Below are 288358 nucleotides of genomic sequence, written 5' to 3'. Positions count from 1 at the left end.
ATCCCAGAGAGGTACTTGGATAACAGGAAATGTTTCTTCACTGAGAGGGCTGTCAAGCACTGGCACAGCCTGTCCAAGGCAGCAGTGGAGTCACCATCTCTGAAGGTATTTTAAAAAATGTGTATTTGTGGCACTTGGGGACATGGTTTGGTGATTGACTTGGCAGTGCTGAGTTAAAAGTCAGGCTCGATGGTCTCAATGGTCTTTTCAAGCCTAAAGGACTCCATGATTCTATTGGTCCAGTTTATCCCCAACGCAGATGATAAAACAGCTGTGCTATCAAAATAAATAAACAAAGGGAAAAACCACCTCCTTGTTTGCACAGGTCTCTGCTTGTACAAATTTCAAGCTTCCAAGTAAACAAGGGATAGAATAGACATGTAAGAGCCCATGGAATTTTCAACACTACTTTGCTTGTGAGGAGATGATGGATTTCCTCTGCAGCTTTGACTGCACACACAATGACAGAAAATATATTTCTGGCATGAAATCACATAACTCAACCCATACATTTAAAACATGAAGAGCACAATTAGTGCTTCAGAGATATTCGTGTGCCTTCCTTTACACACCCTGCCTTCACCAGAGGAGAAGGCAGATTCCTGCAGCCTGCCTATGGAAACAGGGAAATGGTCAGGAAAAGCAGAACAGTAACTGGGAGGTTAGCCTGGATAGCCAGAGTCAATAGGAGAGTTAAAAAAATAGTGAAAGTTGGCATCTCTGTCAATACTACCAATTACTTCTCATTTCCATAAGTCTTTCCCCCAAATCCATTATGTTAGCAGCCACAGAAAGTGAAATAGATTCTCAGAGAGGCCATCAGTACTTCTATCTGTAGAACTAATGGAATTACTGATCGATAAGACTGTACAATGTCTGCCCCCCAACTCTCATCCCTTGTCTGTACTCTGCTCCTACTCACCCAGGTGACAAAGTGACAGAGCTGCAAAACGAACCTGAGAGCACAAGACTGTGCAGAGCAGTGCTGCTGACCTCCACCTCTCTCACAGCTAAACCTGTTGACATTGCCAGTCTACTCAGCTGCTGATTTTAAGAGAAAAATAAAAGGAAAATAAGCTGCCAGCATTCAAGTCAAGAAGTTTTTGCCTATGGTCTCAACAGAAACAAACAAGAAAAATCATCTATTGTATTTTAAAAACTAGTATACTTCTTGGGGATCATTTTTTCTCATGGGTACAGAATGAAAGGGCTTGGAAAAAAAGTCCTTAGCTAAGGCTCTAGAGAATCCCCAAAGACTCACAAGCCTTCCTGATTATTCAGTGCACATATATGAGTGGGCTGTGGAAAGCCACTCCAAAAACAGCAGCCGTTGCTCTGGTGGGCTTTGTCCCCCATCTCCCCAAACACCACATTTTCTGTCCTTCCTCCCCAACACACCAGTGCATCCTATAGGGTTTGTACACACCTGTGCAATGCTGTGACAACAATATGTCAGCTTTTACTATGGCAGGGTGAAAATGATGTTTTACAAAATATTGTAAACAATGCAGAAACAGTTTTTGTCTTGCAATGCATTATGTTAGAAAAGTGACAGAAATCCCAGCAACTCAATTCTTTGATGTGCTGTGCACATCCAAACCCCAGCATATTGAAAACAAAGAAAGAACTGGAAGTAGAATATGAAACAGGCAAGGCTAATTCTTTCAAATAAAAAAAGATGAATTTTCTCTTTAATGGTGCAGTCATGGTTCAAACATAAAATAACAAAAAAATCCCAACACTGCCTGTGTATAATGCTGTATGATAGTTCCCAAGTTCCAGTAGGCAATTCTAAATTTTTTTTAATGCAGTAGAGAAGTGCCTGTCCACAGTGTGAACACCTTTCACAAGAAGTCAAAGATTCCCTGACAAGTACAGAAGAATGGAAATTAAGTGCTTCATGCTCCTTCAGTAATTTAAGATCCCCACACTGATACCACATGCAGCACACTGTCAGCATTATCAAACTTCTAATCACACTTGCAGTGTTATTTGAGCTTCTTTCCTTAACAATTCCCAGGTGAGGGCATTACGTTACAGATACTCACATGCCATTAGTCAGTTCTGACCCAGGAGTCATGTCTTCAGAAACAGCCAGGGTGCTAGAAGATACTCGTGTTACCTTCTCAAAAGAAACTGCTGGAATAACAGCAGCATTCACAGTAGTGGATGTCACTGTTTAGAGAGGGTAAATACATGTTCCTAAACATTTCAACAGGTTTTTTACCATAAAAGCCCAAGGCATATTACAGGAACCACGCCATAGCACCTGCAGAGGTGAGGTCATAAGACATCCATCTCACAGAGCACAGAAGATACTGGAAAGCAGATTTCCCTCATTACACCTATTTCCAAACCCCCAGGGAAAGCACCAGGCACATCCATCTCTCCTGCTGTAGTTCTGGGTCAGTTCCTTGGCACAGCCTCTCAGCATCCCCAGGATGCCTCTCCCCACTAGCAGGGTGGGGTCATGGTGGGTGTTTGCCTGGCGTGAAACACATCAGATGACAGGAGCAGCACTTTGAAACTTAGCCCTTGCTGCCTTACAAAAGCTTTGGTCTCAAGCCTGCCAATGGTGAGGAGTGTGGGACTGGCCACAGTGGTGTGGGTGAGCTCATAGAGCTGCCAGTGACAGCTTCAGAGCACGTGCTGAAGAGGGGACAACACTGGCCATGGTCCACAGAATGGAAATAGCAACAGGACATGATTCCAACACACCCTACCAGAGGACAAGCAGGTACAGTCCTGCTGCCTGACTCAGCTGAGGCAGGTTGCAGGGCAGGGCAGCAGCTGGGACACCACCAAGCTCCAGAGAAAGCCAGGCCTGTACCCAGGCATGAGCCCAGTCTCTATACAGTGAGCTCTTCATTTGCATCAGAAGTGAAGGCATTCATTTGCATCACCCTCACTGTATTTTAAAAGCACTTTTCAACATAAATTTCACTTCAAAGTTCAGTGCAAATCAAAGCTTCTTGGTGTGATTGAGTTCTGTCCTTTTCTCTGACATCCTTCACAGCAAAATGCCTACATCAAGCCACTTCAAATTATAACACCACTAGATGCCATTTTTCACCCAATAAGATCAGCTGCATCCTTTACTAAATGCTTGTTTTATATTTACCTCCTGCATGTTGATACTTCATCATGATTTCAGGTAGCAGTGCATTTAAAAGACAACATTATACATCAGACTTTTATCAAGCATGGCCAATTATGCAAATTCCTCCAAAAATTATTTTCAAAGAAAAGAAGGATTGATTGCAGAGATTTGCCATTTATACAGACAGTGATTTAGGAGGGTATTTCAATTGCTAATATGCCTAACAAAGATGTGGGATTTGTTTGTAAACTTCAGGCCTACAAAATTGAATGTCAACACCAGATAATTATCATGTCCTATCCAAAATGCTAAACTTAATCGAAATACTCTTTGTAGTAAATCAACAGTCAGCATTAGTCTTAATGAAAGTTGATTATGATGCTGCCTGTATGTAAAAAGTGAGTACCAGTCACATAAGCACCACATACCTCAAGCAAAAACAATGCATAATTTCTCATCACTGCCTGAAGTATGACAATGGCACTGCATTTGATCAATTCCATTGATGTTGGTGCTTAGGGCACAGGTATCAAACTCTTTTGGATGAGGGCCAGATTCCATATTTAATTATGGCCTCTATGCTCAAGCATTAATTCAGGACACCATACACTCTTCAGCTTCCATTCTTCTCAGGAAGGCACTTCACAATAAATTATTAACTAGTTTTTCAGCAACACCTTATGATGTTCACCTAGAAAATTTTTACTACTACTCAACCTTTTCTATTTAGCCTCATCCTTCTCTTTTCCCCCATTTCTGCCACCTTTTCATCTGTCCTTTGGCTTCCCTTCCTCTTTTCCTGCTCTAATCTTTTGACAACAATTCAGACATTAGAAATCTGGGTGTTGAGGTTGACCCTTGCAGCTTCATTAAGGATCCTCTGTGCTGCTGTAAGCTGATTTCTCACTCCTTAGACCTCCCTAACTTGGAAATATAACAAATCTACACATTGCTTTGCACAGAAATTTCACATTTAATTTACTAATCTCTCTCCAGTGTTAATACCCCAAAGAAGCACAATTTAAAGTTCCATAACACAGGAGCAAATGTATATCCTGTTTCCATGGTTTCCACAACAGTCAAATCCCATTTGAATACAAACACACCTTTCCTGGCATATACTTATCTGCTGGAAATGCTGAGTTTCATACCAGGATAGAATGCTGTTTAAATGGTGAGGAGTCACAAATATTTCAGCCAAAACCCAAGATGGTCTGTTTCTCAAATGCTTTTATATGAATTATAGGAACTCCTCTTTCATTGCTATTCATTCCCCTTCTTTAACAATGTGGTTAGTGGGAGATATCTCCTGTGTTGGCCTGTGAAAAACATCCAAATCATCCAGGAAAAATTTACATTGTGCAAGTCTTGATGTGCAGTTTGCAACACCCAAGGGTCTTCTGGTTTATCCTGCACTCATGTCAGACCGTAGGAACTAAACCAATCCTAACCTAAATAGCTCTTGCCCAAAGTGGATGGGACTACTTTTGCAAGGTAATCAGATTACACATGAATAGATATTGCTGTGAAAATACTTCTTAAGCTGTCTCAAATCTTTAGTCCTGCCATGGCTGGAATACCAGGATTCTAATCTACCAGAACAAAAAAGGCAAGGCAAGCTCGAATGATTCTTGCACAGCCCTCCCACCCACCAGAAAGCAAAGGAAAAAACTCCAGGAATAACTAATAGCTTGCAAATTACTTCAGGAACAGACATTTCTGTGTTAAAAAAATGTAGGGGGGAATCATAAGAGTGTTTATGGCTTCCACTAGGAAGCCTCAACACACTGCAATAAGAGTTAGATGCAGTTTCTTAAATAGTTAGATCATAACACAAGCAGCAGCACTTTAAGGCACAATATTTGCATTTGTTCTACAACAATAAATACATTTGCCCCATCCTATTTTAAAACTTACCCTTCGTAAAATAGAGAAACCCAGTGTCAAAACCAACAAGTCCAAAATTACGTAACTGTTGGGAGCAGAGGGCACCCATGTTTCCATGCTGCCTCCATGGATAAAAAAGTCCATCTCACCTGGGGAGTCCCCTGTGAGGCATCAGAACATGCAAACAAGTTTGGGTTGCAATTGTTGTTTTCAAAGTTATTTGCTCTTCTCTGTGCTTATCTCTCCCTTCCCACTATGCTGTGCCAACATTTGATCCCTCCAGCACCCCACACCATGCCCTACAAGTTCCCTGTCTATTCCAGGACTGTTGGATACAGGCTGCTCTTCCCGCTGCGTGTCATAAACAAAGAATCTGCTCATACTCAGAATAGTTTATTCTCCCAGTAGGAACAAGATATAACAGAAAGACAATATTAAAATAGACAGCGTTAACATATGCCTCTTACTTGGAGATTGCTGTCTCCTGGGGATAGCCAAGGCAGCCTTAATTTTCCAGGCAGCCCTAGGAAGTGTGTACACATCTAGGACAGCTCCCTCCAGGACTCCCTTGTCTTGGGCAAGACAATCCTCTTAACTATCTCCCACACAAGAGGGATTGAGCCCTTTCACAGCTGTGACTGCTCAGGTTTTTCTCCTTCTTAAGGAAACAAGTGGCATAAATTCAACAGGAGGTCAGTCTGGAAACTCGAGGCCTTTCTTTATTACACAACAAGCCCTTGCCATCTCAAACATTCCTCTCTTTTCCCATCCTGTCTCTCAAGAAACCCCCTTTAAGTAAAGTCACATGTTCCTACAGCAAAGGAGCATTACCCTGGCCAACAAGGTATTCCCTAGCTGTGACCAGCCACCACCGCTGTTGTCCCAGAACCATTCCTGTTCCTCATGCCTAAGCTAAAATGTGTCAACCCCAAAATTTTCTCCTTCTGACAACGAGAACACAAACCAGAAAAGTATGACGGCTCTGTGTTACGGATGATGCTTTTTAAATACAGACATCAAGCACCAGAAAGCCAAGAAAAAGTCATTTTAACAGGATGAAACTGGTGGTTTTGTCAAAACTACCGAGGAAGTTACAAAACAAATAGCTGGTGATGGAATAATCTGGGTGCTTTGCATTTATATCAGAGGACTGTGGTTTGATAACTGCATCTTCCCCCCTCACTTCTTTTTCCCTAAAAGATTTTAGTATCCTCTGCTACCTGGCTTCTCCTTTTCAGTCTATTTATCACTTTCCTGAATTACATGTGCATATTCCAACAAATAAGAGAAAAAATTTGCCTTCTGTTTTCCCTCAAACTATTTACAGGTCAATTTTAATGATGGACATGAGAACTAAGAGTTTGCCTGAGGGTTTGAGTTCCCAACTCCATCTAACTTCCAGGCAGTCCCCAACCCCTTTGAAATTCACAGCAGAGTTACCATTTCAAACAGTGTTTCTAACATTCTTTAAACAAAAGAAATCATACAAAAATCCTCAAAACTAAACCAAGCCTGTGTCAAACAATTTATGCAATTCTCAAGAAATAAAAACCGAGTGAAAATATGAATAATTGAATAGGACTCTATTTCCTAAAGTCTCATGGAATATTTCCTTTGTCTGAGACTCCCTGGGGCCTGAGCTACTGAAAACACTGTCAGTTAAAGCTCTTCTATCTCCACGAGCTGCCTCAGGAGTGAGAGCATATTTATCTCTGTTGTCACACACCCTATTCTGAAAGCATCAACAGCTGAGAACTCATCTCCTCGGTGCCACTCTGTTTGGGACACCTGAAGGAGCACGAGGTCACCCCTCACAGCAGCAGCAGTAAAACAAGGGGAAATCACAGCTGTTCTCTGGTAAGTGAGAAGTGTGAGAAGGCACCAGCAGCTGCACTGGTGCTGAGGCAGTTGTGGTTTGCAGTCTGGGCTTTGGCACCCAAGCTCCAGCACAGACAGGAGCACCACACTGCAGCATGAGCACATCTCAAAACCCAGATTTCAACCCTTCTGTGCAAATGAGCCACAAAAGTATGAATTACTACACCTTGGGACATCTAAGGTAGGGTGCCACAGCTCTGATCTGCCTTCTCCCCACCCAGCACACAGCCACACAACAGCTGTAGCAAAGCTTAAGATAATATTCATGCCAAATAAATCTTCAGGAAACTGTATCTAAGGTAGAAATATGCATAGAAATTCAGCTATCCTCAACCAGCCATACCCTCCTGCTGGGACACACAGGGAAATTCACATAAACACCTCATAAGATCCCAATTGCATCAAAAAGTAACCAATCCCTTAGGCTATCATGACCAAGGCTGCTTGATATGTGCCATTGCCACTGACTTCATCAAAGAGGAAAAAATAATCTGAAAATTGCTTTAGCTCCACTGATGAGAAAGATACTGACTGCCAGACAAGGAAGGCTCTCTCTTTTTTTTTAAATGTAGAAAGTACTCCTTTTCTTTTTACCACTCAATTGTCTTTCCTTGATTAAAAGGGAAAGAGTTTCCCCATGTGACTTCTGAAACTTAGCAGTTATTACACTCAGGATGATCCAGAAGTGCTATACCAGCAGAAGTCAAGTACTGGCTGTTCCCTTTTATGATAGCTGAAGACCTGGTCTCAAGGTTTTACATTTGTCACCAAAATAAAAAGTGAAATATTACTGAGCAATTTCTTCTATAGTCCTGTTTCTAAGGTGATGTTTCTTGTAGAAATTAATTCTCATTTTATTTTGGGGTCCTATTCTAAACTATTTCTTTCTATGTCAGTATTGTTTTCTAAAGGTCTGAATTTTAAAAGAAAAACCCTTTCAGGGGATGCTTTTGTTTTATGTTGTCTCATCTCTTTTGGCAGTAGTCACAGTAACTAGAGAGTTGTTTTGTCTAGGTTTGATTTTGTTTGTTTTAAAAGAGAAACTGTTACCAATATGTCACTGAGAATTCATTTAACAAAGCCCTCAATGATTATATTTAAGGGGGAGAAGAAGAGATTGTAAGAATGAAGAATGTGGAAGAATTGTTATTATGTTGGTGTAAGCACCTATACATCATTACTTAGCTTAACAACTGAACTATAAAAAAAGATAGTTATAGCAATAAACATATTTTGTGAGACATAAGTCAGTGCACCTGAGACACAGCCCTCTTGGGTAGGGCATGAATTTAGATTATGGAAATATTACTTACTTCTGAACACTTCTTAAATGTCTCCAGGAAAACAAAACGTACATCTCTCCAGCAATATTGACAGAGATGTTATTAAATATTATATGGAAGTAGTTGTAAACAACCTACTGTGACAGAGTGTGCTCTACGTTAAAGATTGTGTCCACATTACTAGAGGGGGAAAAAAAACAGAAACAAACCAATTGAAGGAGTATTCTGACATCATCTGCTCTTTTCTCCCCCCCCCCTTAATGAAAATCTTGGCCTCACTGATCTTACAAAGCATTTAAGCCCACACTCCAGTGCATGGCTAACACATTCCCAGGGCTCAGTGGCTGCAAGGCACACAGTGATGGAGCAGGGTGCTGTCACACCTGAGCAGGTTAGAAAAGGCACTTTGCCATCTTTCCTCCTTGCACTGATTGGCACAAGGAGCAGCAATGTAGTTGGATTATGTTTTTATTTTGCAGGGTATAGATTAGGCAAAAAAACAATGGGCATCGGGAAATGCTTATTAAAAAAAAAAAAAAATCCAAGTGTTGCCAGTGGTTTGGTCTACAGCCCTTCATTCTGTGTGAGGCAGCACTTTCCAGGTCCCACTGCCTTCAGGCTGGGGTAGGGGAGAGGAGTTGAGGGCTGCCTCTCCCAGCCCAGCACTGGGAGCCACTCTGCTATTTGGAGTGTGAGGAAAAACCTGCAGCTTTCTGCCCCCCTCCCTGATTTACACCATGAGAAGCTGGTACCTGTGTACCAGGAGCAGCATTTGCAGATCGTTGTGGTTTGCAAGGCACTGAGACCCTGCAATGTGACAAATTGATGGGGCACTGCCCTTTCCATGGCCCTCTCCCCATCTCTCACACACAGACAAGGTCCTTGGTGCTTCCCTGGCAGCAGGGCAGGCAGGGAGCCCGAGCCCTGGTGCCACTCACCTGCTCTCACCTTGAGGGAAAGCTGTAAAGCCTGGAAATAAAGATGTTCCCTCTTCTGCACATCCAATTTAATTACTTCTGCTCTGCTGATCCCTGCCTGGCCCTCAGATAAAAGTATAATCTCCATACAGTGAGTTGGGAAAATACCACAGGGAATGAGCCAGGGTTTGAAGGGAGAGCTCTGCACCAAGAGTTCCGTGTCTCTCATCGGGGAACAGGATCTGCGGCGACTCAGGTGAGCCGATCGATATTGCCCACATTATACAAAATTCATCCAACTTAGCAGCAAGCCCCTGATGAAGAATTAGTCAAATAAGTTATAAAAAGAAATTCAAATGCTTGAGACTATTGCCACCTGTTTGAAAGAAATTTATGAACAAAAATGAAGTTTCATGAATAAATTATTCACAAGTTATATCCCCATTGCTTTTCATTAACTTTGATAAAACACACTTTCATCTCTTTCCCTTGCAAATCATTTAGACAGATCAACCTTTTCACTCAACATATTTTAACTAAACAGTAATAAATCCTGAGCAACCAAGCAATCTTTATGCTCAGAAATCAGTGCCTATCGTAGCCTGTATATAACAATCTAGGTTTCATTTCTTTGCTGAGCAAAACCAATTCCATTTCCAGAATGCCATCACTGGTAACAGACATTTAATAGGCTGCCTTTCTCCAATAAGCTGTATCTTTGAAATAAATCTTGCTGACTCTAATGCTTATAGAAACACTATCTGGGTGTGCTGTGAGACACTTCTAATATCTACATCCCAAAACACCCTTTCCAATTTTGTGGCAAAGAAGCCTTCATGAACAATATCGAATTCAGTCAATCAGATTATTGCATTAAGAAGTCTGTGTCTGGCTGCTGGAAGGCAGCCTGAGATTCCTCTGACTAAAAGAGCAGGATTAGCCACAGATTCCATCTCTGTTACCTGTGGTCTCAACACCTACGTGTGTCAAACCATCAGACACTACAGTTTTGTTGTCAGAAGGAAATATATGGAAGTTTAATCTAGCCTTAAAACAATATGCAATTATCTATGGACTTCGGTGTGTGACAATTAAGGTCCAAACAAAGGTACTGGGCTTCACTAAATAAGTCTTTTCTCATTGGAGCAAAGAATAAAAGATGCAGCTCTGCTTTGCCTTAAAGTGCATCTCAGTACATCCCTGGCTGCACAGGCAGCAACTGCAAATGGACAGAAATATTCACTCAGCGTGGCAGATCCCAAAGCCCAGCAAAGTCATGGGCCAGGGAAGAAGGAGCAACAGCTGCTCCTACATCATGCTGCTGCTGCTGCCACCAAAAATCTCTTGAAATTATGTATCATCTTGCAAGGTACTGGGCCTTATCATAAACTCAATCATGCAAAACCTAAGTTTTACAAACACTTCAAACACGTGAACCTTCCAGCCAAGGGAGTCTATGCATCCATCCGCTATATTTGCCTTAAGCATCTCATTACAAATGAGTAAATTCATCCATAAACACCAAAATGCATATGCTTAGGGTGTAATAAGAAACTGGCTTTCTCCAGCTGCAATACACACGAGACAAAATTGTTCGATTTACATCAATTATTTTGAACAATAGAGACAAAGTCATTACAGAGAGCACTGTCCAGGTAACATTCTACTCCATTATTTAGATGGCATTCACCAGCATGGCAATCCATCACTGCCTTTGTGATTGTTCTAACCAACACTACACCATCACCCACAAACACAGCCCTCAAACAGTATCCTCATCTATAGCAATACCTTGGGTAACTCTGGTTTGTAATGCCACTGCTGTATTTAGTCCAGAGAATTTTAAATAGGTGCAATAAATTAATTCTCTCTCCTCATGGACAGTAAATATTAGGAGTGAGGAACCTTTGGTATAACTCATGCATCTGCTCTATTTCACAGTGTTTATCAGCATTTCATCTGTTCACCCATATGGGCTGCCTCATTTTTATAAGGAATTACTCAATATTAGAGATTCATGCGCTGGAACGTTCCATACACTCTTGATATGATGATTATAATTAGATGTGTGAACCAAATTGATGCTCATGAAACCCTGAACAAATAACCTGCATAGCCATACAAGAGCTTCAGATTTTAATACACCCTAATTTATGTTTGGAGTGCTAAAACACTAATAATACCAAGGAGTAATTGGCTGGCATTTAAAAACCCTATTAAACTAAAATATGTTAACATAAACCTGTTGTTAGCAGGGAATAACCAGTTGTCACCTAGAACACTGTTCCTCTTCTGCTTCCCTCTGCTTTTTACTCTGCTCTGAAAATTGAGGCACCAAACCGAGTCACTGTTTGGGAAAATCCTGTCATATTGTTGGCACCTCTAGAAGTGATTTATTTTTTTTCCCCAACACAACCAGTTTCATACTTTCATTACCCAGACATACTTTCAGTCTGACCCTTATCACCCAAGTGATGGCTCAGAAAAAACCTTTGCCTGAAAATATCCACGTAATCATTTCATGAGTGACAAGGGGGCACCGGGACACGGCTGCTACATCCCAATCTCGTTCTGACCCTTGGTGACTCTCCTCCTTGCTCAGTGTGAGCAGAAAAGCATGTCAAACAACAGCTGGAGCCAAGGTACACAGAAACCCTCACAGTGGTCACGGGAATCACACAACACTGAAATTCACACAGCATGGAAAATATTTTTCCACGAAACTTTATCTGTGTGGCCTAAAAAGTAAGAGGCTAGAGAGCTCTCCCGTCACACCCTGCTTCCAACCCATACACAGGCCATAAAGTGCTACCAGCCCTGATCTCATTATTTAACTCTTACCTACATCACTCACCACTCTCAATAGAGTATTTCCATGACAGTTTCTAGAGAAATTTAGTTTCTTTTGCTTTATTAAAAAGAAATAAACAGACAAAAATAAAAAATCTTACCACTTTGTCTTTCATAGTTTAGGGAAAAGTTGTTTGCACTCCTTTAAAGCTGTTTCAGCTCTCAGGATGAGCACTGTGCTTAGATAAATCAAGGGCAGCAATGACTGGGCTCATAGGTCCCTCCTCAAGGGAATCACAATTATGATAATGGGCTCTATTCATGGGATTCCTATATTTTCAGGTATAAAATAGAGGACCACAACATCAGGAGCTCACATATGTATCAAAGCAAAAGCATGTTTAAGTACAGAATGAGCAACTACAGTGCCATAACATGAAATGTTGACTTTTTAAAAAAGGTTAATAGGTTTTTGAAAGGAAATATAAGTAGCTTAATAAATTTCTCTTTAAGGACATCCACCAAAAGCCAGAGAAGCTTTCTCCAAGTGAAATTTAAAATATAAAACAAAAGACAGACATAAGAGATTAATTTTCAAAGATCCATCCAAACTGTCTATTATTGATTTCCATAAGCAGCTTTCAAACTGGCCAGGATTATTTAACACATATGCTTTCTATTCTCACAGCAGGATCATGACACATACATAAATTAATATTTTTAGCCAGGACAAAGCACCACACACTCACACCCAACTCCTCAGCAGTAGCCTGGTGCTCTTATCTGGTGACAACTGACTCTTGGTTGGGTGAAATGGGCTTTTGGTTTTAATTGCAGTGACACTAAAAACAGGTGAACAGCGAGAAAAAGTGTCCTATCTGAAGCATAGCAGACAGCTAATTATTGAGTGGGAGATTGATGGAACCTGTTAAACACATTGAGAAACTTTTTAATTAAAGCTATGAGAAACATAAACCCCTTCTTTGAATTCTAAGGGAAAAAGCCTTGTCTGGGTTCTGGGTTGTTTGTTGTTGGTTTTTGTTCGGATGGTGTTGGGTGTTTTGGGTTTGGGGGTTTTTTTCAGAGGGAGGGTGGTAATGGGTTGAAATTTTGTGTAGTCAGAAGTCAACCCCCTTCTTTGTTAAAAGAAGGTTTTGGGTAATGAACATATTAATGAGTTTTCTTGGCTTGGCAGTGAATGATTGTTTTTTAAAGTTGTAAGATAGGCAGCTGGTAGCTGCTCTGCAGAGGGGAATTCATCTCTGCCTTACCCACAGCAACACATCCCTCTAGTGAGCACCAGCTCCAAACAAACACTACATCAAAGACTGAAGATAATTTGTGCTGCTTCATATCCTCAGTGTTAGTTTCCAGCAAATATTTTTGTAGAAAAGAATAGAAGTTTCATAGTAGTTAGGCAGCCAGGTTTAGGAATTTGAGTATTAAAAAAAATATGGGAATCAATGAACTCCCAATCATGATTATTTTATTATCTATGTATACATTTATATTTCTCTCTTCACAAGAGAATTTAGGCATTCCTTTTGAATACATATACATATGTGAGAGCAAGTGTGATAATATATCTATTTTCACAAGAATCTGAGTGTGCAGTATCTTGACAAACCTTTTAAATTTTAATGCTTAATTTCATACTGACATTTTAGTTTCCTGTGAGAGGTTCTGAACGTGACAGGAATTTCAGCAGTGTAAAACTGCCAAAAAGACTTTACCTGCTTGAAAAAGAACTAATAGAGCTACTATTGTGTAATAAACAATGTGCCTGTACCCCAGACAGCTCCTCTGAATGAAGGTCCCAGAGGAATCTGATTCAGCATCACTTTTAGATGAGATTTGCAATTCTTCTCATCAATTAATTTTTTCTTTTTAAGCAAGAGATATTTAATTGAATGTAATTAAATCACTACAATCAACACAGGTTTTAATAGCAAAGTGCTCCCTGATGAGCTTCATAAACTAGTGTGAGTGAAAAGCACACGAGAAAAAAGCTGGGGCCATTGCTTAGGTGCACATGGCAATTTCCTCGTCAGCAGCAACTTGGATGATATTCATGAACAACATTTCGATAGATTTGGTTTTTGTTGGGATTTATTTTGTCTGCCTAGTTCAAATGAGATTGATATATATCAAAAATTCTTCTGATTAACATTACTGCGTGTATTTATGAACAGCACACCCTTGCAAACTCTTTTATTCTGACTTCAGCTACAGAAGAGTCTTTCTGACTTGTACTTTGATACTCAGTAATTGTCACCAAAAGACTCATGTAATTTTCATTATGCTAACTTGATAGGAATCATTTAATAGGCACAAATCTGTCCCTAGTTTTTAAAGGGGAGCTGCAAGACCTTAATGCTGCTATGGATTCATGTCTGTTAACACATCTGCACTTAGTGTCTGATTGGATGTTGTTTGAGGTCTGGATTTATATTTGATGGAATCAGTGACATTCAACAGAAAAATCTGAGCATTTGTACAGAAATAAAGTAGACTCCAATTTCAATAATCTAAACTTAAACCTGATTTCCAGAGCAATACAGCACTTATGTTGTTTAATATCACTGCTCTTTAAAAGATGACAATGGCTTTTTATCTGCTTTGCATATATCTATGCTGCTAACTGCACTTTTGGAATACATGAATTTTTTTCTTTTCCAGACACTTGGGACAGCCTGCAAAGTGTTCCTACTGAATTCTTATCTGTATGGATAGACCATCAAGAGTTACAGGAACAAGACTGCCAGACTATATAATAATATAAGCTAGTCACCTTCGAAATATTCTGAGGTCAGCTCAAGAAATAACCAAAACCAGGTTAACAGTCCCCAGCTTGGTAAATCACTTATGGAGTTCAGAAGCCTTCCTAAGTATCTATTTCTTGTAGCCAAGTCTGCCTGTAATTTTAAATTAATTTTAGCAAAAGCAGCTCTCCTGGGCTTGCTTCACCTTATTTTCCTTGTAGTGAATATTCACCAGAAGAGACCCGAGAGGAACAAGGACAAATCATGCAAGCTCAGAGAACCCTGCCTGCTCTGAGGACAGTTACTGCCAGTAAATACCAGGTTAGTGAGCTTTGAACTGAGAACTATATGCAATAAACAGAAAGTTTCACTTTATATGACAAATTGCAATGCAGCAGCATATTTTCAACTAAATCACACTGTGGTCCTTCCCACTATATCAACAAAACTCAAGAGAAGGATAACATTTGGGATTCTGTTCAGAACTCCCATGCTAGCTCTGTTTAGAAGCACTGTATAACAACTTTGAAACTACTCATCCATTCTCACCTTAAGGCAGTTTTCCTACAATGCTGTTTTTATGGTGGCACTAAAGTCTCCATGTTCCAGCAGCTTCTACTAGTGTGGAAGTTTTTATTATCAAGTGAAAAAAATGCTGAGACATGAAGTTACTGTAGGTTTAGCACCTGCTAAATTGGCACTGCTGTATCTGAGGCACATGTGAGTCTATCGACTGGGGAAATTCAGAGCAGTAATATGACAGGTTTGATTGATTTAAGCACTAGGCTGATTTCAGCAGTGATAAAATGATCACAGTTTCCCTCTTCCCTACCCAAGAATGGCTTTGTTTTCTAAGATGACTTTCAGGCTATAACTTGGCTGCAAATGTGAGAACTCCAGAGCAATTTTACTCTGTTTCTTTTCAGTGGTAAAGCATCATTTCTTATGGGCTCTTTCCTAAATCTAACATCAGGTCATTCATGCAAGTATTTAATTTTGTTTACATGTTTTTTTCCCTTTCAGTAAATTTATTAATTGTTGTGGCAGTTTCATAAATCAGACACTTCAGAAAGCATTTTTATTAATATGCCCTGAAAAAGGCCATGACATTTACAAAGAGAAGAAAAGAAGTTACACTTTCATTAATTTAATAGTTATTGCTGCCACCAGATTCTTAGAGAACCGTTTTTATCATAAGGATAAAAGATATTTCAACAAACTATGTATAACCAGATTGCATACAAAAACTCCATCAAACTGCAGTCACAACAATATGTGGAAAACAGGGTATAAGTTTTCAAAAATGTCCTTGTAGACCAAGAATTCAAAATATGTCATTTCTAAACTTTAAAAAAAATCCAAGAGCTTTACTTCATGAAGTTCAAATCAACACTTCAGTTGGAATAAATTCCAAGAAAATAAAAAGTCCTGAATAATGATATGATTGAAAAATGGAGCCACATTGAACTGATTAAATCAGCATAATAGAGCATTGAAAAACTCATTTTAAAAGCTGAATTTCCCTTAAATGAGGTTAGCAGCACCATAAACAAAGATCCAGGAATTATCCCTAGAAAAAGAGCCCTAAGGAAGTGAAAAATGCTTTAAGAACTTGCATACAGCTACTTTAGCAGAAAAGAGTTCAAAGTCTATCCAGCAGGGTTATCACCATGGGGGCTGCCCATAAAAACCCTTCGTGTACAGGACCAGCACTCCCACCCTGGATGGGGGCAGATGTTCTGCAGCTGCAGACAGCCTCAGGTGGCACTGCTGCTGGAGCACAGCTCAGCCCATGCAGCAGCAGCAGAAACCTGGTTCAGCTGGGTATTACACTGTCTCCTCACTCCCACCCAAATATTCCTAGATAATTCCTTAGACAGTCATTTAGCACAGCACCTTTGGAGCAGACTCATGAGAAGGCTTAAGAGGGTAAAAAAGCAGGACCCTCACTTTTTTAAAAAATAAACTTTCAGCTCCTTGAAACCATTTTACTACTTTATGCTAAAACCCTTGGGAGAAGATGTTCAAGTAGTTCATTTATAGAATCAAGCAGAGTTAAAAAAAACAAAAAAAAACCAACATCCAGAGTGCAGAAAAGGTCTCACAAATATTTATGTCAAATAATGCCTGCTCCACCTGTGTTTGACAGAGGGCCCTGGAAGTTTTTGAGTCTGCCTGGAGCAGAAAGTGTAATGAGGTAGGTGTTGCCAACACCTTTTTACAGCAGAACCATCTGCAGGGTGCCAGTGCAGACCCAGTTAGAGGAGAACAGCTTTGGAGCAGCTGGGACACCTTGCCCATGGGCACAGAGTACTTATCTCCCTAAAACCCACAGTGGCTCCCTGCTGGCATAAAATTATTGTCGCTACTTTCATGATCAGAAATAGAAGCAACACCATGTGGGAAGTCTACTGCAAGGCAAAAGCCCAGAGCTGCATGTTTGTGCCAGGCAAAAAGGCTGCACCATAACCAGAGAACCATCTTCCCTTGGCCTGCAGCCTCAGCTCTGCCGTGCTGGAGCTCTTCCTGTAACCTGGACCAGAAGGATTTACATAGACACACCCCAGGGTGCTTCTCTCGCCATAACAAAGGCACTAAAACTTCCTCCTGCTGTCCCCTGGCTCGGGCGTTTATCCTGGACAAAGAGACATAGATCAAAATCCTGTAAAACCCCTAAGACTACAGACAGCAGGCACCATACCCATATAATTCTTCATAAGTGACAGAGCTGCCAAATCCTACCTAGCACAGTTCAAGCTCTGCTCTGAGATTAGCATGAGGCTGACTGAGATGCATCTGCATTTTTTTAATTCCTGGTTTTTAAAACCAAACTGTACAGAAATCTTTTTCTAGCTTTATTAAATAAAATGAACATGCAGGGAAAATAAAAGTACAGATGCATCATTTGAATACACAAATACAGTTTCCACAGAGAACTGTGAATCAGGTTTCTTCTGCTGTTATAATTTACAATTACTTATCAAGTTAGCTCCTAATTGTCTTTTCAGAGTGCACTCAATTACAAAATTAGAATCCTTATCTTCCTGTAACAGCCACCTTCTAGACAGATCCACATAAAATGTGCAAATTGACTAGAAGAATATTTTTTCCTTATACTGTTCCTGTTCACCAAAAGGTTGTCCTAAATCAAAGCTTAAGTATGCTTTTGTTTTTCTGCTAAAGAAAGCAAACCAGCTGCTTTCTGGAAGTGGCTTATTAGCCATTTGCTTATACAGAGACCAGGTGGTGTCATGAATTAATTCTTTTACACAGAATCATGATTTTTGTGCCTTTTTTTTTTTTTTTAAGACCAACCGTTGACAATAAGGCATTCTTAATATCCCCCTTTTTTACTGACAGCAATCATTCACTCCAAATGAAGGAGGAAGAAAAAATTAATTTCTTATTTCATCCTTTCCCTGTCTCTTTTTAAAAGTGGAGGAAAGCTTCAGTGTTTTGTTCAACCTCCTTGTTTTATGGATGGGGTCATCCACTTCAAAAGGGCTGAAACAATCAGCAAAAATCACTTCCCACTTTGACTGAAGAATTAATAGAAACTCCTCACATACCACTGGCTCATGCTGAGCAGGAGGGTAAAACAAAAGCACACCAAAATCCCCTCCCACCTTTTGTACAAGGCTGTTTTCCCCAGCTAATAAACAGGATGAAATGCAGAGCCGAGGCTGCCAAGGCCCAGGGCTGCATGCTTTGCAGCTTTAAACAGGTCTCAAACCCACTGGATGTATTGTGATCCAGCAAATAAAATCTGAGCACCTTTCAAAGTCTGCCAGGATCAAGTCTATGTTTCACCCAAAGCAGGAAAACTTTGACATCCAACAAATTCAAGCGGTAATAGCCTGTGAAAAAGGACAGTTAAGTATTAATGCCTGTACAAATAACAGGCCTCATTCATTTGGAGCGCCATTTATCTCCCTCTTCCATGCTCTCCTGAATGTATTTGCATTTTCCTCTTAGAGGAGACCCAAGTAAGGCTTTCCACTCCAACTCATGAAATGAGTGAGTACAGCCCAGTTTTTCACATCTCTACACTGAGAGAGCGTTCATACACTTTGTTCAGTGTACATACACAGTGTATGAACATACAGTGTTCATACACTTTGTTCAAAGTACACTTTGTGTACTTCATACACTGTGTTCATGCACATGAACGCTCAGGCACGAGGGGCTGAATGCCAGCACTGCCCCAGGGAGTGTGAAAGGAGCCTGCGCACACCTGCAGATTCCCACACTGCTGTTAGCTCCCCAAATGTGGGAACCCCTGTTCCTTGCTCAGGCTCTGCCTGGACGCAGCTCCCAAAGGAGAGAGCCTCACTGTCCTCCGAGGTGGCACAAGGCTGAACACATCCATGCACCAGCTGGATTAACAGTGTTAATTGTGGAGCTGAGGCTCCACCACTCCTGCTTGAAGACATTTGCAGCCTCAGCCCAGTCCTCAGAAGGAAATTCTATTTCTATCAATGCCTGAAAGGAGCCTGCAGAGAGAGTTCCAAAGCACAGAGAGTTCCCCAGCACAGAGAGTTCCCATCTGACACCACAGTGCACAAAGGGTATTGTGTCCAGATTTAAGGTTTCATCTCCAAGTAGCACCAATTTCTCAACATCTATTTTGGTTGCTTATCTCAAAAGCTTCCCGTGGACAAACTGTTTTGGGAAAGATTAGAATAAAGACAGATGGGTTATTCATGAACCAGTTCAAAGCCACTGGGAGTCTCGTACTGGACTTTGTGGTTTTAACAGTGAAGAAATGGTGGAAAGGGATTTTTAGGATGGTACACATGGATAAGTAGCATAATTCTGCCAGTCTGGCATTGGGTAATGCAAGAAAGGCATGAGAAAGATGATTGGAGCAGACAGCAGAACTGCAACTCTAAATTACAAGAAATAAATTGGAAAGAAGGATAAATCCTACAGTTTCAAGAGAGTCACATTTTTGGTAGTTTTCAGATGTGAACAGAACTCCCTAGGGAAGCCCAGAGTTGTGTTTGGGTAACCCTTTATAACACACATTTAATTCACTTTCCAGCTTTTGCTTTCCATGACATTTTGGCCATTTTGTAATTTCAAGGTAGCTGCATAATTTTGCATACATTTAAGGTAAGTGGTTAATCATTATTAATTCTATTGGTATTCTCAGTGCTAACAGTAACCATTATTAACCTATTTGACAATATTACAGATGCCTTCAGCATTAATGTGATTGTAATATGTAAATCCATAGGAATTCAATTGTAAATTACCATTATTCAATGTACTTAGCTTCAATGCATAATTCTGCAATTTGTGCAGAAGGAAATTACATGTTGACTCATAAGACATAACTTTTCAGGTCTTCATAAAATCAAATGTGAACAATTTGTACCTATAATTGTATTAAAATGTAGGTGAAATATATAAGGCAGCTCCATTAAAGGAAATATACTGCTTATATCCTTAGCCATGTTGCTTAAAGGAAAATGCTTCATATTAAGCCAGCTCTTTGCATCAGCTACTCACATAACACAGATTTACTTAAAAGCCAGCAATATGCCAGCAGTAGTAAAGGCTTTAATCTAAAGTATATTAAAGAGGAAGTTTTGACAACTTTAAACATATTACTTTTCAATCAACATGAAAACCTTCAAGGGCCTGTTCCAGAGTCAGTCCCTGGCTTCAGGGTACTCTGGATGTCATCCTGGCAAAATCCTTCCCTTGAGGGGAAGCCATACAAGGAACAGCTGAGGACTCTTGGTCTGTTCAGCCTGGAGCAGGCTGAGGTCAGACCTCTCTGGGGGCTGCAGCTCCAATCTCTGCTCCCTGTGACAGGACCCGAGGGAACAGCTGGAGCTGTGCCAGGGGAAGCTCAGGCTGGCTATCAGGAAAAGGTTCTCCACCCAGAGGGTGTTTGGGCACTGGAATAGGCTCCTCAGGGAATGGCCACAGCACCAGCCTGACAAAGCTCTCAGGCACATGGTGGGATTGTTGGGGGGCCTGTGCAGGGCCAGGAGTTGGGCTCTATGGTCTTTGTGGGTCCCTTCCAACTCAGGATGTTCTATGATTTTCACAGACAACACATCTTTCTTATAGTCCAAGGGACTTCACAGCACTTGGGCCAGGACCTCAAGGAAGGAGAACAATTTGAACCCACTCTCACCCTGAAGTGGAGAGAGAGCTTGATCTACTCACTTAAGAGTTGATCCCATTATTTCTCTGGGCTTTTTATGAAGCTACTGGAGGAAGTCAGACAATACATGGCATCAAAATGTCAATCATGTTCAAGCAAGATTTCATTCTCTGCTCTCAGGAGTGTCATTGAGCTCAAACAGAGCTCTGCAAAATGATCAGAATTTTACCTGCACACTTTAAAGGGAGTGATCTTTTCAAGTTATTCACTTGAGTAATTTCATTGATGTTTAAATTTAATGGAATTGCTCACATATACATTGGAGGTTTGTGAGTTAGTAGACAGTAAAAAAAAATCCAAACTTTTATCAATGAAGTTCAGATAAGAACTTTGGAAAAGAAAAATTTTTGCTCCAGGCTGTGCAGTAACATAAAATTGGGCTGAAAATTTCATGAGAAGAGGCTTTTATGATCTGCTCATTTTCGCCAGAAATATTGCAAGAACAATTTCTGATGATGAAGACTAGAGCTGCAATCTCATTATTCTGCTCTTTTGGGCACAAGGATTTGAAATTCTAGAAATAGGGGGACTTAGAAGGAAGATATTCTTGGATTTATCACCTCAGGATTTTTTAGGGCCGACTCATGAACCCATTCCAGATGGAAGTTAAATTTGCCTCTGTCAATAACCAAGTTTCAGAACATGAAATTGGCTTTCTCAGTTAAATAATCATTGAGCCAAGGAGGACTGAAGCCTGATCAGGCTCTTAACAGAAAAACACCATGTTTCCTGGCTAGTAATGTCCTGTTAGCAATTTCTTCCTCTTCCTAGCATTCATTCAATTTCCCCAGTGTTTTATCAAGCTCTCAGCAGTAGTTTTACTCAGTGAGATGGAGTACACAAACAAGTGCTGCATCTCTGATGATACATGCAGCAGACCTTTGCCATCAAGGCTGAGGTCTGCAGGTGTTGGGACAGTCATGTTGTACCATTCCATCCCCCAGCAAAGGCTGGGGAGGAGAGCACAGCCCAGCACGGCTGCACAAGCACCGAGCCAGTCCTGCAGCGCTGGAATAATGTCACAGCTCTCACTCCTTCCATCCTCCTGCTGGCACTGTGTGCACATGGATCAATACCTGCATCCTACAGGTGACACAAATCCATGTTCTACCTTCCTGTCTCTGCATCCAGCCCAGTGATTAAAGGAGAGCAGGGACTAGGTGATCTCACTACACAAAAAGGATATAATTGGGCTCAGTACATTCCTGAATTAATCTGGTGTCTCAGGGTAGCATTCCTTGTGCTGCAGCAGATATTCAGCACCCTCACATCCAACAGTAAAATTGTAGCAAGTGCCAAAGCACATTTTGCCTTTTCTGCAGCAATACTCCACTTTACCCTCGTCTCTTCTTTTAATGACTGCAGGGACATCAGGTGTTCTTCAACCTTTATACCCAACAAAGCACCAAGTCTGCAACTGGCTCAAAACCTTTCTGTTGTGCCTGCAGCTACAGCTGTCCAAGGGAGATTTTTGTCTTTTTGGACTCAAGTTCTTTGAATTATTGATGGCAAAGACAGTCATACAATATTTAGTAGATTTAGCTACCTCCTGTGTAAAGTTTTAATCCTTCCTCCTCCATTTACAGCACACACACACAAGAAAAACCAAGCAGCTTAACATTTCTTTAGCTGCAAACTGTGTCTATTAGTAGGTATTGCTGCAGCCCTAAAGAGCGAGCATAGAGCTGTGTCACACAGATTCCTTAGGAAAAGGATGTGCTTAGGAAAAGAACGTGCTGAAGTTTGCTACCTACAGAACAGAACATTTGACATGTCTAAGAAACAGAAGGGTAAAAAAATTCCCCAGAGAGACAGTGGGAAGGATGATGCACTGGCTTCTGTGTTTCTGCTGATCACCTTTTGATATCACATTGGTTTAGCTGTAGGACTGCAGGACTGAGAGCAGCATCCCTCAAAATGGAATGCAAAAGGGAAAGTGTAAAAGCTCAGCGAGTTCTCTGCAAGTACGTCAGAAAACAGAATAAGGCTGGATTGTAGATTATTCAGCACACACATTTTGCCACAGGGAATAATCTTCCCATAGAACTAGCAGCTCTTTGTTTTCACTTCAATAACCCCATTGGGAGGCTTTTAACATTGGCTTCTCCCCCCTCCAAGAAACAGTGCAAAGCTGGAGCAGTGATGGCTGTTTGATCCTGTTCCCACTGACGTTAATGGTAAGCCCCACACCGCTTGCTCATGTCAACAGTTTTAAAATAAGGATCAGCCAGTCTTAAATACTGATCACTGTGTAAACCTGAGAAAAATGTTAACATTCATAGGAAGCCGAGAGTAATGTTTATTTTTTCTACCCTATTAGGTTGCCCTTTCAACTTTCAGAATTTGTTTTCACTGTTATCTTTCTGGCTTGGGCAAAGCCTCCCTTCCCATTTTCCTGGGAGAAATACATGTCACAAATTATCCTTACCTTCCCCTCCCCCCCCCCCATCTTTACCCATTCCTATCGTAAGTATTATTGAAAAGAAAAAGGGGAAAAAAAATAAAAGCCAGGACTATGAGGTTGATAGATTTTGCAGAATGATCCAGCCACGCTTGTCAGCAGGGACTGCAGCTATCAAGCCCACTATTCATACAATTTAGCTGAAGACCACTGCACTTAAATCTCCTCACAACGTTAGGCCCATTTGGTTCTTAAAAGGGCCAGATTTGATCACCTGAAATGGGCCAGCAAGCTACAGTCAGAGACAAGGACTCTTCCCTCCCACTGCAAATCCACAGACTCCCTTCCTGCAGAGCCCATCTCCTCCCGAACATCTTCTGAAGGAAACTCTGCTGGTGTTTGGGGCTGAAAAGGCAAAGGAAATGAACAAATGAAGAAACATCAAGGGCCTGATCTAGAAGACAGGAGCTGCTTTTGAACGAGAGGGAGCAGAAATAATCCTTTGCACCAGATTCATAACAAAAGAACTTCCAGGTGTGACTCACCTCTGGCAGTGCCTGTCGAAGTAGAGAAAAGGAAACAAGCTGGATATGAGGACCCAAAAACAAAGCATGGGAAAAGGTAAAGTAGAAACCAACTTAATTTGGTTTACAGCTCTTCCAGGCTGAATTCAGCCATAACTGTATACTTTCGCAAATAAAAGACAGTGTAAAGGACAAGAAAGGGGCTAAAATATTTCATCCGTGCACATGAACTAAATTGCTTCACTGGTTCTTCTCTTCACTGAAACCAGTTGGACACATGTCCTTGCTGAAGCAAGCAGAGTCCAGCTCATTCCCTCTGCTCTCCCTATGGTTCAAACATGCATAATACATGTGCCTCTGACAGCTTCTCCCAGCCACAGAGCTGCGTGTCCTCATTTATTGGGACACAGAGGTTTGAGCTGGGACTGGGACTCAAAAGCCACAGGGTCCATGGCTAATTACCCTGTTAAAACAGACCCAAGAGTCCAAAGGAAGATTAACTTCTCTGCTTGAAATGAAGATGTGCTAGTAATTATCTTCAGTGTTGTTTCCTACTTCACTTGTTCATCTCCCAGTATATTTTCAATTACATCCAAGAACTACAATAAAACAGCATTTTATTGCTAAGCCAAGCACTCCAAAATTAAGAATTGCCAGAATTAGAACTGCCCATTCAACTTCAATTTGGCCCCACTGTATATATGAATGGTTCTAATTAGATGATCACACAATATTTTGTCCTCAGGACCCTTGATTAATTTGCATTCTGAACACACTGCTGGAGACTTCAGAGCTATTAAAAACAAATAAAAAAAAAAAAAGTAGTTTTTATATACCAGCTCATACACAGTTCTGAAAAACACAAAAAACTACTCCAAGACAGTATTTAACCTCATGTTTCTAAATATTTGGGGAAAGAAGTGCAATAGTTGTGACTGCCACAAGGTAGTCACCCACTGATGTGGCAGAGGGTTAGAACAGGTAACTGATACAGTTCTGGCACACACCTACAGACTGTACAGCAGCACTTGATAAAGAATCATCTTGTGACAGGCTAGGAATTGAACCCTCTTGTTCATCTTCCCGCATAGGAGAGGGTTCCCCTGGAGCCATCCACGCATCAAGTCCAAGGGAACCATTTCCTAATGCTATCACTAAAATGGATTCAGCTCTGTGCCGGTGGCTGTGCACAGCAGCCTCACACACAGAGTCCTACCCGACATCTCGGCAGAAAACCTGCAAGTTCCTCAGAAACAGAACCTGCAGGGCTTTTCCAGGCTCTCACAAAGACTCATGGAAGCAGGCCAGTCTGTGATACTTATGCCCAAAAGCCCTTTAATCAACCAGAGGAAAAATTCTGGTGGGCAAATTCTGCGCTGTGGTTTCTAACAACTCATCCACATCATCTGCAGGCACGAGGGAGTTCCCTCCGTGTGCCCAGCCACGCCCCAAGCTGGACTCAACTGCACATCTTCCCCTTTTGGGGATTAGTCTGGGCTGTCACAACACTGCACACAGCCTATAAAACCCTCTATCACCTTGTGCTATACTGATAAAGCCTGATAAAATTGGTTACTGCTAAAAATAAGTTATTTCTACTAGGTAACGTTTTTAAGCCCTAACCATTTGATGGTTTTCCCTCATTTTAAGCCAGCACATGCATTCATTGTAGCAGAAAAAACACCAGAACCAAATTGCATATACATCATCTTTTGTTTTCCATGGGGATGTGGCATAAACACTCGGACAGCTTGTATAATGACAATAAAAACCTTGAATGCAAGTTTCTCATATAGTGCTAATCCAAATGCCAGCTGGATCAATTACCACTGGCCACAAGAATTTTCTTGCTTAACTGCAAAGGAGTCCACACTGTTCCCTCTTCTGAAATAAGTCTTAGGCAGATATTTATAACCTGTGGCACACTGTCTACGTGCCTGGGAGCTTCTCAGTTTGTTTTACTGGCATTGTTAAATATAGTTTTCTCTGTTCATAAAACATCTAAAATAGATTCTCAGAAATATAAGTAAAGAGGGTAGAACTTTGTCATCTTTCCAGCCCACAAGGCACTCGTTTGCTCTTTATGTGGAGGAACACAAGAGGCTTACAATGAAAACAAACAGTGAAATTATACTGGAATTGCAACAAGGAATGTCAAGAGCAGCTAGTGCTAATGAGATAGGAATAGAAAGTTTTCCTAAGGTAATATCTAAACCATTCTTATAAAATACATAAACTGCTATAAAATTGTATTCTTTAAGTATGTAATTAAACATATTTAATGAGTTAAAAAAACACATTGAAAAGGTTGCAATGATGCAGATACACAAGGCACAAAAGTTCTATATTTAACTAACACTCACATGACTTTGGATTCTTTGTTCTAGTGTAGGTATATTATAAAATAAATTTCATTCCATAATGCTCAAATAAGAGCTCTAAAATTCAGGAGAAAGTACAAGAGAGACCAAAACAGATTTCCATTTGGATACAATTCCAATTATATTCTTCTGGGCAGCTTCCTCCCTATTACTTTTAATTAGCTCCTCTGACACCATAAATCACACACAATAGTAAGGGTGGTTTGGGTTTTTGGTTTTTTTCTCTAAAACGTCCTCATTAAAAAACCCACCAAGTGTGAGGAACACACTCTACTGACAACAGCTAAATATTCCCAGGGCTAAGAACATGCTTCAGTTTTAGAAGAACACAGGCAGACCAATGGGGACTGAAAAGAAAAAAAGAAACAAAAACTACATCACAACCGAGACAAGCAAGGAGACAGATTTGTAGGGACTGGTAGCTGCTCATCTGTGGCACAGCACATATCCCACAGGTGGCCATATCCCACCCTTGCAAACCAGGCACTTGAAGGGAACCCCCCTTCATGAAGTGCTCTGAAAGGAAGCTGCTCCACTCCACACCCTAAAGCAACCAGTAAAGCTTTTTGCATTGGAAACGAAGGTGTGAAAGAGCAGCAGCAACGTTGTAAAGGTAGGTACCGATGAGTTTCGGATGTCAGCCCACTCCTCCCGTTCAGATTTGTGAGCATCTCACCCTCTAGCATTGCTCCAACGTCACCGTTCTGCTGCTGGGGTTCTGCAAAATGACTTCAACGCTTTCCATTGCTCAACAGATTTTCCTTTCTTGGGTTATTTAGTACGGTATGACCCAAAACATATCAACACAAGAAAGAATCGTTTTCAGGCTGGTCAAGCAAGCACTAATGGGTAATTAAAAGTACAGCTGCATTTCAAACAGCAGGTAATTGGGGAGGGAAGTAAGTATACATTTAATGGCTTCTGAGCTTGAAAGGTAGAGGCAAGATGAAAGAAAAATCTAAAGTACTGTAATTATAAAACTATAACCTGTGAGTGAGCACCTTTGCTATACTACTCTTAACTAAAGCATTGCCTAATTAATTACACTGCTGCCAGATGAATAATGTTCAGCTGCACTCCCTTCACACCTAGAGCACACAGCAGCTTGGGAGTCACACGAGGCTCTTTGATTGAATCAATACAAAGGCTAATACCATCATGAGGGAGTTTTGAGCACATTATCCACAGGATAAACGATTCTGAACTGGCACATGACTCTCCCACCTTATTTTACTGGCTGTCTTAAAGTAGATGACTAAAACAAATAGCTGTAAGAAGGAACTCTTCAGGTGAAACTATGCAGCATTTTATTTCTAACCAACCAGTGGCTGCTCTGACAAGAGCTATTTTTCTCCTCCTTTCCCCCACCAGTGAAGCCACAGCTTTGCCCTTTGTTTTGAGTCAGCCCACTTACTCTCTGTGGCTTCCAGCAGTAAAGATTTTGGACACTAAAGCAGGAGGAAGATTAGTATTTCTGTATTTTGAAAGTTAAGGACTGCTTAGCAAAAAGAAAAAAAAAAATCTACAGCTCTGATTCTCAAGACAGCAAGATTCCTAACCAATACCCCAATTTCTTTGTTAATTTGAGATTAAGACAGGATTGATATTACAGCCAGCACTGGATACAGAGTCTTGAGCCTCTAATCATGAGCTACACCTGCCTTGTTTCAGTTACTGGAACCCTCTGTATTTCAGGCACTCGTTATTCCATGTACTGAGACATTGGCAAGGCTGGCAGACCAGCTCCCTGGTTGTTTTGTACCTAGAATTAAGTCATCGAATTTACATCACAAAGAATAAATGTGTTTTAAACAGTTTAATTCCTTCCCTCACTCTCTTAAGCAACAGACAGCATGAGAAGCACCCACTGCAGCTCCTTCAATTGTTTGTGAAGGCTAGAAAGGGAAAAAACATAAATCCACTAATTAACAGAGAAACAGCAATAAGTGGAATCTGGCCTCCACTGCAGCCAATGGGATTTCTGCCAGCCAAGTGCACTCACAGAGTTCAACAATAGTTGTTGGAAAAAATGTTAATAGCTCCTTTAGGGGTTTGGAGTGAGAAAACAAAGTCACTTGGCAGTTGGTTATAGTGGAACAGGATGACACATCAGTGAAACAGAGAACATTTACCTGGCATGAGAAGTTTTGGCACAATAACTCTGCCATCAGTGTGAAGGTACAGTAAAGGTTAGTTTACCTTCATAGTCTTACTGTTTCAGAAAACATTTGGCAGGAAAAGTCAGAGCTTAACTGTGGGAGTAAAGCCTTTAAATAAGCATTTCATCCCTGTGTTTTTAGCTTTATATAAAGGGCATAAGGCAAAAAAACAACTCCAGATAAAATCAAGGAGCATCCTCAAGGGAAGCACCATTCCACAAGCACATACCAAGGTGTGAGCAAACTTCCCTTTCTCTAATGGTCAGCCTCAGTCCCTAAAAATGCCAAACTACCAGCCCTTATCCCCTTTCTTTTTGCAGGGTGAGGGTGTTATCACAAGGGCAGCAGCAATTCCCTTACCTTTAGTAGAACAACCACTCCCAGCAGCAGCACGAATCTGCTTCCTCTGATCCAAAGCAACAGGAAAGAGTTTTACAAAAAGACAGATGTCGTCGTCCTCCTCCCTTCCTTCCCAAGCAACCCATTGCCTTTCTTCCCCTCACCTCTTGTACAGCAGGTGTTTATAATCCACTCTGCTGATTAGCCTCCACCACAGATGTGCACAATCTCAGGGTTGCACCATTTCTCTTTACCTTCTCCCAGCTAGCAGTGATCAGCAGTTGATCATGCCCAGGTGAAGCAGATTTCCCTACTCAGAAAGGCTTTTTCAGTTGTACCAGGTCTTATGGCAGTTCAGTACCTCTTGCCAAATCCACAGATTTACCTACAGCAGTAAAGACACATGCCTGGTTGGCTCTTTCTGGTTCTCAGTCCCTCCCTGCACAAGGGGAACAGCCCCTGCATGACCCCTAAATGTAAGTTTCAACAATATGTTCCTTCTCAATACAACAAATTTCTTTTGCCCAAGGAAAATTTAGACTTTCCTCGAGTGTGTTCTCAGAGCTACACGAAATAAAACGTCTCCATCACTCCTGCTAATTACCTTCCTCCCTTATTGCCACCTACTGTGAACGGGACAATGTCAGCACAGCTGATGGCCCTGTGCTGCTACATACAGGTGGGCTCTGTTCTCAAAAGTGTGGTGACAATCAGAAATCTGGGAGATGAACACAATTTTCCTCTCCAAAACCCACAGCAGAGATTTTTTTCGCATGACTCCAGTTACGAATGACCCAGTCTGTCTTTCAGTAGAGCCAATAGCAGCATTTTTCCATAATATATGTGAGCAAGCCATAAATGATATGTAATTTATAGCTTGCTGTAATAAAACCCCAATGTTCAAATAGGCAGGAGAGTGCAAATTTTAAGATAGTATCAAAAGGAACTGAGGTGAAGGAAGCCTACAGACTGAAGTCAAAGGCTTAGGAACTCTTAGATGTTGACATAAAGATATCATGCTGATCATTGTAGGATCTGCCTCCAGCCAAAAGGAAAAGAAGAAAGAGAAAGAGAGAATGCAGCTTCAGCAGTGATAAAGCACCAGGTGGAATCCACCTCACCAAAGGATGACCCTGGAGCCCCACCTCCCACTCCAGTCGCCCAGATATCTCCTAACTGGCCAGGACGAGAAACCTGAGGTATCTCAGATGACAGAGACGTTTTTCTGGTTTTGTTTTAACAATGGAAATATGAGCCAAAGCCAGAGAACATCATTGTGTTTTACAGGCCCCCAAAGGGTTCATAATGAAGCTCCTGCACCTGGTGTCATCAACAGTGATGAAATACCAACAACTGGGAGTGAAGACTTGCACATGCCAACGAAGCAGCAAAGGTGGAATTCAGACACTTGACCCCAGGAGTTTACAGCCTTCACCCTAGTTTTGTCCCAAGATGTTTTCCTGAAGAAGAAAATAATCTGAAGGCAAAGTGATGGGATAAGACAATATTGCAGATCCACTGACTCTGTCAGACACGAATTCTTAGTAAGGCAATTCAAGAGTAATGAAAAGCACCATGATTAATAATTGATTTTTTGAATGTTTACTGTTAGATATTTTATTTGTGTTTCTGCAAAAACACCTGTTTTCTTTTAATATTTTGCCTCTGACAAGCTCCTTCATAAATATTTCTACTTTGTGGTATAAAATATTTAAGCTCTTAATTAAACTGTCATTAAAGTTTTGTGGCAATAAATGCACTGAAATAAATGACAGCATTTAACAAAACGTGCACATTTTTATAGAGATGATCACTGCTGATGTTCACAGGGTAACATGAAGGATGGTAGTGTCTTTGTGCTGCTCACAAGACTTTTTAATCACTGAGCTCTGAACATTATTAGTTAAAAGCTGTTGATGGAGAAAGAGAAAGAGAGAAGAGTGGAGGAGGGAAAGGGGTTGACTGACATTCTGCACTGTGAATGTTCAAGCAGTTCTGAGCAGCAAAATTCTGCCTTTTATTACTCAGAAGACCCTTCCCCTTTGACCTCAGATTTTTCAAAGTCACAGCCCTGGTTCTTTGCATAGTTATGTCTGATCTGTTTTAGAATTTGGAATTATATTTTTATGATGTACAAGGACTCTGGAGAAGTTAAATGTGATGGGGAATATTATTCCACGACTGAAGTTCTTGTCTATGCATACAAAAATTTCTTCACATAAAGACACAATATTTTTTTTAAAAAAGGTCTTGAAAAAGACAATATTTTCATAGCATACCATTTATACACTGAAATTACTGAGCTGGAAAATTTCTTTGAGGGGGACCAGCTGTCAGATATAGGTGCATTTTAGAAGGTACAAGGTAACCTTCTCACAGCAATTCAAAGACAACTCCTAGGAGCAGAAGCACTAACCTTTGTATAAATTAAAAACGAGATTTCACTTTCATTTAAATATGTTCTATTTTTGAAACATACATGAGAACTCTTTAGAGTGAAATTGGTTGTGAATAGCTAAACTTTATGGATGGGTGAAGATAAAAAGCAGCCACAGTTTATACTTCTCAGGAAAACATTCAGAGGGACAATACATGGCCCTGCTTCTCTGCTCCTCCAGCAGCAAGAGACTGTTGCAATGCTGTGCAAACATCAGGGAGAGGGACTGGATCTGCACTGCAGATGGGGAGGTGCTGGAAGTTTGCACTCTGACAATTTTCTAGCCATATCATAACCAAAAAGAGAAAGAACTGCTTCCCACCCCTCAGCACTGCTGGGACCATCCATCCTAAAGCAGATTAGAAACCTTTAACCTTATGTTCCAGCCAGTCTAAATATTTCCTAAGGCCATTTTATGTTGCTTTGTTGTATTCAATGGCAAGGTAAGTAACAGCAAGGACAGGTACACACATGATCCTTTTTCTAATTCACACACTGCCCTAGGGACTGATGCCATAAACACCTTCTGCAAAGAATTAAGTGTCTTTGACTCCTCTGGTGCTATGGAGCACTCAGGCTCTGCGAGTGATGGCAGGCACTGCCCAGTCCCCGTGTCCCAAGGGCAGGGGTGTGATGGGAGAGCTGCTGAAGCTATTCCCAATCTCCACTGTACACCTGCTAGCTTGCAGTTATTTTCACTGCTCTGCCTTTGTTTGGGGAAGAGGAAAGACAGCACTTTGAATCCAAAAGTACAGACATGAAAGCAAATCAAGCCTCTGGTACAGTTACATCAAGCCTGAGCCATTCAGAGTAGCGCCCAGACTGTGGGTAGAGCCCTGATGAAGTGCAGCTGCCAGAGGCACTTTGGGTTCACTTGAGATAAATCTCACTGAAATATCCTGAAACATTACAAGTGGCCAGGGCTGCACAGTCCGCTCCAGGATTGTTCTTCCAGCCGTGTGAGGGCAGAGGGTGTGTTCTGGAAGGTGTAGCTGCTCTGTGTGACAGCACAGCCCAGACTGAAGGAAACATACAGGGAAATTAGTAATGAAATTCAATCTAATAAATTTGGTTGTAAATCAACCGTTTCTTTCCTAACAGACTTTGAGGTTAAAGAATAAACCTCCAACTGCATAAGCTTAGCCTGCTCTCTTCCCACCATGGCAGAGGAAAGCACTCGCTCTCTTCTGGAACGTGGCCTTTTACATCTTCTCTCTCCCAGAGGGCAACTTACACGCTTTAAATGCTGTGCCAGCAAATATGTGCAAGCCAGTGCCACAGGGTTATACAATCTCATCCTCATCAGCCCTAAAGTCAGGTCATATTGTCAGGACACTCTTGAAGGAACAAGGTTGTCTTAGGAGACCAGAACTGAACATGTTCCACTAGCAGGACTAATTAAGGCTGACACTGATCTAGGCAGAAGAATCCCCACAGACACTAAAGGTTTATTTACTCTTAATTTCTTAAAAGTTTCACTGAAAATCAAGATACAACTAACTGTTTTGGAGTCCATGAAGTCACAATGATATAGGGAAAGAATTCAGCTGACAATGAATTAGGAATTAACATTTCTGGTTAATATTCAAGGAATAATCCTCCTTGTCTGACCTTCACTCGCTCACACTGGTTTGTTCCAACATGCACAGTTCCACTTTTCTTCGTCAGGAAAAAGAAACAAACAAAAAAAAAAAAAAAGAAAGAAAAGAGAGAGTTGAAAAGGCAACCCTCTCCAGTTCTGCTTTTATGTGAAAATCTCTCTCACCAGCTAGTTCCCACTTGCATGGTACACTAATGTCCATCTTGGGAACACAAAGTATTTAGAGCCCTTTAGGATTTAAGTGGAGCTCAGCTAGGGCAGGGTAAAGGTTGAAGTAATCTTCCAAAGCCCTTTTTAAGGATTAGATACTCGTTTTCTATTCCTGTTCTGCAGATAACCACAGCATAGTGACAGAAAAACCAGCACATGCTTGGCTGTACTTCTCATTAATAAGGACAGTGCTGTGTGGATGATCTTGCTCTCTCACGCTGAGAGGGAAGGACACCACAACAGACATAAAGAGATAAAATACTCCAACACTTCATAAAGCATAACAGCTTTTTTTTTTTAATCAGTGACTGTCACTGGGCTATAAATCTAGAAGGTTTGTACACAGGGCTGGCAGGAGTTTTGCTGTTCAGACACAGGCCTAAGACTGCAGACAGAAGTGTTTCCCAGCCCCACCACAAACTGCCCATGTGATGGGGGAAACACTTAATGAGCGTGTTTCAGCTCCCCAAGGTTCAAACAGAGCTTTAGACCTCTTTAATATCTAAGAGATTTCAAATTGCAGGACAGCGATCTTGCTTTGGGTTTGTACAGTAACAACCATGATGGGCTTCTGATCATGGCCAGAGTGCTGCCGCCATGAACAACAAAACACAAATTGCACACAACTAGGACAGAGAGATACCCAGAGTTTGGTAATTCAATATTTAATGTCCATTGCAGCACTAGATGTTTATACATCTAAATCAACAACCAGATTTTCTAAGGTGAGAAACAGCAAACAGCTGCTCTGGCTTTTAATATTCAATGGAGTGCATCACATCCAAAGACAACCAGCAGTACCAGTAGGACTGAAATTGCAGCCTGGACCAGGAGGTAGGAACTTTGCTACATCTGGGGATTACTTACTTCTAGTCCTGCATGTCAGCAAGTGACTTACTCAGTTAAAAACATTTAACTCCCACAGATTTTAATAATTTAACATTCTCACATACATTATGATTTTTTTTCTGCCTCAGCTACCCATGAAAATTACCAACACAAAAACTGGAGACAAAAATCAAGCTGAGGACTGCAAGGGACTCAGGTATTCTAAGAACAGAGATTGAGCAGCTGCCCATTAAAAAAAAAAGAAAAAAGTTGGCAGTTCGTTAAAATTGGCATCAAAAGGCATTGTCTAAGAGGAAAAAAATAACATAAAGTGGAAGCCATGGCAGCTTGTCCTCCACTTGTTGTGAAACAGAACAAACAGATCATGCTGTCTTAAATAAAGCATTATCTTGCACTGCTTTGCCTGGGTTATAATTGTGATTCTGAAATAATATATTAGGTACTGCAAATACTTAATAATTCCGGTGGATAGGAAATATTTTTACTGTTTCCCGTGATTTTACTTAGTGCTTCCTCCTGCTAGGCAGCAGAGTATGTGTAGGAGGTAGTGCTCCCCATAAATAAATATTTCCTTTTAATTAAATCCTTCCTCTGCACTTTTTTTTCAGGACCAGGCAGGATAAGGCCCTCAAAAATGCCTGTGCAGGCCAGGCAGTGAGGAAGCAGGATTTATACCACACAGCAGAGGGGATAAATCAAGTTCATGAAACATGTTATTTCCCACTGTGATGTTACACATACTGCTTTAGAGAAGCAGCAGGAGCTTTCCTTTCCCCATACAGCTGTTTTCAGTATGCAAGAAAATGGTTTAAAAGCCTGAGAAGGCACTAAGAATCTTTTAAGAAACTATATCTATAAAAGTATTTTGAAGAGGAAACTGGAAGAGGAGTATCTGGCAATAAAAATGTCTCCTTGTTAAGCATGAGAACTTCAGCTGCCAAAATTGTCCTTTGCTAGTCTTGCCACCAAGGAACACTCTTCCCAGTGTAACCTGTGGTACTCCAAAGTAGATATATCCCAGCTTTGATGCAGATTTTCCTCCTGGGAGATCTATTTCCTGAAACAAAAGTCTCAGCATAGTGACAGTGGGTGTTACTCACAGTGAGCACATGAAAGACTGATGCCATCCAAGCCAGGCACCCCTTCCAGCAGAGGTGACAGGAGCTCCTGCTCACCTTTGGAGGAGATCACCTTCGTGGTTTTCCAGATGAAGCCAATATTTCTGTCTCCTTGTTTTCCACTAGCTGAGCGTGCTGGGAAAACCATCTTGTTCTGCAGATGCCTCTTTGGGCTGGGAAGGTTCTAGAAAACAGCTGAATCTTCTCAGCTGTGCTTTGCCCGTTGCACTTGTAGCATCCTTTGTGCAGAGTTTTCCTAGCAAAGAGGACACAGGACACAGCCTGGGCAGCAGGCAGCCCCTGCACTGGTGGCTGTATTCTGCTGCTTCTCTTACACTGGCCAGCCCTACCACAGCAGGAGACTCGGAACACCAGACCCAGACAGGCAACACAAAAGGAACTTTCTGCACTCCGTGCTAGACCAGGACTGCTGACATGAAAGATCTCTGAGCCACAAGTCCAGGTGGGAGATTTCCTTAAAATGACAAGACCTCTCAAGAGCCTGACGAGCTTCTCGATCAAATTTGTTATATCTTTGCAATCAGCTGCTCTTTTCATCTCAATATGATTTATTTAAATAAACAACCAGCATGGCTTCAAGTGCCATTTCACCCAATACATGTGCCTCTAGACAGATGAAGAGGCAGGAAAGACAATAGCAGAAAACTGATGAGGAGAGCAGAAAATAATAAATAAGACCAAAGGAAAGAATGAGCGCCCTTAGGGTTTGAGTCAGCATCCAGCTGAGAGGTCTGTGAGTACAGAAAAGATTATTTACATTGAACTATGAATTTTGAAAGTAATATTATATAAGCCTTCCAGCTTTAACAATTAAAGAGAAAAGTAATTATAAGAATTACCCAAATGTTAAATGGTTCGAAAAGAACTGAAATATTTCTGTCTCCCTGGTGGAATGTTTTGCAAGGCCAAAAGAACAAGTTTCCAAAGGACAGGGGAGGAGGGAAAGTGGGGGGTTATGATTCATTTAAAAATGCAAATATTTTAATAGGTTTCTTTTAATATATATGTTAATGAGCTTATAGATGAGACACAAACCACAGGCCAAGTAAGCAGATGTCTTATCAACAAGGTCTAGAATTTAGAATCATTAGGGCTCTTTTAAGAAACATACTTACTCTGACATAAAGCTGAAGCATAATATAATATTTCAAATTCACACTGCTCTGTGTGACATTTTTTCCTCATTAAAATGAAGAATGACACAGCCAGAGAGAGGCCCGTCTTCCCTGCTTTGTATTTGTAGTTCAAACGATGTCTCTAGCAAATTGTCCCAGAGAGACAAAATATTAAGCACCTTGAGTGCTGTTCTGCATGCAATTAATTTCACAGCCTTTGGAAGTTTTTAAAGTGTTGTGGTGACCAGTGAAATCATAATTAGTTGCTGCTCATTGTTCCCATCTTGTTCACTCTCTCTTTTCTGCAACCTGTCAAATCCTGTTTAACTTTGCTTGTTTTTCTAGGTGTCAGCTCTTTTACATTGTGCTGCTTTCATGATGAAATTCCTGATCTTCTTGTTCGCCCTTCAACTTTGAAAAGCAAAGAACCAGATAGACCTGAGGAAAGGAAACTCAGTGAAGAGTAACGAACAGAGTGTTTCTGAATCCACAGCAAGAAAGCTACAAATAAGATCATCAAATAAATACCACAAAATTTAGGTCTAGTTCCTGACTTAATTACCTGTTGCACTGAGGTTTTGTCAATCCACTGAAATCAGTAGAAGCTTTCCTACTGCCCTAAGAGAATTTCCATCAAACCTTGAATTAAGTCCTCATTCAAACACAATTCCTTTGGAGCACACACACACACATCCAAAGGCAACTTCCATCCTTTGACTCTTGTAGTGAAATTTATACCAAAAAGCAGCACTCATATAGAATCTCTTTCTTGTGACATGGTTATTTGTCCTAAAATCTCCATAATTAAAGATGAAGAGTGTTGGAAACACCACCACTGGTACAAACGGAGGAATCTGCAACATGAGATAAGCTTTCAACACAGAGACTTTGACCAACAAAGTACTGTGCAGATATCCTTCATATTAACTAGTTTCAGAAAAGAGCAGAAAAAAAAACCAAAACCGCAATGGAATTCTGACATTTTAAAGGGAAAATAAAGGCAGAAAGCACAGCACGTAATGTTTTCAATATGTTTTTCAAAATTCAGCATCTAGAAACACTGAAAATTTTCCCTGCATTCCTCAGAAATCAATCATAAAAAGCACTTTTTCAAATGATACCATCTCACTCATGCCTTCTCTGCCCAGCTGATGGGGCACACTCAGACTCTGGCTCAGACACTGTAAAGTCAGTGGGCACCTGTGCAATGGGAGGAACAGAAGCTCTCCAAGCTCTCTACAAGTCAGGGTGAATCCAAACTCTGTATTTGTGATTAGGGGGTAGACAAGTACTGTGTGTGATGTCACAGAAAGGAGGGCACACTCTAGGGAAGCCTGGGGGGATGTGATCTATTTCTAACAGATGGTCTGGATTTTCCTGTAGTACTCAATGACCTCTCAGAGAATAGCAATGAGGCAAACCTATCACAGCCCTTATTAAGACCAAAGCAGTGCATCCATGACACTTTAAGGACATTGCATCCCTTTCCCACCATTCATTTGCTACCTTGATAGGGAAAAAAATAACCTCTTGCTCGTCAATTTGAAACACAAAAGCACTTACTTATCTGGGGTTAGCTTTGACTGTGGTGTGGAACCATTTCCTCACTCCAGAGCCCAGCAAGCATGAGATTCCACGTGGAGCAAAAGGATACCTGGTTTGAGAAATAGGCTACACTGTCCTACCTTCCTATAACAAAGATTTTTTAATACTGATGTACACTGAAATATTTTATTAAAAATTTTCAGGAAAACATGTAGAAGTCATAGTAAATATCAAATTGAATAAAAACACAATGAATCTCTAACCTAAAATCCTTCACAGAGGATTTACACACCATAAATCCTCATTAATGAATGGCTATCATTTTCCACTCATTCTGACGAAGTTCATCTGAAAATCACAAGACTTTGCAACCTTAACATAGTTAAAGGTTGCACATCTGCCATAAGCCCATAGAGGGACAAAACTGAGCTGAAATTCAGACTCGAAGGAGCTTGGACCTGTTATCAAAGAAATGGAAATGAAAGAGCTGGGGCTACATTAGGAACTAAAATTTCTTAGAATCTTTTCCTAAATCATTTCCTCAGTTGCTATGAAGCCCTTGATCCGATCCCACTGTTCCGTTTCGGTGTTCATCTCAAATTACGGTGATGCCCGTGGCTGGGATTTTCAAAGGAATACAACCTTACAGTGAACACTGACATCCATTGCAACTGAAACCTTTTTGTCTCATGCCAGATCTTAAGATCTTTGTCTCTTTTTGACAGACAGGACTGGATTGCTGCTGTACAGGGTCACAGCAGCTCCGGTGCTCGGGAGCACAAAGACAAGACAGAGATGGGTTATTATTTGAAAGGAAATGCAATGTCTTGCCAAGTTCACAGGAGCCAAGGTTTTTACAAAGAGTTTTATACTCAAGTCTGTTGCATCCTAATCTATTTTGTTGGTTGTAACTAAAATAACACATCAGTTCTGGGTAGAGGTAGGGAAATTATAAGAACAAAGTGCAATATTTAGGCTGAAAATTAGAGGAGTATCTAGAAGGAAGATTCAGAATAACCAATATCAGCAATTGGAAGAAAACAATCTGACTACAGACCTGTGTGTAAAAATTAGACCTTTGTTTCAACAAATACTGGAACTTTGAGCCATGTTTCAATAAAAAGTTCACAGCCGCACAAAACTGAAGTGCTGCTTTTAATGAAAAGCCTTAAAGGTTTTAAAAATCTTTTCCCCCATACAACTCAGACAAAACCATTTTGAAACAATTTTTGTTTTCCTCCAAGCTTCAGTTTTTGATGAATAAGTGATAAAATATGACTGAAAGGAACAGACATATCCATAAACCAGACATGTTGGTTTCAACACAACTTAAAGGTCTTTGAATTCTCAAAAAATCTGTTAAAACAATAGCCTGTCTGGACTTCAAGTGCAATGCAGAGAGATAAAAATAAAAATGAAGGGGGTCAGAAGAGAGAAGAAAAATAATCCTGTTTGCAAAACTTACATAACATAAAAATTTTGCAGGCACCTAATAGTTTCCCAAATTCCAGTTGAAAATACCCATTTTATCATATTTCTGAAGTATTGTCTTTTCAAGTTTTTCTTTTTTGTGTATGAGTTCCATCCTTGGTGAGTGAAAATTGTTTCCTGCATCAAATACTGGCTAACACCCTTGCATTTCAAGGTGGATGTGACTGATTTCAAAACTGTATTAATCTTATTCTTCAACACAGTACTGAGGGTAGGTGGAATAAAAAGCTTGCTGTAAACTTTCCACAATAAAATTAACTGTCCAAAGTCCAAGTTCTCTGTAGGATGGTTTGGTTTAACATCCATGAAACTTTCAGGGAGTTATATGCTTTTCATGTATAAGTGTTAATATTGGTTTTATTTATTTATTTAATGCTGCAAATGCTTACACATTAAAGCAAATTATTCTATCACAGGACCAGGAGTAATACACCTAAGGAAAAAAGGCTGGTCCAGTTAAGCTCGGTTTTGTTCTTGTGGCTTTGTTTCAGTTGTAATTCAGTGACTAAAATATTCTGGGTCATACTGGCTCATGCACAAACACTAGGTTAATGACCTCTCCAATAATGAACAATCCACCCCCAGTCTTAGCAATGACCTCCATAACACATCATCTTAGCTCAAGAAGAGCCAGGAGCCCACGGCCAGAACCAAAGCTGCAGCAAAGCCCAGCAGCAGACACTATTGGGATCAGGTTGTCTTGGGCCTCATAAGATCAGCCCACATTATTTAATTTACATTCATGGCCAACATGGCACCACTTCACTCTCTGCATGAACCTTACTGAACAGTTTCTGCCTCTGGAAAGCTTTAATGACCTTAAGAAAAATGGCTTTGCTTTAAGGTTTATTCCCAGCATATGGAACCTGAAGAACACAGGAAATGGACAGGCCGTGCCATGTGGGTGGATATGAGGCTGCTGAACTGGGAACAGGTGTACCTCAGAGCATTGAGCATAAGGACACAAGTAACAGTTCCAGGGGTTTTCAAGTCAGCAGTCTGTCTGATACCAAAAATAGAAGAGATTCATACTTAAAAATTAACTTCTGTCATTTTAAAAAGTAAGTGTATTTGGGTCAGCCCCTTGATTTAGGTTGATCTCTTGTGGGAAGGCTAAAGAAGTGCAGGAAAGACAAATTATTTCTCCAATTCTTTCCCCCATGTAAAAAAACCAATACAAAACAAAACCAAAAACAAGCCCACTGTGTGAATTTGGGCTATCTACCAAGAAGATAAGAAGAATACACCCTGAGGATACACAAACAAGTGTTTCCTGGGTGGCACTGCAGTTACACAAGACAGACCTGGCTTTCAGAGGGGGTTGATGCAGTGGTTTTGTATTCCAGCTGCAACAGCTGAGTGCCATCCAAAACACAACTAAGCTGAAAGAGGTAGAAAAACAAAAGCATCTCCTTTGTCCCAAATGAATTCAACTTCGTTAGTTTTGGCAGCTTTTCAAAAATCAGAAAAAAAATATTTGTTTGATCTTTCCCTTCTTTCCACTTAAGGTCAATGATTGAAACAGGATCGGCTCAGTGACTACACCTCCAGTTCCCAGGCTGTTGGATAAACAGACTAAGCACCATTTTGACAGCTGTGGGGGAAAAAAACCACCAAGATTTTTTATAACAGCTTTAGAGAAAGGGGAAGATTGCTGCTTTCTGAGGTAGTTAAAAGCCCAGGCCATGAGGCAGAACAATTCTGTTGTAATCTTCTCCCTGCTATAGACCTACTTGTTGTCAGCCAGCAACTCGTTCCCACTAAAAATTTCAGAGAAATATGTCACGAGCTTGACACACAAACCAAGCTCAGTTCTCAGAAAGTCAAACCGTGCTCACAGTACCATAGGATCAGCAGCTTTCCCTGGTGGCAGAAATGAATAGAAATAATAAAAAGAGGCTCTTCATGAAATAAACAACCGGTCTTGTCTCAAAAGTTGCATCTGACAGGCCTTGTGTTGCCATTAAAGGTGTAATTTTCAGAGTCCAGACAGATACATCAGTCCTTGAGGTGCATTGGGTTTTCAATTCCTATCTGCATCACTGCTGCTAAAAAAAAAAGCTAAATCCTAAAGAAGATGTACATTCAGATAATGTGTAGATTGAAGAGAATATCCACCTGTTTCAAACCCTGTTTGAGTAATTCTCTGGGAAAAACACTCTATTATCAACTTGAGAGATTTAAGGATTAGACTGAATCCTCTAAGAGTCTTTAAAAACAAAAACAACTTTCCCTCTGCTCTTGTAATGGACTAATTCCATTTAGAAAAATCTTTTGCTCAAAAGAAAGATAATCTTTCTTTTAGGAAAAAAAAATGAAAAGAAAGTAGTGGGAATATTGCAGTGGGAAATATTGTCCAAGAGGATCTTAGAGTGACACAGTTTCACTGGATTCTTTACAGAGTTTTTAATGTTTCCGTGGAAAAAACAATATGATCTCTTGTTCAAATACTGAAATGTTGAAATCACTCAGTCTTATTAGGATTTCAAATATTGATCCCAGACCATCATTATGCTCTGGTAGAGCACCTATGTCTGATTAATAAAAGAGGGATTGCTGTCTGATAGAATTAAAAGCGCTGAGTTTTCACCTCCAGTCAGAAAGTACACAGTAAAACAGTGACTCTGATGAGCAGAGGTATTTTTAAGCCCTCTTTATGTCTTCTCATTGTCAGGCTGGCTAAAAACCAGACTTTTCCTGCTAGGATAGGTTGGAATAGTTGTGAATACACCTTAAAGCAATCTCGGTTCTACCCACTGGAAGGGCACAAATGGAAACCTAAGTCAGGCATCTACAGAGTGGTGAAAACAATGCACTGCTCCGTGTCCCTCCGTGTATCCACTACACACTGCTGTGAGGATATGCAAACAAACAAAAACCCTAACGATTATGGAACCCTGGCAATCCCTTCCCAGCCGTCATCCGCAGTCAGGCTCTACCATAAACAGATGCATCAACAGTTTTTTTGGATTAAATCAGCTGTATTTCACAAATACAAAGTACAAAACAAAGGAGAACCAAGTTCAAAGAGTTTCTAAAAGTATGGGACCGTTAATCTTTTACCATGGGCCAGGTGTACACTGTGTGTGTGTGTAAATAGACATCTGGCCACTACCATATTGCAACCTGGAACACAAATCTCTCCTCTTTAGCCTGAGAAACTTCAGTGTCAAGTCTCCCAGGCTGTAGTATAGACATTCATTCCCCGAAAATATATTCTTATCTCATGGGCTATGGAGATAGAAGTTTGGAATAACTTGGACAGACATGTATCCATAACCAAATACAAAAGGAGAAAATACAGTAACAAGTTTTAAGACAACAATGCTGTGTGCTCAAGTTGCTGATGACCACATGAGCACCAGCTTTAACCTGCTCAAGCTCGTGCTGGGGCATTCTCTTGGATTTTGCTACAGTCTCAGGGTGTGCTTTGAATTAGAAATGACCAAGCATAAAACTGCTCAATGTGATTTATTTAATCAGAATTCTCTGTTCCTGATACAAAACCTGATGCCTGCTTTTAATCTGCACTGAAGGGCAAAGACTGATTCTTAAAATGAGTGGGGAGGTAAATCTAGGTGGATGTAGAGAAAAATATTCCTTCCTGGCATGTCAGTTCTTCACTCCCGTTTTTGCCAAGTAAACTTTGGGCAGTTTTATGAGTGGAAGGAGCCAATTCAAGTCTATTTTGCTTTTCTTTAAATAACAGAAAATAAAAAATTTCCCCCTCACCCAAGAAGCCTGAAGGAAGAGAAAAGAACCCACCTGATACACTGCACATACAATAGAGAGAAGTAACACAAATTCCAGAAAACTTGGGGAAAGAATGGCATGCTTGGGATTTCTTTTTACAATGACAAACCCAAGAGAAATGCCTTGCTATAAAAAAGCACTTTAAGAGTTATAAAGAACAAAGCTCTTGGACAAAAAACGTTGAAAACATTTAATTATGAATTTTTAATAACAAGGCAAACAATTGGAATAAGATGTAGTACTAACAGTTCCTCTGGATCAGTGACATGCAAACTTACTTTAAAAACTTTCACTATTAGTCCAATCCTGTTCCCATTTAAACAAATCGAAAAATTCTAATGACTTTTTTTAATATCAGAAGTTAGATAAAGCACAAATAAAAATAATATAAAAATTATTATGGATGAGTTTAAAGCTTGGTGGGGAAAACCTGCTGTGCTGGATGCCATGTTTTAATTTTAAAATCAGTTTGGTTTAGATCTCAGGATTTGGAGTCAAACCTGGTTTTCCAAGTCAGTTTTTTCTATCACAATAGGTTTGGTTCATCCCCATAGGTTATTTGCACATGATTTACTTGAGGACAGGACTTATAACAACTTTCAAGCATTTTGAGATTTTCAAGTAGGTATCCTGGAAGCAGACCACACACAGAACCTCATATATCTAGTTATTGCAGGGAGTCACTGGAATTTCTGAAAAAATCTTCCCCAGAAGGATAAAATGAGATAGAGGTTCTTTTGATTCCAACAGACACTTTAGTAAATAAAGAAAAATTGGACAAATTATTAAAAAAAAAAAAACAAACATTAGAGACACCAAAAAAAAAAGAAAGAGTAAGCTCTTCAGAACCCTAATAATCCTGAAACTCCTAGAGATCTAATAATCAAAAGAAAGTCTGTTATAGCAAAAAGTGTTATAGTATCAATAACAGTTAACGAGCAACTTCAGCAGCTACCTCCAGCAAAAATAAATCATCTGTTACTTCCAGAGAGCTGTGGCTCGAGGCTGTCTGAGAAGCAGTGTCAGACTGTAGGAAAGCCGACTAAATTGATAACTAAACCTTGCCCATCAGCTTAGCAAAGGAGCATTTGAGATAATCAGGGTGTGCATTAGCCCCAACAGGCCCCATGCTCACCCTGGGCTTTGCAGTTGCTAACAAACACCACGGGTACCACATCTAACCCTGGCACCAAACCAACAGGAACAGCAACTCCAAAGCCAGCAGACAAGATCTGACCTAATTAGGGCTCATGTAGGATTGATTTAGATATAACTTGGTCAAAAGGGAGTCAGCTCATTTACTTCCAGCCAAAATTTACTTTCAGCTCATTTTGCATTAATACATTTGTATTCTGCCAGCAGGATGTGCAAATAAAGTATTTTCTTGAAAGCAGGAGAATATTGCCTGTACAAAAAATACAGCCCCAGCACAGTCCAGAACCTCCAGCCTGTCTTGCATTTTTGCTGAGTTTCACCTACATTTGGAATAGCAAAAATCTCAGGGTCACCCTGAGGAAGGAAATTGATGCACTTGGGTAGGTTTTTCCAGTTTAGTGCTGACTTCCAGCCACCACTCATTTTCAAGCCTGTTGTTCATATCTGACTGGTCTGTAGCTCTTCTTGCAGAGCACTTTTTTTGGAAATACAGCTATTCTTTTCCCACAGCAGGTATGTTTGGAAACCAAAAGCAAGGAAGTTATTCAGATTCTTTATGGAAATACATCTGGTGAGTTTAAGGGGGTGCTGTTGTAAAACTATTTTCCTGTGACCTATTAGTGAAATCAAACTGCCACCAATAACAGGGAACAGAAAATCTGAAGAGAGTGGAAGAGAAAGAGCAGAAACACAAAGAAAACACTTTGGAATAGCAAATTTTACAAGTATCCTAATTCCAACACAGAGTCTCACTGGGTCAAAGAAAGGAATTTTATAGATATTACATTGAATATAATCGATCCTTCTACCCAGCATTTGAAACAAAGCTCAAGTGTGGAAATATCTCTACAGGGGCAGTGTTTCCTTACATTTGTACAGACACAGGACAGGAAGACACTCCTTAGATTACAAGACAAATTTTGGACAACTGGTGGCAATCAGGTCTTTGGAAAAAAAGTGCCAATATCCTAGAGTGAATTCCCTAACACAGCTCAAGTCTGGAATGTGTTCTTAGACAGCAGTGCTTATGGAGCTTTGCTTGCACTAAGAGACCAAGATGATGCTGAAGGAGCCTGTGAAAGCATTCAATTGAGTCAGTATCAATCTCCCTTATATTTTTTTAATCTATTTGTTACATCAGCAGGATTTGAGCAACATTCAAGAACAGCTAATCCAGCAAAGCTGATATTAAAGAGTTCCTGCAGGTAGAAAATGAAGAGGCTGTCCCTGCAAGTCCTTGTGGTTTTTGCTCTTCAAGACTTTTGACCAAAGAAAAGCTGATTGTCAATCACTGAAAACATCCAAGGACATGACATCTTTCATTTCGTTTGGGTTCCGTTTGCTTTCAGAGAATTCTCTGTTCAAACATTCAGCTTATACTAATCTAAATTATCTGAAGCACTGACTGCAGATCTGAGAAAACAGTGCCACAGCCTCAACAGAGCTGTGTTATGTTTGATACATAGCAAAACAGGAACCTTTATACGGTTCTGCAAAAGCGAGAGTGAGAATGCAGGAAGCATCAGTTCCATTTTCAAATTAGTGCCTTTGCATCTAACAAAGGTATCTGAAATCTTTGGGGATGCCTGGCAGTGCTTCCAGAACTCATTCCTGCTGTTCTAAACTATGATAAAGCAGTTTTCTCATTTTCTCCTGTATTAAGTGCACTGTAGGATTTATTTCCATCACTGATTCATTGTAAAAGAATTCTATGCTAATTACTACTATGAATAAACTTTTTGAATACATTGCAACCAGTATCCCTTTCCTCAATCCCAAAGTTGTCTCCTTTCTGAGCACAGGAAAGTCCAACCCTGTCTACAAGGAGCTCCATGGCTTCCATTTAAGTTCAAAACAGAGGGAAATGGAATTTTCTGTGGATTAATAAAAAAGAGCCAGAGGGTTGTCTCAGGTCAGTTTAAAACAATGGAGTTGTGCATTCTTGCTGTGCTTTCACACCTTACAGTGATGCCCATCAAAACCAGAGAGGATGTGGAAGTCACAGTGGAATATCTGAGTTTTTCCTTTTTTGTGAAAGACTAATTTGAACTCACAGAGGTTTGTCCTACTACTCTAATAAAGTTGAGAGAAATAAACAACAAGAAAAAACACTCTCCAAAACTGAATCTGTTTTCTGAACTTTGTTTTGTTCAGAAGAGAAAACGAAAAAAAATCAGCCTAGAAAGTGTTTAATTATTTTTGCCAGTTCTTAAGAAAATAGATGCTAACACAGTAACAAAGAAGAACACAAATTCCTAAGTACTTCTACTTTCAAAGAGAAAGCACAAATATTTATAAAACAGTAGCCTCTGTGAAAACCTTTAAATTATTTGGAGGATCTTAAAAGACTGCATTCTGCAGGATAATAAAGGCAAATTAGTCAAAATATATGCAAATAATATTAATGTCCCCTTAAGATGTTTTAAATTTTGGCACTGATTACTCTACATTTTTATATCTTTATGACTTCTCATACACAATGCAATTTCATTGAGATGAAACTAGTTTTCTATCCAATTGATTTTTTTAATCATTGAAAGTTATTAGTATTTGTAATTATTAATCTTTATCACTCACAGTCTTTAAACAATCATTTTAAAATTGCTGATTAGATGAAGACTACAGAACCCATTATGATGTGTCAAGACTAATTGTTAAAAGATAGATAAAATAATTACTCTTATTTTTTGTGACTAAGTATCACATTTAGAGTATGAAAAGAATCTTCACTCTCCAGTTGAACAGCTCTTCGAGCACAGGCTGGGAGATGAACCACACATGAATTCTGTCCTTGGCGATGCTGCTGCCGCCTGACTGGATTTGCCCAAGATCACCTGGATCAAAACCTCCAAGATTAGGAGAATTAGGATTAGGAATCCACAGATTCCGTGGTTCACAGTTTCTGGAATGAGGACGAGTGGCAAGGCAAGGAAGCAATTGTCAATGTCAGTGCCCCAACCTTGTAAGTTATCAGTACCCTACGGATCAGCGAGATTCCCAGTAACCAATGGGAGACCAACCACAGGGTCACACTCAGATTTCAATTGTTGTTTCTCTGTCACAGGGGAAGAACAAATACCCATCCCTGGGCAAGCTCCTTTTAACCTGCAGTCCCAGGTTTTGGCTCCCTGAACAAATTACTTGGCCCTACTGGAATAAAGGGTGGCACAGTTAAGGAGAGTCCAGTTTCATGTCCCTTCTATGTCCTTGGCTTATTGCACAACGGGTTGGAGATTGCAAGGAGCTTTTATTTTGCTGGATAAATGGAAGCTATTAACAAGGTCCTTGTAGTGGAACATTTAGGAAACATCATGGGCTCTTCATTAGCGTAAATGCCAATACATAGCACAGCTACTAATGTGAAAGAGCCAAAAACTTTTAGTAAGAAAGATGGAGGGAAAGAAGAGAATCAATTTTTTTTCTGCTTCATTAAATTTAAACATTTTACATCTCTCATTTGTGAAGGGAATACTAATTGAAAAACCTCAGCATTAAGCTGTACACATAGATCAGTCAAGTAAACTGCATGCTCATTTACACTTTGTTTATAAGTTCCTTCCTGAAGTCAGAACTATATGGATGTCTCTGAAGAAGCTGTTTGGGATAAGTCCACACTCAGTGTTCCCTGTCTGTGAATCACACACAGTTTGTCCTTTCACCCACAGGAATGTAAATACAGAGCAACACCAGCAATGTCAACAATTTTAGTCGTAGTCTGCATATGGGTTCAGCTTTCTCATAGTTGGCACAACTGCAGGGTGCAGCAGAAAATACTCAAGAACTAAGCAGAACTTGTTAAGATTGATCAAATTCACTTTTGTGTTCCCTCAATGAATATTATGGATGGCAGAGAGCTTTTTGTCTCTTCTAAAGGTACCATTGCAGTGCCAAGCCCCTTGAGGGCAAAGCTACCTCGAGAATACAGGTCCTGCACTGGGATTTAACATCCTCCCAAGTGCCAGATATTCAAGGGTCCTACAGCTCATGCTGGCTCACTTGTGAGCAACACAGACATTCGCAAGAAATACATAGTGCCTACACCACTGAACTTTGCTTGCCCTGTCATTTATCCATCTTTTCTTGGATGGCATTGCTTCCCAAATATTTGTGTCTCTTTGGGCCAAATTGTACTCAGATCAGTGACATTCACATCTTCTATAATCGAATTCTCCTATTTGCAGACAGCTGGCAAAAGTTTACACAATTAAATGGTAGCTGAGCAGAGCAGAATAACTTTGTAAGGCCCCATACAACAAAGAATGTCTCTCTCCATGGTAAATAACTCAATTGATTTCTCATGGCCAAGACAATACCTTGAGTCTAGTTAAGCAAAATATTTTTCTTAAACAGTTGTACTTTTTTCTTTATGCTGTATTTTAAATTGGGAGGGAGTGGCACTTGTATTTATCCAGGAACCGTGTAGAAAATCTAAAATAAATATATAAATGAAGTATTTTTCCCTAAGAAAAACAATATCCATGTAAAACTTTCCTTATGTTCCTTTTCACTTTTGTCCTAGTGCAGAAGTTCAACAAGTTTATTCCATGGTATGAATACAGAACTAATGCCAAAATATTTATATGGCACATAACTCACAGACCCATTTCATCAGCTAATGATAATCATTATTTTTGGATTGATTTGATAGCAAACTTGATAACAACACTGCAGAGGTTAAGGAAAAGAAATATTTTGCAGATTCTTTTTTGGCTCAATTTCATTTTTCAAGAAAACAAACTAGTGAAAAATTTATGCTGAGTGCTCTCTCCTGAATCTCTGTCCACATGGCACTGTTTGCTAAGGGTGAGATCAGTGCTTTTAATCAAGGAACAATTTGAACATTGTAACCCACTGCAGAATGAAAAACTTTTACTGGGAAGCAGCTGCATTTTGAAACAGTTAGGAAAACTGCATCCCAGTTTGGGATGCAAAAAGCTCAAGCAAATATTGGTTTATGAAATCAGAATCTGTTGTTATTGCTGCTGTTAACTTGGTTTGGATTAGGACTTTATCTCACATATGGTGTGCCCTTAGAAGAGGCTTCTGAAGATGAGCAAATATTTTGAGACCTCTTTCCATCCATTGCAGGAACCTCCTAGAATGAGAATCTTGTCTCTAGGAAACATTCAAAGAGATATTATCAAAATTACAGGTCCTAGCTCTAAGAAAAAGGAAACAAAGCAATGAGAAACATAAATAAAGATTTTCTTAACCTTGAGATTTCCCTCACCAAGCCATATGCTGCAGTTTCTCAAAGGGTATTGCTGCAGCACAGGGAGAACAATGAGTATTAGTAGAATAATCAGGATAGATTATCAAAATATATAAAATCAAAGTCTGTACCCTACAGCAAGTCATAAAGAAAAGCAGCCATCTGGAGCTCAAGAAATGTTTCTGGCTTTGTCAGTAAGACTTTGTTATAAACAGGCAATATTGGCTGCTAATTAAAATAGCCACAACTAAGCATTCTCCCTCTCTCCAGGGATTTTTTCCCATAAATGCTTTAACATTCATAATTGTGATCTCCATAATCACATCTTTAAACCCCAGGGGCTACAGGAGACTGACCACAGGGACTTTGATTTCCCTTGTTCACATCCAGTATCGAGAACAGGTCCAAGCCAATAAGCACTAAGAAGTCTGCATTCAGTCCTTGTCCAGTTCTTGTCTTATTGCCAGTTTCAGGAACCTTCTACATGGCATTATGAAAGCCAAAAACCACACAAAATCAATTGGAAATTCTGACATCATTCTGAGATTCTCAATCCCTGCAATTTCTAAATAATGCAAGGATAAAAGGAGTTTGTTGTTCTCTGCATAAAGGATACCCAGAGAGAAAGGCACTGAAAAGTTAAAAAATTTTAAAAATTAAAAAACTGTCAAATTATTTTCCATTTTCATTTAAAAGGGAAGAAAAATGGCACACTTTTTTTTTACCTGAGTGGGAAGTTTTGCTTCTGTTTTCACCAATAATGCTGAAGGTTTATGTTTAATTTCTGATCAGAAACAGACTTTCAAGAACTACACAATCCTGCATAAACGTGCTTTGTGTGCTGCATTTAGAGCTTTCAGTATGAGCAATCATCTTCATAAAAATGTACACAAAGAATCAGGCCAGCATCTTTGCTCTTCTGGCTGATGCTAAGCTTATGAGTACCTTTCATGCTCTTCCAGACAAGCTTCTTATCGTAACTTCCCTAGACAAATGTTTCCTCTCTTAGCCAAAAAACCTTTAATATTTACTTTCCATTCAGCTTCCTAATCTCCTCTACAATATATGCACCTCCAAGAGCCTCAAAAGTTCTGTATTTTTTCAGCTGAAGCATTTTTAAAACAGCCTGTGCTGTAACAGCCATTTTTCCATGTCCCAAAGAAGTCACTGGCTCGACCATGATCTGAACTCAAAAGGTTTGAATAAGAAATTAATATTTAGTCTGTCTTTAATCAGCAGGTTCTCCAGCTTGGAAAGATAATACAGGCACAAGAAGTCAATCTGAAACTGACTGCACCAGAAGACCACAAATCTGTATTCTATACTGATATGGGAGATTATTACAGAAAATTCAGGGTTTAGAAGTCACTAATTATAGAGGCTGGCTTTTGTTTCTTGTCCCTTCCAAATGCCAAAAGACAGACTTCCTAAACTCAATAGAAAACAAAGGAACATAATCATGGTAGCAAAAGGGACCACATATTCTTTTTTCATTAGAAAATTCACAGTGTTTCTGAAAACACTTGAGATTTTCTCACTGCTTAGACTCTCTGTTTATCCAGATCCTCCTAAAGCCATGCACGTACATCACACACAGTGTGTGCTCACACAGTTACTCCTCAGGGCAGTAAGAACACTGGAGCATGCTACAGAGCAATGTCTCTTCCAAGCCAAGGTCCAGCTTTAAATCACCAAATCACAGTGGGCTGAACATGGTGTGGACCCAGAGATACCTTTGTTCCCTCTCCTAGATGCAGCAGCACTACAAAAGAGTGGTGCAGCAGAGACAGATCTGGGACCACTCAAAACCGTCTCAGAGGTGGCTTAGTGGTTTCCTTATCTTTCACCAAAAGATGTCAGATAAAAGAGGAATTTTGAAGGGCCAGACCCATTTTTCCCAGTGTGCACACAGAAGAGGAGGCACATAACTACAGGCATATATTAATTTAAGCATATATATTTCTAAGTTTTTCTAACCCAGAAGGTGCAACTCTATTCCTCCTCTCTATCCCAGCCCCCTCCACCAAAACAAGCCCCAGCACAAAGGGCAGCTTTTCTCACAGTTTGGTGGACATTTGGGGTGATCAGAAGGGCTGTGCACAGAGCTTTCCACACATACAGGTTCTTCATGATGTGTTCAAGCTTCCAGTTCAGGCACTAGTTTTAAAAAAACCTGCTTTGTTTCACATGGTGGAAGGTGCCCTACTTACTGAGAAGACAGGTTACTTTTGCTCTTTTGATTTTCTGCTGGCCATGTACAGATGGGTTAAAAAAAAAAGGGAGAGAGACAGAGATAAAAAAAAAAAAGGACAGATGCCACTGAAGTAGAGAAGAGATTAACAGGGTCACTAGCTTGCACTCCTGGGGTCTGGTTGAAGGATTCCTGCTTCTTAAAACTGCAAGTAGCGAGAGATGACGGACTCATCACTCAATGAAAAGTGAGTTACGGCTTTGCAGTGTGAACTTCCTTGGCTGCTTTCCATTGCCTTGGCTCTGCAGGATGTGAAGGCTCATGGGAAAGTGCTACTTTGATGTTTTCCTGAATTTTTCTGTGGAACATATTAGACATGAGGCGTATCAGATACAAGTTCAAAGCATCTGGGCTAAATTCACAGTCGGTATTGATGATTTTCTGCAGTGTTTCAGGTGACATTTTAAGCAGGTTATTTAATGTGCTAATAAGCATAGAACCCAGACTATTTGACTAGGAACAATAGGTCTTTTTTAAAAAGATGTAAAACATGGAGTCACACTAAACTTGACAGATGTTAGGCTAAGATACAGAGTTACCTAAGGACTGTTGGGTAGAGTGCATCTTCATTATGCCAAGGAGACAAGAGAAGTTGTGCTTATAATACAGAAATGTGGCAAGTGCTGCCAAAACAGGTGTCATGTGAGATGCAGGACATCTTACACCAGGTATGAAACTGGTCCTTGAACTGCCTTCAATATGACAAACCCTCTACAAAACTGGCACAGAAAGAAACCACATTGATAGGGAAAAAAGAAGTCAACCCTGCAATGTAGGTTCTTTTTTTTCTCTTGTACTTTGTCATGCTATCTTTGCAAACAAAGGATCATGCTTACCTATGTTCATATCCTATTGATATCAGAAATAGGAAAGTAGGTCATGCCAACTGGTTTCTGGTTTGAAGAATAAGGAACAAATTTTTTTTAAGGTTTCAACTTCTAAAAATATAAACCTATTCTTTCTAGGTTCTAGAAGACAGAAACTCTAGGGATCGAGAGAAAAATTCTGGCTCCTTTGAGACGTTGGCCTTATAAAGAGCTTCATGCCATAATGCTGCTGGGCTCATTTCAGTTCTTATCAACAGATGGAGATCAAAAAAATCAGGCAGATTTAATCTTCAGTTCAACTTGTGCCTTTCATAAACAAACTTGCAGCCTGCTGACAGAGACAAAACAACCTGCTTTCAAATCCCATCATCCTCCCAGTTCCTGGCTGACTCGTGATCCCAGTGCGTCATGACCTAGAAGAGAGTAAGAAAATCTGGCTCTCCTTACTTCCAAAAATCTCTTCTGCACTGTTTTTTCCTTTCTTTTTTTTTCCCTGTTTAATTGCCAACCTTGTCATCTGAAGGGTTCATCAAGACACAGAGACACAAGACACAATCCGTGGAATCTATTTGGATGATCCAGGCAGGGAATCCTAAGTCATTCCCTTCCAGCACCCTCCCAAAGTCCTTCAGACCAGGCTGCCATCCACACTGGGCTATTCCCTGAAGACTGTTATGCAGGAATGCTCACAGGATCCTTTTCTTTGGACACAGGTACTGTGGACACTCGAGATATTAAGGAAACATCCCAGCTGGGTACAGATGTTTGCAGTCCAGCTGTTTGCTGTATGCTCCCTGCTGTGCTGCTGCTGGTGTTATGGAAACATGACCTTCTCCACTTTATCAATTGCCATCCTGCAGGAAAAGATTGTGAGTGTCCCGTAGGAAATCTGGCAAGAGAGGAGCAGGAAAGAGGGAACAAGAGTGTTGTAGACTCCAATGGCAGCAAAGGACTAAGATCAGGCAGAGTACGGTCTGGGCATTAAAACAGCCCTGACTGATTCCCAAAGAAGCATCATTCTGTTGAGTAAAGGAGGTACCATTTTTAAATAATTTCTCTTTCCGTAGCCACATTTTAACAACAAGCACAGCAAGCTCACCTGTGAGACCTGACAGAAACTTCAGGTTTTGAAATCACAGGTTCATTTTTAAAGCTTATACAGTGCCTCGCATTCGATGCCTGTTTTGAGAGCTCTGTCACTGATCTAGGTGGCAGCTGTATTAAACAGGCTCAAGAGAGGTCTTTGATTGGAAACAACTCAGCCCAATCTTGTTCTTCAGCACACCCTTCCGAGGGGGAAGTTCTGAAACATTTTTTGCAGTGAAGGTCTTGCTAAGTTTTCTGATCTCCGTCCTTTTACTGAGGCTACAGCATCTACTGCATGCACTGGCCCAAATTTGCTGGCTGCATCTCCAGTGACTGTGTGAATCCCCAATTAAATGAATGTCAGCAGAGATCACAAAGACCTGGTACCAAACACCATAAAATATCCCAGTGAATTCAATGACATTAAAGGACTATATATCACAGGCATAGGCTGTATATCCTGCTGCTGCAGGTTACCAACTAGCCCTGTTATCTCATCTTGGTAAAACTTCATTAAAATATGTACTTCCTCCTTTTTTCCTGTGCCAGAGGAACACAGGCTTAAATGATAACTTGATGTGAGACACTGGGCAAGTTTTGCTGACAGTATCAAAGTTAGTGATAAACCTCCTGTTGGCTTAGAGATGGAGCACTAGAAGTCCTAAAATAATATGAAGTAATAATACATCTCTTTAAAAAATGCAGTGTAACTTTCACTTGAAAAACGACAACTTCCAAGAGACTGGTTGAGGTTGAAGTCAGGATATTGTGTTTAAACATTTCTCTGTGCAACAGAAGCCTTAGATGGAAATGCTACCTCTCTCGAGAATGCAGGGTTATATTTCTTTCTTCATCTGAAAGGTGATTTCATGCTTCAGGAAGTAAAGAAAGTTTGTGCATTGACAATATAAATGCAGATGCCTCCCATAATGATTGACACCAGAGGTCATGCAAGTGGAGTCTCATTTCTACTCCCTGTAGATCAGGCAGCCGAGTGAATTAACGTCTCTTCAGGAATTAGAAAGTCAAAGCCTTGACAGTTCTGGCTTCCCCCCTCGAAATGTGTTCAGTTCAGAAGGCCTCATTGAGGTCTGATCTTCTCCTCACAATAACCTTTTTTAAGAGACAATATGAAAGCCAATGACACTCAAAGTGTACTGTCATAGAGGCAAATTTCTTTCCCTGCAAAGGACATAAGTGCCAATGAAAGAAACTATTACATACAGCAAGCAATAAAACACTGTCATAAAGAAGTATTAATTTCATAGAGCTGACAGAAAACTATCTCGGGCCCAATCCTAAATAGATATCCCAAAATGAGAGGCCATTTGAAGCTTATATCTGGAAGAATAATGCTGTTCCTGTAGGGGATAAGCAAAGCATATTCCTAACAAGTCGCTTTTGCAGTGTGTGCTCTCTCACCATTGAGGGAATTTTGCAGCACAATGGAAAAGTTACTAAACTACAGCACAAATATTGTCACAAATAGCAAAAAATGCAGCTCACCATTTCCCCTGCTGTGTATTTTTAGAATATTGCTTATCCACTTCATGAACAAAGATGTACAAAATACAATACATTAATGGAATGTCAATAGAGAAACAGTAATTCTTCTGTTCTTTTTTTGCCTGAGGGCAGGTTGACTTGGCCCGTATAGACAAGACTGTAAAATTGGAAGTAGAATATCTTTACAGCCACTTCTAATCACACCAAGTCCAGCTGGGTCTCTGCTAGAACTTGATCAAACCCTTCACTTCATCAGGGGATGTTCTACCATAACATACTCAAGGTCCCAAGTGAAGTTCCCTCACACATCCCTCCCACATCACCTACTGGTGATGATTCTGGTTTCCACCCCTCTTTACCTTTTCCTTCCACTCTTGAGCATATATCTGCTCAAACAACTAAAAAAAATGCAGTCTGATAAAAGGAGCTATTATTAGTATAGGACCACCACAGAAAACTTTGGCAGTAACAAGCTCTTAGCATACATCAAGAATGTATTACTCTTAATTAATATATAATTCAGGCACCTGAGGTCTAAACAGACAATGGGAGAATAGCATTTTTATCAGTACTATGCAGGTACTGTAACACAGACCAAAAAGGTTGCAATGACAAAATACAGTCCTTCCAAACAGAAGCAGGCCATCCCCACAAGGGCTCATACAAAGCAGCAAAGTCCTGTCTACCTACGAGTTTGTGAGATGGTTTAAACCCTCACTACGTGACAAGGCACTCACAGGAGCAGAAGTCTCCTATGCTGTTGCCAATGCCCTGCTACCACAGGCTGCAAGAATTGGTGAGAATGGGCTGAGATCCCTGGCCTCAGGAGCTGCCTGGCATTCAGAGTGTTCCTAAGCACCCTCTGAGCTACAGCAGGGACACAGCCATCCACAGAAACGTGAGATTATAAGACGTTAAATCCTTTCAAAAGAATATTTCCAAGTCAAGGAAATTTAGCTTGTGAAATCTGTTTTATATTTCAGACACTCTAGATTTGATTTCGACTATTTCAAACTAAGTCAAAAGTACAGAAGTTTGTACAGTACTACACAAGCATGAAGTAGTGTATGTCCAGATAAATCCATTCATCAACACATTTCCAGTACACCCTCATGAGCACAAATACATAACTACCCAGCACCACTGCTGGTGAGAAATATCCCATCCCCTTTTCAAGACTTTCTGACTCCTTTCCTTTGGTTCAAGGAAATAGTACCATCATTGCACTGATATTTTTAAAAGGATAAGTGAAAATACATTTCAAAAGTGTGAAGGTTTGCATTTGATTCTGTTGTCAATAATTTGCTGCAGCTTTTTGAGAGAGGGAGTCTGGACATTAAATTCAGGCCATCTCTCAGCAGCCTTGGAAAGCACAAAGCATTTCAATCCTACCGCTGTAAAAATTCTCTTTAGCAAAAAGATGCTCTCAGAACTTTGTGGGATCAAGACCTTCCAATCAGGCTATCAAACCATGTGGGTGTGAGCTGTTTGGTACTTGCAGCACTGATCAAAGGAAATGAGTGACAACAACCCAAGCCCAGTACTTACAGCCACAGCTAAGGGAAGAATTTTCAATAACAACGTTCAGTGTGCAAACCACAAAGAGCTGATCTGAAACCAGAGACAATCAGGTTTTTGTTCAGAGACTGACTGACAGCTTTGGTCAGGGTTCCAGGCTTTCACAACAGAATCCAAACTGGATCTCTTTTTAGAGTATCAAAGAGTTATTCAGTACTTCCATTTATGTAGACAGATGATGAGATGTTGTGTGTATCTCTCCTGCGTCTTTGTCTTCAGGAAGTACAGTGGGGGATGAGTGGGGACAGTGAGGAGAGCAAAGCATAAACACAAGGAAAAAAAGTGGCTCAATAAAACACCTTACAGGTAAAAAGTATTGACTGGCATAGGCACACGTAGAGCTGAATACCTCATCAAAGAATCAGCCCATGTTGTGGCTGAAAAACCAGTGTCTGAACAATAAAAATAGTAAATATTATTTATATGTATAATATTGATCCTTTCATCCTGTAAAATCCTAAAGTCCCTCACAATCACTAAACAAAGAAATCCATGGAATGCAGCAGCCATCAGAACAAAGCAATAATTAGGCACTACTAAAATGAGAAAACACCAAATGCTCAGTTCTACGAAATTGTCAAAAATTACCAAGAACAGGATTCAGTAAAAGTCAGATAAAAACTCTATAACGGTAACAGCATTTTTTTGTTTTCCTTTTTTCATGTTTCTCTGGTTAGTTACTCATTAATAATCTTTTGTAAGATTCAAAATCAGACTCTGCTCCTTTGGTTTTCCCAGGGCACAAACACAGAACATGATTGATGTCCTCATCCCTTGCTTATAGCAAAATACTAGCTTTCTGTATTGCTAACTAACCAAGTTAAGTAATGCAAAAAAAACAAAAGAAGAAACAAAGGTGGACACAGGGAAACATGTGTCCCTATATTTTTACATGATGGAAGAGGATTAGGGAACTGTAGAAGTTAGATATGGAATGTGCCCACTGTCTGAAATCCAGGCCAGCCCTTTCACCCTGAACAGTTTTGCAGTTTGCACCCTGGGAGCTTTTAGCTGAGCTTCATCCATGTTTTGTGCATTTCTGTCCTCACATGCCCACCATCTGGAGAGGCAATTCTAAGGGCAGAGCTGGGGAATGCCATCACAAGAAACTACTCTTTTTGGGTTTTTATATGACTCAACTGCTGATAATCTGAAACACACTTTTATTGCAGCACAGTGAAACCTAGTGACAGATGGTAATAATGACTTAAATCTCCTTTATGCAACCAGCTTTTACATTCATTGAATAAATCATTAAATCTACAATATATTTCTCTGTGTGTTATGCATTTCAGAAGCACTGCAGGGCATTTTTTGTGAAAAAGCTCATGTTCACTCACCTATCATTACCAGTAGATACAATGGGTAAAGTCTTAGTCCTTATAAAGTCAATGACAAAACTCCACTTCTTCTTCAGTGAGGACCAAGATTTTACCTAAAAACCTACCCAGCACAGATAATCTTCAATTAAAGTATACATTCAAATACCTCAAGCTCTGAAGAGAAGCAGCTCCTTAATAATGGTTGTGACTACAGCTGTAAAAAGGACCAACAGTTGTGTGACTACCCACAGCACAGCATAGGCATCTTGGCATGACAAACCTTCTTGCAATTCTTGTGTTCATCTCCACAGCACAGGGCAGGGTGTCTGAATCTATTTATCCAGTCCAGACTTAGGAATCAGCAGTCACAGGTAAAGGACCCAATTATGTGGATTAATTGAATAGTCCTAGACACACTTCTATGGAAAGTAGGTCTGGCTAAAATACAGCACGTTTTATCAGCCAATTATAAATTGCTCTAACTAGAGGGAATAATTTTCTTTAATTTTCAGGGGACAATACTGAGGTTCACCAAGGCAGTTCCAGAGAAGCCATAGGACAAACAGCTTTTTGACTCCCTCTCTGCAGGGCCACATGATATTTAATAATCTTATACTCCTAGAAGTGGACATTTACAGCCCTTTGTGTCTGGCAGGACTGTCATGGACTGAGGCAACCTCCTCCTTTCTTTACATACAATAAAAACAAGTTAAGAGAAACAGAAATAAAGCATTTAAATGCATCTAATTGAGCTATTATTGTAATTAATGTTTTCCATATCCTCCTCTCAGTCCCTACACAATTTCTTGGAGTTTATGGAAAGTAACATCATGTCCAAGATGCAGTGCAGCCCTTCCAAAGCAAAGCTTCCTCCTCCTTCTGAAGGTGGAATGAGGTGCTTCCCTCAGGGTGAAAGAAGAGGGTTTGAGCTCTGCTAGGCTGTTACAGGCAGTAAGTATGGGCAGCAGCTTCCTTAAGATTACAGTGGGGGATTTGAAAGGCAAGAATAAGTCCAACAGGTCCAGCTCAGGTGTCTGAAAGGGTTGTTTTTCAGACACATAATGAAAAATAGGTTTTGGGAGACAAACCCCAGCTGGACAGCAGCGCCACCCTGCAGGGCAAGGCTCATGAGCTTTCCCCCACATTTAGGATCTCACAGCAAGGATGTTCCTTGGCGCTGGGAAGGGCCCTCCCCCAGGTCCAAAGGTCAGGCACCTTGAGTGATCTCACCCAAATGTAGGAATTTACAGACTTCTTGCTTCTCCTCTAAATGCTAATTGTTGGGAACATTTACAGCTGGCTCTAAACAAGCACAGCAGGCAAACGACATCGCAAGCCGTGTGTTGGTGTTTGCACTGCAAAGGAGCAATGAGCAGATTGGCAAAGCTTTTCCTAAGTGATCTTGAAATGGAATAACATTGATGCCACATGCATTATGCAAAAGTGGATGGATTGATGAGCAGGTCACACAATTCCGAAGACCCATTATACAGCTTCCTTTAAATAATTAAACACAGGAAAATGTTCTGCTCCTGCAAATCTAACCAGGAGCATCTCTCTACTTAGAAGATTCACTGCCTACTTGATTGCTAAAAAAATCTAAGCAGGTTCTCAGTGACTTGGGACATCGTTCTCAGTTTAATGGGCTCTGTTGTATTCCTTCAAACAACTCCTTATATTCCTCCAAACACCCTCCTCATATCACATGGACAAGCACTGGTTTCCCAGTGCCTTGACTTGTTCAGTGGGGTCTGTTTGCTCTCTCAAGGATTTGGCAGCAATATATTTGTTAATGTGAGCGGGGAATGCAACTGATTTGTTTTTCTAACCATTTCCCAAAGATTCAGGGTTATTTTTTGTGCTTTATTTCTTGGCAATGGTATTGCACATCCAAAAAATTCAAGCACTTGACAACAGAGAAAATATTCTAGCTTGACATATTTTTTTAACCGGAACCACCTGTCAAGCCATGAGGAGTTAAGTTCAGATTCAGCTATTTAGATAGTGTCCTTTCCATATCAGGTTTGCTAAAAGGTTCAAGCATTGCCAAGTTTTAGGGAGGTTGTTTGGAAGCCCAAAGAATTTAATTATTTAAAGCTTTAAAGACAGAGCTATTAACCAGCACCTTTCTGACGCCAGTAGGTTTAAGGAAGCCTGAACACATGAAAGAGTCACCCTGCTTGTCACTTCAGCAACACTTTTATGCAGGCACAAAAATGAATTGCACATTCTGTAGCTTCCTAAAAGATATTTAGAGCTAGACTTAAAAAGTATTGTAATTTTTAAAGAAAACTCCTTCAGAAATACAGAGTATACTTAAAAAGAACAATGAATCAACTGCTTTCACTTACCAACAGGTCCTTCAGCAACCTCAAAGTGCAACAGGAAAAAAGTCAAGCAGGTACAACCTTACATCTAAAGTGACTAATCTGACCTCTGTTAGCTAACAAGATTTGGAGGGATTTAAAAGATTTTCTGTATTTTTCTCTTCATATGTCAATGTTGAGAAGAGCTGGCTTCTATACTTTCCTTTTATTTCTCAATTAAGTTGTTTTGAACTTACTGTGTATAAAAGTATTTCACTTTCTCATCGCCCCCTAATCAGATCACTATCTTATCACCTGACACAGAAATAAAATACCTGGAGAAATCAATAGTCAGAGCAAAGGGTTAGGCAGGGATCAGCCCTGCATAAATGATATGTTTGTCTTATTCATACAATGGTATGAGATCATTGTCAAGCAATGAATCTGGAGAATCAAAAAATGGACTCATAAAGGAAAAAGGGTCTGATTTAACTTTGCCAAGTTGAATTAATCACTTAAATAATGACAACTGGCTGGTTTGCAATACCCTATTACTATTTTGAATTTCAAAGAAAAGAACACCAGATAAATAGTTTTGATGGGTTTGGATAACATTCTCACTCTTTTTCATCTAGTTCTATAGAATACCATATTTAAATCACAGCTACTCTTTTTTATTTTTTCTTCTAACAAATCACATGCAAAAATACAGGTGGCTGGAGGTGATCTAGATCACCTTTTTCTGTGGGGATTTTAAGCATGTTTAATAACCTACAAGCAAACCATTTCCTGTCACTGGGGAGCATGCAAAGGGTACTTCAAAGGCCTTGCCCTCCCATCAGCATCCACTCTCCTGCAGAATGATGGATGAACTTAACTTCTTTGGACATGTCCACTTTCCATCAAATATGGCTTAAATCAATCCCTAGGTTCAAAACCTATGAGGCAAGGTGTTAGCCAGCCTCTCACACACCCTCAGTGTGGCTGTAATCTCATTTCCTTAAGGACACACCAAAGACCAAACTTAGACTAACACTGCGTGTATCACACCTGTGTACCTCAGCCACGGGAGACCACTGAGACTGGCTGGGGATTTCCTGTAACACTGTTGAAACAATTTTCCCCAAACAGAGTAGTACTGAAAACATTTTCATTACTAACCCAGGGCAATCTGTTGCTAAAACACACTGCTACAAGGACACAACTTCCCAAGGGATTGAATTTAACTGTAATGGCAACGCACCTCTGAGAGAGTGAGCTGAAGATTATCTCACAAGTTGCTCCACTTTCATCATTTTCAAGATGCTCTTTTAATCTAGTATCGAGGTCTTTCCTTAAGGAGAAATCTCATTTTAACAGAAGGAAAACAAATATAAACCCATCTCTCTGCCTTACCCCATTGCCTCACCAGAGGCAGCAAAACAGAGCAGCCACAGGCCACCACGGTGTTATATTTTTTATGGAAAATTTCACTGCGAACTGTAGGTACCCAGCACTGAACCAATACCTCCTCCTTTTCTTTTTCAAAACTTTGCTGGACATTTTGTCCTACTTTCAGCTGGGATAGAATGACTTTTCTTCCTAGCATCAGGCACAGTGCTGTGTTTTGTATTTAGGATGAGCAAAAGGCTAACAGCACACCGATGATTTAGTTCTTGCTGAGCAGCACTTACATCAAGGCCTTTGCTCCTCACCCCACCCCACCAGTGAGGAGCTCCCAGAGCTCCCACTCACCCTCAGGTGTCCCATGTGCCAAGAACGAGGAGGCACGGCAGACCTTGGGGTGATGTCACAGCAGGGCTGGTGCCATGTGCTGGGCACAGTGGCCTTGGGGAGGGGCAGCACAGAGCCATGGAACCACAGGGTTGGAAGGGGCCTCATGGATGGCACACAGTATCATGCCCTGCATCCAAACTGGGGGAAAGCTGGCCAGGATGGGTCAGCAGCTGCACTAGGCATCACTTGATTTGTATGTTCTAATTCTTTTATCATTTCTAGCATTATCTTCCTTTCTGGTTTGGTCCTATTCAACTGTATCCCAAGCCATGAATTTTAAGGTTTTTTCCCCAGTTCTGTCTCCCATCCCACTGGGGGAAGGGGGAGTGTGTGAGAGGCTGTGTTTAGCTCTTTGTTGGATTAAACCACAGCACATTTGCACACGTAATTACACCATCCACTGCTCCGGAGGTTTTGCTCCCATCATCTGTGTGACTTCTCATTGTTCAGCAGGAGGACAAGGGACAGGGCACCCCCCTTGTGTCACAGCAGGATCAGGTTTGGAGTGGAATTAAATTTGCCAGTTATCCTCTCACTTTCTCCTGTGCTATGACGCACGTGCTCATCTCCTCAATGCAAAAGGCAGCTCTCCCTGCATGTAAATCAATTTGATGTATGGCTTTACAGGTCCGTGCTGGAGCACTTAAACTTTTCACAGTGTTGCACTACTACATAAGCATGAGCCAAGTCACAATTTCCTTCTCTTTCCCTCCTACTTAACCCTTTTCATGTGGCTTTAGTGTTTGTTTACAGATGTGCTTATTTCCAGCTGAAGAAACCTCAGCTCAAGGTGGCTCAGTATGTGACAATAGTAATTCTGACATATTTGAAAGTTCCTTTGTTCCTTTCTTTTGGTATGAAATGTATTTAGAAAATTGTCTATAGCAAAAAAAAAAAAAAAAACAAACAAAAAAAACCAACTCAAGACTTAACAATATGAAATGGAAATGGAAACATTCAGTTAACCAGAAGCAATTGCTTCATCACTACTTTCAGTTCAAGAACAACAACAAAACCTCCAGGTTGCGGGGGTTTTCCCCTGTTTAGAGAAAACATGTTTTCCAGGATGCCAGCATTTTTCCCAGAACTTGACTATGGTGTTTCTCATCCTCTCTGAAACACTTCATCTCCTGTATGTTTAAGAAGGTGCATAAAGTGTATAGACTTCTCCATGACCTAAACACAAGTGAAATGTCTTGATGACAAGCATCCAAAATGTTTTTCTACAAGAATCCCATGACTATGGAACACAGAGGTTAAATCACAAAGCCATGACTGATGAACAAGTTAGCCACCAGCTTTAGAAAGAAAATAAGAAGCCAGTGTAAACTCCAGCAGTCTTTTACAAGCTGTAATCAATTATGTGTTATCAAATTCTAGCTCCTTTCAGGAAATTAAATGCTATAGTGCCCATGATCATGCATTTCATATGTCATTCACCTTTTAATAAAACTGGTCCTTTTGTAAGGTTATTGTTTTCTGCCCTGTGATCTCAGCTCCTCTATTCTCAAACTGCAGATCCCATGTGTTGCTTCAGTGAGTTTGCTCAGCAATACACAGGGAAAAGACGATGTCACTTCACAGAGTGTTTGATATTTTGACATTGGATGAAAATGCAGTGTTTGGAAACTCCATCTCGGAGGGAATGGAGTCCCAGGGGGGGACAACTTCACACGAAGTTTTTCAGCTAACTCTAATACAAAATGTAGCTGGACTTCTCTTTTGCTATCAGGATGAAGTGATAACAAAAATCTGAGGTGACAGAAGCCTGTCAGGCAAATAAAAGAGAAAGGTGGGGCGTTTGAGCCCATTAACCTCATTAGTTCATAGAATAAATTTAGGTAAGACAAGACAATTAACAACTTGTGAGTATTCAGCTTTAGACATTACTGTGGGTAGTCACATCCATAACTGGTTCACAGCCTAAAACCCCAAGTTTTCAGCCAGATATTCCTATACCACCAAATCCATCACCACTGTTATTTGTGTTTCCAGTGACTGAAGCAAGACCACGATTCAGCTCGACCAATGTAGTGTTTATCATCAGACTATTCTCTAATGACACCAAATAAACTGACTTAAAAGTTATTTCTTACATGTTTAAATAAAGAACAATCCCCACCGGAGAGCAAGAGGACAATGAAAATATGGGAGACTTGAAGGATTGCTGATACATAAAAAGAAATGTTTGAAATCAAGGAGGTGTTAGTTATGGGAGGCTTGATTTTCACCTTATACCTGTAAAAGATACTGTTCCATGTTTTAAGCTGCAGGAATTTTTTTATCTGAAAAGGGATTTTCCAGGCAGATGATGGATTGAATATGAATGTGCAGTAGGGTGCTCCCTGGAATTTGGGGAGAGTGTGGCATGTCCCATAATCACCAAAATGCACCTGGTTTATTTCCTGCTGCACACTGGCCTCGCAGGTGAAGAGATCAGCTTTCTCTGCAAGACTCCTTGACAGCACTTAAAGGTCATGTAGTGCTGAAGTCTGTGCAGCTCAGGCCTAGTTATGATTTTGAGATGCTTTATTCAGCTGTTTCAAGTGCTCATACTGGAAGAAAAAATCCAACTTGCTCGTATAGACACATTATAGCCAAGGAGAAAAAATAGCATTGTGGGAACAGTGCCAGAGGAGGAGATTGGTGCTCATGCAGCTCTGGCCTGAGAATATCAAGCAGCTTCTCTCACCTCTCCATCCATAATGCTGAAATGAGTGCTATCAGAATTAAAGGGATGTTGTGAGGCCAAATCCACACAAGTTCTAAAGCACTTCGAGGATTTCAGTTGGAAGGCACGACAGAAATGAAACACTTTTTTATTTTTCTCACCCGTTCAAAGAAATATCTAAGAGGAAAGGCAATATTTTATATAACTTATAAAAATATCAGAAACTTGACTCATTTCCCATTCAGGTCAAAAGTGTTTTCCTCTGGCTGCCATGTGAGTAAGATTTGGACTAAAAGGCCCATAACAATTCCTCATAAATAAGGTCCCTAAAGAACTTACAAATAGATGGCTGCTATTTGCCTTGGCTTTCATCCATCTTTCACCATGAAGAAGAGGGAAAAGATGATGAACCTGTCCAGATACAAATGTTTGCATACTAACTTACTGTGCTCTGTTAACACTGAGAGCAAGAACCATTGGTAATTTTATGGAGTGAGTTTTGTGGGCTCCTCAGAAAGACACAGCCTACCTCTGTCTACAAAAGCAGCTCCTCGGCTCCAAAGAGAGGAACACTTCAAATCACTTCTCTCTACAGTATCTCCAACTACCATATTTCCACCCCACGGTATTTAATTGTTTCAACTCCCTTTGGCTGATTTCAGAAGTCTGGTGAACTAAAGGACATGTTTACATTTCAGATGCAAGCTTATTTCCCAAACATTATCCTGCCAGCACTGGAAACAGAAGCCCGGCTTTCTGGAAGCAGGCCAAACTCTCATCACTTGAACTCCATTCACAAAGTGCTAGAGGAAGTTCAGCCACTGCATATATTTGCTTTGAATAACTTTGCTGCTGTTTCAGCTGGGAAGGACTCTACATGATTTGTGTTTGTAGCAAACTGACATACCCTGCATTGTCCTGAGCAGATACCACTGCCCTGGCATCGTTCTGCTGCATATCCAGGGAGTGTTTCTGCCTGAAGAAATATTCATGCCTCCTACTTCAGCTAATGCTAAAAACACCCCTAGCTGTTATAATGGTATTAATTATTCCCTCTTCACTTCCATCACTCACCTACCAGCATGACAAAGCAGCATCCCAGCATGGAACGCATTTTGCCTCTGCAGAACGGGATCTGTGAGGGTCCTCCAAAGACCTTCTGGCATGAAAACATCAGAACAGCTAACATGGATCACACCAAAAGCCCACATAGCTCAGGTGCCTGCCCAGCCCGTGGGGAAAAGGTGACAAAGAGCCCTCAGGAGCACCTGCCAGGAGAGCACTCCCAGCAGAGCAGGCAGCTGGGTTCAGGCATCTCTTGGAGCCAAGGCTGGAGATGGAGGTGACTGAGGTGGGACATTCACCTGCTGCAGGGTTGGGACCCCAGCCCAACATGCTGCCACTTCCTGGGATGGCCCTGAGGACTCCTTGTCCCAGAAAACAACACAATCAGTGGGATGCTGCTGCAGCAGCTACAGGCAGCACCGATGGGCTGAATGAGCCCTGGGAGAAGCAGAGCCTCCCCCTCCTGGGTGAAAACACACAGAACCAGCTCCCCATGGAAATTGTGGAAGTGATCAGGAGCAGCACCAGCTCACGAAACCCAAGGACTCCCAGCCACTTTTACATCCTCTCCTTTCATCTCCCTCTCCTGGGGTGTAACCACATCACTCCATGTTGCCCACACAATATTTTTGTTTAATAACTACAATTTGAAAAAAATTTTGCTGATAGCCCTCAGCTTAGAAAAACAGATTTTTACTTCAGTAAGAGATAAGAAATACAGGAATGTTTCCACTGTTAAGAAAAACATCCTCTAAAACAAGACCAAAATGTCTTATAAAAAATGTTTCAGGATTTCTGACCTACATTCTGGTTTTACTATACTTAGCTATAAACTAAGTCTGCCTGTGAATTTTGCTACTTTAATGATTCATGACTACAGAATGTGCCTTGGATGTAGAGGACAGAAAAGGATTAGTGATGAAAAGGAAAACACACATAACATTTTTCAGTGTCTTAAGTTTTAATCACCAGGAAACAAAAAATAAATGAGCTATGGGCATTGTATAATTGCAATAAATTTTGAGAAATGAGTAGTGTCCACAGAAACCCAATTAAATTTAATAATTTTGTGCATCAGAGACTAGAAGAATGGGGGAGGGGGAGAAATCTAACAGTTACTGAATATAAAGATTTCAACAGCAGAAAACAATGCTTAAATTAATATGACACACGGTGGTACTTCAGGATGCCTTTCTAATTGATTCTTCTTGTTAAACCAAGAGGAACTTGTGCACAATAAGCAGATTGCTGAGAGGCTCTCCCTTACACACAGTTAAGAGTTACCTTGCACAGAGTGGATTATTCATAAAAGAAGAGTCTCTTTTTTAATTTAGTGGGGCTTTGCTCAAGGGTTTTCTAGCTTAAGGCCCAATGTAACAGCAAGCACAGACCAAGGAATCCCAGTACAATCCAAAACCCAGCCAGGAAAAAGTTAACCTCTATTTGGCTGATGTGCATTACTTTTCCTCCAAAAGAAAAGTGGAGCAAATGCTCATGATGCAATAAAAGAAGGAAGCCAGGCACTCTTCTCTATTTGCTGATTAATTCTTATATACATTATAGTAAGTATCAACCTAGCAAAAAGAGTGGCCTCTGTTAAAGAATTATCCAAGCCAAGGAAAGCTTGAAATACCCATTGCCAAATATGAAGTATTTGATTTCATTAAGTTGCACATCAGAGCACTGATTTTCAAATAAATTCTGAACTGCAAACCCAACTAAGAGAACATAAGAGGAGCCCAGACATATAAAACAATACAGAGATAAAAAAGGAACTTCTGACCTCGATTTTACAAATTCTGCCTTTGGTACTAAAATGAATGAGTCCAACTGGACAATTCTTCTAGCTGGTCTCCAAGCTCTGCAAAGTTTATTTTTTCATTATTATTTTAAAAAGTCAATTTCTATCTTTTGGAATTTCAATGCTGATAAACAAAAGCAGAGTGCAACAATTCAGAGGTGTCAAGAACACATCTGGAATATCACTCCAAGACAAACTGTCCTGCTTAAGTCAGCGAGGTGTCCAACGATGATAAATTATATGTCAGCACCTATGATCAATTCATTGCTTGTGCAGCAAAGGGAAGGAAACTCAGCTATCATGAGACCAGAACTGGCAATCAGGAAATCCTGTCAAGTTTTATCATTCTGTCAGCCCCATTTACTGACTCCAGTAACACAGATTGACACTGAATGCAAAGTGGAAAATCATTTGCTGTAACATTATTTGGGAGCATAACACTGGCATTTAATTTTACCCTGGGCAAGTTCAGGAGCTTGGCAGAGCTCAAGGATATGGCAGGAAGAGAACAGGCACAGAAGAGAACCTTGTTTGTGGACACAGAAAGAAAGGAATTTTTTCCCTTTTTTTCCCCCTTTTTTGCAACCCAGCAGGTGTTACATCATATATTTCAGCAACTCTGGCAGAAATTCTTGATGTAGAGGAATAAACTTTGAAAAAGATTGTATATTAGGAGGCTTATATAATTTCAGTTAATTAAAAATAAGATTTTTGAAAGACTGTAGGGTTTTCTTCACGTGTGGGAGGGTCCAGAACTGAGAAGAAAGAAGGGTGTCTTGTCAGTTTAGGACACTAGCAATGGAAAGAAGAGGAAAGAGAAGCCAATTTCTTCCTAGTAAAACATGGATTGGGATTTTTCTCAGCTAAAATTAGAGACATTAACTTAACTACTTTGTTCTTTACTTCTTTGTCTGTATTAATTTTTTGGCAATAGTAAGACCAACTTCAGTTTCAAAAGTACAAAAGGGGAATTTCCCCATTTTCAGCAAGTTCTCCACTTCCTACTGTTGTTCTGTGCTGGATTCTAATTGTGAAAGTTACAGTATCTTAACCATTTTTTACTTCACCTTTTCTTTTACAGCCCTTGTTATGTGTTAAGGAAAACGTTCCTTTCACTGAAGTGGCAGCAATACCAGCACCTCCTGAAACTTCAGGATAAGAATTCCCACCTGACTACTCATAACAAATGAGATGTGCCTTGCAGGATTCACCCATTTTATTCCAGAAAGAGAAAACCCGTGCTCTGGGAGACAGAAATGAGAAATGCCAAGTGACCTTGGGCAAGTCACTTCACTTCTTTGTTTCTCCTTGCTGCTATTTTCCCTGCTACCTTTGGTCTGTCTCACCCAATTAAAGACACGTGAAACAGGAGTGCTCTTCACTTTTCAGCAAATCTCGCAAAAAGATGCTGACCTCACTCAGCTACAATAGTAGTAACTTACAACCATGACAACAATTTACAAGTGATGCCCTGCATTTCTAATGTTCTGGCTAAGAAGTGTTTCAATTACTTATTAAAGCACATGTGTAAGTTCTCCTTTACAATGGGAAACTGCTCTTACCTCCTGTCAGCTTTAATAAAACTTCAAAGCTCAGATTTTCGCCCTGATGGTTTCTCCTGGAAGGCTGTTGCAGAAGTCTACTGCTCCACTGGTCTGAGAAAAACTCTTCTAATTACAAACCCAAATGCACTCTTGGACAACCCTCACCCTTCACTCTTAGGCCAGCAAGGTCTTCTCCTCTAGTGTTCATGTGCTTTATTTAGAAACCAATCACAGCTCTTCCAGGCCTGTATTTTACTCAGGGAAATTGGCCAAGCTCTTCTCTGAGTCACATGTTAAACTTCCATGAGGACCTCTGCTTGGAGCTCTGATCCATCTCCCATGAAATCATTATAACCTAATTCTGGACTTAAGCTCCTATGGAACCAGGTTAAAAACCTTTCAGCGTGCTATGGACAGAGTGGGAGGGTCCCAGGTCTCCACTCACTTCTACCCAAAATAGAATAAAGGGAACAGTGTCCTTGCTCCTGAAATCCATTGCTCAGTGCTGTCCTTGCCTGTCAGTACTCAGCAGCCAGCCCAGGAAGGGATTAGAGAGAACAAACTCCCCTTTCAGGTTATGCTCTCCTCCTTCCATCTTGGGATTGTCTGTATTTATCTATAACCATGTTTAATTGGGCCTAGGGTACAGAGGTTGCTGGTACTAACAGCATAAAAAAAGGCCAAAGAGCCAAGAAACAAACTAGAGCTTAGAAGAAAATACTGTAATGTGTTATATATTTGCAGTAGGAAGGATGACTTTCAAATGTCCATTGGCAGGAAATGTATAATAAGATCTTTTCTTTCGCTGCCCTTTCTATTGACAGTATATCACTTTCCAGCATCATAATTTTGCTGGGTGAAAATGTATGCCCTCTTTAACAGAGATAAGTCATTTGCCATACATAAGCCTTGCTAATTTAGGATTAATGTTGCTGAAGTAATTAAAGTGACCTTAGGCAAAACACAGGACTATTGCTGTGCACTGAAGTCCTGCTGGTTATCTGCAGGGCCAACTTCAGTCCAGTGGTATTAACAGCTGGCTTGGCTTTAGCCTCACAGCTTCAGAGGCCTCCAAAACCCACTTTTTATTATAAAGGTCTTCTGCAAAATCTTCCAAAGACAAATGAATGTCAGTTGGTTGTTTGAGCAGTTAACTGGGAAGTATAAACTCTTCAGTAAGGCTTGAAGAGTGAAAGATCACAGCCAGACAGAAGCCAAGGATGCAAAAGTCATGGTGTGCTCCCCTCTGATTTCAACAGCCACCAAAAAACCATGGACTGAAATGAGTCAGTGGATAGAGGAGGCACTTAAACTGCTATAAGTATTGCCACATGCATTAACTTGGAATTTGGTGTGAACTCCTTTGTCTCCAGACAGAAGCTCGAAATAACTCTCCACTGTACTGCAGAACAGCACTTTTAGTGTGACAGAGAGTTGTTTAGCAAGCAACTGCTACCAGATTAATAATTTATCAGGTACAAACTATGGTTAAATTTGTATAGTTTCTCTAGCAAGAAAAAATCTGCTGGGAAATTCACATAAAAAGAAACTTCATAGGAAACCAAATGCTCTCGCATAGGCAAGGATATAAAATACAAAAGGTTGTTTCGTTCAATAACACTTTGGGTTGGTGGCAATTTAAAATGCTTTTCATGCACACAGCCAAAGATCAAAGTATTAATGGTAACAATTAGAGAGCACAATTTGAGAGCACCATAGCAATCGGTTGCTGAGGCTGGAAAGTTTACTGTAAAGCAATGTTTACACCATAAAGCCCTACTGATTTTCATATTGCAAAATAGTTTGACCTCCCAAGCTACTCTCCGTGATTAGTGCAACTTCCCTAGGAACAGGATGACTGTTTCAAAGAAATTCCCTCTTGAAGATACAAACACCAGCTTTGTCCACTTCTGCAGCTGACTCAAAATCCATTCAATAAAATAGTTCCTTTGTTTGCAAATGGTTTCCAAGGACTTTGTTGAGAAACGTCTCACAGTGTGTCACCTGCTTTTCCCCTGTTCATTAAATCTGCATTATTCACTGCATACAGCACCTTTTGTTCACCTTCTTGATATCAACAAAGCTAAAGAGGAACAGACTGACCCCAAAAGGAGGCCACATTATTATAAATCTCAAAGCAGGGATATTTCAAAGACTATTGCCTAGGGTCACTTCTGATACAAATTCCAGACCCTCACATTGAATTCTGTAAGACACTGCTATTCAGTCAGAGTGAAGTTCAAAGGCAGCATCCCTTTATGTGATGTGTAGGCTATTTCTGATAGAGAAGTCATTACTAAAGGAAATGCACCCAGCAATGTGCTACAGAACAGAAACTGCCATTGTACAGGGTTTGCAATTAAAAGAAAAAGGATTTTAATCTTTTCCAGCAGTTGCCTGTGCAGGTGCAGTGAAATAGGTATCTTAAATTATGGGATACTGAGTACCCAGCAGCTGACTGGCTGTAGAAAAGGAGGTAGAACCAGAATAAATCCTACCTGCACAGAGTTCACTGCTTCGAAGGCTGAATTTGTGAAAAGCACATGTTTGAGTGTACACATTGCAGCATCCATCAAAGCAGCAATGCTGAAGCAGAGACACCCTCCCCACACATGCACACACCCACCCTCCCCACAACCCAGAGCCCCTGCCCATGGCACTGACCCAGGGGCCAGAGCAGGACAAATCCACCCTGCTCCAGGGAGCCCTTTCTGATCACTTTGTGAAATTCTCCTGGCAGGATTTATGGCCATCCATTGCCCTGCACTACAATCCACTCTATCCTTAAACTGTGACAATCATTCCTACTCCCCTCCAAATTCTTTATTAACACAGACATAACCAAACTGCTGAAATGTAGAGACACACTCTTCTTTCTCACTTACAAATTCCCTGAAGTACCTTGCTGAAATTGCTGCCCACAGAGAAAGCCACAGTTGCTTTTCTTTTTTGTTTTTTCCCCTCCACCATATGACTTTAACACACCAGTCATGTAACAATGCCTGGGGCATCATCCCTGACTCCAGGAGTCTCCAGGCAATCTACAGCCTCTGTGGTTGTGTTACAGGTGAGAGATGAGCAATAACAAAGGAACATTACAGCGTGGAACCTGTGGGGGTTTTGCAAAGAGATGAAGTAAATAACTTTCATCAGGAGCTTTAGAAGGAAAAAACCCTCCCCACTAAGCTTCATTTCATCAGATTTCAGGCTTGAATAAAATGTTCACAGTGAACCAAAGCCTCCTCAAAGCTCATCTGGGTTTGCAGTTTCGCTGCTAAGTCATAACTCAGACAAGACTTGCTGAGAGACCAAATGTATTTGGACATGTTTGGACCCACTTTCACAGGACCCTGAGCTGAAAGATGAATTTATGTCTAAATTTTGGTGAAATTTAAATTAGTATGGTCTGAACTGTTCAAAGATGGGAGCGAAATTACTTGATATGTGGAGGTGCACATCACTGTCACAACTATAGAGCTGTAAAGCCTGAAAGGTGGATATTGCTGGTAACAGGAGGGTGAATTGCTTGCCATGACTATTTTTCATATTTTCCTTCTAAGTAATTTTATATTTAATCTTTAATGCAGTGTCACATAAGAGATCACAGATCAAGATTCTAATTTGTTAGGCACTGCAAAAGCATCAATGTGAGTCCCTGTATCATGTAATCTTGAATTTAAACTTGATAAGAACAGGGTATCTTTTAGAGTAAGTGATGTTGAACAAGCAGGCATTTCAGTAAATCCATTAGGTCAGAAACTGCTGTTGCAAACCTGTTCAACATGGATCAGGGTCTTATATATGAGGGTGTTTGGGGTTTTTTAATTTGCAATAGAAAACATCCAGAGTAAGCAGGTATCTTGGTGTTCTTTGCTCTTTTCTCCTTACAAAGCTTTGTTAGACATTCTTATGATTTGGCCAATGCAAAAGGAGTTTTTAAAAATTGTATGTATATAGAATTAATTTTGCAAATAAAGTAGTAAAGTTTGGGAGATTTTTATCCCCCCTTTGCTTCTCTGCTTTATGGTTTTTTAGGAGTCTGAAGTCAAACTTCAACATATAACATTGTCTGGTGAATACTGCCTCATCTTTCACAAGATGAGCATGCTGACAACAAAATAACTTTCCTTGACAGAAATAGGTGTGCAACAAATCCCTAGAAATCATACTGCAAATATATCCCTAAGAATCCTTCAGACTTCCTAAAGTAGAGTGGAAACTAGAGGTATGCTTAGAATCCCAAAAGTAATGTGTATTGTCAGCAAACAGGCTAAACTGCTGCTTCATGGGTAATGCAGGTAAAATACCCTTAAAATGACTGTACCCGCAGCAGAAGAAGTAGCAATTTTTATGACTTATGTCACACCACATCAAAACAAGTCAGATGATGCATTTTGTGGGGTCGTTTCACATCTGAGCCTACAAAATCACATGTCAAATGATGGATACAGCCACTTCTCAGGAAGGAGCATGCTGCAGGTAAAGCCAGGATCAAAGTGAAGAGCCATCATCCACCAAGTAAGAAATACGTGACAGGACCAGATACCTTTTTTTATGCCTCAGTCAAGCATGCCACTATTTTGATAAATGGTAAAAAAAAAAAATTATACTAAATAACAGGAGCAATCAGAAGAGTCATCCAAACAGAAAATGCCTGTCCTTCTTCCTCAGTTTGACTCAACAACCTCAAACCAAAGAACATTTTGTCTAAATATTATTAAATCACTGTAGATGGTAGCTGTAAATCTAGAACAGCCTGTGGCTGTTCCCTTCACACTAAAGGTGAACTCTGCAATAGGAACAGGACAAAGTTTTTAGGAATGTGGTCCATTCTCATTAGACAAATATAGTTTGCAGAAAATGTACAAGTTTCAGGCTATGAGCCTTCATCAGTGATTCAGAACTCTGTCCAGCTTTTACTCCCTTTTAGGCCCTAGAGCATCAGGCCTTCCAGAGTACACTTCTGATTGAGTCAGTAAAGTCTAGAGGCACACAAAACCCTTAAATTTTAATTGTGGGCTTTCCTTCAGGTGATAGTCTAATAACAAACACCTGGGCTGCTTTAACAGCCAAAGCCATGCAAATTGAATTATTGTTCTAAAAATTATCATCTCTCCCCATTTCAGTACACAAGGGCAATATCCACTTCTGGTTCTGTGAACCAGCAGCTAATTATCTCTGGGCAAGGGGAAACAGCAAACTCTTTTAGTTGGACAAAACTGTGTTTTCATGGAAGGGAATGCAAACATAAATCTAACATCTGAGAAAAGCAAATTCAACCTAAGAAAACGCTGAAGGAAAAAGGACTGAAGTTTAAACCAGTGCTCCTCACTCAGTCATTGCAATACACTCTGTCATCCTTCACTCTACCACGACGATGTTGCCAAGATGAAGCTCCATTTTACCAGTAATTACTTGTTACAGGGTCAAACCTCTCAGAACTTCGTACTGTTTCCCATCTTTAAGGCACCACGTTTTAACACCAGATTTTTAACATGAATAATAGACCTGCACAGGCACTGAGAATCTGAATTCCCTCCTTCACATCCTTTCCACGGGTCAGCAGCTGAGGAGGAGAGGTTGACGGGCAGGGGAAAGGCACACCCTGGGTTATATATATATCTATCCTTTCAGTGGATGTGAAGGGGCACATCCACATTTGGGGCTGTGACAGGACATTCATCATCCTGCTCCTTCTCCTGGGGAGAAGGAGAGCAAATAATTGCCAGTAAAAAGAGTATCTTAGAGCTCAAGGAGCTACTCCTCAAGGAGAAGATGATGTTTCCTCTTGCTCAAGGCATGATCTAACTCACAGTGTTCCCTCCAGCACGATTTACCTCCCAGAACGACACAGCTGATTCTTGCTCAGGTCTGCAGAAAACCACACCCCACACCCCACACCCCAATGCCTTACACCACCAACATTAGCAACAGCATCAGCTGTGGGATGCTGGTAAATGCAGCACTGGTTATCACATCAGATAAGCAAAAACAAATTAATCATATATAATACTCGCTGACAGAACCCTGTGATAACAATGACATGAGCATTGGACAGATGTGTTTGTTTCCCCAAAGGACACAGTAACCCAGGACAGTTATTGAAAACACAGAAGAGCCAATTACTTTTTTATTATTTTCTATACTAAGGCCTTTCCCATTGTTCTACCAGGTCTGTTTCATATGAATGCACATGGAAACAGAAAATACTTACCTGCTGCTCAATGCCAAGGTGAATTTAATCAGGAAACTAATTGCTTTCATTTTTCCTGCCATAAACTATTCAATTTGCTGAAGAAATTACCTAGGTGAAATTTTTCTGTGAGCAATGAAGTCCAAAAGGAAATGGTCTGTGTTGTTTCTTGGGAGAAAATTGCCTTTAGAAAAATCCTATTTCTTTACTAGAGTATCAAGGAGAGGGGTGGTGGAAGAAAGAGGTGTATAGCTTCTGAGATTGATCATTAGGATGAATGAGAGAAAAACTGAAGGCTATAAAATACCTCCATAGTCTATCACTACTTCTTACCCAATAATTGCACCAGTAACTGCCATCTTCACTAAATTTTAATGTAGATTCTTTCCCTGCCAAACCTGGCCCCAAAAGAACTGATGTATAATATCTAGCTCTCTATACACAGGTCTTAAATTGCTGGCAGCTGCAAGAAACATGAATTACAACCAAAATACAATATTAAATTATTTCCAAACACATTAGCAGCCCACAGAACAGTCCTCATTTAACAAATGAGCAAGAATTGCTGAAAACAAGAGTGTGGCATGAAATACTTATCTTTTTCAACCCTAGAGTCAAGCACTTGATACTCTGTGTTGCTTTTGACTGGGGTCTATAAAGCTGCATTCAAGCATATGATGTGCACAGTTTATCATTTCCTTGAAGTATTTTTTTTTCTAGAATGCTTTGTTACATACCACGTGGAAGATGGTGATCTTTACACTGTGTCTTAAGGAAGCCCACAGAGCTGGTGGAGCCCATCGATACATGGCTCTGACAGTGTTAGGAGCCCCAGATCTCACATCAGCACTTCCACTGGACACAGAATAACACATCCCACTGTGCACCAAAGATTCAGGAGGGACTCTCACACCACTTACACTGACATTTCACAGAACAACCAACACTGGATTTCACCCAGAGAAGGCACTGCTAAACCACCAGACCCACATTCGCTTTCCAGGATGAGGATTCCAATCACCTTCTGCAGCAGCATGCTCTAATGGTTAATCACTGGCTGCTAAATAAAACCTGCATCTTGTTTGTAATAAATCTGGACTCAACACCAGCTCAAAGAAAGGGTAATGGGAGATGGTGCCAAGATACTTGTGAGGAAAGCAAACAAGCCAAAGGCAGTCTGGCTGCTTTGGCAGAATCCATTTTCCTTATATAAAAGCAGAGAATTAGAGGTAATTCAGCTGCTGAATTATCTAATTGCAACAGCAAGATGAGGACAGTTTTCTAACTTCTGTTGTAGCAGATCTAAGTGGTCGTGCTGTTCAAGGAGGAAGGAAAATGTGAATTGAGCAGGGTCCAGGAATTCAAGTGCAGGAATAAGAGGAACCGAGCACTAATTTACTAATTTAATGCAAGTCCCAATTTAATGAAAAGGCAGATAATTGGGGGTAATGAAGAGCCTGGAAATTGTAGGAACAGAAGGTTACAGAGGCCTGTAAAAGCACTTTCTGTGTACTCTGTTAAACATGCGTTCCAGAGTGCCCAAAACCACCGAGAGCAACAAGGTAAATCAGAACCCTGGTGCTCAAAGAGCTCCTGGGTCTGTGAGTCAAACTCACTGACTGTCACACAGAGATCTCCAGCGGCTCCAGCTGACCTGCAGAAAAAATGACAATGAAAACAGCAACAGCAATTGTTAATAGACTGAAGGAGGACTATTTTTGGTACCAGTAATCCCTACTGACCACTTGCCCACACGCTGTCAGCTGACAACGTTCCCTCGCCTCTGCAGAAGCAGAGTACCCTGTAGGGAGAAGAGAAAAAACAATGGGAATCAATAAATAAACAAACAGAAGGGAAAGCTGATAAAACACAGAGCAGGGAGGGGGGAAATGCATGCAACAGACATGGGAGAGAAAACGTGAACAGGGGGAAGAAGTAATGTAGAAACATTCTGCAGCACAGAGAATGCAAAATCTGCCAGAAAGAAGCAATGGTGCAAAAGCAAGAAAACCAAGAGTTATAAAGGATACTAAAGTGGAGGAACTGTTAAAGCCAAAGCAGAGCTGTAAAATGAACATCTACCTACATCCTTGCACAGAGGACATAGGATCCTTACTGACCAAGCTGGGAGCAGCAAGGGATTTCAGGACCCTTGAAAGAGTTTTGCAAGGATAAAGCCTGCTATAGTCCTTAAAGAAGTGAAATTACCTGTCCAGTTTGTTGACAGGAGAAAAGGAATTCTCTAACAGTGATAAGGGCTTAGAAAGAATCATGGAACCACCTGGAAAATCAAAGAGCTGGTTTTGTTATCAAAATAGAGACTTCACTGCCATCTCATCTGAAGAAATTACTATGAATAGCAGGCTGGAAGCTCACATATAAAGATATATTTTATTTACAAAGGGCTTATACATACCCCAAATTTGAGCACCTCTCAGAAATGATCTCATTATACCACTGGCAAAAAGGAGCACAATAGGAGAGAGACTATCCAGAGCCTAGAACTTAAGTAGGTGCAAAAGATAGCAGGGATTCAGAGGACAGATGAGGGGAAATGACAGGACTAGGAGCACAATTTAAAGCTTGAGTCCCTGTGAAGCTAGCAGAAGGACTGTTCATTTATTTTGATGGACTTTGGATCAGGCCCCTCACTTCTGAAGAGCTTTGAAGTTGAAAAATGTTAGATGAGCACTCAAAAATCCTTATCAACAGAAAAATGCGGCTAAAGAGATGTCTGTGAGTGCCTTTTTAACTTGCTCGGGAAGGTCAGAAAATTGAGAAGAATGTTGGCACCTAGACTGTGATTTAATGGGATTTGAGGGGAACGCTTCAGACACATAGCATGGATAACACATGAAATAGGAGATGCACATCCCTTACAAGAGTTTGTGCACTATAGACTCATCATGGCTATCTAAGAATTGCTCCAAAAGCAGATGAAGCTAAATCAGGGTGATTTTCTAACTTATGGATGCCTTGAATGTTTGCTACCTTTTCATAAATCAGGGTAAAATATTTTGTGTAATTTCTTCAGCAGCAACGCTGGTTTAGCAAACTTTTGCCCCCTGTATCTGCCCCTGCAGCTCCTTGTCATCCCAACATCAGCCTTATGCCATGCAGGCAACTTTTTCCCATGTGGGGTGGAAGCTGCTGCCTGAGGTTCACAGACCTAAATACAGGGAGGGCCTTCAGACACAGGACAATCAGGTACATCTATCTTCCAGATTTTATTATTCCTCTGAGGAGCGCCGAAGCTCTCAAGAAATCTGGGATGTTTGCAAGAACTGGCGACACGGGCGTGCCTCAGCCAAAGCACAGCTCATGCTGCAAGCAGACAAAGCTGACAAAATTTAACCTGGGAGAGCTGACCTTACAACAGACTCCAGCAGGTAAAGGCAGTTCAGCACGGAGTTCACTTTCTCTCCCCTCTCCACAGAACTCGAATACTCAGCAAAGCAAATTGTGAAGGGCAGGAGGCTGAGTAGGCAGGAAGGGTTTCAGACTAAAGTACAGCTCTACAGGCAAATCTAAGCAGTGCTGCCTGTCAAACCTTGCTCCATGGGTGAGGTGCTGCAGAAAGATGATGTTTACCTCTACACAAATCTCTGCTGAATGTTCCCATATGGCACATACTGAGTGAGAAGTGACAAAAGCAGTGGATAACTTGCATAACACCTTCTTCAGGGGTGTCTCGGCAGCCTGGAGTTAATTGCATATCCTGCAAATATCTTCATGGGTTTAGAACTTTCTGTTTTCCCCTTTTTTAATAAAAAGAAATCCATTAGGGCCACAGTCACACTATGTTTTGATTTCAGCTCATTTATCTAAGTTAAATTAGCTGGTGTGCAGTTGAATAGGAAACAACATTAACACCATAAAACATGCAAAGTAACTGCAGAATGTGGGATCATAATGGTAGAAAGTTACTGTGGGTCTGAAATTTATAGTCACTAAACCAGACTGGAACAACAACTACCAAACTAAAATCTGTCAGCAAATCACTGCCTAGGTAATTTCCTATTGTTTTATTTACCATGTCTGAGTGAAATTTACTGTGGTGGCACTATATATTTATAATCAGCATGTCATATTTATTACACATAAAGCTTTGCAAAAACAGAGTGGTTGTTCTCTTTAGGTTAAAAAAGAAAAGATGAGGAAAACCAACCTCTTCCCAGAGGTGAGATATGGTTAGCTGCGAGCCTGACATTACCGGATGGACATTTTTGATACACAGCAGAAATTTTAATACATGTATTTTAATACACACTGACATAGAATCCAGAAGGAAAAAGATTTTAAGAAAAAAAACTACCAAAAAACCCACAAACAAACAAACAAACCCATGAACACCATGCTCTCTCATTAGGCCACAGCAATGGACTCCCACTCTTTACTTCCAGACAGAACTTGGATGAGTCTCAGTGGGCTCAGTGTTTATAGGGAAAATGGCAAAGTTCAGAAGGTTCCTCATCCCCCACACACCTATAATTATCCTGTTTTCTGCAGTTTGGTCAGAAGAGGGATGAACGTTAGTTCTTTCCAGCAGTTCTATTTTCATCCTCGCATCACTTTTTGACAGTAAAATATGTCAGAATTGGAAACCATCCTGTGTCAAATGACATCTAATTTGCCCTAAACCGAGAAGAGAACTCAATCACCTTTCCCACTTGCTTCTGCACATCTTGTCCTTACAAAGCGTCAAGAGCAGACAGTTGTGCTCTCTTGTATTGGCTGAGACTCCATCCCAAAATACGGACCTCATTACCTCCCTTGTCCCCTGAGCACTGAGCCAAACGTGAGCTGTCATCCACATCCAAAAAGAAACAGGTGATGGAGATAAGACAGAGATAAGACCTTATTTTTTTCCCATGCAATCTTACTTTTCTTTTTATTTTTCTTCTTTTTTTTTTTCTTTTAAATAAGGAAGCAAGAACACCCTATTTTCTCGCAAGAAGAATGTCTATCATCTCATTCCTCAAAGAGATGTTCCCAGTGGTAATAATGCTTATTCTGATCATCTCCTCAGTTTTTCTGGCCCTGCTCCTTAAAAATATGCTCCTCATATCCAGCACTTCAATTTCTCAGTGTGTTCTTCTAATCCAAGGAAGTGCTTGAATCCAACCAGACTGACTACCTCTCTGAGTTTTACCATTCAGTGCTTCTGGAGGCAGCCTCTATTCTCTCATCCCTCGCTAAATAAAAATGTTTTTAACTGCTCCCTCATTTAGCTGGAATGAAATTTCAATTGTTATGCCCACAGTTTGAAAGAGGCTCACAGCAATATTCACATTTATTAGCTGGAACCAATAACAAACCAAACACTTGTCATTTTGCATTGCAGCTCTGATCCTATTTTCTTCTTTCTTCAAAGCTATTAAAAAATAAATAAATCAGATATGAGAACAAACAGTTCAGTAATGGCTCATGAATAGTGATGTTTTTTATTCTAGAAGTGGTTTGAGGTTTTTTGTTTGGTTGTTTTTTCCCCCCACACCTTTTCTGATTGTCACTGAAATGGTTGACTGCTTTTGCCATTGTATTAATTTAGTTTTTATTCAACTCTCTGATGTCTATCAGAATATATCTGGGATGCTGCCACACCACCAACGAAGATTGGTCAAGAGAGAATAACAAGAAAAGGAGGGGAGAAAAAAGAAGTTAAAAAAGCAGTATCTTCAGAAAAGGCCACCAAATATTGGAGCTCACAAGATCCAAAGGAATTCCCTGCTCTGCCACAGATGCCTTCAATGACTGTGGGCAAATCACATCAATCTACCAACTTTGGCATTCCAGGGATATCATTCATTCTTTTTGCCACACAATCTGTCTTCCACCAGAAAGAAACCAAAATTCTTGGGGAAGGAAGAGTAGAGAGGTTACCCATATCCAGGATTCAGTAGGAAATACCATCTGTTGTTCTTGTGAGCCTGCTCCACAGATCACTACATCGAAATGGAAGAGTTTAGCATTTGTACCCTCATTTTGGTAACTAATTCTCCCTTTCTTTAATAGCTGTGCTGCTGGAACATGGGACCAGGGTTGGATGGAGGATGTATCTTCCTGAAATTTAAACTAGGACTGGAACTCAAAGCAAAGTAAAAAACTCAAACAACTAACGTAAAAGTGGATTTTTAAAATTAGTCATTGACCTCAGCATTTTTGTCACAATAGTTTTTCTTTAATTGACAGAATTTCCTTTCTTTCTTCCTTTTTCTTTCTCTTTCTTTTCACCTATGAAGTTGGCAGAAGTGGGAATACTCCTGAGTGATGGTACAAATGCCTCCCAGAAGCATTCAGAGCAAGAAACACTATAAATTAATTTGTTTTGTTTAGTTGGGCACAAGAAGAATATTCCTAGTTTGACAAATTATGTTTTTTCTCAGTGGAAAAGAAGCTGCTCCAGAAAAAGATTAAAAAAATGTTTGTTTTCTCAGGAACTGAAGGCACATATACCCCTATTGATCTGTTGGAAGTACATATTGTGCCCCAGCTGTTACTCTATGGCTCTTGAGGAAACCAGCAGCACACTAGGAAATTAAACAGTAGTCAAAATAAAAAATAAACATTCTTCCTGATGTGCCCAGCGTATTTAGGTAACATGTAATTATACGAACATGAAGATGAGGAAAGCCCAGGGGTAAGAATAGGCCCAGGAGAGTGGGATAATTCATAGCCAGGGGCCTGAGGGATGTGTGGGACATAGAAAAGAGTTCAATAAAAAAAAGTGATTTACAGACTTCATCTTTCCAGTGCTAACATTCCCTTTTGACCAGGAAAAGCTTTGTGTGTCCCCCACACAAAGAGCCTGTGCTTGCATGTATGAGCATCTGTGCATGAACAGGAAAAAAAGCAGGATTAGACCTTGCACCATCAGAATTTACAGGTGCCAACACGTTCCTCTGGTGCAGAACAGACCCACACACACACAACAGGCTGTGCAGTGCAGCTTCTTTGTTCCAGCAAAAGAGACAGAAATACGTGTTCCTTTCTGGGCATGCCTCTGTGCACTCTTACACTGAGCTTGCAGAGAGGTCTGGGCAACAGTTTAGCAGCAGACAACACAAAATTATAACTCCTCTAAGCATGAGCATTTTCAGTCCAGGCTAAAAAATGCCAATGGAAGTGTTAGTACCACCTTGTCTAAAATCAAATCCCACTGCCTTAGGTTTTTCTAAGGGACCTATTACACTGGTATCTAAGTACAAGCAATGAAAACCCCATTCTCAAATAATTTGAACAATTTTAAAGCCAATTTTGTTGTCAGTTCTGTACAGAATGAATATTCTTCTACAGAGCCCACAATAAAAAGAGGGTATTTAAAACATGTGAAACTTTGACTGTGCTAAAGGACTGTTGCCTCCCACACACTGAAGGAGGCCAGCTCATATATCAGCGGCCAGTAAGCCAGTCAAAAACTTAAAAATTAAATAAAATTTGAAAAAAGCAACTCAATTCATATACATAGGTTGCATTTCTGCAGAAGTTGAGGGATATATACCAAGCAATAGATAATTCTCTCCACTGTCCTTGCCTGACTGACAAGAATAAACTCCCAAATAGAAACCAACACTAAGAGCACTCATCCCAGTCTAACTCCTCGCTTCACTGCACATCAGCAGAATACACTGAGTGTCACCAAAAAGCCAAACTAACCACATTTACTGTTTCTCCCTGAGGAAAACAAAGTTCTTCAAGCATCACTATGGTCTCACCATCAGGTTACAATACATAAATTGCTGCATTTATGAGATTGTGGTCATTCCAAATTTCAGCCCTGGACTGACCATGAAGTGAAAGAGGCAAGAGGTTCTCACAGAAAAATACAGGCTCATGAAAAGTTATCAGAGTCACACCGAGATGGCTCTCATATTAAAATTGCCAGTTCTGCAACTTTCAAGCTTTATTTTGGGTCTCAGAAGAAAACTGAACTGGATGGTTCATTCAGGAGGCAGTATTCACTTTGGTGCCCCCAGGACTTTTCAGAGGTCACTCCAACTGTGACTCTCTCTAACCCTCCCTGGTTTTTAACTTAAAGGAATATATTTTGAACTGATTGTGCCTGGAAACATCTGACACAGATTAAGCCATAGCAATATCAAACTGTGCTGCTGCCTCAGCCACTGCTCCAGTGGGGAGACATCACCTGAGCACTGTTACCTGGGGCTCCATCACACAAAAGGATGAGGAAAAAATCACTCAACTTCACACCCCTGGACTTGCACTCTGGCAAGAGGCAGATAAGGCACACACTGGGAAGGGGATTTCTCACCCTGCAGACCCACAGAAGCCAGTGAGACATCACAGGCCCTCAGGTTGTGCCTTTCTGAGGCTCCAGGAGGAGGGCAGCCATCCTACAGTGCACAGTGACACCAGAGAGGCTCCCAAGGAGCAGTGGTGTGACGGCAGCAGGCTCTGGAATCATCAGCTCATCTATTATTACGGCCATTAGGCTGAAGACACCTGGCTGAGAGGCAGCAGGGGAAAGGAGAAAAACACAAAAATAGGGAAAAAACTGCATGGAGATTATCATTAGTGCATGGAGGAACCAATATTGGGAGGTGCTTTGTCGTGTGTCTGAGGTACAGAACAGCTGCTTAGCTAATAGCATTATACAGGATCATGACAGAAAAGAGCATTAGCCATATTATAGTGCAGGAAAGAAAAGAATTATGTGCTGCATATTTTGTTCCCAAAGACTAATGTAATGAAAAGGGTTCTGCTGAAGCCACTAAGGCACCCTTCAAATCACATACATTATAAATCATCAAAGCCCTGAGGCATCATGTTTATATAGACACTTAAATTTAAAACAAAAATACTCAATCTTCATTTCTGAGTAGAGATTCAATTACTTTGAGCTTTAGAGTCTGAATAATATGAAGCATAAAACTAAGTTTTTTCCCCAAGGTATCTCTCACTTGTGGACCATTTAAATCACCTAGTTGCACGAAGCAGACAAAACAAATTATGCCAAAAAACCAACAAAATTAGTCTTTTATCTGTGAAATCCAATAGAAACTGTGAAATAGAAAAACACGCAAAAAGCACTCGGGCTATGAAGCATCATGAAGGCCTCGTCAGCTGTGCTTCTTCCTTTCCCCTAATTCTATAAAGCTCTTCACAGAAAGGCAGGAAATATTTTATTACTGCCACTATTTGATAAGCTGGTCTTAATACCCTCTCACTGTCTAGGTGAATCAGTGCCAGAGTAGAGCATAATGAAATTTCAAACGTAATGCAATAGAAGTTATTATGATGACAGCTAGAAAGTTCATTGAGACTATTCTGTAACAGCAAGTTCTTTTGTTTTCCTTTTCTCCTCTTTTTTTTTTTTTCTCCCTTTCTGTTTATTTTAATCAAATCAGAGATTGGCTACTGAAGCCTTGGTTCTCTAGCTGAGAAGAGGAGCACACAGTGCTACCTCAGATTAGCTCAGCTGAGTTCAGCAGAGTCCAGCAGAGAGAAGTGCACCAACAGCAAGTTAGGAAAAAAGTCAAAAGATCTGAGCTTCCCTAAAAGTCATGGTTTGCAAAGCTGGGGGCTCCTCCTGTCCCTGTCATGTGCTGCTGTATCAGCATGGTGTAAATCCAATTGCTTCCTCACACAGCCCTTTTACAGCCAATGTTCAACCACTGCAGTGTCATCTGAGGTAGCTCTGCTACTCCTGTGTGAGTAACTCTTGCAGGGGTTATTAGAAGGACAGGAAAATTGTAGAACTTTTTCATGAGAAACACTGAGGCTGGTAAAATCCAGTTCCCAGGCTCCTGAACTTCAACGAGGTTTCCATGAACATTGCAATAAAGCCAGGTCACCAAGGAAGCAGCCAAAGATATGGGTTTGAAAGGGTTCTCACAATCAGATCAATACCTGTCTGTCTGCCCCCAAATGCAGATTCACTTACCTGAGTACAGCAGCAGCCAGTGCCACTTTATGCATCTCTGCCAACTACATATAGATCCCCCCTCAATTCTTGAAGGTTGATTTTTCTTGGCCAGCCAATTCCCTTTCATTCTGCAACTACTTGTTAAAGCTTTTATACTTCATCACCACCAAAATTACTTCCTCAGTGGAACTTACAGAAATAAAAATCCTGAACGTAACCGCCTTTTCATCAAACCACACGAGACTGTTAAAATAATTGCAAAAGCCCAAAGTTTCCAACAAGACAGACAGCAACACATAGACCCTGTGGGTCTGAGCATTGCAATTCTCACAACCACTCTAGTTTTACAAGCATTTGGGCAAAGCTGTGTACAACATTCCCACTGTAATGTTCCAACAGACCCACGTCCTCTTTCCACACACACTACAAAGCCCATGTCTGGCTTGGCATATGCTGATGTGCAGAACCCTCAGCACCACCAGAGAATGCTGAACTGGGCCCAAGATGTATAAAAAACTGTATTACCCTCTAGGTAACATGAATTCCTGGGGATTTAGAGTAGGGCAAAGTAATCAAAACCGAGGACAGTTCTGCCAGGATGGACATGCAGCCATTGCCCACGACTGAAGGTCTGGCCACCCCTGGAGCTGGCAAGCAGCAGGTTAGTTCTTAGAGCACACAGCAGCATGGCCCTGTGACGTGGCCAGACCCACCAGACTCAGATAAGTCCAAACAAACTGATTGCCTGGGACCTGCAGCAGGAAATCAGCCCAAGGTTTTGCTCTTGAGCATAAGAGTTTTCCAACCATCTTTCTGCACTACAGTGGCACAATGCAAAGATTGGAAAGGAATTTTCTTAAAAGTCTCTGTGAAGGGCTCTCAAGCTATAATGGATTCTACTAACAGTCCTCTGAGGCTGCTGAATGTCACTTTATACTGCTTCAGAGGTGCAAAGCACCTTATCTGGACCAAAAGCATGGCCTTCAGGTCTCCAGAGATAAAAGGCCAGAGCACTAAACCATTCTGTCTTGCCAGCCACAATAAGGAGTCATTTAATTTAGCCAAACTAATTTAAAATAGAGATTGATAAAGAACAGGACCAGATTACTTAATAACAAAAATGAAACAATTCCTCTGGGTTGGATGACACTCCAACATTCTTGCAAGACAGAGAAATGGTAAAATGTTTAATAGAATTTACAACATTTCATTCAGATAAAAGAGGATGCTCAATTTATGGGAGATGTTTGGCTCAGAGCAGCAATAAAAGTCAGGTCAATAAGTGATTTTTTTTCCTGACTTGGAAAAAATATTCTGACTAAACAAAGAATCACCATAAACCACAAATAGGCAGAGAAAGGAATCCCCTGATAGCAAGGGCCCCACTGAAAAAATAGCAAAAGGTGGCTTTCTTTTAGCTAGCTAGAAATTGTCAAAGCAAAGCAAATCATTTATGTAGTGTCTGTAAATAAAATATTGTCTAGGAAAATAAGAACACTCTGTTGGAAATAAGTCACAAAGTCATTCCCTGTGGGGAAAAAAAGAAAAGCTGGTCTTGTTAATTAAAATACTTAACAAGGTCATCTGTGAGCACACAAGCCTTATTTGATTAAATGAAATGCTCCAAACTTAAGAAAATCCTGAAGGAAATAATAGCAAAAAAAGTGATTTTTAGGGCAGTATTGAGAGCTTGTTGCAGAGTAGCCGTGGAAATCTCTCTGTCTAATGGGGGAAAATGGAGGTGCAGAGGATTTTAGTACAGAACTCAGCACTCTGGAGCATGCTCATCTTTTCTACTTCTCAAACACATTCTAACAAGGCACTGAAAACGCCTGAGTGAACTGTAGTTAACACTTCAGTAAATATGGAAAAAAAACTTCTGCAAACTGCAGTGGCTGCAAACAGAGCCCCAAGTCCCTGAGATTCTGTGGAATGGTTTGCTCTTTATCCTGCAAGCAGCAGAATTATATTTAGGTCCCACACTCTGGGATTGAATGTACCCAGAGTGAGAAATGGTCCTCTGGCTTGGAGAGGTCTAATGATCCAAACTAGAGCTAGAAGGGAAAGAGCTGTGTGAAAGATAGGATTTGCCCTATTTTACAACTGAAAACCATGGCACAGACAGATGAAATGAGCTGCCCAGGGTCACATGTACTCTGTGATGCAGTCAGAAATGAAATCTGAGTCTCTTCAGTTCCATGTCAGTGCTTTTACCTTAGACTATCATTTCACTGTTAAAAAACACAAACGAATCAAGCCCTGCCCTATCCCAGCAGTGAGCTAAATCATCCTGTTCACGTGACAGGCAAACTGACAGAAAGGAGAATTATAGGCAACGAAATCTGTCAGAGGCTCACTTGTTTTGAAAGGCAGGTCACTAATTTAGGTGCTTAACTCAGGAACCCACTCAGAAACTCTTAATCCCAGAACTCACTCTCAGCTCACTCTTAATATTGCAGAGCTTTGCACTGCTGCTCTGCAGCCCCACTGTATATCTTTTAATTACACCATCACTCTCTGCAGACATTCCCCTGGTTCCTAGGGTGGAACTGCTTGAAACTTATGTAGTAAATACCCAGTGCCAAGCAGTAACCCTATTCCATTTGAGCTGGGAGCTGAACAGCCAAGTAAGAACATGACTCAAGGCTTCTCCAAATAAAGAGAAAGAGAACAAGGAGATGGAGGAAAACCACAAAGAGAAACTTTCTGGTTCAACTGTACCAAACACCAACTTATTTATGAAACAGGTTGTTTGCAAAGATTTCATGCCAAGTGCTGGCAGGCAGCTACCATGGATTAGAGTCAGGCTGCAAGTGCAGCTATAATGAAGATGGGGAATGGGCCAAACAAGCATTGAGCTGGCTGGGAAGTTACTGCTTCTCCTTCTGCCTGGAACACGTACTAAATTCTCCTGAAATGCACGTGTGTGGAGGCACGAGTTCAAACTCCTGTGTTCTTCCTCCCTGAGGTCATAACCACGCCAGACGCCACATCCTTGGAATTACTGCATTTGTCAAAAACATTCTTACAGACAAAAAAATGTCAGTTAAGTTTTTGGGCTTGGATTTTTTTCAGCACCACGGAGTGAACAATGAGAATAACAAGGCCAAACACAGTGATGTGGACAGGCTGTTGCCTGGCTGTAATCTCAGCATGAGAAAAGCCTCCCTGGCTCTCTGGGAACCACCCTGAGGTTTGTTTGCATCAGCCTTGTAATTTTGTACACATGCCCCAAGCCCTGCAGTTCTCAAGAAATAGCCACTGATAATTGCTGATTTAGGCTCATAGACTTGGAGTAGCAGGTTCAGTAGGCAAAGAAGATTCACTGTATGCTTCCTGCTTAGGGTATTATTATCTTTAAGAAATAAAAATAAAAGGAGGACATGATTGGATTACAATCAGCCACCATGCATATCATTCTCTATTTGTTTTGCCTCATGCTGTTTTCTAGGACTTTGCAGCATATGAACAGTCCCTCAATGTCATTAGGGTAAGCTGTGGTAGAAATTGAATGCTTAAAGTGTTGCATTTCAACTCGAATTGCAGTTTGGCAGGTGAAATATGGAGATTCCTAAAGAAAACATTTAGCAGAACTGGGGCTCTAAATACCAACTGCCATCTAAGGTAAAGACAATGTAAAGTCTGCCAGTTACAGGTGAGACAAAAGGAGTTTTATGAAAAGTCTGAATTCACACAGGCTGGTCTGAGGATGATGGTTGGGGGCAGGTATATTTTAGTAATGCCATTAAATACATTCCCCAAAGCAACACATCAGAATAAAGTAACAATCTGCACACAGGTACCACCTCTCTTTGTCTAAACGTGTCAGAAGTCAAAAAAGAATATTAGTTTTGCTGTAATCAGGATCCCAGAGATGACACAGTGAAGCTGTGGCTTGCAGGTGTGTTTTCTGAAGAGAAACAGCAGCAAAGCTTTAAATACAATGACTCCATTTACTCTTAATCCCCTTGCATTCACAAAATGAGCCTAAGTCTGCCAAAAGTGTGAAGATGCCCCACGTAGCCTAAATTTGGACCTGAAGCAAGCAGGATGTTGCTACTCATTACAGCCACCACCCCTGCAAACTTTCCAACTCGCTGATTATATTTGTAGCTCTGGGAACAAGAAAGGGACAAACAACAATAGGCAGCTTGGCTGGAGAAAAATTACCAGCGATAAAAGACGACAGGTGATCACTCTAATGGTCCAAGCTGTCCTGGCCGCTGCTTCTATCCCATTGTTCAAAGCTCCAGGAAGATTTTTTAAGGAGGAAAGGAAGCTGTAACATCAAGTCCTTGAAAGGTCAAGATGAGCCAATGCAAGGTATTTGGCAAAATAACCAGAAAGGAAAATAAAAATATCTAGGTGGGGAAAAGTGAGAGCCATTTTCACTCGAACATCCATTTTCCACCTAACACCACTGGAACCTGCTGATGTAAAATCACTGATTTCTTAGAAGTCCACAGCTTGAGTGCCCCATTAAATACAGCAGTGGTTCCGTGCATGGTCAGTGACATTTCTCCACAGTCACCCAGAGCTGAGGTGTCAGGCAGTTCAGGTGCTGCTTTTCCCCCTTACAGGCACCATGCACGGGTCAGACCTGAGTCAGGTAAGAGACACTTCCCAAAAGCTGAAAAGAAAGAAACACTTCTACACACTTGACACCTAAATAACCTCAGGGTCAAGCAATCCATCTCATCTGGATTCAAGGACACTGGTTTTGAATGAAGCTTTCTACAGTGCTCATATTCTATTTATAAAGAAAGGAGCTTGTGAAGTCAGCTTTGTGTGAGATGTAAGTTAAGAGTTGAATACAAAATCGAAACTATTCATTTTTTTACTTTCTTTTTTGTGCAAGGCTATCAAAGCATCTCCTCTTCAACACCAAAAATGTGATTCATTTTGGCATATGTCAGTATAGATTCAGAAATTAATATTTAAGCATAAAAGTTAAACACTACAACCTAAATCACAAATTCAAAGTGAGTTTAAATCATTAGTTCAATTAAAACTATTTTATTTGAATAATCATTCTGATATTGTCCTAATAAGAAGTGGTAGAACTGATCTGACACTTTTTTTCATTTTCAAACTACAGGGAGCATTGATATTTCAGCTTTTTATTTCAGATGGGAATTTTGTTCTGAAACAGAGGTTCCAATAAAAGAGAAGCTCTTACTCCTGAGTAGACTGGCTTCCCTTTTCCTTGGGTGAGGGAAATGGCACAATTACTGTGTTTGTTCTCCTTTCCCAGAGACCATCTCTGACACCAGGGACACCGTATTTCACAGCCACCCTCAGGACTTCACCCTGACACAGTGAGAACCCTGAGCTCACTCAATTAGCACAGCCTTGTGAAAAACTACTCATTAAACATCACAAGATAAATATGGGCAGCTGAATTTTGCAAAGAGTTCTCACCCATCCTCTGGCATGGAACAGGCTAGAAATACCAATAATGTAAGAACAGACACTGAGAATGAGGTTACATTTGTATATAAATGTGCCATTCTTGCCTTTAAGATGCCCACTGCAAATACAGAACTCAAAGCTATGTAGGTCATTGGTGTTTTTCTGGGAAGTTGACTCACTCTGGTGTCAAAATTTCCAGAAAAGACCTTGACTCTACCTCAGTAAATTGCCACTGTGTGTGAAGACATACATTCCATCAATTCCACAAGAAGGTAATTTCTTTAAAGAACGCACTGAAAGACCAATTTAAATTATGAAACATTTCCTGTTAGTTATAACCCATTGAAAACATGTATCAGGTTGAGGTTTTTTCTGGAGATTATTTATTTAGTCAATAATTTGATGGCTGGATTTTCACTACCATCCATTGTGTCGTATATTCCTTTGTGATAAACTTGCAATAGGTTATTTACAGTCAGAAAAGAACTCTAAGCCCTGAAATTTCAGAAAGCTTGATCCTTTAATCCAGCTGACTTCTCAATGTTGGAAAGTTCTCTTTAGCAGATGGACTCTGATAAAACTCTCATGGATTTGATTTATTCCTTCCTGCAGGGGAAAAGGTCACCCAAGCAAGACCCTCCACTTTGTCCTTAAGACACACAGAGGAGAAAAGGAGGCTCTGTTATAGCAGGGAATGCAATGCTAAACCCCAGAGTAGGAGATTTCCTTATAAAACACATGACCAATCACTCTTCTTACCCTGCCACTGCCACACAAAACCAATAATAAGTTGTTGAGTAGTGCTATCTATTTCACAGTTCCACATGTAAAATGAATCACCGTGCAGGCAGGTATTGGCTCTTTGGCATAGAGCAGCCTGACATTTGAGGAGCCAGTTTCTAAAGAGAAGCCAGAAAATCAACCTCCAGAGGGTAACATGTTTTTAAAATTGAAAACAAACCTTGGTCAGCATTTGTGCCTATACTACATTAACAGTAAGACTGTGCCTGTGTAGAGAACTGCCTACAAGTGCTGCAGTTTAATCATCTCATAAAAACCACAGGTCAAAACACGCCTGGTTAAGTAAAGTGGGGCAAACCAGCCAATATCCTTCACCCATTTCCTTTGGTCAGTGCCGGACACAAACGAGCAGCAAGAGCTATAACATGCACATGCCACTTCCTTCCTCCCAGGTTTCACTGTCATCCCCCCCGACCACATGAAAAGCCACCACATTGTGTACATACATCATTTCAGACCTATCTTTGGAAATAATAAACTAGAACTCAGTTGATCAGTTTGTTCCTCACAAACACCATAATTAGGCTAAGACATATTTCCTGGCTCTGACAGATGAAGTGCATGGCATGTCTGAAAGCAATAGCTACAAAACAATCATGGCCACGGTCTGCAAAAAGTACCTCAGAGGAAAATGACATTGACAGCTACCAAATAAAATGATACAGGCTTAATTTGTCTCTCAGCTGGAAACATTTAGGGAGAAGTGAGTGGATTTTTAACTAGAGTCTCCATTTTTGGTGAACAGAAAGGGAGAAATGGGAATTTAACACTAATTCATGAAGACAACATACCAAAAGCTACTGGTGCTACTGGTGTGACACGGGAACAAAAACAAACAAACAAAACTAACAGAAAGAAACAATCCCTCCCCCTAGGTAATATACTAAGACTGTGGTAGGTTTGAAAGTCCCTTATAGGATTTACAAAATAAAATCCTTTCGAGAAAATTTGCCCACTGCATTCTGCATTTCCAGAATGGAATGTCTCTTTGTTCATATGGGTTTGGAATGCAGAGAGAATTTCTTCAGTATCTTGAGATTATGAAAATGAAAGGGTCAGTGTATAAGTTTTGTGGAATAATTAAGAGAAGCTTGCTAGGTGTGTTTGTTATATTGGAAATATGCACTGCCCAGCTGTCCCTACCTTTCAAGGCAGGGACGTGTCTCAGGGTAAATGCTGATTGCTCTACAGGAAAATGTACATATTAATGTGTGTTGAGACAAGAGCTTAAATGGATTATGGACTTCAGGACAACAGTCTCATATTGACTTCTCTGTAACACAAATCCCTGCTTCTCTCCCTGACAGATTTATCCTCTGGTGTTCACAGGACTGGTCCTGCTTTCTCGTGACTAGAGTTAGTATGTCAATACACTGATCTGTTTGAAAAAATTAAGTAGCATAAGCAGGAATAATTTGGAAAGAAAAAATCCATCTTCCAAAACAACGACAGTGCTCCAGCAACCATGTGAGATGTGAATGACAAAGGGCAAAACCTTCCAAAGAACACCTGTGCCTGCACGAGCTGTCACTCTGCAGAACACCCACTCATCCTTTTTATTTAAGAAGCTCAGAGAAATTATTGGTTATTGACGTATCAAGACCATTTTCATTATATTCAAAAACCAAGCAAAAATCAGGCCTAAAACACCAATCCTTCCAGACTGCAGGCTGCCATTCTCACTCTCTGGCTTCCAAAGATATTTACTCTTAGCTAAATATTAAATTATTGGTATTTCAATACAAAGCCAAGCCGCAACACATAATGCTACAAGCAGTGAGCTGAAAGCCTTTTCTCTGCTCCTGAAAGATTAGAAAGTGTTGTTGCATGCCATTTCAAGCCATTTCCCAGAAAACAGGTTGTGATGTTGTCCATCAGATCCATTCTCTTCCACAATTTTTTCCTTTCATACAACTGCTAAATCTCCTGGTGTGCTTTTTGGCAGTACTTTTTGTTTTGTTTTGCTTTGCTTTAAAAAACACATTCCATTTGTCATCTGGAGGTTACACTTTGCTGAGAGGGTAGACTTGTACAACTTTCACAGGCATCAGAGCATTGGCCTTAGTTCCCCTGAAAGCCTCAACAAATGAGACAAGCCCCAGGTACTTTCAAGGAGACGTGGTTTTAAACAATTAAAATCTACATTCACAAAAGTATTTAAGTATGTGCTAGAATTATTAAAAGCACCTTGCCTCCTATTTGAAGTTTAGTGTCTTCATGGCCATTTCTTGTTATTCATGCCCTGCACATCCTTGAGGCAATTCCCCTGAGGAGTGGGAATCACCCTGCTGCCACACACAGCTGTGCTAGAGGGAGGGGAAGTATCCAGCCAGGATAATTTTTCTTCTAGGAAAATTGCCCCTCGTCACCTGGAGGAGTGATTTCAGGTGGATACAGTCCCAGAGCAAGGTGCTCAGCAGAGTGAAACACTCACAGCCTCATGCCTGAGGCCAGCAGGACATGCAGAGTATCACACCAGCTGTGGGGACCATCCCTAGAGATGAAATGGCCCAGCTCCGTCTCTAGGGATGATTCAGGGCTGGGCAACAACTACAGTTGTGAGACACTGACCAGTAATAAATATGTCAGTAAAGAAGCATTTGCAATAACAAAAATGAGACAAGGACACAAGCAGTCTCAACGTGGGAAGGCAGAGAGTTCAGCAATCTGACAGAAAAATATAGATGTTGCTTCCTTCTCTTGGTAGGAAAATAATATTCTTTTTAAGTATGCCTCAGAATTGCTGCTTTAAAATCCTCAAATAACCATAGCTGAAGTGTTCCTCTTCAAAGATCTGACATTGAGCAAGGCAAAATTGTTCTCGCTCAGGTTACAAGAAAAAAAATAAAAGAAATATTTTAAAAAGAGAGAGATAAATTACCAAAAGAGAGAGTTAGCTTCTCAGATGAGAAACAAATCTATCCCAAAAACCCATTTATACCAGAGAGTGGGAAAGCTAAGCACAGCATGAAACAGCCCCAGAGGAAAACCCTCCCTCACCTTGCAACCTGCACACAGTACAGATAGAAACACAACCGTGGAATACATTGAGATACTTGTTTTGGCCATTAAGAAAAACCTTATTGACGATTTTTTAGACAGTCTACAGACATAAGGAGAGCTCACAATGCTGGCTGTCTTCATAATACTCACAAACTTTATTATATATAAACATTTTACCAAAATCGGGGAGAAAAAACCCAGCAGAGCCAGGCAGTAACTCACAAGAGAGAGACAGTAGTAGTACGTCAGCAGTGCCAGAGTCCCAGGCATAGCCCACCTGACTGGCATCTAAGCAGTGCACTTGGGCAGTGCCAAACAGGCCTGGATTTAGGATTTATGCAGGTCTAGAAGGAATGTGAGGGGAAAGGAAAGTACAAGGAACTCTCCCAAACCACTCATACCCTGCATAAGATTGAACGCAAATCATCAACCTTCAGCTTTAGGGAAAAGCCACCAAACTTATGCTGCTTCCATCTTTCATGTGCTCACATCACAGAGACACATTTACAAAACCAAGTTTGTAAATTAGCCAGGAGCATCCTTCTCATCCTCTTAAGGCTGGGCCACAGAAGGGCAGTTTGATCTCAGCACACCACTGATGATTGCAGTGCTTCCAACAGAGGCCAAGTCTGACCAGGTGATCCCATCAGGGGACTGACACTCCTGCTATGCCCATATTCACCTCAAATCACATTAAGTTGACTTCAGGACCAATGGTTTGCACTTTCAGAGCCTGGAAAATTATACATACATTCTGAATTCTTAGAAATTCCCCCTTGCAATCTGAAGGCACAATAGACCGTGCTTGTTCACATAAGCAAACCCTTACTTACACAGCTTCCCTGAAGGAATAAAGAGAGTTCTACGACAGAAGAAGACAGGCCCAAGACTTAGATCATGCACAGCACCAGCTGAGACAGCTTTTAATTTCTCAATTGTCACAAGAGTGAAAAGAAACATCCCTTTCACACAGACAAGAAGCAGAAGGTTACAAACTGTTCTGTTATACAGCTCCAATCAACACGCATCAGATGTGTGAAGCAGAGTGGCACTTCTCATAACAATTAGCCCAATGGTGATTGCAAATACTGAGATTGCCAGAAACAGGAACAATAGTGAGTCAGAGCTGCCTCTGCTGTGCATTGGCAGCTGCTCTCCCCGTGCAAACCCACTGAACTTTTAGCTGTGGGTGACAGTCACTCTTTCCTCCTTCATGGCCTTTACCTACCCAGGGCTTGCATTGCTGGCTTGTCACATACATGGACCACCAGGCTCTGCTGTAACATAGGAAGGGTACCCAGGTATGTGATGCTACCTGGATCCACCACAGTGCAAGTCTGAATCCCACCAGAGTGCATATAATAATGTAAGAGCTGTTGGCAAGTGGGATGTGACAGCCACAGGACAGACAAAGGAAACACACCATGAATTAAATCCTGCCACTGTTCCCAGGGTTGGCACTGAATACATGATCCAATGGGGATAAGAATAACCCTTCAGGCCTCTTAATTCCTCTCCCAGGCTTCTGCCTGCTAAAGAGGAAAATTCTCTCCTGAAAGGAGATTACACTAGGAGGAAGATCTCCTCTGCTCTCTTCCTTTGGCCCTTAAACACCAGTGGGACAGAAAGGAAGGCTGAGGCACAAATCAAGTAACCTTTGATCTGTTATTTCACTCCATTTTATAGGTTTCTCTTGTTGTACAGTTACATTTCAGTTCTCTAAATTGATGAATAGCCTCATACTAAAGCCTGGATTTGCAGAAGCACTGAGTGACCACAACTTGGGTCAGTTATTTGAAAACAATACTTTTGACAGCCTTGTCAAAATATTGTAGCCCAGTTCCAAATTTCATTAATGAGCTAGGTCTGCAGGATCTTTTGCCTTGCACTCTGCTTCAAACAAAATTCCACTTTTTCTTCCTACCCTCTCCATGAGAAAGGTTCCTTACCGAAAAGAGGTTTGAAAATCAAGACTTCACACCAAGTCCTGAACTTGAATCTGCAAGTGAACCTGGAGATATTTGACCCCAGACACTTTGCAGAATGCTCTAAAAGCAGTTACCTGGAAACAGGTGGTGTTGCCAAGAGTGCTAATTTTCATTCTTTCTATCCTTCAGACTCAACATAAAATTTTTCATTTCTTTCCCCTCCTTCCACTTTGCCACATTAACAGAGCCCTGGGGGACTGGCTGAGGCCACCAGCATGTACCGAGTGTCAGACCAAGGTCAGCATTTCAAAACCAGATGGGCATTTAGTGCAACCACAGGTTCAAAGCAGCCAGTGTGGCTTGCTAGCTGGTACAACATGTTTTACACCATTTCTCTAAGCATCCAGACACCAGGGAGTGCTCAATGCTGGGAATCCGATTCACTGAGACACTGCTGCTGATTTGAGAGAAAGGAACAATGACAACCTTGTGAGATTTTGTTTCTTTGTCTTCTGTTTATGTGCTTTCCAGAAAGGGAAGAGCCTTGCATTCTCAGACAGTACAAGGCTAATGACTGCTACTGTCTTGCATTATTCAACAGGAAGCACACAATTAGATTCTTACGTTCAATTTGGTGTTCACATTAGCATCAGGTTATCATAAAATATAATTATGTGAAGTTGTAAATATGTGCTCATCTTTTCTTTGCTGAAAACCAAGGGCAACGCTTGCATTTCCAAAGAAAGGTCACAGCTCTCTAAGCAAGCACAGCAAAACTTCTGTTTGGGCAAGTTCCCAGGACATGCTCCTGTGTGGAGGGAAGCTGAAAAATTACCTGTACCACCTGAAACAAAAGGAGTGCAAAAGGCTTCCTTTGGGCATTGAGGAACAGCAGAGCAGCACACAGTGCAAAAGCTCTGTAACCATTCAGGTATTGTCCTGCAAGGGAGTGTGAGGACAAGATGAAGAAGGAACCTTTGCTCTTTACAGACCACACTGGGCCAGAGCCAGGCACCCAGTGCCTTGTCACCCAGCTCCTCTCAGTGAGCCTTGTCAGCTCACAGCAGAGTTCAGGCTGTCCACCTGTGAAATGGGTGACACAGTGACACTGCCCCTGTTTGAAAACACGGTGAGTCTGACTGTGGCAGAGGAGAGCGAGGTCTCAGCAGCTCATCACAGGTCTGTGTGTCACGGTTCTGTCCAGCAGCCTCCCTGCTCTCACCTCTCCCTCGGGCTGCATCACCTGTGTGCATCCTCCGGGGTGATACAGCAGCATCTACCTCCCTCTCGTGGCACACTCAGAGAGCATCCCAGTGGCACGCCTGACTGGACAGCCTGGTCCTCTTGAGCCTCATGCCCTGCCAAAGGCTACCTGATCATACCAGCACGGCTAGAAACTGGGAAAACTCCAAAAGCCTGTGCTTGCAAGAGTACAGTTCCCTCTGGCTCGCAGTCTGTGTGGTGTGGTGCCCCGGAGAAGGGCTGTGGAGGGGCAGATGGAGCTGTGCCAGGCAGTGACAGTGTTTTAACACAGCACAGGCCTCTGCTAATGGCTTCCTGTAGGTTTAATTCATTAAAATAATTTGACATCCAGGGCCTTTATTATAGGGCTCCTATCCCAGAATAAATGAAAGAGAACTTCAGATTGAAAGAGTAGAACTTCAGGAAGCAAGCCTCTCCACAGGGAAATCCCACCAAGGTCCAACAAGAGACCTTAATGATTTTCTCAGAGCACTCAGGCAGTGACCATGGACCCAGCCATCAGTGCAGAGGGAATTGCTCATCATTCCAGGCTTCACATCAGGACACCCTGCAAAGCCTGCAGGAAGCTGCTGATTGCTATGAAACCATTGGCACTTCTGTCAACTTGCAGCAAAGCTTTCTGTTTATCGAGCGCAGAAAGAAGACAGGGAAAGAGAAGACTGGAGATGTGTAATGTCCTCCAATGCCATTGCTAGGAAATAACGAATAATAATAATAATAATAATAATAATAAACAATAAAATAGCAATTAAAATAATAATTTTTAAATTACCTCCATTTTTTCCATACCTGGGCAGTTATTTATAAGGAGATCCAGAAATTAAATCAGTCTAAGGAGTTCCCAATTAAAGGCTTCAGGAAAGAAAGTTTCAGAAATAAGTTTTCTCTTTCAGCGAGCAAATGACCACTGTTACAGAGAAAACATCATCCCACACCCAGGAGAATCCCATTACACCTGTCCTTGCTTTCCTTCATTTACAGAAACTCTTGTAACATGAAGGCACACATGTTCCCAGAGGCTTGTGGTTTTCATGTAGGTGATGTCTCTCAAAGAAACAAAGAGATCTTCTCCAAAAGACACCCAAAGTAAAATAAGAGAGGAACATATATTATATTGTAAATACATTTTCTTTTAGGCACACAACAACAAAAGACCTCCCAGAAGAGATCTGCATTTCATCTACTCTGCCAGCCAACTCTTTAAATGGAAGAACACAATTCCATATCTGGGAACAAACCACTTCCATTTTTTATTTGATAACTTCCTTCTGCCTTTAACCAGGATGGAAATTAAGCACAGGAGTAATTACAGTCACACACAATTGCTTTCATAATTACTAACATGTAGGCAGAGGAACCAATCCGTTGTTTATTAAAATCAAAGCAAAGAAGTCTGTGTTCATTTCAGCGAAATCAGAACCAGTTCAGGTGTCATGTTTGGACAGCAAGTCTCAAAACTACAAAAGAAAAAAACCTGTTACTTATTTTTTGTCAGTTCTCAAATTATCTCCAAAATTAGGCTATGGACAACAAATCAGAATGGATACTATGCTGAGTTTCCACTTTAAATGCTTCTACAGAAGAGGCTGAAATCTTCTCTCTAATACATTCACCACAGATAGAAGAGTCACTGGTGTTTGGGGGTGCATGGAGCTCTGAGACCTAGAAAATCTTAGCTCAGGGATCCAGTAGATCCTAGGGAGGGTCTTGAGGCTTGTTAGCAATTTATTAACTTGCTATCACACACCAGGAATAAAAAGGAAAGAAGTCTGAAATAGAAACAGATTCAGAAAACCTCTGCTCACCCCCATGATGTGGAGATGTGGGTAAACAAGCCCAGCCAGTAAAGGGGTGTAAGCAAGGCACCTCCCTCTCCATACCCATCATTTTCACTGCATGTTCCCACCCGTGTGCCACTCTGCCGGTTCCATGTGTCAGAGCTTGTGAGCACCTGCTCAGGACAGGCTCCCTCTCCCAAGAATGACTGGTAAAGCTCCTGAAGGCCCTCTCCCATCACCAGCCAGGCTGCTAAAGCCACACCCAACCAGGGCATTTAAGTGCTTTTCACCTGCATAGCAATAGCAGGGACCCACCGAGATGCATCTCCTGCTTTCCATCATTCTGAGGATAAAAGCTTTGTGGGAATGATGTCTTAGCAAAACCTAGTACAAAATCCTGCCCCTAATGAGGCAATGGGAGTTTTGCCATCAGCCTGCACTGGAGAACTGCCAGGATCTCATTTTCACTGCCTGACTCCAAGCACACTGAAATCAGTGGGAGCCCTCCTGCCTATTCCAGTGTGTACAACCTGGCGTCCCTAACAATTTGCTTTGCATTAAATGCCTGGTAGTGGCATGTTTGAGTTCACCTCTGAACAGCACACAATAAATTGCAGAACTCCTTCTAGCAAATTTCTCCAAGGCTACTTAAAGAATGTTCTCTGATTTTCTTTATTGTTGTAAATTTCAGAAGAGAGCCTAATAAACACTATATTTAAAATTCATATTTGCTCTTCACTCTGGGAAACACTGACAAACAATAACAGTTCTTCAACATCTTTGCTGAAGAAAAATGAGACCAATTTTTTCTGTTTTCACTCGGGTCATTGAAATACATTAAACTGATTTTATTGGTTGAGTCAAATTCTTGAAAGAGCTTATTAGAGTGTTTTCAAAATTTCTCAGGATTGGAATATTTAATATAGTGCAAATATCCTTTTTTGTGACTTGTACTACTCTTTGCTGCCTTCAGTGTAAGTTTACTAATCATTTTATAACTCAGACACTGGGCATTTGTAGATTCTGCAAGCTTAATGCACCAAAATCCTGATTCAGAAAATCTCTAAGTAAACATCTTCAAGCAAACTCTTATGTTAAACTATAGATTTGAAGAGTTCTCATAGATAAGAGCATTCTTTTCTTACTTAGCTCTTTATGAGATGAAATCTTACTCTAGATATCAAAGAGTCTTCTGAGAAAACTACAGTAAGTGCCCATTTTTCACCTCACAGTGTTGGTTTTGGAGTGAAAACTGAACAAAGTTGAGATAATATTTAGGCAAAAACCTGTTGACACCTATAGTGTTGCCTAGAGAAGCACTAACAGGAAGAAACCCCAGTGGTATTTTAAGCAGTTCTATGATTAAATATGCAAAGCAGACATTCTCATCAATTCAGTAATGAACGGCAAAATGGATGATAAGAGAGCACAGACACCAGCCTATTTTTCTATTACTCCAGCTTTTCTTTTTAAACAGATAGGACAGACCAACTGATTAAAATCCCTTTAATTTCCTCTTCTTTTAATGTCAATTAAACTTCTCTAACATGAAGGGAACATAGGGAAAGGCACAAAGCAACAATGCAATACTAATTACCTAGCAAGGGAACAAGATGATAATGATTAACCATGAAATTTTTTATCTAGAATAAAAGGATTTTGAATGAAGGAGAATTTTCATTGGCCTCTGTGTGTGTAGCTTATTGATACAGACTGAAGGAGCCCTGCCCCAGCCACCCGGGGTGCAGAGATGCTGTTGTGGCACTGTTGCACAAATCTAGCTTTTTACAAAACAGAATTCCTATTTTCTGGTTGGTTGTGCATTTGATCTGCATAATCACCCCACAGCTATGCAAAGCTCCGTGCTCTGAGCAGCTGACAGAAACATTTAATCCAAGGTCAGTGATTTCCTTTAATTATTTTAATTTTAATTTTTTTTTTTCCAATCAGCCATACACTCTGCATGGTTCTCTGCCCTCCCTGCTGGAACTGATATATTTCCCCAGCTCACTTAAAACAAAATCTAAATACTCCAGTGCAGCCCTGGCCAAATACTCCTCAGTAAGCAACCCAAACTGTCCAAAGGTGCTCAGAAGGAGATGTGCATAGAAAGGAAGATGATTTTACCCAAACTCTTTTCCCATGGTTATCCTTCCTGCCTTGTCTACCAGCACTGCCCCTTTACAGCCCCTACAGCTGCTGCAGAGGAACGAGGGCCAGGCTGCTCCAGGCTGTGGAGCTTAGGAACAGAAAGAGGAACCCTCTAGGGTTTCCCTCTAAAATGCTCCTGAATGGAGAGAAGCACTGGAGTGGCTGCTGTTCTAGAAGCTCTGCTTCTCAAACTCACAGAGGTCTCCCTTGAGAGCCATTCTCCTCCCAGAGCAGCCGGGAGCCTTCCCACAGCAAATGGAAAACATCTCATGCCACCTTCCCCATTGCTGTGCTGTTGTACCCACTCTGTCCCTGGCAGGGCTCCTTCAGGGGAGGGGACAGCAGTTGGGACCTAAAGGGAGGTAAATGTATTTTCCAGCTCTATTACCTCCCATTTGGGTTCCCATTTGGAGTCCCAAACACAGCCAGAGATGGGTGCTGTGAGAAGCAGCTTCTCCCTTGTGCCCCACATAGAAATCATCAGGGCCCCTGTGGAGGGGCACCGTGCTGGGACACACAGAAGGACAGAGTTTTCTCTCTTGGAGTTCATTCAAATCAGGATACACTTATTATTTCCTCAACAGGAAGCCCTTTCCAGTTATCGTTACAATAATGAATGTCTCCAGGGATACAAAACTTCCTTTATAATAATTCACCCATGAAAAGGCAAGAAAAACACAGTAGAGAAAGCACTGAGCTCTTTTTTATTTTTGTTTCGGTCTCAGTGACTAGGAATTCATTTCATGTTTTAGGAGTCATTAGGAGCCTAAAGACTGTGGCAGCTTTTAAAAAATTGGCCAATTAAGACTGAGTTGCTGTGACGTTACTGGTGAGTAAAGGTGGCCCTGCATGAGAATGAGCAAGTGCCCTCACAGAGTGAACCATGCAGGAAGCACAACGAGACAAACCAAGGTGCCCCTTGCAGTCCCAGCTTGTGGGGCAGTGCCCTCAGGCTGTCCCAGTACCCCCACACTTCTCCAGCTGGCAGGATCCCAGCCCTGGATGGTGTTTCAGCATTCACAGGGCAGCAAATGCAGGTTCAGCTAAGACAGGGAGCTGAGGTGGCCTGACACCATCTTCCTTCTTTCTCCCAAATCCAAAGCCAGAGTAAAAATAGCCACAGATATCATAAAACTCAAAATCTACTTAAATTTTCAGTGCTGCTACAAAGTCAGAGAGTTGACCAGCCAATAAACCTCCTAAGAGAAGCAAGCCAAGAGTCCATGCTTCCAGATTATGGATTTTTAAAATGCCTTCAGAACCATTCCCCCACTCTGTCCTACAATAAACTCTAGATTTCTCAACTTGTGAGAGGAGATCCAACCCTTTTTCAAAATCTAATTAACTGAGCCCATCTTCAATACATAACAAATACTCTCTCATTGCAACTCTTCTGACCCCACATTGCAGCACAGGCACTTTGAAGTGGGAACCCTGTGAAGAACTAAAGGAGCAGGATGTAAAATAGAATTATTTTATGTGAGGCAGTAGTTTCACATACACTTGAAGTTGGCTTATGCTAGGACAGGCACCAGAAGAGGCAGTCCTGCCCTCCCCTATGATTCCAGTTGTTTGTTCCCAGCTCCACTCCTTCATCCGTGCTGACAAGTATCTGTGTGGCCATGTGGGGAAGTGGATCAAGGCACTTATCTGAATGAAAACAATACAGTTCACCAAAGAGGGCAATTCTGCGATGGGAAAAAGTAGCCAGGGGCACAGGAAGGGTTGAACTGCTGGTCTTGGCAGTAACATCTGCTTATACTGGCTCAAAGTGCGTGTGAAACTTCGCTCCTATCATTGAGACAATTAATGGCATCGTTACAGAAATGCTCTTGGGCAAAGCTCCTGCCCCTGACTGCTCCCCCAGAGAATCAGTGCAACACAGTTACTCCCTGACAGCAGCTCTCAAATAGGCAGGTTCCTAAGTGGTGCAAACCCTACAGTGAATTCAGGGCCAGAAAACGATGACAAGAAGGAAGGGACTATATCATAAGGATAATTCTTTAATGGGGCTCAGTAGAAAAGTGAACCAGAGACAGATGAGCCGAAGGCTGAAGGAGGCAGATGAGCTTTGTCCCTCTGTGGATATGTAGGTCTGGGTGCAATGCCTGCAGCTGGATGGGCAGTAAAGCTCCTCCTGTGTCACAAGAGCGTGAATTTTTGGGGTGGTTACAGCCTCTGTGCTCAGCCTGTTTGGGAGCCCATGTGCTCCAGTGAGACTCTTCCACAGCAGTGAACCTGGGGTCTGTGCAAATGAAAGATCCACTTCCAGCCAAGGCCTGGGCAGAGCTAACGAGGCTTTGATACCACAGTTGGATCCACGCACACATGTTCCATCCACGCCCAGAGGTCTGTTATGCACAAAACCAGTTGGACTTCCACCACAGGCAGCCACTACAAGAGCTTGGGCTACGTCCAAATGGCCATCAGGAATCTCTGTGGGTGTGTGCTACAGAAAAAGAGTTTCTTGTCTTAATTGATGTATTAAGGTTCATTTCTCAAACAGGACAGACCAGGCAGGAACCAAAATACCGAGTTTTGCAATGCCAGTAGAGAGGAGAATGCCCACTGCTAAAAACAACCTGTACAGAACTGGACCAAGGAGACAGGGCAAGGAGGGAAACTTGGTTTTTGCTGATTTGTCATCATTTTCTCTTGTTTAGCAAAACCAACATTAAGTGTTGTACAGGTACCATCCCTTCCCTTCAAATTTCAAATTCACATATTTCCAGAAGTCATGGTTCAGATTTCAGAACATGACTACGTCAAACTGAAACAATTTAGAAAATAACTTTATCTGAACCCATGCACCTTGGATGTGAAGACTAATTTTCAAAGGAATGAAACCACAGGTCAGAGCTTTCTGGGACTTTATGCAGCTCAAACAAACACAAGGCAGTGGTAGAAAAAATATAGAGGGGGGAAGAAAATTCCTTGAGCACAATGTTCAAGTTTTAGGAGCATCAATGGTGTGATTATGCCTATAAATAATATAACTGGATTTCTTTAATGCTACTTCTGACCTGTCTGTAATCAAAGCAAAACACTTGAACTCGTTTGCAGGTTAGTTACTTTAGAAAACTCAGAACATATAATTACAAATATATTTAACAGCAAAATGGGCAGAGTGAACAGCTTAGTTAATTCAGCTTCATTTACCTTTCAATTCATTCTAAAAAAAAAGTTGTTGATTGCTGGTTTTCATTTTAGCTATTAAGACTTTTACTGTAAAGCATATAAAAAATTCTTTGATACATATGTAAATATACCCAGACATTTAGCTAGTATATTCTTATAATATTCAAATTAATAGTAAAGATTATAAGAAAAGAAAGATAACTTAGTGTCTGGTAACCTTATGCTTCATTTTTGACAACATTAAACCAGTGATAATTCATATTGCTTCTAATCTACCTGGCTATTTTGTATATTATCAGAGACCTTACAATAAGCCTAAGGAAAGGGAAGCAAAAACATGACCTGAATACACCCTGCATTCAAAAATGCAGACAAACAACTGGAAACTTACAGGTATTTTTCTGAAGGAACCAACAAAATAAAACCCAGTTGTGCAAAGCACAACACTGTTTATATTTAAAAAATAAAATTAAATTTTAAAAAAACACCTAGAAAAATCAGCCCTCTTTTGAGGAGACTGGCTACAGCTTGCAGCTTGATACTCAACATTTTATTTTGCCATTATTTCTTAGACTAAGAGATTAAATTGCCTATTTTGAGGATCAAGACAACAAGAATTCTAGTAAAGACAGAGATTTTCTCTGACCCAAATCCCAGACAGTAACAATGACAAATGGACACTTTTGAATGTCTCTGAGCAAGCAGCTTTATTCACGTTCCTCATTTAGAAGTCTCCACATCATCAAAGCCATTCACTGCTCCTGGCATTAATTGACACCTGTCTCAACAGAGAAGATGAAGATTGAAGAGGTCCAGCACTGGCCAGTCCTCACTGTCCTTTTGAGCTGACTTTACTGTTTCAGAGCCAAGGCACTGACAGTATCACCAGCACCATTCCTGCTGTTCCACATTCTGTGCTTAAATAAAGAAGAATATAGTTATTCAGCTTGGCCCTCGTCATACAGAGAAGAGAAGTGGGAGGAGGAAATGCAAGAGAGAATGAGCTTTTTTAAATCATGTGACTCCTGAAATCTTGGTAATTAAACTTATTTCCCCAAGTCAAGTCTGTTTTGCCTGTGACAGCAATTGTTGAGTGATCTCTCCCTGTCCTAATCTAGATCCACGAGCTTTTTTTTATTTTTCCTCTCCCCTGTTCACCTGAGGAGGGGAGTGACAGAGCAGCTTTGTTGGGCAACTGCTGTCCAGCCAGGGTCAACCCACCACTCCAGGTGAGGAGTTAACTTTGGAATCCAGCGGGATACCTAATGAGCTACTGGCTCCCTGGGAGACCAGAACAACAATGGGGGGAAAAATAAAAAAAATCAGGAGCCTCAGAGAAACCAGGACAAACCAGGAGTGAAAAGCCAAAAAAAAAAAAATCACACGGAACTCTGAAATCATCTCTCCCACACAAAAAGAACTATTTCCCATGGACACCTTGTAACAACTTTAATACAGTTGGAGATTATTGGCACCACAGTAATAACACTCTACCTACAGCTGCTATCCTTCATTCCCAATGACCTAAAGCAGCTTCATTTATTACAGAATTTTCACAGAAATAAGAATAGATCCAAGCCTGCTGCAATCAATGGAAATACTTCCGAGAGCACAAGAGGGTTGTGAATCAGGCTCATATTTCACAGCAAGCACAGGCCTTTGCTTTATCAGATTCACGAACACCCTTTCTGACTGACTTATAAAACAGATCTCCAGAGCAAACTGGAATTCTCCTAAATTAAAAGACAATGAAAACTCAGCAAATGAAAAGAAGCAGTTCTGTTCCAGAGTGCCCCTGAGGAAGGGAGATCACCAGCCCAGGACACATCCCTGGCTCTGCCCTGTACCCCCAGGGAGTTGTGCAGGACACAGCTCTCACACCCTGGCTGCTGCCCTGGGCTGGCTGGGAGCCACAGGGAGCTTGGCACAGGAGGGACACAACCACGTTCACCTGCAGCCTCATGGAATCTTTTAGGTTGGAAAATACCTCGAAGATCTTTGAGTTCAGCCATTAACCCAGCACCCACTGTCCCAAAGTGCCACCTCCACACATCTTTGGAACACTGCCAGGGATGGTGATTCCACCACTTCCCTGGGCAGCCTGCTTCAATGCCTGACCACCCTAATACTGATCTGGAGTAAAAGGCCTGGTGCCAGGGCTTCCCTGAGCTGTGCAAACACAGCCTCTGAGGTGAGAATTCATGTTAAATGGTTAAACTGTGTATAACAGTGGGAAGAATCACTTACCAAATTCTGGAATGAGGGCTGAATGCTTACAGATGTAAAAATATTTCCCTCAGAATTTATACTTACAGGATAACCACAGATTGGTTTCTTTCATATCCCACTGCCACATCAAATGTTCTTCACTACAGAGTAACTTCCTGCTTTGTGTACAATTCAGGAGAAAAAAAAAAAAAAAAACACAAAAACCCCAACAAAATCAGCAGACTCCTTTTGGTACATTGTAGACACAAACCTGTCCTTGGGAAACAGCAATTCTCATCCTTCTGAAGTTTGTACAACTGTAGTTATTTTCACGGGTTTTCTCTATCATATGGATTTGTTTATGGTTTTTTATAACATTAAAACATACCAGCCTTCCAACACAAGAAACACAAGAATGAACAAGAATGAACTCTTGTTTCCAAAGAAAGGAGGTCTCCAAAATCAGCACCCCAGCTGTCATTCTGGATGCTTTTTTGTTTCATAATTACACGGTAAAAATATTTCTCCTGGACTTAAATGACCTGTTTTCAAGCTCTCCAGTAGGTAGAACCAAAGAACATAGTCTCTTATTAGTATGCAGACCTGTCCAATGATTTTAAGAGAAAGATCCCTCTCATAAATTGAATTACAGCAAAAAAGTTTACCCAAAACAAACACATGGTATATTTTAGCTATCAACATCCTTGTACTTATCTAAGAAAAACAATCCTTTACAACATCAGTAAAGAGCTCAATGCCTCACTGTGCAATGATCTTATTTCCTTCCATTCAATAAAATCAACATAGGATTCTGCGTGCAAGAACAATGCAAGGTGAGGAAGCATTTGAGCTCCAAATTTCTATGTTGGGACAGTGATCCTCCACTTTGCTGGGAGTAATTTTGTGTTCAGCTGTGTTTTCATTCTCAGTACTCAAAAACTGTCATGGCACTTTCTTACACACTCCATACTCATGGATATAAGACATGGGTAGAGTCATTGCCTTCTCCAAAGTGCAGATAAAGCTAAAGAAAAATTACTGTGATCTACAGGGAGTCTTTCCACAGCCTCAGTGCCAAAGCTGGCTAGTAACTATTATCCACAGACTCTTCCACAGGAGTGTATTTTTAACTTTCCCTCATAGGTTGCATTACAAAAGGAGTATTTCTTTGCTTATGTCAGTGATAAGCAAATCCCAGCCTGATGGTACTCACTGAGTGAGAAGAGTCCCAGCTTTTGTGGGGCTGACACAATATTGCTGAAGGATTTTGGGCCACTTTGAAGAGGAGCCAGTTGGGGCTGACTTAAATGTATGTAGAAAACAAAACAAAACTTAGCAGTTGAGGACTGATGGCATCTGTAGCCCACCAAGGACTTTTAGATCTCTTTGGTTTATATACATCACCATTTTTGTAAAATAGTCTTCAGAGTTTTAAAGAGCAAATGAGCCTTTTACAGCAGACTGAAAAGTCTTTGTGGATTCTGGAATCTGAATGGATGGTGAAGAGCAAGGAGCTAGATGGAAACAGCGAGGAGGTGGAGAAACTAAGGAATGTAACCCTTTCTGCCCTCTAGAAACACATCCTATCACACACAGCTCTTCCTAGCTCCCTGCTGCTCTGTGCATTGTCTTCCTCCAAGACTGGCAGCCTCAAACCACCTGGGAGCAGACACATGGCTGGTCCAGAGAAGTTCCCATCCCCATTCACAAGGATTCCCCCAACACAGACAAAGGGTCACGTTGAACATTCATCCACATCAGTGAAACTCCACTGATTTCAGGTGATTGGAGAAATTTGCTCATACAGCAACTTCACACCCAAGATCAAGGCAACTATAAACAGACTGCCTGGGTATCCTGATTAATGGTAGGTACCATCTGATCTTAATCAAGAGTGAATCTTTAGGTCCATGTCAGGTTTACCTCCTTCCCTGGGTTTGACATATGCACCATATGGTTCTTTTTCCAGCTGGGAAACCTGCTCTACAAACTGATAGCAGTTCCCCCAGGTGAAATACTGTGTTCACAATTCCATGATGTAACACAGCTAAATTACTTACATGATCAAACACTGAATATGGAGAAAGCTCCCCATTTATTTTCAGGTATGCATGACCTATTTTATCAATTTCACATTACCTTTTTCAGCAGGCATTTGAACCTGTTAACTTGCTCACCAATGTCCATAAACAGAAGAAGAAACTTCCCTGTTCTCTTTCTTTCTAAATACTAAAACACAGGTAAACAAGCTCAGAATTGAATTTAGTCTTTTGCATTGCAAAGTTCTCATTGCTGATTAGATGGAAACAGGTTTATTAATCATCCCTGGCATTTTTCTTGCTGCATACAGGGACTAATCTCTATCCACTGACTTTACAGTACCGAAATCAAATGGCTAAAGTTAGATTTCTACTTAAATCACTCCTCCTCTCACCTACCAAATAAATCACATCTGTGTGAAGACACTATGTTTCTTTAGTAACTGAACTTACTTTAAAGAACAAATTATTTTCAAAGGGATCCAAATTGCTGAAGTAGCTGTCCGGTGATATAAAATGACACTACCATCCCAAATGTGTGTCCAGCCTGACATTTGGTTAGTGCTGCTCAGGGTTTGAAACTTGAAATGTTAACACAATTTCTGAACTTAAAAAAGTTTACAAAATACCAAAACTCACGTACCATCCCCCTATTAAAAGAGTGCATTTCTGTATAGATATATATATATGAAAGAATGGACTCTTTAATATATTTCAGCATTGTGAATTCTACACATTGGAAGGAGAAATGGGAACATTGCTCCCATCCCTTCAAGTACAGTGAAAGGTTAAACCTTGGAGTGAATTTGTCAAACAGGCTGGAAGGGGTTAGAACTTGACTAGAACGTTCTTGACTATTATATAGATATTTGGAACACTTAAGGACATCCCATCTCAGGTGACACAGACAAATTATCTGTCCACCCCCCTCTGCTGTCTAGCATGGAAGCAGAGAGACTTCAGCCAGCATTTGCCAGCTGAACCGTGTTATTTTGCATTACTGAGGGGTTTTGTGTTCAAATGATAAACTGTGCTCAGTGATATTTTCTGTCACGATCTTTTGCACTAAACCGAGCTCTGAAGAAACCAGCTCAGCAGTACCATTTGGAAGAGGAAAGCTGTACAGAGAACGAAGACACAAATTGCAGCTGAAAAGCTTTTATCTGTAAGTACCTGTCTGCTGCTGAAAGCTGCAGAAAACTTGACCAAGAGCTGCTAGAACTCTCTCCCCAGCTGCCTCAAAAGAGGAGGAACCAGTGTTATAAACCACAGCATTATGGGGTGTGCAAACGAGGGAGAACGGAGAGAAAAGGAAAAATATTTACTTCTCCCTCTTGTACCAACTTCCTTCACTACCTGTAGCTTCATCTTTCAGTGGTATTCCTTAATTACACAGTAATGAAATACACTCAAAGCCGGTCAGAAATCTGCAGTGCAAATAAAGTGTGTACAGCACACGGGGAGAAGGGGATTGGCTCAGCTCACACTATTCAAACACAAAAATAGGCATTTCCAAGAGCTCTACCACTGCTAGGCTGCAGCACAGCAAGGTTTTCGAGTTAAATCATTACATAATATGATGGTAATGAGTTTCTCAGCAATCATTATGTCTCTGTCAGATGGTAATAAAATGGAGTATTTGTCTCTGCTCTTGGTGAGCTCAGAGAATATGCAGATATGCCAGTCCTCATTATATCTTGATAGAAACAAAATCCATTAGCCCAGGTGCTATACATTTTAATGAGGGAGACATGTAGAAACAAACCCAGGTCAATTATAATAAAATGGTTAACACATTGCTGAAACTGATAGAAATCTAAATAGGTCCATATCAATGCACTCCTTCAGAGATGCCTGGTGTAGATCTACTCATGGTAGGAATGTACAATGGGCTTTCAGCTCAGTGACCCTACATAATTGGTAGGTAAGGAATGATGTTTCCCTGATAGGTGCTGCTTTTCAAGCGTGTATCAACATATCATGAAAAACTAATCCTTTGGGGAAAAATACTTTTAAACTCTTTTTTTTCTCTCACAGGCAAAAAGGAGACACTTATGAGAAAAAGACAAATCTTATTCTGTTGATCAGTTATAATGGAAACAGCTTGCAGCTTTATACACCCCATTGATCCTTACAGGTAAGGGTTGTAACTGAAATCACAGTTACCATTTTCAGGACTAGAGCAGTGATACCCAGACATTGATATCATCACTCTTTTCAACTGTACTACAAGTAATTTAGCAAGTTGCCCTATTGGGCCCATGGTTTCAAACTACCTCACCACGCCAAGCTTACCCAGGGCTTGTCCTTCCCAAGCCAGGTTTGGAAAAGAGTGGAGGGTGGTTAGTTTAGTTAAACACAGGTGTGCTCACCCCAGGCAGGGAGGACACAGGACAAGAAGTTTCTAAACTGGCATCAGCCCATTCATGGCACCTGCCTTGTGGTCAGGAAGCCCAAATTTAAACTTTCAAGAATACATTCAGGCTGCCCTCAGCAGACAGCACTGTCATTAGCATGAGGTTTGCCTGGCCATGCTGTCACAGCTCTGGCTTAGCCCTGCAATCTGCAGAGCTGGGAGGGTGAATTTCTGCAGGGTAAGCAATGGTGTGCCTGAGGTTTGCCTCCTGAGCAGCAATCAGAATGTGTTTTGTCCTGAAAAGACCATGTGAAGGGGTGAAATGATGCTTGATTTTTCTTTGTTTGTGAGTTACATCCTGAAAGGAAACACGAGCTCTGCTGTGAGACTGCTCCAAATGAACTCCAGATGAAATCTCCAACTGGCCCAAATTCCCACTGACTTCACTGGATGCTTTGAACAGGCACAAAGAAAGAGAGTCTGATAGCTCTAAGCTGGAAAACATATTCACATATGGCTACCCCATTTGTTCCTAACTCACTGAAAGCAACAGAATTGCTTGCATGTTATACATGTGTGCGAGCAATTTTCCAGATCACGGCCATAAAGCACTAGATAAAAATAGTTGTAGAGCCTCATATCTTTCAGTTGTCTGTAGTACATGATTCACATAATTTCTTTCCTCCAGTTATCCATTTATGTACTTCCTTTACCTGCTTTAATCCTTCTTTGCTTCTTTTTACCTAAAGAAAAGTTGCTTTAAATTTGTATTTTCAGTTCTTTTGCCTATAATGCTTAAGAGTCACAATGTTAAAAAAAAAAATTTGCTCTTTCCATTTAGACTACAAATCTATGCCTGATACCAAGTGACACCAGATTTATTTCTGTCATTTGTAGAGCATCAAAATATACCCCCTTTCCTAGCACATAGTGTGCCTCCAGGTTTCTCCAGGCACACTATGTACTATTCCCCTAAAGGATAATGATGGGAGAAAGAATTGCAATCAAGTTTACATGTTTCTTTGGAAACGGTTTTTTTAAAATTCAAATTCACATTAAATAATAATAGCTGTTAAAGTAATAAAAATTCTCTTTTGCACAAGGGAATTTGCTAAACAGGGGTTAAAAAGTCATTTTTCGAAGTGCCTACAAATAGTTTCAGGGAAGCATGTTTGTTTTCTGACATACAAGGATTCTTGTTTTCTCACACTGCAATCTTACAGCTGCTTTTTTGAAAGCCTGTCTTTATCTCAGAAGATCTGTGTGCTCACAGCTCAGTGTGGGACCAACCTGAAGAAACCCAAAGCTTCTCCATGCTGGCTGTGCAGTCAAACAGAGCAGTGGGCCATGGGAGTCCTGTCCAGAACAGGGCACATCCCTCAGCCCTTTCCATCATTCCAAGAGCTCTGCTTGCAATCAAAGCCCAGGTGTCCCCCAGACTGTGGGGAGGTCTAATCCCAATCACAGAAACCGACTCGTTGACCAGGAACTTGTCATGTAACATCTCTGACCCAAATTCTTCTTGCTTTCAGGTGCTACAGAGGGACAACATGGCTCAAGTCATTAAATCTCAGTTGTGTTGGACATGAACATGTTGCCTTTTGGGTGCCCATCAACCAACCATCATATGTCAACAGAAAATTGTGAGAATCACAACATGCATTAAACAAATTCCTCTCTGTCCTCTGAAATACCAACCTTCGTTGCTCAGTTGCAGTTACAGCAGTAACAATATTCTTTCTGTGTCTCTGTCTTTAAACCTCCTAAAATTGCCAGGAAAAGACAAAAGGAGGTTTTTTGCATCTGTTGAACAGGTAGCCAGATTTTTGGCATAATATGAACAAGAGAAGTATTATAGTGAAAGACTTCATGTTCTCTGCAGCAGAGAGAGCTGTAGGTGAGAAAAAAGTGAAACCACGTTTGCTGCTTATATATCCTGTCAAATTAACAGCAGATAAACTGTGGATGGGCTACTACCTATTAATATTGGTTTGCAATTTAAAATGAGATCTGGAGCTTTGAATGGCACTGACTGAGCCTAGATCATGTCATTACATAATACCTGGCAGCCTTTGTGGAACGGGGTCTGTAGGGACAACCCTCGTGCAGAACTGATAAATTTCTAGCAATCAGTAAATAGCCTTACAGATATACTCAATGCTTTATTTTCTCCAGTCAACCCATATATAAATTACAAGGGCTTTTTGTCTTTTTCACTATTATTATTTATTTTAAAAGAGCTTATTTTGAAGTTATCAAGAATCCATACACACTTATTCACCAGTGTAATTGCCTGGAAACTTTTCAGCCTTTCTGGTGTGACATTTCTCACCTTGAAAGGGACATTTGCATTGAGAGCTGAAAACAATTTTAAAACTCAAGGCTGAGAACACCTAGGATTGCTATTACTCATCTTTACCAAGCACTGACAGTTTTAAACCTCCTGAGCACTGAGATAGCTCTGCAATTTCCTGGGGGAGTCAACTATTGTGCGACACCATTGTTTTCCTGTGATAGCACCTTCAAATCATTAGTCCACAGAATTCCATACATATCTGTAAACAGGTATGATTTATAGCTTGTAGGATGGAAAATCAGACTTAAAATATTACATTAAAAAAAGCTGCACTAAAAAGCCCCTCTGGATTTCTGAGGAAAATGCCTCATCGTTTTACTGTTTACATTGGGACAGCTCAGATGAATAAAAACCCCATTGCAGTGGGCAGCATGTAAATAAAGAAAATGACAGTTCTTTCACAAGAAGTTTAAGCTCTACAGTTAAAAATATCTGAGATATCACAAGGGATTGATAATTCAAAAAAATCAAAATATAATTAATTGTGGTCTTAAAACTGGATCCACAACATTTTCTTTTTTCTCTCTAAAGAAAAATAAATAGGAATAATAGGCTCTTGGACATTTCAGGTAAAAGGATATTACAAACAAATTACAATTTAAATAAGCATCCAATAGCCACCAAGGCTGGATCCGAATTTTGTAAAAGTGAAACAGGTTTAGGATGCAAAACTGAGAGAGAGAGAAACCAGACTTAGATATTGGACAATGAAATTTGTTTTAAGGGGCCCAGCGGACCTTCTAATAAAATGGACTAGAACAAATCAAGAATGAATTTGAGATTTCTGGACTGTACCATTGTAATCAATAAGAGGTAACTAAAACCCAGAAGTTCTCAAGGAGCCACACTGCAAACACAAAACGGAGATGCCAAGAGGTGTTCCTGAAGGACAAACTAAACTCAACCCTCCCTAAATCCTGCCAATATTTACTTAGGAGATGTTCAAAGGCCTGCCCCGTTTAGATCTCAATGAATTTAACTAGATTATTATAATCCATCCTACTTAAACTCCCCGTCACTTTTAGGCCATCAGCTCTATCCCTGGAGCTGTCACAGCTCCATCCCTGCACGGCCTCCAGCGGGAGGCAGCTCTGGCAGAGAGCCCTGGGCAGTGTTTCCATTGTAATTAACAGCCAGGACTAAGCAGCTCAGAATGAAACATCACAACTTTCCTCATTTCTTTCATTTTTATACGAACCCCACCAATACCTCCATGTAGTGTGGGAACACAACTAAGTGAATGCTGCTTTGTTTACTTAGTGCTGCACTCAGGATGTGCAAGGATTCAGCATTTTCTGGATGAACCTCTCCAAATCCTGTCTTTGTTAAATGCATCTCTGTCCAAAAATCTCTCTTTTTTAACCTCATGCAAATTCATCCTCTCAAAATAATTCACTACCTGTAATCGCAGTGATCTGCTCCCCCATCACTGTAGAAGGGTCACAATTATTTTAATTGGGTAGCCCCAAAGCATAAGGCTCCTTTAAACACCAGCTGCAGATCAGCTGAAAGTGTAGGTCAACACTAGCACAGCAAGAAAGACCAACCATTCTGTTTGTTTGCCATTTAAAAAATAAGTATAAGGCTTGGTATTAATTTGACATGAAATGGAATGCTTGTGAAATCGAGAACATCCCAACAGCAACCCACCAAAAAAGTTGCAATCAACTGTGTCTGGTTGAACTGGAAAAAAAAATTAAAAATTGATTTTTACTCTTTTTAAACTTTGAAAATAAAATTTTCAATATAAAATGCATTGAATTTTTCAAAAATCAAAATTAATTTGAAAATAGTTTTAAAAAGAACAACTATTATATTGTTTTCTGAAAGAAAAATTTCTGTAAACAAAACTCTTCTGGGAGAATACTTATCATACCCGAGAGAAGGGTGACAAGAAACTGAGCCTTGGTGTGTTCTGCCACTGACAGTGCCCTTACCCACAGATCAGTTTGTCTAAGTAACAGGGAGACAGTGCATTTATAGGGCTTAATCTGTCAAACCTCCATCAGTCTTTTTCCTATTTAGCCCACACGACGCAGCAGAATAAAAAATATTCCCCTCTGCTGCAGTAATCAAAGTGATTGTGTTTCAGATCAAAAACATTTATTTACTGCATGGACTAAAGGATTAAATTGCATGGGAATGCTCTGCCCAACATTTTGTGCTCGTGCTGGAGTCCAGCTGCCCTTAATCTCCATATCATTGACACAGGGTATTGATAAAATGGTTTTCCCATTATGGCTTGTTTGTTTGTGATGTATACAGAATTAAAGTAACAAAAATAAGATTTCTGGGTCATTTTCCCCAATGAGGTGAGCTCCTGAGCCAGCTTTACTGGCATCCCTTGCCCCTTCTGTGCCCACCTCACAGAGCTCTGGCTGTGCAGCGCACCCACAGGGCCACATGGCACGGCCACCTTCACCCTGAGAGCACTGTGGGCAAATTCCCCTTTTGTTTGGCCATCCACGGTGAGCTCTGCCCTTTGCCAGGCTGCACGAGGCTGGCAGATCATCCAGCCACAGCATCCCATCGCTTCTGAGTCTGGAGGTGGCACAGGGACCTCGCCCTTGGGGTGGAACAGAGGGCTCCAGTTCACAGACACCAAGATGGTTCAGCCCAGGGAAAAATGAGGAAACAGCCAAAATCACTGCTGAAAGTGCAAAAAGCCAATGGCAAACACACTATGCCGTAACAAAATCTAAAACAGCTCCTTACCTAGGCCAGAGTCTCTAGTCCAAGGTACACTGCTTGTAATCTCTACAAAAGACACACCCCTGGCCCCACTAAAGCTCCGTTGTGCTTTCTGTACCTCCACTCCAAAGCAGGCTAAATATTTGAAATGTACCCAAAAAAAGGAAAATATTTGAGCTAGCCATTCATAGGCAGGAAGAATTAATTTTATTTCGATTATTGGCAGACTAGAAAAGAAACTGTGTTGTTTGATGACAAGAATCTACCACATGACTCTTGCTCTTCTTTCATAAACAGGAACACAGTTCACAACTAAAAAAATCCATGACTGACCTTGGTGTCAGCAGCCAGTTCCAAAAGATGAAGCACTTTTCCCCTCAGGCCTATTGTTGCAGGCTCTCTGCAAATTCAGGCAGGCATCACTGCATTGGGTTATATCTATGACACAGGGAGAGGTGCCCTAAGAAAATATAGATAAAATCCCTTCCCTTTTTTCCCCTCTAAAAAGAGGAGGTACCATCCACATATCCCAATAAGTTTCCAGTTCTCTGCAGCTTCGCTTCAAGAATTGTTGACTTGGTAAGCAAATATGGAGAGCTAATTTAGTGTTATTGCCTAATGATCACAAAAGAGGAAAATAAATTAAGAAGTGTCATTCTTTTACTGATCTTTTTCTATTTTACAGGGCACATGTTGGTGTGTTGCTACTGTTGTTTAAGATTATGAAGCCTTTAAGGTTTATTTTGTATCTTCAGGCTTGTGCTGTTTTGTGATTAAATGCATAGAAGCAAGTGGAATAATAATTACGTAATTTATGTTCATACACTTCCTCCCACTGGCAGGTTGCTTCTTGACTGAAATTGTATTATTTGATGCATGAACAGCTACCTATTAAAGATGGCAGGGACAGATACTGCAAATCCCTAAGAGCAATCATGAAAAAATATTTCAGCTACACCAGTGATGTCAGGTCCATTTGCACATTTTTATCACTGATTCATGTTCTGTAATCTACTGCTTCAACTGAGAGCATTTATCCCTGCTACTTCTGAATAACATTAAAAGCATACAGAGAGGTGAATCACACAGCTCTAAGTGTGCAGTTCTTACCATTGATTCAGGCAAAATAGGAATATAATTGTTAACCAAATTTGCAAATACAGAGAGGAAAAATTTGCAGCAAAGTTATTGCTTTCTTCCGCTCCAGGAAAAGTACAGTACCTCAAAAGTGCCAAACACAGATAAATTAAATGGGGAGAATTCTGCTCAAGATAAAAGGGGTAACAATTTTTTTTCTGTGTGTATCCAGCTCCTGAGTGATGAAACTAATCACAGCTGGAGAGCAACACATTTACACAGCAGGGACACTCAAAGACATGGTCCTGCACTGGGCCTCTCGTTGTGCCAAGCTCTGTTCAAGCTTTTCCTTCAAGGAAATGCAAAAGAGTAGCAGGGAAATCAGGCAGAGACAAGAGTGAAGCAACTTGACCAACATGACAGAGCCATTGAGAAACAGAAAACAGATCTTGGCATTTTCCAGCCTGTGCCATGGCTGGCAGATGGCAGAGTTTCTCTCACTTCCTCAGATGCAGGAACTGTAAACTAATTTTCAATCCATTCAGCTGCATTCCTTCAAGAATGAACTGCAGCCAGTGGACAATCCCAATTCTGCATCTATATCTAGGTCTGTGTAAATAACAGTGAGGTTTTTAGGTTGTGGTCTGACAAAGATATTCTGTTCTTTAGAAAGTTCAAGACTGTTCTTTGACTGAACAACATTTGAAAGTAAGAGAAACACTGAGAAGCTAAAGGCCGTATTTTTCATTGCAAAGGAAATACATCCGTGTTTTGTCTTGTTGTAATCTGGAATGAAGGATTATGCCATTAATTCTGTGTATGTTGCTCTTAACAAAACCCCTGGAATCTGTGGCTCTCTTCTTTTACAAAGACAGGACTAAAAACTGGTGAAAATCCTCCTCTCAAGCATAGCTTATCATGCTGCAATAAATACCAAGAGCTACACAAGCACAGCCTAACCCAGTATCCAGTCTTATTCAGAAACAGCCTGAAAAGTTACAAAATGTTTTCTTAAAAAAAAAAAACTATCAAGAAGTAAAGGTTTAGACACTAAATTGAGTTACATTGACATTAAATCAGCCCCCCCTAAAGAATAACTTTTCTGTCAATCTATGAACTTATCTCACAAAAAAAACCATGTGTGGGGTTAAAAACACAGTGACCAAAGCTGAGTTCTCCTTCTAGGTGGATTTGCAGCAGAGTCCTACAAAGGAAGCTGAGCACCCTTGGATATAACCATTACAGCAAGTACCTTCAGAACTTCATTCAGGTCACAGAAAAGAACTGATGAATCCCATAGTACACATAATTCCTAAAAATTACACGTAAATGAAAGCTAAAGTGAGCTAAGTATCTTTCCCTGCATGACTGACAGCCTGTTTGAGAGCTGAACACAGAATTCATGTCTGTACTGAGCCATCTCACAGCTCTACAGCATCACATCTGTCACAAAAGGAATAAAACAAGCATTTTGGCACTTTCAGTAGTTACCTCATTCACAACACACCAGCTCAGTGAAACAGCCAAAGCAGAGACAAGCAAGCCATAATTTCACCTCAAACTAGTGCTTATTTTCTTACAAGACTGTGAAAGGCTCAGGAAGCTTGAGTCTTTCTTTTCCCCAAATCACCAGGTCAAAACCAGGTAGTGGGTGGTCAGAGGAAGGGTCCCCACTGTTCCAGTTCCTCAGTGTCTCTGTTTAATAAATCTTCACTTTCAGACCCATTTCCAGAATACAAGAGTCCCAACATTTTCACCAAGGGTTTATAGGCCACAGCAAAAAATCACTATTTTCTCTCCAGAAGTTCCCAAAGGCTAAAGAAAGGACAACACATCTCACACAGGGTGCATCCAGCTCCACATCTGGAAACCAGCTACAACCTGCAGGGCAAATTCATCTGCCCCACCTCAGTTTCACTGTCATTGTGCCATCTCCTGTGTGTCAGTGCATGTCCATTTTGTCTCTGCTAGCTGTTGCCAGGCATATAGAGTGAAAGGAGAAGAAGGCAAAGGGGCTATGGGAGATCACAGAATTTTGGACACTGTCCCAGAAAAGTTTCTCTAAATTCTTTTAGTCCCAACAAAATTGAGTTTGGACCACCCAGACTGCAGTACCTAAACAAGAAAGGCAAGAAAATTGTTTTAAGTGGGAGACACTTCCTTTCACTCACAGACTACAAAGCCACTATGCTTTACAACACACACACACACACATCCTAAGTATCAAAAATATCGAATCTTTTTCCCACACACATTTACTTCATGCCAGAGAGCTTGCACCACACACAGAGTTAGACAAGAAACCCTGAAGTCTCAATCCCCACTCCTGCACAGAACCTCACAAAGATGGGGAGTAGTTCCTTCACATGCTCAAGCTAAAAAGTAAATGATAGCATAGTTTACTGCCCGCGATGCTAAAAAACAGACTTTACAATAACGCATGCAGTTAGTTTACAGAATTTTAATTTGACATCTTTCTCTACTTGATAATTGCTATTTTTTTTTATATTACTGAAACGAACCGGAGCAGCTGTTCCAGAAAGAAACAACATTTCAGTGACACCACCGCACCTCAGTTAAAAGTTCTGTGCCACTTCGTATTGCTTCAAGGGATGGGAAAGCAATACTGCCCCACCCTAAAGTGGTATGTGAATTGCTACTGATGAGAACTCTTGCTGAATAAGCAAAATAAGTTCTTTAATGCCAATTTTCTCACAAGCAGCAGCAAAGAGCAGAGAGAGACAGCAATTAATGTGTTAGTTAGTATCAAGAGAAACAAAGAGCCTTCCAAAGTCTGTCCTTTCCCAGCTATCAGACTGAGAAAGCTTCTTTAATGTAGCTGGTGCTGTAACAGCTCGAGGGCAAGCAATGGATGATTGATTAAAGTACAATCCTGACAGCATCTTAGAGCTTGGATAAATGTCCTTTCCCCCCAAAAATAAAATCAGGCTGCAGACAGCAGGTAAAGCCTGGTACTAGGGTGTGGAGCACATGAATTTAACAAGCCAAAGGTAATAGCACCTCCAAATATACCAAATATCTACAGCATGTACAGCACAAGAATCAGGCAGACTGGAAACGGGCTTTTACCAGTGCTTTGTTAGGACAGCTGATTTTGGGGCAGTTAAGAGTTTTCTTCCAAGAAATCCAACCAGTCTGGATTAAATGGCAAGATAACTGTTCATACAAAGCTCTAATGAGGTTTGCATTGCTGAACACAATGAGAAATGAATGGCTTCTGCCCAGACCACACTGCCAAAACAGGGGGTACAGAAGTGCCCACACCAGCTAGTGCTTCTCCCTTGGAAGCTCAAACCCAGCCAACTTTGCCACCTCGTTTCTTACAAGCAGCATGATATAATCCTCCAGGGCTAGACAAGGTCAGGATGGGTTTTATAGCTCACTCAAGAAGGATTTTCCAAGAGTATATTAACCACATGTAGTGCTCCAGTGGAGCCAGAGGGAAAAGCATCACCAAAGGACAAAAACACCCCAAACATGACCAAAAACAAAAATGCATTTTGTAACACCAAAACATCCCTTAACAAGTTTTCGTGACAATGTCCTGAGTCCTGGCTGTGCCAGACCTAGCCATCAGAGAAAGCTGAAAACATCTGCCAGGCTGCTCATGGTCCTGAGCAGAAAAGTCTGGGCTGGAGGATTCCACTCGATTTGTTGGCAATTAACAGAAAACTCAGTCCTTGAGGTGAAACAGAGAAATAAACAGAGAAACAAACCTTAGGGCAGCCTCTTTGTTCCCGTTTCACCAGGCTCAGCTTCGCCTCTGCCACTTCTCCTGACTCCTTGCCTCAAATTCTCTGGTTTTGCAGTGGACTCCACGCAGTCGCTCCCCTTGGAGAAGGGGCAGCGCATAATGGTGCCCATCAGCCATCCTTTCCCTCTTTCCCTTCTCCTCCACAGGTCTGCTCTCCTCCAGGCTCGCAGGGATCACCCCGTGGGTTCCCTCACAGCTGCTGCTCCCCCTCAGGCACAGGTGGGATGGGTTCCAGGTGCTCCTGGGGCAGCTGATTGTCGCCAGCTGGAACCATTGAGCCCACAGGTCCTGCAGCCCGCACCTGCAGTTTACACCTGCTACAATCTATGTGGTGTTTTCTGGGGGGGAATTGACAGAAAGAAAAAGATTTCTCAGAGTAAAGCATTGGATTATAACAGAGGAGGGAGGAATTTGAAGACAGACAGGGAGCACAACGTGGCTGATACAGGACCAGCACTGCCTCGGCTCTGTGCTTGGAGCTCTCAAGGAAAGGCAATGCTCGTTTAGAGAAAAGGCCACAGTCAAGAGATTAAATTCTAAGTTAGCAATTTCGCAGACTTCCCCTTTTTTTGCCTGCATCTCAGCACCTTGAGCCCTGGTTTAGGAGGTCCCAGGTGAGGTGACACTGCCCTTTGGCTCACAGCTCATGCACACGGGGACACTGACAGAGGCAAGGGATGATGATGATACACCACCCACAAGACACCAGGTGTTTCACATGTGCTCTCTTGAACCTCTTAAATGTGAAATGCACCCACATGGAGCTGATTAAAAGCTCCTGTGAGTGTGAAATCTCTCTGAATAGGTTCCTACACCACAAAGGAACGTTTCATACATCGTATTTGAAACAGATCGGAGCCTTAAAAGCAACTTTATTCGACTGCCATTATGAAACAGAGCTTTCATTGTCTGCCACTGAAGTGCTTTGAGTCATCATCTTCCAGTAATAACTAATCCCTTGCTTGTTCTCTCTGTATCTGACAGTTCATGGACAGCTCAACTGCAGGAGAGGAAAGCAGCACACCACTTTCAGAGGGTGGACTCAAACACTCAACTACTGCTAAATGCTTTTGTTTCAGAGTACAATTCACTTAAGCAAACCAATTCTGATAATCTACTTTGAGAGCAGACTGTAATAATAAAAAGTTAAATTGCAGCAGCATCGTCTAATAAAGACAGAGTCAAACATGATTACAAAAGTCAGGAAACAAAAAATACAGCGTAATTTGAGAAACCTGACTACTTATTCTCCATATAATATCCACAGCTTACATTTTTACCTACAATTTTCATGCCAAATTTACTTCTTAATTATTAGCATTTCTGGTGCCTTGAGTGACCTCCCAGAGAGCCCATTTCACACCAACACATGTACGTGTGCCAATGCCTACCAACATGTACATCTCTATTTTATACAGAATTATGGATGGCACAATTTTGGTGTCAAGGACTTGAGACTAGTTACTCTCACAAAGATCTGGTGAAATCTGTCCAGAACTCTACAGAGGTTAAAAAACAAACACAACAGGAGGAGTTTTCAGAATGGCATGATGCTCGTGCACACAGAGAGAATTTTAAACTTGGCCTCTCTTAATTCTCAAGTGTTTGATTTTACAGAGTAATGACATGGGCTTTTTTTGTGTAGTATCTAATCTGAGGGAAGAGACCTTGAAGGGAATACTTAAGAGTGAATTGACAATTAATGTAGCTCACTTTCAAGTATTTGCTCAGCAAGATGCATTCTGAGCGTGGATCTCAACTGATGAGACAGAGGGAACCTTTATCTATAGTCATAAAAAATTAAATGCAGCTAAGATGGATGTCACATGTTCGTGAAGATAATCAGGAACTTCATACCCTGTACTTTGTCAAACCACTTTCCTGCTAATGGACAGCTGCTGCTGATACAAGAGACGTCAGATTTCCCCCAGGCTCTGAAGAATGCTCATGTATAACTAAAAGCTTTGAGATTTATCTCCTGGAGCTGGTGCTAAAACTCTGGGTTAAGACTGTGCAAGACTTCTCACAAATTGAGGTACATCCACAGCATATGCTCATGAAAGAAGAGAACCAGGTATTAACATTTGCACATTAACACCATCAGGGAGCTCACTAAAATATCTCTCTGCTCCCTCACAACCCAAATCTTATTTTAGGACTGTATTTGAGATGATGCCACAAGCAAGAGAGATGTCACAAATCTAAAGACAACAAAGTTTGTCTCTTAACTTACATTCACACTTTCCCATTAAGATTTCTATCATGGACAGAAAAGTGGCTGAATTATCTGAAGACTTCCTGTCAGGGAACGCTGTCATCTCTCAAACGTGCAAACGATTAAGAAATGCTCCTGCAACTCCTCTGTGCAGTGTGTGCTGTATTTCACAGCTGCAAACGTTACAATCTTCAAGAAAGGGAAGGCAACAATTCCCTTCAAGTCATGAAAGCACTGAGCTCAGTTGTGAATGACTGCAGACAGAGCGTGTTGTGACACATGCAGGAAGCGCTGTTTTATAAGAAGATTATTCTTGCCAACATGGTTTTGATAAGGAACAAGTCTTTGCCAAAAAAAAAAAAAAAAAAAAGATATGTTTGTTTTCCAAATCCTTATGTAGCCCTTAGCACTCACTTATTTGAGCTTCCCCTTGTGCACAGGATACAAAAGGAGCACCAAGCATGGGAATGAAGGGCCATGCTTCATCCATCATACAACAAAGCAGAATCATACTTGTAGCATAATATTATAAATACTAGAAATAAATACCACAGAGAGTTTTACAAAATATTTATTTTGAAAAAAATCACTCTGTACAAATTTAACATTCTCAACACAGAAGTTTTATAAAAATGCTAACACAACAGAAAGACGAGTGAAACATTAAACTGCTCTTTTTCTTAAATTACAAAGGGACAGATTCATTCCAAAGAAGCTACTGTAATTCTAAACAGTAAAGAGACCTTGATAAGATTTTGTTTTTTCCCTATTACAGACAAATACAGGTATCAAAGGATGACTTTTCTCATCCTTTTATAAACTTCCCCCCCAAACACTGTTCACAACTAAACCAAATACTCTAAATGGTTTACACTTTCACTGTACATAGCTTGTGCTCCAGGAAAAGTCAGCACAATTTGACCATCATTTTCTCAGTGCCTAACAAAATCTCACCTCTATAACATTTGGTACAAAATTGTCTGTACAAACCAACATTGCTCATGAAAATTAGAAGCAAACTTAAAGGTTAAGAGCATTAATCTGTGCCTTCAATTTGGCATTGTGAAGAGAGAGTGATTAAGTAAAATTTCACTGAGTAAAACTCAGTAACTGGGATTACTGTATTTCTTTTTTTTTAGTAATTACCATTGTATAAAAAGTTTATATACTGCAGGTTATTATTAGGAACAGCAGGCCCTAAATCTAACAATGCTAGTTTCATAGTCTTCATCATAAAACTAGATTTTTCTGTATATTATTTTTCTCTCTTCATTTTAATCTATTTGCGAAAGCTGCTGTTGCATATCAACTGCTTAAACAGGAGGAGATGTCTCCTCATTAAACTAAAACCAGTAAAAACGCCATACTACTGTAAACACAACTAGAATGAAAACTGACAAAATGCAGTGTGGCAGGTAAGCCATCGTCTGGAAAGCTTTTTTCACATTTTCTTAACACAAAATATGGCTCACACCACAAACAACAGGACGAAATAAAAACAACCGGAAAAAAAAAAAAAAAAACCAAAAAACAAGCCTAAACTATTGAATCTTTCAAGTCACAGCCAGGGGTGCCAGGCAGGGTCCATCCTGCAGAGGTTGTCCAGGCTGTTTGCAGCTGCCACCAGGGTGTTGACTTTGCTCTCCCCTCCCTCAAACTGGGCGAGGTTGTGGAGGCGCGTCATGATGGCAGTCACAGCTTTCTGAACCAGTGAAACCAGCTGCTGGCTGTCCATGTTTTCGGGCTGCCCAGCTGCTGACAGTGGAGAGGAGGTGTCCTCTTGGGTTTTTTTGTGCCATGCAATGATTTCATCCCGTAGCACAGTTTTTAGGATGCCATCAACCTATATGAAGAAGAAAAATTGGATTATTGCGCTTAATCCAAAGAACAATCAGGTTCTATCAGATTACAGGATTGTAACTAGATTTTAGCCAACAGCGTTTTGACAGTATTGGTGCCACGTTGCAATTTTAAACTTTTCAAGGCAAGTGTGGCTTCCACCTATCTTTATTATTTCCTCCCAAGGTGTTTCTTTTCATAAGAAGTTTCCACTACAAAAACACAACACAATGACTCCTACAGAAATTAATAACATATATTAAGATATTGATACACAAATACAGTTGTGTATATTCTATTTTAATTACTCCACTAATTCTTGTTTTTTCCCACACGCACAGAAGTCTTGGGCAAAGATTTGGAGGACTTTGAAATGCTGGAGGGGTTTTTTTGCAGTCATTACACTCTCAGGGAATATTATTTTCTGCTAAACACGGAAAAGACACTGACTACAACACCCATACATATGTACCTAATATATATACATATATGTTATATAGGCCAGTTCTATCCTTGGATGTAAAAGAAATACCTGCAACAAATACTTCCCTATTTTTTCTCATCACTGAGCTGAATTATTGGTATTAATCTGTCAACTCCAACAGTCTCAAGCTTCTAAAGCAAGCTTTCACATGTCCAGTCTGAGTCAAATTAAACATTTACACATAACAAATAAAACATTTCCAAAAAATTTCCAACATTTCAGCCGGCCTTTGTGATGACCTCAGGGTAAAATTTTAAAACAGATACACATCATTCAGTTCCTACCTTCAGCAAAAAAGTGCTGTTTAGTTCATAACTTGTCAAATACAAGCCTGCAAATAATGGTGCAGAAGGTATACAAACCTTGAAGTTTGGCTGTGCAAAGCAGCGAGCTACTGCAATCATGGATGCAGTGAGGGGCCCAGACACCCCGATGGTGGTGAGAAATTCCGAGATGTTGGGGGTGAGCCGGAACGGAACCGGACGATTGGCATCCAAATCTCCGGTGGCATCGTTAATGTCAAAGCGAAAGTAGGCGACATTGAGCTTGCCAGTATCCTGGGTTTAAGAGAAAGATGCACAAAAGCAATTAAAGGAACTGATTTTCCTTCCTGGGACCAAAAGCAGTTGGATTTTTGTTTCTGTTAATGCTGAGTTCCAACAGTACCACAATAGCTTTTCACTCATTCACCCAAAAAGCTTTTGAGCACAGAAGTTATAAATAAAGGCATGTACAAAGTCAGGTAAGTATTTGTCTCAAAATGTTGTGTCCAAACCCATCACTAAATACATGTGATGCCAAACTTAAGGAATAGATCCTTCTGGATCGTGATCTGTACAGAGTCACGGCCAACAGACCTCTGGGACAACATTCAGTGTCCAAGGCTCACTGTGGGTAAGCAGCTGAGCACTTACTAGAGGGATCAAAAAATCCTATTGCTATACAGACTATAGCTCTCTGTGCGTTAAAATGACATTGGGACTTTAATAAATACTACCTTTGCTCTTTTAAGGTGGCAAACCTCATTTTATATGTTAGGTTAAAACAGAAAAATCATGATTAATAGGAGTTGTAGTTTGATGCCAATGCTCAAAAGAGAATGGTATTTGAAAAGGGGTATAGCCCTGTAAGAAAATGAAGCCCTAAACGTTGCTGTTCTTAGATCTGTTTGATTTAATACAGAGGTATTTTGAAAGTAATATATCTAAAAGAAGACTAAAAAGAGAGACTTATCAGTCATTTACATTAAGAGTTCCAATATCTACGAAGGACTTCACAAAGTTCTAAGCTCTCCCCACAGAAGGCAGAGTTGATGTTCACAGGGACTGCAGTTTAAAGTACTCCCTACAGGAAGTGCAACCACACAGACATAAAAAGCCTACTGAAATGCACTGTTAATTATATATGTTGAACTTTAATGAATTTCAAAAGCACAGTCCAAATATCCATCTGACCCAAGACGACAGAACGAACAACCTGAAGCGTACCTGGGCAATCTGCAGCATCTCGGGGTTGAGCCTGTTCAAATGGAAGATGAATTCTGCAAAGCCAATTAGGGCTAACTGGATGGTGAACATCTTCCGGAAGGTCCAGTAATCCGTGGCGTTGGGGAAGGTGTGCAGAGCCCACTCCTTGAGCATGCTGCGAGGCACCATGTTACTCTGCACCTCCTTCAGGATGTCTCTGAGAACCTACACAGGAAAAAGGTTCATTGGAAGAGGGTGTTTTTAATGCACTTCTTAGCAACAGACAGATAGACCTAAAGCAACTACCAATCTGCTTTTAATTGTTGTATCTCATTTTAGGAAAAGCATTAAAAAAAAAAGGAAAATCTATCAAAATATTTAATTGCTATAGCATGTACTAGCCTAATGAGTTAGAAAAAGAAATAAAGTTAGGATCCGATTATGTTACCCCAGAAAGCATGTTAGTCATGTTGACTTTAATTAAATGGTTGTTAAAGCTTCAAAAGCAAGAATTCTGCAAATAGAAACAAATGTTACATAGCACTTCCATTTTATTTCATAACAAAGAAAGTGAGACAATTGTTTAAATTATGTCTGTAATACATATTTATTGTGTATTTTCTAAAAGCTGTATTTGGAATGGGACTGGCATTTTATGTACGAATTTGCACTAACCCTAAGATAAAAAACATTAAAAAATCTTATATATCACAATTGGTTGTTTGGTGGAGCTTACAGAAAGAGGGGGCTTTGTTCTTTCTGAGTACTTCATTTATTAGGTGAGATTGCCCAACTGTTTGGCTTAGATGAAATGGATCCACTGGCAATTTTAAGAGAAACATTAGAAGAACATGGGAAGCCTGCCTCACATATCATGCTGTAATGGCTTATGTAAATTAGGAATCCTGCTTCCCATGCTGTCAATTAATTATTTTTAAAGCACTGTACAAGAGAGCAAATAAAAAAAAAAAAATCAATCAGCACCCTGCCTGTTCTCAGTTCCATTTACCCAAAACAACTTCCAGCAATACAAATACAGCTTTTTTTTAATAAAACTTTTCCAAGACAACCTAAACCACCAAAGAGACATAGAGCTCTCATTATGCAAAATCAAAATAAAACTGCAAAAAATCCAACCACCACCCGTGCACCAGGTACGTGTCTGACATGCAATGAGAGGTGAAGCGCTGAGGGGAACTGACATGGGGAATTTCAGCCCGGGATGGAATCCGGGGTGCTGAGGTACCTGGTGGCTGGCCTGCGTGCCCCGCGCCTGCACCGTGGCCAGCCGGTCGTAGTAGCGCGAGATGGGGTTGTCGTGCTCGATGCCCTTCTTGGCGCAGCGCTGTTTGTAGATCTCCACCAGCGACAGGGACGAGGGGTTGTCCTCCACCAGCCGCATCTGCGGGGACACGGCCACCACCCGGGGCACTGCGGAGGGCACGGGGGGCAGAGAGCAAAGGGAAACTGAGCACTTCATGCAGAGCCCGAATGCTTACACAGCAGCCCTTAGAACACGACTGTCATACATGAAATCCCTAATTGTGTTTGGTCTTTGCATATTAAGTGCGCTAATTAATTAATTCTGAGTTATATATTTTTAAATTGAATGTTAAAATTAGCCCATGGGCCCAGGTACAAAAATCAAGTTCCATTATCAGTGTTTTCAATTGTTCAAGGTAGTTTATTAAAAGAGTTGCACTATTCCCAGTTAAAATTGCCCAGTTAAAAATTCCCAAGTTATGTCCCCTTCTCAAACTTTAAACCACCTGTACACTATAAGAGTTATCTTTCCTATGTTTATTGTCTAATTTTACAAGTGTTTTAAGATGTGTTGGATGTATTTTAATATTTTTTAAGTGTTTTTACTTTGCACCCTAACTCAAAGCCTAACTCCAAAACCCCAGTTTCTAACAGCCACCAGCTACTTTTAGCTCCTCAACCGTTGCCCTGTAGGCAAGCTCCGCGGCAACCTGAATTTTAATGAGGGCATGTTACCACCCTTATCTCAACTGATACCACCCCTCTGACAACGAGGCACCATTGGTGGGCTGAGATGATCTGTCAAAGGGAAAGCACTGATCACTTTAAACTGAAGGGGCGGGCTGTGGGCAGGTTGTGGGCGGGCTGGGGCGGAGCAAAGGCACTATAAAACAACACGACGCGCTTCAGAGAGAGAGTCCTCTGCAGACTAGCTGTGGGTGGGTATCAGTGCTGGGCATTAAAAGCCTTACTCCTATTAAGGAGCCTTTAATAACTTTTTTCCAACTTTTGGACCAGCCAAAAGTCAGCCCAGCACTGCAAGTCCTTTTTCTCTACCTGAGGTCCAGTGCTGTCTCAGCCAGAAGATCTCAGATCCCTGCACTCCTGGGGCATACCATCTACTGAGCCATAGGATCCCAAATTTTTATATTTTTCTAGTTTTTGTAATTTTTCAATTCTTCTGTTTTCAATAAATTATTTTAATTTTTAATTTAACTAAGAGTTGTCTCTTTCTTCACAACGGCCCCGATCATCAGCTGAAGTGCATCGAGAGAAAGTTTTCATTGCTGTGCTCATAACTAATTTGCAAGCTCGGTTAAAAAGGAATTACAGCAGGGTTTTTTTAATCTTAACAGAAACATCAATTGTATTTTCAAAAAAATGGAGCACTCATCATTCTTCCTATTTTTTTTACCTTTAGGCAACAGGGTAATACTTTGTTTTGAGGCAAAGCAGTTCATAATACCTGATTACAGGACTTTGGCATTACGTCAATAAAAATGATTCTGAAGAACAAAGATTAGCTCATCAGGGTATATAAAGTGATTCAAAAAAACTGAAGGAAAAAATATGGTAGTTGAGGAATAGATGTTTAAATAAAATAGTGAAGACAGAGAAAAATATTCAATAATCAGAAAAATGAAGCCACTGGGCTTTTTCTTGATGAGCAGTAAAACATCAAAAACCTGACCTGCACTTTTATGCTGCTCAGTTAATTTATCATTCTACCAAGTCTTCTGTTCATCCCCACCTAGACAAATACACACAAGGTTTCTTCAATAGCTGGCTTTTCCAGTGACACTGTTGTCACTTTATTTACCATTTAACAAATCCTTCGGCTTGTACATTTTGGTCTTTTTGAAGTCAGAACTCAAATATGCATTTGTAGGCTCTACGTGCAACTTGTATCATACACCTACCTAAGCTCCTGACAGTAACTTCATGTCAAGAGATACTATAAGCCCAAGAAGGAGTGATAAAATCATACTTCTTTGAAGATCTCAGCACTTTTTAAAAAGACAACAGCAATGCAGCAGCTTTGTCTTAGTGTCTTGAATTAAAGTTTCCCTTCTCTGTTAATATATTTCCTGTTCACCCTACAGGGATTATTAGAACTGACCAATGCAATGTGCAGAACTCACTTATATGAGGTCAGTACATGATTCATTGACCTTCTGAAATGCAAAGTATTTATATATTAATATGAAGTAGTTATACAGCCGTAAGCTGGAACTTGCCAACAGCCTCAGTATCTGGAACACAAGAACTTGAAAGCATTTACAGTGGTATCTGAAACACAAAACCAAGCAAGTTGCCAGACTGATATTCTTTGTTTCTTTTTTCATTTCATGAAAGAAACATAATAATTTATACTTGAGACATGAAAAAGGCAAGATACACAAGGAAAAAGAATTAACACTGTTCTCAGCCTTCTTTCACTGTTTCTGTTTTGAAAAAAATTTTTTTTATTATGTATTTTGGCAACTTATACACATAAATCCTATTGGAACTCTGTCTTTTCCCATCATTAAGACCAGACTACCATTACATTTGTTAATTCTGCAATGTTTAAGCATTGCCAGGCAGCAAAGCTAGAAGTAACCTTTTATAGGATCATAGAAGTATGTTCAACAGAAGTCCTCCATGTGATATCCAGATTATTTTATTTGACAAAAAGTAACCAGTCAGTAACTATTCCTGAAAGGATAATTCCTATCACTATGGATAACATCAAAAATTACAAAGATACATTATTGTATCAGAGAATTCAGAAACTATATCTGAAATTCAGAAGAAAAAAATTCTTCTGTGTTACGTGGAAGACGTAAAAGAAATTCAATATTCATATATCGCAACTTGGGGAGAAAAAGTTTGGTTCTGTCCCTCTTCAGTTGTCTTTAAATGTTTATTCTGAAGTACATGCACCCATTTCCACACCAACAGGCCCAGTGGGCATCTCTGCCTTAAATATTCACAAGTGCACTTGTATCATAAGCAATGCACATAAGCACTTCTACAAACACCCCAGATCCCATGCAATCAGCTGCACTTCTCCAGAGGGGTGCTACAGCTCCAGACAAGACTAATCACCCACACAGATGTGAATTTACCTTCTGAATATTCAAAAACCTCCAGCGATTATAACCTTGGAGTGCAACTTACATTTAAAAACAACACAGACCTCTCTCTTTGCGGTACCTGTGAAAAACAAATGCCTTTTGGTGGTCTCCTTCCTCTTCTCCAGGCAGGGGTTGAGGAGGCGGAGGAGCTGCAGGACCCTCTCCTCGCGGCGCGACTCGGTCAGGCAGGCGTCGTTCATCACCAGGTACGGGTAGATCTTGCCGTTGTGCCCGCGGATGTACAGCCTCCGAGCCGCCGTGTTGTGCTTCTGCACAATCTCCACCCTCGGCATGAACCTGCCAGGATCATTTGATATTCATGACATGGATGAGGGTATTGAGTCTTTCATTAGTAAATTTGCAGATGACACTAAGCTGGGAGCTTGTGCTGATCTAGTGGAAGGAAGGAGGGCTCTGCAGAGAGACTTGGATCGATTGGATGGATGGGCAGAGTCCAACAGGATGAAGTTTAATAAGTCTAAGTGCCGAGTTCTGCATTTTGGCCACAAAAATTCCCAACAACGTTACAGGCTGGGGACAGTGTGGCTGGACAATGTCTGGGTGGAAAGGGACCTGGGGGTGCTGGTCGACAGCCGACTGAACATGAGCCAGCAGTGTGCCTTGGTGGCCAAGAAGGCCAATGGCACCTGGCCTACATTAGGAACTGTGCGGCCAGCAGGAGCAGGGAGGTCATTCTTCCCCTGTACTTGGCACTGGTAAGGTCACATCTTGAGTGCTGTGTCCAGTTCTGGGCCCCTCAGTTCAGGAAGGACATTGAGATGCTTGAGTGTGTCCAGAGGAGGGCAACAAGGTTGGTGAGGGGCTTGGAACACAAGCCCTATGAGGAACCATTGAGGGAGCTGGGGTTGTTTAGCCTGGAGAAAAGGAGACTCAGAGGTGACCTTATCACTCTCTACAACTCCCTGAAAGGTGGTTGTAGCCAGGTGGGGGTTGGTCTCTTCCACCAGGCAGCAACTGACAGAACAAGAGGACACTGTCTCAAGCAGCACCAAGGAAGGTATAGGTTGGATATTAGGAAAAAGTTTTTCACAGAAAGAATAATAAAGTACTGGAATGGTCTGCCCAGGGAGGTGGTAGAGTCACCATCTCTGGATGTGTTTAAAAACAGACTGGATGCGGCACTTGGTGGCATAGTCTAGTTGAGATGTTAGGACATGGGTTGGACTCGAAGATCTTGGAGGTCTCTTCCAACCTCATTATTCTGTGATTCTGTGATGAGACCTTTGTAACCGTTTTGAACAATAGGATCTCTATTGATTACAATGAAAGCACTAATCTCAGTTTATACCAACATACAAGAAAACCAAATATACTCTGGACAGTACAGTTGTTTAGTGATCTAATGTAAAATTATTGAAGGAGAATAAATTATAAATTTTTAAAAAGTCTTATATCAAAGTTTGACTCTATATATGTAACATACATATATAAAATATCCATCTGCTATAAAATATCCATCTACTTTTGCAGAGTGCATGGATGGAGAGGGCTTTAATTTTCTTCTCTGTTTTCACAATTACAGCTACCAAAAGGTATTTTTAGGTTACCTTGCTATCTTGATGTAGTAATGTGTTGGCTTTGGCATAAGGAATTCTCCAGGTATTTCTACTTCTGCAGTTTGAGCTGAAAAGTTACTTAGAAAGCGGCACTTTTCCTCTATGAGGAAGAACTTTGGAAGCTGTTTAGTTTTGGCCTCCAGAATTTTGATCCATTTCTTTAGTTTGGAGATAAGGTTGTGGAGTTTCATTGATCCTGGCACACTGAAGTCAAAATCTAAAAATAAGCCAAACAAAAACAAATCACCCAAGTCAATAGTGCAAACCAAACACAGACATCCCCACTAAGCTGAACTGCCTTTAAAAGACAGGCTCTGTTGAATATTTCTATTTTCTGTAATAGAAATCACTGCAATACTGAGCATTTTCTGGGCCACACCAACACCATCTTCCCAACATCGCTCTCACTACAGTTTCAGAACAAAGCAAATAAATAATAAATAAATAAACAATTAAATGTCTTTGAATTTCCCAAAAGAGGGAAAATGAATAAACCACATGCATGAAATGATGGCTCAGCACTTCAGTGCCACAACAATGAAAGACTAAACACACTTGGGTAAGAAGACAAAGTGTTCTCTGTAAACCTCATTAAGTATGGCATCCCAAATTGTGCCAGTTAACCAAAAGACTTGAATTTTTAAACTCATCTCTACTTCCTGGAAGATGCCATTTTAAGTTCAACATGTCTCAAGTGAAAAAGCAACAGCAAAAAAAACCCAGAGAATATCAATTCAGTATTTCTGAAACTTACAGCTAGAGCAGAACAGAATCTTCAGTATTATTCAATACAACAAAAAACTAAGTCTTAAAAATGAGTTTAAACTTTCTTGCAGAACCTTTGTTTCAATATCTTATGCACACTCAGTATTTTCCTAAGCTGACAAAAATACCGAAAACCAAACAAACATGAGTGCTGCTCAGAAAACCTGACCACATAAATATGCTACAAGCATCTGCCTGCTAGTGTGCCAAGAGTGAATTAAGTATGTGCACATAGCAATTGCTGCATATAAAAGTTTTTTTCAAAACTCTGCTTGTCCCAAGGACTTACTCCTACAAACAAGCTTAGAACATTCATTTAGCCAGCAGAGTTCCTGCCATTCTATACATACACTCTTCTAAGTTCTTGTCTTTAGTCCAGGATGCTAATGGCAAAGAAAACAGTGCAGCCTAGGATTGCTTTCATTTTGCTGTTCTGTTACTTAAATAAATATCAGAGAACATGTAACCCAACATATTTCACTGTGTATCCACAACAAACTGATATGCTGAAAGCTTTCAGTGAAAGACCTAAGTTTACTAGCCTAAAACAGAGCAAAAAACCAGCACACACAAAATCCCTTCCACTTCTGTAAGAGAAAAAGTCTATAATGAAAAATACAGTTTCATATTTATGGATGTAATATTCCCTTTTCTTTTTCTGCCTGCTGTGGGCAGTGCATCTATTGCAATATCACTGTAAAACATTCTTATTATAATCCCAAGCCTACCCTCTAGTGAGCAGTGGGAGTAAATCATTTCATCAAAGTGACAAAATTATTGCATCATTTATCTCCCAAATCTCTGAAGTGCAGGAAAGTACCCTCAAACTGCAACTAGTTTTTGTGCCAATGTGAATCAGCCAAGAGGTAAAAACACACATCAATATATTTTCCTAACAAAAAAAAGTCATTCAGTTCACCACAAGAGCAGCTCTAGTTTGTTGAATGCCTATTTAAGGATTCTTGTTGTTCTTTTGTTTCCCAGTGGCAGATGGGAAAAACAGAGAGTTCAATTAGTCTTTCTGCTCATGTCACAGAGAGCCCATCTGAGAAGAAAAATCACTTCAGCTGGAAGAAAGGGAAATTCAAGACCAAACATTATTTGTGTACAAAGTCTCTCTGCTTTGCAGACATCTTAATCTATATAAACAGTGGTTTTGTTTCAAAAAAACCCACATTTCTTCAGTACTTAGCATTGGAGAACACCTCTCTCAAGCCAACACACACTGGTCTGAAGCACCTCACTACTTGCACCATCTGTTCCTAAACAGAATGGGAAGTTTTCCCCCTCGTCCTTAATGGAGATTTTCACTGAAGGCCATGGCACAGACTGCAGTGGAAGCAGTTTGCTCTCTCTCTGCTCAATGCTGCTGAAGTTTCTTGCCACTCTCAAGAGAAGGAGAAATGAGGCACAATCTTCTTCCCAGTGAGACCAACCTAAAAAAATCCTGATGGCTTTCAACACTCTTTGATTGAGGGCTGTACCATGACTTCTCAGGAAGCAACACCAAAAAACACACTGGAGGTACCAAAATTGGAGTACCAAACCCTCTGTTCCCCCCAGTCCCCTTGACCTACAGAACACTAACATGGCATTAAGAAAACAAACACCTCCAAATTAAGACTCCAGAACTATAGAAAAACACCATGGAAGAAAATAGTTGTAATCAATGAAAAGCATTAATGCTTTTTGAGCAAGCAACAGTTCATTTGAAGATTTTTGAGATATTCTGACCATAGGAAAAGCCTGATCCCATTAAAGGTTCACACCTCAAGGATGTCCAGCTAAAAAGCCAAGCTCATGTAAGGTATCCCTGAGGACTGAGTTGTAAGTTCAGCTGCACAAAGCAGGCCAATTCTTTATGCCCATGACACTGAAGAAGATCCAAGCATTCTCCAAAATTGAAGTGCTGTCCTGCTTTTGAAGTTATTATTCAAACATTTATATACTCTACTTCCCAAAACTTCTTTCTAATCGCACAAGAACTTCTGGAAAAAAACAACAAAGATGAAAAATCTCAGTGACAGGAGAGCAGAAATATGGAGCAGGACTTCTGGTTTATCTCTCAGCTCCAGAACACCAAGACTGAACAGACCAGACACCGAGGTCAAATATTATCCATCTCTTCATCGGGATTTCCTGCATAACATCCTGTTACCTAAAAATTACAAGGGAAGCAAAGAAAGAGCTAGCAAAGTATGCTATGTTCACTCTTGAGCAAAAAGGGGGAAAAAAAATCCTTAAAAAAGCTGAAAATGAGCAGAGCCGTTTCCCCTGCCCTCTCCCCCCAGTTCAGAGCCACATTTGGGTTTCAAGAGCTTCCTCCTGACTACAGAGCTACCATGTATAGTGAAGAATTCATTGTGCTGGGTGACAAAGTCTCAAGGAAATTACTGTGCCCTTCAAGGGTGTATTTTGGTCCATTCATATTCAGCTTGAGTGGAGAGATGGTTGCAGAAAGAAGCTGATCCAAACTGTAAACTATCATCTGCCCACAAAAGGACAATTGAGGCAGCTTTTCTGCTGCTTACTCTGCTGAGAGAGCTCTCAAAGGGAGCATTTTTCAGCATTTTCTATTCTTTGATGTCAAAAGGTTTAGCAGAAAAGGAGAGAAAGAACAAAGAACAGATAGTCAAAGAACTGTGCATTTGAAGTTCCAGAAAAAAAATTCAAAGGAAAATTTGTTTTTATAATATAACATTAGGATGGGGTAAAGATGACCTATCACAGCTCCAACAGTCCACACTGCTGCAGAATTTAGAATTTAGAACATAAGATGGTGTGAGAGTCCCCAGTGGCTCCAAACAGAAATCAAAATACAACCCTGATGTTGATGGAAATGATTATGCAACCAAACCCTGTTGAAAGTGTCAATAAAACATAGCTGTCAACATTAATCTGGGAATAATTGACAAAAAGTTTACTCCAAGGCAGCTCCTTAGCTTGGATACTTTTGAAATGAAAGGCAACCATTGTAATTATCTGTCCATCATCCAAATGCAACAAGTACTGAGAATGGGAAAAACAAACATGAACATTGTAGAGTGACAGAAGCACACATTAGGCACACTCTACAATTGGTTTCTCATCATGTTAAAATAGTCTTTGCAATCTTCAGTACGGTAATTACAATCCTATTCAGTTATTTACATACATTTTATTGTTATTGCAAAATCAATAAAAAACTTATTTTCATTTTAGGCATAATGAATTAAACTACAGAAATTATTAAGTATGCTGATTGGTTTAATTTCCTCTGTTTTCCCACTTTTAACTTGTAAATTTAAACACTGGATATAATAGATTAAAATAAAATCTAATCCAGCACTAAGCAAAATAATTACTGGTATCCTGCAAACATTCATATTTCATCATATTTGAAAAATAAAACATTAAATCTTCAAAAAAAAGTAATTACTGTTATTTAACTGAAGTTTACTAAGAAACACTTCGCATTCAACGACTTCACATGATTTTTATGACCAGGCCTATGTCATACCTCGGTTTATATGTTGTTCCATATAATTCTTTAATTAAGAGAGAAAATCTGAAAAGCTTAGCAGCCATTTATATATCACAAAGATATATAAAAATAGAATAATAAAAAATAAAAACAGTGTAAAAAACTGGAAATCATCTCCATTTTTTCACTAAAAAATTGGAACTGAAGTGTAATTAAACTTTCTTAAATGTTTCTCTAGAAATGTTTTGAAATATTACTTCAGATATTGCAGACTTGAGTCTGGTGGTGTATTTACTTCTCCTTTACACCTCAGAAACCCCAGATCTCTCTGATGCTCACAGGAAAGGAAGCAGGAAGAGATACTGTGACAGACCAAAAATAACTCAAATCCAACCAAAACTCAGCATATCAACAACGCTTAGAGCAATAAACAAGTGGCTAAACTACTGCTGCCATGTAATGACTATAAACAATTATTAAAAATTAAAACCAAGTCCAGACTTGTATTAAATGTAGAGTACTTCAGCTGGAAGGGATCTACAGCAACCACCCATCACACTGAGCCTGCTGCCTGCCAGGCAGCACCCCCAGGTACCTGCTCTCCCCATTTACACCTGTACCTGGCACTATTGCTCTGTTCTAGGTATAGAATCCTGCACTTGGACTGGTGAAATTTCATCCCATTAATCATTATCCAATGATTTTTTCCCCCCCCTGTATGCTCCTATTAAAGGCACACAAAGTGTTTCTACTTCCATTTCCCTCCCTAGTACACTTCATCCAGTAAAAATTTAATCATATGGTTCAGGACTTTCATTATCTGCTGTCATGCAACTGCTGTGCCTCAGGAAGGACATCATGCAATGCACGGCGTGCACAAGATACGTAGGTCATTTCTACAACTGAGTTACTTTCACAAGATTCCCATCAGTTCCCTTATTTTCACAATATTACCAGCAAAATGCTTGAAAAAACACCCCAAGTCTACTTGTCAAACACTCTCAGTTATTTATGCAACACTCAAAATTGTGGCAACCCAAAACATTGATGCCAATCAGTGTCACCTTCTGTCATATGTGAGCTGCGTGGCCTTAACACATTTCACCAAACAAATCAAGCTTGTAAACAAGCTTTTCTTAGAATTTTAAATCAAGATCAGATACTTAAATATGTAACCACTGGTTAAGAGAAAATGAATGAAGCAAAAAGCTACTTCCCTTAAGTATCTTTTTTATTAGATCTGATTAAAGTTATTGATTCAATTTACCAGTGATGTAAATTTGGGTAATAGAATTTTTATAATCTAGTTATCCAAAACACTAAAGTAATCTTACTCATCAGAAGTAGGCTGTTTTGAGAGACTTCACATAAAACCATCAGTTCGGAGTTCTGGAGTGAAAATGTCATTAAATTCTGGCATCACAGAGACAGAGGTCATTACTGTCCCTCACATACAGCAGGCAGTTCTGTGTAAATCGCAAAAATATTATAGTGAAGTAATCTAATTTATCTTTAAATACATATGTGATCAAACGAGAGTCTTCAATAATAAAAATACAATATATTTATTCTCCAGACTGATGTCTGTTTTCCGCCTGAATTACATTTGTTACTCCACAAAAGACTGGAACAAAACTATTCCGGGTTTGCTGAATGACACAAAGGTGCTGTTTTCTAAAGTTTCTCTCAGGAAAGATATTGGAATTAAAAAGCAGAATGCCCTCACAGCTGAACTGGAGGAAAATTTTCTTGAGATTAAAAGCAACATTTAAAAAAAATTTTAAACATTTACCTGTTGTAAACTGCCCTTTTAACTTCTGGAACACGGGGTCTTGAGCTGTTGCCTGTGCTCTCCTAGCTAGAGACTCTGAGGCTGCACTAGAAAACATGGTGGACACATTAGAGACGTTCTCAAGACCCACTCCAAAGGTGCTGACTAACTTCTTGACAAAATTCAGTGTATGAGGAGTGATTTTGGCATCTGAAACGGCTCCGCTTTTCTCAAAGGCAACAGAGTAGCACTTTGCCAAGCCCTGCTGCAGCTGTCTAAGAACCTAAGGATGAAAAAAAAAAAAAGCAAAATAGTCAGGAAGATTAGGCCTTCTGATTTGACACCAAATATTTATTCCCACACTGCATTTTATATAGCAAAATTATCCTCTCAGAAACATCTACTCAAAACTCTACTTTTAAAAGGCATCAGAGGGTTAATCAGAATAACAGCACTGAATTCCATCAGCATTGCAAACAAACTGAGCGGGGGAAATGCTGCATCACAAAGGACAACTTGCTCCTTTCAACAGCAGGTAACTTTAAGATTTCATGTTTCGAGATATATGAAAAAAATGTGATATAAGGAAACCTTCAAATAAACACTCTGCTAGGGAGACAGAACAGAACAGTCCAACACTTTGAGAAGCAAATAACAGCAGAGTGGCAGGTCCATCTGCTCTCTGTTGTAATTCAAATTTCAGGTAACAATCACCACCTGTCACAGACCACCAGCTCACGAAGGAAACTGGTATCATTGAAACTCAGTGTAACAGTATACATTTTCACTTAGTATGAGCAACAGCTTAAATGCTAGAGGCATTCATCACATTAACAGTTCTGCAAAGCCTCTGTACTGCTCCCAGAAATAACCAAGATCCTTAAACTCCAGTCAGAACAGTTACTTCTACAAATACATCAGTTTACTAATCAAAACAAACAGTTATGCTTTCATGTTTAAAATTAATTCTGGATAAATATTTTGCAGTTAAATTTCCCTTATATGATGCATACATATGAAGGTGTATTGAAGCCAAATACCTCTTCATGCCAATTCTCTCTGAACCAGACCATCTGATCCACAATGCCTTCCAGGGAGGACAGAAGTGTTGGATGCAATTCCCGCTGCATGTGCATTATCCTGCTGCATCTCCACATTGGGGCAGTGGCTCTGATGGGCCCAGGGTCTGAGGCAGAGTGGGACTGATTTCCAACTGAACTTGGCTGCTGTTGCCCTGAATCTGGAAAGTGAACATTATAAAGGAAGGAAGAATTACCTTTCACGAACTTGATACGCGCCCATGTGAAATAAAATAAATCATTCCAAGAATTGGCTTGAGATTTACATTAAGTATTAATTATGTATTACTTACTGAGTTTCAGAAAATTTTTTTTTAGAAAGAAAATTGGGGTTTTGTAGAGAAAACTCTGCACCAAATGCTGTTTAGTGGTACAGACTTCCCAACATTAAAGCAAAATAAACACTCCTCAAAACTACATAGGAGGTGTAGCTTTTACATTACCAACCTACGCTCTTGAAGTAACAGACATTGTTTCATAGAGGATCAAATAATCTGAATTATGGGTGGTTTTTTCCCTTCCATTTTGGGGAGACCTTTCACACATAACTAAAGAATAAATATGTTCATGCCAACAACAGACAAATTGTCACATTCTGTATCTTTTAGCACAAAACATCTCTAGCATGATAGCTGTATCAGACAGTGATCAGCAGAGTTTTGCTTTATCAGATGACCCCCACTAACTCACACAACCCACCCACCCAGCAGTGGTTTTTGGCAGAACCTACAGGGAAATATTTTACTGTTGCTGGATAAGAATAAATTATTAAGGCATGTGGGTATCTCCTTCTGCAAAGGAGCACCCAAAGAAAAATAAAACATTATTTAATTAGTGCCCTTTCAAATTTTATACAGAAATTAAGTGAACTAATTCGCAAGTGGAAAGGGCAATTAAATAAACAATGCACTTTATAATAAAGAACACAGAACTGAAATGAGAGTTCTTCAAGTAGCTCTCCCAGGATTTTCTGGAAATTATATGGGACAAAAGAACAACTAACTTCCGTGGAATCATTTGACACAACTATTCCAGATGTGATTTGTTCTTGGGAAGCCAGTTGTTGTGCAAGTTGCTGAATGCTTTCCCAAACATTTCTCAAAGCCAACATTGATTTTATCTGGTGTAAACTTAGATGCTCATTTTACTTGAAAATTAACCATAAGAAGTTATTATGGAGATATTATTTTTACCAGTGTGGCTCTTTGAAAACAAACTGAATGTTGCACAGTTCATGCTTCCATTGAAAATTAGACAAGAGAATCTTAAAAAACTGTGACACTCTCCTGTATTTATAAACCAAGAATTTTCTCTTTCTCCAAAAATTTATCAAGATAAACATCCAGTAAAGAACATGCGATTCTCAATAATTGACACGAGAATGAAAGAGATTAAACTCTTCTTGGTGAGTATTTAATACAAGAAAATCTGAGACAGCTCAAGCCATCTGCAGATTTAACTTGACAGAAACAAATCAATGCAAGCAAAGCTTATCAAGAATTTTCTTCCTTAGCCTCGCTAAGTGGGTTTTCTAAAGAATCTGTTTTCTCGGTAAAATCCAGAGGAACACAACATAACAATTAAGTTACAAAGAGCCCAAGCAATTCTATCAGGACCAAACTCACCGCTCTTGTAGCGCTCTCGCTGTTCTATCTTCAAGGTCAAATAGAGGGTCCTGATAGGGAAATAAACAGCTTGGGGATAGACTCTTCCCACCTATTTGGAGATACACATTTCTCAGTTAAGGAATACTGACTACAGATCACATCAACATGGACAGATTCTCTTGTAAATGAGTCTAATTCAGGAATAATCAGCTCTTTGTGTTAAATAAAAGCTCATGGAAATTAAAGATTCTTTGTGTAAGAAAAACCCGAAGAGGATGAATTGGTAGCTCCCTGCACACACTGCTAAGACATTACCTAATTAGAGCTTCCAGATCATATTGCCTAATAAACCTGAAAGTAGCATAATGTCAGAGCCCCAGCTGGGCCAGCTCAAAGATCTTACTCATGTGCATAATGGAAGAAAAACAGACATAATGACAGTGGTTAGTCTTTAAATTAGGCCACAATTCCCAGCAAGCCCCACGATACTTGATAAGAAAGCCCATTAGAGAGTAACTTTACTCCACCTAATTGTGGCACTTAATGTAAGGGGATACCAACTGCACCCAAAAATAAAAACAGGATTTTATGGCTTCCATTAAAAAAAAAACCCTAAAGAGATGTTAACATTCAGCAACCCATTTAAATCTGTAAATCTCAGTATCTATTAAAGGAAAGAAACCATGTGTCTACTACCTGCAATAGAGCACATCTTAAGACATCATTTGAGGCTTCTCCAGCCACAATTTTACTAAATCATAGATCCTTTCTCCATCCAAATGGATATGGTAAGTGGTAGAAATATTGCAATGGAACTGAACTGTTCAGTAATATGACATTTATGGCACATCACTAACCTGACACACAAATGCTTCAGGCTGTAACTCAAAAGTTAATTGAAGAGAATTGCAGAGTTTTAAAATAGTAACACAGAAAATATGATGTTTTTTAATTTCATGTTTTTTCTATGTACCTGATGTTTAAAGGCAAGACAGACAGGACTATCTGTGATATTTGTAAGACAAAGCTCCAACTAGATTACAACTGCTGAGCAAGCACTCACTTCGAAAGACTTTATACAGATCTCAACAAATATAAAAGTGTCTATAATGTGTTGAAATGAGTTTATTTCTGTCAGAAGGCAGTCGAGCACACTGGTGTTGCCAGACAATACCAAGCTTTAGCTACTAAAGTTAACCACTCTTTATCCCTACTCCTATGTTACAAGTATTTTTAACTATGTATTTTGTGTGTTCTATATCATTCACAAAAATATATTAAATAGAATTCCAGAAGGACAGCTATAGTGCCTCGTGCAAATAGGGATACAATTTCAGTGGATTAAATCTCAGCAAGTAAAATTCACTTTGAAATTTAAAATACCCTCCTTAAAGACAGAAGTTACCACTGTTTAACACATCAACAGTTGCAAACAATATCATTTTTAAAGCCTGGCGTTTTTGTAATTTGCTTTAAAAGATATTCGTGTCTCATCTTGCCAACGAAGATTACAGACAATAAAGAATTAGAGATTATCTTCTGTACCTGACTGATGAGGTTGAGGAGGAGTTTGCCCTCTGAGCCAACCAGGCACGTCAGCAGCTGTGGGATCCAGGCAAGCCACTGGATGGGTGGGACACCAATACAATACTTGTCCACTGCATCTGCCAAGGTGTTCTTATCATCATCAAAACTCAGCAGCCAAAGAACCTGGAAGAGAATTCCAAAAGAATCTCTCAGTGCTTAAATTTAAGACCCATCAATCATTACAATGCACAAAAGCAGAGATACAAGGACTCCACAGTCATATTAATAAAGTAAGTTTTAAAGCTGCCTCAGAGACCAGAACTTACATTCACTATGCCTGGCCAATGTTATTTTTTCCCTTAGAAATTATTAAGAATTTAAAATTTAAATGTAAGTGTACTCCTTGCTGTGAAACAAGACAGAAGAGAGCAAATGAAGATGACTGCATTCCAGAAATTCTTTGGGTTTTTGGCTAGGGGTGTAGATATAAATTTAGGCATTTTATAGAACCTAAAATGTGCAACTGAGATAAATGAACATTGATGCAAGAATTTGATTATTTCTTTGGGTATTCTAAATTATTTTAACTGTCCACCCCTAATGATACTTCTTTCTAGTTTAATTTATATGTAAATATATTAAGCATTGACTCAAATCATTAACTGGTATGCAACCAGACAGGGAGACCAATAAATTCAGAGTGCTACTGAGGCCACTTTTAATCTCAAAAAATATTTTCTGTGTTTGTTTCATGGTCAGAACAGATTGACTTCCTTGGTCTGCTATATTAATTTCCTTCATGAAAGAGATTAAATATCCTCAAACTGAGAAATGCATACTACAAATAGCTTTTTTAGCCAAAAGTTTGCTGAATTTCAGAGTAAAACAGAAAAGGATTATCTTGAATAAAATGCAATACTGAGGTAAAAATCAATATTATTTACCCATAGTAATGATAAACAGACCTCAAACTATGTTACTTTTTAAAGGAGCAAAGGATGCCCTTTTGCAATTATTTCACCACATTACGTAGCAGAAATGCTGGATGTGATTTGTCCTCTTCCTCCTACAGAAAGGTTCCACATCTAAAGGAAACCCCAGACATCCCAATGAAGTAAAACATCCCAAGATGAGTTATGTGTAACCAGCCCAACCACACACAGCCTTTCCACCTAAATTAGAGCTTTCCATCAGTAACCCTCTCTCTAATTGCACAGATTCTTTTTCAGCCATCTAGACCTCACCTTTGCTAAGTATTTCCTTGATTTGCTCTCGTTCTGATGGCGACAGGCGTGCAGGTAGCAAGTGATGGCAGACACCCCCAGGTGCAGCTGCCGCTCCTTCACAAAGATATTCTCCAGGTAATCCCCCCACATGGCCCAGGCTTTCACCAGCACGTCGTGCATTTGCACAGCTGCAGAAAAAGCTTTGTTTGCTTCTTCAGACCTGCATGGTGACAAGTAAGAATATGAGTTTTATATAATTTAGTAACTACCTGTAGTGTAAGTCAGATTTCTGATAGGGCAAGCAATTACTTTCTTAATACTTAGTGATAGTTTTGCATTGGGTTCTCTAGTAAGGTCCCTTATAACTGTTTTGTCGTTGCTTTCCTTAAAGTTCAGCACCTACAAAAGTAAATGCTTCATAATGGAAACAGTTTTGTAAGTGTTAAAAACCTCCCTTTTAAAAAAAGAAAAAAAAACTTCCAGTGCACCCCAGTGGGAACCCAAGCAGTGAAACTGGGAGAAAGAAGATGATAACACCAGGGGAGTGGAAGCAAAATCATTTAAACATGCTGCTCTGCTGAGCAAAAACAAGGAGTAAAGCAACATTGGGAAGATGTTACACACGTTATCTTTCAGAGGACTGCATCTTGCTTAACTCCTTTTCCAGTGAAGTCATAAAAAATTTTACAATCAACAGTTTCTGGAAACAGTCAGTTCCTCATCCCCACAGCTGTAAAAGTTTATTTTTTCAACAGGAAAAGTAAAGGAATTTGAAGGTTAATCACACAGTTCTGGCTAACCAAAAGATTATTTGTTTGTTACTCCTGAGGTTTTCTCCACGTTTCCTCAAGTGTTACAAGTCCAAAATTTAGCCTGATTCATCCCAATATATATCCAGCCCTTGAATCTGTATTACTTCTTAGGTATACAAGTAAAGGATGAGAAAACTCACATAAGCATTACCAAAATGAAGAAACTTTTAAAGTAGTTCAAGACTCCTTATTAACAGAAAGAGCTTCACTTCTCCCTTGCAGAATAAGCATTGAAATAAACCATATGAAGGTAACATAGTGCTTGTTTGACTCATTTTTTGAGCTTACATGTAATGTATTTTTAACATAACAATATTAGCTTGGAGGATTATAATACTAAATTAAAATGACCAGCTACTGAGGCATAACTCTAAAAAGGAAAACAGCTTTGTCTGTCATGTATTAGTTTCTGTGCTGCATTGGTGTCCTTGCCTTCAGAAGCTTCCTGCACCCTGGATGAAGGTTTGAAGTGAACCAGCCCAGCAGCAGCCTGATGGATGACTTTGTATCACTACTTCCTCTTTATAAAAAAGGGACTTCTCTGTCCGTTTTCCTTCCTCCCACTCTACAATCCATCACTCTTGACACCCAAGATGATTTTTTTTTAAATGGTTTCTATAACCTTGCCCAGCCAATGGGCAGCACAGGAGGATGCAGGAGCAGAGGTGACCTCTAACTTCAGTTTCGCTGACACACAGGTAATCAATCAGCAGTCCCATTTTCAGGTTCAGCACTGCCATTGGGCCTAACTGAAACCTTCCTAAATCCCTGACCTCAACTGCAGTGCTAAAAAATGCTTGTGTGGTTTTTGGTAAGATTAAGAAACTCAGTACACGTCAGAGCTATGTTTTAAACAGAAACCTTTATCCATTTTATCCTGAAGGAACAAATAGAGACAATTCTCTGCAAGAACTTTAAAAAATTTTAAAATATGGGGGAAGCACATTTTCTTCTCCTTACACCTCAACTACACTTAAGCCTGTGACCATATAAAAGCCCACTGTACTTTCCATCAAGGTAATTGCATTCTGCCTATTTAAAATTCTCTCTTGTATCCACAGAAGATATTCATCATTTCCTGACTTCAATTGCTATGTGAGGTTGCAGTGTACAGCTTAAAACCTGATGGATTTCTTTCCATAAGTGGCCACAATGCAGTGGTAAAGGAATTATTCCACCCATATGTAACACGTAGTAAAACTGCCATTAAATCCCATGCCCACTAAAAGCTGTTGAAATCTGAAGGGGTCCTTTTGGCCTCACCAAACAAAATTTGACTGATGAGACATTTATTTATTGAATTAAAGAGAGATCTTCCTCAAAATCATAAAATACCTGTCAGGACAAAGGAAAACCATTACAGAAATAGTTGTGTGAAAGCAAGGCTTGCACCTGGGTGTTTAATTGCTGCAGTGCAAGACGACTCCAACACACCACATCAGTGTTTTCAGTTCAATTGTCTGAAATAAATGTTCCATTTCCACACTGCATCACACACCAGATTTGCCTGAGCTACACCACCACAGATTTCCCTATGCCTTCACCAGCTGCAGCTATTAAAAAGACAGCCAAAGACAATGAAACAGAAATGAGAGGAACAGAGGCTAATTTTGTTTAAGTAGCTGTAAGCTTATGGACTGAACCTTTTCTCCTTGGTTTTGTATGTGATAATTATAAAGGACATAATTCAAGTAACCTCCTTTTGCCAACTACACAAGGACATCAGTTAGACATCAGTTTGTCCAAGTACTCACAGAAAAAGGGAAGGAAAAAAAGTAATCATGAACTGCAAAGCTTTGAACAAACTTATTCTCCCTACCTCATCTCATCCCTTGAAATATAAAACTTGGGAAAAAAAATCAACTCATGCAAGGTTTGCTGTAACTACTTCTTTCCTAAAACACTTCCAATATATGACCAATCATTACATCTTCAAACTGCAAAGGAACTTTCATAGATACTTTTGTTACAGAATTGTGAGAAATTTTAGACTGGTATAAAGATACAGAACAGCTTTTCTGCTCAAATACTGTGTTGAATACTTCAGCTGCATTTTTCTCAGATGTGTGCTAGTGCCTCGTGCAGCCAGCATACTCACTTGTTAATCTGTGCCAAGAACATTCCCTTCAATGCATAAAACTCTGCAGTCATCTCCTTGGTGAAGTACTTCAGGTTGGTTGATTCAATAACTTCAAGACCCTGTTAAATAAGCCTTAGTGAGAAAAGTCTTTTAAAAGGGAAGGATTTATTAAATAAAAGTGCCATAAAACAACAGCTAAAATATTCTCTTGAAATTTAAATAGCACAACTTTCTAGTATTTCATTTTCATTTTAAAAAATACAGACTGACAACAATTTTAAGTTTCCACTGGCTTGTGCAAACCAAATACTACAGACAGCATTTAGCAGGTTATTTTTCCACCTTGTTTATGTTGTAATATTATTTATATTGTTATATATTACAAGGTTTGTTTGCTGATCAACCACATGCCAGTGAGTTTTGCCTAAAATCACATTTTTTCCCTATCAACACATACGATTTACTTCACCACTCATGAGTCAGACACTCAGAACTGACTTAGAGCTTCAGTTAGTCTTGCAGCACTGTTGTTTCTTCCCATCACAAATAATGCCATTTTCAAAGTCCCTTCCATATATCGATCTTGGAGGATTTCAAAAAACCTACTCCCACTTTACTTCTGGGTCAGCTAATTTTTAATATGTTCACAGTATCCAGTTCAAAGAGGACATTAACTGCTTTGGACTAAGAGCACAACTTAAAACAACACTCCCTGCCAAAGAAACTGAGCCTCTGTTCTGGATAGAGGCAGCTTGTTTAGATCAATGTATCTGATGGCCCCTGCAATCTCACGAGTTCCAACAACAGCTTCAGGGATAAAGCTGCCCTACCTGCATACACTCATTTTTGCCCATGACTCCAGCCAGCTGAAGGTAACACTTGACTTGCTGCCGAATCTTCTGGAAGCAGTCCACAATGGGCACGGTGGGGATGGTGTGGATGCGGCTCAGGATGTCCAGGGCCACGTTCACCAGCCCTTGCTTGCGAGCGATCTTTCCGTACTGGATAATGGCCGAAGCAGAGGCGTGAACTCCCAGCATGGCATTGTTGGAACTGGGATCATGCTGGGAACTGTTCTCATATGCAGTCACAATGGCTGGAAAGGGAATGTGAAGTGCTTGTCATGGTAAATGGCATTATACAGAGAGCAGCATCTTACACAGCAACACACATGATATGGATGACTTAAGATGATGAAACGCTTTAATGAAAATTGAATAAAGTCTAAAACTTGTCAAAATCAAGCCACTTATTTCAAACCATGTGTTGTTGGAAAATTCTGTGATGAGAGCATGCTGGATCAGGCAAACTTACCCTGGTAATGATGTTGTCTCCACATGAAAATGCTGCTCCAGTGGGATAAATCATCTGACACGATAGGTAACCTGTTCCTCCAAGTCTTTACAACAGTCTTCATATCATGTAAGCTGTTGTTCCTCCCCAGATTAGTTGGTTGCAATCCTGCATTTATTTGGGCTGCTTCTTGAAGTTCAATTATTTGCTGTGCTGCCTAGAAGACATTAAACAATATAAATAAGGAACAAACAGAAGATGGCAGCAGTCTCGAACCCACTAAAGGCAGAAGACAGTTTGTTAAAACTACAACCACCTGAAGAAAAGGCCCACAAACTTTAATGGAATTTAATTACCCGTAGTACAATAAAGCCAGTGTAGTATTCTCTAAGCTACCACTTGGCAGATAACAGTTGTATTCATTGTTAATCAACCAAATGAGATAACTATTTGAGAAAAAAAAGGCAGTCCAAATTTATAGAGTGAAATCTCTTGAAACAAAATAAATTAAAGTAATATTTTCCTACAGTCATCTCAGTATCAGCTCTCACAATAGCTTAACCTTCATCCTACACCCATTCATCACATAAATTTAATTTTCTCATGGGTATTTAATCACATACTATCTGATATTAAAAAAAAAGTAATTACTGCAGTGCAAATTGAAGGCTGCATTTGTACCTCTGTCAGTCACTGACTAATTTATCATTTCTTCATGAGGGATATATACATATTAGATTGTTTTAAAAGCTTGTTTTAATTGATATCTGAAAGTACTTAAATACTTTATTTAGTAATATTAATCTTCTCATGCTGCAGATGCTGCCATTCTTGGGCGGGGGGAAAACTTGAAATATGGGTGAAAACTTATCAGGAAGGAATTAAATTCATTGAGAAGCCATCTAAGGGTATTGTGTGAGCTCACACACTGTACCTATTTACTTGATAATTTCTTCTAAATATGGAGAAAACTTCCATATTCATTCACTTCATCTGATGCATCAATTTATACTATAAAAATTCAAAGGTATGAGCTGCTGTGTGAGCTCTACCAACAGGAACAATCATTTTATAGAGGTCCCTTCTCATACCGTGTAGATTAGTTATGAATCACACACACAGAGTGAAACTACTGATCTTAACAGAATCACAGAGGCCTCTGTATCAAAGAGAACTCAAAGCAAAGTCCTCTGCACTTCCACAGGCAGGGCACAGTCACAGATCTCTGAGCAATGGCCCATCAAGAAATGATCCCTGTTATGACATCTCAGTTCAGGTGGCACTGAGATATTCCACAGTTTCTCCCCTGGAGATGAAAGGTTCCCTCCACAGGAACAAGAGCTAATCTTTGTCAGGTATATATTTATAAGATACCTAAACAGGGACAAAGTCAGCCTAAATGCCAGATGAATTGAATGTTTTGCCTAGATCCCACACTGCCAAGCCCAGCATGATCCTGCTCCAGCCCCACTTCCACACTGGCTCCAGCTGTACCACACAGATCAAAGGATACAAGATTCATTTTCAGGAAGCTTCTAAAAGCAACTCAAAGTCAAATCCTATTTTTTAAGATGGATTTAGGCACCTACTTCCATTTAATTATACTTGGAAATAACATCTACTCTCAAAAATTCTTCTCTTACAGTTGCAAAATGAATTATTTACATAATTAAATCCAAGAGAAAACCAACAGGGTGTTGATATTTGATACTTGATTTTGATGTTTGATTTCAAAAGGAAACAGCAGTCCAGTTTTGTTATGGTAAAACGTGTGTGAAAGTTGCAGAGGACACAACCATTCATTTTTCACCATGTAATACATGCTACTTCGTTTCATGCAATAGTTAAACTTCATATTCCACATAACCAGAATTGTGCCAAGTGCTTCCCAAAAATATTTCAGGAGGTCTGAAAAAAAAAGTGGTTTCAATCTCTTACAAGCTCTTCCTGACAAGCACCAGGTACTTCAAAGAAATAGAAACACACGCTCTGCAACTTTGAACAAAAAAATACCATGATGCAAAAACTATCAGTACTATACACTGAAATATTTTACACTTGCAGCTACTAAAATTCTGAAACCTGCTACTGGAGAACAACTGGAAATAAGAGCTCTTTGGTGGTTACCTGGAGCAGGGGGGTGTGGACGTGGGACACGACGTGGGGCAGCCGCCGCCACTCGCGGATGGCCAGGCTGCTCGCCATCTCCACCAGGCGCTCGATGAAGTTCAGCTGCTGCTCCTCGGGGTGGCAGATGGCCAGGTACCCCCTGTACATGTTCACCTTCCAGGCCATCTCCTTTGGACAACTCAACTCCACCTGGTCACGGAATAGGAAAAACATCCAGTGAAGATCGTTCCTATGCAAACAGTTCATTTTTTTAAAGCATTCTTAAACAAACAGCTTTAATGCTTTAAAGAGAATCTCATCTTCTGAATAGATCAGATTGAAGTATTAACGTTTATGTCACTAGAGGAGCTTCAGCTCTCCTGAAGTTACTGGTAAGGGCAGGCTAGCACATAAACTGCCAGATCAGCACAAGAGTAGAAGTGCCCAAGCTGCTGCTGGGGTATTTTTACACTGACAAGTGTAATGCAGCTCAAAGAGCTGAGCCAGCCCGAAGCAGCCCTGCCACAGGAGCAGGAAGCTCACAGCAAACAACTCACCCTGTACAAAGCCAAAAGATGCTTCTCAGCAGATAACAGACAGTGTCTGAAATGCTTCAGGGGCTCCAGAACATGTAATGGCAACTTCTCACCCAAAAGGATCCTGTCCCTACCTGTCCCACGTTATGCAGCATTATACTTCCTGTCTACTCTAGGGCATTGCTAAATCTATGAAAATGAGCTGCTAATATTTTTGCAAGTAATCAATAACCAACCTTCTCATTTATGATAAGGTCATTTCTGAGCACAGGTGCAAAGTCAGGTCGTAGTGTTAAAATCATTTATAAAATAATTTTAAACCATTTCCTCAGAATTCTGGAACAGTAGAAATATGGCAACTAAACCCAGCAAAGCACTTCAATTGTGCAGCACCTGAATTCTGAGAGCAGTTTAGAGCAAACTTGCACTGAGCCAGTGCTCAGCAGCTGACACTGCACACCTTTAATCTACAACTTTTTCACTTCTTTTTCCTCCACTTTACATCGAGCCCTTTATGGTTTGATGTGCAACACAGAAATCCCTCTGCATTATCCTTGTTGATCAACTGTATGGTGACCATTACAACTGTTATTCCTGTTATCCTCAACTAACTTTTACACCTGAGCCAGCAAAGAGAACATGCCAGGTAGCATCCTTACACTTACACAGTGAAAATAATCTCCTTCTTTATTATGTTATCTACTGGATCATTAAACACAATGGCAGTGTGAGCAAATGGAAATGAGTCTTGGGTCCTATCAAAGGCTACTTGCTGTTTTAATAGTTCAACTTTAATGGGCAGCAGATTATTAAAAATCTTTCACGAAGATTTATGAAAACTGATAGATATTTGCTATCCTTTCTGGCCTCTCTTGTGAATCAACCAAAAAAACAGCCACATTCAAGAATATCAATAAAATTGGAGTAGTGAGTACAGCAGCATAGAATCAATTATTCTTTCAGATCCTAATATTTATGCAAACATGTCCTGACACTCTTACAAGAACCTGAGTAGAGTCACAAAGGCTCCATTTATGGCTTCAGCAGCATCTTCTCCTTAGTCATTTAGTAAATGTCTCATTACTGAAACTACCTCATTTAATACATTTAATATCAGCACTTACTCAGGGTTGTCACTTCCACTCAGCTTGCAATTGTACAAAACCAGAACCTGTCAGACATGATCTATTTCACTCTGCTCAAGCCCAAGGCTTATAATATACTGTACAATATAGTTCTTATTTTAGGCTTTAAAAGTTTCTCAAATAATTGTATTTCTATACTTAGCCTCTGAAGTTGCATACTTAAATAGGACACAAAATACTAAGCCTTAGAGGAACAAAAGAAATTAATTGAAATGTAAATAGCACACGTAAGAGTTTTTGTTGCATATGCAGTCTGCTACTCAGAGATTTGGCTTCACATTGTATTTTAAATATGCACTTCACCCCTTTATTGCAAATTCTGGCATCTTTAGCAGAGTAATTCCAGTGATGTCACACTGTATACAACAGTGCAAGGAAAATCTGCAAGCTCCTTTCCACCTGTGATTTAATGCAGTATTCTCACCTTTTAGATATCAGTTTGACATCTGGTTAATGTTTCTATATTAACTCATCACAGATGAACAACTCTATCTACCATGAAAAGAGGATATATTTCCTTAAAATAAAAAAAAAAAATTAAAAAAAAACAGAAAAAACAAACCAAAGAAAAACCAAACCAAAACACAAAAAACTCCCCATGTTTTCCATCTTCTATAGATTAGAGACACCATATACAAGGCTAAAAAACCATAAATTCCAGACAATCTACTGGCAACTCCAACAGAAGTCTGCCATTTGCCCCAAGAAGTCCATAGAGCCTGGCAGTTTATAGCAGCCTCAAGAACAATAACCACCAGCTTATTCTCATGGGATGGTTCTTAAAACAGTAAGGATGAAGATACCCAAGACAGGATGAGGAGAAACTAAACATGAGCACAAAAAGCTCTCACTCACCTGCACCAGAGCCTCCTTCATAGCAATCCAGTTTGAGACCCTCCATGCACACTTCAACACTAGGTAAGGATTTATGTGACCTTTGGACTGGCCATATTCTGTCAAAGGCTCCCACTGGTTCAACTCTTTTGAGCAACTAAGAAAATCAAAAGCAGTGTCAATTTGGTTAGGGAAAAAAAAAAAAAAGCCAAAATAAATAAAATTCAATAAAAGTGACAATAAATGTTGTGTATCAGAATATTATCTGCATATTTGTTTGTCTGCAAGCAGCTTTGCAGGCATTGAAGAAGTTTTATCCAGATGAGAAGACTATTTTCTTTTTTTAATTTATTTATTACCAGTTATAATACAGAAATCTGTGAACAGGGAAGAGCTGCATTTTGTGTCTCCCAGAACAACCATTTTAAATAGGAAAAACAAATTTTAGCTCTAGTCTTTTTCTACCAATAGCAAATTACATTTTTACAGCAATTCAGGCATATCACTGCTGAGGTTCTGTTAAAGGAATACAAAATAGCTGCTTTTATTCCCTTAAGTTTTCCCTGTATGTGAGCTGAGTCCTGAGGTAAGTTTATTCTCATAACTAATGCTTTAAACCAACAGCAGGGTATTTTGCTTCTATTTGCAGGGTGAAATACTTGTTCTACATCAGCTGTCAAGTCTCACCGAATCCAGTGGTCTTCCCAGAGCTGATACTCAGGAAAGATGGAAGGGGAGGCATTGCTCCGTTCGTGCTCTTTTTTAGCCTTCTCCATTGCTTTTTCATAAGTTTCTTGTGCCTAAAGAAATATCAACATTCCATGTTTCCATCTGCTATATACACAATAACTCAATACTCTTTTCTTTTTAAAAACAAGTGATAAGAAAACCTTCATAATTTAAAAAAAAAAAAAAAAAAAGCAAGCCCTGAATATTAAAAAACTCATTCCTGAATATAGTCATTATTTGGCAGCCTGACAAATGTCATGAAAATCTGATGGGTGTGCACAAAAATTTCACCTTACCTCAGTATTACAGGGCCTCAAACTACTGCTGTAGACAGTAGGGAAGCCATGGCACTTTCCACTTTAGAAGACTGAAGTTAATATTCAGAGTTTTTTCTTGCTGACCAAAATATTCATGCTGACAGTAGAACTACTCAGATCATTTCTAAAATCAAGACTGTACCTGTTCAAAAAAGCCATGCTGTTCATAAGCAATGGCTGTTGCTGTCTCTGGGAATTTGCAGCGTTTCTGCCACAGCCCAGCCCACATATCCTCTTCTTGTAACAAGGAGTAGAGCTCAGCAAGGGAATCCAGGATTTCCTACAATGTTAAGAACACATATTTCTCCACAGTCAAGCTGTCCATATAAAGCACAGTAGGTAGGAAACCCCATGTTCTACACTGAGGCAAGCTGACAGAGACATGGAAATAGAGAAGTGCTTATAATTAAAACTCTCTTTAAAATTCTACAAGGCAAGCAATTAGTAACAACCAAGTACTGAGAACAATAACAATCCATGACAAAAAAAATCCTAAGGCTTGTAACACTGACTCTTGCCTGTCTTCCCTAACACACCAGACTGAATCACAGAAAACAAAATTTTTTCAACAAGGCAATTATACAACAGGACAAGAGGAAACAGCTTCAAGTTGCACCAGGGGAGGTTTAGATTTGATATTATGAAAAATGTCTTCACTGAAAAGCTTGTAAAGCACTGGAACAGGCTGCCCAGGGCAATGCTAGCACCACTGCCATTGGAGGTATTTAAAATAGATGTGAATGTGACACTTGAGGTCATGGTTTAGTGCAGGACTTGTCAGTATTAGATTTCTCTCTTAGTATTTCATAAGGTATTTCAATAAATATAACAGTACCTGTTGAGGAGGAGTTATGCTTTCCTGCTCATAGAATTCTGTTGTCTGTTTAGGCTTAATCTGAAGACTCAGTCCTTTTTCAAAGGCTTGATGTTCCAGCATCAGTGTAGAACGAAACCAGAGGTTGTGAGTTTTACCCAAGTATTTCAGGACACAAGGTCTGATGGGAATGGGAGGAACACACTGTGACATTGCTTCCACAAAGCAGTTCAGGGCACTTGGCTGGCAATCTCGCTGCACCTGATGGCTACCACTGCACAAGAAAGGGCTTATTTCACCTGCTAGAGCCTAGAAGAAAAAACATAATAGTTATCTGTCTATTCAGATTCTTCAATTAGAGAAATCAGATTTAAAATCTCTTTAGTACAGTGAACAACCATTCAATAAGTACATTTCTGTCTGTAAAATGAAAGGCCCTATTTCTTTCAAAAGAGGAATCGATACAGTTATACAGCATTCACCAGCCTAAGAATGGCAAATATCTCAAAGCAAGAGAACAAAGTCACCACACAAATACATTTTCCTGGAACAGCAGTCATTTACAAAGAGGAATCTGTGAGTGGGAGAGAGAGAGGTTCTCACATGTTGCTGTCTGTCAGACAAGATTTTCCAAAGTCGTGAAAAAAGCTGTATCCAAGTCTTCTCTGCCAAAGGTGTGGAAATATGACATAACTGAACAAAGGCACTCAGCAACGCTCCCGTCTGGAAACAAAGAGATGCATGGAAATAGGAAAATACAATTAATTCTGTGGCAAAAAGTTCAGTTATACAGTTGTTTAAGTAGTAATGCAAATGCCTTCTCAACAAAAATGTTTTCTTTAACAATATAGACTAGCAACAAGAAGTTAATCCTATTTTCATGCTGATCAAGACTCTGATTCACCACTGTAACCACCAAAAACAAAAGAAGGAAAAAGCAAAGACATTGATTATCTTGGTAATAGGAACAATCAGGTTAATTGGAGAGACCTGGTACTACTGTGAGAGTTGTTCAAACATAGCTCTCAGCTAAAATGATTTTCTTAGAAATTATTTAATCGTAAGATGCTGATACACATTTTTGACCCTATACCCTGTGCTTTTCATCACTAGTTTCTGAACTGAATTGTTAAAATACACTTACAGGTGAAGGGGCATGATATTTAATTTTGTAGAAAAGGGACACAGTAATAACTAGTGATGAAGTGAAGGCTTAAGAATTTTTTACCATAGGCAAAAACCTATTTTTTACCATAAGAAATTACGGATTGTAAGAGATGTCTACATAACAAAATTCAGCTAAAAAAATCAGAAGTGTGAGATAGAAGAAGAGGAAAAAAAAACCACCTCAGATCAGTTTGAAGGTTTGAGGATTAAGGTGCTTTGTCACCAACAGCCTGCACCCACCTTCACTTCCCGAAGGGAGTCGAGGAATTTGTCGTGCCGGTTGGTCAGCATGTGCAGCTGGTTGCCAATGTCTTTTTCTGAAAGTTCCTTGGTTTTGGGAGTGCTGGTCTGATCTCCTGGAGCCAATTCAATGTCTATTTCAACATCCTACACAGAAGTAAACAGCTTAGTAAGTATATATAAAGTTTATATATAAGTATATATAAACATAGGTATCTTCTATGTACTTTTGCTTTTTTTCCACAATCCTGATCAATTTATTTCAGGTCTCCCTGTTTCTGCTACTTCTTCACGTTCAGACATATAATTGCTTAGAGTGCTGAAGTAAAGGCTAAATGAATGAATGAGACTTCTGAGAGACCCATGCATGCTTAAAACACAAGCAACACAATCTGCACACATCATCTTCATTACGCCTTCTCCAAAGTTATTCAATGAGAAACTAAGAAGAGCTGAATTCCACCAAAGAGATTGCTTTTTCCACAGCATTTTCTGTCAGTTACCTCCTCTTTGGATTCGCTGTTCTCCCTCTCCCGAGGCTCTTGCTTGACGTGTGTCACCATGGCAAAGGCCGCCCTGTCGTGACTGTCAGCAAGGTTGATGACGTTGGTGATGGAGGGCAGCATGGCCCCCTGGCAGCTGGTGCCAATCGTGGTGTTCCTCTCACACACTGCCAACAGCAGCTACCACATGGAGAAGTAACAAGAGCTTTTGAACATACATTTTACTGCAGTACTTCAAAGAAATCGTCACTATGGTTTAATACTTAGAAACAAGGTAAAAGTTGCAATAGTAAGTTTAAGGCCTATTTAGCACCTTTATTAATAGAATCTCCTACACCTAAAGTCTGTATTTTGTACTTTTCAACACATGTATTAAGTGCCCTGAATCTGCTAATAAATACAGACTGTTACCCTAAAAATGATGTTCACAGTCACCTTAAATTCATGCTTTAATATGCAAATTGTTAAAATAAAAGGTTTTGTCCCATTTTATTTTAAATAAACCAAGCAAAGATGCAATTTCATTTCAATGCAATCCTACCTAACAGCTGTCATACTGCTAGAGGAGACATTCCAGCTTAACAGTTTTCCTCAAATCTTCTCCTATAACAATTCTTGGGGTTTTTTAATATTCATTATCAGTTGTAAGAGTCTGTTTTCCTTAAAAAGTATTAACCTGGTCATTAAGCTTTTGGCAGAGAAAACAGATTTTAAACATTTATATTAAAGCCACTTTCCAAGCATCAGCATTTCACTGTTTAGACACAGTGTATATTTTTAAGCACCACAGGAGCTGAGGCAGCGGACTTGGTATTTTCAGCTTTGATAAGGACAGTACACACATCACTAATGCTTTTACAGCCAGCCAAAAAAAAAAATGAGGAATAAAACACGTTTCTGATACAAGTAGTTTCCCTACCTCAATGCACTGCTTTATCCAGAAGTGATTCCCCATGGCTTCCCAGTTTTGGGAACAGGTCACATAAAGCAAGCGCTCATAAACGCGACGTTTCATGGAATTGTCAAAGACCTCAAAGAATTTGGCTCGGATGAGTGGCTGGGCACAGCGCAAACCAGAGAGAAATGCTGGCTCCAGTTTAGCTGTAAGTTCACTTCCAGAAAGATTCTCGTCCCTAAAATTAATAAAGATGAAATAACAGAGCTATTAGAAAGACAAGACTCCTAGGTTTTGTATGACATACTAAAACCCCAAAGAGGTGACATTCAGTAAAAACCCACATGTGGCAAACAGCCAGGTGCAGTTCTTGAGAGAAACAGCAAAGAAAATATTGCTGCTTGATGTAAAACTGCCCCAGAACTATCAGAAATACTCTTCCAGGATAAAATCTTGTCATAGTTGTGAAACACTGAGCCACATCTGTATGGTGTTTGAAATGACAAATGTTATTGACTGATAAAAGCTTCTGAGCACCAGTGCACATGAAGGCTTTGCACAGTGAAGCAGCAGAGTAGAGCAGCAAACTGACTGCAAAATACTGTGAAGCAGCAGCACACCATTAAATACCTGGCATTCTAATTATTTCCTTGTGATTCAAAATCTTCAAGTCTACCTAGCAAAGTAACTCTCCTGAAAGTCTAATTTACAATAAAGTTTCAAGAAAAAAAAAAAATCTTTCTATCCTGTGGATGTGAAAAGACAATGTGAATTTAGCTGTGACCACAGTGTTAGGAATGCAGTCAGCTACAAGGATGCCTTGGTATCTTGGGAAAGGAAGAAGTTGGGGTGCTGGAGATATTTTGTCAGTGCCAAAAGTAAAAATCCTGTCTAAGGAACTTCTGTTTTCAAATTGCCTTCCATAAATATGTACCGTGGTCTCAGTGAAGTGAATTGATTTTGCATTTTAGCAAAGAAAAATATATAAAAATATCCCTTAATTCAGACCTAAAAAGACTGATGACATGTTACGAAGTTCATATATGGTACAAATTATGAACCAATAAGCTGCAGTAAATGATTAATTGCTATAATTACCTATAGACATAGTTAACAAGGTCTAAGAACTGAGCATTTAATTCAAGGTCTTCTGGAAAACGCTTTTCAATGTAAGTCATCATTTTCACCAGTAGAATGGACTTCTCCCGGAGAGTAGGTGTCTGTGGTAAAAGAAGACATGATTAATTTCATCAATTCTTCTTAAAACATGCAGAGAACTAGCACATTCAGACTACAACTCAGCCATCCTTTACATGACTCTTTCACTTCTAAAGTACTGAAAAATAGCTTGGGAGGTCACAGTTCTTAAAAAACAAAAAATAACTCAAGCATTTATCCTTCTAATATATGCTGGAGAATTTTTAAATTGTGCCTAAAAATAGGCTTAAACTGTTCAGTGATTACAAAATTCTTGTGTATATTATAAAAAGTGTAGGTCCTTTTGTACAGTACGAGACTAAGTGCTCAATTCTTAATAGAAATATGGCAGATTGACGAGGCCACAAAATGCTACGGTGTAACACAATTTATATCAGCATTAGTCCTCTTTCTCCTGAAGAATCTTTCTACCTAGGTTAATGTGAAGCATATTTTAAAACTTTACTTTAAAGGAAGTTCTTCACAAAACAGCGTTTGAGATCAAACACCAAACATAAGCCCATAAAATGCCAAGCATCTGTAGCTGCAGCTATTTTCACAGGGGATGAAGACAGTCTAAACTTCACCAAGGGCATCTAAACATCTATAACACATCATTACAAACTTCATTGTCAAAACTGATGAATAATAGTGGCTCATAGCTATTTAGTATTTGAGAGCAATGATGACTTTATCTACTCAATTTACCTGATTAGCTGCCATCGGGGAATTGTTTTTCACCCACTCCTCCACTATTTTTACCACAGCGCGAAGAATTTTGGCATCAGTGGATTTTTCAATAAGCGATGTTAGAATAGCTTGTATGAAATTTTTCCTCATTTCCATGCTCATCACAGCCAGGCGAGTTTTCACAAGATCCAGACTTAGCATTACCAGTTCACTTGTACCTGCTATGGATGCAAAAAAAGGATTAGAGTTGTGTATACACCTCTGAAACACCTAGGAAAAAAATCTTCCAAGATGCTGTAATTTTAAAAATAACAACAACATCACCTATTGCCTGGAAATACATCCCCAGAAGTAAAGAGTTCGTAATTACTACTTTACATTCCTAAAGAACTAAGACAAAATCCAAGGCCAGGTTGGATGGGGCTTTAGCAACTGTCTAGTGGAAGGTGTCCCTGCCCATGGCAGGGAGTTGGAATCAGATCCTTAAGGTTCCTTCTAACCCAAACCATTCTATGATTCTGTGACTCCTTTCAAAACCCAATCCATTCAAAATCCTAAAGGCAAGTCTGTTTTTCCTTTCTGCAAATCTTTAGTAAAAGGTATTACAGACCCCTAATTCTGAAAAACTACAATTAACTTTGTAAAAGAAATTGTCTATGATGCAGCTAATTCTCTCATTCTGTTCAGCTAATTTCCTGACTTGCTTATCTGTCAAGTTTAATAATTTTCCAATTGTTTCTCAGTGTTAATAAAATTTACAAGGTTCTCATTTACCTAATTAAAGTATGGGCTGGGAATCTAACAGCAGCAATTCTTTCAAAGTGTTTTCTTCAGTAGCTTATTCATTAGTAAATTACAAGGCCCTTTACTAGCACTGAATTTTCTTCTACGAGAACATCTGATTTTTTCAATGACTCATGACCTAATTCATTTGACAACAGACAGAATTATACAAACTCAAAAAGATGCTATTTTAAGATAAAAACTAAAGCATCAGCTCCAACAAGTTAATTCACAGTTGTTCCATTATTATAAAATAGGAAGGAGCAAAAAAAAGTGAAAGCACAGAGCAATCAAAAAAATTCAGCCTGTCTCCCATCAACACTATAAAGCCTTGAAGAATGTCACTATTTCTGTGTATGCTGCAGCTCAACAGCTACTTCACTAACCATCCACTGAGAAGGTTGGGCTAATACTGAAATTCATATACTAAGCAGGTAATTGGAACTCCTAAGTGCAGTTTTAGCTCTCGCTACTTCAGTAATTCCACTCACTAAGGCTCAAGTGTTTTTCAACAAGTAACAATGCACACCAACTCTGCAAAGACACCTGAATCCCCTTAGGATGAAGATATTTTAATGCTTTATAACACTTCCAATCATTAACAGACTGTACAATGTAATACCTGTGTTTGCTTCTGCTGTTCCTGCTGTGGCCTGTGGGTTCAGGTGCTCCCTGACCATCTTCTGCAGGGATCTCATGAAAACTGAGATCAGCCTGTCAATGTAGCTGGGGTTGTTGCTACACGCAGATTTCAGAATCATCAGAGTCCCTAGAGATAAAAACAAGACTTCAGGAAGTAAAACTTCCCTTGGGCATGACCTGAGTAAGGTATGGATGCCATGAAAGAAGGATGGGACTACCCAAGTTACAAATATTAGAAATCTGGAGAGATTTGCAGAAAAATTTCAGTCTCAACTTTCGTCCTTAGTCTAAGTCTAAAAGGTTACTTTTGCACTAATCAAAATATTTCAGAGTTTTATATATAAAAGTGTGTGATGAAGAGCAAGGGGAAAAAGGGAGGACAAGAAGGGAAGAATTGAGAGCAAATATTTCCCCAAGACTGTGAAAAAAATGTAACTACACCCGATGTTGCACGTCTTTTAGTAGCAAAGTAGACAAACTCTTAGATGACTAGGCCTGGGTTTAGTCATTAAAAATAAAATAAATTTAAAAATTATAATTTTGCTTTTCTAATATAGAAAATTTATAAAGTTTCTTAAATCAGTTTCTGTAGATTGAAGAAGTTAACTAAGTTGACTACTTCACTCTTTAAAAGAAAAAGCACACACATCCTGTAAAATTATACCCACTGAAAAAAAACCTCCTGCAACTTTCTAATTCAACATATCTACAGAGCACATCACAGAGCTCTGATCATTGAATGGCTCCTGCCAAAGTTTTGATTTCTTTTTATGCTCAAATGGGCACAAAATTTGGCCCACAAAGTCCAGCCTCTGAGCCACAGAATTACTACAAAATGCACCTCCTGACAACTTGATTGTGTTGCTGTTTTTAAGGGAGCTCTGGACAAAATGTAAGAAACATCTTTCATGGTTAGTTTGATGTAAAGCACGTCCTGACATCTGACAAATAGGCAATTCCCAAGGTGAAATTACAACCATCTACACAGCTCACAGAACAGAATAGTGAAGGACATTTGCCATTTAAATCAGCAGGTTTTCCAATATTGTACAATTTCAGGTCTGTATTACCAACACAACCACTTCTGGGCCAAACTCTATTATTCCAATACATCTTTGTCATTCTTTTGTGTAGCTGAGTTCTCTAGCAGTTCAGTAAGTACAAAAAAACAAGAAAAGAAAAACATTTCAGCTCTTCAGAATGGTCTATGCTAAAAATTCAGATTTTGTCACCCAAGAAAAAATAGTATTTTTGTAATTTCTTGATTACTGAGAATTGAAGATCTAGAAATACATAAATCTTAATACACCATCTAAATCAGCTAATAAATAAGGCTTTAAAAAAACTAAAAAGAAAGGCAGGAACACATAAGACTGTTTACACAGATTCCTTAAACTATTCTGTTGTATCTCAGAGGACCTGCAAGATTTGGTTTTTCCCATGTAAGAAGCTTCCAGTAACTTTTACTTTATTTTTTTAGCTATTTTCAATACTGTAGCTTTTTCCTATGCACTTTGAATACAAAAGGCTCCCACCTAGCAGATCTGCAGCTCCCCACCTCCAGTAGTTGCTCCCAAGTCACCTCAGGGAGAAGACAGAATGCAATGAGCCCCCTCCATTCCCTTTCTTCACAGATTTGACATCCCAAGCTCATCTCACAAGTTAGCTTGAAACGCTTCCCACAGCTTCCTCTGCATTAGATCAGATTGCCATTTCCTTATGGAAAAGGGAAGCTCCTGACAAAGACAAGTCTCATCCAGGGGCATTCCCACAGAGCTGCCAGGGATGTGGGACACGTACCGAAGAGCTGGGAAGGGTTGGCATTGGTGGCTTTTTCGTAATTAGTCAGGCCTTCATAGATAACCTTCCCAACTGCAGCATAAAGGCACTCCAGCTCTTCATACTTGGAAGCTACGCTTGAGGTACCTGCAGAGTTTAGAGGTGTGTTTACTTTTGGTAACATTATCCACAGAACAGGCAAAGCACAGTTACACTGTGAGCTACAGTCACTAAAACAGCACTGGAGTCTTATCTTGCCAACAAACAGGCAGCTCCCTCACTTATATAAACCTCTTTATTATACCAGTATGCCTTTTATAATAGTGTACCACTTCTTCTGAGTAACTCAATTTGATGAGCAGTCTTGCATTATTGACCTACTTTTTACCAAGAAAAGATTATCTAAATTAGCTTCTATTAAGACACAGCATATTACCTATTGCCTTTCTCTTTTACACTTTATCTCCCTTCCTTGTTTCAGCAAAACAGCAAAGCTTAACAACTAAAAAATTGCACTTCTGAAGCTGAAAAATTTAACTGCAAAAATACATTAAATTCATAGCATGCATTTCTTGAACTAAAGTTATGACAGCCACAGGTTATTAAGTTTTTATGTCAACGGATAATGATGTATTCCACATGATTACTTACTTCAGCTTTTCCTTTTTTAATCAGAGGTTCAAAGTGCAAGCCAAAATGGACCATTAAATGCAGGAATCATAAAACAGAATATTAGCACATTCCAAAGAGTGCCTTCATCCCACCCTCAACCACTTAAGTTATGCAGCAATAAAGGATAAAGGGAGGAAGAAAACAGCGCTCACTTGGCTCTGTGGGGAAAATGCCCATCAAGCGAGACAGCAAACTGTGGACAGCCCTCAACACCTTGGTGTTCCCACAGGTCATACAGGCTGCTACCCCTCGCTGTAGTGGCTTGAAGCTGCTCAGGATAGCAGGGGGCTGCAGCACAGTCAACAGGAAACTTAAGACCTCTAAGCCAGTGCAAATGTTGGCAAAGTTGGCCTGATTGGGCTGTTCCTAAAGAGAAAACATAGAAAAAGGCAGTGAGCAGGGGAAAACAAGAATTACACAGATTACTAAATTCAGATCAAATCTGTTAAAACCTGTCAGATTGAGGTTTCTACAGCAGTGATGTTCTAGGTCAATATCTGAAGTAAGTCATGCACCATAAAACTCTAAAAATCCAGGCAACTATAGAGTTTTTAACCATAACAGTGTTAGTTAAGCAGGTACAGGTATGTTCTTTCTGGTGTTTTTTGTGATCCTAGGGTATGAAATCTGTCTGCAACCCTGCTAGTTAGAAATGCTTTCAACAGAGGATGATGTTTTATTTCTTTGTCAACACCTTTCAGAGACAGGCCATCAGTGAAGTTAAGCTAAACCATTGTATTTTATGATGTTATAGTTTAAAGGACAGAAGAGAGGATATAGATAATATATAAAGTGTTGTATCATCTATTACAGGGAGCTTGCCTTTCAGTGGACTTCATACTCCCATAATGTAGTCAGAAAACTAGGCATCAATAAAATCAAATCTGTAAAACTTCCTACTAAGAAAAAAAAACCCCAAAAATAAAAAAACCACACCAACCAGTAAGTACTGCAGCTCTACAAATTATAACCACTGATGCAATTCACACACTTAACGAGCTATTTATTTCACTACAAAGAAGAAAAGATTAGTCCTGTAAAAATCTATACTCAGATATCACTAGTATTCAATCATCTCACATGCCAGGGAAACCTAAAGAGCTACAGGACTAAATGTTACCTACCACAGTCATGAGCAGCTTATCAAACCACTGCAACTTCAGTTCTGACTTGGGCCACATGTCTGGCCTCAAAGCTGTTTTCAGGAGGTTGACGCAGCGGCGAGACAGCAACTCCCCAGGGGACCCAGCAGTGTTGGAGTTGTCATTTACCTAGCAATTAATCAAAGTTAACAAAATGACACCCTTTTGGAACCAACTCATTAATTTATTATGCATTCCATGCAAGCATATAATTTCTTATTTCTGAAATGGATGAGTTAAGTAGTTTTATCAGTACAGTATTTAATGTAAAAAAAGCTGAAAACTAATAGTAAACACCAGAACTGCTGTCTAAATTGCTTGCTAATTAACCCAAATCACCCAAATTACACCATCAAAGGTGTATTTTAAAAAAATTTTCACCCCATCCTTTATTACTACAACTCTGAACATACTCAAGATGGTTAATCTTTACTGCTTGCAAGGTATCCATAAACATGTGCAGCTCTTTACTCAATTCATCTTTATACTTAAGAGCACATCTACTTTGTGCAATGGACTGTGGTATATAAAATCCCATGCTACTTACCAGCTGAGTCTCCTGCAGGAGCAGAAGCCATAAAATTTGTCAGCCTTGAGGTACACCCAGATAATTTTCCCCATTCTAGTAGAGTGAATTCCCTCAAAATTTGTTAAAAGGCTTTAGTTCTGCATGCTGCAGGAAACTAATTCCATATACTGGATTTTGAAAATACATCTACAATCATTACCGCTAGATACAGTCATTCCCTATAAAACTCTCTAAATATTTTGGGATACAGCATTCTGGTCATTTAACCTAGGCAATAGAACGAGCATACTTTGCAGCATCACTCAAATATGTAAATTAATCATGAAAACAAAGTATAGAAACATTAGAATAATCCAAGCCTAAAAGGACCTGTGGGAAAAGAGGGGTTTATGGGTTTGGCTGCTAATGCCACACTGGTATTGGCATATCAGAACAACCTCACTACCTGGCAAGCGATTCTGATCAGGAAATTCACGACAGTATCTGTGTGCTGCTTGTCAATGGGCTTGGCAAGAAGGGCATCAGCTCCTGGCAAGGACTGGCTCCGTCCAAACACCTGCATGCACACAAAACACAAAAGCCATCAGCAAGATTGAAGGAGGAAAACAACAAGAACAGATTTTAAATATTTTCTAAAGCTAAAACCTTCAATTTAGGGAGTTTTGAGTTATGTGGAAAAAACAATTACACTACACTGCTTAGAGTCTCTGAATAAACCCAGATTTTTTTCTTACAGCACTTATTGCTCCTGTAGCTGTCCTGAAGCGTTTTACTTCTTGGCCAGAATCCACAGACAATCCTCTTTTAACAGCAGATGAGGCAGAACTTGCTCCTTCTCCACTTGCGCTTGAGTCCATATCTGAATCTGGCTGAAATATCAGCAATGTGCATGTTAAAAAAAACTACATTCAACCGTGGAACAGTTCAATCTTTACCCATTTATTTTGATTTCCTACCTGCTGATCTTTAATTCTTTGCAATTCCCATTTAATAACAACTTCAGCAAGATCCACAGCTAGTTTTCTTTGCTCTATTGTAACACTGGGAGTGAAGCCCAGTCTCTGCATGGCACTAACCATATGCTGAACCAAGTGATGTCTCACAGGATAATAAACCTGAAAAAATGGTTTCACAGAAATGTTAGTCATTAACCAATAAAATTCTACAAAAAACCTACAAAGTGGAAATAAAGCAAAACTGTAAAACAGTCATCAATCCCAAAGTTTGCTAAACCTGTACCACTTCAAATTTTGCAATATGGAAAAGCAACTGGTGCATTGAAAATAGTATTTTGGCTACAACTTTCAGTAGTGACTACTGATTTTATGCACCCAAATGAACATGTTCTTTTTTTTTTCTTGAGGACCAATCATGCCAATTTTTTTCCAAGCTTTTTAAAGAGATTCAATGTACATTTTAACACACTCAGATATTCTTTCAAGAATTGTTGAGGCATCAGTTCCTGAAAATGTGTATATTAGCTGTCCCTTTGGATTGCATTTTAATAGGTGTTTTCAAAAATGTTCCTGTGTTGACATTCTGCACTATTCCCCTATATTGCACTATTTGTTTAATGTTTCCCAACATACATTAGCTGGAGACAATAGTTATCTAGTTAATACCACAGAATATATAAAGTCAAACATACAAGGATTACTGGAGGATGGCAAAGAATATGGTTCTGCACTTTTTTTATAGAACTCGTCGAGAATCTTCACAGACCTGTTAAAGAACACTGCTGATGCATGTGTCATGAATTCATCTTGCAGACTCTGACATTTGAAGTGCTAACTTTAATCATGAGAGAGCTTAATAAATCATTTTCTATTAAATAGTTGTATTCAGTTATAGATAAGTATCTTCACAGACAAATGATGCATTTTGAAGCTAAACCATATAAATCAGATTATGCCATTTTTCTAATCAAACTTCTGTTTACTCCCTTGATACAGGAGATACAGTGAGTACCAGAATAACAGTAAAAGTACCTTGAAATGTTGTACTATCAAGTGCAAAATATGTACTAGTTGGGGCACTGTATGACCCTCTTCCACGATGATTTTTCGTGTCCAGTGAGTGAGCATCTGGTGTCCATCCTCCATCCGAGCAGGCACAGCTGGAGTCAGGATAGCCATGGCCTGCCTGACAATAGCCCGGGCCTCCATTGCATGGGCTTTGAGAAGGCTGTGAAAAACCTGAACAGCAAAGTTTCTCATCAACATTAATACTGTAAGTATTTACAAACACAAAGCACTTCTAAAGGAAGGAAAACTACAATGTATGTTTTCTAAAAAACAGTTTTTCTCTCAAGGCCCATAATTTGTTAAAAATATCATGATACGTCATCAGCAGAAGCACAGAGCATACATTTCTGCTTCCTTTACATTCCCTTTTCTTCCTCCCTCTCCACTGTCCAATCTGAAGTTTTCCCTTGGTCCCCATATTGTGCCTCAACTGAAGTGTCTGTCTCTTAAATGAAGAAACACTCCAAATTTTGTTAATTCAACCAAAAGGTCTACTTGTACTACTTGCCCTTCCTGCTTTCATTTGTCTTCACGCTTCTTTCTATACTCTCCTATTCCCAAGTAAATTTGTATTAAACATTTGACCTGCTGCTTCTGCATTTGTTTGGGGTGTTTGAACTACACTCAGTACTCAAAACCACCGTGCAGGTTCTACTCTGAATCTTAAAATAAAAGAAAGCACACTATGGAACTTAACACAAGCCCATGGTCAATACCTGCAGAACAATCTTCTTGTGAATGGCAAACTTGGCAATGATGTGAGCCAAGAGCAAGTGGCCACTGTACTTGCAGGCTGGGTCCACGCAGGCCTTGGACAGGAGGCAAGGCCAGGCAAAGGTCATCAGGCGCCGCAGTTTGCTGTTCCTGTTCTTGTTGTTGTCGTGGATGTGATGGGGGGCATGCTCCACCAGCAGCGTGGCAAACTGCAGGAGATAGATCCTCAGAGAATCCAGCATATCAGCCTGCTTTTCTGGATCAAGTACCTAGTTCCAGGCATGATCAAAGAACAGGGAATGAAGTTGAAAACAAAAGAAAGACAACCTTTATTATTATAAAGGCAAAGTCGCAAATTTTTGCTTTTTTGAGCAATTTTTAAGAAGACTAAAAACCTGTAATTACTTTCTTGACTCAGATTAGTACCCACAAAACCACCTCCTGAACTGTGAACTTCTAAATAATAAGCACATCTGGGAACTCTCAAAGTGCTAACCTATAAAAATAAATAAATCAAAATCCCCAACCCTCAACTTCAACAACATGCATTTTATAACTGCTGACTGGTTCCACGAAACAGCAGTGAATTAGAAAGACATTGATGATGGCTCATGGAAAGCTGTCCTTATAAAAAAGACTGGGATTACAGCCAAGTAAGGCCCATTTCCAAAGACACATTCCAGTTCTGAAAACAGCATAAACTGAAAATTGTAGTCCAGTCCTACTGATCACTGATGGATCCCACATTCAACATTATGAAGCAATTTGATGTAACAGACCATAATATTCAGAAGAGAACAACTAATTCAAATCAGAATGAAAAGTCAAATGAGAGGAAGAACTTTTTGTTTTAATTTTCAAATACTTCAATGTAAACAAAGATTGTTACCTTTGTTATAAAAACACTAGTGATACTTTCTGGATTATCTCCTTCTGGGTTCGGGGGGCCTAAGAGCTGTTCACCTTCTCCTTTTTCAAAACTGTACAAGAAGGCAGGATTCAGGATATGCTGCAGCACCTACAGAGTAAAAACAAAAGAAGTTTTACTGTACTGTCCCATTCTTCTAATAGCAGCCAACATTCAAGTACTGTCACATGCAAACCTGCCTGCTGGACACACTGTGTTACAAAAGGAAATTATAAATAAAACCCCAAGAAGAAGACACACACAGATTTTTTTTCCCCTCTTCCTTCCTTCCAAGGGCAAAGATTCTTAGAAAGTGTAAACTAAAGCAGTCAGCATTGAAAGCAAGATGAATTGCTGTCTCTGTTTATTATTGCTCTTCTTCAGGTATGATATTTTCACCTAAATGACTCTGCCAATTATCAAACTCGTTGACATTTAAGTAAGGAGTTTTGTTGCCCTAGTTCCCAAGAAGAAAATTAAACCTAAATACCAGGCTTCTTTGATTTAATTGCTTTAGTTACCTTGGCTTTGAGCTCATCTCCAAAGTTTGGGTCATTCAAGTCTACAAACCGGAAGAACAAAGCCCGTTTTTGGGGAATACTGTAGTTTTTGGGGATCTCTTCTTCCATGTATTCCTTTAAGAAAGTCATATTGCAGAGAAATCGACCCGTAAAAGCCCGAAGCAACTGGAAGAGTAACTCTATATCACCATAATTCCTTCTGTGAAAACACATAAAATACAAAGCTTCTGTGAAAAAATACACAAATTACCATGCTGATGAAACTAATCTTTTAAAGGAGCAGAGAAGCAAGAGCAGCCAGTACCACAGGCATGGTTTTAGAGCTAATGGCAGTATTATGAAATATATTACACTTTCTCTTCAATAACTGCAAACCATTTTTAGTAGCCCCATATACCTTTACAGTATTTTTAAAACTAAAATTTTAAAAAAATGCATGCAGGGTCTAGGAGACAAAGATTTTTACGTACCTGCAGTAATTCAACAGGCAATAGGCCAACAGCTTGGGCTCTTTCCAGTTTGTTGCAGCCATGTTCTCCTTCCTATGTCTCTCCTGAAAAGCTTCACTCACCCATACACGTTTCAGCTGATTCACCAAGGAGTGTTGATTTGCTAACCAACATTCATCATTCTTAACAATAATACTTATGATCTGTCCAAAGCAAAACAAGACAAATGCACAGTCAACACACAAGAGATCTGTCAGGAGAAACAATGATATACAAGCACTTGTTTAAGGTCAATTAAGGGTTCTAAAATATTCAACAGCAAAACAAAAGACTGAAATACAAAATAGTTTGAATTAAAATAAAATAAATTTCTCTTTCTGTTGTCATGCTTTCCTCTTGTATCCTACTTGACAAAGAAAGCATAGTTAATTTGAGCCTCTTTTCCCTTCTCAGAGCAACTCTGACTACAAACACTCCACATTTTTACAAGTGGTTTTCTCTGAGCTTTTGTATGTAATAGACACACACACACACACGTTGAAAGCCTGGATGTAAGAGGCTTGTAGCTGAAGGGGTTTTAACTACCCAGTGCAGAGACAAACAAGGATAAATGGATACCTTGATAGCCTGGAACTGCAGATCGAGACGCATTGTGGTGGTGCTGGGGGAGCCAGGTCTCACGGCTGCCTGGGTGCCCACAGGCAGCAGCAGGGTGATAAATCGGTTGGGATTAGCTGCCAGTACATCCCGCAGAGGTTTGGCATCTTTATGTTTCAAGAAACTCTGCAAAAGGGGAAGAAATAATTTTAATAACCTTTAAAAGGTGAAATACCAGGCGGTTATATCATCCTGTAGCTTTTATGTTCCACACTGAAGTTGCAGAGGTTATATTTCATGTATATAAAAATAACATCTACACTTCAGTAATAGCCTTACATGATCTGGAAAGGTATAAAATCAACACTTCAGGACAAACAAATACAAAACCAAGAACAGGAACCCTGCAGCCAAGAGTAATACCATAACTAAGGACTACAAGATCATACAGGAAAAAAAAGATGCAAAAAGATGAAACCCTTTTGTTCACCAGATTTGCCAAGTTGAGGGTTTTTCCTGCTCCTTTCCCCACACAGCTTACCATAAACATTCTGCTCCACTGTGGATCATTTAAAGTGGCTTCCATCATGAACAGCTCCACTGTCTGGGATGGATGACGTGTCAAAAACTTTATCAGTGGTTCCCTGAATGGACTGCCAGCCTGAAAAATTCATAAACCTTAAATTAAAAATGCAGACTATAGAGTATTTTCTACTAATTTACCACCACTCAGAAAAATACATTTGACTTGGCATTTATGCAGATACAAAATGTTCAGAACTTGCATGATGAGAATTTATTGACACTTTCAAAACTTCCCTTCTAAGGGTATAAGACAAATGTTACCTCCTAAAGGCTTGAAGAGCATATTACATCAAATGTTCTCACACCATATTTAAAATATTATAATTATTATATACTGATGTTTAGGAAGACTATAAAGCAAAAAGTTCAGCAGTGTCAACTTCCACTTTTACCTCAATTAACATTGCTCGTTCTGTTTTCATAACAACTTCCAGGAGAGGTTTAACCAGAGTCTGTGGGGCAGCTGGGATCAGATGGAATAAATTTATAATTGCTGAACAAATCTTCATTTCCTACAGGTAAAAAGAAACACAGTTAAACAAATATTACTGGCTATAATGTATAAAAATAGTATCACACATCTTACTTCTTTTATCCTCTCCATATTAGCACAGTCAGCAGCCAAATGCAAAGGGTTAACACATACAGCATCAACTTACCATAATGCATGAAAAAACTGCACTTGTGGAAGTCTGCCCTTCCCCCTCTGGTAATATCATGGTTTAAATTTTATTTTCTTTGCCAGTAGAGTGGTGTTTTACAGGTAAGAGCTAAACACTGTAATGATACTGCTGATGGGGGCGTTAGGAGTGCTCACTGCTCTACACCAAGTGGCCCATGCATCAAACAGCCAGACCTTCCCCTCTAAAACATTTCTCATATACACCCCACACCCCCAGACTACGCATGAAGAGAAAGAGAGACAGCTTTCTCACAGCACTGTTCAGTCTATCTTGCAAATAGCTGGTTACTAACAGTCAGCTCTGTTCTCCCACTAGATATTAAATTCTCCAGGAGTCCAATATAATTTAACACTTCTTTTTCATTGTGTGATTTAAATAGAGACTGTATTTCAGTTATGGATTTCCTTCAGTAAGAAAAGGGAAAGGAAAAAACAAAACAATACATTCACCCTCACCATCTCTCTAAAACCAAGTTCCAGTGCTTTTATCGAGTACATTGCATTTTCTCAACTGAATTTAAACACAAAGCATTAGGTTCCACTCTTTTAATCTGATCTGTCCAGACAGACCCCACAAGACTCCTCTCATGGACTGAAGTGCAGGGCTGAGAATACATAAAACCTTTTGAAACCATTTATGCCGCCACAGAAACTGAAAATCCTGCTCCTCCTAGTACAAACATGCTCAACATCCTTAACAGCAACGTGATCAAAACAGCCCTGCCACAGTCAAAGAGAAGACAATTCACAGCACTGCACTCAAAGGCACAATGCACTCTGCCCAAAACACAATGGTAAAACTAACAAACCACAAGTTAAAAGAAAAAATAAAACTAAACAAAACAACAACAACAAAAAAGGAAACTCTGACAACAAAAAAAGTTCCTGGTGCCTCCACCGAGTTTCTCACCTCTACCCCTTCCGTGGCCCGCTGAACCAAAACAGAAGTCACAGCATGAAAGGAAAAAGCCCACAAAAATATCAAATAAATGTACCAATCAGTACATGCTATTCTTCAGGCTGCAGTCTAACTTCAGCACAGTTACCTTCTCATCTCAAACAAAAAGAATGGAGACAATGAGCACCTCACGTGCTCCGAACTGCCCTCCAAGGAACCAGGATGAAAAGCATCCTTTTTTCTACTTTTACATTGATCAGACATAGCTGCTCAAATATTTATATTGAATAGAAAGATAATAGAGATTAGTAAGTCAAGGGAAACAATATTTTAGCACCTTTGAAGATAAATTTGGCCAGCATCAATTACAAAACCACTTTCAGTATTTAAGCTACCAAGCTATGAAGTCCTCTAGAGCTATAAAGTCCTCTTAGGCCATAAGACAGAATTTTGACCATGGAAATTTCCACCCTCTCATAAGAGGGACAGCTGGAGGCAACCATCTAGTCAAAACCTATTCTTTCAATTACCAGACATGACCCAAAATCCCATGCCTTTCCTTGGAGAGGCAGGGAAGAGAGGAAGAAGGACTTAAATCAAAGATTTTACTCTCTGAACCAACAAATTAGATTTTAATCACTAATTAATATGTTATGTTTTCATTTGTTCACTTCTCTAAACATCCAGGTCACAGCCCAAGATCACAGCAGGACTATCAGAAATTATTTAGGTGAACAAGGCTTAGTTATTCTGGCATCAATGTGGATCTCTACAATAGTCATCAATTATCATGCAGCATTTCTAACTAAGTTTTCAGTCTGTCTGTAGCTGCCACTTACATATGAAAACTCACCCCACATAATTTTTAACTGTTGATTAAGAGGCCCTGCTGACCAGCCACTATCTGCACAATGCTGGAGAACTGCCTGACACCATCAAGTGGTACCTTCACCCAGTGCTGCTGGAAAAGGATGAAAGGGTGGTAACAGCACCAACAGAGGTAGGGATCATCAGGCTTTCCTGGTCAATCCTCTCCTCCACTGAGTGTTTACCACCTCCTCTATTGAACCACACAGTCTGCATGATCCAACCTACTCCCCAGCACTGCTTTTAACAAGTGTCCCAGATGCTGGAATCTCACTAGAATTGTGAGGAAATGAGAGAAAGCAAAATGCCAGCTACAATAACTGACCACCAGCTTCACCACGCCAGTTTTTCTTCATTTAGAAGATCCAATCACTCAACAGCACAATGTACATACAGACATGTGAACACAGCTTGCCACAGCAACTGTACAAAGACCAAGCCATCTGTGTCCTCCTGCAGTTTCCTAGGGTTTTTATTTTTAAGGAAACTTTGGAGCAACAACTAGGGAGCAGAAAAGTAATATTCAATCAGCTTTGCATTGACACAATTCTACTTGAAATGTTTCCAGACTTCTCTCTTCCCTTAAGATGTGACAGTGGATTTTTTCTCAAGTGTCTGGTGTGCACCCCTCACTCAACATCTCTCTAAACACATAATTACACAGAAAACATCAACAAAAAACATTAAAAGCAGAGGAATTACCAACTAAACGTGACTTAGGGACAACTAAAAACTGTTCTAGAGGTGCCACGTTCTGGTTTAAAAGACTATTGCTATAAATAGATCTGCAAGATATCTGTAATCATCACATTTGAGGATAAGTGAATCCCAAAAGAATAATATGAAGGCTTTAGAACTACTCTGACATGAATAAAATGTGGTTAACTGAAGAATGCACAGTGTTTTCATTAAAACATAAACAAATCTTATTCTACTTCATTAGAGAATATCTAGGTCTAATATAAAGCAATGACCAAATTCAGATTAAAAGCTCTTTTTGCAATGACAGGAAAGAGAAATGAAAAGCCATTAAGCCATTTCCATGTTTTGAGGGAAATAAAAAGCCAATGTAATTTCATTCTGATTTGAAAAACAAAGATATTAATAAAATTCCCCCATTTTTTCTTAGGTGCAATCATAAATCTCAACACTTAATAAAAGCATTTAGTAAAACACTAATAGAATTATGGGACTTCTGGTAATGTACAGGAAACTGCACTGAAGCAGGAATTCCCCTTAGTATTGCACACAGAGCACAGTATTGACATTACACTGCACAGTTTTCCATTTATAAGACAACTAATCAGCTTCCCATGCTTCAACATTGAGGCCATTAGTTTCACTGGGAGAGTGATTTTAATGTGATCCCAACTAGTAAATATTGAACTTGGTTTTAATAAATTAAGTTTTAAATTAACTGGGATTATGTTATCATTATGTATAATTTTCGAAAGGCTACGTTACAAACATCAAACATATTAATGAAAAAAGGGGGATTATGCCACTGAGCTCATCAGCCATTCCAGTGAAGAAGAGATTTCCAAGCAGAAAATCCTGAGGGAGAAAGGAAATAAAAATGCTTGAGCTGTTCCCACACTAACCTAGAACACTCTTCAAAGTAACCATTGTCAGCAGGTAAGAAGCTCCTCTTACTAAGACCTCTAAAAATATTCAATATTCAGTACTCAAGTCAACAAGTTTGTTAGCTTGTAACAAAGCATCAGTGTGTAATCAGTTATGGCAGCACTTACAACTGATAATACTACTTATTTCTTCTCTTCTCACATAAATACATTATAAATTAACTTACATTTCCATCACTCCGTTGTCCACCTTTGTGTGTAATAACTACAACTTCCATCCATTTACGTAGGTGTTGCTATAAAGAGAGGATAATTAGTATTATTCTTCTAATTAGACTGTTCCATTTTAGCATATGCTACAAGAGAAAATGTAGAGGTTGAAATAATTCTTTGAAGGAAACAAAGGGAAAAATTATCAGTTATTTTCATTCCCTCTGGTTGAAAAGTTTACTGTTGCTAGAAGTCCTCTAGATATTCAAGAAAGCATGGATTATAATTACATATATATACACAAAAAACCTAAGTCTGATAGTCTTACACTTCTTTGATGACTTGCTTCATGCATATGCATTTAAATATTCAAATATCCATGCCAAGAGGATAAAGAAATCACATATTCAGTTTAAACACTGCAAACAAGCAGGGCAATACCTTCCAAAATTTTATAAATCAAGAAAGCACCAAAACAGATTTAATGCATTGGGAAGTAAAATTGTTAAAGGTACTGGTGGTGCCTTGCTAAAGATAAATTTGTCCAAGCAAACCTTAGCATAATTAGTTATGTCTTCACTAAAAAAAAAAATCTCTTTAACTTTTTGGTTTAGAAGCCCTTCAGAAATTTACTCAAAATGTTTACAAAAATCAGGGGTTTTTATTAATTGTGAAACAAAAATCTTTTACTTCCAACATATACATTGAGTCACTTCTGAACTTCTTTGATTTTTCACCAATAAAAGCAGTAGCCAGAAGAAAATTTCTTCTGGAAGAGCTAAAATAAAAACTTGGATGGGCTTACCATCATCTGATCACAGAATTTATCGTTGAAAGAGTTTGGGAAAAGTCTAGTGACTGATGTCAGACGATTCACAACATTGAGGGTCAGACTCCGATAGTCTCCGAGCATCATCAGCAACGGCCTCATGTGGGTATGAATTTGATCAACTTCTATGGTAGCTCCTTCCAAGAACTGCAAGAGAGTGCACGACTAGGATACAGGTGGAGAGGGAAGTGACTTTTGTGCAAGTATCTTTCTTAAAATAGACTCAGCTGACTTGATTTTTCTTCTTTTATTTTGTTCTTTCGGAATGCAACAGTTCAAACAACAGCTATTGCTGGAAATATATATAGAGACAAGATGGATTTGGGAAGCACTGAGGTATTTCTGACACACAGTAGCATATTCCATAAAATAATCAAGTAGGAGATCTTAATTACAGACAGATTGAAAAACTGCTACAGCTATAAATTAAATACTCAGCTGTGGACAAGCTACTTAGACCCTGCTACATTAAGAACTGCCTGTGAGTCTGGCTGAAGGCAATAGAGCAAATTTCTGGTTTACAATCTGCAAGCATCCTGAGCAACAGAAAAGGTCAAAAGAGTCTGGCTGCAAGCAGCCAGAGAGTATTTCCTGTCATAACCAAACATCCTGTGGGCATGAGTTTATCACAGGAAAAAAAACAACCAGACAAATCTGATGTATGGGTCAGAACACCCCTTATTTTCTCCCTGGTCCTTCTCAACCCAATTGTGTTGTTAACGAGCCACAAATAATAAATACATTCCCTCTCATGACCAGAGTGACATGAAAAGACACCTGACCTCTGGCCAGTCAATGGCACAAACAAAAGCCAGGCACCAGTGTCACTGCAGTGACATTCCCTGTTCCCTGTCAGCCCATCTACACAGCATTACAAAGAGGCTGTAAGTCATCTCATTCGCTTTTTTCTTTTTCATTTAGAAGAACGGAATTAAAATCTCACTGAATCAGAACTGGGCACAGCTACTGAACAACCAGTCATGATGAAAGAATATTCTTTCCCTGTCCTTCCAGCTTTTATACATGATAATGTAGCATCCACAGGACAGACAAGGCAGTGTCAGGCAAGGACACTAATTCTGACCTCACACAGAACAGCCATGGCCCTGTTCCTTAAGGTAACCATCACCCTGGGATGCAGAGTCTAACTCTGCTGCATTGCTTTACTTTTCCAAAAACAACTATGGGGTCTCCACCACTTCTTTTAGGAACAAAGATGAAACATGGGAAGAGCTTTTATAATAAAGCCAGGCCTGCACATCTGCAAAAGTGCTAGGAAGCACTGATGCTATATAGAAAAGAAGAAACATTTACAGAGACCAGACTAACAGAAAGAGGGAAAGACTGGACAAAGACTGAAAGATTTACCATGGTTCTTATCCAACAGCTTACAATACTTAATTGCAACCTGGATAATTCTTTATTGCCAAGTTCAAATCCCAAACAAACACATCTGACACAAACTTTTATCAGCATCACTAACAAAAACTGAACAGAGCAACAATATTTCCTGTCGAGAACTTTCCCAAGAAGTTTTGTACCAAGGAAGTAAAGCAGAGAGAAGAATGGCCTCAAAAGGAATGTTGTTTTAATACAGTCACCTTTCTCATGCATGCTTCTCCTGCCTCCTGCAGCTCGTTATTTGTTGAATTCAGTGCCTTGAAAAGTGCAGCAATGATTTTCTCTCTTGACTGAGGCAAGTAATTGCAGGCAGCTAGAGCATCTGCAAATATCAAAGTAAATTTGTTCTCTTTGTTAACTCAATTTCAAAGGAGAGGAGAAAATAAACCCTAATTCTACACTGCTTCTCTTATAGTTTCTTTTTATGTCATCTCAAATTGCAGACAGCTAAAGTACTGTATGCATTGCCAAAAGCAACAGGCACCATGAAAGAGGAAAAGAATGAGAATTCTATTAATATTCTATAGTTTTCCTAATGCTTTATAACATAATTAATCTTCAAATATTTTGGGTTCCTTTCAGAAAACTAAATTCTAGTGATTAAGAAAGCAGCGATACCTTCCCATTATTCTCTCCATTAAACTGTAACCTCTGGAGAGCAGTCATCAGTCTGCCAGTGCTCAGGTTTTCTGCTGATCTCAGGAAGCAGACTGCCCATTGCTCACAAGGACACTTGACTGCATCAAATCTTGTTTAGGAGGTTTTACTTACTTAAGGCTGCAATTCGAAGAGGTACAAGTGATGGAAGACTTTTGTAGCAAGGTAGTTTCATTAGGGCAGTATCTTCAGCCTCACACAAATTCAGTAACTAGGAAAAAAAACCAATCATTTTAATATTGCTACTCACATTTGAAACACCACTATCTCACTCCCACCTTTACAGCCATTTTTTCATGGCTTTGTTTTCATCTTAACTCAAAACCAGAGGATTTTCTGCATTGATAATTATATATACAGTTGGAGGGGGACAGCCTTGCCACCTGCATTTGCTTCTGAACTTATGTTTGGACAAGTCAGCTGGAAAATCAAGGGACAAGACAGTTTCTCTAAGTTAAATCTACACACAAGTTTTATATTCCATTTTACTCAAACTATTAGGGACTCAAAAACCTTAACCAACACTGCCTATGTTTGGTGGTACAACAATTTATGTAATTGATATACTGTGTAAAAAATAAGACCTAAATATGAAAGTCAAGGCTACGAGACCAGTACTGTAACACCAAAGCTCATTTAATATATTTCACACAGATTAGAATATTCTGTTTAGCTCAGAGCTATTATGCTGTAGGCAAACCAGACTTCACCTGATGTTTCAAAAGGTAAATTCTTACATTTCAGTGAAAGTTTAAAATGCACAAAGAAAAACATATTTTTTTAACAATGAAAGTACTACCACCATCATACAGAAGTATCTACATTCAAAGACGAGAACACAAAAAGAAAGTACCTCTGTGTAGAAAACCTTGTGTTCCACAACATTGAGATCCATTGTAAACAATCGGGGCTGCAGGGTTGTGCAAAATGTATTTCCCTCCATCAGGCCAATCTGGGCGTTTGCAGGTTGGTGCCGAAGTAAATGCTTTTTAGGAGGAACCATGTCCTGGAGAACCTACATGATGTAATTTAGATTACTGAATTAGCAGTCTGTTGAAATGACCCCAAAGACCCAGCCACTGGGAGGAAAGACAGCATTAGTCACGGCTGCAGGTTTGTATCCATTTGATATTGTGGCTCCAGACGTGTCTTGAGAAATAATTAAGCGAGAGGAAAAGTAATTCTTGGAATTACTTTGATTCACATCAGTTTGCAAAACAGTGTAGTAGCTGTAATTAATACATATTCTCTGTGAGCAGATCTATGATATTTAATAACTTCACACAACATTATGAACAACAAAGAAATTCATAGACTGAAGCATTTCGAACAGTGAAGAAACAAGACTATTTTAAAGCTTCTAAAACATCAGAAAAACTAAAAAGTTTGTGTAACTTTTTTCCATTACACTAACTTCTCACTTTCCTCATTAAACAGCTTTAGCAAAGTAAGATATCAATTAGGGAGCTTCTCAGTATAATCTGGTATGCTGTCATGGCCCTTAAGGCTTATGTACATTCAATTATCTTTCAGAGAACAAAACAATATCAGCTTTAAGGAGTGTCTAGCCAAAAGTTATTTCAACCAGCTTTGAACATTATAGTCTCTTTCTGGATAGGGAAAGGCATAGCAATAATGCCACAGATTTAGAGGATAATAAAACTGAGTATCAAAATGCAGAACCTATATGGCCTAGCCTGTGTCTGATTGGTGGCAGGATGAGCAGCCCATAATTTAAGGAACTAAATCAACCTGAAGACACTATAAATACTGGCTAAGAGTCAGGCAGAGCCTGTATGAATCTCTACAGTGCTCCAGCCATTGTGTATTTCAGAACAACAAAACTTAGCAAATGACAAACACATGCTATCAAAGCACTAAGAACTTAATTCACTAGTGTGGAAAAATGTACTCAGAAAAGCATTTCTGCAAATCCAACCTGGAAAACAACTTTAGGCTCAGGTTCAGTAAGTATTTCTGCTTACCTCTTTATGTGGCTCCATGATGACTGTGACACTTTTGCCAGTGACCTGTGCAAGCACCTGCAAGGAATGCATGGCTTGTTTTCTCACAGTGGAGTTTGGAGAGGTTACTTCTCGAACAAGGTCATGTGTGACATGATGGAAAGACTTTTCCTGTGCTGCAAGGATTTCTTCTGTTTTTTCTTCATCTTTTAAAGGAGTTGCACATCTAATCAAAAGCTGTTCTAATGTGGTCTTTGCCATAGCAACTGCTCCATTGGAAACCTGGGGCATCAGAGATTATTTTTATCAGCTAAGTACAGAACAAAGATCACAAATCTACGTGTTACTCATCAACAAACTTAGAATTGGATTTTGATAAATCCTGTGATTTTGATTTATCCTGTGATTTTCATTTCCAGCTAAGCTTAGTGATTCTATGGTGACAGTGAATCTGTGGGTTTTTGTGATCTACATGTGGCCTGTCCATTTCTGCTCTGAAAGCAGCAACTGTGATCCACAAAACTTCAGCAAAGTTATGTGGAAAAATCTGACCTCACTCCTAACTTCAGAACCTCGTTTGAGTGCAAATGACTAGACTTCACTACTAACTCTTACAAGTAAAATAAATTCTAAAGTTCAGCAAAATCAAGATTACTAAGAGTTCAATCTGTGTGAATTTAAGGCCAGAATTTTTCCCCATACTATTTGATAAAATTCATTCATTACATACCTCTCCAGTTAGGTCCATCATAACAAAGAGAAGTGCCTTCAGGAAAGTCTGCTGGTTCTGGAGGACCCAAATCAGTGGCAGCCGTTCCATAAGAAATTTAATGGACACGACACCTCCCAGTTTAGCATACCAAGCTTGTTCATAACAGCAAGCACATAAACGTTCCACAATGTACGAAAACAAGGGAAGCTGACAAGCCTGAAAACAAAGAAATGGATCAGTTTCCTTTTCTCAGCTTAGTTGTAGCCTCCAAAACTTCAGAAGCAAAATTACATTGGCTGAAACTTGATCATTTAAGTACATTTTTTAAAAACTTACCCTTTCCTTTGAACCCAAGATAATGCTTGCAACATCGAATATCACTGCTAGGGCCACCTCTCCTATTTTGCAGAGCTCCTTCTCCTCATATGCCATGCAGATTGCTATGGCATCAATAAGCACCAAGGGATCCATGCCTTTTGACCCATTTTCTTCACTGTGAAACATGGCTGTGCTAGGCTGGCTCCCAACCTGATAGCACTGCAGCAAGAAAGGACCTGTAATTTGTAACAGGGAAGAAAAGAGGGAGAAGGGGAAATAAAGACAAAACAATGGATATTTCAGTATGAATAGTCTTTTAATTAGATTTTACTACTCCTTGGACTAGCTGATGGCAAAACCAGTAAACCCTGCGCCTATTTGCATATAAATGGATTGTAAGGCATCCTTCACACCTAGAAGAAAAAAAGATTACATCTACTTGAATATTTTCTTCTATGCACTAGATTATGCCTGCAAGATTTAATTAAAATGAAGAGTCATAAAAATTCAAGTTACATTAATGTGACAATGAAGAGTGATATGCTTATAGTATGTCTTTTCCCAAATTACTTGTCATACAGCCCAAACAAAAAGTTTTCTTCATGGATTTAAGACACTACAGTGCTCCAACATTCACTTAGTTCCTCTAAAGGTCCTTCAAAACCGCAAGTGGAAACAACCCAATTAAAGACCACCTGCAAGTAGTACTGTGAGTATTAAGTTACAAAAATCCTCTGGAACTATGTAAGCTGTTCCATGCTGCAGTTCTTTCACTGGCTGTAGCATTTAAAGAGTATTATTAGGTGATTGACTGTTTTTTAAAATTTGTTTAACAATTGCCACCATTTTACAGAACTAAAACGTAATTCAGCCACCAAACAAAAAACCAGTATAGCTACCAAGAAGCAACTGCAGTATTTTTTACTTTTTTAAACCAATTGCCATAAGTAAAAGCACAAAGCTTTCCACGCCCCTCCCGGAAGCCCCAGGAGCTCTGTCCCCTGTCCTCACCGCACTGCTGAGCCACGGCCACCATGGTGTAGTGGCGGATCAGACTGGCCACGAAGGGCAGGGCGCTGGGCCGCAGGTCCTTGATGACGGCCGACATGAAGGCCCCGGTCAGGGCCTGCTCGAAGGTCTTCCGAGCCGGAGTGTCCTGGGCCTTGTAGCGGTGAGAGATGATCACACTGGGGATGGACTTCTCAGTGAAGCTGAAAGACAACGTTGTGCTCAACTGAACCCAAAGTGCAGTGCCCGCAGCTCAATCACAGCCCATGTCAGGTACATGATTGGAAATTTGCTCTCGGTATCTAACTCCTTCTCCACCTCCTGTTTTGCCCTCATTTTGATAGAGCTAGACCAGTTCACTCAGCCCGTATCAATTTTGTCAGCCACTGGTCTCCAGCATGATGGATAGCTCAATTTCATCAGGAACATTTAAAGCCAGTGGTTCAGAAGAAGCCACGTCCATACAATAATAGGTATACAGGCATCACACTGCAACTCAATAACAGAATGTCATTTTCAATATTTTGACATTTTTCCCTTTTTTAAAATGACATTTGATTTTAATCTTGAACGATTGAAACTATTTATCAAATCACTGCCCAACAAAACTTATTCATTGCAAAGCTATATTTATGTCAAGTCTAACAAGTCGAAACTGTGAAAGCTACTATGCTCTTTAGCTACACTTACTGTATTGCAAGAGTCAAAGTCAGCCCACACTTTTTGGGCAAAGACATCAAAGTTGTCTAAAAGCAATAAACTCAGTAAGTATCAATGACCAAAATTGCAAAAGAATTAAGAAAAGCTTCAATAAAAAGCTCTCATACCAAGACAAACAGAGGTTATGTGTGTGACTATGCTACAGCTTAGTCACTAAATGAAACTGAGTTTTCTCTTTCACTTTAGTAAAAGCTTAGATGTACATACAAAACGTGACAATCCAAATTAATCTTTAAAATACACTTAAGCACCAGAATATTCCAATTATTTAAATATATGAAACCACAATTAATCATATTGATCATACATAACAGATTACACACTGGCCTGTAATTAGGGGAAGAAGATTAAACTATGAAACATTAACACATCACTTGCATTAAAAAACTTGCTAACAAGATTCCTTTTCACCAGCAGGCAAAAACCCCATGAATTGCACAGACTAATCACTGTCTCTAACCTAGGTTGTTCCAAAGACACCACAAGTTTTACATACACATTTACGTTTAAAGAATTGTCATACTTGGGATGTGCAAGAAGCTGGTATAATGCATGTTTGTTATCATCCAGGCTCATCATGGCTACCAGGAAGCACTTGATGACTTCCCACGCCTGCCTCCGGTAATAGGGCTCCGTGTTGGCGCTCTTCAGACAGTCCAGGGCAGTCTCGATTGCCTAGAATGGAAAAGAGAGAATCCAGACACTTCTTGTTCTTGGCATTTACCATAAGGTCATTAATCAAGGGAATGGTGTCATTAATATATATTAAAAGTAACTTTTAAAGCATGCACAGTTTGGAGTGCCCAAGCTAAGAAATGCAGAGAGAGCACAGTTTGAAACCACCATGGTGTTTTCTGTGCTTCTGTACGTGCTGAGTTTCATGGCAGATACATTTTACCTCCATGGTCAGAAAGCACTTCAAGTTATGAATGAGGTAAATCTTCAGTGTGTCTCTCTCCTTCCCAAAAAAAAAATTTTCCTTGCCTTCCTTTCAGCAATAATTGCTGTGCTGTCCCTTTATTCCTTATGTATACAATGCATTTATACCCATATATAAATGGTACCTTGCCATGCATGATGAAATGTACATGTAAGCAACTTCTGAACACTGTTCACTTAATGGAAATAGTACTCTTCCTTGTCAAGAAGATTTAATACATTCGAGAATAATTCAAATCAATCCTTTAAGATATGACGACAATTAAAAAGAGGAGCAGGTCTCTTTGGGAAATTTCTATTTTGTGTACATATATTTTTACAGAGAGAGATAAAAATACATAAAAGCACAACTGTCTAATTTCTATCCTTCTCCCACAAAAGAAAGGAAGAAATTAAAGATAAATAAGATAGGCATTAAGTAAAAAAAAAAAAAGTAAAAATTGCTCAGGACTGCCTTGAAATAAGGAATTTCAGTACCTTATCAATTGCAAATAAAAATCTAACCATTCATGTCTAATAAGTTTATGCAGAAAAAGGCCCTGCTACAAAGTGGGCATTTTCCTTCCTTGGTATTTCCAATTACTTAACTAGTTGTCATCCTAAGTTTTTAATCACAGGATCTCAATGAAAAGAAAAATTAGTTTTACACAGACCACAGAAGTCCACCAGGGCACTAAAAGAAAACAAGGATTTCTTGTTTTCAATTTATTCCACTTTTTTTTTCTTTGTAATTTGACATTTCCTTTTCATAGATACAAAGTGTTCAGCAGATAACACACTCCTTCTTGGTCAATACCAAGCAGCTGAAGATTGCTTATTATCAATGTTAGATCCTTAAATCCTTAGGAAAACTTAGTTTGAATTAAACTAGCAGGACAGGTAAATGTCAGCAACTACAGTATTTACATGTATTCAATTCATCAGCTTCAGTACAGTGGAGAAATCAGTAAATCTGCATTTTAAGAATCACTTTTCCAAGCTATTTTTAAGCCTGATGGCTCTACAGAGCCAGAGAGCCAGCTGCCTGTGAAGAAAATTGCTTACTACATTCAGATCATATCTACTTATGAAAGTCTAATTGAAAAGGTAAGTATTAAAACTCTACAGACCAAATTATCTCCAAATCCAGCTTCACTCTCAGAGGAGATTAGATTGCTGTAATTAGCGAGAACTAAGCATTTGTGATACGCCGTGGCTGCCAGATGAAAGCCAGTACAGTACAAAGTGGTTTTGCAGCACTAAGAAGTGCTACTAGAGACCACAAACAAAACCACATCACTGGAGTCGTGAGAATAATCAGCACTGAAGAATTTCTACAGTAAATTTTTGGTACATTTCAAAAAGAAATAGGGACTTTTAGATGGGATTCCTGCACCTAACCTAAGCAATATACCAGAAGTTCCAATCTTATCCATTCTGTGAAAGCATTTATTTGGGCCAATTTAGCTCCCTATCCTATCACTTTGTAAGAGCAAACAGCATGCCTAAATCCACTTTTTGGGGGTGACATACAGCACAGTTTATAGGGGAAGTAAAGAAAGAACTGGCAGACAGATGTTTATAAAGCTGATTTCTCAGCACTGAAAGTAACTTAAGCCCTTACCTTTTCCATTGGGAGTTGAATGGATGCTTTACAGTCTGAAAATTCAATTGTAATACTGGGCCCTTGGATTTCTGTGACTACATATTGTAGTTTCTGTGATTCCTTCAGCATTTTCCTGTTACTTCCACCAAATTTCCCAAGCACACGATAAGCCACGTGGGAGATGCTGTCAGCAGGATTGCGCAGGGTTCGCCACAAAGCCTGGGGGTTAAGAGGTACAGGGGCAGACCAGTCTTACTTCAACATTTTACAAGTTGTAATGTAAAAAAAAAAGTCAAGGCAAACAATTATCCTTGTATTTGGATAACTGACCCTGCATAAGTTCCTTATCAAGGTTGAATACAAGCAGTCTCAGTTCACAACAGCCCAAGTGCTTTGTAACAAGGTTGTCCTAAATGCAGTTTTAGATTAGATTGCTGTCATCTTTGCTACACTGGAATGTAATTTCATGCTTATGATGAATATTAAACAACATTGTCAATTTAAAAAGCAGGCCAGTTAAGGCCGAACTGAATTAATCTCAGAGCTAGTTTTGAAATACAAAAAGCAAATGAAGTAAATAGAATATAACCATTGAACAAAGTATATAGAAGGAACAATTCATTCACTTCTAAATCTTCTGAGTTTTCAGCTCAACAGCACAACACCAACTATCCTTCTACACTCATATCAGATTGGTATGGGTCTCACAACAGATTTTTCAAGTTTTTGTAACCAAAGCTTCACACAAATTTCTAATAATATTCAGCAAATCAATGACCCCTTGTGGTCTAACAGGAAACGACACGTTTACCTGCATGAGCTCAGCTCGAACTGGCTGAATGTGGTCGTACAGAAAGTCTGGCTGCAAGTTATCCACACACAGTTCCAGAGTTCTTAAGCCCTGGCTAACCAGGGTCTGGGATCCATTGAGAGCTGACACCAGCGGGTCCATCAGCATTGGCAGATAAGGCAGCAGCGAGCTCAGACGAACGGGCACTGTGAGGCAGAGCTCTACAAACAAGTCTTTCATGTGCTGTTTATGAAGGCCACTTTGTAACATATTTAGTCCTGAAAATTATGGATAAGTTATGCACTCACAGGAAAAAGACAGTCCACAGTTTATTGTTAAAAATTGCTATTTCCTGAATTCAGAAGAACCTGATGTTTTTAAATTCTGTAGAGCTTACAGCTCCATAAATAATCAATTTACAAAATATAATACCATTCATTATTCTAACTTACATCTAAGGATTTCATGCAGTGGATGGTTTTTTGTCTACACACATATAGAAGAAAAAGCCTCTATGCATATTTTAAAGTTTAATGTTAGACTCAATAAGGCAGCATTTGAATATAGTGGATGAAAAAGAAAAAGAGATAATTTGACTCAAAACAGCCTTGTAACAATAAAAAATAATCTCATACAGAACAATTGTTTTTAAAGTATTTTGACTCCTGAAAAGAAACATTCAGTGAGTTCAAGTACATTAATTGCCCCATACAGACTAAGCACATTCCCCAAGTGATTTTTCTCCCATAAAGATTTCACATATTCCATGAATCTACTGACATGAGTTTTACAAAATGATTTATCTATAACAGACACATTTGCTAACAATAAAAACTGTCCCTACAGCTAGATGGGAACCAGTCTACAGTCCTGGAATAGTTCTGATTAGCTTGTCCTTAGGTTTAAGTAGTTCTCCACATTTCCTTGCTCACCCTCAGTATTTCTGGAACACAGTTCTTGCAAGCATAAATGCTCAATTAATCAAACTGATTGTTATTTCCATTTCTTTTTGCAGTCTGGCACTACTTGAATTTCTATTTATCATGCCCTTGCAGGTGCACACACATGCCCTCAACTGCAGAGCAGCCAGAGCTTCACTGCCCTGTTCTCCCCACAAAATCAGTGATGGCCTGGCAACGTTGCTTTGCCTATTCACTTATCCCTCAAATGCTTTGTGCCAACAAAGTTACCCACAGCAAAAAAAACCCAAACAAGTAAAAGAAACAAACAAGAAAACCCCAACAGCCCCACAATGAAAAGAAAAACAAGCAGCAGAAATTGTGAAGCAGCCAAAACTATGGAGCCTGAAGCAGCTGATAGAAAATGAAAATAAGCACATTCAAGATATTTAAATCAATCGTTAAACTCAAAATCAGAAGCTACTTCTCAGGGGTAGGGCTTTGCTTTTGAGGGGTTTATAATTACACAACATAACTTTATTACTACTATTCACATAAAAAAATCAGAAGCTAGGGTGGGGAAAGAAGGTATTGTTCTACCTTGCAGTAAGTTTGGTAACAGCGGCAAGAATTCTTGGTATAACAGATCATGACTGCCTCCTCCAATAGATCTGAACAGTGCTCTGAGCAGCAGGAAATAGTTATAGGGCTCTTTGGCAGTCTGTGCAAGTTCCATAGAGCTGTTCACAATCTTGTGCAAATGTGGCTATAAAGAAAATAAAGCTTAAAGATTAATAAAATACCAATTTTATCATCATCATTGCACTGTACAAGAATTTAGCATGAGATTCTGCAAATCTGACACAAGAAAAATATTTCCTCTCACTTATCTGGGGACATGAAGCAGAAATCAGAGGTGTCAGAATGACAGAGAGGACACTTAACAATACTAATTCACCCCAATCTAATTTCACTACTAGTTCCTAATTTTTGTGAATGCTAAAATTTCATTTTGAAAGCAAACTCTTTCAAGTAAAAAAAGGTTATGGAACTGGTGGCCTTTCTAGAGCAGAGGACATGAATACCTCGCAAGTATCAATAAAAATATTCGATAAATGCAAGTATTCTCATGCACCAGAGACAAACAGTAACATGTCTGGATATTATTAACATCTTTCTACATTGCTATGCAAATGCTGCAAACAGCCTTCATCATTCAATTAAATTCTCTGCCCAAGGCCCCTATCATCCATCCTACAGAAACAAAAGAAAGTAACAGAAGCATGAAACTGTGAAGGTAGTAAATTACACTCTTTAAACTTCATCTCCAGCTTATACAATCCAAATGACCTTGATTCTGATGACAAACTGCAAGAATTAAAGCAAGATTATATGAATATTGCTTCATATTACTGTTAGTTTTCAAAGACTGTGGAAAATTGGTAATCCCTACTCTGTTCTGCACAGTTACCTGTATCAGAAATTTTATTTGCTATAAGGTACGAGGAAGGAAAATTAAGAGAAATTATGAGAGAACAATCAGTGTTCCATTAAAATATTAATGTATTTTCTAGATACAGGCAGCTGCTGCTTTTATGAGGAAAGTGCACTCTTGCTACAAGCTCAGCATTTCTAAATTCACTGAATAATGAGATGATCTCATCAACATAAATAGATCTTTGGAATACACAATATGTTGTCAGTAGAAAAAATAGCATTCCTTAAGCCCAGCCTTTTCAAGAGCACAGAAAAATCTAACTCAAGAGGTACATGCCACTGAATATTACATGAGTAAACAAGATTCACCAACAACAAAAAAGTCATTTCAATCCAAGTAAAACTCTTAACATGGAAACAAAAAGGGAAAATATGTGAGAAGATATGCATCTTCTGACCATGAAGTTACATGGGCTTATGGCAATCACAGACCACAGCCGTTTATACTCAGAATTAGCACATCACTTCATAGTTTCAAATATGAAGCAAATATTCACAGAAACCATCTCTTATAAACAAGACAATGTACTTGGCACTAGGAAAAAATGTATCACAAATAGTGCTTCAAACATTAAATGACTCTCAAATGTTAGACAGTGTAAAACTCTTAAGAGTGCTGTTTTTAAACCAGACTTATTTTTAACACAAATGACCTTTACCTTCAGCATTTGTTCATTTTCAGCTGCAAATAGTGAAACTGAGCCAAAGACTAACTTGAACAGCTTGAGATACAGATTGGAGAGTTCCACATTAGAGCCCATTTCTGGCAGCCGATCCAGAAGATACTCCACCAAAATGGTTGCAAAGAGAGCAGAGGTAGTAGGGTTTGCCAAGAAAGAATTGGCAACAATCTATAAAAGGAAACCACAAAGAAGTTATTACTGCTGTAATAAAAAGAACAAAAGAATAAATGCCCTATCCATTAAAAAAAAAAAAAAAAAGATTTCTTTTCCCACTTCCACTGCTACCCAAGTGATTCTGTTTGTCCTCAGTGGAATACAACCATGTATTTAACTTACTGTTCAAGTTTTAAGTTTAAACAGACATTCTAGGACTTGCATTCTGTAAATTAGTAGAACATTAGCACAACCACCTGAAGAAAACAACAACTCCATAATGTCCAATACTTTTCAAGAATGAAGTCCATTCATATGTTCTAAACTGAAGTGTTCGTGTTTGTATTGCATCACTTAGTCTGGTAAGGTTTTTTCAAAATCCATCTTTAAATTATTTTCATAGACTATACAGACTGCTTCAAATCTCACATGCTAACTTCAATATTATGATTTAATATTCCACATCAGCCATATGTTCCTCAAGGCATTAAGCTCTTTCCTACATGCTGTTCATTATCAATTAAAGTAAACAATAACATACCTGAAGAGCATAGTTTTTAGAGATCCTCTCCACCATGTAAGGAACAGTAGTTTGAAAGATTTCTTTAAAAGTTAAAGGGTTCATCATTGTGAACACACCAGCAAAATGCTCCAGAACTTCCTTTTCCTCTTTCATCCTGACTGTCTGACAGTTTGCTACTCGAACATATGTCTGTCCATTTCCTGCTATTTGCACCTGCAGCAATTGAGAAAACAGATACACTGGTTACAGAATTCGAGTAGCTTCTTCCCCCTTATTCTTAAAATACCTTTTGAAAGTAACTGAGATTTTATGGGTTTGACATGCAAGCCCCACACAACTAGAAGTTGGGCACAAGAGCCAACCATGACAAAAATACTAAAACTGAGTGTTTTCAGAACAGATTTTAAAACTATGAAGTTAGAAGTGGAAAAAGACAACAGTAGGAGATACCAGTGTATTTGTAAATTACGTAATACCCAATCAAACACTCATCACATACACTCATCAGTACTTTGTGTAACTACAGAAGATAAACACAGACATGAATGCTTCAAGTATTAGCTAAACTATCGCCTTCAAGGATAGATTTCCTTCACTATATGAAAGAATTATTTCTAGTCTGACTTGCCTGCATGAACAGACAAAAATGGCTCTTAAGAAAATAATCTGCTGCTTCCAAGTAGTAAGCACTTTGAAATTCACTTTTGAAATGCATTCTTCATATTGAGCATTTCTCAATAGTTGTGGTCCCAGTTAAAGACTTAGTGAAAATACACTGCATGTGTAATCTGTGGTGTAGCTGACAAATAAATCCTTATAAAAAGATCTAACAGTAACTGTATAAATAGAAGTGCTATGTGGGCAGGTTACATACCTGATAAATATCCAACGCTTGCATTGCATATTTCACCAGCTTTATATAGATTTGAGTCTCCTTAGGTTGCAACTGCTTATTAGGAATGAATTGTGCTTCTGAAAGGAGAACAAGATAGTTAAGCATTAAAAATACTATTTGCTTTCATTCTAGAGCATTTTTTTCTGTAGAACTATGAGAGATAAATGTAATTAAATATGCAGTTTTACCACCAGGAGCTTTGCATGAGGTGATCCCCCACGTGATCGTCTTGACCCCACAGACCAAAGTTTTCACTAAGCTCCGGCAATCCGTGACCTGAAATGTCTGCTTGTCTTCTTTTTCTTTTTCCCCTTGTTTTTCAAACACAGGTACTGGTGTAGGGGCCACAGGAGTGGCTGGGGCAGGAGATGGGACAGGAACAGGGGCTGCATTTGCTGCTGTGGGCACTCCGGGTAACGCGGCTTCAGCTGCCCCGAGCTCGGACTGGGGCTTGCACTTCTTAAAAATGACAGAGAGCTGGTAGCGTGCTATGGTGTGGAATTTCAGAACAAACACCTAAGGCAAAGCAGGAGAAACAAATCAAAGAGCAGGGAGGGGGAAAGAAAAGGAAAATAAGTTTCTTCTTCAAAAATCATGCTAAATTTAATAGTACTAATAGTTCAGTTCAGAATACTGAGATCAATAGAATTTACAGCTATTTCTGAAGTCATTCAAATGACAAACACTTTTAGTGTATCAATAAATTAGTTTGCCTTCTTTGAGCAACGGGTGCATCCTCAATTTTCAAAAATACAAAAAAAACCCCTCTGTATAAAGATCCTTAAAAAGGATCATTAGGTCTTCAAAGAGCAGATATTTCTAATTGTACAGATTGCATTGTGTTATGCCAAGGACCTGTGTGAAGATCCTCTTTCAGGGCTTAAAAAAAACCCACACCAAAAAGCACACCCATAACCAGAAGGCATTAAAAAATCCAATTCTTGCATACTATTATACAAGGAAAAAAGCTTATAACTAAAATTTAGAATAAAATTATTTTTAAAAAAACAAGCTACCCAAAACAGGCATTCAGTTTCCTGCTTTGAAACTAGCCACTGAATGAAGCTGAGTTGACAAAGCATCTCCACTACACTTGAGATATGATCCCAGCTGCAGAGCATTTTAAAGAGCCCTGAAGCATTAAAGTGAAATACAGGACACAGACTACATATGCTCGTTTCTGAAGAGAGGAGAAAGTAAAATGCGATTGACAACATACTGCAAAACAGGATATCCAAGCAATTACCAAATGCTTTAAACAAATCAATACCTCCAGCATCCTCATAAGGATGTCTCTACCATTTCCATTTTCCTGTTCACTTTTAGACCGGATACAGTCTACCAAATTTAGCAGAAGCTTGCAAGACATGGTCTGGATACTGCTTGGCAAGGATTCATCATCAATGTTCTTGGCAAACAGCTGGACAGCCAGGGAGAGGTCATTGAGTGGCAGATGCTGCCGGACGTGATGCACCAGGTCTGCCAGGGTGCTGTATGCAAGGGGTCTACAGCCAAAACAAGCAATGATGAAAACACATGGAGCACAACTAAAAATGTTGTTAATTGGACTTAACATATAATTACTGCCTGGAAATATTTCCAAATTTCTCAAAGTAAGTTTTCTATTTTCATATGCAAACCCAGAGTTCACAAGGCTTTTTTGGTTACACAAGAGAATTTTAACGTGTACAACCTAACCAACGATGCACCAATCTATCCCACAACTCTGGTGTTGCCTCTTTGACCTTTCTTCCCCCCACTGCAGAACACCCCACCACATTTTTTTATCTACATGCAGTTAACATCCATGTTAGCCACCTTTTGAGCAGTGTTGGTAATCTGTTTCATAATTAGTCATAAATGATCCATGATTTCAAAAGCAGTTATGAAAATTGGTAAATTTCAAAAATCATTTCTTTTCAAATACCAGGTAAAGAATCTAGCAGAGCAAATACTTCTAAATCTAATACATGCTGTCAATAAGGCACACTTGATACTTAAACAAAAGGAAGCAATTCTCCTAGTTCAGATACTAATTTGATCAGCAAGCTCACCTAAAATCTAGGTTATTGAAAACATAGAAAGTTAAGTATTCTCTCCATTTACTTTTTCAATTGCAAACAAGTAAGTTTTAAGGTATTCATTGACAAAAAGTTTCTATCTCATTCAGATTTTACACTGGACATAAGATATAGGTTGTTTCATAAAATATTGGGCAGATACTGAGTTGGTTTCTCTGTGATCACCGTTTTGGTTGCCCTCTACAATTCAAAAAACTGAAATCATCTTCATTCACCCATTTTTCTCATTTTGCCCTACACTCACATTACCATGCTGTGCCATCAAAGTGTTAAACAAAAGTCACCATTCCAGCAGCAGAATCTCTGCCAATAAAACAATCTAGTAAAATTAGTTATTTGAAGCAAAGGTTTAGGACCCTATACAGAAGCTGTAAATATTAATAATTTTCCAACTAAGCAGCACTGGCAGGCACTCAGATCATTACTCCAAACTTTCTCATACCTCAGTGTCTCCCGGGCAGTGTATCCAGAGCCAATCAGTATAGATTCATCAAACAGCTTGTCCATGCACGGAATAAATTCTGTAATTTAAAACAACAGAAAAATGAAAAAGCCATACTCAATGATTGGCAAAGGAAATAATCAAAATAAAACAGTTAAGCATTAAACCACTTAATTTAGGTATTTAAACCTAAAGTTAGAAAGTGATTCTATCCCAGAATTAATTTCTGAAGCTTATAAAAGGCAGTGCCATTTACAAGGAAGCTTTCAAACAATCTCTTGTGACTGTCTACTCCACTGACACTTGCCCCTTGAGTAACACTGCAGTACCCAGTCAGAGCCAGTTATACTTGCAAAGAAAAAAAAAAAATGCTCACATTATTTTCAACTTCTAAAAACTAACTTTCTCTATATAATTAATGAGTTACTGGAAATGTGAAGTTGAGCAACCCTGCACACAACAATTCTGTTTGGCCTGGCCTCTTGTGATAGTCCAATATAAATAAGTAATATGCCTCTTAAATTGACAGAAATAGCTGAGCTCTTCCCAGTTTTCAGGTACATTCATAAAAAGTGCTACATACGGCTCCTCAGGTCTGTTGTCAGGATGTGCTTAGCAGCAATCAGGAGCTCCTTCCTGAGGTGTGCTGTTTCAGCTGGACAATTGGAGAGCAGCTGCAACATTCCTTTTACCATTTGCTGAGAATATTTAGCCACTAATTCCTGCAACAAAGAAAGAATAACATGAGTACAACTATTATGACATTCTATTCTTAAGGTTTGGGTTACATCTGCAAAATAGCACTCCATTAAAATTCACTTGTTTGTCTTCCAAAATCTACTCCTAAAACTAAAATACAATAGTGATTCCATAAATGCCCAGGGAGGGGGAATGGCACATTTCCACTTTGTATTCACATGAGAATACTTCTGAAAGGATAACCAAGTACAGCCCCACCTTCAGATATTCTACACAAGCGCTCCCATCTCCAATCCCTGATGCACTGCAGTCATGCAGATCACTTGCCTGCCATAAAGCAGCTAGAAACTTGATGCATTAAGTAACAAAGTAATAAAAATGCATCCTACCTGGTAAATTCTGATGATGTAAGCCAAAAAAGACAATGTTTTAATCTGAGCTGCGATAAAATCAGCATACAATTCCTTGTTATAAAGTTTATGTTGTCTGAAATTAAATTGAACAGTAGTTATGATTCTGTTCCTCTTAATACCTTCACTCAGAAAATTCAGTGAAGCTTCAAATCACATCATCTTGTAGTGAGGTTCTTGCTTCTTAAAGGAATATAATCCCTATGGAAGAGCCCATTTTCAACAAGCCCTCTGCCATTCCAATTCCCAGCAGCACCTTTCTACGGAAAGGCAACCCAATACAAAGCATCAAACATTTGGCTCAGTTCCCCTAACTGGGGCCATTTTTTCTCCAAGCAGTATTCCCTCCCACAGACTTGTCTGTCTCTCTCAAGCTTCAACCACTTAATTAGATCATCCAGGCAAGACAGGGAAAGGCAGAGATCTTGCTCCCACTGCCCTGCTCAGAACCACTTGCTGCTCTTCAGAAACATCCCTCTCTGAGGCAGAAAAAGCATGTGCCACACCACAAGGCTTCATGTAAGCTATACCTTGGAAGAGCAAAAATATATAATTGATGGCATGGCAAAGATTAAACAACAGCATGTGTCCAAGCTCCCAAGGTCCCCACCACGGTCTGTGGCAATATGGGGTTTTGTCAGAAACTGTTTTAAAAAAACTCATTATCAAATAATAAACTGGGACCTACTGCACAACTATGGACTTTATCAATGGCATATAATGCCAATTACTTCACATACAGAACCTTGACAATTTTTAGTCAAATAATCTTTGCTACTTTTGAGATGCAGTAAGACTAGAATGACAAATCACAAGATAGAAGACAAAAATATTTTGAGTAATATTGCATGACAGATTTAAGTAATTTATCCCTAATATAATCAAAATACTGTTAAATGCTCTTACCTTGCTTGAGTAGACACTTGTATTATAATAGTGTTCATAATCAAGGGCACAAATTCAGCTACTACATTATGAATGTTCAGTTTGTAGAGCTTAAAAAAAAAAAATAAAGTATTATTAGAGAAATTCACAAGTCACACTTGCAGTCAACTTACTGGAGAGCTAATCAGAAAAAAATTAAGACATCTCACCAGCTTATTTTTAGATGATATTTTACTTTCAAAAGTATATCACATTCATTTTTACTAATATGTTAACCAACAGAAGTGACACAAGCCATTCAGTAATGAAGTATTTACATGCAGAATACTGAAGTGTACTAACCTGATACATGAGAACAACAATAATAGGTAGCTCAGCCAAGACCTTTAGTGACAAAGATCCTCTGGGAATTATTGAATGCTGAAAGAAAGAATACATGCTTTATAAACAGTTTAATTATCAATTCAAAAGAGTATGTAAAACACAGTTTTACAGAAACTGCTCATTTTAGTAGTACTATACTTACTAATAATATTTTTAAAACACAAAAGCATTGGGTATTATATTAAATAAAAATCCTGTAATTACAGCTGCATAGAAAATGTCTGGAAAGTTTCAATTGGCTTCTGCAGAAAAGTTTTGATAACAAAAACAAGCAAAAAGAAAGTCTGTTATTTTTGCCTGGCCTTATGATCTGCAGTCCTGTGCTCCAGGCAGTTCCCCAGTTCAGAGCACTCAGAACACCCACCGTTCTCGTTTCGCTGTCTTCTCGCTCAGGGTTCACCTTCACCACAATGGTTGTAATCATGCCAACCATTTCAGGAGTGGGAACGGTGTTCTCTGGAATCACCTGAGGGTTCTCAAAATACCGATTCTACAAGGAAAGAGCAGAGGAAATATATCATAATGCCATTCACAGTCGAAAGGCCATCCCTCTCCTTAGAGCTCCTCCATATAATTTTCCCCCAGAGCAGTTCACTCCTCTCTGCATGTGATGTTTGCACTGCAGCATCTGCCTGGACCAGACACACACCCTGCAACCTTTCCCACTGGAACAAGAAGCAGAAAAGCTCCCCTAGCCAAGGCGGTTCTCCTGCTAAAAGAAAACATCCCAAGAGTTACTCTGTATCAGGGATGGAGGATCAGACAAGAGCTGCCTTCATGACCTCACCCTTCCCTCAGAAACGAGACACATTTGGCTACAAGGAGACAACTGCAGCCAATCTCACCCTGCTTCAGTACTTAAACTCACCTCGATTTTCTCATACCAGTAATAGTGTGCCACAAACAGAAGGTTTTCCAAACCAAAATCTAAATGTCTCCATTTTTAGACATAGTTTTGATAGATTCACTAAAACTGTATTTCCTTTGTGTCACTAGATACAAAATAATTATGTTAATATCTTTTAGAGAAAGAAATAAAAACTAGTTTTCGGACTATAGCAAGGGCAATTTAACAAGTAAAAAGCTTACCACTACTTTTGGAAGTTCCTTGTAAATCTGTTTCACAAAGTCCAAAAAATGATGAATCTAGGGAGGAAGAAGTCAGTTACCATAAACAAATTTTTAAAGAAAAAATTTTACATCACAATTTTAGAATCTCTGTATTAAGAGTACAAATACATAAAATCTCTAATCACCAACATTTTTCATGATAACTGAAAATAATCTGAAAGTGTTCTTCTATCTCCTTCTGCTCTGTCAGTATTAATTCAAATTTCTCTTGGAAAGAATCTAACCTACCTATCATCTCTATATAGTTCCAATACAGTATTGTTAGGTATAATTACTATGAATCAACTAAGTCTTTCCAAGCAAAAATCAAGGCAAAAATGCAACAGAATAACAATGCAAACTTCCAAATCCCCCTTGATGAGTCACAGGAGAGAAGAGGGGAGAGGGGAAAGGGGAAAGTCAATCATAGTAAATTCCTTTTTCAGGATTTTCTATTACAAACTAAAAAGGCATCAATTCTCTTCCTTTGTGTGGGAATTTTATTCCTTAAACTGATCATATTGTTCATAAACATTTAAACCAAGTATAACTAAGCTTAAACAGTTTGGTTTTTTCCCCAGGAGTGCTAGCATTATGCAATCCTCTTTCAAAAAAATTAAATATATGGTTACCACAACAGGTCAGGCAACATAAAAGGACAGCAGCAAAACAAATCAATCAACCCACTTGAACAAAACAGCAATTCTGAAGAGCATGGCAGTAAGTTTTATACCATCTAACAAGAGTTATGACCTACTTCTTGAGTGATTGCTGGTCGGAACTGTTTGTGCAATTCAATAATTATTCTTAAGCAAATCAGTACATTTTCTTCATTCTCTGTCTGGAAAAAAAAAAAAGAGACTTTTTAGTGAGCCTACTGCTGAATTCTTCAACTACTCAGTGGGTACTTCAAAACCCTGTAAAATGATACTCTTCTCAACAATCTACAGTGCCCCATCAATGGATTTGCATGAGCAAGTTGTCTTTCCTTGGGTACCTTGCAGTCCTAGAGTACGTCTGAAATTAAAGCCACCCCTATGGGAATAAAACCCAGACATTTCAACCACTCTGTACTGTCAGATCTGTTCCCATTGCCCCTCAAACAGAGACCCCCACGTGAGCTTCAAAGGGCAGTGTTGTGAATTCCCAGACAGAAAACAAACTCCAAGAATAAGCTATCTGCCAGAAAACATTGCTCAGCATGAGATCAGTACCCTGCATTTGTAAAATCCAAGTTTCTAAAGGGCAGAACAGAACCTGCAGAAAACCTGTAGGTGGTAAGAGAGGACATGGGTTAAGCTTAAACAGAATGCCCAGCACCAGCAGCACAGCTATGGAAAAATCCTACCCCCAGCAAATTTTGGAGATAAAGTAGAGGAAAATATTTCTGAAAATTTGACAGAGTTTTAAGAGGAAGGAAAAAATACCTCTAGGAATCTAAACATCACAGACAGGATATTTTTGGTATGAAGACGAAGATGTTCATTTGTTGGTATTCTGTGAATTATTTCAAGCACCAGCTTCCGGAGTTGCTGTAAAAAAAAAAAAGAAAGGAAAAATAAAGATATGGCAGAACTTTTTGGAAAATCCACAAAACCCAACAATTGGTTGCAGCATCTCTTTCAGCTTAATAATTCTGCATGTTAAAATAGAAAAAAAAATTTTATTTCATGTAGACATAGGCTTGTATACAAAGACATAATCCTTCCTACTACTCACCTAAGTGAATAAGGCAAATTTATCAAATTTACCATTGAAAAATCAGACTTTTTTTAAGGAATGCAATTTTAAGTATTTAATGACAAAGAATCAACTTTTGCCTTTCATTCCTAACCTTCAGTAAAGTCAGTAGTTTGTAACAATGTGAAGTATCTCAGCAAGAAAGCCAATTCCGTTGCACCTAGTTTTCCTCCTTTTTCTCCAAAGCCCAGATTTGCAAAGTTTATGAGTAACTTACTTAGGACTTTTTCAATTCCACTCCAAATGACAGATCTATTTTTAACAAGTCTTACATCAGTTCATTAGATTAATCAAGGACTTCGCTGCAAAAAGGCAGGAGATGCTCCACACAGTTTACCTGTGCTGGCTTCTCCTGCAGAAACTGAACTTCCCCATCCTGTAGAAAGGTGAGAAACCGAGGGATGATGTGTTCCAGGAATGTTGAATATTGAGGGGATGATGTCACATTCTAATTAAGAACAAAAAATGGGGAGATATAAAACAGACATCACACAGATTATATTCAGTTACATTCAAAGCCACTATTAAACATTTTCAGTGAATTTTGAATAGATTCAGTGACTAAGTATCTGCTGACACACTACAGAACCAAATGAGTTCCAAGAGAACATTAGCAAAACAAATACTGAGCAAGTTCTTCCCTACTGAAGACAAGAGCAATGAGAATCAACTAAGCCTTCAGATTCTAAACAGATCACCAGACTAAGCTGTTAAAACTACTTTTTTAGTCAGATAAATTGTTTTAGAGATGGCAGGTCAGCTTGAACAGATAAAAAACTCCACAAGAATGTTTTTTAGTCTTCTATAACTTCAAAACAGGTACATAACAACTAAGCATTCAACTGAAGTATAATTTCTGCTAACACAAGGTTGGGGTAACTCGTGTTTCATATTTTCTCTGCTGCTCATCTAACATGATGGTCCATCACCATGCAAAAGATGTCACTGGAGACATCTCCACCCCTGATGTCAGATTCTGCATCTGACAACTTCTCTCTCACTTCCACACCATGGAATACTCAGAGGAATCAGGAGGGCCTCTGCTTTACAAGGGCACAATACACATTTGAACTAAATAAAAGAACCCTTTAAATACAGACATTTCATAGCATTCAAAAAAACAGAAGAAAAAAACTCTTACTTCACTTTTATTTAAATGCTTAATGAAGAAATATTAGGCAATGAAAGCTCTTTAAGTCCAAACGTAATTCTTCAACAACCTGGCTAATTCCTAAATAGGAACCTAAAATCAATGACTTGTAACCATATAAATCATAAGTCACGGGACACTACTATTAATCTTTTAACTGCTTAACATCAGAAGTTCTATTAATATACATTAAGCACATGAAAGGCTGCCACTGCAGAAAGTTAGGGAGGGTTTTGTTGTTTGGAGTTGTTTTCTTTTTATTTACCTCAAAATTCTCACTGACTTCTTGCATCATTTTCAACTTGGTTTCATCAGCTGAAAATGGAAATTCAAGCAAAGAAAATGTGAGTGTAAAACTAGGTCATGAAGGAAAACACCAGGCTCATTGATCAAAGAAGCAATCAGATCTTATCAGTTTAGCTATCACTGCCCAGTTATAAGACACACAGTTCTCTCACACAACAACCACACAACTGCACACACACAAAGCTCACTCACTTTGGCTCATGCAAGTGTTTCTCATCATTTTGCTTCTTCAAAAATCAAAACCCAAACAAATTCCAAAGTGAATTCGACGGACTTCACTGCCTCATTTATCAATTGCCTGAACAAGTCCGAAACACTTGTGAAACAAACTGCTGAAGAGCTGTAATTTTCAGTAAGAAAAAAGACTCTTACGTGTATTGACATCTGTAAGAGCAGCCACAAACTGAAGGTATTTTTTCATCAAAGTGGTTTGGTCCACCACCGTAGGCCCTTGTGCTGAAACAAATGCCATCTTGGAAGAGGAAAGATCAGCTTTCAGTACATCAAGACCAACACACCTACAAAAGAATACAGAAGTATTTATTAGTTTACGTGGCTTGTTAACAGCAGCTATCCCACCACCTACATCCGTTCTTCTGACATATTGAAGAGGACCCCCTTTTCCAAAAACCGCAGCTGTCACATTTACTTAGGCTTACAAATATAACACCAAGCATGTACAGCACTCGCTGTGACAGGACTGCACTAATAGATAAAAGGGGTTATTGGGCTCTTCACAGCACATTTACGTGTTTTGCCTGGTTTCCTCTCTCCCAGCAGCAGGCTCCAGGCTCAGGGATGCTCCCGACACTGCACACGTGCTATCCTGTCTTCCGCCCCAGCCAGAGCTCAAACTTACTGCTACCCTCGGACACATCCCTGCGGGACTCACTCCCAGGGGCGCCAGCAGTTGTCCTGCTACCACAAACTGCCTTTCTCGCCCCTAAAGAAGCCTAAAATCACATCTAGCTTGAGACACCGACGACCTCCCTCCTCCCCTCGGGGCCTTCCCGTCAGTTTTGCTCCCGGCCAGGTCCGGCCGAGCCGGCCCGCAGGGCTGGGGGTGCCCGCAGCCAGCCCGGGACCCCGCGCCCCTCACCTTCCCCGCCGCAGCGCTGCTCGCCCGGGACGCTCCCAGCTGCCAGGGCGCCATCACGCCGAGCCCATCTCCGCCCTGCGAACACGGGCACCGTGAGCGGCCGCAGCGGCGCTTTCTCCCGTCCCTCAGCCCTCCCGGTGCCGGGCTCGGCCCCAGGCCTCCGGCGGGGCTCCGGCCGCTCCCTCCTGCCCGCGGCGCGCCGGTCCCGCCTCCCCTCGCCCCGCGTCACCGCGCCCAGGCCCGGGCCCCACCGGGGCGCTGCCGCCGCGCTCCTCACCCCGCGGCTCCGCGGGACCGCCCGGCCGTGGCCCCCCGGCTCCCTCCTTTGTTGCTCCCGGAGGCCGCCGGCAGCGCATGGGCGCGACGGAAGCGCCCGAGCTCAGTTCCGGCCGCCTCCTCCCGGTGCCGCCTCCTCCCGGTGCCGCCTCCCGCGCCTCTCGCCGGGCGGAGGCGGGCGCGCAGCTCCGCGGCACCGCCCGCTCCCTTCGCTGGCCCCGCAAGCCTCGGACGGCCCCGCCCTGACCCGCCCCGCCGGGGCGGTCTCGCCCCAGCTGGGCGCTGCCAGCGGCCGCTGCTTGAGGCGAGCCCCGCCCGTCCCCGCGTCCCCGGAGGGTCCGCTAACGCCGGGGCCGCCGGTGGCAGCGGGCGAGGAGTCACCGGGGCAGAGGCGGTCGCGGCCGGTCTCTCCGGCCAGCGCAAGGCCTGCCCCGCCGGTGCCCCGGGGAAGCGGTGGCACGACCGGAAGCGTAAGCGGGCAGAGGGGCTGATCCGCCACAAGAAACAAAACGGCGGCCAGGCGTGAGAAAGGGCTTCGAATGATGAGTTTAAGAAAATAAAAAAAGTAAAAGTAAGCGAATTAAAACCAAAATATACAAAACAAAACAGGAGAAAACAAAATAAAACGACAGAAAAAGAACACCAGAAAAGCACATTCCGGCGCTTTTGCTCTGGCTTTCTCCGGCAGGGCACCCGTTACAGGCCGTTCGGAGCGCTGCGGGACCGGTAACAGCAGCCGAACCTCCCCGGCAGAGGCGTCCCCGCGCCACCTCAGAAATACCGTATATGTGCTTGGCGCCGCCAAAGCGCAGCACAAACCCCTTCCCAAACGCTCCGGCGTGTCCCCACGCCCTCGGCAGATGTGAGGCGTTTGTGGGTTTTATTGACTATTTGTTTAAACCGCCGGCGGCTTTGCAGCCCGGTCCCGCTGCCAGCGCGATCCCGCAGGAACTGCCCCCGGGAGAGGCGGGCTGGGCGCTGCCGCGGGGGAGCGTCCCGGGGGCGCGGACAGAGGAGCCGCAGTGCCGCGGGGGCAGCGCGGCCAGACCCGGTCCCGGTTCGAGAGCCGGCCCCAGCCCCGGTCTCGGCGGCACCGAGCCGCGGCCCCCAGCATGCGGCAGCTGCTCTGCGTGCTGCTGCTGCTGCTGCTGCTGCAGCTCGGCCACGGTCGCTCCCCGGCCGCAGGTAAGGGGCCGCCGGTCTGCGCTGGTATCGCCGCCGGGCAGCGGGCGAGGGGTGCGGGGGGCGAGGACTCAGGACCTCAGACGTGAGCTGCATCACTGTTGTGGGGGGTTCCCTGCCCGAGCTTGATAGATGTGACAAGGGATGGAAGCAGCTCTTGGCACGCTCCCACCACCCCAGACTTTATTCTCAGGCTCTGTGATCTTGGTGCCTGCAGTGAAGGTGGGGCATCCCGGGCAGCCGGGGTTCTGCTTTGCACTTCTAACTCAAAAGCTGCGCTTCTGCTTCCTCCGCTGACCTCGCGCCGCGGGTCACAAGGCACCTGGGCAGCCGCTGTCCCTCGCTGTGGGACTCATAGAGCTCCGTTCTGCAGAGACAGGTCGGAAAGGTAGGAGAAATCCCTGACTTGGATGGAATGTCTTGCTGTGCCGGTCACTCCCTGGGTGACCTTGGATTAGCCACTGAACCTCCAGCTGCTGCACCTCTCAGGCCGGTATGGCCCTGATTTGTAAAGCACCATGATAACCTCCAAGGAGAAGTGCTAGATAAGCATGAGTTAGTTGGCTATTTTTTTCCTGAATTCTGCTGAAACAAAGTGGAGCATAGCCTGATTCTTCTAGAGACATGAAACCTCCCTGTGCCAGATTTCATCAAAACACAAGCATTTCTCTTTTAACTCAAAAAATTGAACCCAGGGCCATTTCTTGTGCTGTGAAATGGGAACAGTGGAGTTCTTTCGCAGGCAGTAACGTTACAGTTCATTTCTCACAGTCCTTCTGCCTCCAGAATTGCTCAGCACCTGTGATCTGTAAAAAAGAATGCAGGCACAAATGCAGTCCCTTTCATCCCGTCCAAGCTGATGGGGGCAGAAAAGCCAGCAAGGGAGTTAGCTGGCCCCAATGCTCCTTTCACATTCGAGGTCATGGATGAGTGAGAAATACAACTTCTGAAGGTCAAAGATTCAGGTCCCTGTTAGCAGTGTGGTGGCTCCTGAAAGAGAGGATAAGGAAAGGCACCAGCATTAGAAACCCCCAGCTCTGCTGCTCTGCCCAGCACTGCTGATGACAGGAGAGCCAGGGAGAGCTCTGATGAAGGGAAGGGAACATGCTCTGTGTTGAAGGCAAGCAACCAGATCCTGTTCCCAGCTCTGTCCCAATTCACAGCTATTTTGCATTTCCTTTTGTTTTGGGGCTTGGGGGTTGACTTCTTGTTTAACACATGCACAACCTTTAATGTTGTTGCACTGCTATTTTTTTGAAAAAGTTAATGTATTCTTTCCATAAATCTCAACCTCTCTCACACTCTGCCTATTGCAGTAGTTGCAAGATCTGAAGTAGTTGAGTAAACATGGCAGAGAAGATAATGGTGAGTCATTCAGAGCAGCAGAGCTGATTCAGTATCACAGGTCCTGTCCTGCACCTCTCATGCCTTGCTGTTTCATAGCATGGTTTGGGTTGGAAGAGACCTTTAAAGTTCATCTAGTTCAATCCCCTGCTATGAGCAGAGACATCTTCAATTAGATCAGGTAGTTCAGAGCCCTGTCCAACCTGACCTCAAATGTTCATACTGGGCAATCTGTGCCAGTGTTTCACCACCCTTATTGTGAAACATCTCCCTTGACCTGCTGGCCATGCTGATTTTTATGCAGACCAGGATATCATTGTCTTTCTTGGGTGCACATTGTTGGCTCATGTCCAGCTTTTCATCCACCACTGCCCAAGTCCTTCTTTATCCCTTCATCTCCACAGCCTGTACTGAATAGTGGGCATTGCCCCAATCCATGTGTAGAACCTTGCACTCAGCCTTGTTCAACCCCATGATGTTCCCATGGGCCCACTTTCTGAGTTTGTCCAGGTGCCTCTGGACAGCAACTGATCTGCCACTGGAGCATGGTACAACTTTAATTTGCCTTGGGATTTTTGGTCCTTCCCTGGAAAAAGAAATGTAAGGTGGACCATAGCACAGAAGATGTATTTACTGAGTTTTTAATGTTTACTTATGAGGAAAGTCAGAGGGACTTGTCAACAGAGCTGGCAAAGGAATCTAGTGAATGAAATCTCACCTGATTTTGAAAGTTCACATTTTCTAGGACACAGATGAGAGCTGAGCTTCTTCCAGTATCTGGAAGTCTAGTGACCATGTTAGATCATTAGTGACAATGAACCTACAGCCAGAACCCAGTTCTGGGTGTAAAACCTCATCAAAGCTTTTGCGATGTTCTAGTCTGAAGCTGTCTTCTACTATGAACATTTCTAGGACCCAGTCTGACATGTTGCTTACTGCTATTTGTTTGAAGTCATATACACATGCAACAGTTTCTGTTCCAGATTTTAAAACAGTAAAAAATATGGTGGTAAAGCCTTTAATGGGGTGAGTGTCATTGTGAGTCACATAACTACAGCTGACTAGTTAAAAAGTGTAAATAAATAAATAAATAAAATTTAAAATGCAGTACAATAAGGTTTGTTTTACTTCTTTTCTTCTGATTTCCACAGAGTTGTATGGTCTGGAAATAACCAACAATGGTCCCATCACAACAGGAGCTCAAGCTACTGTTCAGGCCAGTCTAAGAATGGAGAACAAAAATGTCACATCAAACTTGTATCACTTTAACTGGATTTATGCTCCTCTGATTCTGATAGAGAAATCTGAGCAGCGGTTTACTTCCATAATTAATGTGACTGGTGAATTTCCGGGCACTTTCCCCATTTCTGTCTGGGTGACTCACAAAAACTGCTGGTTGTGTCGGCCGGTTGCGAGAAACATCACCGTGCTTCAGATTACAGGTAAAATGGCTTTACAGCCTGTACCTCTCCAGGAACTCAGTATATATGCCCTTGCCAGCAGCAGGGTGAAAGCCAGTGTAAATATGGCTTCTGACAACAGAGTTGGATTTGTAAGCACTTGTGGCTGAAGGTGGGTTTGGGTGGAATGGTATAATCAGTACCATTAGAGCCACACTCTAGTCTCTCTACATCCAGGAAGAAAGGGTGATCCTGCCCGTGTTTTCCTGCCTCTGTCACTTAGAGAAACTGAGCTGGAAACCAGATGCTTCAGCAGCTGCAGTTCACCCATCAGCATGGGTCAGTGACGTCCAGACTGCTAAAACAATGCTTCTTCTCCAGCATTTCTAGACCTCAAGTTAGGATGACCATCAGCAGTGACAATCTGCTGCTTTCCCCTGTTGCATGACACAGCAAATCTTAGGCCATCAGCACAGCAGAGCGTTACATTTTCTTTTAAAGCTCTGTCCGAGTGTACTGAAATTGGATGTGAAGTCACGGCTGCATAAAATGTTGCTGAGTGCAATTTCAACTTACTGGGAATATTCATAACCATAAATATGCTCTTTTTTTTACAAATTAACCACTGGTGTGCTGCAGTTAACCTAATCTCTAATACAGGGATTGACAGACCCATTCCAACAGTAATTGCAATTATTATTTGTGCATCACCCAGAAAACAGTTAACCAGATTTAATGAATTGTTAACAGGGTAAGAGTCTGTTACTGGTAATCAATAGCCCATTAATTTTATAATGAGCTGATAAATGTCTCATCATAATACATCTTTATTTGTAGGTTAAAGAGGATTTTTTTAAATCAGTCTGCCACTCCTTGTAAACAAAGTCAAACACAGAACCTCTCATAGACATAAAGCTTCTCCCCTTTTTGTATTCACAATATATAGCACATCTGTTGTTCATAGCAGTCAAATACTAATTTCTATAAGACTAGCTAAAACCAAGGGGGGAAAAAGCTACGTAAAAAAACCCCACAAAACATAAAAAACACCGTTCCAAACATGAAGAATGGGTATACTGGCTTGATTCTGAATCTAGATGCTTGATATTAATACCAGTTCTTTTTAAATCAATAGTAAAAGTTTATATTGAGCTCAATCAGTCTGGGATTTTTTCTCCTAGTTCTATTAGATGTTTTATCATTACCCATTGTATAACCCTAAATAAATATTTTAATTTCACTGCCTCATTAACATATGTGACAACACTGAGTAATAGATATCAAATACACTTAACCTCTTGGACTAGGACACAGAAAGACACATCATCAAAGAATGTTTTGATATACACACAGAGCATGCTGTGGAAGAATGCTGTCATTCTTCTTCCCTCTTTTTATTCTGCAGAATTTATCACAGGGAACCTCACCCTTGCCCAGATAGAAGACAGCAGAGTTACCACACATGGTTCTAGATCCTCCCCAGACACAGTGACCCGGATTTCTTTCTCTCTTCATGACCCAAGTCATTACTTCCAGTCAGCATCATTTGTCTACAACTGGGATTTTGGAGATGGGTAGGTGTGCTTACTTTGTCTGCTTTAACAAGTATTCAAGATGGCTCTGATTCAGATGTTCATCTAGAGAAAAATCCCAATTAAATCAGTTAGCTAATAGTCTGCCTGCTATAAAAGTTGTTTTCATAATTTACTGACTACTCCTATTCCATTTTGTAAATTCTTTTAGCATTATCTTTAGTTTCTTTAATTTAAAATGCACAGAATTCCTCTGGATTTCATACTAATTGTAGTTCTATAGGTAACACCACAGACATAAATCCTCATTGATATGGACATAGGGTAGAATTTAGAATCACAGACACTGGAGCATTGTCTGTAAAGAAAATATATTAGACCTTGTCCATTTTTAAACCAGAAATATGCAAGCACTTGGTAAAAGGCAATTTTGATTCTGTTTTCCTGTTGCACACAGAGTTTACCAGATTACCAAGGAACCCTTTGTCTACTGCAACTGCTCTTCCGTGGGGAATCGCACAGTGCATCTGAAGGTCGTAGCTGAATGGGAGCAAACTGGAAGCATCATACACGAAAGAGAAATTATGCAGAAAACTGGTGACTTTACCACAGCTCTGGAGCTCTTGGGTAATTATGAAACATCTTGCACCTTCAATCCTGTATCTGTAGTAGCTGTATATGTACAGATACAATCTAGCTTTAACATGGTAACACAACTTCAACATTGTTTCACATGCAATGACTGGTCAACATCATTCAGTGGAGTGTTTCCATGGCAAAATCATCTTCATGTTCTTCCAACGTAGAAAAATGGGTGGAAATAAATAAAATCTTAGTATATATATAGTATTATATATACTATATTATATATAATATATATATAAGATATAATATATATAATATATATATATTATATACAGTATTAAATAAAAAGTTTCTTTTTAATCTACAGAGAATTTTACTGTCTTTTGTAGAAGTCTCACATACAAATAAAACAATAAAGTATTTATGGTAACTTATAGTGGATTTGTTTGTTGAATTGACATCAGCTATCCCTAAACAATAAATTAGTTAAATCAAGCATTAGGACAGTCTCATTGATTTGGTCAGCTTCAGGAGTAAACAAGCACAGAATTCAAAAAGCTGATTATACATATTAAAAAGAAATCAGAAAATATCAGAGAACTTACATCATCTCTCTTGGTAGGTTTCCTTGCGGGGTGTCAGACAAGTAGTATTATTTGTGTGACTGATGGAGCTCCAATCTGCAAGTCTGTGGAAAAAAACCTTCACTGGGAAACCAGTGAGACTCAAGTTTACATGTGGAGTGTGACATGCTGCCTTTTCATTTCTTCTCAGATGCTGTTAAAAGTATTAACGTAGTGGGCTCCAGAGAGACTCAGGTAATGGAAAACCTGAATTTATCTCTTCATATCAACGGCACGTAAGTAGAAAGCACAACTTCTTTCCTCCCAAAAATTGTCTGTGGTTTCCCCCAGTGTTTCCTTAATATAGTCAGTTGCACCCCACACAAGTTACGTAAAAAAAAAAAAAAAAAAAACCAACCAAATTTTCTTTGAGCAAAATACCATTGAATATTGCATTTTCCTGACTTGAAATACCATGAGCTCTAGAGCCTGAAAGAACCTGCATTTTTACAGAAAACTAGAATTCTCCTATGTAAAGCAAATGTTATTTTTTTTATCTTTGTAAAGAGAATGTTAAAAGACAAGTAGCCAGAGAAATAGTGGGGAAAAACACATCTGAAAACTTCCTTTTGAATTTTTGTCCTTCACCAATTTCCCCACTATTAAATTAAAATATATCCCAAGTCCTGTTGCATAGCAGCAAACTTGGCTGGCATAGGGGATTAATAGGCTTGGGGAGTAATTCTGGGAAAGTTATGATTGCCACAAAATGGATGAGATATAGAAGCTCCATGCAGCAAGGATTATAGGAAAACAGGAGAGTTGTGAGCACCTCAGTCCCAGCACAAGCTCTCTCAAGTTGCAGCATTAGAACACATTGGAGTTTTGGAGCAAGCAGCACCCAAACACAGAGTCGTTTGCCAGAGGCATAAACAGTCCCAACAGACAAAGCAGCACAGTTTGCATTCAGAAAGTGAAAGGCACATCGGCAGGAATGGGAACTGGAGATGGCATACCAGTGAATGTGAACAGCCAAAAACTATGACAGGCAAACCTGAGATCAATGAAAGCAGGCTTGGTAACCTCCTAGTCACGGGACTGGCACTGATGCAAGAGGAGCTTAAGATAGAGATGCAGTGACAAAGAGATGGGTTATCAAAAACAAAGCTTGAAAATGAGATAAACACATAAACACAATGCTTTCTTTAGCCAACGGTCATTGTAAAGAGATAAGAAACAAAATTGTAATAAAATAGGGTAAAGAAAAGCTCTGGCTGTTATCAGAATCAAAGTCTATAGTGCATAAGGTGAGTTCAAGCAGAATCAGTTGAAAGAGGGATCTGGAAGGGTAAATAAAAGGCTTCAATTAGATGTGGTGAGAGGCCACATGGCCATGAAGGGGGTTTCACTAAATTGTTTGATGGCAAATAAAAAACCTTTTGTTAATGTAAGGGGTGCTGTGATCCTTGAAACTTACTTACATTTTCTGGCTATTAGTCCTTTGTACAGAGCTCATCTTATATTCTTTGCAGTTTCATTTGTGGGTTTTTTAAAATTAGAACAGTCTTGGATGTGCTTCAGTGGTACAGACAGTGATTTCTGTGCGAGAAGGACAAAGGAAAAATAACCTTCCCTTGGAAGTGCAGGGAAAAAAGATTCCTTTTATCTTTATTGAAGAAGGACTACGGAAGAAGGACTATTTTCTACACACAGTGGCCTGCTGTTGACCCTTGCAGGTATTCAGCTCTCAGCTGAAAGGCTTGCCTTTATAGAAGCATCACAAAGAACTTTTTCATTTGGCAAATGCTATAAACGAAACAACTGTGCAGTTAACTACTTCTTTATTTGTGTTTAGATTAACGTCATTAGTTTCAAAATTATTCTGCTATTTTAACCAAGTTCTTTGCTGAAATTTTTGCAGCATTTTCACCTTTTTTTAAATTTTGCCTCTTTTCTCTTGTCGTTTCAGCCCACCACTGGCATTATGCTGGCTTATAAAATCCGAATGCATTCCACTTGAAGGTGACAAATGCCATCTGGTGGAGATCAGTGGCTCCTGCTACAACCTCAGCCACACCTTCAGGGACGCGGGACAGTATTGCCTCAGCGTTAGGGTGGAGAACGGCGTGACGATGCTGCAGACGTACCACGGGATCAAAGTGCGGCCAGCAGGTGAGGAGCAGGGAGTCTGAGCAGCACGGAGTCCCACCTGTCAGGGAACCTGCAGTCTCAAACAGGTTAGGGACAATTGTGGATTAGCCAGCCTGCGGATGAGGTTTCAGGAATGTGTTATAGATCCCTAAAAGGAGAAGAATAAAAAGGGAAATGAAAATTTATAATGTGTCTGCTGTAATTGCTCTGAGCTTCTTGTATTCTGCTGAACCCTTAGTCCCAAGAGTGTCTTGAAGTTACTAAGTACCCTGGGAAGGCTGTATTACTTAAATGACATATTTTTTTGGTTTAAATAGTTGGAGAGGATAATTAGGAAAACACATGCATCTGTAACACTACCTTAATTAAGCAGTTTCAATTCTTTTTGCTTAGTTTAGTTATGGATTTTCAAGGGTACATTTTTCTAGGCCTCCATTTCATTACAAGTCTCTGTCCCTCCTGCCTGTGACCCCAGCTGGCTCCCCCATGCAGGGTCACACATGCCTCTCTTGGGTCCCTAAACCATCTGAGGGAGTGGTTAAATGGCCAAGAGAAGAGAATGGGGGACAGCCAGGCTGTGACACAGGCTGGTCACACCGTGTCACTGTGAGCCAGCTGTGTACAGACAGGGCAGCTCACTCCAGAAGGCACTGGTGTGCATTCAGGGCTGAATCCTCTGTGCTGGAGGCTCTTAGCTGCTGTGGAGGTGAGAGTCCTTCCTGTCCTCTTGGGGTACCACAGAGGTACAAACAGCCTGGGGAGTCAAGGGCTGACATATGTAACTGGGTGGAGGTTTTTAGGCTCTTCAAGAGAAAAGAGGGCATAAAGGGAAAGACCCTTACAACCCCCTCCCACTCCTGAGATTTCAGAAAAACCTGGAGTGATCTGGGCTGAAAAGTTTATTCCCCCTTACACACATCTCCTTTTTCCAAAAAGTACTCCTAAAACTTCTTCATTGTTTCCTTCTCACTGTTGCCTTTTTTGGGGGTATTGTGTCACTCCAGGAATGTGTCCTTGTGCTTTTTCCTAGGAATCCACCCAGCTTTCTTTGTCTTGCTCTGCACTGCTCTGGTTTCAGTGATGCTGGTACTGGTGCTGTACACAACTTTTCGAAGTAACACACAACAAAAAGATCTCGTGGAGGTATTCTGTTACTCTTACTTTGAGTTGGGATAGTAATCAGGTATCTTTCAGCCATGAAAGGTATCTGATATGAAAAGTTCTTTAATCCCCAGACAAACAGAGTGGGAGGGAGCATTTCTCTGGTATGTGTAGTCTGTTCTACCAAAAAATCCAATCAGTGCAGGCAAACGAAGTAACAGGCATGCTTCTGGCTTGTTGCAGAGAACTCTAAATTGCCAGAATAATAATGGGCAGTTTGTTAATATTCCCAAGCAGATCCTTGCATTGAAGTATCCTTCCAGAGGATCTGCCTCAGAGTAGTGACATGAAAGAAAGCAAGGAGATAGTGCAAGAGGATACAGGATAATAAAAAAGGAGGGGTATGTTACCTAAAGCAGCCCTAAATTTTTACCTACCCCTCATATGTGGCCTTCCTCTCCCCAGCTCCCTTCCATCTCTAATATACCTTTCACTTGCTCCAAAAGGTGTTTGCAATAAGCATGAGTTCTCAAATCAAAGGTAGCTTTCATGGTGCTTTGGAAAGTACCCAATACGCTTTACACTGTGCCACAATATAAATTATATACCTCTAGAGACACTGTCTATAAGCCATGTGCACAGCAGGTATAAATCAGAAGTCTATTTGAAGTTAGTGACTGACTGAAAATGGTTTGTAGCCCAATGTATCCTTGCTGGACTTGAGCCAGTGGGAACTGAACTAAGAATGATATTTTTGATGTTCTTTTTCCAGGTAGCTGACTTTGACTTTTCTCCACTGTCTCATGAACACCGGTCTAATCATTCCAAGTCAGGCTGTGGCCTAGTATGTTGCAGATCATGTTTTCTTCAACCATCAAAAGAAGCTGCCTGGGAGAGTCATGAACTTCTACATTCACTTTACAGGCCAGTCAAAATGTACACACTGTGAAGAACACAATTGCACTTTGATTGCACTAACTGTCTAACTTTCTCACGTAGGATAAGTTAAAAGTCTGGTGCTGCATGAATGGTTTGGTTTTGCCAATGCAATGAGGTTCACCACTTTAAGTCCAGCACTTGAGTACTTCATTCTCTCAACTTAAAAAGAACAAGATACACAGTAAAAGTAGCTTTGTATTTTTAACTTATACGGGTGTGTACATTTACAGCTGTAAATGCAGCATTTTATTCTCATGAAAGATTATTTTATGTGCAGGTTTGCTAAATTCACTACCTCTTGTAATTTCTCTGTTCCTTCTGCTGTCTGTTTCAAAGAAGAAAATGCCTAAGACAAACATACCTCATTTCCTATGTACAACAATATTACTGGAAATGGAAGCCACCCAAAATGCTGTTGAATGTGTGTTTCTTCTACCAAGAAACTGATGTGTCCAGGTTGAAAACAGAGGAGGTGTTTCCAATGAACCAGACTACCTAATTATGCTGTCCTTTTTCCTGTCTTAAAAGACCCCTTTTTAAGCTAATGGACTTCTGTCAGACTGCAGTGGTGGTGACCTACTCACTCACCTGCCAGCAGTACTTTGGTCCTGCAGAAACCTCCACATGACCACCACTTTCTAAAATAGAGCACCACTCTAATCTGTGTAAGTAGCTTTTCTTTTTTAGGCTATTCATTCTTCTTTTTTTTCTCATATTGCTCCCCAACTAGTCATCACAGGTCCTCTTCCAAAAAGTGCAACAACCAGTAGCTCAAAGCTACTCAGCAAAAGATGTTCAATTCCAATTCCTAATCAATGTTCAAGGCTGTGTAAACTCCATGCCTGTTGCAGACTATCATCTACTGTCAGCTTCTGGCTCAGCCAGGCTTTGCCCGCTGGCATTTCAGAATGCTCTGGAGGCTTTCGAACAGAAGTGCCTTTGTGTCCACTTCTTTTTTTAAATGTGACACACCCTCCCCACCTCTGCTTAAAGTGTGTGGGTATTGTGGGCTTGGGGTTTTTCATAGTTTCTCAAATGATTGGAAGATAATTGTCTGAATGTGAGGGGACTTACCATGAGGTTTTTGGGGTACTCATTTCACATGTTCAACTATGTTTCCTCAGAGGAGCCCAGAGCTTCAGTTCTTTTGTGAAAGAAATTACATGACCCTTAATTAACTTGATACATTTAAAATAGAATAGGATCATCTAAGCTAACAAATCCTATAAACACAAGTTTTTGTGAAAATGTACCTTCCAAAGCAGAGCTTCTTTCGGCTTTTCTTCCAAAGAGAAACAGTATTTCTAAGAAAGCTTGCCAGTTAGGAGTGGTGTCCCTTCTATTCTTTCTCAGTGCTCTGGTATCAAACTCTTATCTTCAGCCATATTCAGTTACTGCTATGAATGTGCCTCTTTTTAGAAAAGAAGCTACTGTGCCTGAGAGCTTCGGTCTTATTTTTTATTCCTGAGATCCCAGCCCTCTGAACCCCTGCCAAAGACAGTGACTTGTTCTGGGATGCCAGTGTGGTTTGTAAATGGCTACATGGTCCTTGGGCACTGGAAAGAAGAGATTTCTGATATGCAAAATGCAACTCAGAATGACAGAGCCCTAGACAGACTGCACAGGGGTTTCTGTGGTCAGAATTTAGTCTGAGCTTCTTCTATTACATTTGTGAAAGACATGTGGCCCTTGCTGTTGTAATACACTTAAAGACAACGCCTTGACATGCTAATGAATGTGTAAAAAGCCCTTTCTCCTCCATATTGTACTCCTAGCAAAGAAAATATCTGTGAGAGCAGACTCAGTTATAGACACATGAGACTGAGATCCTTTGGGTTTGAAACAGACCATATCAAAGGAGTAAGAATTCTGCTTGGCCCCCTTTTGAATTAATACCCAGGTGATCCAAAGCATATCATGGGGTGTTAGGCCATGGACTTCGCTGCTTTGGGGTTTTGCCTTTGTGTTCTCCATATGTCCGAGCCAAGATACAACTGATCATGCCAAACCTGGCAAAGCAGGTATCAATCCCCCTTCAAAAAAAGTGGGACATGGAGTTAGAGATACAAAAGACAGACCTAAGAAAATCCCCATTTTCCTACTGAGAAAAACAGAGCAAATGTCCTTCAGAAGAATATTGGCTCCTACTCTCTGCCTAGAGTGAACGAAGCAGTCAAATGATTCAGGAGGGTAGAAAAGATAAAGTGCTGCAAAGTAGAAAGTCAACACTATCAAATACTGGAAGACACCAAGAGCAGAAAAGAATAGAGGTTAGAAAGAAAGACATCTCTGGCAAAAAATAAGCAGTGGAGAAAGTACACTTAAAAGGGTATGTCAAGAAGCAAATTAATGAAGAAAATTTAAACAGCCTTAGCAAATTGAGGTATAAGTATGAGCAATATTCACGTGAATGTGTTCTTGAATCCAGTATGAAACTGCTTCCTGCACAAAAGACTGATCTGTGGGTTTGATAAATGTGTCTGAAATTGAAGACAAAAGGTAATTGAGCAGTTCAGGATATAGCAATGAGATTAGTGGGACGTAGCAAGGATCAGTAGGAGGATTCATTTTGTTAACCGTAGCAATCAATGACCTGAAAAAAGAAATGTTCAGCAAAACGATCAAACTCACTGATTCAAAACAAGAGACCAGTGAGTGCAAAGCCAAAGAGCCATTAAATGCAAGTGATAAGCAAAAGTGTGGGCAGATAAAAAGTATGCAATGAGAATTATTTACAAGGAAATGCATTTGAAAACAAAAAGTTTCTGGAAATTCGTAGTAGAAAAACACACAGTAAAGCAAAAGAACTTCTGTTACTCTGTAATTTGTCATATAAACAATGGTGTTGGTGTGTGCAGTAATTGTGGGGACAAATCAGCATTTTATCTGAAAAGCAGAGCATAAGGCTCTGTGGCTGAATGGGTCAAGGCTGAACTTTGTCTTTCATCTCTGGAAAGCAGATTACACAGCCCAAGCTGTGACCACAGTTTGAAGACATAAGGCCTCTATTGCATTTGCTGGGTGCTGTAGGAATGGAAGTTGTCTCAGCAAAAGGAAGGTGAAGAGCTCCATATTTAAATACTCAGCTTTATTATTAGATAATCAGCCAACACTTCACCTTGATTTTTGTGCCAGTTTCCATGGAAACTGAAATCACATCTTGCAGCTGTCACAAAATTCTTCAGATCCTGCAGATCTCAGCTTCGACAGCACACCGTGCACTACAAATCTGGATTTTTAAATTGCAGCCACTAAAGTGGGGAACACAGAAGTTCCAGCAACTTCTTTCAGAGCTAGGTATACTCATTGCCAGCATCTGTAATTCCTACAGCAGTGTGCACAAAGACAGCAGATGCAGCCAATCAAAGAATCATAAAATCATAGAATGGCCTGAGTTGGAAGGGACCTTACAGATCATTTCCTTCCACCCCCCTGCCATGGGCAGGGACACCTTTCACTAGACAAGGTTGCTCCAAGTCCCATCCAACCTGGCCTTGAACACTTCCAGGGATGGGGCATCCTGTGCCAGGGTGCCAACACCCTCACAGTAAACAATTTTTTTCTGGTATCTAAATTAAACCTCCTCTCTGTCAGTTTGAAGCCATTTTGCCTTGTCCTGTCACTACATGTTCTTGTAAAAAGTCTCTCTCCACCTTTCTTTTCATCTCCCTTCAGGTAAGGGAATCAGGTCACTCCAAAGCCTTCTCTTTTCCAGTCTGAGCAATCCCAATTCTCTCAGCCTTTCCTCACAGCAGAATTGTTCCAGTCCTTTGATCACCTTGGTGATCTCCTCTGGACTCATCCAACAGCTCCAGGTCCTTCCTGTGCTGAGCCCCCAGAACAGAAAGCAGCTCTGCAGGTAGGGTCTCACCTGAGCAGGGCAGGGGAGGAATCCCCTCCCTCTATCAGGGGGTTTTATAAAATACTGCAGCTGTACTACTGTCACAACTACAGGAGCAGATCATACTAGAGCACTAGGGAAAGACTACCCCAGCCAAATAATTTTCTAATGCATTTACTCACAGCAGTCTTGGGAGGCAGGGAAGTGATATTATCACTGTTCACAGGAGGCAGAAGGGAGCCATGTAGAGATATGGAGCTTGCTCATGCAGAGGCAGCTGCAAATACCTGCATAAAATTCAAGATTAAAAAGATTATGACTATCTACAAAATCCTTGTCCTTCTGTTGGAAATCACATAACTTCCCTAATTTTTTAATTAATGGGTTTAATTAATTATAATTAATTTGTTTTATTTAATCATAACCAGTATATTAATTACAAGCAATGTATTAAATCACTTCTAGCCAGCATTTAGCAAAATCTAGCATGAGCAGGTATTGTGGGAATACAGCTTGGGAAAATTACAGAAACTTAAAAGTTTTGCTAAGTTAACTTTGATATGTTTTAATGAGTACGGCCTGTGAGAGACTGATGTATTGTTGAAATTGGATACAAGAAGTGAAGAATTTATGGACTACAAAGATGTTTGGCAGGAACCAGAAGGTAAAGAAGAAGCTAACTCAGTATATGAGCATTGGAAAGTCCCTGACAAAGGAAAAAAGATACTAAAAAGACTTAAATTACTAATTAGCAGGAACAGCGGGAAATCCATAACCAAGAGAGGACAGAATACTAATTAACGAAAGAATTGTGTAATTTAGAATCAGTGAACATTAATTTCTTTGTTTGCTAAAAATATATACAGGTGAAGAAGTTTTATATCAGCGTCTTGCGTAGAGAGAGGAAAATTTTGTCGGCCACACAGATACACACCTCTTGAGCAAGAACACAGTAACACCTCACTCACTACCACTAAAAGGCGGTGTTAGAGGTTCCGTCTATCCTGGAGGGTTTAAAAAGGCGGTGTTAGAGGCTCTGTCCATCCCGGAGGGTTTAAAAAGGCGGTGTTAGAGGTTCTGTCCATCCCGGAGGGTTTAAAAAGGCGGTGTTTGAGGTTTCTCTCGGCCGGCGCTCTCGGGGGTTTCCTGCGGCCCGCGGAGCCCAGGCCGGGCCCTGTGGGGCACAGGCGGCCGGCAGGGGGCGCCCGCCGCACGGGGATGCCCCTCAGCCGCCCTCAGCGCCATGGCCGCGCCAGCCCCGCGCCGAGGGGACCGGACGGGCTGAGGGGCGGCCGCGTTCCCGAAAAATAGCGCTAGGGCCGAGGGTCTGGGGGGTCCCCATGCAGCCGTGAGACCACACGACGCGGGGTCATCACAGCCCCGAAGGTCGGGGTCATCACTGTGCCGAAATGCTGTCATGTACAGGGCAAATCTTGTGTCCCTCGCTGGGAGGCCATGGATGGATGGATGGATGGATGGATGGATGGATGGACGGACTGAGCATGTTGTGTGCTCCCCAGAGAGAATTTTCTCTACTTTATTCAGTGCACTTGTCATGACAATGCCCCATCCCACTGTACCTTACTGGGACATGCTGCAGGATTAGGAACTGGAGGGCCAAGTCCCCTCCTGTGAGCAGCAGCAGCTTCACTCTTCATGGAGGAGAGTAGCTGTAAATTACAGAACCACTTACTTTGGAAAGAAGATCATCGTGTCCAACCGTTCCCCAGCACTTCCAAGGCCACCAATGAACCACATCCCCAAACGCCACATTCACACATCTCTTAAATCCCTCCACGGATGGTGACTCCACTGCGTCCCTGGGCAGCCTGTTCCAGTGCTTGACAGCCTTTTTGGCAAAGAAATTTTTGCTAATATCCTCTGGTGCAACTTGAGGCCATTTCCTCTTGTCCCATCACTTGTTAATTTGGAGAAGCAGTGATGTTAGTGAAGTTTCAATCTACAATGAGTTATCCTAAATTAAGGAAAATAAGGAAAGCAGCCCACAGTATAAAACACAGCTGAGTGTAAACTTTTCTGGAAATCAGCTGAAGGTGCCCATGACTTCAGTGGAAGGTCTCAGAAACAGGGAAGGAGAAGAAGCAACAAACAGGCACGTTCTGGTTTAATAACTCTGTAAGATTGGTCCTTTGTGGTAATATAAATTAGGACTTTGTCATTTAAAGAATCTTTTTCAGGCATAATTAAGATACGAAATGAGAATAGACCACAGCAATAAAAGTTGTCTTATCTGATCAAAAGCACGCACTTAATGGCAAAAAAATTAATATTATGTCATAGTTTTTTAGTGTCTTTTCAGTCGCCTGTCCTTAATCTACTCTTCTTTCATTATATGCAAAGCACTTACAATTATTTTGAATAAAATCAAAAAGGAAAAAAAAATCTAAAAATCCAAATGCACTTGCTAATTAAATAGCAATGCCCTTACTTCCATTCAGGCAATCTCGATAAATTACAGTCTTCCCATACTAATTAACTTCAAGTTTAATGGATTTCTCTCACCACTGCAAGCTATGTAACAAAACACAACATGCTCAACTTTACAAAAACAAGTCAATATTGAAACTGCTTGCTTGATTCTGCTTCAGCAGAGCGCTCAAACACGTGTGAGAACAAACACAGGAGGAACAGCTCCTTGCTGGTGGTGCAGCGAACTCCTGCACCTGCAGAGCTCATGTCTAGTGCAAAAAAGCACTTTTTAGCCACTTTTCCCCACCCTCAATGAATTCACTTGCATTTGCAAGTTAGAGTGGGTTTTTTGTATTTAGTAAGACCATTAAAGTAAGGTATTTCTGTTACTGAATGATCCGCTTATTGGGAAGTTGATCAAGGTTACCAGAAAGTAAGTTCGAGTTAAAACATTGTGAGAAAACACAAGAACAGTCACCCAAGACGGTATCAGAAAATGAATGCCAGCCCCTGATCCTGGGGAAGAGAGATGGGTCAGTATAGTCTTCCCAAGCCACCAGGAACACACTTGGAGGGAAACAGCTTGAGTTTTGAATCTGAAATTACTCTAGGAAGCTCTACTTGTGGAACTTTGAGTTCTTTGAGTGATTTTTTTTTTCCCTCTAACAGCAGTAGGGTATTAATGCTCTACCCTGTCAAAAAACTACAAGATTCCACTTATGGATAAAATTATTCATACTCAGTAAATTAGAGTTTCATATCACAGGTCCACCTCCACAGAAGGAGTGAGGCATCCATTTCCCATAGATACCTCAGCTAGGACCTGCATTCTGAAGGATCCCCAAGACCAATCCAGACCACACAGCCTGGATGGGGAAGGAGGGAAATTTCACAGCAAGTGGATTTGCAAACAGCCATTATTTTATTCCAGTACTGTTATCTTTTCTATTCTGTTCTTTCCTTCTTTTTGGCTTGGTAATAATTAGTGGGGAAAACCTGCTTGTAGACAGGAAGATACCGTATAATTAAAGGTAAAGTATTCTATTTAATTCTGTACGAACAACATCAATTTTCCTAATACAGTGTGTGAAATGTGAAAAATCAGGTAAGCAGTGCATACATTTTTTATGAACATGAGGACCCTGAACTATTACTAATGAAGTACAGAAAGAAAAGACAGGACTCTCAGTAGGAAAATACCATCCATTAAATCTCTCCCTGGGGATCAAATGACACTTACAATTGAAAGACATTAACTACCTCCTACATTTCAATTGGTTACCAGCAGGATGCCTATTTGTAGAGATTTGTGCTGCCTGTACTCTGTTAGTGTAAGATGCCACATTAATATTTTCTGACCTTTGCAGTAGATATTGCCCTTTTTTTTCACAGACCAGCAGCCTGATTTTACCTTTTAAAACCGTTGATCCTGTTAAAGAATGAGCACAAGAGCAATTCTGTGAGTATGTAGGGGCCTGCTGTAGCCAATAGACCTGCTGAACATGTTCTGAATGTTTTCTGATACGTTACCCTTTACAACAAGACTTCCAGGGTTCTTTTTGTAAAAGTGTACCTGCCTTTTACTAAATGCCTATAACCAAAGATCAAAAGGCTTTTGAAATATTTCCCCTAAGAAAAGCGAAAAATAAGAACTTAGAAATTCATTCATTTCAGAATGGATTAATCAAAGGCAGCTCTTTGATCAGTAAAGGAAGTCCTCAGTTTCAAAACAATGAGCACTTTAATAGGGAACGATTACACCTCTCTGGGTGTGTTGTCCTTGAGGCATGTGTTGGGCTCTCATGGCTGTCACCACCAGGACACCAAGGCAAGTCTACTTTTCGTTATTGTACCACCTGAAAACACAACACCTCCTTCCCATGCCTCCATGTCTGTTGCCTCCATTTAGCTTCACAGTATGTGGCAATGTTTCAATTAGAGCTCCCTGTGGTTTTATTTACACATATGTGTGTGTTTGTGTGTATAGATACACACGTACAGGCGTATACATGTATTCCTGCAATATCTACTGCCATTCAAACGAGAAATGTGCAGTGATTTCTTCCTGCAGTGGATTTTATGTGACTCCTATAAAAAAATAAAAACAAAACTGTAGTCACAAATAGCAGAGATTAAACAGCAATGTAAAGGTCTGAGAGGAGGGATTACAGATCCCACATCCGCAGATGTTTGCAGCTGCTGACAGTCCTGTGATTTAAGGAGCTGTTCTCCCATGTCATTGCAGGACAGGCAAACGTCTGCCACAAATAGTCATCAACAGATTCTACCCTTAGAGCTTATTTTTGATCAAATGGAGCCTGTTCAGTGCTTTCCAGGCCCATTGCAGAGGTGGTCACTGTTCGGTGACAGGTGAACTGAAACTGTCCTCCAGAGTCCAGAACTTTTCAGGACATAAGGGATGCTTAACAGCCACACTAAGCCATCAGGAATTCACCCCTTGCATGCTGCTCATTAGGAGTTACTCCAAGATGATGAATTGCCAATGACTTTGGGGAGGGTCACAGGGGCAATAGGAAAGCAGTGGATATGTGGTTGTTACTAAAAAAAAAAAAAAAGAAACAGAATTCTGCAGTATAAGGACATTACAAAAGGACTTTCTGTCCAGAAGGAGATGTAAGAAGGCATTGCATCCTTCAGGGAAATATCAAAATGAAGCTAAAAGCATTAGAAGTATGAGGCAATTCTACAACTTCGGAATTTTCTGGGTAACATCTGTGCTTCTGTAGAACATTCACACTCCTGAGAGTCAGGGAGGAAGACAACGATAATCAAGGCCTGTGTACAACATAACAGGGAGTTTTCAGAACAGGTGGGTGGGTGCCATCATTCACTGACAGTGACACAGCAACCTAATCACCCTCTGGAAGTGACAAAGCCAGTGCACAGGGAGAGCGGCGTGAATTCACAGCTCATCTGCTCCTCGGCACTCGTTTTTCAGGTAGATGCTCCTCCATGCAAGGTGCTGCTGGCACCTGTCCCTGCACTGGATCAGCCACACTGAGCAGCCCATGGGAGCATTCCCTAGTTCACATCAGCAATCCCCTGGGACAATCTCACACCCACTGCACGGCCAGTTTGTGCCAGCTCTGCTAATGTTGCCTGACCAAAGGTGTCCGTGCTTGGGCAAACCCCTTCTTCCAGCAAAGAGAAAGGGGCAGCAGCCTCTGGCACAGGACCACTGAGGAACACCTGCATCTGTAGCATCTGTCTGTTCAGCTTAACCTGCAGAGGGGTGGGCATCTGTCCAGGGCCTCTCTGCACCTTCTGAGTGAAGTCAGCTGCTTCACACAGAGGAATTCAGGGCGTTAGCCTATGTGCTCTCAGTTCACACCCTGGTTTACTTGCTACTAATTTTTTACATGAGCTCTGAGTCAACTTTTCTGTTTCCTTGCTTCTCTCCCTAGAACAGCAAATCTGCTATCAGTAATTCAGGCAATAGAGTGTCTCCTCTATACAAGGAACATACAGATGTCCCCCTGCAAACCCCAGATGAGTGGCTACTATTCTGCTGTTTATTACAGTAACACATTCCAGCGTTTGAGCCAGCAGAGATAATTGAAAGAAAACCGAGCTGAGCAGGCCTGTCAGACTCAGTCAATAAATGTACAGCAGGTTTGTCATTTTACAGAGCTGCATCTGCTGTTACATCACAGACTCTTTGGGAGAGTTGAAATACCAAATCCTGGGCTAATATATGTAGGTCTGACTCCCCTGTGGTCAGCTCTGGTTTACATCACCTGCGAGTCTAAAAAATATTCAATCCCAAAATGTTAAACTCTCAGAGAATCACACAGGGTAATTCAGGTTGGAGGGCAGCCCAGGAAATCTCCATGTGCAACCTGCTGCTCAAAGCAGTGCCAGCCTGAGGTCAGACCAGGTGGCTCAGAGCTTTGTCCAGTCAGGTCCTAAAAGCTTCCAAAAATGGAAACTTCACAGCCCTTCTGGCAGCCTGCTCCACTGCTTGAGAGTCATTCTAGGGGAAACAGTTTTCCTTACACTCAGTATGAATCTTTCTTGTACAGTTTATGTCTGCTGTCTCTGATCCTTCCACCACTTTCAGCGAAGAGTCTGGCTCTACCTTTTGGAGCCTTTACTGTTACAGGGCTTTTTCTTCCCAGATGAAGAGTTTGTATTGATCCTTATTGAATTTCGTACGGCTCCTGCTGGCCTTTCAAGGTCCCTCTGAATGGCTGGTCTGCCCTCAAGCTACAGACGGACAGCACCTGGAAATTGGTGTCACCTGAAAACTTGACAAAAGGATGCTCCATCCCCTCCTCCAGGTCACCGGTAAAGGTCACAAACAGGACAGGTCCAAGAACAGAAGCTGGAATACTGCACTCGTTATATGTCTATGAGTGTGCCTGGGATCAATGAGCTAAACCCTCTGGTTGAGTTCTTTGTCCATCAAAAATGCAATGTCCCACACTAGACAGAGCACTATCTAGGAGACTGATGAAAGCCTTGCTGATGTCCAGGTAAATGACAAGGAGGTTCCTCACCCACCCACAAATCCTGTTGGTGCATCACTGAAGGCAGCCCTGTTTCCTCAATCTGTGCTGACTGCTCCTGACCACCTTCTCCTCCTTGTGTCCACAAGCGTGTCCCAGGAAGAACAGTTACAGACTGTGGAAAATACACATATCACTGGAAATTCCCATTCAACACCAGCTGTGGGTTGGCTGGTGCCAGAGAGAGCCCTCTGCTAGCTGAGCAGGACCTACCCGCTAATACAGCCTGGCCATAAGGTGTGATGGAACACTTCCATCAGAGAATCAGACTTGGAAAGAGTTTATAATTAACCCATAAAACTTAGTATACTGTTTTAGGCAATGAATGCATTTAATTAACTGCTTCAAGAAGAGACATACAAAATCATTTTTTTGAAATCTTCTTTCTACCCTAGAAATTGCTGTTTCTTATACAACATCCCAAATTTTGATGTATACCGTGGCTGGTTCATAGTGCTGTATAATTTTTAAAACAGATGGGGCTTGTTTAGTTCCAAAGCTCTTGAGTATGCTGGTTTTAAATACAAATCTGGAAAATTTCCACCTAATTTGTGCTGCAAATTTAGCCTGATTTCACAGCAGCTGGATATGTTCCTCTAATTCATGTACTCTCTGAACACGGCCTGTACCTGCATATGCACATTGATCTTCAAGACAGATACAGAACCATGGAATGCAAATGTTTTCTCAGTGTACATGTGGGACAACATTACTACCTTCATGAGATTTTACTTGGGATTTTAAGGCAGGCATAGCATTAAGGATTCATATTCACTTCTTTATCTATGCAGCACATGGCACACTTGTGAAACTGTTGTAGAATTTTCTGAGAATTTACTTTCTTATTTTAAACAAGACAATTTTTTACATTCCTTTAACATTGTAACCGAGTGCCTTTGTGCCATCTGTCAAATTACTCACATGGAGCCATAAAAACATTCTAAGATAATCTAATATACTTTTTATATTCTGGTGAGTGCCACAATTTAAAAAATGTCTAATTCAGATTTGACATGGCTACTAATCAGCACTCAATATCAGAGGACAAATAAGATTTTTTTCTCTCCAATGATATACAACACTGCAACATTTCGAAAAATACAACATATGAGTTACCAACCCAGCACTGAATCTTACAAGTCATGAAGTCTGGGAGCATGACACTGCATTGTTCAGATGTGGGAGAGCCTGCAGAGCCAAAGCCACAACATTTGATGTATTTTTTAGCCTAGAAATGCTGGGGATATATGTGGCTATATATTTTTTTTAATTGCTTCCTTTCTCTTGAAAGGGAAGAAAGATTGTTAAGTTTTATTGTGGCACAGAGGGAATCACATCAGCTCTGAGAGGAAATAACACTGCAATCAAAGAGCCTTCAAGAGTGCATCAAGGATCCAGGAAAGTGCACTGAAACAACACCTCGCCTTTCCTCTGTGGATTCGTGGAGGATGAGCTCTGGTGCTCTGGAGGAATGAGAGACACCATGAGGGGAGGGAGGAAAACAAAGGTCCTCACATTCCAACACCTTGAATTCAGTTTGCCTGAGAACCCTCAAAACATTGTGAAAGCTGAAGTACTGATAGCTACCGTTGGCATTATCATCCTCTCTCTAATATGTGAATACAGCATTTAATGTCACAGCCTGAAAGACAACTGTCACATAGACAATCTGACAAGAACACAAAACAATAAAGGGGCTCTGTTTTAGTGGATTAAGAGGAAAATGCACATAATAAATAATTTCTATCTTTTATCACAAAATTGTGTCGATAGTGCCTGGACATTTTCAGAAGCCCAGAGAGCAGGTAAGGCCATGGGCAGTCCTGAAAGCCAACAAAGCAGGAGGGGTCCTGCCAGAAGCAACCCTACTTCTGCTTTGGAAAGTTGTCCTTCTACTTTCCTGCTTATCAAGATGGTTTTTATGAAATAAACAACCCAGAACTGCAGAATTTCACTTATTTTGGATGCACCTTTGCCATTCTGTGTCCTTTTTGGGACTTTTATAACATGTTATTAAAAATATTTGTCAGAGTACCATGCTAGCTGTGCATTCTCAGGTATTTGGAAGCACTGGATATCTGTCAGTGACTCAGGGCAAGCAGCAAAGTTGCTCTTAGAATACAAAGCTCTACAGACACACAGTAAACATATATGTGCACCCAAACATATGATAAGGAGCATGTTCCACCTGTCTCTGACTACTCCATAAGCACTGCAGATGAACTCACCTACTGTCTGTCCTAATATTCAAAAGAACACAGATTTTTCAGCAATACCATAAATAATACAGACCTCTAAGCAAGAATATGAATTTCCAGTTTTCTGTACACTCTGTGCAAGGTCTCCATTAACAGCATCTCAGGTGCCACTCCCTTGTCCCTGGAAAACTCAGCTATGCTCCTACCTCAGAAACTTGTGGGAGGGATAGATCCAGACACTGCAGATGGAAGTGGCAGCTAAGCAAAGCACTTCCAAACCTACCTCGCTGCACAGGAAACTCCTGCATAGACAATCCTTAGTCATCATTGTTTAAACCCAAGTTAAGGATTTTCATACACTTCCCCCTCGCTCCTTCATATGTACTTTCCTTCAAAGCCCCAGACAATACTCACAGATGTGACACATAGTCACACAATTACAGTCACACAATTTCTAAATAGTCTAAATAACATTTCAGACAAAGTCAGATTTTTCAGAACTCACAGTGATGTCAAAGAACTCCAAGGACAGGAGACTGGAGGTCAGTAAGGTAAACCAGGGATGGGAAAGAGGATAAAGCTGGTATTTTGAACAGTGAGCTGAAGGGCTGGTGCAGGAACCACAGCAGCTTGAGAGGCACATGAGTCAACAAGTACTGGTCCCTAACCCCAGTGCCTTTATCTGTCATCTCATGGGAGCCAGGTACTTCAACATGTTGCCTCCCCAAGGGCAAGATTCTGCGATGAGCTGGATCAGCAGCATGTTGACTTTTGATTGGAAACATCTCCCATTTGTACCAGGTTTCTGCTAAAACACTTAGTGTCCAATTTGCAAAAATATATGTGCATACTTAAAGACTGTCTTTGACAGGCTGCCAGCTCTTGTGCTGCGGAATGCAATCCAGAAATCCAGAGTTTCTAGGCTCCGTGTGGCTTGCTTGCTCACTCGCTTTCTCTCTCTCTCTCACGAAAAAGAGTATTTCTCTTCAGAATCGAAGGTTCCTACTGAAACTGGATCTGTTATGGAAACCTGCCACGTCTCCTAAGGGTGCTGCCTTGTGGAGAGCCACAGCCCAGATCTGTATGTGACCGGGTCACAGCTTGCAGGCATATGTGCACCACATCCAAGGGGTGTGGATGTTGCTGCCCTGGAGGAGGGCCCTGCCTGTTTCTCAGTCCATGTAAAAGCACTGGGCCCTGGGGCTCTGTGTGCCGATGGATGTGCCTGTGCTATTTGAGCTCCTAGAGAAATCCCAGCAGTTCAAACACAGGAGTGTGTTTTGTCTTTGTGTTAGGGTGCTGACACTGGGCTGGGGTATGGTAAGAAGTCTTGCCCTAGACAGGATATGAAATAAGCCAGATGAACATTGAGTAAATAGGAACAGGTTGCAAAGCCCTCCCTCATTTCTTATTAAGAGGCCTTGCACACTCCATACTTTAAACAAAGGTGAGATTTTCCATTGTTTGAAACCAGTCATTAAGATGCTCCTCCACCCTAAATCTCTGCCTATTACTAATCATCACAAACTTCTCTTTTCTGGCTTGAAATGGCATGAGTTCTGTGTGCCTTTGCACTCCTGTGCTCCAGGGAGTACCTGAGAAGTGTGTCCTCACAGGGGTTTCAGCCCAGGTTTGAAGACCCTATGACATTCAAATGGATGAGAGAGGCTTCAGAGAAGTGTCTGAACTTCGGGCTACTCCTCTGAACTCATTTTTTGAACCTTATTAACTAGAGCTTAAGGGAAATAGCTATAGATTTTATTCAGCAGGGACATTCTGCCATGTGGAGCAATGCTCTCTGCATTCATTTCCTTTTTTTGCAATATTTCAGTATTGCACATTATTTAGGCATCAGACCTGAACACAAATAATTGTACAATAAAAAGCAGTGACTCAACAGGTTATTGCCACAATAACTCCTACACCCCCACTGTGTGCAGACCTAGTTTGGTTGCTTACCCTGGAGATGAAGGTAGTCCCATTCCTAATCACTGAGAGCCATTTATCAGCCCCAAGGCAGAAGTGCATATCACTCAGTCAATGTTACTGGGACCGTGAGGCACGCTCCAAACTGAAGGAGAGAGGGAAACCTCTGCTTACAACCATTAGCGAATCATTCATACACCTCTCTCTAATGTTGCTTCTCTCATTCTTTGGTTTGCAATGAGATGCAGAGCTTAGGCAGGGAAGGTAGACCAGGTGGAAGCACTTCCATCCCCTCATACTCTTTACTGTTCTGTTTTCTCCTTTGGTGCCCTCTTCCATTTGACATTGTACCCCACAGACAGAGGGATGGGATAATTTCCTAGTCTTCCTTACTAATTTCTGACAGATTCATGAAACTAAACAGGAGAAAAAGAAGAAGGAAACCATGGACCCGTTGATATAAACACACATTACACCCACAAGTTTGCCACAATACAGGTGGGAGAACACAGACCCAGAACTCCACGATGAGAGTATGCTTGTAAAAGGTTGCAGAATTACAGAGCCTCACAACCCCCCCAGATTCACACAACATGATGGAAAGTCCCCTATCTCTGCATTACAGCTTCAGCCACAGACTGGAAAAGACAGCTGTAAGACTAGGAAATAACCTAACAGCTTTTCAGTGGAGTACAGGCACCTCACTGTCCTCTTCTGTTACAGTATCAAAGTCTCTGCAGTTTACCTTTAAAGACAAAGAAAAAAACCGAACAGTGAGGGAAGGTGGCCAAAAGGCACAGCAAGCGTATGTGGTGCAGCAATTCTCCCTCGCTCCCTCTCTTTCCAGACACCTCAGAGGCCCCTCCAAGCCCCATGGAATTACAGAGCCGTGCAGAGGAGCAGGACTGATGGCACCATGTGCACAGGCAGCCCTGGAACTGCTGGAATCACCCTGCACACAGTCGTTCCTGTTCATTTGACTTTTTAGAGCTTGTGACTCTCCTTACAGGAACTCATTACAGCTCGGTGCAACAGCAGCCGCTCTCCCTGTCACATCTCATCGCACGCCAGAGGAGGCTGCCCTTTCATCTCTCTGTTTTTTTAAGCTAAGCTTTAGCACATCAGGGGGAACATCTTTGAAATCCCTACTGATTCCCACTGGAAATGGTGCCAAGCAAAAGAATCATTTCCCACAGACATTTTCTTTCCCCAGGGCCACAGGCAGGCTCAGCACAACCCTGTCTGCGGTGTCATCTAGAAACAAAACAAGCCCAAACCCAGCTTGCCCTCTCTTCCAACAACATTTTCTGGGTCTATCTGGAGCCAGAAAACTCTCCCACCCCAACCCAGCTGAAAGCATGGTGATGGCAGAGGGCAGCAGCAGACAAGCTCCCAAGACAGCTCTGACAGCTTTTTGAAGCTCATTTAGCATCAGCTTGGGCATTTTAGCCCAAATTCTGTGCCAGAGCCAGGCAGGAGAGATTCATAGTTTGGTGCTTTGCACTGGAGCATCCCTGAAGTGTGGGGACAAATGGTGCCCCCAGACACGAGTGCAGCTCTGGGCATTGCTCCTGCCTGGGACACAGCAGACTCCGGGGCTGGAGCAAGGCTTCCCCACGCCCACCGCCTTGGTACTTTTTGTTTTGAAGCGGCATTGGGAAGAAATATTTAGCTGCAGTGAGGAACCTTGTCTCATTATCTGTGTGGCCCTTTTCATGAATTATAAAGAGCTCCTGCTGCTTGCTAAGCATGTTCCAGATGCCACGCCACAGGCAGAGTTTTTGGGGGTTTTTAAGTGAAAGATATATTTTTCCAGAGGTTTGCTGTAAATTATAGGATGAGCTTTATCCACTGTGGGCCAGGTACTCCTGCCAGCATGGAAACACTTGTACAACACTCCTGCCAAGCATGTGTTACAGGATTTGTTTTAGGGAATACATGATCATGCTCTCTATCACATCTACATAGCCTCATAGTGATTTTTTTTTGTTTTTACACAATCTTTAATTTCTTCTCAAAACACCCCTGTGAGACAAGATATGTTTTTTATTCTCTTTTTTTCCAAAGAGAAACTTTTAAGATTTTTATGGATCACAAAAAGATTTAGGTACTTAAGCAGAAAGTGGAACCCTAAATCCCACTGAAATGAATCAGAGATAAGCCCTCAATAGGACTGAAATGCTTTAATACTTCACTAAATTTCTGCCTAACTGCTTTGCCCAAGGCCATGAAAGACTTCTGGAAAAACAGCTCCCAACCCCACAACTTGCCCAGTAATTACTCTCCCTCTGAAAGGTGAAAATTTAGCAATTTTGCAAAGTCATTTGGGAAAACAAGACACACCTGCTAAACCTCGATGGGCAGCAGGGACCTTTGCCTGAACACAAGGTATCAATGCAACTATTCTGCTTCCCAGCTTGTTTGGAAGTAGCCTGGAAATCTCAGCACAGGAGTGCATTTTGTCTGGCCAACATCACCTAGAGCAGAGTCTTGAGTCAAAATCCCAGGAGTTCCACCCAGTTCCTTAACCACAAGGCCAGTTCTCCTCACATCACCCCTCTCCCATCTGGGGGGTGAGGATGAATGAACAGTGCTTTTTCAAACACCACAGAGAGTGCTTGGTGTGGTGGGGCCTGAATTGACTCTTTCAAAGTCCCTGAACCTCTTCCATCCTCATAGAAAAACAAAAATCTTCAGATTTTTTGTTTTAAATTCAGATCTAGTTACTGCTGAGCTCTGGAAGCAGCATGCACACACAGAAAGCTTTATGCCTCCCTGACTGGTGTCAGGCAGAACATAAATTATTTATGAAAGCACTCCATGCAATATTTTATTTTGGATTTAAAGGGGCAGGAGTGATGGGAAGGATTGTTGAAATGCATTCAAACCTGAGTCTTAGTTTTGTTCAGGAACCACTCCCTGCTAAGACTGGTTGAACAGAAGACTAAATATTATCTCATCTGTATTTACGTGAATAATCCCATTCAATTCAGTGGAGTTGCTCCTAATTGCCACAGATTTATAGGGGATAAGATTCAGGATTTGCCAAAAAATGTCTCTGGTGCCAGTGCTTTGAGGCTGAGTGGGTGTTTGCAAACACAAACCCACTTTTCCTCCCACTGTCTGATCCACTTGTAGCTTTTCATTTTCCATGCACAAAGTTCCTCAATCCATTGCTTAAATTAGCAGTCGCCAGACAGCCCTGAGCAGCCTTTGCTACATGAAGCAAAATTACTTGAAGTGTTGTGCTGCTGCAGAAGGACTAAGATCCCAGATAATGGAGCAAAGCTGCCAGTAATATCCCAAAGTTCTCTAAGTGTCATATACAATCAAATATTTCTAAGTGATTGTGGCTTAGGACAAAGCCTATCACCTTAACTATCACAGAAAGTTTAGCTTCAAAAAGCACACTAAAGACAGGATTTTGGAAAGGACAGAGCAGAAGTTGTTCCTTGAGATGAAGGCCTCTACCTGTCTGGTACTTGTATATACAGTAAGTCTGCCTGGAATTTCAGACAGAAGTTGAATGATAAAACACCTCAATAATTTTTTAACATGTCAGGGTCAGGCCACTGAAGCCAAGGCTGAGCCTCACAAGATGTGAAGTTGCGCATCAGCTTGCCCAAACACTGCAGGAAACACTTCAGGAGAACACTCCAGAGAGCATTCTCCGGTTTGTCTCTCTCCCCATTGCCATGATAAATCTCTGCCTCACACCTGGGTTTAGATCCTCAAACCACGTGCTTTTTCAGGGTTTTCTCCATGTCCATGGTTAAGCAGCAGGATTGTGCTCACACTGACTACGGTTAGAGCTGCCCTCAGCTCTCATGAGACTGTTGTGTCTTCAATAACATCTTCCTGACATTCTCCTAATCCAAAAATACCAGTAAAAATAAGGAAAGCAAAGAAGTTGAACTGTCACTACACGTCCTGCTACACATGGCAGGCTTTACATTCCCACAGCAGCTGTGCAAGTGATACACAGCCTGGAGATGCACTGAAAGGGTTTCACGTGGTCCCAAACTCTGGGGGTCCAAGGCTGGTAACACCTGGACAAAGGCTCCTGGGTTGGTATCACCTGCAACATTTGGACTGGCCCCACCTTTGAGTTTTAAAACCCAGAGACTGTGATGTTCCACCTTGTTCAGATGCATGAGTTTGTCTCCTGCAACACAATATATAATAATTCAAGTGTCCTGGAGAAAACCTAAGAGACTGGCACCTTCTTTTGATCATGAGCACCAGCATCAGCAAAGTCTGTGCTAAAAAGAGCTCCTGCCCTTGACTTGGATTCGACTTCTCTTTCAGAATGATCAGTGAAAACCACTGTGCAGAGCTTGCAATGTGCTCAGCACAGTGGGTACGTTTCTTCATTAAAAGTCTTCTCCAATCTCCTATGGATAAACAGCTCCATATTTTTCAAGCTGCTTTGATAACTGAGTTGGTGCTGAATTTTCCCAAGTCTAGAGGATGTACACAAGTACAGACTCTACCTCACAGCAGATAAATGAACTGGCTTGGCAAGGTTCCTTTCGCCCCTACAACAGGATGAGTTGCCAGGGCTGGGGTGTCTATCCATGATGGACAGTACATCTGGATGTTGAGGACAGCCCATTTACTTCTTTCTGTCTACCTCCACTGTCAACCACTGACTCTTCAATGTCCTCATCATTTACATGCTAGAACTGAACAAGGAAACATTTTCTCCCGGCTTAAGAAAGGCTGCAATAAACTTTTATGAACTTTTGTTTTGAACTTCCACACTTCATGTCCTTTAGTGTCCAGTGTGATAACTAAACTGAGACTTCTACACTCAGAGGCCCAGAGCTTACTTTCTTGTGTCTTGTGTGGTCATGCAGACATTTACACTTTTGATAATTTAGGGCCATTTATTCCAGCAAGGAGGGTGTGCAGGCAGAGCATTCGGCTCTTCTTTCTCTACTACTTACCCACAGACTGAACAGCAGATTTGGCTGTGCAGGGAGAAAGATAAAAATTCTACTGTAAAGGCAATTTATTTTGTAACTCAAGTACAGCTATAGCTGTAGAATTGCAGTATCAATCCAGTATAAAATAATACTTTAATTTAAAAAATCACTAGCACTTAAAGTAAGATTTCTCCAGTCAATGTGCATAGATCCTTCTTCCCCATTTCTTAGTTTATTTAGGTGGGAGGGTGTTTATTTCTGCTGCTGCTCAGATCCTGAATATGAAGATTTTGACAAGCTTGCTCCTTTCCCTTTTTTTGAGCTGCACAACGAATATGCCACCATCTTGGCAATAAGGCTACAAAGTTTCATGTCAGCATAAAAACAAAAAAAGGAAAAGTAGAGATAAACTTTCCTGTAACATTTCAGCAGCTGTTACCATAGTAATAATTCGTTTCACAAAGCCAGCAAACATCATTTCAAGGATTTCTCCAAGTGCCCATGGAAGAAGTAGCAGCCATCAATAACCTCCTTCTCTAAAGCTTCCTAAAATTGTCACAGACCTTTCTCTTATGTTATTTGCTGAAAGCAGAAACAAAACAATGAAGGCCAGAAATAACATCACTGCTAAGATGGATAGATGTGAGGAGAAGTAGACATGAAAAACAAAAGTGCTGCATCTTTGTGTACCCAAGGCCTAAGTTTCCCAAATAGTCATTGATGCCAACTCTCAGCTTGAGATGAGCCGGTGCCCAGGCACCCAGGATCCTAAATAGGAAGAGCTTTATATACCAAAGCCAATTATTTTAATTGTCTGGAGGGTGTCACCATTGGGGCGGTATTTTGTAAAACCAATCAATGCTCTAATAGTGTTTTCCACTGCTGGAAATGGGGCATGTTGCAAAGAGCATGGGGCAGAGGAGATCTGCTACAGACCTTGCTTTCCAGTGCTGTAGAGGTGCAGATGTAATTGCAAATAGACTCATAGTCCTGGTGGCAGAAGGACTAAGATCAAGTTATGCCATTTCACCTGCAGACACAGAAAGCCGAATCATCTACCCAATGGGTTTTTTCCTAAATTCACTGGGACTGCAGCGTTAGAGAAAGAGTGGGGTGGGCAGCATTAGGATCTGCAGCACCTAACAGCACTTGGGGAATACACAGGAAAAATTCCTTCCCAATTTGAAAGTGGTGATTGCTTTAACTTTATATGTCTGCAAGAATGACCACAGTTTCCCCATCAGACACACCAGGAAGCATCACTGAAATCCCACCACCTCAGTCTGGGTTTCTCAAACCCCTGTAACTCAATTTCTGTAAGTGTCTCCTGGGACATGGAATTACAAAGGGGCATTCTACCTCCTCAGTTTAAAAAGATGTCGTAAATACACACTCAAATATTGGCTTTGTAATGCTCAGAAAAGTTATTTTCCTACAGAAGTTTACTTTATGCAAGTTCCAGGGCAGAGATAATGTAGGGTTAGGTACACTCCTAATACGTTCCTCAAATATACTCTCGTTTTTCTCTCATGTTCACACATCACCAGCACAACAGAGCCTGGACTACAACTGCAGTACATAGCAACTAGCAAGACACAAATAATAAATAGAAATATTCAGCAAAGCTCTGACCTTACAAGAACACAAACATGCTTACAGAAAAAACACTGCTGAATCCAAGCCACGCTCAGAACCAATATCCTCCTGACCCCCTTGTCAGAAGGTGGTTTTTTAGCACTCCTGATATCTCTGGAGTTTGTGTTCTGGAACTTGCAGCATTAGTCATTTCTCTACATCACTAGAGGCAGAGCTTGCAGTGAGCTGTCTCAATGATCATCATCTGCCTGTCCAAGTCTCCTTTTGCATCACTTCAGACTCACCCTTGTGACAGTGTGGGAGTGCAGCGGCTCGCAGCCGCTGGGATCCTGCACACACAGAAGGTCAGCAGTGCAAGCAAATGCTAATCCCACCATATGTGCCTGGAGTTACCTGCTGGGAATGAGCAATCCTGGAAGCCGAATGCACAATTTGCCCTCCTGTTGCATGTCAGCCTCCGCTGAAAATCTATAATTAAACTGATACAATGATAACGAAGAGGAGATTTACAAAGCAGATTCAGGAACTGCAGAGACATAAAGGCATGCTCAATTACATGAGTTTTCCCACTGGGTGTTAAAAGTAGCTTCCACTGGCTCTAAATCAGCAGAGCTGAGGAGGCTTCCAAATCTGCACAGTGGGGCCACCTGGCCACAATCCAGTGTCCTAGTGTGGGACCAGCCTCTGCTGCCTCCCAGCCCTCTGCCATACGTGGCCCAGAAAGGAAAAACAGGTTCCTGTGAGCCAGTGCAGACAAAATAAACCCGGAGTTTGACCATCATTTTTGCTGTAGGATCAGGTGTTTACTGTTTTCTCTGTCTTCACACGGTCAAAAACTGAACATTAAATGGGGTCACAAAAATAGTGAAACAAATAAACAAAATAGACAATTCTATTTTACGTAGAATAAGTATCTATTCAATTATACTAAAATGTATTTTTTTGCATCTGAGCAGGTTTTATATTTTCACAAAAGTACATTGACCTAACTTCTAAAAGGAAGTGTGATTTCAAAGCAAGAAACAAAAATACTTAACATAAAATAAAATTACTCAGTTCTCAGGCAGCAGAAGCAGGTAGAAGACTGAATTTGTTTCAAACAAGTCTACATTCAAACCAAAACTTCATTTTTCTGTAAAACAACTTGTAAGCAAAAATAATTATTGCCCAGATCATTAAACTCTTACAAAAGTCTCTAAAACTACAAGCATAGAATGCAACAGCCAGGCTGTGCCTCTGCAGGCTGGAACAGACTCATGATCTCTGCAGAAAGATGCAGAGAAGAAACATAAAATCCATTCCATCCAGTGGGTCACACACATGCATCCAGCACTAAGCCAAGTGTAGATCAATGATTCCCAAGTATTTCAGTGTCCATATAACATTAATATTGTGAGATATCACTGATTTTGTGTTACTTCAAAGATATCATATTAGACAGCAAGAAAAAATATTTGTAAACTTCAAGGCAGCTTGTATGCAATGCTATTCTGTCAAAAGATCTTTTTCCATGCCAATCATACAGCTTCAGGATAAGGAATAAGAAAGTGTTTTAGATATTCATTAATTAGTGCTTAGCTTTATTTGAAAAATGCATCCTTCACAATGTGTCATGTTAATATGCCATAGCATTTTGAACATTATTAGTTTTATGCTTATTAGGCATATCCTGCTAGAAGAAAGCATTTTAAATTAGATTAAATCTTATACATGTTTAATGTGGTGTTCTCACAATTTAAAATGCTACTCTATTAAAATAGCAGAGAGAGAAATTGACTCACAGAATAAGAACGTGAAAAGAATAGATCATGAGTGAAATGAATAATAGATTAACCGAATAATCATATTACTACCTATATGAAGAGTATAAATCACAACAATCTAATGCTCTCACAGCAGAAAAAGGGAGAGCAGGCTTTCCAGGACTTAACTATGTTCATTATCTAATATGAAAGTAAGAGGCAAGTGCGATTAGCGTTAATGAGAGGCCATTTCATCGCAGCTGATGGTGGGTATCAATTCCAAAGCATATTGAACAAGAACATTGCTCTGGAGATGTTCTTTCCAGTCTGTGGAAAGTCATTCCACCCTCACTCATCCTTAAACAGCCCAGACTGCCCCTCATCCAGACTGAAAGACCAATCTCACCCACCTTCCTGCATCACCAACAGATGTTCACTTCCAGGACCATCACCCCAGCAGAGCATCCACCAACCTGACAGCCCTGAACTGCTCATGGGAAAGCAGCCTCTGGATAACTTTCAGCAACAAAGACAAATCAAACCAAGGGCTACCAACACTTGGAGTCGATGATTTCAGAGATCTTTTCCCAACTGCAATGATTCTATGAGAGCAGTGGAAAGATTCCCAAATATCTAAAATGGATCTGATTAAAACTGTAAGTCTCCATATACACCTTTACAATACAATACAAATCACCCTATTATATATCTTTTATATATACATTTGATTTATTCACTTATATGTGGGTGCATATCCAAAACCAAGCCTGCAGCACTAGGTTAGAGATCACTGTGATCATTAGGTGAGAAGAGACATCGTTCAGGTCACAATAAAGCAGGGCTCTTACTTCAGTCTATTATCCAAAACCAATACATCAGGGAGTTTATTTTCCTTACAGTGCAGGATGCACAACTTTAAGGTACTCAGCTAAGCTGGAGTCCTTTGCAAACTTCAGTGGCCCTTATGGTGGGTTAGTGGAGGATGCTGAAGGTGCAGTATAGGAAAATGGGAATTAAAGAATTTGAAACCAGGACTCCTCCACATGGAAGAAGTTTCACTGCAACACCACAGCTCTGTGGACCAGTTGCAACCTGTTCGTGATGCTCTCTAGCCAGCCAGCTAACCTTCCCTTCCTCCCTTCCCTGATGTCCCCTGCCCTGCCACCTCATCCCTTCTTTCTCAAAGAGCAGAGAACAGTTGGGGTCACTTGGAAAATGGGATTCAAATACAAATCCCTACAAAAACCATGAAGAGCATGTGCAGAGGCACCCACTGCTTATGCCGCTCACCGCTCTGGCATTACCAGCTACTAAAACACAAAGCTTGCAGAACAGAGCTGATTAAAATGGCAACTGGCACACACAACACAGAAGCTGCCACCCAACGGTCTGTCTGTTAATGAGAAAGTAACATTTGTTAGAAGTTTCTAAACTTGACCTTGTCGGCATCAGATTGAAGGAAGAGGATACAAAACAGGAATAGCTGCTGGCATTAGGAGCTGATTGTCAGCTGAATTCAGCGTCAGAAGGGCTTGCAGTCAATCTGCTCCGTGCTCACTGAGTGCTCTTGGTAGGACGTGTTTAGATATCTAGGGACTCGTGTTTTGAGGGAGGGAAAAAGCAGGGAGAGATATTGCACAAGTGCCAAATAGAATACAACATCACCATGGACAGTTAGGGCCAGATTCTACCTTTCCAGCTACAGCTGTGGAGTAGGAAAGGGGGAGAGGAGAAGCTCAGTGATAGCAGACCTTAATCAGGGACACTCATCAAGTCTGGGGGTCCAAGAAATTTCTATGAAAGTCAGAGCTCTCCCAGGCATTGCAAACCACATTGTGAAAGCTCTGTAAGCCTGAGCTGGCTGTCGTCACCCTCTCAGATACAGCCTGGTTGTGCTTCAGGATGTCCTGTAGGTGGGTCTATAGCTCATGCAACACAGCACAATAACCTCGCTCACATCTTGGGAGCAACCCAATGTCCTCTGTCACATGGAAAATCATTATGACCTCTCAAATCCCAGGGAATTTCTTCAAGAAAGATGCTTCCAGGAGACTGGTGCAGGAAATTTTGATTGTGGTGTTCAATGTGACCATGCTCAGCCACAGGAGCACCCTTCAGGGTGCATGGCTGGGTGCAGTATGGGGGAAGTAAAGTTGTCTCTGTGTAGATTTGTTTGACTTGAAGAACCTTCCCAATCAGTCCTGGAGATCACTCACCAGATGTCTGTGCAAGGCCTGACATCTGTTGTGTAAGAAGAAAGTTTCCATCAATTAGGTGTCAGTGATTCAGCTATGACAAGGCAAGGTGACTCAGTAAGGCCCTGCTCAGGAATGCAAACTCAAACTGCCATGTTCCTGCAAAACAGTGAGTGCCTAGCTTTACAGCTTGCTGCCTAGCTCACTGGACAGCCATGCAATAAGAACAAGATCATTCTGGCAGCTTGGGCTGACAGTTATTACCCAAAACAACTGCCACAACAGGAGCAAATTATTTCATAGCTGTTGGTGCAGCAGTGGTTTGGATGCAGGTCTGTGAGCAAATGTTGGTTTTACGCCAACCCTCAGCATCCCACAGTAACAGGTCTCATAACTCAGCCCTCCAACAAGAAGTTTTATCCCTTGGATAGTCTCCTCCACTTATAAAATTACCATTGCAGAAGTATATTCCTACTGTCAGGAAACCTTGTTTAGTGCAGTCTGCTAAAAATGATTATAACCAAATCCTATTTTCCAAGAATGTAGCTGTAGGAAAGTAAGGATGCAAGCAAGGTTTGTACAAGGAGGAATATCTTTTGTTATTCCAAGTGATGTATGTAGAAAAAACCCACAGTTATGGCCTGAAGAACTTGAATGGGTACTTCTTCAGGGCTGAAATGAAAACAACAAACAGGCAACAAAATTCCTTGGAGTCCAACTTCACTGCACTAAGAAAAGGATAGAACAGAAAACAGTCCAAAGATTCTGGACCACAAAAACATAGGACATGATTTTCAAGACTATTGCTGATCTGGATATTGCAGTTTAATATCATACTATGCAAAAAGTGACAAAAAATAATTATTAGAAATGAGGACAAAAGAGAAAGGAGAAGGGTTGATGTGACCTATGCAATTTTATAGCTGAGGCCTCAAAAGAACTGTTGCCCAAAAAACTAAAAAACATAAAATGCCAAAAAACTGACTGAAAAAGTAGACAAGAGGAGACTGGGGAGTTCTTGGGGAAAAATCATGAGATGGACAAGAGACACAATACCACAATTTAAAAAAACCCCAAGTTTGGCTAAAAGCAAATTCTCATTTGATGAAAAGTAAAGGAGGCAATTAGGAACAAAAAGCCAATATAAAATGACTGAGAAGGAGGAAATCAATAGGAATTGCTGTAAACAATATTAGAAAAGAAGAAATATTTATTAGAAAAACTAAAAATGACAGAAGAAGAAGTCATCTTGGGCCTGGCCAAGAACAGAATTTACACAGAGCAAAGGAAGTTCAGCAGCACAGCAGCTGCACAGCCAGTAAATCAATAAAATGCAGAAGAGGTAAAATGTTCAACACATACTTCTATTCCATATATGAAAAGGGCAGTAGGAAAATTAATTGTTTTCCAATCCTTGAGTAACTAAAGAGGATATTAAAGGTTCAGGAATAAACATTTTAAGATAGTTAAGGAGAGGCTGTACAGAGGAGCTGGAGCAGAGTTAGATGAGATCTTTTTCATTTTTAATAAACCTTGATAAACTCAGTGAAATCCATTCATATTCAACAGGTTCATTTAAAGCCAGATCTGTGGTTGTGGGTCTAGGAACAAGAAGTGTACTTAGGCACAGCTACAGAATAAGGGACTGCAACCTAGAAAATGATCTTTAGACGTATGAACAAGTAAGTGACAAATAGGGAGGTAAATATACTTCCATTTGCAGCACTTGTGGGACTGATGATGAATATTCTATCATCCCCCAGTAGTTCAATTTTAAAAGATAACACTGAATACCAGCAAAGGTGCAAACCAGAGAATAAGAGAACATGCCTGGTTTTGTAAGACTTAGAGCCCAAAACAGAGACCAGGGGCTGCCTGGTTTGCAGTGTATGGAGACCTCAGAGAAGGAAAGGTAGAAGGGGAATAGTTGTTAACAAAAGGTTCCTTCATCTGATGAGACAAGACCAATTCAAAACAGTACTACCATTATAAAGAATAATTAAATGTTTGAGCAAATATCTGGGAAACAGTAGATTGTTTCAGGGTGACAGAATCTCCTTCCCTCCTTTCCTTTTTCCCTCCTGTCATGGAGACATGCTGAAGACACCAAGTGTCAGTCAAAGAGCAGCACAAATCCTGCAGCTCAGCACAGCTGCTCTCTGCCCTGCAGGTGGGTGAGAAGGAGAGAAGACCTGCATGGCTGAAATGAAATGGGCTCCTGGCTGACTGATAGAAACATTGCCTGAGTGTGGCACAGCCTTTGGGCAGCCCTTTTCTGATTCAACAGGGCCTCATTTTAACTGTTAAGAAAATTTTGTCAGGGGCAGCACCGAGGTACAGTGAAACCCACCAACACCTTTGTATTTGCAATCAACAACACGTCTCTAAACAAAGTAGAGCCTGGACACTCCCTGAGGCTTTTGCCTTTTGGTTTTGTGCTTGCAGAGCAGGGAATCCTGGCCCGTTACAGTGCCATTGCTACCACAAATGCCCCAAACAAAAACTAAAGGGAGGAGAATTACAGAACTTCTTTAGAAGAGGATGAGCCATGAGGCAATTTATGCATCTCTGTCAAACTCAGCCCAAGAAAGCAGCTGGAGGCAGATGATTTGAATACAGGAAAACAAATCAAAATGGATCCAAGCCACAGAAATACCAATTTTCTATCTCCTGAACAATAACTTAGCAGAGCAGGACACAAACAGCCCTTCCCCAAGTGCTAGCGCAGCAGTGTGCTGTTCATTTATTCATTTCCTGGCTCCAGGGCCTCAGCCCTTGTGTAGGTCTCTGCCTCCAGAGGCACCTCTCTGCTTCTTACCATCACTGGGCCATAATATTGCTCTCTCTTGCAGCCGTGTCACATGGAAACAACTGCATTCAGTCTAGTGCTGTTTTCTGCAAGGCACAGGCAATAAAAAACCACACAGGTTACACAAGCTTAACAACGTGTGGAATTGGTTACAGGAAGGCAAAGGACCCAAATCATTTGCCCTCATAAATGGGAAAACACGTAGGCTTCACTGACTTTCCTGAGCTAGTACGCAAGCACTCGATTCAGCGAGGCGGATGCACAGCCCGAAGACGTAATGATTGAGCCCAGGTAGCACCACCGAGCATTGGGCTGCCTGTGATGAAACAATAAAAAGCAAGGAGAAAGCATGTCCTTTGTGCATCGAAAATGATATTTCCCATTTCATTATGTGTAGCAAAACTTCCTCACGTCCTGACAAATCTGCAGGGCATTTCTTTGTGCAGTTGGCAGGGTTGTGCTGTATTAACACTGATGCAATTACCTTTACGTGGGCATCTCCTCAGCACACTCAGTCCAAGGATGAAAGACATGTCAGCTTTCAAATGTTCTACCTTGTAAAATTAAAGTTATTAGAAAATGTAATCACCCTCCATCTAGTCTGTGTCTGGTGGATATATTTACACTCCCGAGAGGGGTTAAAACAACATTTTTAGCGGCTGCCTCAAAACGTAAATCAAATCTTTGTGAGACGCTACATTGATTTGCATATTATTAAGCATGATCCTTCCCTTCCACCACAGTTTTGCTTCACTGTTTTGCTCCTGTGTGAAGGTTGCCACTCTCTGCACGTGTGACACTGTCCCTCGTGGCTGCCTTTGCCAGCAGCAACGGCGGTGCCATGCTAATGAGTCCCAGGGAGACCCAGGGAGCTGGAGCTGCAGGCTTAGCTTCAGCAGAGAGGGAAAGCATGAAAATGCTCCTGGCAACTTTTGGATCTGCTAGAATTTAGTCAGTTGGAGAGTGTTTACACAATGTTAACATTGAACCGGGCGATTTCTGGCCCCAGCATGTTGAGTTTTTGTTTAATCAGTTCTGCAGCATGCAGAGCCTGACAAGGCAACGCAGCAGGCCAGGCTTTAGGCGTTTGTTAAGTAGGGCACTGGGCACTTTGCCTCCTCCTCCCTCCCACCCTTTTGCCATGAAATTCTGCAGTGTTTACACATAAGACTCAGATGGGTCTGAACAACACACAGCACAAGCCTTGGATGTCAGACTACAGCTCAGGGGTGGGCTGTCGGACACAGCACTCGCCCTTCGGATGAGAGGTTATGGCAAGGACATGTGACAGCAAAGGGTTCCAGCTACAAGCCAGGGGCATTTTCTCCTCCTGCCAGCAAACTGAGAGCACTGAAGGGAGAACATGAAGGGCTGACAGGCTGCACACAGGCTGCTAACCATTCAGCAGTGTGTGGATGAAATGAGGGCTCACACCTGAGCAGAGAGCACATGGCCGCTCTTGGAGAGCTGTGCAGAGCCAGCCCACGCAACGCAGTGTCACAGCCCGGGTACAGGGTCAGACCTCTGGGACAAGTGAGGGCTTCATGGGAACAAGAGGAGCTGTGATGCATATCAAAAGCTGAATTATAGTCTCATTTGGGGGGAAATCCAAAATAATTCCCTGGCAGACAGACCACTGCACTATTCCAGTCCATGGAACATTTCTATTACCGTATTGAGTTTTCCTGCTGTAACCATAGCAGAGGTCCCAGCTGTGATGTAGGTCCCAATTTTCTCGCACAAAAGGTCATGCAGCAATTGAAGACCTATTCTCCTGAGCACAAATCTGGCCCCACACACTGGCTACCCACCCAACATGACCCCTCTCACCCTGATACCCTTCCACAAGAGCCCTGTGCCTTAGCTGAAATGTCTGTTGATGGCATTTACCTACCTTACAAAGCTATTGTAAAGCTTAATTAACATTTGTACTGCAAAATGCTTCAGGACTGTCAGATGCCAGGCACTACAGACGTGTTCCTGTCGCAGACAGGATGGCTTTGCTTTGGCAAGTGGCACTGCTGCAGCTGAACATTGACTAGTACAGTTTTGTTGCAAGTAACAACAATGATAAACTCAGTTTATATGCACATATGACAGGACTATAAAGTCAATTTTTCTTTGCTGCTTGCAGGTTGGTTCCACATCCTTTTTTACATCTACAAGTACTTTTATGATATGGGTTCCTAAATAATGGTTTTCAGCCCTTGTACTCCCTGGCATGAAGCCTCTAGCCTGGTGAATGGTGTATAGCTGAGCCTTCTGCTGCCTGTAACTCCCAAGACTGTAATGATAACAAAAGTTAAAAGCTGTTTAAAAGAGACTGGAAAGTCACAAAATTGATTCAGAGTTGGAAAATTGTCTAGTTCACCTCCTCCAATGCTGCAAAGGATGGCATCTGATATTGAAAAGCACCTCTAGATGCCATTTAAGCGCCCAGTATAAACCTCCATGGAAATAATCACTCAGAGCACAGAAATGGAGACTCCACATAGATTTCTCTTTATTTTTCCATCAAACTAGCAAAGGGGAGCACTTTTCAGCAGGAGTCCCTTCTGTGCCACCACATAACATTTTACCTGATAAAAGCAGGTACTAGCAGAGGCTCAAACTTGGAATCTCTATAAAGTCTGACATGTTAACACTTCAAACAAAAAAACAGCTTAAAAACACAGAGACGGTTTTGGTGAATCATCCATCTGTACACAGCACTGACGTGTAAAGTCAAACTTTTTTCATGTTGGAGGTTTTTAATCATCCTTTTTCCTATCAGTCTTTTGAGGGAAAAAGATGACGAGCTGAGGGAGAGAGGTGTGATTCATTTTTACTAGAGTGAACCAATAAAGCTCTTGTAAAGTGTGGTCACCCTGGTGCTCCGTTCAATAACAGCAATAACATCTAACCTGCTGCTACCGGTGCCATGCTCTTACCCTTCACATGCTAAGCTGCTTGTTTCAAATCACAGGCTCCTACTGCATTCATAAGGACATGGAAATTGTATTATTTCTTTTCTCTCTCTCTTTTTTTTTAATCATTTGCTATGACGAAGTGAAAAGCATTCAGTGAGTCACTGATGGATCATCGTCTCTTCCATATGCACTAGGAAGCTGCCACTGGGAGATGTATCCCTGCAGGAACATCAGTCTGTCAGTTCTTCTCTGGAAAGCCCATTGCACCATTCTCTTTTTCCTATCAGCTTCTCATTTGCAGTGCAGAAAAAGGAAGTGTTCTAACCACACAATCCCTAGATAGGTCAGTAATAATGTTGCTTCAGTGCTGCAGGTTCTGAACAGGGGTGATAAATAACTGCAGTAGGGCACTGCACCAGGCTCTATCCTGCCTTGCCTGCACCTGAGCCCCCAACCTGACCCAGCTGCCAAACAAAAGTCAAATAAATTAAGGGATCTGACCATGGGCTTGCTGCAGGGCAGCCGTTTCAGCAGGGATCATGGGGGAATGGAAAGTCTCTCCCCACCACAGCCAGGCTCCTACAGACCACTTTCACCACGGGCTTTAGCCATGTCTCACCCCAAAAGAGCCAACAGGGACAAGATGTAGGCTCAGAGACTTTTAAATTACTGTGTCTGTTCCACCTACACACATCACAACTGGGAGCTGCCCCTAGCAAACCCAAATCACTCCAGATCACCACCAGCAAGTGGCTATTCAGCTTCGTTATTCTTGCTGGAAAGCACAGACACACCAAGTCCAATCTCAGCAGCATCACTGAAAGTGGGAGAAGCTCAGAAAACTGAGAACCCACTGCTGGAAACTGGTTTTACCCTTTCTCTTTGCCCTCCTCTCCAGTATTTCAGGCAGACACATCACTCCTGTTTCCAGAGCTGTTTGTCAAAGGGTCTGAAGTACTTCTGTGCCTCACACAGGTGCTCCAAGGTACAATATTGCTCCCCTGCAAAATCCCTTTCTCAGCAATGCTGAAACTCATACAGTCTGATATCACACACTTTGTCAAAAGCTTTGTGCAGAAGTATTAATCCTCAAGCTGATTCACTTTGAGCAAGTGCCTGGAGGAAAGGCAGTGATTATGGGAGCGAAAGCAGAGTCTCATGTTTAGAAAGCAGTTGTTAGCCAAGCCATAGGTCTTCAAACAACCATTCTCTACTTCTAGGCCACTGCACTTTTGTTTCAGTTCCTCGTATAACTTTACACAGTTCTCTATTTCTTTTTTAAGTTCTCTAGAACTATACATATCTAGCATGAAAAAAATCTCAGTATTTAAAAAATTTTCAATTGTGTCTTGTTTTTGAGAGTTAAACACCAATAATAACATGATCTGATTTCTGGTAATAAATATTAACTTTTGAAAGTTAATTGCCATGGATTTTTATCAGTATCTATTTAGCTTCTGTTGAATCAACCCCATTGATTTACAAGCCTGAGAACTCAGTAGTTCACATTCTTCTTTGGCAAAACCAGTGGATCCTCAAAGTAAAAACTAGCCCAGCTCCCTCAGTGTTCCTCACAGGATTTACCCTCCAGACCCTTCACCAGCTTCACTGCCCTTCTCTGGACTTGCTCCAACAGCTCTGTGAAGGTGAGGTTCACTTTTCTTAAAGTGAGGGAGCCAGAACTGGACAGAGCACTCAAAGTGTGACCTCACCAGTACAGGGGGACAGGAGTTAACTTCTAGGGGTTCTTCATGAAGATAACAGAAAAATATCTTTCTTATTGCTGTTAGTTTACATTTATTCTGCATTTATTCTTTCTTCCTTTTTTTTTAAATCTCAACTAATCAATTTTCTTGCATAAGTGATATTTATGCATTTTTCACCAGCTCTAGTCCTCCATATCCTGTTATCAATTCTACACAATGCTGGAGAGATTTCCTCCCCACTGCCACTACCACCTGTCCCCTCCAATTAATGTCAGTCAAATGCAGTGAAAATCTTTGTGATACTGAAACTATGTTAAGACAAATGTACATCTGCTTAGAAAGACAAATTTTCTTTCTGCAGGAAAAGTTGCCATTTTAAAATCTGGTTTGATTTTGAATTGGAATATAAAATCAAAATTTTAATTTACCTGCAGAATGAGAATTCTGATAAAATAATTTGTTACCAACTATAAATATTTCAAAAGTGAAAATACTTTATAAAATAAAAATACTGTTCAAATTATATATTATATTATTTAAAATATAAATTGAGACAGAAATGCACGAAAACAAGAAAATAAAATATTGATTTATATTTATTCTGGTTTTTCCTTATCAGACTTCTTGGTCAACATGTTCTAATTAATATTTAATCCTTATCCCCATCCTTCAAGCTTTACTTTGTAGAGGAAAAACTGTTCCATTAAACATTTCCAACTAGTTTTAATTTGGGTATCCTGTTACCAGGTCCCCACTCTCCCTATTACAACTTCTAAAAAAGACAAACTATATTTCATATCTTTCAGAAAGAATTATGACAACTAAAGGTTTAAATTAAAAAAATGAAGAAAATAATTAGATTCCAATTAAGGCCAGTGTGAGTTAGATCCTGGCTCTTTGGAGGACCATGAACTAATAATCATCTGAATACCTCCAGGGTTTTTTCCTTAAGTGAAGAATAGCTGAGCTTTACTCAGCTTTACTCAGTTGTTTCTGAATCTGCTTGATGAGATTTTTCTCATCAGTGGGCAGTTTCTTCACTACTAAACGGCCCACTAACCACTGGGATAAGAATTCCTGCTTTTAATTTCATCACCTCTGAAATGCTCATGGGTTTCAAAAGAGTAATTAAGCTGCTACGTACATCAGAAGGCAGAAACAACTGAAATACTTCATTTGGCTAGAAGAGGAGCAGTTAAAATTCTACTTAAACAGCATATGAAACATGTAAGTGTTTCATAGATTTGTGAGAAAATAGTCACTACAGAGTCTAAGCAATTTCATTTGTCTATAATTTACACATAAACTGTAACAAAAGCAGTTTAGACATAAAATAAGCATTTTCATTCACTTATAGTCCCCTACAACATCTGTAATGGTCCAAGCTCTGAATGCATGTGTGACATGTCGTGACACCTGGAGCATCTCTTAGTGACTTATTAACCCCCATATAACTCCTGTGAAAAATGCTAATAAAAAAACTGATGAAAGGATCTTCAGGTAAACTTTTTGACTTCTTCCAAATTAGGTTTGATTCGACTGATGAGGAAACAATTTGGTTCTTCAGGGTTTGAACTGACAACTGACAGTAGTCTAAGGAATAGGCATTACAGTATTTTCAATTAGAAGAAATGTCTCAGGTTTTAGTCTTCTAAAGAGCAAGAAATTCCACACATCACACTCTGCATCACCCATTTTCTTAATCACAAACAACTTGAACAAGAAACAGAGTAGTCATTAGTATTTCATCCACTGCATATTGCTTTCTGGATTTTTTACCAATTTTTTAGCACCCAAAAATCCCAGTGAACGAATTCCTGTCTGTTGAGATTAATTCCTTCACTAAGAAATTAAAGTACTGTAATTAGAGAAAGTGTGAATTTTTTAAAAAAATGGTTAATTGAAAAGCTCCTCACCACCACAAGGAATTGCCTAATTAAAATATTATCATGCACAGGATTGAGGAAAGCAGTTCATGCTGGCCTACGAAGATACTTTCATCTTTGCTAGCTGTTCCTGCTGAGAGGAAGGAAGAGGCTGCCACTGTTATCAATGTGACATGAGACAGATAAATCTCTTTTTGAGAGCAGTAAGCATGGAGAAGTCCTGTTCTCACACACAAATTCCTACCCATATATGCCCAGCTGATATTTACATTGTGTCCGTATTCTCTCAATAGTTCCCTTCATCTGATAAGCAAATAATTTAAGGTATTCTCAATAATACATTTCTTAGGGGCCCTGCAAAGATCCTGTTACTCAGTAATGGAAAATCTAATCAAGAGGCTACTTCAGAAATATTTGCAAACTGTGCAAATTAATATAATGTGAAATCTCTTGGTTTGCTTAGAGGTACCAGGGGACACACATCCTACTGATGTTATCAAGGGGTGGGTTGGTTTTTTTCCTTCTAAGAATCAGAACAAACCCAGGAGTAATTTGGAGCTCAGAATCAGAGCTGAAACTCTTTTTCTGTCTTTAAAACGTCCACGCCTTGCTTAGATTTTTAAAACTCATGTTTCAGAAAGAAGTCTTTTAAATACCTGCCGTTCAATTTAAACTCCCTACAGAAGCTTCTATTCTGGAAAATGGGAGGACATAAATATTACTTTATGGATAATTTGTTCCTTTTTTCCACTCCTCTTATTTAAGCCAGATGTTACCTCTATGCAGAGCAAGAAGTGGTCCACAGCTTGTTAAGTAGAAGATATATCAATTCATAGTGTATATCAGAGCAGAAAATTACTGGAATTTTCTGCCAGATTCTGTATATGTCACATAATTATCTATCCTCAAGCCCACCTGTTCTTTCCTCCCAAACCTGAGCAAGACTTTCAGGTATAACCATGGCTAATGTACTCAGCAAACTTCTCTTCCACCACCAAAACTACCTAGAATTCTTGATGAGCATTTCAAAGTACAGCGGAAAAAGAAAAGTAGTATCTGTATAACCCACAAGGAAAGCTCAGTTGTTAAAAAAAACAACTAAACAAACGATTAAAAATGTGTGAGGTGTTCAGAGGCAGTCAGTTAAGTGCCACCATCAGAGGAATCTCAAGCAAAGAAGCTGTCAGTAAGTCAGCTTGTAATGAAACATGATAAATGCTACAGCAGTCATGCTTCGATTTGTTCTAGCATAGGTTAATTTTTTTATATTCATCTGCCCTATTCCGCAGTTCCGTGCAGCCTCCCGTGATTTTCTCTGCTGTCAATTAATGCCTATTCTTACAGACACTCTGGGGAAGAAAAGCTTTACCACAGCTTTCTATCTTTGGTTTCTAGATTTCTATAGTCAGAATTAGCAGGTTAGTTACACTGCCTGAATCACACCACCAAAATCACCGCTTTCAGCAGTTGTGCTTCACAGCCACAGAGCCCTGGCCAGGAGCTGAACTTGGTCCAGGGAAGCCATGAGTGCTTCCAGCAACAGCCAGGCTCTCTCCACTCCTGTTGACATCTACTCAAGAAATACTTACTTTGCTTTGGTTATTAATTGAGTTTCTCTAAGCTTGGTCCCATCAATAAACTAAGCTGCTTGTAAATCCTTGAGCATCTCAGTTCTGAACTCTTCCACTGATTTGTTGAAGATGGTAAGAAACCAAGAGGAGAAGAACCAGGCAAAAGCAGTGCAGAAGAGGACACACACGGACCACACAACTACACTTAAACTACAAAACATTTCTTTTGCACGGGATAAATAGAAAAAGAAACAAAATACCTTGCTTAAAGGAGAAAAGGAGAATACTTCTGCAGCTGAAAGATGCATGAAAAATCCCTAGGACTTCATCTTGTCATGGATCTTGGGAAATAAGATCAGACTGGAAAGAAAATAAAAGAAGCTTTTGTGCTGCAACGCAGCCCAGACTTTCATCCACAGAGGGGCTCGTAATAACTGGATCCCTCAGCTGGTCTTGGCCTTCCAGTGCAAACAGAGGCACCACGTGAAAAGCTTCACTGCTCTGAACCTCAAGCACTGGTCACAACTTTCACACCAAGGATCACCAGTCCTTCATCACCCGGAGATTCCAATTATCACCCGGCGTGCTGGTGCACGGCAATGTGACAGAAGGAAAGGACTGACCCCCCTGCTCTGAACTGAGAGAAAACACTTTTCCTTGGTGCTGATGACTGCAGCCCTGCTGTGCAAACTGCTGTAGTGTCCATATTATTCCTGCAGTAGCCAAGAAGTCAACATCTCAGCTGTTCATGAATCTCTGCCAAGTACCTCATCCAACCTCCTATAGCAATCCATGAATATACAGCAGCCAAATTCTTTCCACTTTGACATCATGAGGAAACAGCACAGGAAAACAAGGCTCTTATCATAAAACTCTTCATAGAAAAATTCCACAAAACTAGAGATTTCTATGGACAGTGTTGAAAACTCATGAAATTCTGTTTCTATTGCAATTCATTTCCTACTAAATGGAAAAGAAGTGGAAAAGAAGTGGAAAAGAAATTCCACTTCTGTTAAAATGGAAATTAAAAATATTCTAGAGTGATGTGTGCAAAGACACGTAGAAAAAGAATGATCTCAAAGTGAAGGCATTAGACTGCATCTGCAGAAAACAGAATTAATTCCCTGGCCTATAGAATACTGCATTTATCACATTGAGTCTGATTCAGAAACCTTTGAAAATAGAAGGAGCCCACATATCCAGCAGGATAGGAGGTAACTTTGGATTTTATCATCCCTCTTCTCTGTGCCCTCATGATACTTCTTTTATTAGGAGGAAATGAAAGCATTAAAATCTTGAAAAAATACAGTACAAATAAAATTACACTCCTTTTTTTTCCAACTAATTCTAAATAAACAATGAGACCATTCTCACTTGCTAATTGGTTTTAAAAAAATCTAATTACAATGGACTCTTACTAATTCACATAATGTTCAGGATAAGCATTACAAATTACTTGCTAATTTGCAGCATTCAGCAAGGAACCTCATAGTAAAAAATCATCAGAAAATGTGTTTCCTTCATTTAGATCGTCAACTCCAATTTATGGTTTCTTCAATTATTTACGGTGTGATAATACCTCCTATGATAAAAACTAATGTATTACATTGCATTTTGCACGAATAATTAAATCTTAATTTTGTAAGAAATTTCTGCTAGAAAGGCACTGCTAATAGGTAGAAGAAAAGGAATTCTGTGTCCATCACAGTTTTTGAGTGTGTCATGCAGCCCATCTTCAAGTGGTACCTGGAAGAGCAAATTCAGACCCCAGCACAGCAGCCCAGTACTCAGGTGTCCTTATGCTGAAGAGAGGTCATTGGCCTCCTTGTACAGGCTTGTCTCCCCTACTTGAACAAAGTAACAGAACACCAGCAAAAATTAGGAGGGTCAACAAAGAGGAATTTTAGGTCATAATATGAATTTCAAATAAATCTCATATTTACATTGAGGATTTTTAGGAAGTTTTTGTAAGTGGAATGTATTTGTAGATTCTCATCATCCAAGACACAGCCTGAAATCCAACTTGAACCTGGAAAATTTAATTATTGTGAAGAAAGAAAAGCCCAAGACTCCAGAGAAAGCTGTTAACTTACGAATTTACTCTGGCTGAGATGTTGATGGGAATCTTCTTCTCTTTTTTTACACTGTACTGTTCTTACAAACAAAAAAACCCCAAATCCTTCTTGGAAAGACCCAGTAGAGACTGAAGTTGTTTGTACTCAAGTTGTTTAGAAGCTTCATTCATTCTAAGAACTAATTATAGGTGTATAGTTGAGGCCATCAAGGCAAATTAAATCTCTGAAGGGTCATGGACAAATTCCCTCTATAATACCCCCATAAAAATCTGCCAGAGCAAACCCAAGATAAAGAAACAGTTGTTTCATCTTCCATTACAGAAATTTATAATTATGTCAGCTCTTCCACCATTCTCACATTAATTTCATTAGAGACATTTCTTTTACAGCTAAATCCTTGCAACTCTAATCACTTATTTACCTAGATGGAAACAAAACCAGCATTTTGAAATACCAAAAGAAAACATTTAGACTTTTCCCCTCTTTTTGTCTGGCAAAATCTATTTCCAAATAACCCATAATAATTTTGCAAGGAAACCAATATTGGTAGATGGAATTTTACCCAAATTCCTTCTCAAGTTATTTTTTATTCACCCCCTGTACTAGCACTGTGGGGCTGATGAAGGTGGGAATGCCAGGCTATTCTTGGCAACCACAGCAGCACAGTGATGGTACAACAACAACACAGACAGAAAATGTAACCCAAGTCTGCTCTTTTACAAGGGTCAGGACATAAAAATGAAAATTGTGCAAAAGAGCAGAACTATATTGCCTCATTTTTTTCTAGGCTTGTTTTGCATTAAGTGATGATAACTTGGAAAATGCCCACAGCAAATGTCTCACTAAGCACATTTAACCAGTGAGCAACAGTGTGATGGCTCAGTAGGAAAAGACTTAACTAAAAGTTATGGCATAGCAGAATTGTTATTTGCTTCCCTGGAGTAAGAACAGAGAACTTCAGATCTATAATATTGGAATAAAAATAATAGACCAGACAGGAACACAGTTACTGCTGATTTACTGATAAAAATGGTGCTATAACAAGACTAGTTTTATATTCCTACTACTCTGATGCAGTCCAAGATACAGACAGTTATTTTGGAAGATGAGTGATGAGCCTTTAATTTCTATCAGTAAAAAATTGCATTAGTTCAATCTGAATATCAAAGCTTTCCTCTGCAATGAAATACATACAACTTGCACCAAAACAACAAGAGAAAACCCTCTGCAACTTCTTTGGTGCAAATGTGTCTGGGCACAAAGTGCTGGAGGACTGTGCTGAACCAGAAAGACTCAGCTGGCCCCAGGGAAAAATGGAAATAGAAGTCGGGGAGCATCAAGAAAAACGAATGAGTCTTGTCACCGTCAAGATGAGATCTGTCAAGGTAATGCAGTTTCTGCACAGTCCAGAGCAATTCCTAAAGGTTATCATGGCTATCTCCTCTCCGAGCTTCCTCCCGCACCAACAACCCTCCTCAGGACATGGTGTTTACAGAGCCGTGGGACAAGGGACAAGGAACAAACCCATCCCTAATGACCACAAATGCTGGTGGGGGATTCTGGAGAGGGGAAATAAATCAGAGTCGACAGAGTCAGAAAGAACTGATCCAATCAGGATTGTGCCGTGGTGCCTGGGCTGTGGAACCAAACCCATTGTAAATTATGAGGAAAGTAGAGACTGTTCCCTTTCATTCACAGCCAGAGCATCTGATTCCGTAGCTTTGGCAACGGCGCTGGGGAGAAGCGCGGCACCGGGGCAGCCTGCGCGCTGATGAGGGACGGCAGCGCTGCACGTGGGAGAGGAGAGACACGGGGAGGAACAAGTTTTTCTCCCTGCAGCTGGATTTTCCTTCTCCTGCTCCTTCCTGATTGGGTTTATTTATTTCTACCAACTCCAGACAGCAGCTGAGACAAAAGCTGGTATTGCAGAATTGCAACACTGGCACGTGGGGATGACAGCAGCCTGATGGGTCACTCTAGAGATCCACACAACACAAAGGCACATATCTGCCCAAGAGTCTTCTACCTATGGCTGCTTTCTTCTGGAAAAGAAGCCACAGCTGGAAAATTGAGTGGTAAAGGTCAGCAGAGATTGATTACATACCCATTTAAGGAGGAGAGGGCAAAGGGCTTCTCTGCAAGTACCTCTCATTTGATTTCTGTCCCAATTTGTTTCAATACTGTAATTTTCTACTGACGTAAATGCTTTATAAAAAATTAAATAACCTATATAAGGGCCAAATTAAGGGCAGCCTGTGCACAGAAACCTGGAGTACTCATATAAAGTAACTATACAGAATACTTCCTACGAGATATTTCTACCTACAAGTCCTGTTGCACTTATGTCCTCAACCCATCACAACCACCTTACCATGGAAGCACCTACTTACCCCTCTCCCCTTACTATAGCACCTATTTGCCTATCACCTATTTATCATCACAGGGGCCTGTGACAGATAAAGAAAACTATTCCTATCTTTAAGATCCCAAAGAAGCAGACCAAACCTCAGATGCTTAAGCACTCCCACAATCACGTTTCTTTGCAATTCCAAAAGTAGAAAAGGTTCAGAGGTGTACACAAGTAGGTGGGCAGGAGCCTCGTGTCTGGAAGTATGACTCCAAGCTCAGCATTTCATGGGCACTCACAGAACAAGGACAGAGCCAGGCACTGCATCCAAGGATACACAGAAAGTACATCTATAGGCTTTCCACATGGGGACTCTGAAGGCTGCTCCATCATCCCTCATTTTTCCTTTTCTGTTGCTTTGTTATTTCTGAGGTTTTTTCAGTTCCACACCCACCCAAACTTTTGTAGTGTTGAGAAAAAACTATGCTCACTTTCATTAAACATTTTTCTTTTCGGGCACTTCATTGTTGCAAGTTTGAAGCATGTTCCTTACCCTTTTTTCCTCTCATATACCAAACAGAAGACTGTTGAGAGTGTGACAAATATTACTCTCCGGTCCCTTTGTTCTTTGTGGATTTTTTTTATCACTTATTTCATTTTGCTGCAAACAGCACCTTTGTACCTTGGACAAATTCAATAACCATGACTCAATCTAAACCCATACTGAGCTGTCTTCTGTTTCATCTTGCCTATTAAAATCAGCACAGAGTGTTTGATGAGTGGAGAGGGGCCTGGTTCCAGCTACAGGAACTCTACCCAAGCAGAGGGATGCGTGAGAGCCCTGAAAGAGCCGCGCTGTCACGTCCGGCCGCGCACGTCACTCTGTGCGCCTTTCAACGCGAGCTCTTTCTTTGTCCCTCTTTCCACCTCTGGTCTCTGAGAAGCCTCTTTCAGCAATTATCCATCCCCTTTTAAGTTATCTTTCATCAGCTGGGAAGGATGACTCCTCGTGCCCGGTGCTTTCACCGCCCGCCGCCCCCCAGCACCGCTCGTGTCACTCGCCAAAGTGACAGGAGTGATATTTCACCACAGCACGGGCCCTGCTCCGTGCATCAAATGTCAGCAGTGGGGTGGCAACAGGAGGGGGGAAAGAGCACGAAGGTTTTTATTACCTAGAGCCATCATCCTTTCAACAGCAGTCAAAAAAGTACCCGGGGGCTCTCATTTTCATAGAGGTGATTATTTCTGCTGGATTCAGTCCTAGACTCTTTTTTCCATTTTTTTCCCCTTATTTTTCTTTCCTTTTTTTTTTTGTTTGTTGGGGGTTTTTTTGTTTGGCTAGTTGGTTTTTACTTTTTGGGGGGGAGGTTGCTTTTTTTGTTTGGGTTTGGTTGGATTCTTTTGGTTTGGGGTTTTTTTTTGCTGTTGTTGGGTTTTGTTATGGGTTTTTTTTAGGTTGGGTTGGATTGGGTTGGTTTTGGGAGGCAGGAGTTAAACCAAACCATGCAGGTGCTGGAGGAGAGCCCACCCCAGACCTGTGCAGGCTCTTGCACAGAGGGCTGTGTCAGTAGTGCCACATACCCATATTTTCAGCAAACATCTCTGGCTCTTTGCCAAAGCAACTCTTCACAGACACCCCTATTGCAGTTTAGATGTTTAACTCCACGGATACTAGCTGGTCTCACAGCACTTTTCCAAGTCTTCAAAACCTCAATCAGGATCAAGTAAATATTATTTCATTATACCCTCATCAATATTTCTGCTTAGGAGGAGGAGATTTTCATTACCATCCAGGACTATCAGATGAGTTTCAGTAGGATTTCGGCGCTAACTCCTGTTACCACTTTTGGTGGCAGTAGAAGTGGTGCACTCAGCTTATAACCACAACAGATCACATGAAAATGTTCCAACCCCCTCCTATCACAGGCAGCTAAACACAAAAATAATATTATCTTTAATTTTCATCAGCCCGTGGGGGCATAGAGACTTTGTGCTATTTAGTTAGGCTGTGTTTGGTTCTACGTTGCCAATAACCAGATCATCAAGATGGTGTCAGTTTTAGGAAAAGAATTTTTAGTGGCTAAACATACACAACAGCGATTATTTCTGTTGTAATAACATAGTCTCTTTGTGGTTTTACAATGCTCACTATAAAAACAAAATAATGGTGACAGACAAAAATTAAAGAGACTTTTGCAAGCACAGCATTAATGGAAGGATAAAGAAAGGATAAAAACTGGACCAAAATATCAATGTATTCAAAATTCTCCCAATCAGTGAAATCTGCCAGCAAAACAAACAAAACCAAAAAATCACAAAACACCTCTACCAGCTAGAATATTCTTTTAGGTAAACCTCATATATATTCAGATATAATAAGCATCTCTCTTGAATTATAAATACTGCTTAGAAATCCAGGAGAGAACAGTCCTTTAGTGGCCTAGAAAGTTCCAGTTACAGTACCCTAACAGTTACAGCAAACATTCCACAGAAGAGTTATCAAATGCTACTTGATCCTCTGATTATTATTCCTTCTAAGTGTTAATGCATAAGATTTTACAGCAGACTGTGTGTAAAGCTGCAGATGGAGGATTTCTAGAGTTCTGCAAAGACTGAGTCTTTTCAAGAGGCATCAGAAAATATAAAATTTACTCATCTAATTTCTAAGACTGTGTCCAAGAACTGCTGCAGCGTGTAAAGAGAGAAAAAAGAAGTAAAACAACAAACAAAGGCACAGCTAACAAGATACAAAATGAAACAAGCCGGCAGGCTACATGGGTAGGAAGGGGAAGGTCAAAGAAAGTCAGTCTGCTACTCAACAGGAAAGGATGGCTCAACAAATGATGCTGAACAGACCAAAGCATTTACTCTCCCTTCTGCCTCAGTCCTCACTAAAAGGGTTAATTGTGATCAGATGAATAACAAAATTGATGCTGGCATGGAGAGATTAGCGTACCAACTATGACAAAAATCAAAAGAGTTTGAAAAATACTTGGCTAAGTTGGAAGTTTTTAGGTCTGTTTTTCAGGGGAAAAAGTCAAAAGTGGATTGAGGGAACTACTACAGTTTTTGGAGCAGAAGTTGAGAGAGGTGAGAATGCAGGTTCTCTCTTAGAAAATAAGCAAGAGACAGCCTAGGGGTTTATACATCTTTCAGTATGCAGGTAAATACTGAAATATAAAACCTGTAGGAAACCAGAAGATGACGTGAAGATGAGTAATAACCAGCTTGGATTTGTGAAGAACAAATACATGAAGCAAAGGTAATTTCATTTTCTCCGGCATTTCTTTATTTCATTGTACTTGACAGTTCATAAGCAACCCTGGGAAGCACAGCCTAGCTATATTTCCTGTAGCCTGGTCAAGAAAACTTACAGTGAGCACTATTCCACTGAACCAGAGGGTGCCTGAGAAGCTCTTAAGCATTGCTGCCATTCAAGGGTTCTGTTGCAAACAGATGCCTTGGAATAAAACATACTTCCCAACAGATTCCTTGTCAGCACTCAAGAACTCAGGAACTCTTCATTAACTGGGAAATGTGCTTTCAGATTAATTGGCTGCTTGGTTTTACTTGTTTGGCTTCTCTCAAGACCTGTATTTATTACTTTACATGTGAGTTTATCAGACGTGGGGAAGGGTTACAGGGGGATGTCTCCTCACAAAAGGGCTCAGTCCATGCAGGGAGATAATGCTCATCATCTCTACAAAAGATGTAATATTTCACAGCAGTGTTTTCAAACACGTGATGTCACCTGTGATGTCATGTGTGATGCCACCTGTGATGTCATGTGTGATGTCACCTGTTTGGATGCAGGTTTCCCTGCAGCTGTTAGAGAGTGCAGAGCTGGCAGTGACGGTCGCTACCACAGAAGTTTGCCATGCAGCCACTCCATCAAAAAGAGTTCACTTGGAATCATCCAGCCATGATCTCAGGGGTTGTTGAGTGCCCTAAATTCCTAAAATACTCAGCATCAGCTTAGGACACCCGGCAGTCCCCAGAGCTCAGGGAGTGCAACTCATAAGACACAGTGACTGAGTTTTCCAGGTCAGCAGCTGCACAGGTGCTTGGTGCAGTGTTGGTGAGTCTCCTGCAAAGCTCATCCTCCTGTTTGAAACAGGGTCTGTAAAAACAGCCCAAAGCATTCCATGACTTGATGTGCTTGCCTGCTCTATCAAACACATTCTCTTGAAGACAAGTGCTCACAGCCAAGTTGCTGTAGGGACTTTCCCCTCTGGAGGATGCAGACGTGCTCCCAGAATGGACACCACCTTCTTCCATAAACATTCCATAAGTGAGGAGGCAGTCCTGCAAGTCTCCTCAAACCCCACTCTTAGAGATCCCTGCAGGCTGCCCTCAGAATTCCTCTGCAAACACTGGTTATAAGCCCTTTGGAATACTAAGCTTCATCTCTTTTTGTGTTTAGCATTACCAAAGCTTTACAGGCTCTCAAAAAATCTCATCCTCTAGGTACACGGTTCATAGTGGAAACTGCTCATCTCTGTGGGTTGGCTAGTTTTGTTGGGGCTTTTTTTTTTTCTTTTTAAATTCAACTTCTTAGATGAAATAGCATTTTCTCCATTGAGGAAGTAAGTTGAATAGTTTAAAATAAATGTGGAATATTTATACTTTGGTTTCTCTATAGTATAATTTAGCAAACATGCCCATAATTTAGCCACTTTCTAGACTCGTTTTAGAAAGATTTTCTATTCACTATGTAATATTTTACAGCCCTTGATACATATTTTATTGTTATACTGGTATTTAGTTGAGTTTTTTTCACCTCAGAAGGAGAAGGATAGCTCAGGGTGCCATTCCATCACTTCAACTGTGGCTTCTTTATGCTAAATACACTCCACTCCTTCAGTCTGTATTTGTGAGTTCTAGCCCTAACCATGTTCCTCCAGATTGATGCAATTACTCTTCTCGAACTTTTGAAGACCAACTTTATCTGTCCTCAATATCTCAGACTCCTTTTCTTTTTCACAGGTTTTCAAATAAAATGACTCAGAAGCATGGAATGAACAGAACTTCCAGGTTTCAATATAACACCTTTCAAAACATGAACAGGTCTCCAAAACATTACTGGGCACGGAGAAACAAGTAAAGCCTGTGAGGTAAATGAAGCTTCATGGTTGGTAGATTATAATGGCTACCAAGAAATTTGAAAGCAAAAAGTATTTTCAATACACATTAAAATCAATTCAAACCTGTTTCTGAATACTGATCTCTCTCATTTGTGGTAAGACATGCAGAAACCACTTCAATTTTATTACACAGCAAGGATTTTCACATAATTAGATTAGGGTTTTTTTCCTGTATTCATACTTCCTGCTAATTGCTAGTGCTGGATATTCCTAAATGAATAGCATCAATTTTCTTTATATTTATCAGGACATGATCACATGTTTTATGCTGAGAACATTCCTCCTGCAGAATAAATGAAGTCCCAGGCACAGGTTAATGGAAACTTCGCCACTAACTTCAAAGGAGCCGGAATTTTACCCACAGATCTAATGCAAAATCCTCAGAGGTTAATGAGAGTCTTTCCACTGACATCAGTGTGGTTTGAACAAGGGTAAGAGAGTTGCTCTAATTCACTACTTAGGCCCTGATGAAAACACTTAAGCATTTCTCTAAGTGTACACTTCAATGCTTTCCTAATTTGGCCCATATTTATCAGTGATAGGAAAGGGAACTAGACATTTTCTTTCAAACAACTTTACTTTGCTCTGTGGGCTGAATATGAGAGGAGATTCTGGTCACATTATATTTTTGTAAGGTTAGTTAGAAAGACATCTGGGGACTTTCATTCACAAGTGCTTTAATCTAATAAAAAACTTCTCTCAGCTTAGTTATCTAGTTTCTAACATGATATTTCCTGAAATGCATCATTATATATGCTAAAATAATGACTTGTCCCTTGATTATTTCTTTTAGAAGGAATTTTTGCAGAAGTGTCAAGGCCATGTAAGAATTAACATTAATTACCCTAAGGCATTTCAGACCAACACTTGTTAAGCAGATCTATTAAAACCAATGATGAGTTTTCAGTAAAACCTATGAGATTTATACATGACCAATTAAGTATAAAAGTTTTAAATCTCTCTTCCTCCCCTCCCACCCAGCCCCCCAATGAATATAATGTTCTCAAAATTCAAGTAGGACAGCACTGACTAGAAAACAGTACTAGAAACCAGTCAACAGCAACATGTCCTTCAAATATCTACACTGATTTTTAAGAGGAGTTGTGGTGTCCAGTCTCCATCTTACAGGGTCATGACTGATTGTGTGCTCTGAGACTTTGACATTTGATGGGACTTTTTAGAGGTGTCTGAGCCCCAGAGACAGAAATGCAGGTCACAGTCAGCAACCACACAGCCCAGTGGAGCCAAAGAAGCCTCTACTCCCCTGGCACATCTTACAAGTCACTTGGGTTACATCGCATTAGTCACGCTCCCGAGTAGAAGTTGTTTTGTTTTAATTTAGAAAAACTATCACACTTATTCCGCTGAGCAGGAGGGGGAAGCATTTCTGCCCTGCTCCAACCTTATATAGTGATAGGCAAAAAACATCACCATATGTCTGGGGGAGGCAGTTGGTAGCACGTGGGCTGGGCTGAGTGAGTATTTTACTGGATTTGTGAAGTCCTCGGGACATTAGGCTCTTTTGGGCCCCATCCAGTAAGAAATAATTGGAGAAGAACCCAAGTGGAACTCAAACTATATTTTTTTGGAGCTTTGGTGGTACAGAAGAGATATTTGGTGATTTTTACTCATTTTTCTAGATCCAGGTCTTTCCAGGGATCTGTGCAATACTCCAAAGGACTTGAAGACAAACAGTTCAAAATACTAGAACACAACAACCCAGTTTCTAAGTATAAAGCCAATTTTGATAAACGTAACAACGTTTGGAACAGAGAGATGGTCACAGAATTATTTTCCAGAAGCAGGAGAAAATGTGAATTTTGGAAGAGTGATATTTATCTCTGTGCAACCAAAAATAGTGTTTTGCACTTACTGGCCTCCAGGTAGAAACCAGACATCTTTGAGTCCCTGTGCCTCAGCCCTGGCCGAATGAATCCCAGAGCAAGGCAGCCCAGGGCTCAGTGCGAGTGCCACTGAGGGTACCACTGCAGCAGCCTCTCTGAGTGGCACCTGGAGAGCCACGTGCACCCAGTGAGGGGCTGCTGCATCCACCACTGCTGGTGCTTCCCCAGCAAACGGGGCTGGGAAGCCCAGATGTAGAAAATCAGACACTGAGTACTCACACATTGGCAGAGCAGAGCTGCTAGGGCTGCCAACAAACACATTTCCATTCTGAACCGCTGGGATTTTGTGATTTGCAAGCACAGATTCCATGTATGGGGAAGGCATTATTCTCCTGTTCAAAGTTATTTTTCAATAATTAATGACTAAAGCTAAATTCTCTGTGTATAATGAAATGGAAGTGTCATTTAAGCAGAAGGCTAATTGTTTTACGGTGTCAGCAGCCAGCTCTTCTTGGTGCCCACTGAATCCTCATTTCAGGTATATTTTCTGGTCACTCCATTTATTTACTTTTCTGATATATAGCTCTGCAAAGATTTACATAATAGCATGAATGTTTGCTGGTAACATAAGCCCTGTGTTTCACTGCAATACCTCAAGCAATTTGCTGACAGTATTTTTCTGCAAAATTAGATATGGAATTTGGAGCAAAAAGCTGCTGCCTTGACAGACACAAATTCCCTTGTTACTGAACAAAGGGCTCCTTTTTTTCATGGTAATAATGAACCAAGAAGCTTTAAGGGAGGGAAATAACATTGGAAGACTAATGATGATGAACCGATTTGGAAAAACTCCAGCAGACTTGAAGCTTCCTTCCCCCCTGCCCCTCCAACCTCTTCCAGTATTATTAATGCAGAACAAAATGAAAAAACATCTACAGAAAGAGGCTGAGAACTCCCCCAGGAAGATCTGAAACAATGAGACAGAATCAGAGGATGTGAGGACGCACAGCTCTGAGTAGGAGGAAAATACCCAGGTGGATTTCAAGGCTGGGAATGATCTGCAGACAGCCGGAGAGAGCATTTCAAGCAGCTGAGGCAGAGACCTCGGCTGGAAGAGCTCAGCATGTCACAAAGTGCCTTTGCTTCCTTTACAAGACCCAGACAATCCATGCAAAGGTGATGAAGCAAGGTGGAGACATGAGAGCCCAGCCCAGCTCTCTGGAGTATCAGAGCTGCTACTTACAGAAAGAAAAATGGGAGTTTAAAAAAAAACAATCCCAACCTGGTCAACATTTTCCTTTTGAAGCTGAAATAATCCAGCACAGTTTTCAATTTAAATTCACTTTGGACACACGAAGGTGATTTTTGTTTTCCATTAGGCACAAAGTTAACTGTGTGCACTTAACATTCACTTCTATAGAAATACCTGCATGATACACGTGGCAATTACGTTTCTGTAAGAGTGATGTTATTGCCCCAAAATCTGAAAAGGAGGGATGGCAGAGCAGAGCCAGGGCTCTGAAGATGAGTGACTTATGCCTTGTCCCTGTGCACATCCAACAGGAAAAGAATTACATCAAGAGTATCACTACCAGAGAAACCATAGCACAACTTTTTATCTCCTATTTTTCCACCACACTGCACTTTCCTGTGCAATTTTCTTTTTGCTCTTTTCTCCCTCATCTCTCCTAAAGCCTCATGATCCCTGTGACTCTCAGCCAAGCCATCTCCCCTCAACAGACCCTCTGACTGCATCATGCAGTTTCCCCATGAATCCTTACTGATCACCTAAATATAATAAATAAATATATATATAATATATATATAATATAAATATAAATAAATATAACAAAAATAATTTTGGGCCCATTTTCCTCCTCAGAGACACATTTTAACAGAAATCAGAGCTGTCTCATATCTCCAGGATAGAATGTAGGCTGAACTCTTCAAGCCAGTATTTAATGCTATTCCAAAGCAAGTCTGTTCTGTTTAGATCATTTTCTCCCCTCAGGAAAAAATGTCAAAATAGTTAAACTCATTAAGAAATCCCCACAACTTGGGCTTCAATGAAACAGAGCTTTTCCAGTCAGCTCTGCTGCCAGGACTATACTCACCCTGATCACATGCTCCTAATAATAAAGCAATTGAGTCCCCTGGAAGAGATATTTTTCCTATTCCACATGAAATTTCAGATCAGACCTGTTAAACACCCCCTGTTCTCATCTCCCTCCAAAACTCTTCTCCTCACACCTCTAAAATTCTCAGATGAAGTTTTCTCAGGTAATGGGGGAAATGGAAATCACAAGGTCTGACAGTTTGGATACAGGTTCCCCTTGGATACAGACACAAATTCATTCAAGGTGCTTGTCCATTAGTGAGCACTCCCATTCATATCTTTACACATCTCTCACCAGAATGAAAGCTGCAATAATTGTCCTTTCATTTAGCAGTACTCCTGGCAAGGCTCACACATTTTAACGAGCTTTCCAAAACATAGATGCTACTCAAGAAAGCAATGACTGCACCTGAGGGTGCTTTGGGATGCCTTCAAGGGAAATGGGAGAGGACAGAGAGGAAACCATTCTGAGACGTCTCCACAGACTGCCAGCACAGTATAATTCTTCCAAGGCCAAAATAGTTGCTTTTCCAACTGCTGTTTGTGTGCATGGTGATATCTGAAGGAATTACTGATACTGGAGGGGGCTACAGCATCATCTGAGTGCACTCATGTTATTTTTGGTTTCACCCTGGTCATTCGCTTATGCTGTGACTTCAGTAAATGCCTTGTGAGGAGATATCAAAAATATCTGAAGCACATGATAACAGAACAGTTTCTATTGCCAGAGATTTTCTCCTGAAAGTTTGTTTTAAATTGGAAGTATTTATGGCACTGGCTGTGCAATAATTAACTAAAAAGAGCAAATAGACAAAATTACTATATGAAATTTTCATTGCAGAATCACCTGCTTTGCTATTAATGCCAAAATGTTCAGCATAATTCCAAGAAGATCCTTCCACCCACAAAGGTAATACTCTAATACTCTTATTTACCTACTTATCACTGTCGCTCAAGGTCATAGATATTTAAGCAAGATTATATAATTACAGGGGTATATTCCCTTTTATTAATTGTGGCCAGACAGGTATTACAGATACCAAGATATGTAGCCCACTAGCCAAAATCTAATTAAACACTTGCTATCTAATCATGTAACTGCTGTGGAATAAGACATCAAATACTAAAGAAAATTTTTATGACCACACAGTTGAAAGCAAAAGCTGCATAAAGATGAAAACCACAGGATAAAACAACAAATTAATACTAGAGGATTGCACAAATCTGTCATGTAGATGTGTGAAGAATTCAGAAAAAAAAGCCCAATTTCTTGTAGAAAACCATGAGAAAAACAAGGAAGTGAGGTAAATGAGGACCTGTCCGAAGCATGCAGAAATTCTGAAAGAGCATCAGAAAGGAGAAGGCAATTTTCTGTGCTCATCTTTCTTTGCCATTCCTCGTTCAGAGCCCCACTTCCTTCTGCACTCTTCAGGGGATGAGGGAAATGAAAACAAAGCATGCAGTAAAGCAGATATCACAAGATACACCAACTCATCCGTTTTGGTTATCAGACAAATCTCAGAACAGCAGCAGAGAAGGATTAAGGTAGGTAAAGGCTTGGCATACACGACAGGTAATTAGAAACATGTCAGGGAGAGCAGTCATACATAATTAACATGAAGTTCATAGCACCAGAGTGTGCTGAGCCAGGAGCCCTCATCCTCAGCTTCCACCAAACAAAGCAGGAGGGCACCATCCCACTGCAGTCACTGCCTCTGCAGGAGAGAACTGCAAAAAGCCAGACTGAATCACGCTTACCAGAGACTGTAAAACAAGTGACTAGAAGTCCTCTGGCATGCAGGCTGAAAGGTGAAAAAAGAAAAAACCAAACAAACGAACAACAAAACCTCCCATCGCTGATGAAGTTTACCTCAGGAACAACACGTTCTGTGCAAGGTGACCAACCTAGGAACGGCTCTCTGGGTGGTGTTACCCACCCAAATTAGCAACAAAAGAAGGTGGAAGAGCATCTGTAAAACAGGCAAATGTATTGGAGAGGTGTCAAGGTAGCAAGAGATTTTGAATTGTGACAATTTAGAGCGAAGATAAAAAATGAATGAAAATTGCACTCTGAAGTTACTGCTCTCAGCAGGGGAATTTCTGCTCATCCTCCACAACTTTCCCCTAGACAATCTAGAAAGTTCAGCTTCAGCTCTTAGATTTTGTTGTTGGCCCAAGTCCTAATGACTTCGTAGGATTAAGAGAGCACTTCTAAATTCCCTATTGAATAATCACATTTAAAAAGAAAAAGCATCTCAGAAAAAACTTAGTGCATATTGTGGCTTGGAAGGAGAAAATCAGCTGAAGATAATGATGTCTTACAGGAGGTCAAGAAGTGTAGAGTTACATGAGAGAGCTGCACAAAGTCAGTCTGAATCAGATCTTGCAAGAGGCTTTAAAACAAGTAACTTAATGTCTTCTGGCATGCAGGTTGAGAGGTTAAAATAAAACTGAAATATTCTTAAAAAACAAAACCAAAAAAAGGACATTAGGCAGCAAAGACAGAGATGGGAGAAAATCCACTGAGAGCCACTCAATCCCTCCTCCTGCCTGGCCCAGCAGCCAAGGAGGCACATGGATCACAGCACTGCTTTGCCCAGCCCAAGTGAGCCCAGCACAGCTCTGGAAGGGGCCACGTTCCACTGACCTGTCCCAGACTGGGCTGAGTTGGAGCAAATTCCCTGCAAGTTCTCTGGAAAGTGAAAAACTCTCCAAATTCAAAGGCAATTTAGACAAACACAGAATAAACAGTGTGGCTGCTTGCAAGAGCAGCACTCCCAGCTCATTTATCTGTGAGTCCTTCCCAGCCTTCAGCTCCCGACTTTGACAAGAGATTACCCCACAGTAAAGGCAAGGAACTGAACCGTGGACAGCTGAAGTTTTATCTACACACAAAATTAGGGGGGTGCTTTATTTATTTATTTATTTGATGCAGGTATAAGTCTGCTGAGTGTCAGGAGACAAACTGAAGATGACAGACCCTCCTCCAGACAGCAATTAAAAGCTTTTCATACCTCTATGGGTGAAAGATGTGCTGGTACTGACCATTCACATCTCAGTGCAGCTCACATGCAGACCTGCACCTCACAGGCTACATAATGTCAGAATAAAAGTGTCTCAAGACTCTTACATTAAAAAGAGTTTCTAAACTACCCCCGGTTAAAGGCAGGACAGTAGCAATTTCTAATTCTCTGTTGTGTGCCACCTTTAATTCCAGTCCTTCAGCAAATTTTCTTTAGTCACATCCACTATAAAATGCATGACATGTTCCTGAGAGTCTTTCAGCTCAGCTGTGCTGGCTCCTACTGCATCAAAAATAGAACCTGAAGTAACAGAACCTAAAAAGATATAAACCTCCTTTATTGTGTCTACTTGACTATATTAGCAGATGGCCATGCCTGCGACTATAAAATGCATAACAAATATTCTCTTTACAAGGGGGAGGAGTGCATTTCAAGATGCATTAAAACAAACAGCTCTGGTTACCGCCAGCACCAACGCCTTTGGTGGGCACCATCTCCGAGAGCTTCGAAGTGGCCAATTCCCCTGGGCTCCCCTCCTCCCTCCCTCAGCACGGGCAGGCTCAGCTCTGCCCTAGAGCATCGCTGGCCTGGGGACAGAAGGCAGCAGCTCTCCCGTGTGGGATGCCCATGAGAAAGAGGCACGAGGCTCTGTGAAGGCTGCACATCCCACCCTGCCTGTCCATGCCCCCACACAGGGACTGACCCTGGCACGGTGGAGCCACCAGCGGGAGGGAGGGGACGTGGCTGGGGCACAAGCTGAGTGTTTTCTTTCAAAAAAGCTGGTGCAGCACCAGCTCTTGCTTCCACTGTGCAGCACAGGCACCTGAAGGTAGAAGGGGCAGCTGCTTGTGCAGGGAAGGATGTTCCAAATCAGACGCAAAATAAGGGTTTATAAAAATAACACAGGTTTCACCCAGCTCACACTAGGCAGAGGCAGGATCCTCTTGGGACAGGCTTAGGCTTTAATGCCCACAGCATCACCTCTCTGGGCAATACTGGTGGCAGGAGCAAGTCTGAGGCCATTATAATGAATGAGATGCTCTGTTAGCAAAGGCCAGGGCAGGGCTGGGCATCCCTGGCAGCTGCAGAGGGGACAGGGAGAGTGGGAAGGACAGCACAGCTTGGAAACAACCCACCTTCCTTAAAAATGGCTTCGTGTGAGAAAAGTGTAGATTGGGTTCCTTTTCCCCAACTATGTCAGCTACACCACTGAAACCCCTCTGTTCAACCTGCAGCAGCTACACCACAATTTTGACTATCAAATAAATTAATTTAGAGATACCATTACTGCATGGAGTAGCTGTAATGGGAACTTCACTCTTTAATTCTGCCCTAAATACCATGTTCCTTCCTTTGACTACGTCTTCCACAGTCCATCCCAGTTCCACTAGCTGCAGAGAGACCATGCAAAGGGACTATGAGGAGTGAGTCAGGAAAGGAAATCTCAAAGGAAAAGAAAAAGCCCAATCTGCAAGTCCTTTGAGGGATTTCAGGGTTTTGCTGAACTATTCTGAGAGTTAGAATGATCATAGAATATCTCAAGTTGGAAGGGGTCTGTAAGGATCATCATGTCCTGCTGCTCACAGGACGATCTGCAACCAAACCACATGGCTAAGAGCATCATCCAGATGCTCTTTGAACTCGGACAGGCTCCAGTAGCTGTCCAGGAGATTTGATTTTTCTATTTTTTTCTTTATTTATTTAAATCAAAACATGACAAGCACGACTTATTCAGGGGGAGGGGGAGGGAAGGGAGTGGAAAATGAAAAAAAAAACCTTTCTAGAAACTCAGCAAACCCATTTCTGAGGAGAAAATACAAAAATGATATGATCCTGTAGACACCAAGAGAGCCAAGGCCAGACCACCTCAATCCCTCTAAGCAGACAATCCACCTGTAGGCTTTTCTCCACAAGGCTCTTCAGCAACAGGCTCATTTTACTCTCAAACCCATAAACACCAGCTTTGATGGATTATTTCAAACAGATATTAATGCCCACATACCTCTGCGTTTATTGGCACTTGGCAAGAGCACAGCTTCCTCCTCCAGCTGAGTAAGCCCTCGGGGCTGTTATATTGTGAGCTGACCTTTGAGTGCCATGAGAAATGTATCCATCGTTCTTTTCAGGGGTGTTTGTTTCATCCATAGAGGGAAGAAAATCCATTCTGAAGCAATAAGCTGTTTTCACAATCCGAATGCATCTTGATGAATGGAATTTTCATTACAAATGTGTCTGACCTTTCGTAAATAGACCTACTCCTTTAAAAGCCTGCTCTGATATCTATTAAAGACAAAGGAAGGACTTGCAGAGATTTCAGCTGTAGGTTCATCAGACACAAAAAAAATCAGAGAGCATTGGCTCTTCAGCTTGATATTTAAGACATTTTCATTAAATTTTAATATAGTCTTAAACTTTAATATTACACAATCAGTAGGTAGTAATTCACTGTCTTTAAAAATAAAATGCTAATAAAACCTATGGTAGGGATATAATTTTCCAGATTAATTTTGTTCTTACTTTTTTCACAAGACTTTATTAAACTGTGTTCCCCTCTTTGCTAGCTATTTTCATGGTAAGAGGGGCCAAAGAGAGCAGAGATACAAACCAATTCTTGCAGCTATTGCCGTGCTGCAGATACAAAAATTCTGCAGAAATAAGTTTCTTTTTCATCTGAGGTGCTTCCTTGACAAATGGATTTATGCATGCAAATGCACTGGGCAGCTGTCAGTCAGCAGGAATGAAATGAGAGCTTTTGCAAAGATGCAATTGTTGTTGTCAGATTTGGCAAGTGAGGGAAGTTGAGCACCATCAGATCTCCAATTAAATGTGATAGCAAGGTGAGTTGTCGTTGTCTGGTTCTTACTCAGCTTTCTGCACCGGCTCTGTTCCCTTAGCTGAATTTAATTCGTGCACTGAAGAAACACTGAGCCCCTAATGCTTAAGCTCCATAACCAGATATTCTCAACTGATGTGCCAATTTTCTAGACAAATTCTTTGTCACTACTGAAGTATCATTAACTAACACATTTTGCTCCCTTCCAAAGCACAGATTTGGCAAATGAGTAATCCTAACACTTTATGGCATCCACAGATTTTGTTCAAAACATTGACAGCTTTCACATAGTCATTCCCACTGTAATGAAATGTATTGCTCTTTAAACAGCATTTCCTTACCAGGAAGAAATATTCACAAAGATGTGCTACCTACATAAATATTTAAGTTGGTATTTTTTATCTGCAGCCCTGCATGAACCAACAGAAGAGTGCTGGTCATAAATTACAACTGTAAGTAGCATTAAAGGTACCTTAAATCCTGGATCAAGCTGCTATTGCTGACAATCAGTCTCTGCTTATAAAAGTCCAAGGTGTTGGCATCACTTTTCATTAAAAATCCCAAAACACCAGAAGTAAACAAGTAGCTAATATACATTTTATGTAGCAATAACAACCCACAGACAGCAGAAAGTTTCTGATGGGGTTTTTTTACCTCCATTAGACATGCCAACTTACTGCATTTTTTCAGTAGGACTGATGGCAGTTTTTAGAACTCTCCACTAGGAAATATTTGTTGCATCCTGGGTGAGTCAGTAATTTCAAGTGGGATGGTGAAGTCTGAGCAACAACCCTGCAATAACAGATAGACTTAAACACTGGATGGGGGCAAGGACTTGGACCAAGCCTCACACCTGCATTTCCCTGCTTGCTGATATCTCACCCTTCTGCTGCTCTCAGGTGCTCCCTGCTGCTCCCAGAAAAGCCCTATAAGAATCTAATCAAATAAGTATATTGGGAGAGGGATGGAAATCACAATGAGTTTTCAGGACAGGAAAACCCTTTGCTACTCAGCTCCATATTAAACTCTTAAAATTAAGCACTGCATCCTATAAGCTGTACCATAGGTGGTAATAATGATGCTATTTTAGACCAAATTATTCTGCCAACTATCCTGGAGCAGACTCAAATTAATTCCACTAAACTCAGCTTGATTTGTTGCAGACTTGTGACAGTCCAGGGAGAATTTTGGGGACCACATGCCAAGCACAGCAGACCCAAGGCTGAGAATCAGCAGGTGGGGGCCCTTGGAGCAGCATGTGCTCTCCCAGGCTTATGACGTTCCTGGGGTAATGGGAGTACAGTATTTTAAAGTAAACAAAAAAGCAGTAAACCAAAAAAGCCCACATTCTCCTTGCCACCTGTCAACACTGCCTCTTTAAGCTCTGCACAGCCACTTTGCCCACACACTGGGGCCACGAACCACGCTCTGTTTGAGAGGAGGAGACCTCACCAGACCTCCTCTCCCTCCAGATTCACGAGTTTCCAGATGGGACTTAGTGGGAACAGGAGTGCAGGGGAGATGGGTTTCAAAATCAGCTCATCTGAGGAGCAGCAGCCTATTTATTATTGACCTGCTACATGACACCCAAGAGAAGCATTTCATCCTGGAGACTGCGAGCTCTCTGTGTGCGAGCTGATCATCTCCTCGTGCTGCCCAAGGGAGAAGAAAAATACCCCACCTCTCCTGCCAGAGCTCAAGCTGCACTGGTACAAAAGCCATTAGGAAACTCTCCAAACCCTTAAAAATTTATATTGGTCTTCAAGAATATATTTTCCTTTTGAGTATTCTCTGACTTGCCTGTTCCAGTGAGGCACCCACACAGAATGGCAATAGGGGAGCACAAACAGGAGAGTGCAGAACAGGGCCAAGCCTGTCCCAGCCTGGGAGGAGAGAGGGGAATGAACCCTGTGAGCTGGAGTCAAGCTGGATGTCACAGACACAACTTCCCTCATAACTTGCTTTTCCCAGACTGTGGTTTGCCACGAGGTGAGAACCTCTCACACCAAATGCCCTCCTCAATCACAAGTATCCAGTGAAGGTACCAGAGGCTCGCTGTGCTAGGGGATATAATGCAGATACTCCTTTGTCAAACATGGACTTGTTTCCTGTGCAGACTGAAGTGTAGTGTATCATGGAAACAGCCCAGATATTTTTAGATGTGAAAATGCATCAATACAGTAAACTGGGACACAGAAAAGAAAACTAAGGCAGTGTCCAGCAGCAATGCATTTTGAATGCACTAATTAAGAAATTGTACTAACTGAAGTGCCATTAGCTCTGCTCTAGCTGACACTGGTGGATGTATTCCTGGCAAGGCTCATCCTCTTTACAATGGCTTGGTGGGTTCACCGTGCATCAGGCAGCAGCCTCAGGAAAGGCAGCCCAGCTCAGCTCAAATAAAAGGCAAAACTCTAAAACAATATTGCCTATAAAAGTTGATTTTACTCAAGAGTAAAATCTAAGCTGTTCGAGTGTCAAACAAGAACAGGGTCACCCTGGCAAAGGACAGGCATCAACCAGCAAAACATTTTTATTTTTAAAGTGTACTTTTAAAGTGCAGAGGAGAAAAACAATTAATGGTAATGTCCATATTTACTGCACTGATTTTAACTAAACTTATTACTTATACGACAGCCCTTATTTATTTGGATGCAATTAAGTTCTGGCCAAGCACTCTTAAACACATTACAAATTTCATTAAGCACAATCCAGCAGAGGTTCCAAACTGCAATTCAGAGTTAGGGACGTGCTCCAAGATTAATTTGGCTCCAGACACGAGGGCTTCACTCAGCTCCTACAAAACCTGACGTGATGGGATTTGGAGCCCACCTGGACAAGAGTGACCAAGAAATGAACAAAACCTCAAGACAGGAAAATACTTGATACTCAGTTTTCTGAGATGGTCAGTTCTCCCAGTTCTGGTGTTAGCCCTTATTGTCATGGCTGCGGATGGTGGAGGTGCCAATATTAATAATCAGAGTTTTAACCCATGTGCGAAATCTCAAAGGACTCAGGACTTTTTGTTTCAAAGTTACCCACAGCCCATATTTATCACCAACTTAGAGAAAAGCAGAACATTGATGGGATCAGCAGTTGCTGTCATAACTTTCTTCTGGTGCAATTAAATGCCAGGCCACTGAACTCCATGAGGACACTGATCTGAATTTAATGTTAAAAGGATTTTACCTTAGGGCCACTGAATAAGAACATTTGGCTATGGATAACTAGACACAAGGAGAGTCCCTGTCTACAAGTAAAAATAAAATATCTACAAAGCTCCTTTTAATTATGCCAAGTACATCATGAAGAGACCATGAAGAAACAAGCACAATACCATGCTGTTAAAATATACAAAAGGACAGAAAAATAGGGGGGGAAAAAGGAAGGGGAGCACACAAGGCTTTTGGGAAAAAACCCTATTCTTAGACCTCTCAAAATTAAAAGGTGTGGAAGAAAACAGAAACCTTTTCTCCTCTCAGTGTCACTTGCACTACAGTAACTGTGAAATCTCACCTAGGAGAAAACTGGTATTTCCACTAAAAATAAGAGAATCTAGACTCTAAGAACAATGAGAACAAGGCACCCTGTATCTTCTCTTCATGTTCCCAATGTACAAATTTTCCTCCCCAGCTCATTCTTTTCAATCATAAGCTGAGCAATCTTATGAGAAAGTATTTAGATGACAGTTTGTTTTCTAACTGCTTTTAAAGACTAAAACTTTTATAAATATCAGAATCTCTTTGATAGTAAATCCCCTCTAAATTCCCCCAAGTATGTTCTGGTCTTGAAGCACCATTGGATCACTTGGGGATGGACCAATATGACAACAATTTCATTGAGCATGACAGTGATTTCACCAAGGAGTTGTAACAACTGAGATACTCCTAATTAAGGAGTGGGAAATACAGGTGAGGAGATGCCCCCTCCTCATCCTGGTCTCTTTGGAAGTGGAAAGAAATCTGCACTTTGCTGGTGGAGATGGGCGTGGGACTTGAGGGAGCTGCTGTGGCACAGCCCTGGCTGCTGAGCTCCTGCCAGCCCAGGGCACCAGCAAAGCTCCTCTCAATGCTACTCAAATTAAGAGCTCTGCAATTTCCTCCACAAAATGCCATTGAAGTCTGTGGCTTTTGACCCCATTTCAGACACACATAAAAGTGAAATGTGAAATTTCACTGAAATAAAACCTGGGGAGCTGGCCAGGCTTATCTAGGAGTTTTGTAGCCAACTAGGATGTCCTTGAAGCCCAGCAGCTCGTTTTTTTTCTGAAAGCTCGGGAGTAAACACACCTGATGCTCCAAACTCTGCCTTTCTTTGGGGACCAAGGCAAACCCAGATGCTACAGAAGACCAACCACCTCAATTCTGCAACATCTACAGATATGTCCCAGAGGCAGCAAAGACAGCTACTTTTACATTCTTACAGGCCTTCTTTCTCTCATTTGGTTAGTGTAGAATATAATGTCAGATGTTGTTGTTTCTCTTTTTCCCAGCTGTAAATATTTGCTTCCATTTTCATTTCTCCTTGTCCTTTATCCTTAATATCATATAAATAGAAGCCTGCACAGTTTCTACATCTACAAATACACAAAGATTAATTTGCATGCTGAAAGCTTAAATCAAATATTTTAAACTGGATATGGATAAAACAATCATCCACTTCTGGGCTGAAGTCCAAACAAATAAATAAAATAGATTTCACATGAAAGCAATAAACAATAGCAACGCCAATTACTCATTAGAATTCCTGCTCTCCAGACATGACTGACAAATACTTTATAAAAGCAACGAAAGTAACAATAAAAATCTCAAGTCATCAAACTGTCATGACTGTTCAAACTTTCCTCCTCATCCAGGCTGTGTTGATGTCTGCTTCACAAACACCTGGAGCTCCAAAGAATTTAGGGGTTAGAGTTCGTGCAAGTACTGAAATCAGCCTATGTGACGGGAAGGGAATCAAAGCATTTCCATTTAGATTCTAATTAACCTGTAAGACAGCAAAATGTCACGGCTCATTCTTTCTCTGAGCCAGCAACAGTACTTCTTTTAAAGTTGTGTCTGTATCTGCCGCACAGATCCAGCTTTCCGTGGGGATGGACCGGGAGATTTTTAAGTGCTGCTCTAAGCAAGCAATTACCAAGCAAGAGTCACCGTGACTCACACACATCCCCACGTCTGAGTCACAGCTACTCCTCTGCTCTACTACTCCTTCCAAGATCCGAGGGAGGCGATTCACTCTCTCGCAGTAATTACACCCGCCCGGAAAACAGCGAGGCCAGGCATTGCCAATCTGTAGTATTCAAATATTATGAGTCAGCCCCCTTCCCCTCCCCAAAGTCAGGTGGCTGGCTTAAAAAGTCACATAGTCTTAAAAAATATTAAGTCTGTGGGAATTTTTTTTTTTTTGTTCGCTTTCTGATCGTTATTTTGAGCTGGTTTAAACACACGCTTTTCCCTCCCACCTCCTCTCTTCCCCGCTCTCCTGCAAAATGAAAGGCGAGATTCTCGTGTATTGACTCGATTTCGTGCTTCAGAAAAGACACAAGACAACTCTCAGGTCCAGACCATGTGAGGTGACACCATGGGGAGAGAAGGGTCACCTTCCACAGTCCTTGAACAGACAAGGTTCAAGGTAGGAAGCCAAAAAAATTCAGTCCAAATTTGAAATTTTTTGTTCTTCACCCCCTCAATACTCTGCTGAGGAATAGTTATCTCTGAATATTTAGCTGCAATAGCAGGCACCATATCTATCTATATCTAGGTTCTGTGGAGGATGGGGGAATTTATTCCAAGCCCCCAGAAGCAGGAACACGTACTGAGCAATGGCTGTCACCTGTGAAATCTCACTCAGAGCCTCCAAAGGTACAATTTAAATTTTCAGCAGCAGTTCCTCCGCCGTCTCTGCCTGGGATGCCACCTCACAGCCAAAACACATTGACACAGGCTGACCCCAGAAGCCCCTAAGCCTAAACACAGTCACTTACCCCACTGAGCGACCCTGTGAAAGCACAGGGACGTGAGCAGAGACCAGATCGGCTCCACTTCCATGCAAAACCCACCCAGCCTGCAGATCCTCACAGAGCAGCCCTGCCAGCTCCTCACTGCAGCCCAGTGAGGGCCAAGTGGCCAGATGGGATTTTTGGCCTACGGCCTCAGCTTGGTCTCCAGATTAATGAAGTAAGACCTAAATGTTATGTATTGGAGGGGTTATTCAGAATTTATATGTACAAGGGGGATGAGCATCTCTGCAGCAGGTGACTGCCTTTTGGAGTACCTGCCTTCAGGGCTGTTCTTCTTGAAGAGATTCATAAAGTTTCTTGTAGCCTGGCAATGAAAATCCCTCCCTTGGCTTCTGTAATATCCCTACATGGCAGAGCCCAAAGCAAACCTGTGCTGCCCAGGGCTGCAGGAATCTGGAGCCTTGATCTCCTCATAGGGCACAGCTGGTGTCCAAGGGGCTGCAAGATGGGGACCCATCCCTGCTGCCTGCAGCACTGGGACCCACGTGTGGCCTGTAGGGTTCAGGGAACAGGGCTGGGCTGTAAGTTCATACAGAAAATACAGGCAAATGCAGGCACAGGAAGGGAGGCAAGAGATGCTGATGTTGTTTGCACTAAAAGGAAGAAATCCAGTACTCCCTCGAAGTAGCATTTATTTGCTTTTTAAACAAAGCCAGCAGCTACAGAATCACTGCTTCTTTTCTTTCTCCTAGTTCCTAGTTCCCACACAGTATCCCAAATCAGTTTGTCTTGAAATGCTGCTGTAAATAAAGGCGGGCTGAAACCTCTGGTCAGGTTAACTGTCAGCCTTTAAACACACAGTACATACCAGGGCTCTGTGAGCTGCTTAGCTGCAGGTTTCTTTTCCTTTCCATTCACAAGAAGGTTTTCCTATTCTGCAATTCCCTTGTCCAGAGAAAGGGGCAGGACCCTTGAGCAGAACAGCATTTTCCTTATTCTAAACAGAAATCTTTACCAGCTGTCAGATGAAAGCAGCTCTTTTTCCATTTCATTATTGGGATCACAAGATAACATTTTCTTCTGAGAGTTTTACCCCCAGGTTCAGGCATCTCTGGTTTGTTCACCAGAAGTTTTGGTGTCTTTCCACTAAAAGTGGAAGAGAAATCATATAGATATAGAATCATATAAATAGAAATCAAAGCAAATCATACCAATGCAAAGAAAAAACTTGCCACAGTGCTCTGTATACCTTTATATTGTCACAGCTGAACCTGTAAGATACAATTAATACACCAGTCAAGACAGACCACTCCTTAGAAAAAGCAGACTATAACACACTTCTAAACAACAACTTGCCCCAGCAATGACATTTTGAAGGAACAAATAAGAACAGCCTCTCATAAGTGCTTAAGACTTCAGAACAATGACTCCTATAGAAAATAAAAATCATGCTGCAAGGTGAATTTCAATAGATACAGCCACCAGCTCTTCCAACTGGACTTTTGTAGTCACTGTACCAGGACACATTTGTGACTAAGTTGTAGTGAACAAGATGTTCTCAAATCCACAAGTAAAGAAGAAAACTTTACAATAGGGTAAACATTTAACCTCTTTGGTGGGCTGAGAATGAAATTCTCCTGTATTTCATTCCCAGTGACTCACACAGCCCAGTATTCCTTAGCAGAGTATGTTGGCAATTTTTAGCCCACCTCCCCAAGGCATTATCTTGCTGGCAGGAGGTTACCATAAATCTCAAGTGTCCAACCTGCTCTCATCAATGTCAGAAAAAAAGTCCCTTGAGAATTTTTCCCCCTGCAGACAACCCTTTGGATTCTCATCCTGGAAATCCTTGAATCTCTTTTTAAAGCAGTATCAGAAAAAAATAATAACACTGAAATGCTATAGTAGATAATTTTAATGTGCCTGCTGGGCCCTGTGTGAATCAAGTCACCAGCTGCACTCAGGCTCCACTCCCAGTTCTCCAGTGCTGCTCACAACTTCTGCAGATAAACTAATCCAGTAATTTTGGGTTTAGAACTTTAAATACAACCATAAACACCCTCACCTTTGATATCCATCCTGATTCCCACCATGCCTACCACGGAAGTCTGGTCTATGGTGTGACATGTGGAATACAAAGGAAAAGCAAAACATTTCCCATTTCCTCTCAGTGCTCCCTTTTCTCCCAAGGGCTTGCTCCCAAGGTGGGGGCAGGTCTCAGTAGCCTACTTGTTTCCCGAAGGAAAAAAAACAAGCTGAGACAAATCAAGTGTTTCTTGGGTGCAGTTCTGCTTATTTACCACAAAAGAAACAAAAAAAGGTATAGCACAATTCTGCTTTCTCAACACACAAGTAAAAAAACCCAAACAATAATGTCTTCTTTCCAGAAATCCAAGACTACCTTCGCAGCAAGCACTATTCCCACCAGGAGCTCTTGCTCAGGGCTTTTTCCTGGGCTATGCATGGCCTCTCTCTCTTTTTGCAGTTTTGCCTTAATTTTTTTACTTCTCAAAAATACAGAAGGATAAACCATTAACTAGTCAAACCAGGGTTTGCAATTAATCTACAGGAAAAGCCGTGTCCATTTGGCTCCATTGCTCATTAGTTTTGCACAGCTCATTGCCTCGGGTCTCAGCTGGCTTTTCTTCCATCCATCACCATGCAAAGGAGCACTTAATTGGTCTTTGTATTTACCATAAATGAAAGAGGTGAGTATATCCATCACCACTAAGCAGCACTGCAAATAAACACAACATACAGCCCCCATAACAGTGGCCATTAATATCTCCCAGCAATGCAGTATTAAGTCTTTTTCATTTTGAAAGCATTAACAATACAATCACTAACTAATTTTAGTTATTAATGTTTCAGTCCCACAAGATTTATGAAGGGGCATAAGGTCCTACAGCAGTTTTATATACCTGGGTACACTCCTCCAAAAACAATACCACATTTTTTGCACTGTACAGCATTTCATAATCATATTCCAAATGTCAGTTAAGTACTTGACTTTATATACGACATTACTAAAAGATTAAATATTCAGGAACATTAATTTTTTTAAAAAACAAATATGCCACAAAATATGTACTTGATAATTTCAAGGGATTTGTGGGGCTTTTTAATCAAATAAAATTTTGGTACTTTTTCAAGAAATAAATCATTGTAGTTATATAGTTTAAACAGGCAAGAAGAAATACTGCTTAGCATTCAGGGCAATTATAAATGATATGAAATGAAGTACCATAGAAACTTGTGCTCATAGCATACAAATCATAAAGAATTCTTATGGTCTGAAACCTGCAAACTCCGAAGTCAGAAATTGTCCTCATTGTTGAAAATGTGGCCATGTGAAGATTTTTTTGCCAGTATTGTGAGTTTTCCTTGTCCTTCCAAGGATTTAAGGATTCTTGGACTCTCCAGGCCTACACCTATGTGTGTCTCTAATCTCCTTCATCAGGTGCCTAAAGGAAGGTACAGCCTAATTTGCATTTCCTGGACTCTTCTGGCGAGTTCCCAGCTGAAGATAAATTGCCATCAGCCACTTTTCTCTTTGCAAACCCAGGTGCTTGGCCTGACCATTTGCTCCCATCCAGCCAGCAAAAGGAAACTTGGGTTTTCAGGACTGAACGCTCACCAATCATAGCCTCACCCTAAGCAAATGCTCCATCCTGTCTCTAGAAAGAAACCCAAAGCAGTGAATCACTCACCAACCTCTCAGGATTTGATTGTCTGTCCAAACTAAACACAGCAAGTCAGGTTTGGGGTGCCTTGAAAGGCTGGTGGTAAAACTAAGATTCATGTCCAGCCTCTACTACATTGTGCCACATGTCCTCACATATCTCAGTGAAATATGGATGCAAAACTTCACCATGCTGGAATTTTACACTCTCAGTGTAAAATTAACAAGCAAATTAAAAGTCCAGCATTTTGAACCCCTCACTTTCACAAATACAGCAACTTTTATTCCTCCTTTTCTATTTTTAAGAAAGAGAAAATACATTTTAAAACAAACAAAAATCTGTTATGTAATTGAAAAACGAAGCAACTTGAAAAATCAGAGCAGTATTAGGATCTCCTTGGAAGAAAGTAGGTAAGATGTACAAATCCTCATGAACAGGGTCAATTTTTCAAATCCTTAACAAAACTGAGCTTAATCTGCAATCCCTCTGCCTCTGATCTCAGTCCCTCGTTACTCTCAGTGACAGCCACTGCAAGGAAGTGAAGTGCATGAAGATACAAAACATGAATCTATATTGATTTTTCCTCTCAAGACTGAGAGTACTCTCTCTGGGAGAAGGTATAGAAAGACACGTGTAACACCAATATGAGGTTATCCCGAGTTTAAATTAGAGGCACCAAAATGGAAGGCCAGATCTTCAGTTGTCAAAAATGAAAGCCAGTACATCCAAGTTGATTTGCAGTGGCCATCAGCCCAGCCCTATGCAATTAGTCCTGGCAGAGTCTTTATAAATATCGATTTTTAATTGAATAGACATATAATTTGTCTTCCAGCTTCCTACACAGACATACATACACCTTGGAAAATTTTTCATTTAACTGTTCCTGCTTTTCCAAGATGGAATCCTTAGAATTATTATGTCCAAAGTATTTTTTATTGCAGAGAAATCTGAAAGTCAAAGCTCCACTTGGATTCATTTGTCAATGCAAAATAATAAAAATAAATCAAAGTTCGGCTATCACAGCAGTAATCATTTCAAAAATGGCTCCTTTTAGCTTCAGGCTATATTCCTTCCTTATGCTTGATGGCACAGGAAAGTTGCCAGTTAAATTACTGCCCTCCACATTGCCTTTTCTAAAGTTTGTGCAACTGCATTGCCGAGTTCCTGTGCAGCTAAGTTCCTCTTCCAACACAGGAAGAGAAATCTGGTGCTTTGCCTTATATTGCATATAATTCAAAGTTTATTTTACTTCATTCAGTAGATTACTTCAGGAAAAAAAACTTAGAGAATGCCTTTTTAGGGAGCACAATTTCTACTAACTCCTCCTCAGTTTTTCTGTTACAAGCGAGACATTGGTACTATGTCATATTTAACAAAGCACTTTGTAAGCATTCATTAATCATGCAGTGCCCCTGAGAGGCACATTATGTAATGTTTAATCTGCTCAGCTGAGCCTGTAAGTACAAGAAACCTCTCAAAATTTTATCAGCTTTACAATAAGAAGAGCTGTATTTTAAGTACAACCAGTAAAAGCAACCAGTGGCTCTCTATCCTCCAGGTCCCTCCACCAGCAGATTTGCCCCACTGTAACAGAGCTGTGCTCATCGTCACAGAACTGATGCACTTTCTGCTTCTAAAAGCCACTGCAGAATTTTAAAATGCAACTTCTGCGTGCCCAGGGGCTGATTTACAAAGACACTGCCATTTCCCTCCCCAGCCACGTCCCTCCTAACGCCACACACACGATGGGGGGAAGAGGAGCCCTGAGCAGCGCAGCCCTCCCGGTGCAGAGATCACCAGCTCAGCATCACATCCCATTCTGTGAGGATGCCAAGAGAAACAAGAGCTCTGTGCAGAAAAAGGACACACCACAGGTGCCCACGAGTGGGTCATCCACAGGCTGCCTCGTCCCACGCTGCCAGTACAAACACCTTGTAACTAAACCCCCTAAACTCTACAGCAAACCCCTAATTCCCCCTTATCTTTGTGTGGGATCAGCCAGTCCTGACTCTGCACCAATGCCAGCGCAAGCTTTGAAGAAAAATCCATCCTTGGGAAACACTGCATGGGAAAAGAAGGCAGCTGTGAGCCCCAGACACAGACTTGGCATTGCCTATGTCAAATAGGGTCCGAAAATGATGATGCATTAATTAATATGCTGTTTTAAAGGATTTTTACTTAATATTCATATTTAGTGACTGAAACAGGAAAGGCAGAGGTACAGAGTTCACCAAAAAATTCTTAGGAAAGAGTTCCTTTGCATCTTTAGATTTATATCTTTCTTTTAAATATGCGTTATGAGTAAACATTTTATAAAATGGTATAAAAGCCTCCTCTTTCCTTTTCCTCCTTATGACCAGCAGAAAAATTCTAAATTTCCAAAGTTTTTTCTTCCATCACAGTCAACAGATACTTTGAAATGACCTTGACAGAGGAATATAAATGATATTTGTGTAGGAACTTGAAGGAAGTCAGTCTCTGACTGCACCTCTGGAGATGAGTCATTTGTACTGTCACGGCCACCAGCACCCCCTGCTCTAAAACACACAGAGCTGTTATCAGTCGCCTTTAGACGTGGCCCTTCTTTTCCCAAGATGAAAACAGGAAATAAATAAATAAAGACAGATCACCTTGTAACTCACAGACATATTGCAGCCCAAAAATATTCAGATTTTCTAGTACATAGGCCATCTCTAATCAAATTCATCAGCACATACTAATGAATTAGGGTTCAACATTAAGACCACAATAAATCCAGTGGAACTGCTTCAAATCAAGCTGGTATCCAGCTGGATTTTTCTTTTCTGGCAAGAACCAGCTTAACCAGGATTGTACCCAGTGGTGTCCTGCAATATGTGCCCATGCAGCAGCAGCCTCTGAGGAGTGAACATAGGGAGCAGTGCAGTGAGAGGAAGATGAGGGTGAAGCACAGAGCTGGGACAGGCTCAGCAGCCATGGAAGTGGTGCTGCAAGGAACAGGGCAACTCCTTCCCGTGGACAATCAGAAAAACTGACTCTGCCAGAGCTCCCCACAGAGAGCTCAGGTCCTGCTGCAGGAAAGAGCAGGGAAAGACCCTGGGCCAGGACTGGTCTCCCCCAGAGCAAGGAGCACCAAAGAGCAGAGCCAGCCCCAGGGGCTCACAGACAGGAAAGGAGGAAACTGCAGCAGGTCTGCAGTGGGAACGGGGTGGGAAGCACTAAGGGGAACTTACAGCCAGTTCCTTCCCTTCTCCATACACTTAGCCAGCATTTTTTACCTAAAAAAAGCAATGGGCGCCCTGTCTCTGAAGAGCTGTTTCCTAACATATATGCACATGTTTCAGGATCAGGGGTCCTTTCAGCTATTTCGCTTTTCTGAAAATTAATGGAGAGATACTGAGCTGCCTTTCGATACAAACAGGTAAAATTCAAATCATTCCTGATTTAGAAGCGGACAGCTGCCTTCATTCCATAGTGCCTACAGCTTTCTGGGAAAGAAACTGCCACCTCTAGGCTCTCCCCGTTTCCTGTGTTCCCCCCTGATCTCCCAGTTATCAGTATTTTAGTACCACTACATGAGAAGTTTCTTTGCCACTTGTGTTCTCTCTATTACCATGATTCTCTATGTAGTCTTTAAAACTTCCATTTTAACCAGTTCTCTATTTCAAAATGTCTTGCTTTGTAGAGTACAAAGCTCTTTTAAACACTCATTTTGTAGTTATGGACCTGCTTCCTATATTGCTTTTATTATTACCTGGTACATTCAGGCAAAATCTGGACAATAGAATTAAGCTATCAAGACAACAGAGCTGTATATTTAAAGCCTGCTAGCTGTCCTACCAGTCTTTTTTTAAAAAAATCAGCAGGTTCACTCTCATGAGCTAGTTATAAGGGTTTCTGCAGCTCTCCTTCTTGAAAGGATCTATTTAAATGTTGTATGACATCTATTTTCTCCCTGGGAATATCTTTGTAGTGTTTCATCTTTCTTTGCCATCAAAAAAAAAAAAGAGCTGGCTATGCTGCAAACCACTGGAGATTGCTTATTCTCAGGCTCCCTGGCAGCTGCTAGCTGGTTTCACGTTTTCTGACATCACTGAATCCTAGCACCCTTTTTTACCATTATTCTACAGAAAGCACAGCAAAATAGCTTAGGTTTTGCTAAGTTTCTTGAATTCTTATTGTTCATTCATCACTACACAACACCAGGGAGCTGCTGGCAATTAGCAAGAGCAGGAAATGAGGACACCTGAGCTCTAATCTCAGCCTGACACTGGCACACAGCAGGGGCACATTCTTTGGGGCAGGTCTGGGAAGGGCTTCTACAGTGCCAAGGAACCATCGGGTAATTTGTTTGGCAGGGGGTGTGCTTTCAAAAATTCACTGAAACAGTGGAAAAATAAGAACCTGGAGCATCCTCTTCTCAGAGCACATCATGTGAGATCCTTGAGATCAGACATATCACAAAGGTGACTCACAGTTATGCCACCTTTTCAGAGAAAAAAAGAAATAACATAGCAATATATGTAAATTCTCTAAATTCTAGAGGCTGCGTGACTGCCATCTATGCCTTTAGCATAAAGAGCACTTGCCCACATTACAGTGAAGCTGCCTTCTTGTTTAAATAATTTGTAGCAAGCCTGAAACACAAGACTTGGGGAATGGAGGTTGACCAGAGTTTAAAGCAAGATGTGATTCTTTAATGCTGGATAGGGGAGAAATGGAGAACTTGTGCCCAAATACATAATATCAGATCACAGGAGCCCAGCTCCAGACACCCAGCTCAGCATCAGCCAGCAGGTTCTGTGCTGGGTAGAGTCACCTCAGCAGGGGCTGCAGGATTATACCTTAAAAAGCAGCCACTGCCCTTCTTCCCCCTGGTATTTTCCTGTGCTCAGATAGACACAGCTGTGGAGAGGAAGGCTCGGACCCAGGGAAGCATCCCTGGAGCCACACAGCCTGGAGCCTGCCTCCACCCGATGCCGGGCACTCCCCCCGCTCCCAGCTCAGCCCATCCATCCCTCCCACGCTCGCCCCGCTCTGGATCAGAAATGCCACCCACCCAACGCCCCCCTGCCCCACAGCACCAGCCCCAGGACTCCCACTGCTTCAGAGAGCAGTGTCAGAGATCCCCCACAGTGCCATCAGCCATTCATTTCTACAATCACTGTTTTTTTCACTTGAGAAACACTTTTTCTTCAAAGCACGATACAGCAAGATCTTCTAAATTGGAGCTCTGGGACTGGACTAGGAGATCTCTTTGGTCATGGTAGCAGTGACAGAATACAAATGGGTCCGTTTCCCTGAGAGCAATTCGGGTACCAGCAAAGGAGAATTTCTGCTGGTGTGTCTGCTTATTTATTCCCCTTTCCCCCTCCTTTTTTTCTGTGCTGTTTGCACAACAGAACAGAGTGCTGTTGAACAGAATGATATTATACGATTTAATGTGCTACAATAAGCAGTCTGCAAAGAAAAACATCTTTGCTTTAAGAGATCACTTCCAGATTGTATAAGATGTGGCAGTAGATGTGCAGAAGCAGATTAACCTCTGGGAGAGAAAAGCAACCCACTTCACTTGTAAACTCAAATTACAAATATACCTTTCAGCATTTCATCTGGTGTTTGTATATACACACACAAAAGCCTCACAGTAAACTGGAATGCAAAACCAGTTATTAAATATGCAATCCTCCAGAAAATAATATTTCAGGCCATGGAACAAAAAAAGATCAGCAACTAGAATGTGGAGAAACAAACCTAATTTTCTAAAGCCTGCCTCATTTCAGCCTTGCCCAAAAACAGCAGGGACAGACTGCATCTCCTGCTCTGGCAACCTGCTGAGCTCAGCAAGGCCCTCTGGAGAGCACCACTGCCCTGGCTGGGGTGGTATCAGCCACAGAAAAGAGTGAGGACGCTGCAGTCTACAACAGCCAAGGGAAGGTGTCCCATTATCAGCTGTCCCAATTAAAGCAAGGCTCACCAGAACGAAGCAACCAGTCCCCATCAAAAAAGGGGTGAAATTCAGTGCAGCTGAACTGCAAATGCAGAGGAGACCCTGCAGAATTTGTGGGGACCAGGGATTTGATGTTCATTCTCACCCTGGATTTCTCACCCCCCTCCAAAACAGTTTGCTTCCCCACTATGAATGAGGGATATGTCAAAAGTCTCTGTGAGTGCTAAAGGCAACAGCTAATTGACTGAGCAGTGGCCTGGCACTCCTTGGAACTAATGCAGCTGAACAAGGGCTTTGTTGAAATGAGAAAGCCTAAAAGAGATTTGCTCAGATCAAGATTTAAGCTTTGTCGGACACGTTCACTGTGGCTCGGAGAGCTGCCCAGACAAATTGCAGGCAGCAGGGAGCTCTGGTGATTAGAGAGGGGAGGGGGAAAAAAACCAAAGAACAAGAAATCAGAATAAACCAGAACTGGAAAGCAACAGCCTTATGTTGATCATGTACTCATACCCAGCTGTGTCACACAGCACAGGACACCTGTCCCCACTCTGCCCAGCCAGACCCACTCAGGGCCCCTCTTGCCAGCTCTCGGTGACAGAGCCACCAAGACACTGCCAGAGCAAAAGGGCCATGTATGGATTTCACCCACAACCATCTCTGGTTGCACGTCTCACCTTTCTACCAGCCAGAAAAACAGCTCAGTGACCCAACTTTGCAACATTATCTGCATTTCCAGGGCATATCTTCTGTCTTAGGCAAGGCTGGGTTGCAGGACACAGCCTTCGGTTTGGTTTCACATCAAAAATAATACCACTGACAACTTCCCACAGGTAAAGTGAGCTCCAGGGCAAGAACACCTTTGAAAACAGGAGAACCTCACCATGACTCCATGACTCTGCCCAAGCAATTTCTAGGAAATTGTTTTCCTTTAGTCTAATCCCACCAGCACTTCATTTATAACGCTGATGGGTCTCTAGTGAGTTCCACAGCCCAGCTCCTGGTGGAGTCATTGTAGAGGATCTAACCTGGAGTTCCCACCAGACTTCTCCATCCTAAGGTTCATTTCAGCTTCTTGCCCCATCCTTCTGGTCTGAGCAGGCAACAGAAATTCCCAGCAGGGCAGGGCATGGAGATGTGCAGCAGTCTCTCCACAGCCACAGGTAGACTGAGGCATCCCTTGCAGGGTAACAAGAGGAACAGGAGGGGCTGCTGCATTTGCCTCTGCAATATTTCAGTTCTTCCATTGTGAGGAGCCACTCTCTCATCACCCTTCCAAGCCCCACACTTGGGAGAGCAGTTGCTGCCTCACATTCCAAGGCATCCAGCCTGCCACCCCTGAAGGGGACCCCTCTAATTAGCCATGCTAAACACGGAGCACAGGGTCCCTGTAAGGGCTTAAACCTCACAAGACTACATTTTAATTATGACTGTGTTAGAAGAGAATCAGTTGCCTAATCAAGCTTAAATTAAATGCATATTTAGCAATTTTCATGCTAGCATTCCCAGAAATGTGATACTTGTGTACTGAATTATTTATATTGTCTAGATCTCCAGTATTTTTTAAGAGCAAAACCAGCAAACCAACACTCCAGGAAGGCAGGTAAATAAACTAACCACACTCTTCTGAGTGGCCATTGTTACCCACTGCCTTGGCTGCCATTCACTCAGAGTTCCTACAGTAAAATGAATGAAGAGCATTCAAACCCTGTCAACCAAATTACTGCGAGATTTCCAGCGTAAACATGAATGGAAGGATTTTTCTATTAACAACAGCCTACAGGTAAATATTTACTTTGTTTGCAAGGCTGGAGCTCCAGAGGGCAACTTGCTACAGCAGCTGCAGTAGGTAGTCCAAAAATAGATATTTCCCTGTTAGTGGGTGAGTTTAATGCTCATGAAAGCTGCTGCCTGAAACGAGAGAATGAGGATGGGAGTAGCCAGGTATTCTGCTCAGTGCTCCATAAGCTGCTTTCAAGGACATGCCCTCATCTGTGCCTCCATCCAGCAGAACAGCTAACCTGGAGCTGAGCAATAAGCTTGTGTGTAAATCCCGCTGGTTTCTTGTGAATTTTAGGAAGGATCATCTGACAGTTAATCAAACTGACCAGGAGTTTTGGTTACATAGATACAGATTTGGTACAATATCCGAGTGGCTGAACAGGGCTAGAATTAAGCATGTGCTTCAGCCTATGCATATAGGTATGGCTTTGCAAGGTTGAGTGTATCACACCTCTGTCCAAATCTCTGCTTGTCTTTGTTCCAGCTTACCTGTCTGACAAGCCAGGATGGTAGCACTTACTGGGCTGTTATGAAGCATGAATAATATTGTTTAATGCTTCAGATCCCACAATAAAAAGTGATATGAGCACCAAGCGTTGTTATATCAACATAACATTATACTATAGAAATAAGTGTTATTAGAGTTATACACAGGAGCTTTATTTTAGTGCTGTGCAGTTTTCTACTGAGCCCATTAATGATCAGCAATTACAGCAAAAATAAATTACCTTTCACAGCAGTTAAGTTTTCATGGTACAAGCAGTAGTCAAAATTTAACAGAAGTGACAGGTTGAATTCCCAGGGACACCTGAATTTTGTACATCAGCTGCTTTTGATGAACAGCAACACAGAAAAAAAGAAATCAATGTAGTAAAGCTTTCACTGGAAATAGAATGATCTTATTTCAGTTATCCATCATATTTCCCACTAAAATCATTAAGAATGAGGGGAGCAGAGAAATCTGTAACAGGATGTTGGCAAAAGCACAAGGGGATCTTTCTTCCAAGCTCTTAAAGCTACACAGCCTTTCCTGAAGCTTAGTGAGGTATGTTTTAATACTTAATGTTGATGCCAATCAAACTCCATTGTGATCAAAGCCTGGGTGGAAAGCTATATTTTCCCCAACATACTGAATCATTAGTCAAAGTCCACTTCTGAAATTATTTTAACATTTTGAGTTGGTTTCAGATAAGAATGATTCAGATTTTAAAGATCTTCCCTTAAAACCCACACATGCACATGACAGATGGTGTTAGACACATAGCATGTAACCTATAGTAATGTAGCTATATATACGTATATCTTATCTGTGCATGATTTTAGAGATAAGAATAGTTTGCATCACTTGTATGGTTAGTCACAAGTCTGGCAGGGGATCTGAAAGCTGCAGAAAACTTGGACAAAGAACTCTGGTGTCAGGAGATTCCCAGGCACCAGTGGTTTGCATCCGGTTTTCTCCCTTTCTATCCCGAGCTTTTGAAAGTCAGTTTTAACCAAGTCACAATGACAATTCATAGTTCAAATAGCTCAAATGCAGCTGACAGTGTCCAAGAAAAATGGTGCAATCTGGTTACTACCAGAGGGGAGCTAGGAGAGTGGCCTGGTCTCAGTGTCTCATTTAGATCATCCCAAAGCCCTAAATGTGCAACCTCCTAACAAATTTATCCTTAGTTTTTCCTAGAGAGACTCCAGGTTATACACAGACTAAGCAAACTAGTTGAGACCCCAGTCCAAAGGGAGATATAAGACAGAGCAAATGGGACATGAATTTGGTTAACAGAGCAAAGAATCCATGAAGTGGAAGCAGATGAAATTATATCTTAACCCACTGTTGTTTGAAAAAACAGAATATGTTAGTCCTGGGTAAGTGCTACACGAGGGACAGGAGGGTTGAGTCCATTACTCACAAACTAAGAGAGGCAGAAGACAATTTATACAAAAGGAACACTCCCTATTTTAATGCACCTAATCTTCTGGGTGGCCGGTAAACACATAAAGGAAATTTGGAACTTAACATTAAATTAGACTGCTTTTCCCAGAGTAAATAATGGATTTGTCTCTTAATGCATCAGAAAAGCCATTCCAGTCTTTTGCAGCTGTGTCCTTGGATATGGACAAACAAAAAACACATTGGGACAAATCTATCCTAATGCACCTCTACCAGCATCAGACATCAGTGTGACCTATAGTGTTTAAGTGGGGGTTACCCTAATACAAACTCACCCATAAGCCTGATTCCAATCCATTTTTAAGGAACACAGAGGCTGAAGCAGATGTCAGGGACATTAGCATCAGGCTCAGTAACTGAGTCACTAGATTTGATACAGGATCTACTTATAGCCCAGCTAAGATTAACTGGAACACGTGGTTACCTGTCAGACGGATTTTGCTACACAAATAACAATCACACCTTCCAAAGCACAGCAGTGAGAAATGCCACCTCCATCTCCTCTGGGTGTCAGGCAGCTGCAGCATTAGAACTACCATTAAAATCAGCATTACATGAAAGCAAAGTTTAAAATGCTGTCCTCTACTTGTTCTCTACCCAAAGTCTGTGCACAGCAGTAGCTGTGACATATCTGCCCTTTGCCTGACCAAAGGGGGTTTGGTTTTGTGCTAGTGGTACACTGCTGTGTTGCTATATATTAGAGGTGTTTCAAAGACTTATCTTTATTTATTAGTTAAAACTGAAGTTACTCCCCTAATCAGCATGTTTTCCTTGCAAATATTTACTGCATGCTACTCTATTACTTCATCTCTTCTGGTTTTCCTTTTTTTGAACCATCTTCTTCAGCTTATACAGGTTGATTTAATGAGTTCCCAAATCCTTGACAAGCACAGCTGCACCAGCCAAAGCCAGTGCAACAAAAGCCATTTGTGCATTATCTTCAAGTGATTTCAGTGTGCACCTCTGCAGGTGTAGAGCTAATTCTGGGAACACAGCTGAAGTAGTAGTGAAGCATTCCTGGTAAAGTATTCCTACCTACACATGGCCTTGCAGGACAAAAACACTTAGAAGGAAAACCACTGTTAGATATAATGAAGCTTCAGGAGATTGAATTTAAATACAAAAAAAAAAAAAAAAGAAGTCTGAATATCAGACTGAAATATCTAGTAGGAAGCAGGGCAAGTTCACTATCAAGACTTTCTTTAGCAAACCTGCATG

The 288358-nt window shown here is 40.6% G+C and overlaps 2 protein-coding genes and 1 long non-coding RNA gene across 7 annotated transcripts; 1 reads left to right on the top strand and 2 right to left on the bottom strand.

Moving 5' to 3' along the window:
* Positions 1-123664: 123664 nt before the first annotated feature.
* On the bottom strand, positions 123665-201541 carry TRRAP (transformation/transcription domain associated protein). Of its 2 annotated transcripts, XM_032125684.1 has the most exons (72): positions 201399-201541; positions 201122-201196; positions 200395-200540; positions 199982-200031; positions 198904-199014; positions 198254-198358; positions 197584-197667; positions 196806-196862; positions 196081-196206; positions 195675-195752; positions 195354-195442; positions 194427-194523; positions 193922-194060; positions 193339-193417; positions 192086-192320; positions 191004-191331; positions 190795-190892; positions 189939-190133; positions 189221-189412; positions 187665-187830; positions 186187-186443; positions 185394-185594; positions 183375-183526; positions 182135-182334; positions 181142-181359; positions 180824-181021; positions 180115-180375; positions 178983-179144; positions 178244-178340; positions 177673-177794; positions 176048-176218; positions 175260-175328; positions 171395-171514; positions 170959-171078; positions 170439-170603; positions 169842-170023; positions 169372-169570; positions 168833-168961; positions 167946-168212; positions 167194-167400; positions 166162-166320; positions 165940-166074; positions 165651-165761; positions 164659-164805; positions 163687-163900; positions 162884-163009; positions 161064-161210; positions 159677-159879; positions 158870-158991; positions 157796-158009; positions 156877-157056; positions 156374-156520; positions 155570-155689; positions 154988-155275; positions 154295-154432; positions 153794-153906; positions 153128-153263; positions 150610-150801; positions 148504-148699; positions 148020-148285; positions 147208-147308; positions 144316-144517; positions 143090-143254; positions 141563-141653; positions 139899-140098; positions 138880-139141; positions 132851-133076; positions 131362-131579; positions 128147-128331; positions 126922-127125; positions 125797-125991; positions 123665-124954 (listed from the first exon to the last, which is right to left on the bottom strand). In XM_032125684.1, the coding sequence occupies exons 3-72, from the start codon at positions 200492-200494 to the stop codon at positions 124670-124672; spliced, it is 11514 nt and encodes a 3837-aa protein (XP_031981575.1). In that variant the 5' UTR covers positions 200495-200540; positions 201122-201196; positions 201399-201541; the 3' UTR covers positions 123665-124669. The 2 variants fall into 2 exon arrangements, with proteins under 2 accessions (XP_031981575.1, XP_031981576.1); XM_032125685.1 differs by lacking the exon at positions 201122-201196.
* A 177-nt stretch (positions 201542-201718) lies between these two features.
* On the top strand, positions 201719-212685 carry TMEM130 (transmembrane protein 130). Its single transcript, XM_032126301.1, has 8 exons — positions 201719-202582; positions 205075-205365; positions 206729-206897; positions 207313-207482; positions 208215-208299; positions 209973-210175; positions 211185-211297; positions 212028-212685. Exons 1-8 carry the CDS (start codon positions 202510-202512, stop codon positions 212202-212204), a joined length of 1281 nt encoding a protein of 426 aa, XP_031982192.1. The 5' UTR covers positions 201719-202509; the 3' UTR covers positions 212205-212685.
* LOC116452127 lies at positions 202498-224418 on the bottom strand. 4 transcript variants are annotated; one of them, XR_004243407.1, is made up of 5 exons: positions 217729-224418; positions 216218-216322; positions 208046-210302; positions 206751-206960; positions 202498-203569 (listed from the first exon to the last, which is right to left on the bottom strand). It is a non-coding gene; the product is annotated as an uncharacterized LOC116452127 (long non-coding RNA). The 4 variants fall into 4 exon arrangements; XR_004243406.1 differs by having other exon boundaries at positions 202576-203569; positions 216970-224418; XR_004243408.1 differs by having other exon boundaries at positions 202576-203569; positions 217616-224418.
* Positions 224419-288358: the final 63940 nt, after the last annotated feature.

This window comes from Corvus moneduloides, chromosome 16, assembly GCF_009650955.1.
Source record: "Corvus moneduloides isolate bCorMon1 chromosome 16, bCorMon1.pri, whole genome shotgun sequence".
In the NCBI taxonomy this organism is placed as follows: domain Eukaryota; kingdom Metazoa; phylum Chordata; class Aves; order Passeriformes; family Corvidae; genus Corvus; species Corvus moneduloides.
This window is presented reverse-complemented; position numbering and strand designations above follow the sequence as displayed.

Excerpts from the sequence above, each read along its gene's own strand:
- TRRAP (XM_032125684.1), bottom strand. The coding sequence starts at position 200,494 with ATGGCATTTGTTTCAGCACAAGGGCCTACGGTGGTGGACCAAACCACT. Across the intron at positions 197,668-198,253 it reads TGATGTTTAGATTCCTAGAG|ACAGAGAATGAAGAAAATGT; the intron begins GTATTTTTTCCT and ends TTTTTTTTCCAG. Across the intron at positions 181,022-181,141 it reads TCTTGGGTTCAAAGGAAAGG|GCTTGTCAGCTTCCCTTGTT; the intron begins GTAAGTTTTTAA and ends CTTTGTTTTCAG.
- TMEM130 (XM_032126301.1), top strand. The coding sequence starts at position 202,510 with ATGCGGCAGCTGCTCTGCGTGCTGCTGCTGCTGCTGCTGCTGCAGCTC. Across the intron at positions 202,583-205,074 it reads CGGTCGCTCCCCGGCCGCAG|AGTTGTATGGTCTGGAAATA; the intron begins GTAAGGGGCCGC and ends TGATTTCCACAG. Across the intron at positions 211,298-212,027 it reads AACAAAAAGATCTCGTGGAG|GTAGCTGACTTTGACTTTTC; the intron begins GTATTCTGTTAC and ends TTCTTTTTCCAG.